At 38.5% G+C, this 288,358-nt stretch overlaps 3 protein-coding genes across 6 annotated transcripts; all 3 read left to right on the forward strand.

The window, feature by feature from the left end:
* Window positions 1-40,825: 40,825 nt before the first annotated feature.
* On the forward strand, window positions 40,826-118,663 carry DMXL1 (Dmx like 1). Of its 3 annotated transcripts, XM_064736749.1 has the most exons (46): window positions 40,826-40,964; window positions 50,392-50,517; window positions 54,611-54,688; window positions 56,761-56,839; window positions 57,327-57,459; window positions 59,714-59,780; window positions 62,303-62,478; window positions 64,304-64,493; window positions 65,993-66,161; window positions 70,082-70,294; window positions 70,987-71,240; window positions 71,331-72,015; window positions 72,532-72,653; window positions 73,185-73,274; window positions 73,580-73,682; window positions 75,450-75,566; window positions 76,796-77,020; window positions 77,655-79,340; window positions 79,877-79,987; window positions 81,355-81,524; window positions 82,700-82,797; window positions 83,475-83,640; window positions 84,420-84,672; window positions 86,233-87,323; window positions 87,592-87,783; window positions 89,010-89,086; window positions 89,273-89,400; window positions 90,854-91,102; window positions 91,479-91,592; window positions 97,302-97,465; window positions 98,433-98,572; window positions 98,909-98,994; window positions 100,843-101,044; window positions 102,280-102,397; window positions 103,661-103,723; window positions 105,528-105,614; window positions 106,237-106,358; window positions 106,475-106,616; window positions 110,430-110,480; window positions 110,752-110,812; window positions 111,300-111,427; window positions 111,597-111,689; window positions 112,135-112,226; window positions 113,153-113,205; window positions 114,342-114,559; window positions 114,976-118,663. In XM_064736749.1, exons 1-46 carry the CDS (start codon window positions 40,878-40,880, stop codon window positions 115,198-115,200), a joined length of 9,294 nt encoding a protein of 3,097 aa, XP_064592819.1. In that variant the 5' UTR covers window positions 40,826-40,877; the 3' UTR covers window positions 115,201-118,663. The 3 variants fall into 3 exon arrangements, with proteins under 3 accessions (XP_064592819.1, XP_064592816.1, XP_064592818.1); XM_064736746.1 differs by lacking the exon at window positions 110,430-110,480; XM_064736748.1 differs by lacking the exons at window positions 91,479-91,592; window positions 110,430-110,480.
* Window positions 118,664-120,259: 1,596 nt separating this feature from the next.
* TNFAIP8 (TNF alpha induced protein 8) lies at window positions 120,260-177,295 on the forward strand. 2 transcript variants are annotated; one of them, XM_064735684.1, is made up of 2 exons: window positions 120,260-120,352; window positions 175,405-177,295. In XM_064735684.1, coding segments are annotated over exons 1-2 (567 nt in total). In that variant the 5' UTR covers window positions 120,260-120,351; the 3' UTR covers window positions 175,971-177,295. The 2 variants fall into 2 exon arrangements, with proteins under 2 accessions (XP_064591754.1, XP_064591753.1); XM_064735683.1 differs by lacking the exon at window positions 120,260-120,352 and adding an exon at window positions 157,288-157,430.
* An 11,879-nt stretch (window positions 177,296-189,174) lies between these two features.
* Window positions 189,175-252,061, forward strand: HSD17B4 (hydroxysteroid 17-beta dehydrogenase 4). The gene is made up of 24 exons (XM_064735328.1): window positions 189,175-189,304; window positions 192,156-192,209; window positions 196,300-196,407; window positions 196,931-196,990; window positions 198,089-198,110; window positions 198,207-198,253; window positions 199,003-199,087; window positions 201,852-202,039; window positions 204,413-204,504; window positions 205,097-205,121; window positions 206,783-206,911; window positions 212,544-212,650; window positions 213,334-213,567; window positions 213,991-214,042; window positions 215,378-215,449; window positions 216,927-217,030; window positions 219,676-219,741; window positions 229,832-229,901; window positions 233,930-234,036; window positions 234,347-234,433; window positions 236,771-236,860; window positions 239,392-239,530; window positions 249,574-249,701; window positions 251,649-252,061. Exons 1-24 carry the CDS (start codon window positions 189,244-189,246, stop codon window positions 251,736-251,738), a joined length of 2,217 nt encoding a protein of 738 aa, XP_064591398.1. The 5' UTR covers window positions 189,175-189,243; the 3' UTR covers window positions 251,739-252,061.
* The last annotated feature ends 36,297 nt before the right edge of the window (window positions 252,062-288,358 follow it).

Consider the following 288,358-nt stretch of genomic DNA (forward strand, 5'->3'; position numbering starts at 1 on the left):
GAGAATAAAAGGAAAGTCTCACCTCTGGGCACTGGACAGGATTCAATGTCAGTTTCTCCCTCTGGCATTGGACCAGATACCACACCTCTCTCACCCCCTAACTCAGGACAGGATTCAACCACATCACGAGTTAATTCACCTGAATATACCATTACAAAAGGACCGAAAGATTTAAAGTTGACTCTAAAAAGGAAGAGCCAAAAAGACTGATGAACAGAAAAGACTTTGGTATCAGAACCATACCGTATCTTAAAGTGTTATAAGACAGTTCTGTGTTTAAAAGAGGTTTGTAAAAAGGTTAAAGACTGTTAAGTAATTCTGGTTAAGTTCTCCCAACTTAGTACTAAAGACTCCAGGTTAGTCTTCTACAGAGTGCTCCCCTAGGAAAAACTAAATTAGGAAAGGCAGACCAAGAGAGGTTTAACCAGAGAAGTAGGTAGAAGGGACTCTAAAGAGCTTGAAGGCTTTTTCTTAGTAAAAGTCCCCAAGAGGCAAGGCCGGGTGGGCAGGCTGTGCAAGATGACCCAAACCAGACTCTTGGGAAGGGCAGTAATGATGGCTCTGATTGCTGGTGGTGCTCAGGGGAGCCCAGCTGAGCCGTGCAGTGAGTGCTACCAACCCCTATATGAGGAAGAAGAAATTCCTTGTCAAGAGTCCACATCAATTTTAACCCTAATTGTGTTAACCTCTCCCAATTGGTCCTTTGTCAAGAAGATGACAAAATGTATTGGATAGCCTGGAATACCACCACTCTTAGAGAGCAACTCCTGGGACAGTGCCTTGTAGGAGAAGCCTGGTTGTGCTTTGAACATGATGCTACTGAAGCAATCCTGGTGGATCTGGTCAGAGAAAGAGATAGTAAAAGCAATAAGAGAACAGGACCAGTTAGAGATAACCCAAGGTAAGAGTCTATTCATGGATTCAGTGGAAAAAATCAGCCACAAATTGAATCTAACTAATTGTTGGGTTTGTGGAAGTACCAAATGACCGAAATTTAGCCATGGGAAGGGATTAGTTTAAGGGTGCTAGAAATCTTAAACTGGACATAGAATAACCCAGAATTTAGTGTCACAGAGGTGAAGGGAAAAGAACAACAAGATCTGAAAGCAAGAATAATAAGAGAAAAAGCTATCTTAAGGGAAGGGGTACTGTACGCCAGTAAGAAGAATGGTTTGCAAAAGGTATTTAGCAGTAAAAAACTCTGCTACCTAGTGGATCCCAGGAGATCCAAATAAATTTTGGTCTGTTGAGAACAAAGAAGGGAACAAGTGCATCCACCATGAAGCACATGAACATTATGAGTGTGCTAAAAAAGGGATAAATCCCTTTTGGGGAATGAAAGAAATTTCTAAATATTGGGAATGTCCAACAGAAACTAAGAACACATTTTGGGAGGCCCCTAAACACCTGTTTTGGATTTGTGGTACTACAACATACACTAAATTGCCAGGAGACTGGTCTGGCAGTTGCACCATTAGAATGATAAAATCAGCTTTCTTTTTATTACTCAAAGAATCTGGATGAAGTTTAGGAGTTCCTACATACGATGATTTAAGAAATACCAAATGGAGGAGGCAAAGTGCAATATAAATTGGAAGAATCCAAAGTTTTAAGAGCCAGGTTCGGATCCCAAGAAAAATTATCAAGACTTACGGCCCAGCCACTTGGGCTCAAGATGAGTCCTGGGGTTATCAGACCCCGATATCCATGTTAAACAGAATCATCAGGCTTCAGGTAGTACTAGAGATGAAGAGTGCAATCATTAGAAACATCTCAAAATAAGAAAACTAGCATGTGTAAGTAACCAAGAACAGACTCCTGCACTTGATTCCAGTTGGTGGGATAACCTATGGACTTTCAAAATAGATTGGTGGAAAAAAGTAGCTTTCCTCACCATGTTTATACTTGCTGTCTTGCTCGTTTTACCATGCTTTTTTTCCTGCTTAATTAAAATGGTAACATCTGCCATGCAGACCAATCTAGAGACCTCTAGAAAATTAGCCTGAAGAAACCAAAAAAAGTAATAAAGTTAAGTAACCATGATTACCAGAGTGCTCAAGAAATTTATAATCAATACAAAAAAATTAAAGAAGTTCTATGCTCATGAGTCAGAAACTGCAAGTTGACGTGAGCTTAAGTTTAAGCCCGATCAAAGAAAAAGAGGGGCACTGTTATGAGGAGAAAAGTTGCCCATTTTTTTTAAAGGTTGCAGAGTTCACAGGTTGAGCCAGTTGCTGCCAGGGTGGAGTTCTAACTGTTTGTTGTGGTAATCATCTGTTGTTAATAGTTTTTTGTTAACTACCTGTTGTTGATGGTTGGGAATTCCCTTTTTTGTTGAGTGGCACCCTGTTGCTTCCCGGAGGATGGCACCGGATGCTGAAGAGGAGGGGACATCGGAGTTGGCACGCAAATGACATCGGGGCTGGCATGCAAATGAAGAAGCCCCACACCAAACCTAGCAAAAACCCTTAAAAACAATAAGCCAACATGGAACTGAGGGGTCGAAGTGATGTCTAGATGTGAGGAACAGAGTCCAGGGTCCGCTAAGACCCTTTTCACCCCTCACCCTAAGCTAAAGATGTTGGCTGGAAAGAGGACCTCAAATGTCAAACCAAAAAACTGGGAATCTCCTGGTGCTCTCGTGAGGATGGAAGCCCCAGCTCTGCCGGCAGACCAGTGGACAAAGCTGCCCATCTTCCTCCTCCTCCTCCATGCCATTTGTGGGAGCAGTGGTGGTGCGAGCATGACCTGTCAGTTCTTCCCACCCAAGCTGATTTTTAGTAAAGGCATTAAAAAGGAGAAAGATCTCCTGCCCTATTTATTTCAACAGGTATGCTTCTAGAAACAGCACAGACAAGTACTAGGCTGACAGATCCAGGAGTCTGAACTGGGATTATTTATTCCAAGCAAAAAGCATTAGATTTTTCGATGAAAAACATTTCAGCAGAGCTTGTGAAACAAAAGTACAATTCTGTTAACCCTATAAAAGTGCCAAGTGAAAACTGAATCCAGTGTTCAAAACACAATTTGGCTTTTAAAAAATGAGAAAGGGACACACATTGCACAGGATAAGTGTGAATGGGAGATCAGGGGGTGGAATGACATACAGTCATTAAAAGGGAGAGAGAAGACTCCAACAATTATCACAGCTGAAAGGGAAAAGAAACAAACAAAAAATTTCATCAATGAAAGAAATCAGAAAAAAATCAAGTGGAAGAAGTCAGATGACCCTGATAAATCATTCTCAGATTACTTAGAAGAAAAAATAAATTCTAAGAAATTCTAGGCATACTGTTTCAACAAAGGAAGAAGGTTTGAGTGATGCACCTGAAATGACAGGAAAGGTTTTTTAAAAACAAAACTCAAACTGAGGGAAAATGTAAAAAAAGAAAGAAAGAAAAAACAGACAACAGGTAACTGAAAAGAATCTGACAGAATTAAGACCAATCAATCACAGGATGCTCAGACAAGCTCTATAGCACATTACATAATAAATAAAACACTCAGGGATATGTCAGGGCTGCCTCTCCTCAAAAGAGATAGCGCTGCAGCTGAAATTTACATATGCCAATATCAGATGTAAACCCCAGATATCACATTAAAAATCACTCAATTTGCTGCACTTAAACCAACTCTTATTTGGGTATATGGATAACAGTCTTCAGCTACGTTTGTAACCCCCAAAGAATGGAAAGTAAAATTCATCCTTTTATAGATTTTTGGTTTGTGCTAGGTTTACAAAAATCAAAAGCAAATCATGAAAAATAACCATTAGTATTTTTTAGCATTCCTTACAATTAAACAGGGAAGGCTTGCTCAATGTTGAAGCATTTTTGACCTCTTTTACAATGCACTGCCAACCCCAAGGAAAAGGTGTGCTTGGTGTAATTACAGAGTAGAAGCCAATCAAACACACTACATTTTTTTAACTAACAAAAGATGCAGTTCTTGTCTTCAGGTGTGCTCCTATTAACCAATAGCTATCCATGGACCATATGTGGCCAGCCTGATATATCCTCTTTCTTTTTTTAATACCAACAGATCAAAAAAGTATGCTAACCAAGTCAGCTGAGGCACAAAACCTGCACCCTAAAAAGGTCACTACTCATCAATCTGATCACAATATAGTATGAAATTAATAAATGCCTTTGAAGTTCAGTACAGCAGAAATAAGTAACAGTGAAGTCACAAAATCTTTAGTTCACCAACAACTCTGGCACCACTCAATATTGGTAATACACACCAAAGAAACATCAGCATGAAAAACTGCTGCATATACAGTAAGTGCTAAACACAGAAGAAAAAAAAAAAGAAAAAAACTCAGTGTTTAGCTTGATATTTATAATGCTAGCCAAGAGAAGATACAGAATTTAGTGACCAATAATATAATCATTTAAAGCAACATCACATCAGAAGCATGTTAAGATTATAAAAGGCACTGAACTTCCAATCTAACGCTTGATAATTTTTCCACTTTAACTATTCTTCTTGAAATGTGGTATAGATTACATATATGGTAGTTAATAAATTTCAAACAAGTTACATCTTAATTTGTAGTTGGTAAATTCCACATCTTTTTTACTACCAAGTACGCAAGTTCAAGACCCCCTCTTAACATTCCTCAAATCTCCTTGAGCATCTTCTATTGAAAATAAATAAAAACTTAACAGACATTTGTGTCCATCAAGCAAAAAGGGTAATTCTTGAATGGAAGAAACTTCCAGGTTGTATACTTTTGCTATTCATGCCCCCAGTCCTATTCAAATTCCTTAGCCTCTTCAGAAGAGCTGACATATTACAGCATAAATATCTCTGCTTCTCCAGTGGCAAGAAAAGCAACATAACCACTTAATGCTGAAATAAATTTTCAGTTTGTAAAGTAACTTTCTGCTGTTGCAAAAATAGGCACTTACTGATAAAATAATCTGCAATCTGCTGTAAAACCATTCAGAAATTATCTTCTCTTAATGTCTTCAAGCATAAAACTCAAAACAATAATTTGTTCTGTGGTCTTGTGGCTGGACTCTCTGCTGGCAAGTGAAGTACTACCAACTCCAAGACTGGGGGCAAGAGGCCACCAGCACCTTCTTGCTTAAGAACTTAGCTCACTTTCTAGCTTTCTAAGTGCAGTGCTCCTGATCTCTCAATGCAAACACATGCTCCCCCAAGAAACGTGTGTTTCTTGGCTGGCTAAGAAAACATAAATCAAGTAACAAAAAATACAATCATGGCAACAGAGTCCTTCTTGCTATTCACTTTGTCTACAGGGCTGACAAACACCTGGAGAAGGGTCAGACACCTGACTGGCACCCAGGTCTCTCTTACCTTCTCAGCTGCCTAGATACCTACACTTAGGGAAACAAAATACATCTGCACATCTACCCTGACTAATTCCCTATTTATATAAAACTCACTGAATGCTGGGAATAAACACCTACAATACATTCATAGTAAGGAGATAAGAAATCTTTGATAAATACTTCTAGCTATTTTTGAAAGAAATACTACCTATAGGTGAAAAGGCCTCCAAATATGTTGATCAGGCAGTCGCTGCTGGAAGGTTTCGACAATAAGCCTCATTCCATTATTAATGCCCCCAATTTGAGTGTGCGGGGACGCGACGTTTGTGCAGCAACAACACCACTCCCACCCAGACTCTGACACTTACACGCACACATCAGCGTAAGCGCCATCGCCTCTTCATCACTCGCGAGAGTAGAGCGCAATCGCGACCCACCTGACCACTTCGCGAGAGCAACAAGATCATAGGGCTCGTTACACAAGTAATAACCTCGACGCCACACGCACATCACTCTTTGCAGACATCTCAGCGTAGCCGCCGACACATCAATGCGATCAGCTGCAACGCCAATCACAGTCTCTCTCTGCGATACTCCCCTCTTTCTATCGAGTGCACAACATTGGACCACCACCTCACAGAACAATTTACTTCCACACCTCTCTCCTACTCTCAGGTACCACTAACCTTACCCCGACTATTCACGACATCCCCAAATTTTGGGACCCCACACGATTTGGGGACCCCCATGAATTTTTGGGACCCCCCTCATTTTTGGACCCACCCCTCAACCCCAAACATCACTTCAACCCCCCCCCCCCCCCCCCCACCGACACCCAGCAAAACCCGAGGTACATATCTCCCCCCCGCCGGCATTCACTTCCTCACCTACCCACAACCTCAACCCATAGCGCGCGCGTCTCACCCCCCCCGCCGGTCCGCGCGCCCGCTGCGACATTGGATTCTGAAAAGGCCACTGAACCACCTCCACACCTGTCGCCACGGGCGCAAGCCGCGTATCCATGGCCAGAGCTCCACCACTCCACATCCAACTCCCTCCTCTCTCTCTTCTCTCACCGCAAATCTCCCCTCACACGACTCACGAGGTAGAGGATGGCGCATACTCACATTAACACCGGGGCCCCATTCGCGCAGGTGCACGTGTGACTTAATATAGAAGAATATATGTTCCTCTCCCCTGCCTCCCGTGTTCATCGCCCCTGCGATTTAGAGTGTGGCCCAGACATAGGGATACACCATACACGCTCACCTCGCCACAACACTTACGTGGAAACCCCTCCCGGACAGGTCTGCGGAGACACCCGCCACCTATCAGTAACACTTTGAGCCAGTCTTCCCGCCCCGGCACTTATCTGCCGAGAGAGGACCCGCGGCCGCTCTCGGACGCCGCTAAGAATTCATCCTTCGCATTTATCCCCCCGACACACACTGAGTTCGATGATACGGAGGAAATGAGTGGTGAGCTATGGAGCCATCCTGTCTTGAGACTAGCACGATGACGAGGTATCTCTGGTGGGGGGGGGTATTATTCACGGCCGCCAGGACATGTGAGCAGCTCTCACTCGACGACATAGTATAGCTAACTCCAGGGAGAGGGTATAGGATGGGGGGGAGCCGGCAACTAATCCTCAAGAGACTTAGGTAATATCAATAAAGTTGGACCCACAACAAATAGAGAGAGTAACACTGATAGTAGAGACGACCAGCCACAACAACATTGTGTGATATTGCGTATGGACCTGTCTCAATGAGTGTCACCTATTGGGATAGTGAGAGATAGACGGGGGTCTCCTACACTACTCTGACGCTGTGATCATAGTGAGGACTAGTGTAAGACTAACAAACTGGAGATCTCAATTGATCGTGCGGATCATGATCTCTGAGACTGAGACGTGTTGGTTCTAATGACCGCGGAGGCGACATTGAGTGTGGTCTGACATCATGGGATCCATTATTAGTAGACGAGTTCAGGAGATAAGTTGTGAACGCACTTTTAAATGATCAGGAAACGACAAGGTCACTAAGGCATGCAGTGTAGCAGCGTACACGAGGAAATGGAATCACACAAGGGAACATTGATTTACGTACACAGAACGATGTTTGGTGCAGTGGTTAAGCAAGAAGACTACTCATATTGCAGAGAAGTGATGATTGGACAGATATTCATGAGTACTGCAGGGCAGAGGAAGGAGAAACAATATATTTAAACAGGATGGTGTAACAAGAGCACACATTCAAGTATGGATGTTCTCAGTAGCGAGGAGAAGAGAGAATCTACATCACAGTGAGACTTAATGAAGATAAGGACACACAACAGGGAGTGACAGTCATTGGGGGCACACTAGAAATAGAGGGGGGAACACATCTGGGGAGAAGCGCACACATAGTAAAAATACATACTAGAACAGACACTTGCACACATAGAGAGCAACAGAACTATATTGGTTCTCAAGAAGGATGAATGGCGAGAGCAGGCGAACTACAACTTACAAGATGAGGACACAACAACATATACAACAACAACTGTACACAGTGTTTGTGCGTATCTATGACAGGGAAGTGAACACACTTTAATCTCTATAAGAAGTTGGGAGTGCGGTGATCAGGACAACAAATAACTACCAGTGTGCTGGGGATGGTGGGATCACAGAGATACGGATTGTGTCTCTGAGTGTCACACAGAAGTGTTGGGTAATCGCTTAGACACGGTGACAAATATAGTAATTAAAATTTTATATAAATTAAAAGGGAGAGAGGAGCGGTGCACAATATCTGTGAGAACGGATTGTAAGGACAGACTAGAGAGCACTCTATAGATAAGCACACACACTACACACACAATCTAAAGGTGTAAAAGATAAGCATTTTAACTCGTCACCACACAAATTAGTGATATACAGGACAGGAAACACGGGAAGATCAAATAATAACAAGAACTCAGGAAAGTTGTGTGACGGGTCTTGAAGGTGTGACTATGAGACTGTAGCGGAGAAGTGGTTTGTATAAACGCGACAAGGATCACACTATACGAAGTAACAAAAAGAAAGAGTAAGATACACCACTATACAATAAGTAGGGTTGATATTTATTGGGGAGGCACATGTCGGATCCACGAGAGACATGGTGGCGCTCTTAATTAGAATGAATACTGGAAGACATACACATGCTCTTTTTCACACGTCAGACGGAGAATCTTGGGTGATGCAACGACACAGTAACAGGCACACATTGATAGATTTGTGGTTACAGAATTCAAAAGAGCTGGGACGTGTTGATCATCAGGTAAGGGATCTTACATATAGGTACTTAGAGCACTAAGGACAGATGGTTTTTGAAGATGTTTTAGGGGAGTTTATTGTTTTTTATTTTTTTTTTGTGGTTATGTTGATTGGGGTGAGTTTTTTGAAATGGTGGGGTGATATTGAAAGTCAGATCTTTAACATCGACGCGCTCTCCTTATTGGCAGATGAAGAATAAGGGGGAACAATAAATGTATCTGGTCCTACGAGGCACAGCTCAGACACGCACATAGGATTAGAGCACACACCAATCTAGAACGATGATATGGTGCAGATATCTCAACCACGACAGCGGCGGTTAGATACTATGAGATTATAGAAGTTATTAGTGTTTACTGTAAGGGTCTTTAATACACTGAATCCTCTCGTTACTAATACAGGTGTCTTGACACCCAACTATAACATGTAGTGGAGAACTTGAGTAAATCAGGGCGGAGAAGACGATGGCTAGGGGGAGACAGGTGGGTGACAATGGAGTTGTGCGATACAGTGAGGGTCTACAGAACAGTAAGTAGCGGGCACAACATCCATACTAATGATCCGACTTAGGGGGAGCAAGTTATAATGCACACAATCTCTACACACGGCACACTCTTAACAACATAGAGCAACTACATCAGAAAAGATATCTTGACACACGCTGTATTTGTGAAGAGAATCAACAACAAAGCGCTTGATGAATGGAGAGTAGATATAACGAATTCTTATTACTGCGAGGAGTGTGTTATTGAAACTACGGTTGAAAGATAACAATTATCTTATCTATAGTATAGGTGGTGAGAAGACACAAAGAGAAGTTGTGAGTTCTCTGAGGAGACACATAATACAGTCGCGGACAATCTGAGATTCACATTGTGATGGGATGGGTCTACACTTGGACTGGTGTGGGAGTTATGAAGGTTGCGCGACTAAAGGGTCACTGTTGGATGTTCCCAGTTTACTTAGGGAAAGAGCATGACATATGTATTTGACATGAAAGATGATAGAGGCAACACATGAAATGAGAAACAAAAAGGAGTATTATTAGACCTTCTAATAACGATTGACATGCCTGGTCACGCGAGGTAGGAATCAATGGGTTATGAGTAAGACAACATTTAAAATTCATTATCATAATCTATTTCTATCAGACCTAGTTAAAGGAACACACACATTCACAGCATTACACACATCATATTAAATATTTTGATCTAAATACGCGCGATTTAGTGTGAACACACATCTGGCGAAAGACGGATCAGAGTGGTAACAATGCATATACACAGAGAGGTCTCATAGCACACTCTTATACGCAGGTACATTAACTAGGAGGTATCAGAATAGATTTTGGGGACTGATAACTATCACGAGACTTCATATAATACTAACAGAAACTACTAGGCTAACACTCACATAACATTTGATGGTGTGTGGTGGATGGTGGCATGGGTGGTGGAGAAGTACACGATGTCTTACAACATATGAAGACAGAAGAGAGGATCTAGACAGAGACACAATGGGGTGGGGAGTTCACTTAGCGTGACACAACACGCGCTCTTTTGTATTGGATGGGGGGAAGAGGGATTTGCGACTGAGCCACTAAAATGCGGTATACTACATTATGATTTAGACGGGAGACAATCACCATTTAGTGAAAAACCACGACGAGATATAGTGTACACACGTGTACAGATCATGACAGGGGTTAACTTTATACACACACACACACACACACACACACACACAGAATCAAACACTAACAATTGTCTATAACACACAAGATGTTTCAGATACAATCAGAACAACTATGAATACTCACTCCTACTTATGACACGCGCATTAAGATGTCAATATCTTTTAGGGGGATACAGGACGACTACAGCACACAGTACTTTGTATTGAGAACTTGAGAACTTGTCAAGAACACACGATGGGACACATACACGCGTGGATATAACGTGCATACAATTATAGGGATGAACATAGATCAAGATGGGTGAACTGCATGAGAACGAAAGGAAGTGATAGTACTACGTGGGGTGTAGAGCATCTCACAGAAGATTTTATAGAAGAAGAGTCTCTCTATATATGGAAGATATCCGGGAGGTGGATAGAGGGAAAATGTGGTGAGGGACAAAAATTATGGTTGAAGAAGTGTTATAAGTGATATTTCTAAATTAATGTTGCTAGTGAGGGGAGGTGTATAGACACTGAATTCAGCGACAAGTTTGTGATGGATATATGTAGAGCTCTGCTGTAGGGTCACAGAGATACGGAGGATACTTAGTTGTAGATAGGGGGCTAGTAATATCTCGCGTAGTAGGTGGCACAATGTGGCAAGACACAGGTCATAGTTATAGCATTGTATGTCTCTTTGGATTGAGTTCAGAGTGTCTTGAGGTAAGAAGGGTGGTGAGAGTGTGTATGTGCATAGATCAGAATGATAAGGTTTGAGACGCCTTGGAATGCTAGATGTCACACACAGATCACACAATATCTAACACAAGTTGGGATACAGTGATTGATGGGTCTAAGGTGATGAGTAATCTAGTGTTTAGTTATGGAGAATCACAGTACTGATACTCGGATTGATATCTTCTATAGATTAGTTGCAGAACCAATATATGTACACAAGACAGAAACATGAAAGATATGAAAGAGACAATAAGGTCAGCACATAAGTCATAGAGATGTAAGGAAGGCAGTATTGTAGACAGCTAGGACAGATGTATGAGAAACAGCATGACACGTATGGAATGAGAAGGGGTGTTGAGGGACTAGGGGTTTAGAATGGGCGTGTAATTTAGAGGAAGTGGGGGGGGGATGGAAGGGGGGAATTTAGAGTGGTGGGGGGGGGAATAAAGGGAAGGGGGTTTTAAATAATCAAGGAATGTAAAAGTTGGAGGACTGGAGATTAGTGGGGTGAGGGATGTGGTATATGAGTATCTACAAAGTATGGGATAAAATTGTGGGGGAAGACAGACTCCTTAAGATACAGAGATGGAAGGGATGTTAGTATCAGAGCTACTCTTGATGTCTGTGTATAGGTAGGGGGTATTGCGGGTTGTAATGTAGATACTAAGGTAGGACTAAAGGACACATGAACAGTTGTGGTGATGATAGCACATAAAAGAATATTGGTACTAGCAATCAGAGTGGCTCTATAGGGATATATGTGGGGGGTGGTGGGAACAACAGAGGATTAGACAGAAGATACTACTGTGAGTATTTGATTTGTGGAGTTACTGTGAGGGAATAATTTATCGGTTTTGTGATCGACAACAAAACCGAGAGTATGTACAGTGGGGAGGAGTATTAGATGTATTTGATGTATGAGGGAGGTGTGTCAGTGGCAATACAACAGAGATCACGTCTATATCTTTGTGTCTACCGGGTTTATAACCGAAAATTAGTAAAGAGGACATCTGGGAGGGCTGAGCTCAGAACTCTAACAAGACTTAGTAGATCAGAGCGGAATATCTTCTATGGTGGGTGAAGTTGGATCATAGGGCGCGACAGACACAGGACAATGGACGGCTGTAGAGGGTAGTACTTACTCTGATGCGAGTGGATGGGGGGGTACGAGGATACAAGAAGTGAGTGTGGACAACATTGAGGAGCACATTGCGTAAGTGGTCGGGATAATAGATGACGGGTGTGTATGATACGGACATAGATACAGAACTAATACATGAGGCTAAGATTAGAGATACATGAATGACTGTAGAGATGCATAGTGAATGGTCAGACTGTTGCGTGGTGTCACATCACATGAAGTAGAGGATGCTAAAAGACATTATGGTAACAGGACAGCATGTGGTGAGAGTGGTAGGACATAGAGGCACGCGGGAGAAGTGAAGTGGTAGGAAAAGTGATTGTATGTAGACAGAGTGTATATGGACAGACAACACATAAGCGGACATGTATGTTGGTGGGGGTGGTGTGACTTGTTAGAGGGTGTACAAGGACAGTGGTTGGCACACTATGGTGGAGACATAGCACAGGGGATAAATAGGAAAAGAAAAAGTCAAGAGACAGAACAATTAGAAGACATACACAAACTTAGACTGAGGGAGATGTCAGCTGACACTGACAATATAGGACTATGTATTATTTTATAGTATGCACGGAAGTGGACTTGATGGTGGGAGGATTGCGAGGCGCAAGTGAGGGGTATACAAAAGTCATCACATGGACAAATGAGGTTCATTAGACGACACAGAGACACAGGACATTGATAAAATGGGTGACAAACAGGGCACAGTGTCTATAGGAGGTCAGAGTGACATCACTGTGGGAATGACACAAGAATTGTGAGAGAGCACACACTCACATCACAATATAGGTGGGACACAAACGAAAACACTTTACATATAACAGCAACATCTTATTAGAGGTTATATATAGAGAGTGCACACATGTTGGAAAGTGAGACGGCACACTACAAACTTTTGATCAATTGAGCACACATTATACATGAGAGACAGACATAGGAGTCTCGTATGGGGATATATCTTGTGGGAAGACGAGAGGTTACGAAGTAGGAATTTAGAATGGTGTGCTGTGGACATAGTATATTAGATGGTGACACATATGATTTACAAGTACACAGCATAAGGAGTCTGTGTTTACGACAATGTGAGACGGAGTTGCATAGAGACAAAGTAGACGAATGTATGCAAATCACAACTGTATGTCATTTTATTGGATTGACACACTAAAGTAGTGCTATAATACAGATTAGAATTGGGTGTGAACACTCTATATCGTGGCACATAGTATGTATGAAAACACATCAAGATATTTTGACATTTGTATATATTCGAGTGAAGATCCATATAGTAGAGTGACACAAAAGTGGAATGGACACATGGAACATAGTCAGCTGTGAGGGGGATTAGTTTGAGGAAACTAGTGACGGGTAGTAGACAGGGGGGCGTAGCACTGTAAGTGATGACAAGACACACCAGTGGTCTGATTGCGAGGTGGTGAGGTTGGGTGTGGAACGTGCTGACGGCGAGATCACAAATCTTAGTGGTCTCTTGTCTAGAGTGGTGGAAAATTGGCTCATCAATGGAGATGACTTGTATCCAGCAGAGGAGAGAGGATGGATGAGAGATGTTGATGAGATAGTGTTCTGGTACACTGACGTAGCGGAATATATGACTTGGAGTACAAGATGGGGACCGTACGGTATTTATCAATTGTGGTGTTTGTGAATAATAGTAGGTCAGAGTGATGGAGGACAAGCATTTGCTCTGACTACATGTGCAGTTGATACATCTGTATGTGGGGGTAATAATCTCTCAGGTGGGATATGGGGGGACAGACCACACTGAGATGGGAATGAGGATGGAGATTAATTCACATGTATGATTGGGGGGCGATAACGCGTGTATAGGGGCAGGTAGAGGTATTGCAGGCTACAACACTGTATAGACTGTATCTCTCTCGAGGACGCAATTTATATAGGGGGGACAACTTTATGATAGAGTAGTCAAGACTGTTGTGACCCAACACGAGTTGGACACGAGACGTCACTTGAGTAGTGAGGAGTGCGATCCTTTTGTGAGAAGGGTGGGGCACTAGGCGACTATAATATTGAGACATACTTTCTGTCAAGATGAGCGCGCTATTGGTGTAACATTAGACAGACACAGGTAGACAAGGTTGTATTAGGTCAGTTTATACATTACACACAGAGGATGGACATGCAGAGAGAGATGGAGTGAAGTCAGTGGGGGTGACACTTGACATCAACGAGAGGTGGGTGCGACACTGGACAGTCATTCTTGAGTATCAGAGGGTGAGTAGGGTTACGATGAATAGTCTTGTTTTTTTGTCATAGGGTTGTACGTGATGGGGGATAGTGAGGGACTGGGTGCGGCCAGCACACTGAAACGGAGCGGGGTGTCGATTGGTGGAACTATGAGGTACACATTAGGAGGGGGTTGACAAGATGCACGCATCTATGGTCTAGTAGGTTCGGTCAGACCATCTGACTAGTCAGATAGTTTTTGACATGAGAGAACAACATGAGGTCGTTTTACGTCTAGACAGATCGTAGACGTGGTCGTTTTGTTTGTAATAGAGGTAAGGTATGGGGGGTGAAGGGGGTTGGATGTAATGTTTGATGACACTGGAACATGGGGAAGAGGCTAGGACAGAGGTGTTCTAGAAGGGGTTTGAGAGGTGAGGATCTCGAGTATGACACATGTAGTCGGTAGAGAGGACATTAGTTAAGTATATGTGTCTGGTGCATGTGAAGTGGTGGGCGTGTATGAGTCTTGGGTACATATCACAACGGATATACATGTGTTCAATTCTCGTACAGAGCGTGATCGATAAAGGGTGGGGTTGGAGAGAGTGTAGAGATGTTCTACTGAAGGTGCAAGGAAAGTCTAGTGAGAAAATGGGTCGATAGAGAGGAACAATTGAGCACTACAAGAACACAACCACAGGGGGGTGTGACATGTGGGACTAGGTGCTTACACATAGGCAGCAAATCTTTATATGGGGGTGATAGGACATGAATATCTAAGGACGGAGGACTCATGTATGATATCGTGAAATGTGACAGAGATATCTCGATCTTTGGAGAGTAATGACATATATGAGACAGTGAAGTATGTCTGCTATAATGAACAGTGATCTAAGGACAATAAGTATGATTATCTATCATTCGTGTATGAGCAGAGATATCACATTGCAGGATACGGACAACAGAAAACCTCTCTAACATAGTGATGTGGGTATTGAGGTGAACATCTCTCGTCACTATCAAGAGCGTGGCAGATATATGGGAGCAGGAGGCTTATATTATAGTGTGAGGCGTGTCCATATATACATAAGTAGTGACACTGACAGCACCAAAGAAAAGAAAGATATACATACAGACACAGTGGAACACAGAGTATAACAGACGGATGTGAGATCATAGGTGTGAAAGCATCATCGATGTAAGAGAGATACAGGAACATATACGAACACCAGACAACAACTATTTTTACTTAACTAGTTAATACATTAGAGGGGATGCCGAGACTGATCATGGACATTACGAGGATGAGAGGATCTTAAGAGTCTGAGTGGAGTGAGATAGACACAACATGATGAGCGGATAGGAATTCTGGAGTAAGAGGTCACACAGGGTGGGGGATCTACTTGAGCGAGAAGAGTTGAATGAGAGGTACGACACACAGAGGCAATGGGAGGGATTCCTCTCTACGATAGATCAATTAGTCTCGATATGATCTAACACGTTGTCTCGAGGATACTGATTAGAGAGCAACATAATGTTAGCTCAGACAAAAGATATACAGTTGGTGAAATAGCAAGTATTGACACAAGATGCACACATGGAGCAGTGTGCATTAAGGTCTATCTAGATGGGCATGTTTGTAGACACACTGATAGAATCATGCGAGTATTATCTGGTTGTAGTGACAGAGGAGACCAGTGTCAAACAGGATAGGAGTCATACATACACTATTTCATGATCTAGCGGCTCTATAGATTACGAGGGACTGTGCGGGTAGAAGAGTAGATAGTACTCAAATTAGATTATGGACTTCTACACATTCATGGCTTATATTGTAGACGGTTGAGTGAGTGTTGTAGAGCAGCGTGAGTGGATAGATCTGAAATAGTTATTGAACAAGACTAGACACACTCTTGCGATGGTGACACAAGGTCTAGTGTGTAGCGCGATTATCTGATATAGCAGTAATGTGGTATCGACCTCTACGCGTGACTCCTGGATACATTTGACCATAGAGTCTTGAATTTAAATGATTTCTAGATATTCTCTCTAGAGAGTAACGTAGAAGTCTAGGAGAGACGAGTATTATAACGAGGAGCTATACACGACAGACAATGGGTGCAGAGACTTAGATTCATTACTGGATATATAGACATGTAGCATGAGGGTGTGGTGGTGCGGTCTCTCTTATTGATCATACTGTAAGTGAGACGATATTCGTGGAAGAGGACAGTAGTGGTGTAGTCATCAAGGTTACAACCGTCTAATTATGAGACACACGCTTTTTTAACTGACAATACGTAGAGAGATATAACACGAGTATATAATTCACTGGGAGGACAATTAGCATACGACTGAGGTGTTATGTTTCTGTAGTGCTACGATAGACATTCAGGGAGATGAAAGCAGGATGGCACTCGGATTGAGGTGACAGAATTCAAACACGCACAGGTTGAGTGAGTTGAGAGTATAATGCATAATCAGGATAGATCACCATCTATTCAAGTTATACTAGGACGACACATGAGAGACATGGGATCAGAGGGGTAGAGGAGGAGAAAACCTTTTACTAGTCACTCTAGTGGGGTTATAATCTAGCACGGTTGATTAGAGGGTAGGACATGACTCTAGTGATAATGGGGCTCAAATTCGTACACACATTTAGCATCTCACGTAGCTATGCTCTAGTCAGAGTTATACTACAGACCTCTTACAACATCTTTGGCAAGAGGTGTGGATTACACATCACTGATCTCCATTGGATCTATATCAACGCATTATGGCATATGGTAGAGGACAAGTGTACTGGGGGAGGTATGAGTACCTAGTAGTAAGGAAGATACTATATATGACATATACATGAATATATATCACGGATACACTGTATACTTTGGTGTGGGACTAGGTGTAGGACAAACATAGTGTGATTGTGGTGGTAAGGGACTCTGAGGGATAGTAACACAACACTGGAGAAATTATTACTATATCGATAAATCTTTGGGGTGGATGTTAGAGGAGTAACGAGAGTGAGATAGCGGGGAACTAGAGTGAGATAGGATATTGTGAGTGGGTTGTAGGACTAGTTCTTGCAAGACTACAGTGACTGATTTAAGGAAGGGAGAGGTTAGTGTGGGTGTTAAGTGGAAGGAGTTATCATATCATAGTGTGCGAATATACACAAGATATGCAATGAAGACAGATATAAACTACAGAGTGTACATTTTTATAAATGTGATATTAGTGCGGTATACAGATAACACATTATTTTGTTACACATAGTAAGAGGTGTGATAGTCTCGGGGAACAGTAGGAGTGGTTGGAAGTACACAGATTAGGGTGAGTGCACGTATTATATTTAGTCTGGGGACAGGTGCTGCATCTAGATGCGGGGATGGATAGTGTGCACATTATAGCTTGAGTTGGATACAGGAGGAGACATAGTTGTGCATGGGGTGTGGAGAGGCGGTGATGTGTGAGTGAGAAGGATGTACAGATGAGAGTGAAGGATGTATGAGACGTATTAGAGAGAATGTCAGTTACTATAGAGTTAGATGACGGAAGTGTTCAGTAGTTGGGGGGATTAGTGATTTGTATAAGGGGACAATAATGGTTATATCTGTGTACACAAGTGAGTACAAGGCTTAGTGTACAACCAGGAATAGTGTTGAGCTCGACAGGGGAGAAGATGATCGTTTTTGATAAGAGACTATCTTTAGTGAGAGGAGATTCTTTGTGTGAGATAGTGGCGATGCAACTAAGAGTGCAGGTGAGACGTGATATGTTATGACTCAGACTATAGGTATCAGTGACACATGACATTTTATCTAGAGTGTAACATTTTTTGAGTCTATTTGTCTATCTAGGTTAGGTATCTTAGATATGGACAGAGTGTCACTTAGGATTTGTTGGTGCATGAGCAGGTCTAACAGTGGTGCGTATTTGATATGGACAACTATGTCTATGATAGGGAATCATACAGGAGGCATAAGAGATCACAACTGTATAGATAATGGTACCGATCTACACGTTTAGACATAGACAGTAGTTAGGATGACAGAATTCAGGTAGCTATATGTGTAGTCATTAGGTGGTGGCGATATAGATCTTTGTGTAGGAACTTTATCATGTGGACAGTGAGAGTGGAGATTTGATGAGCATCTTGGGGAGTTAGGTAGAGTAACAGACAGGAGGGTATTTAAAATTTTATGGGGATTGGTAGGGGTAAGAGGGGGAAGAAGGGGATGATGGGTTATATTGGAAGGAAAAGGAGGGGGAGTTAGATATAGTGACAGAATTCTAATTGTTTTGGGGTTGTAATGAGAGGTGGGGTAAGAGTGTGGAAAATGATAGGGGTAATAGAAAGAGAGATATCTTTTACAGACTTAGCTGGGGAGGATAAGCAGCGAGATCGGATGATTGGTTGAGGAGACGGAGATAATACACTCAGGTCTGGACTAGTTATATAGGAGAGGTGGGTCTTAGTTGGGAAGAGATGGACACACAAGGTTCTTCATAGATGATGGAGATTAGATGGATGTTTGCTGTTATCATGACACTAGACACACGTAGTACATATTTGTTAGGGAGCTGGGTGTCTAGGTAGATATAATTATATGTGGTTCTCAGTCATGGATCTGTAATTGGTAAGGATGTAATGGGACATGAGAAGTGAGGGTTGGAGATCAGCACACTTATCATTTGCTTGGGTTTATCACAGAGCACGGACAACATGCCTATGATATGTAGGGGTATTTGTTATTGTTGTAGGGGTGTGGGGAGGGTTTGGTGTGAGTTAGTGGAGTGGTTTGGGGTTTGTTTGAGTGTTGGGGGGAAGGGGGGGGGGTTGTGTGGGGGAGAAAGGGAGGGGGGGAGGGTGTTAAGGAGAGAAGGAGGAGGGGTTCATGTCCAGCATGAGTTATATTTGATAGACGACGGTGTATGGGAATGGGTGTAGAGTGTTATTAGAGAAGGAGAGACTATATCTGTGAGGAGATGAGAGAGCGATGTAGTACGATGGCATGGCGGCATAATGGTACAAACCGACAAATACAGAGAGTGTAGGGGATACACGGCTGAAATGGTAGGGGAAATGAATGTTAGAGTGGAATTTATATTTAAGAGTAGATATAATTAAAAGAAAAGGAAAGTGGGGATAGATGAAAGAAGGGTAAGAATAAAAAAAAAAGGAAAGATTGAGGGGAAAAATAAATGAGGGATAAATAAGGGGAAGAAATAAGAAGGGAAAATAAAAAAGAAAGATAAAAAATAGAAGGAAGAGAATATAGAATAAGTGTGCATGGACGAGAGCGCGCGAGCGTAGGTGAAAAGAGATAAAAGGAACACGGGGATCCCCGGCGCCCCTGCCCTCACAGCACGGGCACCGGGACCGGGTGAGTCCCCTCCCGCCGGGAACGGGGAACCCAGAATGGGACACGGGGAACCCCGGCCTGGCCCTGCCCTCCCAGCACGGGCACCGGGACCGGGTGAGTCCCCTCCCGCCGGGAACGGGGAACCCAGAGCGGGACACGGGGATCCCCGGCCCGCCCCTGCCCTCACAGCACGGGCACCGGGACCGGGTGAGCCCCGTCCCGTCACGCCCCTCAGCGCACGGTACCGACACCGCCGGGAGGGACCGGCGAACAGCCCAGCAGGGCCGGAGCTGACAGCGCCCCGCTCCGCGTAGGCAGCAGCTCCTGGTGCTACTAGTGACACTCGGGTGGGAGACTGAATTTTTAATACTGTTTTTATTTTTTTTTTTAATCACAGACTTCTGGTTATTACCTAATTATCTGACCACTTAAATTGATATTTTATTCCATATTTTAGTCCAAGTAGGACTTCCCATGCCCTGGATCCCTTATACCCTGTCCTGGCCTCGCACAACTCCAGTGGAGTTTCTGCGGCACAAGACACAGTGTAAGTTATACTGTGGTCATGCTGCAGTTTACATTAGAAATCTTCTGAAATATAGCAGCCAGTAGATTTCCACACAAGAGATCTTCTCCTGAAATTAGCATCTGCAGATGAGTGGGCTGGTTGTATTATTTCCTGTTTTCTGTTCTGTATCCAAAATAAACTGTATTGTGTTTACGTATTTACAATCATCAGACTCATTTGATGTAATTCAGGCCTCCTGCTATTAGATTCATTCATATTGTGCAATATTCATGCACAATATTAACATAGTTTTATTTTTAAGTTGTGTATTTTTGTACAATACTTTTTTATTTGTAGCTCAGATTTGTGGCACTAATTTTCTTGTGTAGCCATTGAAATAAATTTTCCTCACAAGACTGAAAAAAATCAGAGATCATTGATTCTGATGCTGGCTAAATACTTATACACTGTAAATAAAAAAAATTTAAAAAGAACCACCAAAGAAATTTTAAAAACACCAAAGAAACAAACAGAAAGAAAAAAAATCTAGGTAAAAAGGAAAATATCACTATGAAAATTCAAAATTATGAAGTTATCTATTGCTAGTATTATAGCCCACCTGATTTAGGACAGGGAGACTAATGTGGGTGGTGGGGAAGGCTGAAACTTTTGTTAAGCTGAAAGCCTTATCACGAGGTAAATTGTTATAACCTATGAACAGCTTATTCAGGCCAGTTGTTAGAAGGATCACAGTTGTAGTGGACAGGACAAGGAGTATTATTGACAATTTTCCTAGTTCCACCTTACTGAGAAGGGTCCCCGTGCAGGGCTAGCAGCAGCAGCCTGGATATTCCTTCACAGCTTTCCACAAGTCTGCAAAGACTTGAGTTTTTTATCTGCTCTGCTAAGTATAATCAGCCTTAAAAGAAAGTAAACCATTGTAAACTCTTCTGGTCAGACCACACAAAAGAAAATAGATCTCCAGATAGAGATGCCTAAAATAAATGTAACAATAACTTGGTCTGAAGCAATTTTGTTGCCAAGGAAATGGGTGAACGTGGCGGCGAATATCGAGAGGTTCAGGAGCCAGAGGATGCTTTTGTCTGTATGCGTAGATCTGAAGAACAAAGTGAGTCAGTTGAAATGGAAGGAAAATGGAAACATGAGATCAGGTTAGGATAACCTGACCATGACTGATAGCTAGGCTTGAGGACAGAGGGTTCCTGTTAGCAGAACATTGTTGTTCTGGACTATCAACAACAGTAGAAGGGATTAAAAGCCAGATGAACCCGACCAATTTTTTTTTTTTTTTTTAACAAAGCCACAGTTTGCTATATTTGTGTGTTTCAATGCATCTTTTCTCACTAAAGTCCAAACAACTAAAACTTTGACACTAAATACTAATTTTTAAAAATTGGAAGCATTATTTTTTGGCCAAAACATCTTGTTTGAATAAGGAGGGATTTAAGAGGAAAAATGACTGTATATTGAAGTCTAACACAAAAATTAAAATATATTTTATGGCAGATCTTGTAATAATAATCTTTTGCAGGCTAATAGGGTATTATTTTCACACTGTCTTTTTAATGCATTAGTAGCTTGAGTATTCAATGTGCAGACTTAAGTGCAAATTAACTTGTCCACCATCATATTAGAAACCTGAGGAATTTGCAGCATCTTCTTGAACAAATGTTTACAGATTGTAAAATCACAGACCTAAATGATAAGGTGACTGGGAGTTTCTTGCTTGCATTAAATACATTTACTGCACTGTTCCCTTTTTGGGATAACAAATGGTCACATGTTTAGTGACTCACTGTAGTGTGGAAAGTCCATTAAATTTTATGGAAAGTACCATTCTTCTGCATATCCAATCTCTACTGCATCTTTTATAAACCATTTCTCTTTTATTCTAGGATTTAGTATTTATTTTATTTTAGGGTTAGCCTTTACTGAGTAAGAACAAGTTACATTTCCTGCTGCTACAGGTCACCAAAAGTCCCTTCCTCGCCAAGAAGTTCAAATTTAATATACATTTATTTTAAGAGATAGAAAAAGCTATCAGGATTGCAGTCCTCAAAGAAGCATATTCAAAAGGCAGGTGTAGTTTCCAGGGAACTTTAGCCAGTTTAATTCCAAGTCCCATGTTTCTACTGGCTGGTTTGACCCAGAGTTTCAAATACCAGTGTAAGTAATCTGAAATCCTGGTGGATACATCATATTTTTTCTTTTGTTTTCTTTGTAAAAGCTGTATCCTCATACAGAGTGTTCCTTCTTGGCAGCTGACAGCTGTTGAATTCGGGCAGCTGTGGTTCGTGTTTCCTGTCCATCCCCATCCTTGTCCATGCATTCAGGTGATGGATCCAGCGTTCAAGCCTGAGCTGTCTCACTGCACAGCCCCTGGTGTCAGCAAGAGGCGCAGTCTGCACCACTGCAGTGGGAGCTGGGAGCTTGGAAGCCGAGCTGAGCTAAACTGCTGCCTCAGCGCACCACAAATGAGCCTGGAGAACTGGCTGGCACTGGGAAATGTGGGCCAAGGGGAACAAGTTTGAGACGGGTGAACTGGGAGATGTTTGTACCAAGGCTGCCGTGAAGAAGAGAGCTTTTGTTTGTTGTGTGATTCTGCCTCATTGCCTCACAACAGAAGACAGACAAACATCTTGGTGTTTGTACAGCAGAATGGTATCAACAACGCACCTTCCAAGCTGGCAACATGTGCAAACAGAAGCCCATGTGCAATATGGAAGACTGTACTAGATAAGAGGGTTCCAGAGTAATGTTGGTAAATACCACTCGGAGTGGAAATGGAGCTCAGTGCAGGAGAAGTGTGGGGGTGTCTGAACTCAACACCAGAAACTGCTGAGTTTTGAGGAAGAGCTTGCTTTTTGTTTGACCTAAGCATGTACTGACCTGATTTGTCAGCTCACTTGTTTCCCAAGACAGGCCTTTTTGAAGGAAAAAGAATGTTTTCGTGAGACGAGATAGCTGCCCAGAATAATCATCTCCAACTTCCCACCAAGGACTTGGTGACTGTTGCTGGAGGTACTATATTTTTCCACATGCACAGAGATACTGTGAGACTTAAGGGCAAAAATTGCCTGTGCCTGTCTCTGTTCCAGAAGATTCTGTTCTATAACAGATTTGCAACACAATGATGAGAGTAAAGCACCCCATCTTACTTGTTTGCCTGGGCAGCTAAGGATTACATTCCAGGGAACAAAAAATAGAAACTAAAACAAAACAAAGAAACAAACAAAACAGAATATACAACAAAAATGGAAAAAAAAAAAAAAAAAAGAAAGAAACCAAAACAAAAGAAACAAAAAAACAATGACAAAGATTTAACCATCCAGTAGTAAAAAACTGATTACATGGTCAGACCGTGTAACATTTATGTACAGTGCATATTGTTATCTCTGCTTCTTTTAACCTGTGGGCTTCAGACATTACTCATTATGTTTAAAGGCTTTGGATTTGTCTGTCATTTATGATAAGTCACTGCTTTGTAAATACTGACAGCAAGTGACTTGAGAAATGGAGAATTCATTTCAGCTATTTTTGTTGCTACTGGGGGCTTGGAAATGTCCTTTACATAAACTAGAGAAACAGCAACAGCAATAGAAACATCCAGTTTGCTGCTTATTTTTCCTTTGTATTTTTTTTTTCTGTAGACCCAAGAACTAACATTTGTGCAATCATGTCCAAAATGCTTTGCAGCAGTGATTATGCCTTTATTCTGCCTGATGAAAAGCCTTCTGCAGAGCTTGTTCTTTAGCACCTCTCTTCTACATATTTGCCAAAAAAAGAGTACTTTCCATAGCCTCGTTTACTTCCCAGAGACACAGTATTTTGGGGATAATAATGTTTGTCCATTGAAACTTTCCTCACACCTTGCAGATACTCTGTAAGAACATGCAGTTAGGAACTATATTTGTGTGAGGAAATAGCTTAAAATAACATTCCATCCCAGCTGTCTCATGCCATCTCCTGTACATACACTTTTATTTTTGGCGAACTACACAGATGAGTTAAAGTGAAATAATAAGGGCGTGACTTTGCAAGGTAACTACTGCAGTTCAAAACCACTGGTTTACATGTTTTCACATACTGTTAATACCAGGAAGTGTTCTTTCTCGTTCTCCCTTGAGGATAATTGCCAGCCATTTTGAAAAAAATAATAATGAAGACAATGATACTATGAGTAGAACCTTATTTCTTTACTTGGTCTTAAAACAGTGAAACTTTTTAGTGAATCTGCATTGGAAATCGAGTGAAGTTACAAGAAGGTACTTACACAGTAATATTTTTCTTCCACAAATATGGGAAGTACTAGGTAGTACAATTATCAGTAGAGACTGGAGCTTTGCTTTTGAATTCTCACCCAGGTTAGCCTCAGTGTCTTATGTTAGCCTCACTTTGAAGAGAGAAACCCTAAGGAAGCCAAAGGCTGGTCTGCAGCTGTGCACTTCTGCAGTTACCATTCATCACTTGCAAATACATTTTACAGTGTTTACCTCACATAGATATACAAGCAGAGCCCCAAGCCTCTGGCATAGAAACAATTAGGCCAGCAGACATTATTGAAAGGCAGCTTTTGAACATTTCTGTTGCATTTGTTATGATAAAATGTTTCCAATTGGAAGGAAGATGGCCACTTCCAAATGAACTTAATAAAAGCAGTAGAGCTTGTATGGCTGTTTGCAGTCTACCTGTGCTGGGAGCTTCTGCATTCTACATTTGGTGGGCAGGTGCCAATAGCTCTGTAAGTATTTGTTCCTGATCAAGTAGTCACTTTTAGTGGTGGATTAACAATTCCTTCTCCTAATGAGAACTGTAAACAAACACAGACATATTGGATTCTCATGAAACAATGTTGGCTTGTTCCAGCTCAGAAACTGGTGAGTGCTGGCAGGGTAGCAGGTGTTAGACAATGCTGCTGCAGGCTGCCTCCAGCCAATTTCCATCAAGCTCAAATGAGCATGTTGTTCAAGCCTGCAAATGTTAAAAACTGCAGTATATTTCTAAATGCAAAAAATAATTTGAAAGTGCACATAAATTATCAGAGCTGATGAAGGTCATGATCTTTCCCACCTTCTTCCACTCTCCATCTTGCCTAGTGCTAATATGAGTCCCCACAGATGTGCCCATATAACCACCCTGCATGTTTCTTTCTCTATTTCCTCTCAGATAGACCAGCTGGGTTTACCCTATGACCAGGCAGGCATTCATGCTGGCATTAGCATACTGATGGGAAGAATGAGGAAGAGAAAAATGTCCTGCTTTCCATTCTGATTTCTAATGACCATGAAAAAGTGAAAGACCACTAAAAATGTAAATGCTGGGGGGGAAAAGCTGTTTTTCTGGACATGTAGTGCTGCCTGCAGAGGTTGGCCTTGGTCACCAGTTGCTGTCTTGGTGCCGGCCAGCCCTGTGATGAGTACAGTCATGATATACTTGAAGAGCATATGGCAATATATGCAAGTATTGCCAGCTAAAAATAACTCTTCATGGCAGCTTCACTAGTGTTTTTTTTCTGTCACTCTTCCTTTTTTGAGCTGCCACTCTTCCTTTCCTGTTGCTCTGCTGCTACAGTGTTCATCTCATCTGTGCCACGATGTGCTGTGAAACGACCTGCCAGGCTGCTGCTTGGACCTGCTTCCTGCCAGCACAACACTCACAAGGCTTCGCTGATCTGGAAAATCTCTGTGTACTCCATTCTTTGTTTCACTGTTATGGGTAGGTTGCAAAAGATGAGAAGAGATCATAGTCTGGAAAAATACACTGAATTATGGTTTGGTTGTCTAATTCGGTTCATGAGTCTGATTGCTTTTATGCTTGTAAAAGCTAACTGCCTTCTCAGTTCCTTTTGGTTTTGTCTGTTGCAAGTAGATCTCTCAGGTTGCGCAAGAAAGTCACATGGAACTTCATAAAGTTATTCTATGAGGTCACATGTAAGTGTCATCTTTTTGAAACAGCTTAGACTGAACATCTGAGGTAAGTGAAATATATCATGTGACAGATCACTCACATTCATTTGCTTCTTTCACCAAACATTTGTAAGGTGTAAACACATTTTTCAAACACAGTCATTTCATCACTGATTTGAAAGTTTGGTCACTTCTAATGGCTTCACTCCTGACACATAGCTAATAGCAGGTAATTCCAATCACTAAGCCTGTAGTTGTAACCTGTGACTGCAACTCTGATGACTTGGAGCACATTACAGTAAGAGGTTACTGTGACCTTCGTGCTAATTTCAAAATTCTTAACTAAAGTCAGATTCAAAAATCAAAATTATGCACTGTATAGAGACAAGTGCAGTTGGTTGTATAATCTTGGTGTGCTGTGTATGCCATTTTGTAACTGTAAAATGCAGTTGAAAATGCAAAGAGCAGATGTGAAATAAAACAGGTAAACTTCAGTGATGGAGAGTAAAATAGGTAGATGAGAGCTGTCCCTTGAAGTAGTAAAATATTACAGGCAAGGATTAGTATGTCCTCCAAAGCTTTATAGCTTTAGAGATAAACCATAAAGCTTCTGTTTCAAGGACTCCCCAGTGGAAACTCCTGTATGTTGCGTGTCTCTTGGAAGCTGACAAGCATGTCAACAGAGAATTAACTTTTATCAGTTTGTACTGCTGATGTAGATGTGGCTTGTTATAGGGAGAGAAAAGAGTGCAGTTTTCAGAATACTGACAGAAATCTTTGAGTTTTTATTGAAGTCCTCTAGAAATCAATGTTCCAATCAGCTGTACCTTTACAGGGCATTTTGAGATGTCAAAACCAACCCCTTTTTCCACTCAATTTAAAAGCTTTGCATTCAGCAAGTCATTTTGAAGCCATAAGAAAATAATTACCTGAGTGTGAAGTTTCTTGGATTTCTGGTTGGAAAGCTGGTCAAATGCCATAATTAGAGTAATTTTCAGTCTTTCTGCTCCATTGTCAGTAATGGTATGGCCTACCATAGGTGGTCCAAGGAGACAGGGTCCACTTGTCTGGAAACTGTTGCCTGTTCTTTAACTCCCACAGTAAGTGTAGCTGAATTACTTCTGCACTTAATGAACAGTCAAGTAAAAAGCTTTAAAGGTGTATGAAAGAAGTCTAAACTGTACCTGTCTTGCAATGTAACATTCAGTTTCTGCTCTTTTTTTTCTATCAGAAGGGCATATGCAACTAACAGAGATTATTTATTGATGTGAAGAATGCACCTCTGAAAAGCAGAAGTATCTCTCTCTTTGAATCCAAGATGTTTTGGTCATTTGGAAAATATGACACAAAGGGGAAATGTCAGGGCAATTTTACTCATGTCCATGAATTTAGCAATATCATGCCATTTCTTAGGTTGGGCAGTTTCACAGACTGGGTGCATAATATATTCCATAGGATTTGTTTTTTTCTGGTTCTGCGAATACAGTCTTCCAGACAAGACTACAGCAAATACAGTAAAAGCCTCAGGTGACAGCAATAGGACAGGAGATTTGGTTGAATCTTCTTGTGAAGAACAAGAAAGTAACAAAATTATTCCATAAAATGTGAGCATTTCAAGTTTCCTCTCCATACTGTGTAAAAAAATTATTGAAAGATGTGAAAACATACAGTAAGTCAGAAAAGCTGTCTTATTCCAAAGCAGCATTCATGCAGCCCTATTGTCCTGAATTTATAGATCCAACACTAGACTAGTATTAAAGAGTGTATCTGAATATCTGCCATGCTACTCTAGAACTAGGTTGTAGTTAGATACATATCACAGTAAACTGTGAGAGGGACAATTATGCAAACAAAAGTTCATCCTGTGTAGTAAGCAAGACGACAATAGTATATGACATGGAATGAAAGTTTCCTTCATGAGACACATATTTCCAGAAGAAAGAACTTTGAACAAAACTTAGCCTTAGACACCAAAGTATACAGCACAGGAGATAATTTTTGCCTCTGTGCTAGCAGGGGTGCAGTAAGTGGATTGATTCAGGGTGCTTCCTGGTACTGGACAGGACCTTTCTTGGATGCTTCCAACTCGCAGGGCAGATCAGTTCTCTTGCTTTGCATCTAACAGTGTAGATGTCCCAGATCTGGTGCTATTAGGTACTGTTTCTTGTCCCTGGCTTACACTCCATGACATACTGCATCTATCTCAGCCATACTGGTAGTTTATACTTATTCTAATGGCTAAGCCTGAGTTGTTAAATGGATGCACATAAACAACCAGGATAATTTTTAGACAAAATATTAGCAATGGTGCATAATATATTAATATCCCCCTTAGTTACTTCTGCATCTTGGGTTGTGGGACTCTGTTTTTGATTTGGTTCTGATCATTGTGCTTCCTCTGGCATATATTTGCTAACCCTTCATAATGCGAGCAATATCTTTAATGGTATCAGACCTTTAAAGAAGTTAAAATTGAAATTCATGGATTTGTATATCCTACAAAGAAATGTTTTACATAATAGAAAATACTGTCAGGCAAAACCTACTCTCTCTTCCAGTAGCTAGCAAATCAGAGGAAATAAAAATAAACTGCCTTATTAATTTTAGGAATCTTATTATTTTACTGAACGGACTGTTTCCTTCTTAAATACCCTGATTTTAATGCTTTGCCAGAAGCTGATCAAATTATTTTCCTTAGATTGGACTGATATTTTTTTCCCCCAAGAAATTTTACATTCTAACAAAAGTTTTGAACAGTGCTAAATAACTCGAATGTGTAGTTCCATGAGTGGTCTTGCACAGTAAATTGTTGTGGTAGTGTCAATATATTTGTATTACTTCACCATCTGCTTGATACATAATGTAGTAGGCAAGATCAATGCCTAATATAATTATGTCAGTAGAAACCTTGACGTAATGTTGATATTATGTCCCTGCAATGAACTTCCTAGGGCAAGGACATCTATTATCTTTCATCTGCAACTTTAATGTTACTTCAGCCAGTCTACAAAACCCCTCTCACTTTAAAACAAGAAAGAATTTTCCTGAAAGAATGATGGATTGATTTCTTCCTGGCACTGTCCTACTAAGGACAGAGAGCTGTGCAGGGGCTAAATAGCATGATGGGTGGTGCTTACGCACCTAAATAGAGCTGTGCCTATGTGGAAACCAAATGTAGTAGTGATTTTAGTGTAGATGATTTTAGCCATGAGGCTGCATTGGAGGGATGGAGAAGAGAAAAGGAGAGTGTATTATACAGTACTGTAGATGCCAGCCCAGCAAAATCATTAAAAATACCCTAAGGACAAAGGAGAGAGGGAATATGTCACTATTATAAGGTAGTTCATCCTGGACATGTGTTTGAATTTTATAGCATTTTCTGCTAAGACAAGAGCATGGTCAGTCATGGTGTTGGACAGAAACTTCAGGAATAAGCCTATTCTCTGGAGAATCAGAGCCAGCCTTGATATCAGTGGGAGCAGTGAATCCCAAAGTATCTGCTAGCATCATTTTCTTACCAAGACCTGATAGGTCATGGGTTGGACTTGATGATCTCAAAGTTCTTTTCCAACCTGATGATTCTTTGACTTGTGGAATGAAAAGTAATTTAATTTGTGGCGGTTGGACTAGATGATCTCTGAAGGTCCATTACAACCCTAACTTTTCTGTGCCTCTGTGAGTTAGAAGGCTAGAAACTTAAAATGCTGCAAAATTGTGGGGAAAAGCCACAAGGTTTTTAACAAGCTGGATCCAAGGAAAAAGGAGACTCATAGGATCTATCAATTTTCTTGAATATGGTGAACAGTATTTTTAACAAATCAGGATGAGAAGGCAGTAATGATGTATGATCTGAAGCACAGAGGAATTTAAAGTTCCATGTTGCAACACTGCAGCCCACAGACTAAATAAGAACTTCTGTGAGATAATATGAAAAGATGGCCCAATGAACTTTTTACTGAGAACAGTAAAAAAATCAGCATTCACTTCAGTGAAGAGGGGGAAATAGGCTGGAAGGAATTTATCTCATGCAGGTTCAACTAAGGTGACATCCTCATGAAAACAGAAAACAAAATGACAAAAGCAGCAGCATGTGTCTATTCAATGCTAAAAGAAAAGCCACTTAACAGCCAAACAACACAAATACTGCAATTAATATGCAGTTTGGCTGCATCATATTACACAAAGGTGCACATTTCAGAATTTTCTGTAGCTTGAGCCACATCTGACAATGATTTTTCTCTTGTGTATCTGTGTGATCATGTGCAGCAGAGGTCTTTTTTATGGTGCTGCCACCCAAAATTATGAAGCAGAAAAAAAGTAGCAGTGTGGGTCAATTTTGTGTGTCCTTCTCAGTTGCAAAATTATGAAAACAGCCTTTATGTGAAAAAGGTGTGCTGATATGAACAAAGGTGATGATTTCACAGGTTTATCCTCAGATTACCTTGATTTGCACACAGCTTGTTTACTATGGCACAATAGAAAATTTGTTGTGTGATGCATGCCCTGCAAAGTCAGAAAAGTATATGAATGAGCAGTGACATTACTGGGGAAATGTATTTACACAACTTTCAGGTGCTCAGCATGTGCATTGCACTCCTTTATGTAAAGGTAGGGAATTTTTAAAAGGCATCCTTTAATGGAGAACAGCTAATTGTGAAATAATCTGGTGTGTATCAGTCTACAGACCACCAGATTTGTCCTGTGCCCATAGCACATTTGTAAAGAGATTGAAAGAAGCAACAATGGGAGCTGCATGTGAGCCTGAACAGACATGACAGGCAGGTTATGCAGCTGCCTGGTGCTCCAGTTGCACCTATCAAACAACCACGAGAAGGAAGGTTTGAAAAACTTAGATCCTAATAAGGGCACCTGTGAATAAATTTAGCATCCAAAGCATCTTAGGCCAAGGACTCAGGTATTTCACTTGAGAGTGGTAATGAATGACAAGGGACACCCTTCCATCTCTGCTCAGTTAATTTAGTCCTGTCTGCTCTCTCTTGGGAGAGGCTCTTAGGGGGGCTTTGGCCAAATATTTGCAATAAACAGGCAACCAAATAACATCTTCAGAGGGCACTAGTGAGCTTCTCAAAACTGGCAAGTGTCCAGATATATTGAGGGATAAAGTGTTCCACCAATATTTATGTATTTCTGAATCCATCAATGTCACACACCAAATCAGACATAATTTTTCCAATTTACATAAAAGATTATTATGTTTTTACTTTTTGTATATGTAGTATCTATAAAAGGGTTTAAAAAATTTCCAGATCCATCTCCCAATTCTTGTAATCAGTGAATAAAATGCACATTTTGCCAAAATTAGATAACTTGTTTTAGGAAGAATGAAGCGATTTGTAGATATTTTTCTTATTAGGCTTCCCCAAACGTGATAAAACTGACAGATGATAAATATACCTAATGAATTACATTGGACTTTTCATTCTCCTTTCTGTTGTTGGACCAGTATATAAAATTGTGCAGCAAATTTACTATTTTTCCTTCTTTTATGAAATTTTAAATTTCTTCAATTTCAAGTATTTTATTTAGTATAATATTATGGCCTTATAACAATTACCATTTCCCAAATTTAAAATGTTTTTATGGTCCTTGTGAAATATAGCTTCTTAAAAAAGAATGCTGTGATAGCATCGGAGTTGGAGGCCCATAAATTAAATTTCAGAACTAAACCAAGTTTAGAATTAACATGGAAGTCACAGATAATGAAACATGAACAATTAATTCATTGGGGTTTTTTTTCCCAATAAATGCTTATATCCTTTGTTAAAATGTTATTGGGAGTTGTAACGCTTTTGGTTTGAGCCCTGCTTTTCCTTACAGTTTTGTAAGTTATTGAAGATGACAGTTTTAAAATTGCACAAGCAGTACAAAAACCAAGACATAATACTCACTGGTACTTTCCTGAGACCAGTTATTTTTATTTAGATGCACAACAATCATTCAATGGAAAATTACCTTTGTCAAAGTAAATTTTATCTACGGTAAAATCCAAATTGTTGATTTTAACAGTTTTCATATTTTATTTTGTATTTTCTGTTGCTTATTATATAGCACATTAAAATAATTAAATATTGATTTGTCAAGTAGTCACTTGGTGTTAATGCAAAAACTGTAATGCTGCATCTTGGGAAAAAATCCATTTTATATCAGATAGTGTTTCTTAGGTAATATGAAAGCACTGGGAATTCTTAGAATGATGAAAATCTTGTAACCCAAAGGTCCATGTGTTATTGTTTGAATCATCTAGCAATGACATAATTAAACATTCATATCTCTTCATATTTCTAGTAATCATTGCTGATTGCTATGCATGCTGAAAATATGCCAAATAGCATGCATTGGTGGTGATTCATGGTCTCTTTCTCTTACACAAAAAAACACAAAGATGGATGTACACATTTGCACACATAGACTTGCAATGAGGTAAACAGGACTGGTCAATGTTTACATGGACCTCAAGAGCAGGAAACTATTTCCTAGATTTAACTGCCAGTTTTAGGCTTTCAAGTGCTGGTTATTTAGTTATCTGTTTAATTATTTTCCTCTGGAGTACTATATTTAAACACAGGATCTAATTATAGACTATATAGGGTTGCTATAAATTTTATTTTTCCCTCTTACTGGGGCAAGACTGGAGCTTTCTATTTTTATTAGAAAGAAGAGTAAGCTGCAAATGCAAACCAGAATACATACCATGCCTCTATTTTATCATGTGACTGTATTTGCTACCTGTTTTCTTAGTGAAGTCCTCCAGAAAAAATAGAGATAAAATACTTGATACCAAGTACATGCAACAATTCCTTGTAGACAGTAGATTAATTAGAGCACCACTGTTTATTTAGCAGTACTACTGAATCACAGCAGTGTTTGCAATGGAAATTCTGCAGTTAACATACAGAAGACAACACTGGAATTGCAGAAGCTAAATGTATTTCTCTTCTTCCAAAATGTGTTTAAGGACAGTGTCTTTACAACACAACTGACAGTCTACTCCATAAAATTTTTACATGTGAGCTACCTGTATTTACAGAAGAAAGCTTTGCACAGCTGTTTTTCATTTGCCCTATTTTAATACCTGTATGGTTCAAGCAGATTTTGTGGTTTTAGATCACTGCTGAAAACCTGTCAGGACAAACTGCTTATGAATCCATATACCGGTTTCCAGAAGAAAGACTGAAACAGGCCAGTCTGGAGTCTCTATTTACAGAATGATTTATCAAATCAAAGCAGAGGACACCAGCTTCTTGATGGCTGTTGTGGCCTTTCTGTCACATTTTCCTCTTATGTTTAATTCCTTTTCAGATGTATACTTCTGGTACAAGTGGATCTCTTCTGTTCACACATGCAGGGGAAAAAAATCCTACTACTTGTTCCATGGGGTTAGAAAAACACTGTGAAAAAAAATAGCACCTTCCAGGTTTTATATACGTCCTGCCTCACAGTATTTCCCCATTGCTTAGCCAAGTCCTCCAGGGCTATTACAACACAAGTAATAAACAATAATAACCAAGGCATTCTAGTACTTTGGGGTGTTGAGCATCCTTAACTTCCACTAGAAACTTGATGAATGTGACAGGATTAAGGCCTAAAGCTTTAAAAAGCTCCTGGTACCATTCATTTGCTCAGACAGGGATTAAAACAGGCAGGCAGTAGTGAAGTGGTAAATATTGACTCAGCAGTAAATAAAATCAGTCCATTGAGGTGGAGTGTACAATATGTGGTGGAAGAAGAGTCACGGGAAAGCAATATCGCTCTTGGGCAGATTAAACAATGTACACCACAAACCCACACGCAGTTTCAGGAAAGTCACAGTGTTCCTAAAACACAGAGACACTCTACACTCTTAACAATCTTTAAACAAGGAAATTGAGTGTGCTTTTTTTTAATCTGGTAAAAAATTTTTCTCTTCAGTTGCAAAACAGATGAAGTCTGGTACGAACAAACAACCACCACCCTTTAATATGTTTTAAAATGTGCATGTGTAAATTTTATTTCCTGTCCACAACTATGTTAAAAAATCTTATGATTTTTTGTTTATAAAATGGAAGATGTTTCAAGACCATTCTCTCCTATAAAAACACAAACACTCTATTACCCTGTAAATAAAAATAGATGACATACAGGTGCTCAAATGATGAGAAATATAGCAATTTTAATAGATTTTGTCAAGCCTTGTTAGGTGTGTGGTTTGTTCCACTCAAAATCAGTCACTGGAATACCATTTTATACTCCGCATGTAACAGTCAACAGAGAATATACCATCAGGCTGCAAAATTTCATTTGTCTCAGCACCATTGTTAAATTTTATGTTTCTGCAGCATTATGAATATGCTATTTAATGTTGGAAGGAATGTGCATTAACACACAGATGAACACTCTTTCATTTGGTTGCTCTTCCTTTCTCTTCCCTATGTGTAAAGAAGATAATATTAATCTTGTAAATGCAAGTATGCCTGACAGTTCAGAAACCCTGCATTTGTACAAATGAATCTGAACTATGTTAATGAAATGTAGCAATCAGAAAAAGAAACAATTTTTGAGTTGCATACCATGAAAACTGCTGGCAAAGAACAAAATACAGGGCTACCTTACAAAATGGCTGTGAGATAAGGAGGGGTGTATGCATTTGAGAATAAAATTGCTAGTTCCACTGCAACTGGAAAGAACAATGGGCTTTTGTGGTTTTCTTTCCCAATACTTAAATGGCCATCTGCTTAAGTCTGTCTACAGATATAAGGGATATAAGGAAAAACCAGTCTTCTATCAAAAGCTCAATCCTAAGAGATCAAAATTTAGCCATTAACAACCTTAAAGAGGTAACAGGATGAAATAATAGCATAAAATCACTCCCCCCCCCCCCCCCCCCGCCATAGGCTAGCCCTTGAGCATCTCAAGCCATTTCAAAGGCCTAAATATGAATGTCTGTGTGCAATAGATTTGTGGAGGTATGCTGATAGAGAATTTGGAAACATACACATCCAAGCTCTTGATATAAACATGAAAGGAAGAGTAAAGTGATTGCATTATACCTCAGGTAAGTTTCTTAGGGACACATATATAGAGTGTCACCCTTTTAAGTTTGATATGGAAACCATATGCCATCTGAAATACCCCAGAGTGTTCCAAATTTGTAAAATATTCTTTATTGGAATAGACTGGCAGTATGACGTATGTGAATACGGAGTCCACATATTTATTTAAATATAATTTGACATTTCAGAGTAACAAAAAAAAAAAATAGTATTTGTTATTATGCTCAACATGAAAATCACAGTTTATAAAAGAGAAATAGACTTACTGAATAATTCAGAATTTACATAAAAAGAACAAATACTTTCTGGTAGATAATACTGCATAATGACTATTTCAACAGCTGTTCATGTGAGTTTCAAGTAACAGGCTACACATCAGCAGCCTAATCAGAGTTCAATGCCAGCAGGTGAGCTGTCAGCAGAACTTCTCTGAGGCCAGATGGGGCTCTCCGGGTCTGCATAAAGAACTGACCCAACCAGAGCCATCTTTGCATGGGTAGAGAAAGCCAGGCTCAGTCATTTCCAGGATATTGACTACGGCACTGTGGCACAAAAAGTATCCTGTTCATATAAGATGGATGAGGGGTGAAAACTGACTGATGCATCTGGAAATCATCACTATTGAGCATTTGCAGTAGGACAGGACTTGTACATGCCAAACAAGATCACTCTCAAGCATGCACTGTGTGATCCACCAGTGGATATTTTGCACAGCAGCTCCACGCCAGAGCAGCCCTCCTGGCTCTCCCAGCTCTGCTGAGGTGCAGATCTGTATCCTTAGAGCAGCCTGCTGGAAAGTGAGGGCGCACCTGACGGGGCCCCCCACTACTCCCACGCAAGAGATGAAGTCCAGCTTTGCATCCTCAGCTGTCAGGGATCACAGAATATTTTATAAATATATGGGAAAGAGTGGACAGTTAATGTACTATCCAGCAGTCCTTTCATGACTTTCTTCAAAAGTAGCCTTAATCTCAGTTATGTGAAATGAATGTAAAACTCTGTATATGAATTGGAAAATGAATGGAAATTTTAAAAGTCTGTTAATTGTTAACTGCTAATTTGCAAGCCTGAGGGATCTAATAATTGTTGATTTTTACCTTACAATCAACTAGTTACGATACTCTCTGCTGGAACCAAAGAATCACCAAAAGCCAAAAAAAACCTGAATTTAATAAATGAAAACATCTTTACCAATATCTTGTTAAAAAGGATACCAGTCAGTATATATCTCTCTCACCAAGTAAAAGGTCATACCAGATCACTGAAGTGAAAACCAATGTACTGCACTGTACAGGAGATGTGACAGCAACATTAGCTGTTACAAAATGTCTTTCACCAAATGAAAACTGTACCAAGAAAAAAAAGAAAAGAAAACCAAATATCACTCCAACCTTCAGGCTACAAATAATGAAACTTGGGGTACTGAACACATAAATAAAGCCAGCTTTTTTGGAAAGAAAGGTTTCATAAAGTGGTCTTCTGTTCAGAATCTCATTACTAAATGCCAATATGTATGTATTTATGCATTTCACATTTTCCCAAGATTCTATGGTGTGTGTTTTACTGTTTTACACTTTTAGAAGTCACAAAAGCTCAACAGGAGAATCAAGTAGTCCTTCAAGAGATTGCCAGTGTGATCACAAAGGAAGAACACCAGATCTTGAGGAGATCAGCAAGGGCTCTTCAGGCTTAACCTCACTAAGGTCCACCTTTGCCTTGTGTATTCACAACCAAAGAAACCCTGCAGAAATATCAAGGGTAGCAAAGACAAGGTCAAACAGCGTATGAGGTGCACAGCTATTCCTGGCTGCAGTGCATTGGTTTTTTCACATGAAAGGTAAAATATAAATGTAAAATGTGTTACCTCCCTGTAGCTAATTATTAAGAAATACAGGAAGAATATATTTTCTATTACCATAGACAAACTCTAAACATGCTACTTAAAATGCCAGCTTCTTTCAAGCTGCCTGTATATCATTGACATAAGTGACCTCACCACTGTTAATGAGTGACTCATGGATGTTTCTTGTGCAGAAAGAACACAAAGTGTATCATTGTAATTCTGCAAGTGAAATAATTTACATATATATACCAATTTTGTGCTGCATTACACTGAAGAGTATTGTTAATGCGGATTTGATGTGCAGATGTGCAATTTTGAATTTAGAAGAGACTTGTGGGAGTATGATTTAAAATTCTCATTTAGACTTTCCTTGGATACTGTCAGGAAAATATATGCAGGATTTACTAATGAGAAGTTTGTATGCATATACTTGGTATTGCTTTATGGAGCATTTAAGGGCCTCATTGCTACTGAAACAGTCATACTTTTCTCAATAATCAAAAAGCAGTAAATTGTTCACTTCCAAGCACAAATGCTGCAGTTCTGTCAGGTTTTCAGAACAGCCAAAGCCAGTGTATGTTAAAATATTGGGAAATTAGGGTTTTTCCTTTCTGACCTTCCTGATATTCTGATACAGATACCATTTCATACAGCTCCCTTTAAAGAAACAAAGCAAAGGCCTGAGTGAGCATACTCATTAGCAATTGTGAATGACAGGAGTCATCAGCTTGCGAAAAGAATTGCAGTACCTGAAAGACTCAGATAAAGAAGATTCACTGAGGTTAGAGGGGCAAAAATAAAAAGGAGTTTATAACGTTACTTTATAATACTGTAGGTTAACTCAATGCCTGTTCTGGTTTTTTAATTTTTCTGAGAGAAAGGAAAACCAAAGATCTTAAAAGAAGAAAAAGTGTTTATTGAGAAGGTGAGAAAATATGCAAAATGAACAAAAATTATATGAAAAAACTGTTCTGTTTGTTTTCTGAGCTTTTTTTTTTTACCCTTAGAAACTGAGTTTTGAAATTCTGAGCTAAACCAACTTACATGTTTTTGTCAACAAGACAACGTATAACTACACTTTTAATTGTATTGTAATTAATTGTATTAAACCATTTAAAGCTTTTCTTTTTAAATGTCCTACAATGCATTCACTTTGACATTATAATAAAATACACAGTAGATAATTTGTTTGCAGCTAAATTCACAGATGTTGCAAAAGCGAGGAGGGGCATCAATCAACACATGGCTGGTGGCTGTCCTTGCCATTGCCCAGGCTAAGAAGTAGAAGAAGCACAGCAGCAGTGTCAGGGATCAGCAGCAAGCTGAGGCATGAAAGCTCCTGTGTGTTGCTGACACAGCAAATGTGGGAAGGTAGTGGGCCCCATTCCTGTGGGGATGGGAGCCCTGATGTGGATTTATACACCTGACAGGTCGCTACAGAGGCTTCCACTCTATCCATAGCAGAGAGAACACAAGTTAATGTCCTTTCTTCTGTGAAGTAGGGCAAACACTACTAATCTCAGTAGTGACAAAGGTCAAATTCACTTAGAAAGTATTTTCTTAGCATATCAGCATGTCAGGGTGTTGCAGTTATAAATGCCACACTGTGTTGTAGATATAGATTAAAAAGCAGTTATCAACTGCAAAGTAAAACTCTTCCTTTCATCATTTTTGTTGGTGTCCTGAGCTTCCCCTCCTTGATTTCTTCACCCTCCTCAGACAGGGGTCTGGGATTGCTGTCTGCTGTTAGCCTGCTCTTTCTTTTGTTATACTGCAAATCCTATGAGCTTTACACCTATGGATTGAATAAGGCTTGAAGAACCAATATAGACCTGCAGTACCTCTGACCTCTTCTGCCCACATCAGTCTTTGTGGCTGAACTTCCAGCTGGCTGGCTGCAAGCAAAGCAGAGCAGTTCACTGTGTGAGCCCAGAAGTAGCTGGTTGTGCTGAAAATTGCAAATGAGGGTCTCTTTCTGTTTTCAGTGATAATTCACTTTCTTACCTAGAAATCAATGAACAGAATTTTTGTTAGCTTAAAAAAATTCACTGAGGTTGACTTTTGAGATTTTGCAGCAGGAAGGAGAATTAAGATCATTTATCAGTGACCAGCAATTCTTGCAAGAGTAAATAGTAAGATCACTACTCATTGACAGGATACTTTGATAAGCTTTCTGATGCTTTGTCAAACAAAAGTGATTAGGGTTATAGGAGTTTGTAACTTTCTTTGGAGGAACATCTACATACACAAAGTGCCAAACCTGATGATTTTTTTCTCATATCAGAAGACTTTAAAAAGAAATCTTTCTTTAATATGCATGAATGATCATCATCAAATTGTGTTATGGTGGCATGCTTGTCAATCTGCTTTTCAAAGGATGCAAGGCTTATATTTACTAAAATGATGTGTAAGACTTAATGCCTGAAAGTATATGAGATTGACATTGCTTATGCAAAGACTGGAAACTTAGGCATTACCATCTACAGATACACAGTATCACCTTATAAGTATCCTGGGATGTAGTACACAAAGTTATGCCTAACATCTTCAAATTATTTTAATTTTGCATTTTTTATTGGAAGAGCTGCTGGGCAGAAAGAGGAACTAATATTTGATACAGGGATAATGTAAGAATGCAAATTGATGTGGGACCTGTAATTCACAAGAGAAAACACTTGTAATGTTAGCGTTCAAAAACACATAATCACGAGGGATTATACGTGGTGCTTTTTATTAAAGAGCTCTGGAATTACCCAAATCTGATTCTGACCATACATCCAAAATGATCATGTTTTATACTTTATCATTACATAACTTTCATGTTAATTATTAAACTTATATTGTTCTATTGTATACATAAATTTAGCCCCTCTGAATTTCCAACATGCTTTCTCATTATTCTACTTATGGTTATATAATAATTACATTTAATTACTAAACAATCATCACATCTAACAATTACATAATTTATCACACTGCTTATGCAGGTGCAGTTGATCTGGGAAAGCACAAAGCCTAACATTTTAGATTCTACCTTTAACTTTTTCCCGAGTTCCACTATCAGTAATGCTGAAGTTTCCTATGAGAAATTGATGGAAGACTAAAAGCTAGTTACAGTGGAATACTATAAAGAAATACTATAAAGCGTAGCAGAGAGAATGGCCACGCTGTCTCACAACAGGGAGACACCTCAGCTTGCCGTACCTTTGGTGATGCAGAGCTGCTGCAGTGGGGCCTGAGCTCCGCCGCTCTCTGGGGCCCGGCCGGCCCGCCCTCACCCGCCCGGGAGCTGCCGCGCCCATCGCGGCCGGCTCCCGTTTGCCCTCATCTCATCCGGACGGTGAAAAGCCCTGCTGCTTACAGCCACTCTGAGCTCCAAGCAAAAGCGATTTGTTTCCCTAACCTCGGGGACCCAAGGCTCCTGTTACCACGTGCTTCCTCTTGTCATTGCCGGGAGGGCTGCGGCCGAGCCCCTGCCCTTGTTGGAAGGGGCTGGAAGCAGATGCGCTTGGGGTCGGCGCTGCAGGTTTCCCGAGCAGGCGGGAGGCGCAGCGGCTCGGCAGGTTTCGAGTCCGCTCCGTCACCACCGCCTGTCTCCGGCGCAGCGGCAGCGTTTTCCAGCGCTGTTTTGACAGGAAAGTCGGGTTATTTTAACAAGAAAGTCGAGTTACACGCGGGGCGGACGGAACTCTCAGCCCGCCCCAGGGACGGCGCCCCGGCCGAGCATGCGCGGCGCCGCTCCGCCCCCGGGAAGCGCCGCCTCCGCCGCCGCCGGGCGCGGGGGGACAAGCGGCGGTGGCCGAGCGGCCGCGCCCTCCACCATGAACCTGCACCAGGTGCTGACGGGCGCCGTGAATCCCGGGGACAGCTGCTTCTCCGTGGGCAGCCTGCACGACCAGCCCTTCACGGTGAGCGTCCCTCGCCGCGGCGCCTCCGCAGGGCCCGGCGCCGAAAGCGGCTGCGTCAGGCGCGGCGGCCGCGGGCGGCCCCGGGCTCGGGGCTCGCCCCGGTGGCGCCGTCCGGCGGCGGCGGCGCCGCCCGAGGGGCCCGCGGGTCCCGGGCCCGGCGGGGGCGGGGGCGCGCAAAACTTGTGCGGAGCGGCGGCCCCGCTGCCGGCGGCGGCCCCGGGCGGGCGCGGAGCCGGCGGGGCGGCGGGCACATGCCGGCAGCGGCGGTCCGGGGCCGCGGAGATGTGGTGGCGGCGATAAAAGATTACATAAACGGCTGCCGGGACGTGCGGCTCGCTCTGGAAGGGAGTTCAGCGCTGCCTTGCAGTCAGGAAGGTGGCTGAAATCCTCTTCTGCGCATAGCTGAGGAAGACTTGGAATACCCAGCCCTAGTGTTGCTGAGGTTTTCAAAGGCTGTTTGAAGTCCCTGTCTCTTAGAGTGGAGAGAAAGCACTTCAGTAGGTTGCAAAGGCCAAAGTCTTTATTAAAGTGCCTTTTCCTTCCTTTTGCTTTTGTTTTGTAAACACACTTCTGTTGTGTTCTTATTCCCACCCTCCCTCCGCGTAGGGCTGAAGAGGAATGAAATCAGATGCAGCGAAGTTTCTCAGGGCACCGCGCTGGGGTATTTTTAACCTTACCTTTTATGGCTGCCCCCAGCTTCAGCCTGGTGTGCTCTCCAGTTTGATAAGGGAATGATAGGCGGAAATGCAGGAATGAAATCTTGTTGTTTGCCGTCCCGTCTGGTGTACGCAGTTAAATTCGCCCAGCTGCTTGCAGCTCCGCCTGGGGCAGTGGAGCAGAGAGGCGCTTCCCCAGGGTTAGGCTGGCTCTGCCGAGTCTGTCTGCAGCGCTGTCCGGCCGTGCCCTTGCTTCCCATAAATAAGTTCATGTTAGAAGATACCTTAAACCACAGCAGTTGAGACTTCAGGTACCAAATTGTGCCAAACTCTCCAATTTTACGTATTCAGAAATGTCAAAGAGCCACCTGCGGTGGGAAGCCATTTAGTAAGAGACGAGGAGGTCTGCTTTACAGAGGAATGCTGGTAAGCTTTCAAAGTATATTGTCATAAGCTTGCCATTTTGAGGTCATTTTTTTTGAGAGACACAATTTGAGTCATTCATGTCACTAGACTCACTTTCTACCTGTTACAGCCGAACTTATGTAAAGTTTTGGAGGTCTCCAGTGGATAAGAGGAGTAGGAATCTTTTCTTCAGGAGAATGGAATGATTGAGAAGTGTAATTTTTGATATTCATTACTGTGGTCTCTCTTTTGGAGGAGCTGTTTTCATAGAAGTATATTGTAACAATGTTTCCTAGACATAAATGTAATAACAATATTTCCTATAGCTGCATTCGTCTTCCTTTCATTATCCATTTCCCTGAAGGGTTATTAATGGATTTGTTTTCCTCAGATTTAAAACGGCTAACAGATATATCCTTGACTGCTTCAGGGATGTTTTTGTTGTTGTTACTGATTCTGTGCTAATGCTGTGTTAAGTTGACGAGATTGCTCAGAAGGATTAAGAAGTAAAAGGCACTGAAGCTAATTTCTGCGTTTTTGGAAAAGGATGACAGACTCAAGCATTAGAAAATCCAATGAAAAAAAATGCCCCATAGTTTTTTCTTGTCTGAAATGATGATACAAGCATTAATTAGTATAAATACTATTGAATTTTATTTTAGAAATGGAAAAAAAAACCCCAAACATGTAAAACTTCTATGCCTCCAGTTATTGCGGCTGAGAAGATAGGAGTTGATATTTCAAGGTTATGTACTGTGCAGGAGGGACAAGTTCTCCTTGTCCAACAGGAGAACTTGGTCTGTAATTTTTTTTATTTTTTTAGATACAGTATGCTTCAGGATATTTTCTCATAGACAGCACTGAATATTCAAAGTGAAATATTTTAAAATATTACAGTTCTAAGCTAAAAATATCAAGATTCTTCTCTTAAAAGCTGAAAATTTTGAAGCAAAAATTAGTGTAAAACTTTCTGTATCCACTGAATCATACACCTTTTTGAGTATGTGCTGATATCTTTTAAGGAAGTATTTCAGATATCTAATGTGAGGCAGGTTTGTTGTTCTGACTTTTTTTTAGGATGTGAAGGAGCATGAGCTTCCTTGGGGAGAACACTGATAAAGTTTTTAGCCCATCTTTTATTTATGTGTTGGAAAAGGCTCATAAGTATCAAGATACAATAAGAAGCATGCCTATTGTTTCTCTGCTGAGGGCAGGTGATAGTAACGTAAGGACACTTAATCAGTGAGAAGCTGGCCCTCTGCTGTTGGGAGTTACTTGTTTATTCTTTGTGTTCTTCTCCAGATACTGAATTATTTTATTTTCCATGTACTTGTCCACAGTGGAAGACATCCTTTGCTTTCTTTTATTCATGTCAGGTCTGAAATATTTGAGTAAAAGTAAGCTCCTGGAGTTTATCACATGATTCCTCTGAACTAGTTATTACTGAACTTGTATTTAAGTTATTAAATGGGTAACCAGCACTGATACAATGTTTTTGCATATTCAGTTCTGATTCTCTAATTTTTTTTTGTCATTATTATTTCCCCTAACCAAAGTAGCAAAAGGTTTTGGAGGGGGGGAAGTCTCTGTGAGCAGTAGCAACTTTACAAGTGCAAGTCCCAAAACTGATAATGAAAATCACAAAAGAGCAATTGTTCGTAGGGTAAAAATATGTGAAAGAAAGATTAATTACATAGATTATTTCAATGGAACCAAAATATTTCCTTGACAGATTTCATCTGTGTGTGTGATTAAACTAATTCTGGACTTGAGACTTGCTATGTAAAATTGATAGAACTGGGAACTAAATATCTGAAATTAAAAGGCACCGGGAAAATTGGGTGAGGACTGAGGTTACATAGCTTAATCAAGACCACACTGAGTTTTCTAAAGGTACTGGGTTGCAGTAGAAGAAGGTTTCCCATTCTGCAAGGTTTTCTGATAAATTTAGAAAATTAATTTCTATGGCTCAGTGATATTCTTTCTTACCTGTCTAGAAAATACTTAATGTTTACACTAAGAACCCCCTGCATATCTGTAGCCCAGAAAATTTAGATATCATAATAGTCAGTCAAGAAATTACACTGTTTACACCTCATCTGCTTCTTGGTTGGTATTTAGTAAAGGGAAGGGATTTAGTAGGGAACCTTTTTAAGAATGCTTTTTTTTTTTTTTTTTAAATAATATTTGAGTTAAGCTACTCTGGACTTAAGAAATTAATTATGTCCTAACTGAATTAATTAAAAAAAAGATAAAATTTCTTTGCACGTCAATGAAAAGTGCAGTTTCATGATTTGAAGTGCAGTGAAACATGATTCAAAAGGCATGGCCAATGAATTGGATACTTGTATATACTCTAATATGGTTGTAGTATAATAGGTCAAGTACTTCTGATAAATAAAGTTGAATCTTTTTTATGAAACATGATGAAATGGAATTGCTTAAAATTTAATTTAGCATCCTAATAAAAGAATTTAATTAAATGAATGTTTAAGTGGAATACGTAGACTAGTGTAAGTTTTGATCAAAAGTGGGGCTAGAGAGAGGCCATAATAAACTAGAATAAAATAATTCTGCAAGATACCATGTGGCTCTTGGGGAGTCTTTTGATTTTGATCATTCTGTGCATAGGACAAAAAGATAGCAATTACTGCAGTATCATCTGCTTCATAGATTTGTCTTTAGTTTTTATCTTGACTTTTACTGAGTTTTGCATTGTCTTTCTAGTGTATGTTCATCCCATATATGCTTGAATGTGTTTATATATGTATCTTTATAAATACGCATGTGTGCACGCATGGTCTGCTGCATTTAGCCGTGGATAATAGCTGCCCTTCAAGTAAGAGAGGTCGGTGAAATAAAGTTTGTGCAAGTTGTCCAAGATAATGTGTCAGCCCTTAAATAGCTGTAGCAGAAACTATAGCAAAAACTTAGTATGTCAGTACATAGAAGAAATATGTCAGGAAGGTTGATTGTAAGATAAATAAATGTGTGGAAGGTCCTGTGCTGTGTGAGAGGTTGAGGCCCCCCCAGTTGTTGGCTTTCCTTCTGTTGAGAGTAATTTCCCAATAGCAGTCTCAGATTGTGAGTTGTATATGTCAGACTTCCATTTTAGAAAGAAATCAGAATAGTTTGTATAATTGTCTATACTATTTCCTGTGCTTTTAAAGCACTGTTCCAGTCAAAATTTCTGCTATTCTTCTTCAAAGAAATATTAATTTAGAACTGAGAGCCAACATTGGATTAAAAGAATGGGCAGAATTTTTGTGAAAACCCTCTTCTGCAATACAAAATCACATTTATTTTCACAGGTCTAGAACATATTTCACTTCCTAATTTCAGGCTTGTTTGCTGTGTCAGCTGCAAGTGAGATCCATGGTCCTGCAGCTTGAACTAGTTCTATCTTGTTTATTTCTGTAACAGAAGAACAAAGCACTGTTTAATAAACATTCCAAGTATGTGATAATATCACGTTAACTGCTTGTCTTATTGTGCAAAGACAACTTTCTTGTAAATGTTCTAGGGCATTCTTAAGGTGAAAGGCTTTTATGGCCTGCCAACATCAGACATGGAGGCTCTGCTTGCTTCAAAAACTTGTCTTAGGGTTTTAATATTATTATTTTAAAAAATTAATATACATTTAGGAATGCTTTCTCCATTTAACTGTATGACAGCATTTTCTGCCTTGGCCCTCCCTCCCTTCCCCTCCCCTTCCCACAAGGGAATATAGGTAAATGAATATATATATATATGAAAATATCTATGTGTGTGTATATATACATACAATAAATTCTTATACTGGAATCACTTACACTTGCTTAAGAGAAGACTGGAATTACCTTTTTTTTTGGTTACCAATGCTTAAAAAGATGCACTCATATTAGCTCCGGTTAAAATGAAGATGAGTAGCATGTTAACTATCATGGACAAGTCTCACAATAAAAGTTAGATAAAGTGACTGGTAGGCAGAATTCATTCTTGTGGTATCTGAGACCGTCTTACAGTATGGAAAATATTTCTTATTCCCAAGTACAGACTTCTGTTATACTACACTAAAATACCTCTGCTGTGAATAAAAAAAATCTTAAATGTAAAATTAGCCCAGCAGTAAAATTTATGCACTTTGTTTAGAGAAACATCTTGGTAAGGTACTGCTGCTTAGGAACTTCATTTTCAGCTGATGTGAGTGAGTATTGAAGAGGATCTGACATCTCTGCACAGAATCCGTCTAATGGATGAATCGCAGGGGGGACAGCAAAGAACCAAAGGAAGGACACCTTAGGAGGGTGTCCCTAAGGTGCCTGGTCAGTGTGAGGAGTAGTGACAGCAGTAGAAAAGGGAGCTAGTTGCCAGAAACCTTCTTCAGACACTTTTTCCATTGCAATATAGAACTTCTCTACCCTCTGCATCCCTTGCCTTTTGTCTTTGAAACTGTGGTTCTCCTGCAGGCAAACATTAACTAAACATCAAAAATAACCTCCGAGTCATCATCCTTGTGCTTGGCTGTAGTTCTGTTCAGAAACTCTTTGAAAAGGCCTTTTTCTCCCCTTTCTGTCTCTTTGGAACAGATCAGTTCTACAAACTTAGGAGCTAGTCAGTGGTGCTGCAGCTTATTGGCATTAGGAAGCCAGTGTGACCAGGTATGAGCCAATCTGTCTGAACAGACCGATGTCTGAAGTGATTCCTTTTTTTTTCCCCAAATGTCAGTCTTTTCAAGTAGTGTGGAGAAATGCCAGAACTTTTTTTTTTGAAAAACATTTTGTGTTTTCCTTCAGGAAACAACAAGTCTAGGATGCTTTAATACCTCTTTAAGCTACTCTTGTTCTTCATAGCTCTGGGTTAACAGGAGCTAGCCTGGGTTCTGACTTCTGAGCAGCACAATGTTAGAAGGACATAAAGCTGTGAGAGAGCATCCAGAAGGGACAGTGAGGGGTCTGGGAGGAAAGCCGTACCAGCAGTGACAGCCTGGCTAAGAGGAGACTGAGGAGAGACCTCGTGACAAGCTATAGCTTCCTCATGAGGGAAAGTGTACAGGCAGGGCTGATAGCTTCTCTCTGGTGAGCAGTGACAGGACTCTAGGAAATGGTCTGAAGTTGTGTCAGGGCAAATGTAGGCTGGGTATTATCGAAAGGTTGATCTCTCAGAGCGTGGATGGGCACTGGAACAGGCTCCCCAGGGAAGTGGTCGCAGCTCCAGCCTGAGAGAGTTAAGGAAGTGTTTTGGCATTGCACTTGGGCATGTGATTTGATTCTCTTGTAGGGCCAGGAGGTGGATCCTGATGGTCTAGTGGGTCCCTTCCAGCTCAAGATACTCTATAATTGTTTTAAATCTTATTTCCTGATGCATTGATGAATATGCGATTCCTCAAGTCTCCAGTGTATCATGTTTGATAGTTACTTACAGAGTTCTTCCAGTGCAAAATGCCAACTGTGCTGAGGTCTTAAAACTGATGAAGTTATGACCTCATTAAAATAGTTATTTTATGGATTGCATGATTTCTACTAATATATTGCTCATTATGATAGAAGTATGGCATTTTACATGAGGTTTAACAAGGCCAAGTGCAAGGTGCTGCACCTGGGTTGGGACAACCTCTGTTATCACTCCAGGCTGGGAAAGAAGGGACCGAGAGCAGCCCTGTAAGAAGGGCTTGGGGGTGCTGGTGGGTGAGGGCCTGGACATGACCCAGCCATGGGCACTCACAGCCCAGAGAGCCAAACGTGCCCTGGGCTGCAACCAAAGCAGGGTGAGGAGGGGATTCTGCCCCTCTGCTCTGCTCTGACCCCACCTGGAACCCTGCATCCAGCTCTGGGGTGCCCAGCACAGGAAGGGCACAGAGCAAGTCTGAAGGAGGGCCATGAATATAATTAGAAAGATAGATCACGTCTCCATGAGGAAGGGCTGAGAGAAATTCAGTCTGGAAAAGAGGAGTAAGGATTACCTTAGCTTGGCCTTCCTGTTCCTGAAGGGAGCCTACTGAAAGATTGAGAAAAGCTGTTTCAAGAACATGTAGTGACAGGACAATGGGGAGTGGCTTCAGACTGAGAGTAGGTTTAGATTAGATGTTGGAAAGAAATTCTTTACTGTGAGGTTGGTGAGGCACTGGAATAGTTGTCTAGAGAAGGTTCATCCCTGGAAGTGTTCAGTGCTGGGTTGGATGGGGTTCTGAGCAGCCTGGTGTAGTGAAAGATGTTCCTGCCCATTGCAATGGAGTTGGAACCAAATGATCTTTAGGGTCCCTTCCAATCCAAGGCATTCTTTGTGTTCTGTGATTGTGGTGGTGGCGCAAGGTGGTTTCAGGCTTAACTGTGAAGCTAGAAATGGAAAGAACAAGATAGAAGTATAGTAAGCCTTTGAAGTGCTGATGAGGCCTAGGGGAGGGCATATGTACACAGCAGGTGGGCTTCATACAGCCTTTGACATTTCAGTCTTAAAATACATTTATAATAAAGCTGCGTCTGGGTTTCTATGTTATCTTTACATGGGAGCACTTCTTTTAGTTTGTTTTTGTTTTCCTTAAAATTGCCCCTATACAGAACTCTAAATTCTGAGAAATGTATGTATGGTATTTCTAAAGAAGCTTTTTCTAGTGAACTGTGGACTTAACAAGTGAGTCACCAGGTGAGATTATTTTGAACTGAAGAAAAAAACATTCCTTTGTGAACAGGTCTGAAGTTAATGCCATCACAATATCAAAATAATTACTTTAACATTTGAACAAGAATTACTACCCAATCTCCTCTTTTGAATGAGCTTTCACTTAGATTGCTTTGGAACCTGTAGTTCAGTATGCTAATTAGTAATAAATGCTGCTCTTTTGACAAGAGGAATTATACTGCTTGAATGTCTTGAAGCTGAAGGGGGAACTGGACAGGAAGGAGCTCAAAAACCTGCCAGTAATAAGTGTTCATAAATAAGTATATGGTTATATACAGTCTGCAGAATTATAGACAGCATTTTCAATTATAAGGTGGTGCCTGGTGTTCTGCTGGTTGCAATGTGATAAATGAGTATTGGCTGGGAGTGGTGAACACAGTCTTCTGGCTAAGACTCTTCTTTGAAGCATCACTTAATCCTTTGTGGGGAAAATGTCTTTGGACTAAGATCTCAATATTTTTCATTTTATTTATTTATTTTAAGATGTGTGATGGTATGATAGTCTAGGCCAGTCTTGGTAAAAGTACTCTTTCATGTAAAACACTTGAAGACATGATCATTAGATTTCAAATTTATATATATAGCTTTCAGTTATTCTGCTTTTGTTTTAAAGTCCACAGTTTTTATTTAGTATATTGGAAATTAGTAGAGAAGTTGATTGTAAGGCATGATATTTCTGTCAGTGTATGGAAATCTTCCATCTTCAGTTTCTGTGATGCTATTCTACTCTTGAAGCTTTTAGTCAATTAAAATGGTGTATTTTTGATCCGTTTATCAGTCTCTTGCTAACAGAATACTTGTTTTTGCTCTTAATTTTGTTGCTGTCTTTCTGACTAACTTTTTAATGAGTGTGCATTCCTTTTTGTGAGAATTTCATCCTTGAATGCTCCTTTCTTATGCTAATTAAATGATTCTCCTCACTGTTGTTTCCACAAGTTTCTCCGGTGTTTAATCTTTTCCTCTATTTTTATCTGTACTCAATACCTAATAAAACTTCCAAGAAGGTAGGAAGAAATTCTGACTCAAGCATTGCAAGACTCAGTGAACTGTCTCTGTGAATGTGTTAGATATAGCAACATACTCAGTGACAATATAAACTTGAGAGAATAGAATTCATACAAATAACAGGAGACTCAACAAGTCTGAGGGCAGTTTTGCTTCTGTATAACTAAGCTTCATGTTGTTAGTCTTTTGATTTTTGCCTGTACAAAGCCCTTGCTAAATGTTTTAGTAAAATTTTAGCTCCTCAATTCTACTCTCCCTTTTCAGAAATTTGAAAATTAAAAGAAAAACTTCTCAAGTCTGTCTCTCTCCAATCTAAGTATATTACTTTTTTCTAATTTGCAAGAACTATGGTTTTTATGCTTTTACATTTCTTTTAGGTGTTTTTGTATGTTCAAATTTTTTTGGTTTTTTTTTTTTTTTAATCACAAACCTTTTTGCTTGTTATGCAAGTCTTATGATGAACTTGTAAGCATGGAGAAAGAGAAATTTGCTGCTTCTATTGCTTGGTTTTAAATTGCAGACATCTGTTTTTTCTCTGCAAAGACCTCTTCTGACTATGTAGTGTTTTACTTGGATAGTATACATGGACTATAGTGTTTCATATTTCACTAATACGCTGCAAGTAGATAAAACTTTGCATTATTTTGGAGTGTTTTTTTTTTGTTTTCTTTGGGTGTTTTTAATTTTTTTTATCTATACTGTAGGCATATGCATCAGGATGTGATATTGTGGTACTGGGGACTGACTTCGAACGATTACAGATAATCCCTGGAGCAAAACATGGAAACATTCTAGTGGGATGTGTGGACTGTTCAATGCAACAGGGGAAGGTACGTAGAGCAGTGTTTCTAAAAATGTTCCAGCAATGTCATATTAAGCACCTTCTTAGGAATGTGTATACTTGCAAGTGAGGGGAAATATACTACAATGAATAGTAAAATGACTGATTGCTTTCTGTCTTTACTTGTAAGCAGCACAGTAATTATAAATAGTACCACAGATATGATAGATGGTTGTAGAAGATAGGTAGGACTGCACAGGAGGTTCTGTATTCAGGGCAAGAATTTGACTAAGAGATTACTAAGTAGGAAGCAAAAGTAATTTATTCACTATGGCTTTGCACTACTGGGCATGTCATTGACATTCTTTGACATGTTAGTGGCTGGCAGGAGATGAATGCTTCCACAAAAATCACTTTCAGATCATCCAGAAAAATGACATCTGTTTCAAGCAATTCATAAAGCCTCTCTTGGATGGGGTTTGCTTTCTTGAATTCCTAGCTTTTGTTTTTTTTTTGTAGCTAGGTCTGCATCACAGCGTTGCATTTTAGACAACACTGGGTTTTAATTTCTTTTAAGGGAGCTTTTTTTTAATTTTCCTGTCAGAGTGAAAAAGAGATAACCAGGTAACTGCTCACTGGGATGTCACAGTTCTGTATCACTCCGTTGGGATGTCTCAGGGATTAAACTGTCGGCCAGTTTAGTGGGAACTTTGAATAACTATTTGTTCATATAAGAGAGGTTTTCTACCTCTTTTGTTTCTTTAAGCTTGTCCTTGTGAGCCGATAATGTCAGCTTTCTACAAGCCTTATGAGCTGAATCTGAGAGCTTTGGTTATGTTCTGGTGTCCATCTTGAGACAAGACCTCTGATGGAAACCAGTTTTGTTGTGAACACTGCTGATGAAACCCCAGCCACACCCTGTTCCTGCTTTTTAGCATTTGAGTGATAAGCTCTTGCAGTGCTAGTGAAGGAACACAAATGAAAATGAGGAAATGTTTTTCTTTTCTTCTTCATAGCCATAGTCTACCTGAGTCTCTCTGTTGGATGCTGTTAACTAAAGGGGTTTTTTTGAGTTCACTGAGCATTATTTCTCTAAATTTGCAAGGTTATCTGGATTGCATGATACCAATTCTGTATACGTTTAAATGAGAAATTGTCCTTGAATTGTAAATGAGCATGCATGAATGTATCACACTGTAAGGCTTACTAAACTTTAGAGATTTTTCCTTTCTTAAGTAGACCTGTGAGGTCATTGAGAGTCTGCAAGTTGGTATCATATTGCTGTACAATTGTATTGCAATTGGTTTGCTGTAAGGAAGCTGGCTGTATTTCTAAAATGCTGTAGTACTAAGCAGTGGATGGCTAGGAATTTGCTTATTGACCAGACTGATCAATGAATTTTCAGGTCGTTCTTAAAAGGGTAGAATTTCTTCTTAGGCATTCTTCCATCAGTACTGACACACAAATTCCACTTTGGTTTGTCAAAACATACAGTTCCAGTGCTCTCAGTGTGTCTTCATAGGAGAAGTACTCCAGCTCTCTGACCATTTTTGTGTCCCTTCTTTCAACCCAGCATGTCCATTTCTGCCTGATGCTGGGCAGAAACAGGATGTGATACTCCTGTTGATGTCTCACTAGGGTAGGGAAATCATCCCCTTCACCCTACTGGCCACCCTTCTTTTGGAGCAGTCAAGGACCTGGTTGGCTTTCTGGGATACTGCCAGCTCACGTACAGATTTTTTGTCCACCAGTATCCCCAAATCCATGTCCACAGGGTTGCTCTCAGTCTGTCAGTTTCCCTAGTCTGTGCTGATTCTGACTGACCCAGGTGCAGGACCTTGCCCTTGGACTTTTTGAAGTAGGAGTTCACATCCTTGCCCCTTGTCCTGGATTAGGGCAAATTTGTTAAAGAATCTGCAAAGGAGGTCCCCTCCAGAAAGCAAAACCCACACAGCCCCTCCCCCCAACCGGTTCGGGAAAAATTCCTCGGAGAGAGGTGGAAAGAACCTGTTTATTTGACTGGCCCCGCACCCCCCAGCACACAAAATGAACAATACCTGATGACACCGCTCTGAGAAAGATGGCAAAATCAGAAAATCTCTTTCGGGGGGTGGTTGCTCTGTTCTCAGTCCCTCCGGTGCTGGGCCAGCCGCTGCAGCCGAACCTTCGGTGTTCCCGGGTCCCAGTCCGGAGCAGGTTCGAGATGGTCACAGGAACAGGAGAGGAGAAACAGCCCAGGAAGGAATGTGGACTGTTTAGCAAATAAGCAGAGGCAGAAAGCAGAGCAGAAGCAAGAGCAGAAAAAGAGAGCAAGCAAAAGCAGCAAGCAAGCCAGAAGAGAAAAACAGCCCTATGTACCGCTTGTCTCTGTGTCCCTGATAAGGGAAACCCAAACAAAACTTCCACTCTTCAGAGCCGGTCTTAAAGGCACAGAACAGGTGAATGGGGATACACAAGCATCATAACGTCACCCCAGGACACCCCTCTCTTCCTGCCAGGGTCCCTCTGGCTGGCATCCCTTCCCTCCAGCCTGTGGCCTGCTCCACACATCCTGGTGTTGTCAGGGAACTTGCTGAAAGTGCTCTCAATCCCACCACTATTCTTTTTGGTGGAGTGCAGCTCAGTGAAGATGCAGGGTAAGTGACTGTGGAAACTAGTGGAAAGTTTTGGGAGCGGCAGTTGCTCTGGACACTACAAGTTGAGCATTTTGGAATTCTAATATTATCTTTAAAAACCACTGAACAATAAAATAGTTGACATATGGAAAAAATGTCCACATTTGGAGAAAAGGAACAAAGGAAGAAAATCTAATCAATATGAGTTTATATAAATTTTTGCTTTTGGGTATGGAATTCAATTATTAGAGAATGCAACAGTAAGTGAGGTAGTTAAAGAGAATTAGAGAGGGCAGATATTAGTCTGCGAATGCAAAATGCCTGAAGAAACTTCTTCCTTGCAAATGTGACAAAATTATTCTTGGCATTTTTGGGTCAGGCTGATGTTAGTAGGATGGAAATTTATTTAACTATCTGTTCTTCTAATGTAGAGGGTTTCTCTTAAAGCTATGAATCTGTGGATTTTAGGACCTATATGAATCTCTTGAGTTTGTATAGATCTTAGATATGACAGTTCAGTTTGGTTTCCTTTCAAACTTTAGTGGCTGATGCTGGAATCAAAATATTTTTTATAAAGTGAATCTAAATTACTTTATTATTGTTAAAGGAAAACTGTGTATATGTTAAGTCAGAATTTTACAGAAATAGAAGATTATTGCAGTATATCATATCTGTAGATGTTCTCCTTTTAACTACCATCAGTTCAGAATGCAGGATGTCTGTTGTTCATGACTTATGCAGACTCCTTAATTTTTGTAAATCTGTAGTTCAAAGTACTTTTTGCCCATGTTGTCATGTGAGAATTCTCTCAAGCTCTCTGTGTGAGGTCTTTAACATACATTTGCTTGCTTTGGCTCTTCTTAGCAAGTCTTCTAGGCTTGCTTTTATATAGATACCTTGAGATCAAATGCTAGTAATTTTGTATTAGTGCAAGTTTGAGGTGGTTGATGTTCTGTGATGAAAGAAGACTTTCAAACACTGACTTAAAAGTGACCATATTGCAACTTTTCTTGGACTGTTTTACGTTAGCCTTTAGTAGTGGTTTTATTTACAGTTTTCTGCATTGGGTGTTTTCTTGGCATAGTTTGGATCTTTTGAAATAACTTTTTGAAAGGTAGCCTGTTCTAATGCTAGGGAAGTACACAAAAGTGCTCTGATTGAGTACTGGTTCCATGTCTGAGAATTGGAACTCTGCAGATTGTTTTGAGTGTTTACATAGTTTAATATAGTTTAATATGGGGAGAATACTGCTAATAATCTGATTTTAAAAAGTTGTCCAACTATACTCTCAGTAGTTTACTGTGATTAATGAGTAAATGGAGGATTGTATTGTTATTATTGACAACACTAGGTTAGAGATTTTTGGTAAATGTAATTTTCTGTTTTCAAAAGGAAATATGGATGTGAGCTTCAAATTTATCTACAAGCAGGGTTAAAAGTTAAATCAACCATTTGCATCTTGTTTTTATTTGTTCAGCTTGTTTCTTTTATATGTGTTTATTTACATAGAAATGTATATTACTTTAGATTGCAGCTTCTTACGGAAAGGTGATTTGTATCTTTGAGCCATTTAGCATCTTGAAGCAGAACAGCAGTCATCATAATGTAAGTATTTCATCAGTCCTTAATTTATTTGAGCAGTTACAGAGCCTGATAGATTTTACTTTAAAGTAAAGTTTGCTTTAAAGCTGGAGCTTTTTATATGTCTTCTTTTAATGCTAGAATAAAGTTGAGACATAAAGGTGGTCCTTGGGAAGTGAAAAGGGTGAGATAAGGACAGAGGCCTGTAATTTGAAATAGTTTTGAGCAAGATAGGCTTTACTCTAATGCTTCATATTACTTGCTTATGTAACCGTGCAGTTCATAACCAAAATACACCAGAATCCAAAAACACATACACAGCCCCATTCTACCATGAGTGTAGGCATTAAAATAGAAGTTTCTTTTTGAACCAGTCTGTGTAGCCTTTATGTTTTGGTGTGTTTTGCAGTTCTTACTTTATCTTTTGCTTATGAAATTACATGCACTTGGCCAAATTGCAATAGTTTCAGAAATCTGTGGCTTTTTTAGAATTATACTTCAGGGTTAAAATGGTTCAATAAGAAAAGTATTTATTCTTTTGGGGCTTTTGGTGACAGTGGTTTAGTGATTAGCATCGAGAATCTTAATTTCTGAATAATAATATGATTTAGGGCAAATTACTTAACCATGTTTCTTACATGAGGAGGCAAATGGCTATAATTAGAAGCATTAGATTCTAATTGAAGACAGTTTGTTGATATAAGAGCTTTGACAGCAATTGCTCAAGGAGCTTATGTCTCCCTCTTCAGGGGCTTGGTCACCATTTGTATTAACAAATTGTTTATATGACCATCTAGTGGATTCTCCTCTTTATACTAACCAACTCAGTCATAAGATCCTCAATGTACATGTAAACTTGTGGTATATATATTGTGGTATATTATACATTAATTAATGAGCTGGAAATTAACAGCTACATAATAATTTACATCACTGCAAAGCAGTGGAATAAAGTTACTGTAAGATGTGCATTCTCACGCTCCTATGAAAATTTTGGATGTACTTCTCTTGTTTTTGGTCCATCCACCCCATTTTCCAGTCCATCCTGAATGGTTTTCTATACTGGTAAAGAGTACACTTAATTTGGAACTTCAGAGTTGGAGTAGTAACTGTAAGCAGCAGGAGAAGCGCTCACCACCCATGATTTGCTTTCAAATGTTTTTTAGCTGAAGAAATATTCTGTTACTTCATTCTTTCAGTTTACTTTTATACAATGGTTTCCAGCATATTGTTCAACATTTTTGTAGGATTGTCTCTGTCTTCCATTTACTGTAATGTTCAGGGTCTAAAGAACTCCAGAAAATCCAGCTCTACAAATACTCTGTGTAGGTCCTTATCTGCAGCTGCTTTTTACTGTCTTTTGCCAAACTTCTGAAAGACTGAGTTGTCATATTTTAACTTCACATCTATTTCTGTGTGATATTTTTGGGGTGGAGGACGACTACTTTTAAGGATGTCTGGAATTAAAAAAGAAATTGGCTCCTAATATTATTTCCAGAAATGTTTTCTTTTTCTTTTATAAATCAAAGCATCAAACCTTTTTGGTCTATTACAGAAACAGACAAGATAAATATTTTGTAAACTTAATCCTCAACTTGTTCTAGAGAGTGAAGTAGTGATGCAAAAGTGGAAAACACTTGACTGTCCTGTTGTATATTAAAAGAATAAAAAAAAAAAGTGGAGGGGAAATATCACTTGTTACCTTGACCTTTCAGAACTCCTAATTCAACAATGGTACAGATATCAAGCACCAGGTGCCTTTAACTTGTGTAATTCTTGGTATCTTTGTTGCAAAAATAAAATCTTACTTCCTCCTAAAACAATTCTCAAATTCCAGTAATGATTTTATACACTAATTTTTTTCAAGCTAAACTTTTAAAATGAGAAGTTAAAAAACCCATATAAGTATGGCCACATTAGTGAAAAGCTATTTCATTTTAATGTCAGAATGAATAAATTTTTATTAGATAAACAGTAACTTATGTTAAACATCTTCATAAAATCTAGAGAATGCAGTGAAGATGTACTATTTATATTATAAAAAGAGGAGAATGAAGAGTTTTCATGCTTATGTTTGTAAATACTTAAAATTTCAGGTGTTACATTACCAGTGGCAGAAGACTGCTCAAATCTCACTGGAAGCCATAGTACATAATCTAACATGGGATCCCACAGGTATGAACAGATTAAAAGAAACACTGCAACTAATTTTTTTACTTTAAATTTTGTCATTCCTTGTGGACAAGGTAAAGTTGTTTTCCCCTGTCCTAGCATGATAGAGAATACCAAAGTGGAGTGAAATGTACCTTTTGTCACTTATTACGGAGAACTAACATACTAAGTGCATCTGTATGGTCTGACTCGATTATTCTTATCTGAGCCGATCAGAAAATGTGGCTTAAATGGTAAATATTTGTTGAGAAGGACTAATATCTGCAGTAGACCTAGGCATTTCTTTTAGAGAATAACTAAAATTTGATTAATTCATAGTTTGAACTCTAGGTGCTCAAATCTACCAAAAAAAAAATCTAGAAAAGGTATATCTGCCAGTTTCTTTTCTGCAGTTTCAGCTTTGCAGAAATTTTTTTCCTCTCTCTCTCTCTATAAAAGTCTATAGTTTGCTACTTGCTTGTTGTTAGATTTTGATAAATATTTGTTCCAGGTACTCGCCTTCTGACTGGTTCCAATTGTCTTCAACTTTGGTCCAATGTTCCATTGGAGAACCCTGCTGACAATGACAGTACTGAAAGAGCAGGTGTTGGACTTGGAGAGTGGAGATGTATCTGGCAATGCAAGTAAGGAATCCATTTAAAGACAAGTAATTTCCTTTTCTTTACTGATTCATAACTTTGAGATTAAATACTTAGTGTAGTTATGTGAAATGCTATTGCATACTGTTACTTGATAAATATTATTGATGTGAGATAAGTTTTAATCATATTTCCCTTGACTATGTGACATTATTTCCTCTTATGAGATCAGTTGCAGTTGGTTTTGGAGCAATTCTTCAGCTACAAACAAGACTAGTAAAATACTGAGGGTAGGCTAATATTGAAGCTGTCCAATAAGCACTCTTCCTTGTAGCAGGAATAAGGTGAAAGCTGTGTAATTGCTGTCAGGACTGATTAAAAAAAACCTTCCTTCTTTGTTCAGTGTACTCCATTATTGTTTCCTTCTTAAACGTCCCTGATTTTGCACATACTTTTTTTAGATTTATTCTGGGTATTTGGAACAGTCAGGGTTGATACATCCTCTTTCCTCTGTCTCTGAATTCTCCTCTTGTGTTCGTGTTGATACTGATATTTGCATTTGTATATTGTACATTCTGAAGACTTTTAGTTTAGTACTTAAGTTTGTAAGACAATTTAAATCATTCTGCCATAAGTAGACTTTGCTGGTACAGTGGGGTGGGTACATGGTTCATGTGGGAGCAATCTTCCATATGGCCATCTCCTAAAGAAGTTTCCCGAAATAGCAGGCTGAGCAGACCCTGACCACCTGAGGTTACTCTTTGTGAAGCATTTAGAATTCTAGTAGGTAGTTCTATAGGTAGTTTTCTGGACATATCAGAAAAACATCCATTTTATGATCCTTCATTGTTCCTTTTTCTCTTTACTTGAACTTCTATCAGTGAATGTGTTTAAAAACCCAAGATCATCCAAATGACAACTCAAAGACTTTTCTTGGCATGTGATGAACTTTCTAATTACAAGGAGTTGAAGACTTACTCTATTTTTTGAGACATCTTTGGGCGTTCATCTCTCAGCCTAATAAGAGAAGTTAGCCTGTGGGCAGAATGCCATTGAGTATGGCTTTAGGATCTGGGGTTCTGGTAACAGTACTCAAGATCATAGAAAGTGCTTTTCTTCTGTCCCTTCTGTAACAGGTTTTGCATTTCTATCATGTATAAAGACATAAAAAAGTCTTCTCAGCTCTCCACGTTTTCCTCTTTTAAACTCTTTGTTGGAGATGGCTAAGTGTTGCCTTCTTTGAATGAGTAGGTCCTGGAAAGGGTTAACAGAACTTGCTTTTTTTGTATAGTTTTTATGCCTGTATGTCTTCTGGCATTTGTAGTGCAATTAGATTTAGAATAGGTTTTTCTTGTAGAGAAGTCTGCAAGAACGTTATTTTGCCCCTGCAAATATCCTGTTTTAATCCCTGAAGGAAACATTCCCAAATGTTTCCATATTTGCCCCAGAAGGAGAATTTTGCTTAAACCTGGATGGACTTCTTTGATACAGGGCTTTTGTAATTGCCTTGCTCTTGTTACTGCACATAAATACACCCTGCTTTATTGACCTTAATTTAACTTAATCCCCTTGGAAAGTTGGGCCTCAACAACATGTTACATGTTTATTAAATTCTAGATAAAAATGTACACTGTATGTGTGGTGTGCAATTAAATTTTTGTATGCTCTTGTTGCTTTTAATAAGCTTTATTACTTAGTCAGTAACTGAGTGCTTCAAACCCTGTAAAAGAAGCTCATTTATTAGTGCAGCCAATTAAAGTAAAATGCTCCAAAAGTTAAACACATAATTAGGTTTAGAATATTTTGGTGTAGCACCTTATAGCAGTGTGACCATTCATATAAAAGCTACTTTCAGACACTTTTAAACTACATTATTCCTTTTACACTGTTTCGTTTTCTTGAGTTGTAATTCTGGGAAATATGAAAAATGAATCTGTCATTCAGGAGAAGATGGAAGATAATATGGTACAACAGAGACCATTTTGAGATCCTTATAATTGTGTGAAGTGGAAGTAGAGCAGGTTAATCTGTTGGCACCTGCTTTTCTGCTACAATATTTTTGAATATTGGATAGTCAGCTACAAGATTTTGATTTTCTGGATCGCTACAGCCATGTGTTGTACAGGAGTTTACATCTTAGTCTTTTGGACTTTGTTAAAACTTAACTTTCACACAACAGAATACATACTTGTATTTCAGAATTCAAAAAGTTTGTGCATTCAAGGAAAAAAATGTCTAGAATTCGATAAAAGTTGTTAAAGGTTTTTTTTTTTTCCTTTTAATTGTCTTTATTCTATAGAACTGCTTCTCAAGTTTGTTTAATGAAATTCTCGCCAGATGGGGAGTTTTTTGCTACTGCTGGAAAGGTAAGCATTTTTTTCCTTAGAGCTTTGTGCTAATTCAGATGAGCATTAAAGCAAACCAACAAAAACATATTTGAAAAAAAAAGATTACTTAATAAAAAAAATGTTTTTCATAATTTTTTGTAGTCTGTCTATGTGTCTTTACAATTTGGTAAACATGAATTTGGTAGAACGGTGGTTCCAGGCAGGGAGGTCACACACCAAATATTCAGTGCTTACTATTCTAAAATACTCATTTTTAATTTGTACCAAATTATAAGACATAAGAAAAATAAGAGTTTTGAGGAATGTGGGAAATCTGTGGATGAAATCACTGCTAGCTATCCTGCTAATGAGGAAATATAATCAAAATACCAAAAAATATTTTAAAAAATCAAAAATAGCTCTTTCATATGTTTTTGTGTTAACATATCTGTACGCCTTTTTGTGTCTGTAGGAGAGGTTCACATTCCCCTCCATGGATGTATTGGCACATGGTTCATGACAGTGTTTGTGGCCTGTCTCACTAGTTGGTTCTGTGTGCTCAACACTGAGCAGTTTGTCAGCAAAAGCAGAACCCCTTGGCAAAATAAGCAAAAAAATTAAAGCAAATTGTCTGTCTTTTGTTTTCCTGAAACAAGCTAATCTTTTATTTGTACTCCAAAACTCGTTGTTCAGGTTTTGTAGGAGAATAATGTCCTTACAAGTCAAAGCAGAAAAAAAAAAAAAAATCAAGATCACGTAGAGGATCCAATGAACAAATGTGACAAACCCATACAAGAATTTATTTTACTTGTTAAGGAATATGAGTGGGAGAAGTAGTTGTATTCTGCATTGAATTTCTGCTACCTACTGAAGAACCTAAAGGCTGCAGAGTTGCTAGATACAAAACAACATTCTAGTATGTAAAGTTAATATCAGTTGCTGATATTAGTGAAAACCTGGTTTAAGAGTCTCAGAATCCTGAGCAATAGAAACCTGACAGAACTTGTTTCAGGCTGAAGAATAAAAGACAGTTTTGCAATTTGCTTTACTCTGTCTTGGATGCATGAGTGAAAAATTAGTGTGTACACGTAATAAGTGTTTGATTTAGTAATAATGTGGAACTTGGCTGTTTGAGTCATAGTATCCCCTAATACATGCTTAAAAAATGAAGAGTTGATGGTGATTCAGTCTGCAAATAAATCTTGCTTTTGAAAGGTAGTTATGCATATTTCTGTGGTTCAGTTATGTGCATCAGAAACAGATGAGTAATGCACATCTTTATTAGTTGTATGTGGCTTTTTTCCTTTAAAGCTTGCCATTTCAGGTCAGCATGCTTGGTTAGAAGACTAACTTTTCAGACATTTGCTATCTTTAAAGAATAGATAAAGGTGTAACAAATTTGTAAAAATTGCCTAGATTTCCTTTTCTAGGGAAACTATGCTCCAGTTAACAAGCTTTTAACACACAAAGTGAAATACTGACTTTCTTCATGCTAGATTATTATCTGTATAAAAACAAAGCAGTAAATTCTCATGCTCCATTCTTTTTGTGCTTATTTGAATGTTGTATTTCTTGCTATATGTTCTGTGATGCCCTTTACCGTCATAGAAAGGAGAGCCATTCCAGCCACTTTGCAGCTAAATAAAATTCTTTGGGTATATGTTTTATGTAAAAAGTTATTGTCAACGATATATATGTATGTGTATTCCACCTTCTTTTGATGGGTAGGAGTTAATGTTTATTTTACAAGTCAAATGTTAATGGTTTAATGGTTTCTAATGTTATAATTTGATGGAATGGTGGAAAAAGGAATTAATCTGCAAATAGCTTATATAAGGCTATATTATTGCAGAGTTTTTGACTCCAATATTTTATGTCCTGTTATTTTAGTTTATAAATTCCTTCAAAGCGAATTACTGAATAAGTAAGAAAATTAGTAAGTAGGAAAATTAATAACATATTTTTTACCATAAATGCTTAAGTTAGCTACATGCCTGGAGAACTTTAAAGCACACCTTTCTTTCTATGTCTTACTCCTTTACTTAACTTTGTGAGGGACAATGCTGGTCAGCAACACCAACCTATCATCCCCCCTAGTAGGGTCATGTTATGCATACCCAGGTTATTTCAATATTTTAGTGCCATTCACATTTAACAGTTGATCTATGACCTTTTTTCCGGTTTCCAGTTAAATTTATGTAGGGAGTTGGGGTGGTTTTCTGACAAGGTAGAATTAGTTGTATTAACATTTGAATACCATCTCAGGCTAGTGCAAGTTGTGGCTTTGTGATTAAAAATTGGCAGTTAATCAGAAGGACTTATATATGAAATCCAAGTTAGTAATGGCAAGAGTTAAATGGAAGCTCTGCTCCTGTCTTTTCTTTAAGATCACATGTTGAAGTTCCATTTATCGAGATGTTCCTCTCAGATAAGAAAAACATTTTACTTTAAAGAAAAATGAAACCTCAGGAGATGTACTCAAACCATGACAAAGTACTAAAAGTGCATCATATTCTTAAGCAAGGTAATCTTATTTACTGTCCTTTTTTGTCTTCCCACAGGATGACTGTCTTGTGAAAGTATGGTACAATGCAGAGAGCTGGCGGTCGGCCGTATCACCACCTGGTGCCAGTCCAGAAAACCAAGCAAAAGAGCTTGATTTTTCATTTGTTTATTTGGCTCATCCTCGATCAGTAAATGCATTTTCATGGAGAAAGACCAGTAAATTCATGCCACGGTCAGTAGTTCTAATAACTAGTTCATAAATTGCCAAAAAAACCCCCAAACTCTACAGTCTGCCTCTCTCTACAATCAACTGCTACACAATTTATTGGAGATTTTTTCAGGGATGGCTTGGAAGGCAGCTGTGGGGGACAAATTCTCACAGCCTGTTTCTGTGAACAGCAGAGGTTCTCAGGTTATTTTTAATTACAGGTAAAAGTGACAAACATGAAGGCCTTGAGAGCCTTGCACACCAGGGTCCTCAGGCAGCTTTCTCATAACAAGTGGATGTTCTGTCTTTGGCTGTTTTGGGAAAGCAAGAATAATTTTGAGAACCCAAATCATGGTATTGGAAACATAAGGAGGGGTTGGTATGTTATCTCTGACCTATTGTGAGCTCAGATTTTGCAATATGCATGAACTTGATTAACACTGTTATAAAAAGTGCCTGATTGATGAATAAAGTGGAGTCGATGCTGATCAATGCAAGGTGGGTCTTCTCCCTCCAACTTCAATAACAATTATATGTTTTACTTCAGTTATTGAGTGTGCACACCTTTTATACTGTTTTTGCTCTTGAGAGGAAGGCAAGTATCCTCTTACCTGGGAAGGAATTGAAAAGGTAGAAGTCTCAGAGACTGACTTAGGCATTGAACTAAATACAAAATCAGCTCTTGAAAAGTCATGTCTCTTTGCATTTTTTTTTTGATTGCACTAAGTGACCGTTCATGCATTTAATCCTGACTTGTTCTATCCTGATGGAATCAGAGCAAAAGTTCTGTGACTTGAAGTCCTCTTTTACAAACATTCAGATATTTTTGTGTCTTTTTATTTGTTTCTCTGCCTACTACAAAGCTGGATCTCTGTCAGAAATAGTATCTGGAAATTGGATTCAAGTATTCATTTGGAACTGGTGCCTTCAGTTTCAGGGGTTAGGGTTGTGTTAAGATGATTCCAAAATGACCTATGCCTAGTTTTCCACCAGGACTTTAAATCTTAAACTGAAGTAGTGTTAGCAGTTTTGTGGCCTGCAACCATCTTTTTGCCATGTTATTCCAAGTAGGAAACATTTGCATACCTTTGTGTTGAGCAAGTTTATGTTGTTCATTATACCAGTCTTTAAGACTCTTCTTAAATATATACTAACTCTGTGTGTCACTTTTGAAAATCCACCTGCTCTGTGGTTCCTCAGGGAGTTTGCTGCTGGACAGTGTAGTCATAGCTTTAGAGCATCATGTAGAGCTAAATAGTGACCTTATATGACCTGGAAACCTGATGATCTGTGTAGTTTTTTCCACTGTCTGGTTTAGGGTAATGGGATTTTTTGGCTATACATTTAACACAAGTTAGACTTGGAAAAATAGTAACTAAGATTAAAAACTCATAGATTTAAATTGTCGTTTCCCTGGTATTATCTGAGTTTCTGTCTTTTGGATATATATTGTTTTGTAATTGGTAGATAATAGTAAGATCTGGAATTACAATCAGATATCCAGAATATATTATTAGCTTTTTATGTGAATGACTTTAAAGGATAAAAATTTTACATTTTGCTATTCTAGATATGAAGTTTTCTTTAAAGTAAAATCCACAATTTGCTGTTGCTCTATTATGTGATGACGTTTGAGGTGATTTATAGTCAGATGCTTGAACAGAGCGGAAGGCCTTTCCTACATCATTTATTTTCATAACAATGTATTGATGAGTTTTTCTTGTGCCAGTATCTGTAAGTTGGTGCAATTCCAAAGACTGGTAGTGGAAAACTGTTTGGAAATGTTGGTTTATTTTGATGCTGTGTAATAGTTAGCACCTTCTTCACTCCTTAAATTTTCTTTCATTAGTGGTGCTGTCTGCAATGTACTCCTGACTTGCTGTAAGGATAATGTTTGTCGTCTCTGGGCAGAGACTTTGTTACCCAATGACAGTCTGTTGTACGGGGGAGGATACAGCAATTGGAGTGAAGCAGTGAACTTCACAAATAACTTCAAGAGAAATACTTCAAGTAAAGAAAAAGTGCAGAGTGCATTGGAGGTAAGAATTGAAATTGAACAGTGAGAATAAACACATATAAAAAGTTGTGATTTTAGACAAGTTGGTAATTTGTATCTCAAACATGTATCACAAGCTGAAATCTTTTATACTTTTATATCAGAGATATGCATAAAATGTTATAAAAGGGTGAATTTCCTTGAAGTCTTCTTTGGGCAGGCTAAGCTGACAACTCTTTTGCTGAGCTTCTCACATTGAAGACACACTGTTCCAAAGTCACAACTGTCTATTTTTGTCTGGTGACTGAAGAAAGAATGCTTTGCAGTATTTAGTTAAAAGGGCTAGGAGCAGTATGGAGCACACATTATATATAGGTTATGTGAAACCCAGTGGTGATGTTGCCTTAAGTAAGATGTTTGGTAGGGGCTCATTTGTCACTCCAAAGTTATGGGATGGTCTCTCTGACTTCTGCAAGTGGAAAAACAGTAATATGGAGGGAAGAAAAATAGCCTTTCTGCAGTAGTCCTCAGAGCAGACTGCTCATAAGCATTAAGGCAAGTGATTCCTACCAGATAGTGTTTTCTAACCAGTGTGAATAAGGAAGAAAGTGTAGCATTAATGGTCTGCTTCAAAGGTATGTAGCACATATGGGCATTGTGCTTTTATATTAATAGAATGATGTATTTAGCATGCTCGTAGTGCATGCTATATCTGAAAAATAGTGCAGCATACCTGAAAATGGCAGGCTAAAAGGCACAACAGAGAAAAGAAAATAGTCAAAGAGAGGAGGAAAAAGGAAGCTGGAGAAATTTCTGTGTTCGTGTGAAAAATAAGAGGCAACATTAGAAATCAGGTACAGCAATTATGTGATAATTGAGAGAAGACTGTTTGACATGAGCATGCTGTGTAAGGATAGAAAGCACAGCAAGTGAAAAGGAATGCCAAGAGTGTAATACCATCTTTAATACAAGTTGTGTACCTCTGTGTACCTTTGGGTGCTTACATAGGTGTTTACAGCACAAAAGGCTTGAAATGTGTAAGTCAGTCTTAAAAACTAAATATTATCCTTTCCCTTGGAAACAAGTATTTGTATAAAAGAGGAGGATCTTGAAACTTGTGGCCTTTTGTGGGGTGTTGAAGTGCTGATCTAATTAGATCCAAAGTACAGATTCTGTTTTTCATTAAATGAGACTACTCAGTATTGTTGCTTTGCTCAGAATCTTGAATAAGCATGGTGTGTGTTTATGAAACACAAGAGTATTTTCTGTGAAAGTACAAAAACTGTATGAATATTGTCTGCACACTGAAGTATGAAGTAGTTACTACATGAAGGTATTTTATGGGCCTTCATAAATAAATCCAAAGGCACTGGTTTCTCTTTACTGCAGACTCAACACAAGTTTGCAAGAAACTCCACTGATTCTTTAAGTTAGCTTTTAAGCTGAAAAATATCATTCACTAGTGCCTAGAAAACCATTTACAGATTAAGTATGTTTTTTTCTTTTGAAAGGATTTTAAATTATGCTTTATTTTTCATGCAGTTAAACCTGAGGCACTTCCGACGAGGAAGGAGGAGGTCAGGTGCTGTTGTAGCACATACTGGATGTGCTCTGCATCAGCAAGATCCTCATGAAGCTCACAGGAACATTCCTCCTCACGCAAATGCCCTTTGCCACTACCATATTGCTGCCAGTATCAATCCAGCCACAGGTAATAAATGTAATCTTTGCTATGAAGTGAGCTCCAGTTGCTGTTGGGTATGTGTTCTCTCTGGAAACTTAGCAGATCTATTTGTTCAGTATTTAAATGATCATGCAAAATTGCTAGTATGTCGGTTTCATTTTTGCGTGAAAGAACTCTCTACAGTAATGAATAAATTTCCAGTGCAATAATCCTGTCTTTTATGTTGTTCATCTTTTAAGTGAGATTGATAGTGTCTAAAATGGAGAAAGCTAAGTATTTGTAACTTGAGTTAAAATTTACTGTGAATTGTGTATGATACTGGGAACATACTGATAAAATAAAAAATGTGTATGCTTCTTAACTGTTGAAATAACCACGCATTCATGTCCTTCTGTCTCTGAACCAAACAAAACATGCCTTCGCCCTTATATTCCATAAACTTTGATATTGCCTTGCACCGGAACAACATGTTGATAGGGGTTGAGGAAACTCCCCTATAGCTGCTGATACTTCTGTCTTCATTATCTTTGTGTACGCTGTTTGTTATCCCAAGTGACCTTTAGGTGTGACAGGGCCCTGCTCTTCTGGAGATGGCTGAAGATTTCATTTTCATGAAGTGTGTGTCTGTTCATTGAAAAACTGACTAGAGATGCAATATGCAATGACCTTCATGAAGGTTCTGGTGTGGTTTTCTCTGTCTGGACTTAATGAACAAACATACTATGTAATTCTTTTCTTAAACTCTCTTTTAGTTAAACTCTCTTTTATAGTATTGTTTTTCTGTTCCTACTTAACTTGTTTGAAAGTTAAGAGCAAAAGTTAGTTTTCAGCTAAGAGCATTTATGATGTGTTCATGTTTCTAGCTATACAGTCTGGTATGATTGGAAAGAACAAGTGATTTCTATTAACACTGCTTTGCTAAGGAAAGCTCTAAACACTTTTTCCTTGATTATAGTTCAGCATTTTGAGTGGCAGCTCATTGGTTCATATTTTAACAGACAGGACTAGAATCACATCCAGCCTACCAGAAGGAGACTTTTTACAGCTTTGTGCAGTACCATCAATGCTATCATATTTCCATGGGAAAAGTCTCCAGACATTGCTTGTTATTATCCAGTGTCACACAGGAAACTTTCTTGAAAGCTTCTTGGGGATTTGTTTATTTCCTCTTATATTTTTTCCTCTTCAGATTGCTCAGTGAGCTAGCTAATCTTTTCATGTAGGTAGCACATAATCTTTGACCTTTTTTTTACTTGCTTTTAAAGCATTTTTTTTTAATACAGAATAGGTAATGTTATGATTAACCATGGTTAGCCATCAACCAAGCCCCAGGCAGTCGCTTGCTCACTCCCTGCAGGATTGGGGAGACAATCAGAAGAGTAGAAACCTCCTGGACTGAGATAAAACCAAGTTAATAGGTTTTATCTCAACCTTGTTTTCTTAAATAGGGGAAACAAAAGCTGCACACATGACCAAAGAGACAAAGGAATGACTTTGCTGCTTTCTGTGGGCAAGGAGATCTTGAGCCATCTCCAGGAGAGCAGAGCCCTATCAAACCTAACAGTCACTTGGAATAACAAACACCATCCCTTCAAGCTTTCCACCTTCTTCCTTCCTCCTCCCACTTTAAGCACTGACCATGATGTCATGTGGTCTGGAGTGTCCCTTTGATCAGTTTCAGTCACCTATCCTGGCTGAGTGTTCTCCCAGTGTCCGATGCAGCCCCAAGTTCCTTGCCAGTGTGGCAGTACAAAAACCAGAAAAGTCCTTGGTTCTGTGCAAGCCCTGCCCAGCAACAACAAACGCATCTCTGTGTCATCAGCTCTGTGCTCAGCACAAATCCAAAACACCGCCCAGTGTGAGACACCAGGCAACACCAGCACAACTCTGCAAACTTTACCTTTGCTTTTGATAGACTTTGCAGCATAAATATGCCAAGAAACAAACAGAATGACAATAAAAACAATTTTGAAAAAAATTAGAAAAATTACATACTTAAAACTTGTCTTTGACTTTTCTAATCTTGCATTCTTTTTACATTACCTATATCAATTAGTATCTGTTCAAAAATTCTTTTGGATCACTTGTCTTTTAAGTCAGTAGATTGGAGGATAGAAGGTTGTTCTTTATTGTAGAACCTCTGAGGTAACTTTCACATTTTAAATCTTAATTTGAAGAAATAAATGCTCTCCCTCACAGTCAAGTCTTTAAGTACCTCAGTCTAACCACATTCTTTATGTAGACCTTTTTGTTTGCCCTTTTGAAATTAAATTTAGTCCAAAAACCTAATTGTATTTCCTTTAATTTGATTTAAAGCAAATTGGTTTGTGATGTCTTACTTTAAAATTTGCCAATCCTACGGCATTTAAAAATATCTGATAAAAACTAAAGCCAGAACAGCTTTATCTCTCATTCACTTCACATTTTGAAGAATAATGCTTTCATATATACTTATAGCATGTATGCAACAAAAATTCTTGCAATCTACTTTTATAATATAATTTTATTTCTTCTGTTGTCCAGCCTGGGTGGAATTCTGTGAAAGGAATAAGCAGTGGTTGCTAGGACAAACTTGTCTCTAGGCAATTACAGAAAAAGTTACTGAATTCAAAGATTTAGAAGTTTTCTGGGAAGAAATACTGTGATTTATTAAGCAAATAGAAATTCACTAAGAAAAATGTCCAGAGCTGAACATCATTTAGAAGCTGGTAGTTTTAGATGGAAATTGGGAAAAAAGTGATTTATTTAGTGACTTTGATAAATACTAAAAAAGCACACAGATTTATAATTAATCTGAAAAGTAATCCTTCTAGTTCACCTTATTCATGCTCACTGTAGCTTCATCTTTCAAAGGGCATCAATAAAATTTTTTTCCTTCAGATTCTCTTACTTTCCAGATGTATAATGATACTTTTGAGACTGGCATTGGCCTGTGCAGGTAGATAGACTTCTTAAATGACCTGTGCTACTTCTGCCCTGTTCCCCTGCTGTGTCCCCAACCCACAGCAGTACTGCTGGTTGTCGTGGTGCTTCTTTCTTTTATCTTTGTGCTGTCAGTTACAGTTTTCTTTGGCTGGATTGGATGATTAGTAATTCAAATCTATTGCTGATTTTGATAAGAATAACAGATTTTGAGTGAAAAATATTTTGTCTCCCAGGATGTGGAATTTAAGTAATGGTGCATAAATAGGGAGAGAAGAAGAGACTATACATGGAGACTTCTAGGTGGGAATTACATGCAGTTTGAGATTTTAACATGTTGCTGTATCACACATTTGAGGAGATTGCAGTAAATCACCTGTCTGCTCTTTAGCCTTGATTAATTTAGATTATGTTTCTCTGCAGCAGTCTGATCCTTGCTTCTGTCCCACACTTTTTGATTTCTGCTTTATTTTTCACAGCAACATGGGACATCAAATGCCATCACAGCCACATGAATTAACAGAATATATCAGAATCAGAACTCCTGGGGTTTTGTGATGGTGTTCCAGAGGGCATTCATTGTGTGATCTCTGTACTAATTTTTGCTAGTGTAAACCCTATGGTCTTTGGTTACAGTCTGTATCTACTGCAGCATCCTTTGTGAACTGAATATTGGAAAACTATGCTTAAATGATTTGGTTCATACTGAGCTGTAGTAGCAAAAAAAAAAAGTAAATTAAGCTGCATGTGCAGTATTACATCAACATTGCAGGACCCTACTGTTATCCTAATTTAAGCAACATTGCAGGACCCTACTGTTATCCTAATGTAAGCATACTAAAGAACCTCTGTGTGGAACAAGTCTCAAAGCAGATGGTGTTGGTGCAGGGAATGACAAGTTGCAGCACACTTGGATTTATTTTTTTCATTGTGGGATTTCTGCTTGAAAACCATTTCTCTAAAATTATTTTTTGACCTAACTTACTTAGTTCTCAAGAATGTCAATCAATATCTTTTTTTGGTAGATATTCCTCTACTGCCTTCTATCACATCTCTAAGTCTTGGTGAGAATGAAGAAAAAAGTGGACCTTTTATTGTACACTGGCTAAACAACAAAGAACTTCATTTTACCTTATCTATGGAAGTGTTTTTGCAACAACTTAAAAGGAGTTTTGAACATCATTCCCCTGAGACTAATACTGAGGATTCTAATCAAATGGATGGCAGATCAGAAGAAGGTAAAAGTCATGCAGACATATGTCATGTAGAGAAATGGCTTTCAGTTTTTAAAGTAATTTGTAATGTTCCCCCAGGGGGAAGTGAGAGATTGGCAACTTGACATGCAAGGATACAGAGAAATTACAGTGGCATTTCAATGCATTTTCTTCTTTTGCACTGAAAGTATCTGAGTGACTTTAAAAAAAATGCATCTGGAAGTTCTGATTTCTCTTTTTGTAGTTGTTCTAGAAATTTTGAGTTATATATGCTGAAAACTGTGTTATTTAATTAGGCCTGACTGGAGGCCTGTGTATGAAAATGTTACTTCAATATTAAGGAAGCAAGAGCAACTTCAGAATTAACTTTTTTTAAGATATTAATGTACAGCTAATTTAAATAGCTTTGTTCTATAACATAGTGCACTCAATTAATTTAAATATATACATCCTGGAGATTATTATCCTTTGTTCTGTCTATGCATGCAAAAATTTGTATAAAGTAGAGGAAACAAAAAATATTTCAAATTAAGGTGCAGTACAAACTGTTTTGGTTTGTTAGACACTGAGCTCTGTGTTAGAGGATTTATGGTTGTACCTTTTAAATTAGTTCTTATATGGGTAGCTTATAAAAGGCTTGAAATTAGCTCCAATGTCTGCTTGTTATACTTCTGGTTTTGAATATATATATATATTTGTGTGTGTGTGTGTTGTAGAAGCTGATGAAAATTCAGATGAACAGAAAGGAAACCAAGAGAAGAAGGAACTGGGTGATGAGAAAGCTGCTCCATATTCAAGCCTTGCTCCTTTATCCTCTGCTATTTTTGATCATGAAATTGAAGTTCTGCTTTCTGAATGGAGTAAAAATGCTGACATGCTCTTCAGTATACATCCTATGGATGGCTCCCTGCTGGTGTGGCATGTGGACTGGCTGGATGAATACCAACCTGGCATGTTTCGCCAGGTGCAGGTACTTTTTTCCTCCTGAATTTTACATCAGTGTTCAGTGAGAAGTTTGATGAGAACCCTAATACTTAGTCTTTTTTTCTTAAAATTGCAGGTGTCATTTGTCTCAAGAATTCCTGTTGCATTTCCCACAGGTGATGCAAACTCTCTTTGCAGAAGTATAGTGATGTATGCTTGTACCAAAAATGTTGACTTAGCTATTCAACAAGGCAAACAAAAGCCTCCTGGCCTTACACGATCTTCATCTATGCTTATCTCTTCTGGACACAGTAAATCTACCAACAGCTTAAAACTAAGTATCTTCACACCTAATGTTATGATGATTTCCAAACATGCAGATGGGTCACTGAACCAGTGGCTAGTGAGTTTTGCTGAAGAATCTGCTTTTTCAACTGTGCTCAGTATTTCACACAAATCCCGATATTGTGGTCACCGTTTTCATCTTAACGACTTAGCTTGCCACTCAGTGTTACCACTGCTGCTTACAACCTCACATCACAATGCTCTAATTTCACCAGATGTTGAGAAAGCAATACAGACAAATGAGTCTTCTAAGTCTCAGGAGTCACCAGTAAGACCTCAGAGTAGAGGCAATGCAAATGTGACATCCCAGGATCCCAATGCTGTTTACAGTGAACTTATTCTATGGAGAGTAGATCCTGTTGGGCCTTTGTCCTTTTCTGGTGGAGTTTCTGAACTTGCTCGGATCAATTCTCTTCATGTTTCAGCTTTTTCTAATGTTGCATGGCTGCCCACGCTTATACCCAGCTATTGCCTCGGTGAGTTTCATTTTCTGATTTGTGATGTATTCTAGAATAAATTGAATATAATCTAATAATTCACTTGAATAGATAATGCAGGTATACTTGAATGTACTGGAAAAATGTTAAGCATTAACATTTTATTTCACAAATCTCACAAATTTTCAAGCTGCTGATACTTGGAAATTCTTTATTCCTCTGTGAAAGGTTTCTGTGTTCTACTCTTTTATGTATTTGATATTTTAGAAGTTTATGCAGTAAAGTTCTTGGGTTCTAGTGCATACTTCATAGCATGCTGAAGATTTAAATGTGGGAGATTTAGCTCTAGTTTTCAAATGGAATTCTTGTGTTCTTTTCATATACTTTGATTTGGTTGCTAAGCACAGCTTTAAACTTTGTAATCCTTGCTTGTGAATAGAAGAGGATTTCCTTTTATACTGTATAGTTTTTTGTCATGACTTCGAAAATGCCTGTTGTCAAAAAATAAAAAAGGATGATGTTTGAATATTTGAGCACTTTTTTCCTGCTTTTCAGGTGCATACTGTAATTCTCCAAGTGCCTGCTTCGTGGCTAGTGACGGACAGCATTTAAGATTATATCAAGCTGTAATAGATGCTAAGAAACTTTTGTGTGAGCTCTCCAACCCAGAAATTTCTGTAAGTGAAAAGCCATCTCAAGTTTTTGCATGTTATGACTTCATTCAGTTGCACTAGGCTCAGACTTGGTGACTGACTAAACTGGTTGCTGAGGATTTCACAGATTATTTTGCTTGTAAAAACAGATAAGGTAAAGCTTTTTAGCTATACTGTATTTCATTTAATCTCAAATTCTGCATAAGGTTTGATGGGGAAATAACTGTGCAGTACTTACACCACAAGGAATCATAACTGTGTGGGTGCATTGCTATCCTGAGGAAAAGCTGAGACAACAATTCAGCTCTTGGGGAAAGGAAATTAAATTGCTGTATGTGAGGCTTTCCAGATATTCTTGTTGTCTTTCAGCCGTCAAAACCAAATGTGCTCTTCATAAAACAGGGAATGTTACCTCTGTTCTTACTGAATCACAACTAGTGTATATTTTATGCTTTAGTTAGCATTTGCACAGTGATGTTGCACCTATCCAGCAGGTTGTGCCACAGAAATGCATAAAAAGTTAACAAGACCACCCCCCTGATTCTTTTCAAACAGAAATATGTTGGAGAAGTTTTTAACATCATAAGTCAGCAATCTACAGCTCGCCCGGGATGTATCATTGAACTGGATGCCATCACAGAGCTTGTAAGATCTTCTGCTATACTCATCTTGTGTCATAATTAGCTTTTTAAAAGGCATTAATAATAAAAGCAATACCTGTAGCTCTCCGTTAGGTAAATTTGGGGTACTTGGACTATTTTTGACATATTCTTGTACTTGTTTTCAACAGTAGCTGTAAATGGAAAGAATGTGAGTAATGAAAGTGCATTTTCATGAGGAGTCTTCTGTTGATGTGTTTAATTTACCAAGTTAAAAGCTCCTGTGTTAGGGAGGACTATTGAAAAGTATACACCAGGATGTTCACTTCTTGTGTATTTTTACTTCCTTAGCATGGCCGGAAAACACAGTTATTCCATGTTTTTCAAGAAGACTTTATTTTAAATAACCAGGAGAAGGAAATGCCTTCAGAGAAGAACAGGTTATCAGACTCAGGTAAAGAATTTTTTTTTTTTTCATAGAACATGGAAGACAGTGTTTTATTTTTCATTCTAAAGAAGGAAAAACTTGTTTAATGGCTTGGCTTTTATCATTTTAATGTCAAATACCTTAATTTGAAGTCTTCAGAGGAATGTAACTAGTGAAGCTCAAGGGTGTTTCACTTCCTTTGAGTTGTTTGCAACCAGATTTTGGATCAAGTAGTTTAAATCACAACACACCCATAATGTCCTGTGTTAGGCAGTCCCTTAAGGGACATGAAGGGGGCAAGGGTTTTAAATGTGAAGCCTGTGCTTGTAGGGTATGAACACAGACAAAGCTTACTGTATCCTGTCATGGTGGATGCTGTTCTTTTACATCAGCTAAATATTGCTCCTCAGGCCTTGCATGGCACAACAAATGGCAAGCCAAACAATTCCTCCTCACTGCAATACTGTGAATAGTGTGTGGATTTCTAGATCCTTGGACTGCTCTGGAAAAAATGATTGGCTTTCCTTGGTGGAGTGCCTCAGTTATTTGGATATATAGGCATTGCATTGTTCTATCCCAATGAAATAATGTGCGAGGAAAAAGGGGTTGGAGTAAAGTTTGTGATACCAGGTCATCTGCAGTACTAGATGAGAGTCCTGAATGAAAGGAAGCAGAGTGGTGGGAAAGTGTCAAAGGAACCCAGGGAAATACTAAATGAACTGAATATACATAGTGATTATTTGGTTCTGGAACTGGTTGTTTTTAACTGAGGAAGAGTTTTGGGGTAGTGAAGATAATCCCAGCCCTTATTGGAGTTAGAAAAATGCAACTGAGATGTTGAAAATAAGAAACAAAATAGAAAACATAAAAAGTGTTACTCTGCAGCATAATCATATGTTTACATCTTGAGTATGACACACAGAAATAATTTCAGAACAAATTGGGAGTTGCTTGGTCTTAGGCAACTGTATACATCTGTATGTGTTCTGAAAGTTGGTAACAGATTGCTGCATGCCATCCATGTAAGGAATTGGGCTAAATGGACCCTTTGAAAAACTGTTAAAATTAGAACCGTATCATTTGCATGCATTCTAATTTGAAATTATTTTCTAGTGCTTTCATATTTCCTCTTTAATAATGAGGTAGTTGCCTCATATTGTTTTTAAAAAGAACAAATTCATTTACGGTTTTCTATGGTATCATAACCACTGCAATGTTAAAAGCACAGGGCAAATACAGCCTATTCTTGGTAATGTTTTATGTATACACACACCTAGAGGGTCAGAGGAATCATAGAGGAAAAAGACTCCCTAAATTAACTATTCCTTTTTCGTCCTAATGGGTTGACTTTTATATGAAAGAAAGAGAATACCTGGGTGAACTCTCCAGAATTGGGTGCCTGTTGATGGTACAACTCATATCTTCTTTTTGTGTAAAACTATGGTAAGTGAATTCTTAGGAAGAAGCATGATATCTTTCTCTCTTCTAGACTATACTATACTTGATAATACATTCTGGGATTTGACTTTAAACATAGCAAAGTCAGCCAAATGTGTTGTCATCTCTGAAAGAAAACACTGGCAGTTCTTACATGAGTAAGAATCACTACCTGTGATTGTAGTGTTTGTTGGTTGTGGTAAAAAACTGAGAAGGCTAATGTAAGAGTTAGATGCAGTCAGATCATTGCATTTCAGTATTCATGTTAGCTTAATCTGATTATTTGCTAGCCAAGAAAATTTAGTTTTGCTTTCAGGTGAATAACCCCTAAGATCTTCCTGTTCTCAATTTCACCAGGAAACCAGCAGAATGGATTCTCTGAAAAATTCTACTTAATAGTGATAGAATATACACAAACCCGTTCATTACTACATATGTGGCATTTACATTTGAAAGCAATTCCTGTCTCAATAGGTAAGCCCTCTTTCTTGTTGTTTTCTTTTAAAAAAAACACTGTCTAGTGAATATCTGCTGTTCAGTGTAATCTAAAATGTTTCATCTTTTGGAAAAGATTCTGCATTTGATTACAAGATTTTATCACAGCTATTCTTTCTTGATTACCTGCTTTTCTGATTGCTGAAACTGCTCAGTTCAGCCTGAGCCTAGCGTTTGGTATTTTTTGTGCATTCTAAGGACAGACATGGTTAATTGGCTCTAATACAGTCTAACAGTTAAGATGTTTTGCTTTTTGGAAGTTTTAGTTTTCAATTTTTGAGTTTATACATACATTTTAAATGGGATTGTAGTCTGAACATCAGTGATGCCATTACAATTCTAAATAATTTTGACGTTCTGAAATCTGCTGGTCCTCTTTCAAACTACCAAACTATATCTAAAACTCTTAGGTTTTATAGAAAGGTAAGATACACTTTCGTAGTTTTCTGTTAACATTTAAAGATTTTAATAAACATGAATCTTATACCACTTACCAGAGGAATTTGTTGTAATCCATGTTTCTGTCATTTAAACTAAATTAGCATTTCTTACTATTGCTTTCAAATAAGAGAAAAAGTGTTATTGTTATTAATTTATAAATCAGTGAGAATAACAAAGATCTAAATTTTCTGATGTACTTATGTGATGAGAAAATTGCTGAGAAGGCTGTGCAGGAAATCTGTTGGAAATTTTCGTGTTCCATTTCTAGCAATTTTATACTCCAGATCTTGAGTTTTATCAAAAAAAGGAAGCATTCATATCACATTCTCTGAGAGCCTATGTTTTAAGGAATAAAATAAATCTGTTATTGAAACATTTCTCAAAAATAACTTCCATCAGTTTGTAAGCTAAGACATATGAGGACCTTAATTTAATTTTCCCTAGCTGCAGGTATTCTATGCTTACTGAAACCTTATTTTCAATGGATAGCCACATACATATTTTTTTGCAGCTTTTGGTCTTTTTGGTCATGCTTTTATTGTTTTATAATCTCTCAGCAGTTCTAGAATCTCTGACATATTTAATGTGAGATGTCCTAGTGTTTCTCTTTACATCTGAATATGAGAATACATTTAATGAAAATGAATGTAAAATTTTAAGTCAGGTTTTTTCTGTTTCTTCTGGAACTATTAAAGTAAATAAAATAACTTCTTACATTAAAAGAAATCATTGATCTTTTAGAGTTAACAATGCGTACCTTTTTTTAGATGAAAAGATAGGTTCGAATCCATCTGAAGAAACAATACAAACAGAAGAATTGTATTCTTCACCAGATCCAGAGAAGATCCAATCACCTTTCACTCAAAAGTATCGGGCCTGTAGAGCAAACCTTCAGAGTACCAGCTGGCTTACTCTGTCTTCCAAAATGGTGTACAGTCAAGAGTTGAGTATGCCAGAAGGAGTCGAAATAATAAGTGTAAAGCCATCAGCAGGTTTGTCTTTTTATCTTTTATCTTTTTTTTTTAAATTTATCTTTTTTTAAAATACTAAAATAGGGAATCTCTGCCTTTCTGACTTTGGTCTTGAAATAGCAACAAAATAATAGTGAGTTTTGGATTTGTTGTCAGAACCAACATGTGTAGGTGAATCCAAAAGGTTTGCTAAAATGTACTTCCTGTCACTTAATATTTCAGTCCTGCAACTAACATTAAAATAAAGCTGTTACTTAAGAGAATAGTAGAAACACAAATTTTGTTTTGCGGTCATTCATGAAATTTTTTGTAGGATCTATACTTAAATGTTAAGGTTTTCATCAGCAGTCTTTCTAAAATACAGTTTTAGATTTTTCAATGAAGAAATATGTTTTTTGACAGAATATATGTTAGTATTTGTGTTTAAATAATATTATTTGACTCCTCGCTGGGGCACAAAATGCAATCAAAGGGTAAAATGGTTTCATGGTATATTTGACATATTGTCTTTGTGAGGCCCTGTAAATGACCTCTTTGTGAGGAAGCAGTAATACTTTTTTTAATTTGGAGCCCTGAAATAGTGTCTGAATAAAAATGTTGCTAATTTTGCTTTTTAGTATTTCCTCCCGTAAGAGTGTATTTTTTTCCATTTTAGGACATCTCAGTTCTTCTTCCATATATCCTGTTTGTCGTGCACCTTATCTGCTGGCTACTTCCTGCTCTGATGCAAAAGTTCGATTCTGGAGATGCAGGGTTGTCACTGAAGCTTCTTCCATGCCACAATATGGCACAGACAGTGATGTTAAATATGTGTGGGAAGAATGGCCATTATTGATTGAGGAGGGACTTCCTACTAGTAGTGCTATTAATGTTCCAGGAAGGCCAACTGATGTCAGCTGTGCGCACACAAACAGATTAGCAGTGGCATACAAGCAGGCAGCGTCTAGAAACAGCCGTCTTTCTCAAGATTTTGTGATGCACGTTAGTATTTTTGAATGTGAGTCTACAGGGGGTTCTTCTTGGATTTTAGAACAGACGCTTAAATTAGATGAGCTAGGCGCCATGTTGGACTCTGGTGTTAGTGTTGATAGCGATTTAGTGGCAGATGACCAACAAGATACTTCTCTGTCTCATGGTGGAAGTGTTATACCCAACACTAAGCACTTGGTACACTTGGATTGGATGTCTAGGGAAGATGGTTCACATATTCTGACAGTGGGAATTGGATCAAAACTTTATATGTTTGGTCAGGTGTCTGGGAGGAGGCAGGAACAAAATGGTAACGAGATTGCTGCAGTCTCCCACAGTGGCAGTCCTAAGGCTGCGACTCTTTCTGGGTTTATTTTGCTGCGTTGTGTTGACTTGGTTTCATCTGTGGAGGGGTCACCTCCTTTTCCTGTGTCCTTGTCTTGGGTGCGTGATGGCATTCTGGTAGTTGGAATGGATTGTGAAATGCATGTTTATTCCCAGTGGCAATCTCCTTCTAAGCAGGAACTAGTTAGTACAGATTCCTGCAGTGGAAGTATGCCATGCCTAACTAGTTTAATGAAACCAAGCCAGTCAGCTGCCTCAGGTCTGCATCCACCAAAGAGAACTTTGACCAGATCTATGACCAGCCTTGCACAGAAACTTAGTGGGAAAAGGTCTGCCTCTGATCTGTCTATGGAAATGGAAGATTCTGGTCTATTTGAAGCAGCTCATACATTATCTCCAACTTTACCTCAGTACCATCCATATCAACTGTTGGAACTCATGGATCTCGGTAAAGTACGCAGAGCAAAAGCCATTCTATCCCACTTGGTGAAGTGCATTGCTGGAGAAGTTGTTGCTATAAATGAGTCTGAGCCTAACCATGACAGGAGGCTCAGATCTCTGACGATCAGTGCCAGTGGAAGCACTGCAAGAGATCCCAAAATGTTCAGTAAAACAGAGACTACAGACTATATAGAAATAGACTCTGTTCCACCATTGCCTCTGTATGCTCTGCTTGCTGCGGATGATGATTCATCTTATTCCTGTTCAGAGAAGTCCAATAATCAGCATAGTCAAAATAAAAAGGATATGCCCAATGACAGTTATGAAAATCTCTTCCAAAATACTGTTATAAGTACAGATGACCTTGTCACATTTGAGGCAGATGAAGACAGTTCAAAAGTCATTGATCTTTCTCAATACAGCCCAACTTACTTTGGACCAGAACATGCTCAGGTTCTTTCTCGTCACTTGCTTCATTCAAGCCTTCCAGGTCTGACTAGGATGGAGCAAATGTCACTGATGGCCTTGGCAGATACAATTGCTACTACCAGTACTGACATTGGAGAAAGCAGGGACAGAAGTCAGGGTAAGCTGTCTCTTCCAAGTTAAATGTACTACTGTGCTTCATGGCCTTTCCAGGGTTTTTTTTTTTCCTGTTGTGGAATATTTCTGTGGCTTGTAAGATGATGATGCACCTTCATTTCATAGTGTAATTGTTTCAAGACCTATTGCTTGGATAAAAGTAAAATTTTCTTTTGCCACCTGGTAATGCCACTATGAATCTATCAGTCCACATACTATAATTATTTTTAATTCACTTTTGAAGAGACAGGAATGACGAATATTTGTTGTACCGTGTAGAGAAATTGAGGAAGAATTTGATTTTTTTTTAAAATATATAACTTTTTCTGTCTCTTGCATTAAACAGAACAAATAACTTCAGAAGTTTTTATATTTGAAATTTTCTTCTTTCTCTTTTCTTGAAGGGAGGAATTATGGACTAAACTATCATTTACAAATTCAAAGTATTAGTAGTCACAAATTTATATTTCTTCTATTAAGACCTACAATACTTACTTGGATTAATTGCTGTAAAATGGGTGTAAAAATACTTATTTCCAGGTGGAGAAACTCTCGATGAGTGTGGTTTAAAATTTTTATTGGCTGTCCGGCGTCACACCTTCCTAACAACTGCACTTCCTCCTGTGCATCGAGCCCAGCTGCTTCACCAAGGTAACTGATGTCTTTTCTTAGATGAGTTGGGTTTTAGTGATGTAGCTGCCCCTGTGAATGGTGTGCTGTTGATGTGCCTCTGCAGAATCAATAATTTAATTCATTAGGGTTTTTCAAGAAATATTGTCTTATATGAATGAGTGCTAAAGCAGAAAATGTCTTGTTTTGGTTGAGGTAAAGGTCTCAGAACTGATTTTTTTCGAACAAGTTTTTAGTTGGTAGGGGAGAATTTCCCCAAATTAAATACCCCAAATTTTCGAAATGAAATTCTACTACCATGTTGTCCAATAACCTTCTGCAGGAATAATGTAGTAGACAACTGTGCCTATTTATTTTGGTACATATTTGGAAAAAAAAAATTACTACTCAGACTTTAAATATTTCTATATACTTACTGTAATTATACAATCAACTGTTTCATATGGGGAAGGTTTTTTTAGTAAAATTTGACTAGTTCCATCCTGATATTGCAGATGACAACGAGATGGATTTGATAAGTGATAATCAGATGTAAAGGACTGGCTATGGTTATTCCTTTAGCCATCATGACAGTTGTGATAGCATTTTCAGTTGCATGGCTTGTCACCCCTCAGCTGAATCAGAGGCTGGAATTTGCCACAACTGCCAGGGCAGAGTATTGCAGAGTTAACTTTCTGTTGGACTAATTTTAGCTGAGATACTTCTGTTTCTGCTGAGCTCAGAAATGGGTGAGAGTGGGAAGGGCCTCCAGGGCAAATGTGGAAGTGCCTTTCTACAGAAAAGGACCTGGCCCTCACTAGAGTTGCAATTATCCCTAGCCAGCTATGTTGTTGTTTAGCAATTGCTTCCTTCCTCATAAGATTTTTTTATTTCAAGTTTTCTTTTATATCTCTATCACCAAAGGTGGTTTTGCCCTGATTATCTGAAACTTGTGCATTTTCTAATCCAAGTCAAAATAGTGAACCTATCTTTCAAAATTTTGAAAAATGTAATCAGGACACTGCACTTTGTGTCATGGCTAATCTTAGTGCCCCTTACTATCCATATGTTTGAACTTCATAGAGAAGTTCACAAACTTACCTATGTTTGTTATGTTCTTGTATGTTCTTCACAAACTTACGTAAGGAGTTTGCAGATGAAAAATTGTTTCCAGTTGTCTCATTTTTCTGTAATATTTGAAATGCAGTCCTAACAAATACCCTTAAATTTCTGTTGCCTCGCCAGCAGTGCACTTAAAAAATTCAAAACAAGCAGTTTGACCTACTTTTCTTCCCCTGTTCCCATCCCTTTATCTTCAGGTTCTGGATTATTTTATTAATGAATATCTTCTGAATTTTCTTTTTCCTTTTTTTTTTTCTTTTTTTTTTTTTTGGATGTTCATTGTACAGGTTTATCTACGAGCCACTTTGCCTGGGCATTCCATTCCGTAGCAGAGGAGGAGCTCCTGAGTATGCTCCCTGCAGTGCAGAAAGGCGACCCAACCTGGTCTGAGCTCAGAGCTATGGGTGTGGGATGGTGGGTTCGAAACATCCACAGCCTGCGGAGATGCATAGAAAAGGTAAACAGAGCATTCTAAAAAAACCCAACAAAATCTTTCCAAACAGCTGTTCTCCAGTGTTTACCTTCTATTTATGTAGTTTTAAGTTGTTAGATAATGAACTTTTTCTGAGTGTTCCATGCTGTAATTTTTTGTATCTAAGCTGCTCTGTATGAGTATGAACCTCTATATTTAACTAATTTTTTTGGTACTTTAGACTTCAAATTCCATTGTGGAGTACAGTTTTTGCTCTTAGATACTTCATCTTAAAGGTAATAATGTACAGTGCTTATTGTGGATGCTCAAGATACAGATGGAGCATATAGTTTTTTTTTTTATAGCAAAACTTGAGAAGCAAGTCATGGGAAAAGGTTCTTCTTAGAAACCTATCAGATGTGGGTTCAACTTAGATATTATATGTTCATCTGTCTTGCAAATTGATTATTTTACATGATAAAACAAACCTTATATTTTTTTTGTTTTGGCGTGGTGATTTTTTTTGTTCGTTTGAGGGTTTTGTTGAGTTTTTTATATTAAATATTTTAATAATCACAAGTGTGGTAATGAGCCTAATTTCATTATCACTTGCTTTAAGCTCTTGGAAAAGCCAAGTGTGTTGAGCTAGAAAATGACGTGCACAAGATGCTTTGACTACAAAGCACGAAGTGGTAAAATGCATGTCTCTACTTTTACTTTCAAATCTTCAGTAATTAATCATTACTTTATGAAACTGCCTTGCATTAAAAAAAAATCCAGATGTTCTGGGCCCGAGTTCAAGATTATCTTACATGGCACTTGGACTATTCTTGCTGCCACTTACCCTTTTTCCTTTCCACCTTCCAAATGCAATCATTGGTCCCAGCCTGTTTTTCAAGACTCCATCTTGCAACTAGTAAATTAATAATAATAACTTGTAAATTAATTTTGCTGTGATTTAAGAAACTGATTTCGGATATAGGGATTCCCATTTGATCTGCAGAAAAGCTTCTTGAACTGGAAGAGCATGGGCTAAGCGATATCAAACAGGTTGTTGTATCTTCACACGTTCTTACATTGGACTCATAGTGACAGTAGGGATCCTGTATTAAAGAGAACTTCAGAGCACTATGGGGTATGAGATGCCAGAAGCACCAACAATCTCATTTAAGATTAATTTAAATTGTGATTATTTTTTTACTTTTGAACTGTCTTCTCAGGTGGCTAAAGCAGCTTTCCAGAGAAACAATGATCCACTTGATGCTGCCATTTTTTACCTTGCAATGAAGAAGAAGGCTGTTATCTGGGGATTGTACAGGTATTCAAGCTTTTACATGGAATTTCACACTGTCTGTTTTAATTTTTGGGGAAAAAGTTGAATGGGATTGTAATCCAAAGGAAGCACAAATACTATCCTTGAAAGGTGAGGTTGGATTTCTAAACTAGTCATTACATTGAATGAGTAGTTTCTAACCTTCTTATATTTACTGAAAGAGTTTAGTTGTTATTTCTGGAGGTAGGTTCTCCAAGTTTTAGTCTCAAATCTACTGTAATTTCAATTACTGCTTAATTCTGATTTACTTTTGAGGACTAGCAGTGTGGTGTGTAAAATGTCATGTCTATCTTTTACATAAGTGTTGTTAAAAATTTTACCGGCAGATCAGGGGACTGACTTATGTCTTCCTAACTGTAGTTTGATACAGCAATTCAGTGTTGCAAACCTTCTGAAAACTAATTTTCATTGTCACTTAAGAGCTCACCTTAAGACAAGCAGCGATTTTCTGTATCAGGTTATTGAAAATACCATTAGGTTTTGTACTTATTGATGTTTCTGCTATTTTAAAAGTAGCCTTCTCAAATCCCAGTGTGGTGAGGGACTCTGCATTTCCTGATGTGTAGATCTGTGTAAAATTGTACTGACATCTGCAGAAATTAAGAACTGTAGTGTAACTAATAAAGAGTAAAGTGTTTTTATCAATTATGTTTGATATGCAGGTCCCAAAAAGATACTAAAATGACACAGTTTTTTGGAAACAACTTCACTGAGGACAGATGGCGTAAAGCAGCCTTAAAGAATGCATTTTCTTTGCTTGGCAAACAGCGGTTTGAACATTCTGCAGCGTTTTTCTTGCTGGCAGGACACTTAAAAGACGCAGTGGAGGTAATAAAATTTTCAGTGTTTAAGACTGTTACATTGTCCAAAATGTACAAATACTTTGAATGCAGTTATTATTTTGCATTGCTATGACCTCTGAAGCTTCTTATGCTTTCAATTTTTTCTCTTCTTTCCCACCCCAAATAAATGATAAATACAAAACCTTCATCTTTACATTCTGATTCCTTTTTAGCTGTCATATTACTGATACTGAAAAGTGACACGGGTAATTTCTCTGCTCCAATACTAAGGGGACTACCTACAGTTAATCCTTTCAGATTTTCTACCCTATAGGAAGACAAGCATAGTTTTTCATTAGGAAGTTCCACATGTGGTGTTTTGGCAGAGATGAGGATTAGCTCCTAGAATCCCTATACAAAATAACAAGGCAAACACAAATTATTTCCTGGGTCTATTTGAATTGCATAATTGTGAGGAAATTAATCTCTGTGATAATAAAGGATTTGTTCTGTAAAGCTTTGTAGCTAAAACAACCGGAATCCAGAGGTAAGAGGTGGCATGTGCACATTGGTAATGATCTATGGAGCTGGTTGATTTCAAAGATCTGTTGTCATGCCATAGTTAAACTGAAGAAATGCAAATCCAGTCTTGCATGTGATACTTGGCTACACCTGTTCTGCTTTGTTCCTGCTCACTTTTTATGGAGTTGGTAGACCTACTTACTTTAATCTGAGTAAATTTATGTCACTTCCTGCCCTGTAATAATTTTAAACTGAGGAGAAATTACAAAGTTTGATTATTTGAACATATTTATTTTTAATTAGGTCTGCCTTGAAAAACTGCATGACATTCAGTTGGCTCTTGTAATATCAAGGCTTTATGAATCGGAGTTTGAAGTGTCTAGTACTTACAAATCTGTACTACAGAAGAGAGTTTTGGGAAGTGTGTCTACTGGAAAAGAGAGCTCAGGGAACATTCACTGTGACCCTTTCTTGCGAAGCATGGCATACTGGATTTTGGAAGATTATAGCAAGGCTCTTGACACTTTGATTAAACATTCTGTTGAAGATGAAGGAGGTAAGAATATAGATATTTGGCCTCTTGACTTGATTTTAAATATTTGCTCATTTAAGCTACAGTTTCTTGAAGTGTCATCTGAACAAAACCAGGTACCACACAGTTCCTCACCACTTTTAGTAAATACTTGTTGTAGCAATCTATGTGGACTTTAATAGCACACATGGTTACTGTATTATTGTTACCCTGTATCCCATGGATGCATACTTTGTCCTTTAAGCATGTAACTATCAAGATACTGGAATGACCCTGCAGTAATGCAGCTGCTTTTCCAGAAGCAGTCTAAAGATGAAGAGAAAAATTAACTTCTTAAATTAATGTGACTCCATCACAGCCTGAAAGAAATTTTTTTTTAGCCACTTATATAGGAGACTCTGGAAGACATGGTGTTTTGTAGCTTTTAGGCTTTTATAACAGCTGACTACAATAATACAGTTCCAATAGAAAGGTTTTGATACTTGAAATAGTACTAGGAGGCCCATGTGCTGCCTGAAACAGCACATGAGTCTCCTAGAGCATTTAATTTCTATGTTCAATTGCTGGCTTTATAGGCCTTCTAAGAATTAATTGTATTATTTCCTAAAGCTAGTGTTTTCATTGAAGTTAAATGCTTCAAGTCCTAGGTAGTTAGCTGGTTTCAGTCCTGGCTACTGAGAGAAATTGGAAGGGGATAAAAAAAGGCTCAAATATTGGAATTGGATAGCTAATTCATGAAACTGATTTTTCTATCTTGATCTCATCTTTCTGTGTAAAATAATTTTAAAGTGTTGCTAATTCTTCTGTGATCAGTTAATGGCTTGTTTGTGGTGTCTTACCTTATTTTCTTACCTAGAATGTGCATTTTTATGTAGCTCTCTCTGTTAACTGTCACCAGCTGTGCTTCTCGTAGAGGAGGGCATAAGGGTTTATTTCCACTATCCTGAGACCTTTGAAAGCTGTGTGAATCATGCTATGCTGATTGTCATACCTCTTCAGGTTTTTTTTCTTGTGGACATGAAAATGAAATGAATAGATGTTGCACTGCGTGTAATTCATTTATTTGTATGTAATACTGCTACCATCATGTATAAATGTTGTAGGTTTCCTAGTTTTATTGTAAGTTGCATTTCTTTTGAGATGTAGACAAAATAAAAAATACTATTCCAATTTTTTAAAAGCAACCTTAAATAAAAGAAGTAAGATATTGTCTTATTGTCATTTAGACGTGGAACATGGAAACTTCAGAAATGTAAAATTAACAGGACAGTGGCCTTGTTTGACATCAGTAAAACTGGCCTGAATACAAGGAAAAGAAATGATAGCTGTTTTAATTTTAAAAATCATGCCTACTGCCCCACTCTGCTTGTTTTTTTGTAGGTTTGGCAATGTCCTTCCCACTGAGGTATTCAAATGATGAAGGTGGAGGGGAGAGTGCAGTGAAGTGAACAGTAGAATGGATATGTGAAATAGACAATAGAATTGATACTAAGACCTAAAAGCCTTCTGATGAACTTAGGACTTTGCAGATTGATTATTTCATGCAGAGTGGTACGTTATCCTCATGCTGCCATATCTTTTCAGGTGAAGGGGATGGCTCATCGAGTTGCAATCCTGCAGTGTTTAACTTCTATAACTACCTAAGAACACACCCCCTCTTGCTGAGGCGTCATTTTGGCTCTTCTGACACATCTTCCACACACATCTGCCTAACAGTAGAAAATGGATTAGCTGACAAAATCAACCTAGGTGAAAGACGGCTATTTTTCACCACTGCATATGCTCATCTAAAAGCTGGTTGTCCTATGTTGGCCTTAGAAGTGTTATCAAAGATGCCCAAAGTTGTCAAGAGGTCAAAGTTATTCTGTAAATCCCCTAGTTTAGTGGATACTAGTAAAGATTTCTCACCATTATCTCCAGTTAAAGAGTTTGAAACAAAAGATCAAGCTTCCAGTATTGATTGGTCACAGCCAGTATTCAATGGTCTAGGTTCATCTTCAGATTGCTCATCAGGAAAGCATTCAAGTTCTACTTTTTCCTTTGATTGGAGCCAGCCAAGTGCTCTGTTCCAAGATGAACAATTGCAGTTGCAGTCAGACAGTGATGAAAATGAGGAAAGTGAAGATTCTTCCTTGGTAATGAAAGAGCTAAAACCTCTGGAGAAAACTGAAAAACTGCATGAAACAGGTTCTAGCTACACAGAATCTTTTAGTGTAGTTGATGACAAAGATATTCTGAGTCCATCAGAAGATATAATTTCAGCACAGCTGAAGTTTAGGGCGTGCCTGAAAATCCTTACTGTGGAGCTTCGTACGCTATCCACTGGCTATGAAGTCGATGGTGGAAAGTTGCGGTATCAGCTTTACCAGTGGCTTGAGAGAGAAGTGGTAGCTCTTCAGAAGACCTGTGATTATGGTGTTGAAGTAGAAGAGGCACAGTCAGGAGTTAGCGGGATGCCAGAGGAAGCTACATTACATGAAAACACTGAAGACTTAGCTGACCAGGAAAAAACTATGATACAGAAAGAAGACTTTCAGAAACGACGGCAATGGCTTCTGAAGTATCAGTCTCTCCTCAGAATGTTCCTTAGTTACTGTATACTTCATGGCTCACACGGTGGAGGCTTAGCATCTGTCAGAATGGAATTAATTTTGCTCTTGCAGGAATCTCAGCAGGTATGTGGGGGAGCTTAGGTTTTGTTTTCTCTGCTTCAGGTTTGTAGATTTATTTGAAAGTGTTTTGTAATATTTTTGAAATTTTCCTACTGTAGCTTACATGTGTTTTCTAAAAAATCTAAATCTGTTTTTAACAGGATTTTTTATGTACACTGGGGTTTTTTTTGTTGTTGTTTTATTGAATACTTTTCCCTCTTTCAAAAGTTATTATGTTCCCTTAAAGAATATGTACTATTACTTTGTGTATGTGTTTCTTGCTTGTTTTTAGGAGCAGTCAGTACAGATACCTTCCAGCCCTCCACCAGAGCAAAACTCCATACCTCTCCTATTTGCTTGCACAGCTAGTGCCAAAACAGTGGTGGCTAATCCATTGCTACATCTTAGTAATTTAACTCATGATATATTACATGCTATAATAAGCCTTGATTCACCACCTCATCCAGATACTCAGAACAGCAAGGTATGTATTTTTTAATAATTGTGTTTTTGTTATCGTCTGGTTTGCTGAAGTCACAAATTCTTCTTTCAGACAGCATGAGGACTTTGCTCAGTGCTTATTTGTGACAAAGTCAAACCATGAAACATAATCATTTTCTGTAGTACTTATCTTGAGCTTACAGAAATGTCCGGGGATCATCTATCATTGTTGAGGTGTTGAGCATCTGGTTCAACAAGCTGTTGTAGATTGGCCTCTTTCAGAACTGGATATTTGTCCAAGAGGATATTTTAGTGGAAAACATGTTATACTGAACCATCAGCATAATAGTTGTCTTTATGACAGTATGTTCATTACTTCTTTTATGTTAATGGCAGATTCTGCATTTCATTCTTAAACATAAGTAAAATTAAATGTTTAAGTGCAAAAACTGAGTGTCTGCAAACTTCAATAAACCCATACTGTTTTTTGTGAAACAGTATGTGTTTGTATAGTAGTTTTTAAAAATTGTTTCTGTAAGATTTATCCTGTATTTAACCTTTGACTGGAAATAAAACTGAGTCTTTCCTGAAGTTTTGTGTTGTTAGGGCCCACATCATGTCTGCTTTTACTAAGGATTTTTAGAGAACGCTAAAAAGATGTCTTAGTCCTAGTTAACTTTGTTTTAGAGGGAACAAACAAATAAATACAATAAACTGTTTTTGTTTTAATGGAACCTTTTTGATTAGCAGCTTCTCTAGCTTTTTAATGTTAGTGTTTTCTGTGATGCATTAAGAAAAAAGTGTCAGCTGTATTAAAAGTGCTGATCAGTACGTTGCTGAGTAAATTGAGTGTGTGTCCAAGAGCTGCCCTAGAATTGGTCAAAAACTAAGCTGCATTATAGTTTTCATTCTGAAATAAATTCTTTGTATTCTGAGCCAGCAAACTGCTGCTGTTTTAGGGTGCAACTACATGGGACTATTGAATATGGGCTTAATATGCTGCTGTTTAATAATTGAAAACATTTCAGATGGAGCTGATCTGTGATTATGTGTTGCTGGGGTGAGTCAGTTTTCCCCCATCCTTTGCATAAGGTGTGAACTGATTTGTCTGATACAAATTCTGAAACAAAAGGTGGCTTTGTAAGTGCATGAGGACTTAGACATTTTGTGTCCAGTGCTTGTTACACATGTGTATGCAGAGTGAAAGGCTGTGATACTAACCACAGCTCACTTTGGCCGTAATGAGTTCTGTATAACTTTGTCTTTCAGATATATGTAATGCATACCTTAGCAGCGTCGCTCTCTGCTTGCATCTATCAATGTCTCTGTGATGGCCACAGCTACAGGTAAAAAAAAAAATCACTATGAAAAGTGATTTTTAGACAGCTCTCTCATTGCTGTCATGGTAATGGATAGGGCACCAGAAGGCCGTGATCACACTTGCCTACATCTAGAAAGTGTTATCACTTGAATAGTTGTAAACGTAACGTTTAAAAATAAATATTATTTCCCTGTTCTTCTCTGTTTCACAGCTCATTTCAAGCAAATCAGTTCACTGGAACGGTGTACCAGACCGTCCTGTTAACTCAGCGTCATTCTTTAAGAACAGCAAGCTTAGAAGAAGCAGTGACTCCCAACACATCACCTGCTCAGTGGCCAGGTATCTAGACTTGTTTCTTTCCTCTTAAGGAAAGCTGAGTTATCTGGATCCACTGTAAGAGCATGTGGCTATGACTTTCTAGTAGTATTTGTGACAGCTGTGTTGAGTTCTTTGATTAAAATGTTGTGGGTTGTTGGTTTTTTTTTTTCAAAACATCTAAGTTACTACTTCTGATTATTCACTAAGTCAAGTTGATTTATGTTGCTTTCTTTAACTAAGAAAATGTTAGTGCTGGATCTAGTAAAGAGAGAGCAGCTAAACTGGAGGTAGGGTGAAGTCATGTCCTGTGTGTGCTCTCTGTGCGCCACCTGTAGCATTAGTATCCTACTTCTGGAGTCCTAATGACTGGGAAGGCTGTCCTGGTTTGTGCTCCAGCTAAGAATTATTTTACCTTATGGACAACTTCTGAACTACCTTAAAACTATTAAAAATGAGACATTTATAATAAATCATGCTTTTCTGTAGCTGTAAAATTAATGTCAGATTTCAGGTAATACTTAGAGTGTGCTGACATTTATGCTAGTTGAACTATGCTAGGGAGCTACATTTGAGGGAGTGTTATCAATGTTATACATCTAGGTATGGGCTTGAGTTTACAGCACTAACTTTATTGTAAGCATAGCCAGGAAATGTGCTTACTTATTATGAGAATTGTTTCTTAAATCAGAAAATTCCTCTTCAAAAATCTTCATGGATAACCTGAAACAGCCTTTGTATTTGATGCTATGTCATTTTTTCTTTTCTGCCAAACATTGTCACTGAATCTAGAGATTTTATTGAGGAACTAGCTTGTCATCTGTTTTTTTGTGATTTAGTTAATCACAGGATAAATTTCTGATAAGTTGGGCAAGGAATTGTTAGCATTTGCTCTTACGAATCACTTTGAACTTACTTTTTCTATTTTTTAGTGGATTCACATGCTATGTGTGCAAGTTGGAGAGCATGACAAAAAGCAGAATTCTTTGGCCATGACTATGTGCACTTTTACTTGTGTGCACAAAGTGTCACGTTGAAGGCACATCTGAAACTACGCCCTTTTGTGGGAGCATAAAAACATTACAAGAGGTTTAGTATTGGGTGAAAGTACACTTGCCAGACAATGTGTAATGCAGATTGATGCCCGTGATTTTTGATTGGTTTTACCACTGTAAAGTGTGAAGATAGAATTTCGGTTTTCAGGATTATAATGTCATTATAATAATTGAAAAAATGTTATGCATTTCTTTAACCATTAGTCCAAAACAGAAAGCTAAAAAATGAATAAATTGTTAAAAATTAAGAGCTTGCCTCTTTCTCCTGAAGTTTTCAACTTGGGTTTCAATGTGTAGAGCTTGGAATTTTTTTTCACTAAACATTACTAAGTAATGTGGGTTGCCAGACAAAATTATGTCTGGAGTATGTTCACACACACATCTGTGCTTTCTTAAAGATGATGTTTATTTTATATAAACAGGAATGACGACTCTAATACGCCTCTTGAATTCTGCTGGTGAGGAAGCCCAGCCAGGTCTCACAGTTCTACTTTGTGAAATTCTAACTGCAGTCTATCTCAGCCTGTTCATCCATGGCCTTGCAACACATTCTAGCAATGAGTTGTATAGAATTATGGCTCATCCACTTAACAACAAAATGTGGTCTGCTATCTTTGGAGGAGGAGCTCATATGCCCAGCAGAGGACAGCAGCAATTAAAGACAAAAACTGGTCAGTTCTCTTGTTTTATATATATTTGTCTTCTGGAATTTTTAAGAAAATTATGTGACTGCTGAAAGCTTAATTACTCTAAGTAGCTTGTGTTCAATAAGAATTCAGTATGGTTTTTGATTTGCATAGAAAAACAAGGATCTGAAATAATTTGTGTAGATATTGTGTAGACGATAAGAGTGAAGCAGAAGTGAATGCTTCTGAAAAAAGGTTTCCAAGTAGCACAGCTACTCTAGTATGAGGGAGTTAATTTGATCTGAGAGAGTTTCCAATACTATTACAGCCTACTTTGCGTTTATTTTAAAGCTTTCCAGTTCTCTTCTAACTGGAATATATTCCCATTTTACAAATACAGTATGTTTTCTCTCTTTGACAGGTAGGCACTTCCCAATGCCTAGCCCACATCAGGTAGTAGTGTTCTCCATGGAATGCGTGGGGTTTTCCAAATCCCTTGCCTCCTTCAGTACTCATAGTCCTACCAAGCCTTCAGGCAAGATACTAGATTTAGTATTAGGCCTCTACATGCAGTTTGCTATGTGTGGTTTTTGTTTTATTTTTTTTTTGCATATGCAGAAAGACAGAAAAACTTCTGTTTGCAAGCCATGATATCAAAATTTGAAGTAAATTTTTGTAACTAAAGAAGCACATAAATTGGGCCTTTTTAAGAAAAGAAAATTGTCAGCACTGTAGTATTCTTATGGCTCTTCATTTGAAATAAATATTAAATACAAAATTACTTTGACCATGGTTTGAAAAGATCAGAAGTGTTTCATATCTTTTTTGGAGAGCTGCTTGTTTTGCTTTTTGAATATAAGCATTATTGTGCATGTGGATTTCTAAGTGTTCATTCCAGACATTACAAGTGAAAGGCATCTTGTTGATATTCTAAGAACCCTTTAGAAAAGCAAACAATCTTCAAGTTTTAAATTTAGGGAGTGATAAACTATCCTGAGGTCCAGAACAAATTCCTGTAATGCTTTCATTTTTCATATAGTTATGTGCTTTTTGATTTACTTTGACTTCTACAAAACCAACAGCAAAAATGCTACAATTAAGTATGTTTTTAAGAGAAGATTGTGGAACGACAAATTTAATTAAACTGTGATGACTTTCTATATTACATCTAAATATATATGTAGAGAGACAAACTGTAACTTTCTATTTAAAAAAAAATAATTTAATATTTAGATGTATGCTAACATATCAAAATGTCTTACCTTCCAGTTATGGAAAACTGTAAATGTGGTCTGTTTAAATATATTCATCAGACTTCTAGAAAAATGTTTTCAGAGTAGAGATCTTTACTCCAAAGTGAGCTCTTATTCTGATTAGGTTTCTCTGTGGTACTGAGCAAACATTTCTCTCTATCGCTTTAGTAAAGTGAACATGTTTGCTGTCACAGAATTGTCAGAAGTTGCAACTGGCTTTTGTTGGAAATTCTGCTAACTAGGCGTTGGTAACTCTATACTAAACTGTGTTATTACTACTGCTACCACTGGCTTAAAATGCAAAATATTTTTACAAAGAAGTGTGTTCTGAAATGCATACTAAGTATAGTTTATCTGCTGCATGTTTTTTAAGGAGGAATGCTGGCTGCCTGATTGCAGGTTTAATGAAACTGTTGCTGGAAGAATCCAACAGCTCTACCTAAAAATTGAAGGGAAGAAGGAACATTTTTAATACAGATTTTAGGGATCATCACTGAGATAGGGGCCTAGAGCTGTTGTGTGATCTCTGTCTTTGGAGTTACTCAAAAACTTGAACAAACTAGGCCATCAATTATGTCAGCCCTGTTCTGAGCAACGGGTTGGACTAAGTGTCTTTCAACCTATGTAATTCCAGGATTCAGGACTACTTGTTTTTAATGTGTGTTTATGTAAAGCAAATTTGGGGGAAAGGTATTTCTCCAAAGCCCTTTCTTAGTCATATTGAAAATAATTATGAGGGGAGAAAGGGAAAAAATAGACCTCCAGTGAAGCAGAGGGATTAGGATTAAAATCAGCTATATTTTTATGCCTTTACTGTTTCTGACACCCAGAAGCAAATAGAATTGACTGGAATGCTTATTCCAGCCAACTAGCCATATTCTTCTGTAATGTTATTTAGATTTTTTCTATATCTTACCATTTAGTTATGCTTAACTAGACTATTTTCCTTACGATAACTTTTAGATCTTTTTGTGAAATGCTTCCACTCTCAAATGGAGATCGAAAGCTAAAAATTCTGAACACTAATAATTCTAATGCAATAAGACTATGCATGGCCTCTCTTCCTTGCCTTCCCTCCAATCCTTTAGTACATATTTAAACGTGGGTGTTGATCTCCAAGTTGGAAATTTATTTTAGGAGATGTTCATAATTCCAAGTGCAGCACTGGTCGATGAAGTTATGTTATTTCCCTTTCTGCTCTTTGCTTTAGTTGACTTGAGCATGTAGTAGCTTTGAATATAAAATTTCACTTAAGTAAATATGATCTTTCTCTTAGACTCAAATGGTAAAAATAGGAACCAAAAACCAGAATCTGTTAGTCTTATAAATCCCTAACCTCTATTAGGAATTATTTTTTATTGAAAACTTGTTTTAGTGCCTCTGTCACATAACAATCAGATAGAACAAAGCAGTTTGAATGCTTTTCAGACATGCTTCTTGTTTTTGCAGTTGCAGCAAATGATTTTGGCAAACAGAACTAGCACATGGTGTTTTGTTTTCCAACAGGCAGTTGTCATCTGAAAAAGAACCTTGTTGTTGATTATAGTAGATTTTTTCAGAATCACATTTACTATAATTTGCTTGAAATCTACCTAAGCAAACTGTTTTATAATGTAAGTCTATATAGGGATGGTAAGTTCTTTATCATCCAGAAGGTTCTTAAGCAAGAATTTGACCTTTGTTTTAAGTTAGAAATCCATAGTTTCATTTCATATATTCAGTTATTCCATGCTGCAAAAGTAAATGAAGGGAAATTGAAAGCAATCTGCCTTTTAGTTCTTCCTGGGAAGGTGGAAAGTAACAGATCTTTTTGTTATTACTGCATGTCTTAGGACTGGACAGAAATTAGAGGATTTTCCTTGTCTGAAATAGTGCAATATTCTTGGGAAATGGCATAAATTTTACTTTTGCCTTTTAAGTAAAATGGGAGCAAAGATAAATGTTTCAAATAAAAAACAAAACACATGTAAAAAATTTTTAATTAAAAATAAATGAGAAATTTGAAAGTCTGTGTAATGGGTAATTTGAAATCCGAAATGACAGTCAGAACTTTAATGACATTTTTAATGTAGTTGATTCTTTTAGAATATATTAAAAGAAATCTGCTTTAATAGTGTTTGTCAAACTTAGGTGGTTGTTCTTTCATTTACCTCACATACTGAATTTTTCCAATGGCTAGCCTGCAGTATTCTTAGAAATACAAAGAGTGATCCAACAGGAAGGGATAAAGTACTTTTTTAATAAAAAAAGTTAAAACTTAAACTTACCTTTTGAATTCTGCTTAGAAAAACAACCTGCAGGGCTATACTTGCTCGTTTCTGTATCATGCAACACTTGCTCCTTATTTCATGCCTAGTGAATTTCTTTTAATTAGTTGCTAAGATTTAGCTGGAAATTCATAGTAATGCATGTGCATGCTCCTTAACTGATAAGTTTTGAATAATGAGATGAAAATGTCTTGTACTGCAGTTGTGGTTTTGACTTATAGCACAGGTAAGTGGATTTCAAATACTATCCCTAACAGAAAAAAAAAATGGTGCAATATAGAAGTGCAACACGTAGTGTTATGATATTCCTGTTTCAAGATGAAAGATGGGATGTCTTCATCTTTTTTTAGATTCTATATATGAATTCTTTTGTGGCTATTGGGCTTTAATCCCAGCCATTACACCCTGCCTCCAAATGTCCTCCCCCTTCCTCCTCCTTCCCCCACCCTATGTGCTGACCATGATGTCAGGTGCTCTGGAAATCCCTTTGGTCAGTTGGGTCACCTGTCCTGGCTGCGTCTCCTCCCGGCCCCTTGGGCACCCCCAGCTCCCTCGCCAGGGTGGAAGTGCAAAAGCAGGAAAGGCCTTGGCTCTGTGTAAGACCTTCTCAGCAATAACAAAACATCTCTGTGCTATCAACCCTGTGTTCAGCACAAATCCAAAACACAGGCCTGCACCAGCCACTTGTGAAGAAAACTAAATCTGCCCTAGCCTCAGCCAGCCTAGTAGTTCAGCTGCTTGGGGTGATAATGCTTGTCTTCATATGTAGTCAAAAATCTTTCTGAATCCTGCAATAATATGTTTATTCCTGGTCCAGAAATGACCAGAAGTAATGAAAAAATTGTACTGACTAGTGTGAGTGCAGAGAATTTGTCCCTTAGAAGAAAACACATGAAAAGTTGTGAGTATGAAAATCCTGGAAGATTTTTTTTTTTTTAAACCCTTGTATTTAAATCTTAATGGCCCAGAGTTACAATTGTACCATTGGCTTGGTTTGTGTTATGAGCAAGTCTTATATATGGAAAGTGTTTGTGAATTACCACTGTTTTTCTTTTGTTCAGACTGTTAGACCTTATCTTTTCAAGTGACTGGAATACCCATAAGAGTTTTGAAAGACATTGTCTTTCAGGCACCTATCAAGACGCAGAAAGTCTCTTGTGGATAAAACACTAAAAAAATAAGGGTATAGGAAATACTTCATGGTAGTTTACTCCAGGAACAGATAGGTGTGCTGGCTCTCCTTTTGCCATCTCAGCATTATTAATAGGAGAAGGTAGTTTTGGAAGCTTCAGTAGTTGTTAGTTTTGATGTTCATGTGAGTTCATTCTTGCAACTGGTCTGGCCCAACATGTTGGTGCTTGAACTCAGTGATAGAGATATCTGTCCCTCAGGTGAGCTCTTTAAACCTACAGAATTACTTTCTTGGCTCATACTTACTGCTGCTGTTAAGGTAGCCCATACTCCTCTCTGCTTAAGAAAATGGACTCAGCTAAATCAGTGTTCCAGGTTTTGTGGACTCCTAAATGATGTTCAAAAAATCAATTTCCTTTTTATCTTCATATTTAAGCTTTCTTTGTTTTACCTAAGTCTTAAAACCACTCTTAGGTTTCACTGTAGAAACTGATTTCTGCACATGCCATGTATCTATTTGAAAACAGAATAAAAAAATCTTTAAAAAACCCCAACCATACAACAACAGCAACAAAACAAACACAAGCTCCACCTTCTACAATCAAGTAGGAAGTTGATTCAAGTCCATTTACTTGGTTACAAAAGATGGCCAACAAATCTCCAAATGTAATTTCTTTTCTCCCTTGTTGCTTTCTCTTCTGATGTGTTCTGGAGAGTCAGAACACTGACAGTTGGTAACAAGTGGCAGTTGGTATCATTCCTCCGCTACTAATAGAAAGGCTGTATTGGAGTATGATTCCTAACAAGATCCAGAAGTATTGCAGGGTATGAGGGGATACAAATATGTTAAGATATTCCTGAAATCTTGAATGAGGTATTTCCTTCAGTACTGTAATAATCAAGAATGAAAATAAAACTTTTCACACTTCTTAGTTTGAAAGAAGTCAGTGTTGGGGCAAGCGAGGGGACCTCGCTGCTTCTTGGATTGTGGGTGTTACTGCAAATAATTAATCCTTCCCTGTTTAATAAGTTGTATATTAGATTGTGTTAGTTAAAATGTTATCTTTTGTATTTGCTGAAGAAATGTATTGTCAGGGCATGTGGATTTAGCAGAACTGTACTACTTAGAAAAAAATACAGATCTCCACTAGAGGGACACATGGAGTTACAAGTTGGAGCAGGAATGGCAAGCTTATGTATTTGCAGTATATATTCTGAAAAACAAGTCTCCTGGCCTGTCTTAAAAGCTAACATAATCATATTCAGTAGTTCTTATTAAGTAATTTAGTTTTGCAAGATTGTTGGCTTGAGTAATAATATTTGTCACCTTTGTAAGAAGAGATCTTCTCATGCGGTTATGAGTGTATTATTTGCAGGGAGTTTTTACATTCTGGAGTTCTAGTTAGATATTAGTTTTATGTATTTGAGGATTAAAATGCTCTGTGTTTAGTTGTTACATAAATGCTAAGGTGGAATTCTGAAAACTTGTCATGATGGAAATTTTTACTTTTCATTACAAATCTGTTTATTAAAAGCAATAAGGAGGTAGAGCAGAAGGTTTAAAGCAACATACCCTATTTTCTTTTCACATAGATGATGGAGAGAAACAGCAAAAACATTACAGGCTTTCATCAAAAACCTCTGCAAAAGAGAGTTCTCAGTTGCCTGCATTGCCGTTGGTAGACCAGCAATCATCATCTTACAAAGAAAGATTTATCCCTCCTGAGCTTAGCATCTGGGATTATTTCATTGCAAAGGTAATTTTTTGCTGTTTTGACAACTAAGTGCCTTCTATCACTTCTGAATTGGTAGTTTTTCTCCTCTTAGTCATTATTCTAGGTACTGATGTGATAGAATCTGCTTGTTTTTATCGCTCACGTGTAGCTTTTTCTAAAATGGAGCTTATACATATTTTTGAAACAGCTTTCTTGAAAACTCTTGTTATTTAAGGTTTCTTTTTTTCAGATAATGATATGAACAAATAATGTTGATTTTTATAATTACAGTGTAGAAATGTGTAGATAATTACAGGTCAGGTATTTAGGGGAACAAGGAAATGTGAGCAGCATTTATCAGCTCTTTCAGCTGGGTGAAGTGCATGTGCATACTCCCTGGAAATCAAATTATGTTGCCTTGCCAAGTCCATTGTGGCCAATCTTTCTTTCTAGAAAGTTACATACTTCTGTGGAGCTGTACACACATTTCTATATCAAGTGTTATCTACATAAGCAAAGCAAGTGTATTTTAGGCTGGACAAAAAAAGAAAATGCAAATGCTGAATAGCATAGTGAGGCAATGATAATGGGCTGATCATAAATAAGATCAGGGAGAGGAGAGGATTTCTGTGAGCTCTTAAAAGAACTGAAGAGACTACACCCTAGTGGTTTTGGCTTCTCTTTGACAGGCTCGTGTGTGCCACATCTGGTTTGGTATATCTGGCAAGAAAATAAAATAAGACTTCAAAAACAGTTAGCGTTTTCATTTTCAGCATTAGAATTTTTCAGTAATGTCAAAAATAGTTAAGGTGTTAACTTATGTATGTAGTGCTTATGGACCATTATCCTTTTCATGAGGTACAAACTCCAAATGTTACTAAATGGAGTAAGACGATATGTCTGCTTTTTATAAAAAGCTTCCAGCATTGTAACTATTCAATTTTTAAAAGGTAATTTAGAATGAGATGTTGGCTAGAAGATATTTACAGAATTTTTTTGAAATTTTTAGCCATTTCTTCCATCGCAAAGTAGAGTGGAATATGATTCAGAAGAGAGTCAGGAAAGTGATGAAGATGATGAAGACAATGATGGAGATGTGTTTGCATCAAATTCACATAACCAAGAGCATTCTAATTCAAATTCTTACAGGTAAGTAACACTTCAGAATGCAAGATATTTTGCCATGTGTAGGCTTGCATTTCTGCTTTTTTATTTTTGAGATAATATACCATTTACTTGAAATTTTTATGTATTACCCAGTAGTTAACTAACTGTAGTTAATTTCAAATCATTATTTTATTCATTTTATTAGTATGTTGTGTAGTGATTTTTGAATTCAAAGTACCTATAATATTCTAAAGTATGGTTTGTAGTTTTCAGTAGTTTATAATGAAGATTTGAAGGTCTAAATTTAAGACCTAATATTGAATAAGTGAGAAAATCATTTTCCTATTAGTAAATCACTTACTAGTGCTTTCTTGTTAGTTGGTCACTGATGAGATTGGCGATGGTTCAGCTGGTACTTCACAATTTGAAGATTTTCTACCCTTTGGCTGGACATGATCTTTCAGGTAATAAGCGGCAGAGTCTCTCCATACCTAATCAGCACATTAAAATCAGCAATGTGTTTAATAATATGCATATGTGGTAGCTTTTAGTTCAAGAGTTCTTAGTTTTTTAGTGATACAGGAATAAATGTTCTGATAATGTTTATTATACAGCAGGTATATTTATGAAATGACATGGTGGGTGGCTGAGATGAATGGGTGAGAAAGAATGCTCAGGTCTCCCTGTACTTATGTTTTCTTTGCTTTTTAGTCACATAATCATGTTTGCAATATTTATTTCCTGGTACAATATTTATTTCCACTAAATTTTTTTTGTGATTGAAGTAACATCATTCCTACTCCTTGTTTCATAGTCTCATGGAATGGTTTGGTTTTGGAATGGATCTTTAAAAGTCATCTAGGTCCAACCCTGCCCACCACATTGTGGCCAGGGATATCTTTTACTAGATGGTGTTGCTCAAAGCCTCATCTGACATGACTTCCCACATCTGGGGCATTCACAACCTCTCTGGCAACCAGTTCCAGTGTCTCACTGCCCTCATCATAATAATGTCTGTCTTTTATCTGATTGAAGTCTACTTGCTTGGTGTGAAAACATTACTCCTTCTCCTATCACTGCAGGCCCTGGCAAAGAGTCTCTGTGTCTTTCCTGTAAGTCTATTTTAAATACTGAAAGGCTGCTGTATTATGTCCCTGGAGCCTTCTCCAGTCCAGGCTGAAGAACCACAGCACTCTCAGCCTGTCTTCACAGAAGAGGTGTTTCAGCCCACTGTCCTGTTTTTGTTGCCCTTCTTTGGATCCCCTCCACAGGTCCCTGTCGTTCCTGTAGGGGGGTCCCCACTCATGGATATGGTACCCCAGGTAGAGTGTCACAAGAATAAATTAGAGGGGCCAAATTCCCTCCCTCACCCTACTGGCTGCTCTTTTGATGCAGCCCAGTGTGCAGTGGGCTTTTTGGTCTGTGAGCCAAGTCATGCCCAATTTTTCATCCACTGGTATCCCTAAGTCCTGCTCCACAGGGCTGCTCTCAGTGTGTTCATCACTCAGTTTTAGTACTGGTGATTGCCCTGACACTTGTCCTTGCTGAAACTTGTGAGAGTCACACGGGCCCACTTCTCGGGCCTGCCAAGGTCTGTGTGGGTGCTGTCCGTTCCCTGCAGGGACACAGCTGCACGGCTCACCTTGGTGTGAGCTGCCTGCGGGTGTCTCACTACCCTTGCCCGTGGCATTGTCGGAGATGTGGAACAGCACCAGTCTCAACACACATCCCTGAGGCATGACACTTGTTACTGATCTCCATTTGGACTTTGAACCATTGAATGTAACTCTTTGGGGGATGTCATCCAACTGGTTCCTTAGCTGTCAAACAGTCCATCCTTTTTGCTCCAGTGGAGAGGCAAAGATGTGTGGGGCACTGTTAGAGGCTTTGCAGAAGTTAAAAGTAGAGGACATCAGTTGCTCTTTCCTTGCCCTTCAGCACAGTCAGTTCACAATAGAATGCCACTAACAGATTAATTTAGCACAATTTGCCCTTTGTGAAGGTGCGTCCTCTTTCCCTTATCACCTGCCTGTCATCCATATACCTTGGTATCTTCCAGGAGGATCAGTTTCATAATGATCCACTCCATGATATAATCTCTCCAATACTGGAGAAATCTGTTCCTTTTTTTTAGCAATAATGGCGCTAAGCAGTTCATCTTTTTATACTTGCAAATATCTACTTGAGGTTTGAAGAAAGCTTCCTTGTGGAGATATTCGTAATAAGCTTCAGTCTTCACCTGCTGGAATTATCGTTATCAAGGTTATAACGGAAAGGGAAGGGGTTTTATTATTATTTACTTGTCTTTCTAGAGCTTCCGGTTAGCTCCCCGATATGCCATGCAGTTTTGAAAACTTTACAGCGCTGGGAACAAGTTCTTCTCCGACGTCTTGAGCTGTATGGGGGTCCACCTCAGCATTATATTTCAGTTCATGCTTCTGAAGCTGCCCTCGCTGCTGGTCCTGCATTGCTTCGACACAAAAGTTTACTCGAGCCTACAAACACTCCTTTCAGGTGAGTCTAATTTCTGTAAACACTGACTGTAATATCTTTGATATAAATTGAGTATTAGGTTGTTAGTGATAGATTGCGACTTCGGTAATTATGTGAAATGAAGGGTATATGTCAGATTTCATGCGTCTCTGGTCCGAAGCAAGAGCAGGAAAAATGTACCACAGTTTTTAATTTTTTTCAGTTCTTTTACTTATGCTTAACATGGATTCTGAGTTTCTCTGGAAGAAGTATGCTTGACAAAAAATAAAGAATAAGACATTCATCTTGAGAGATAATGGATATGGATTAGTGACAGTGAATTAAATAATTCCCTCACCTTTAGAGGTAATAAAATTACCTCACAGTCTTATCAGTATTGTTACCTAAATTCAGAGAAGAAATACTTACTATTTATAATGTTTGCATATGTATGACTTAACATAATTGCATGTTCAGCCAGAAAGTGTGCTCAGTCTCTCGAAGTGTAATTTTTATATAGATTTCCGCCTTTTAGTGTTACTGACACTTCTGGATTTCAGAATACAGAAAGTCTGGCTTTTTGTTGTAAAATATTTAATCATGGTCACACTTTCAGTAACTCATATTGCTTAAAAGTGATCAGTTTAACATGTATCTGCTGTCTGACATTATTTTTAAATTATGATTTAAAGCAATTCAGAGTTTGATGGATTTTGGCTTGTCATAAGCAGCTATATATAGCAGCTGTATTTGTATTTATAATTCTTGCTTGAGTGTGTCGTTTCTAGGGATAAGCATAAACATTTGAATTTTGATCTGATTCCACAATCCTTCCAGTTTTGTTACTAAAAAATCATGGATGCTTCAGAGAAGTTACACAGCTGATGATGTGTTCCTAGCAGGAAGTGTTAGTCATTCATTGTCCGTGTGAAAGAATCACTCTTTAGGACTTAACAGAAGTGATTCATATTCTAAAGAATGAGCTGGACTAATAAATAATTGGTATGCTGCTCTTATCATTGTGTAATCTCTTAAAGAGATTTTCTCACTTGTCCCAAGATAGAAGGAGAAGATGCTACATACTCTATTTCTTCTTTCTTTTGCACCTCCTCTCAGGAAGAGGGTATTAAAGTGCTTTCAGATTGGTCTTAGTATACTGTCTATAGCTCTCTAGTTTTGCTTCAGCATTTCTTCTGACTGTAGTTTGATTAGAATATAAAATACTGCACTCTTGTATAAGTATGTGCACGGTGCATTTATTCAACTTTGTTCTGTAGATCTAGCAGTCATGTTGCGCTGTCTGTGAAGAGGCTCTGGCAGTACTTGGTCAAACAGGAAGAAGTCCAGGAAACTTTTATAAGAAATATTTTCACCAAGAGGCGATGCCTAAATGAGGTTGGTATGGTATATAAAATTCAGAAAATATTGCAGGTCAATCTGTCAACTTCCGTTTAAGTTACTTGGCTGGCTTGTTTACTTCTGCTGCATGAAGGGTTGATGTACTTGTCAGCGACTCCACATGCAAAAAATACTTGTGCCTTTTTCATAAAATACAAAAATAATCAGACTTTGACTGTAGAATGAAAACTAGCACAATATTGCTACAATCAGTCTCTTCTTTAAGATCAGTATAAAAGCTGCCTCAAAAGAAGGACAAAATGGACCATTTCAAAGATTAAAACCAGTAATCTGATGAGCCAGAGTATCGAAGTTCTAGTTTGTCCCTGCCGTAGTCACCCTGGCTTTTATTCACTGCTTATGATCTACCATGTTATGATTGAATTTTAATAAGAAGAGTGCTCATGCAGCAATTATTATTTCTGTCCCTGATTATTTGTCACAGTGTCTAGTTGGTTTTCTGTTCCAGATGCAATTAAATGTTTTTAATTTTGGTTCTGTAATGAGCTTTTGGATTTTTTTATCTCACTTTCCTTCTTTTTCTTACTGCTGCTCTTAATTTTGAAAGAATTGCTGGTATTACAGAAAAACTGTAGCATAGCAGAAATGGAGGAGAAAGAAGCAGATGTGAACAAATTAAATATGCAAGAGAAAGAATATTTATGACTAGTAAAGCCATGAAAATGGAGAGTTCTGCATGACCTAACCTTTGTCCTGTCACAACTAAAATATTAGCTTGTTTAGGTAATGTTGGCTAATTGTGTTCACTACAGAGTGCCGTTAAAAGGAAAATTTTTCCTCTTTGCCATTAAAAGTGCACCACATCTGACCATATCTTATGTTAACACAGCCATGTTATGCTGTATGGACAGGTATTTTGGAAAATTTTAGACATGTTTTATATGTTTCAAGGTATGCTCACAGCCTTACAGAGCATAATTTGCTATATTTTCTATCTTGCTGCTGATAAAATGTCAGTGTAGACTGCCTATTTTTCAAGAAATTTTGCTTTTGGGATGGACACAGTACTGTTACAGTACAGAGTAGGTAAATCAGTGTATTCTGTACTGAAAACAGAGTTTAGAGTTTGTTAGTTATTCTTACTGTATAAAATATGCACCATGTGTTTGCAGACATGCTGTTGTGTTTCAGTTGTCCTGTGTTTGGGTAAACAACAAGGAACGGGGGATTTCCTTTATACCATGCATGTTAGGTCTTATCTTTATGCTTTGTTTTGTGGTGTTTCTTTCCTTGGTGAAGTCCTTAGAGGAGCACAATGACACCATGAAAAATTCCGTGGTGGAGGACCCCATCATCAATAAGGTACACAGTAATAATCCTCAAATTTATTAGACCTAACATAATTACGATTTTTTTTTTTTTTGTCTAAATGGGGCTGATCTCACTTTAAAAAAAGTCTTTGCTCACATAGCAAACAAACTTAAAAATTCAAGAAATGCAAGGGATTGAGTTAAAACGGTTTCAGAGTTTATCTGAAATTTAATTGTCTTAGCTGCATCAACCGGGTACAAACAATATCTATTATCAACTTCTGTAGATTGGCCAAGTGAAGAGCTGAAGTTGAGATTTTCCCAAGTGACAAAAATTCAGTAGTGGTATGATACACAGGACTTACAGAACCTTTGATCAGTATGAGCTGCACTTTGATCAGATTTTTAGCATGATACAAGTTGGCTACTGAAAGCTTTCATTGAACCTTATTTAAAAGATGGTGACAAATCAACCCATATAACAGTGTTTTAGCAACCATCTTGAAGGATTGGTGTGACATCTTAAAAAGGTAGAATACTATGCCTAGATACTCAAATGAATACCATATTCCTTTCTTTTAGAAAACTAGTGTGAGGACAGAAATGTGAACCCTCTGTGGCTTGGGCTACCTTGTTAATCTTAATTATGTGATAATGTAATATTAGCAAGTCAGTAATTGGAACTGGCTGGAGAAAAAATAATTTTAATTTTGTGCAGGTTTGTTCATCATAAGACACAAATAATGGTTTTGTATCTGTTTGCCACTGCAGTTTTGTCCAGCATTATATACAAAAAATCAACGAAGTATCAATTTTGTTTTGACTTGAAAAAAGATATTCTACTTCTTGGTCTGTAACAGCTGTTTTTTTAGACTTTGTAAAAGATCTTTTTCAGTTCTTTCACAGAAAAATCTTACTGTTTTTAAAGTAAAATATTATTGTTTAAATCTTTTAAAGCACAGAAAATTAAGAATTTGAAGATGAGAGGCTTGAAATAGTTCTGCCTGTTAGTTTGGGGTTTTTTTTAAATTAAATATTATATTTGTAACTCAGTTTGAATTCTTAGGTCACAATTAATTTGGCAGTGTTATTATTCTTACTGTAAAATTACTTTCTAACAGTCTGTGTCTGTAATCTATCAATTTAATTCTTTCAGTGCTGAGTTCTTTAATTTTAAAAAGGACTTGCTACAATGCTGGTAAAGTTTAGAGTTCTGTTGTGTGCTGGCATGTACCTGATTGCATTTTTAAAATACAAAATTATAGACAGTATTCAAATCCAGCATTAGATCGCATGGGAAAAAAAAAAAAGTCATAGCAAAATGTTTATTGTTCTGACATGTACAGGATTCCGGATGTATATAATTGCAATAATTGTGATTAGATGCACTGATGAAGTTCAAATTCATTTTCCGATTCAAGAACTTGCTTGCACCTTCTTTTGAACTATTTCATCAGTTTCAGTGGCAAAAGGTGGTTGCTAAGAGTAATCATAAGCTTAGCAAATTTTTTTGAGAGCAAAACATCAAAATACAAAATTTCAATCAACAGTGTGGTGCATGTAGCCTTGCTAGTTTTCATTACCCCTGAAGAACTTGAAAATGAACACAGTACTGTGGCTTGTGTGACAAATTACATTTTCTCTGTTGCTGTGGTAATCTTAACATGGCAATGGGAAGCTATATTGTTACACAAAACTGGTGTAGTATAATTGTTACAGGCTATATTTGTTGAGTTTTCTTTGAATTAAAATTAGGGGAAAAATTTTCACATGTAATGTTGTGTCTCTGTACTTTCAGTAAGGAGTGGTATTGCACAGAAGTTTGCATTTAAATGTGCCTTGTTTTTTAAATATAGATAGAAACAGATTTGGGATACCCTGGTGGCAAGGCAAGAATAATCCATAAGGAGTCGGACATCATTACTGCTTTTGCAGTCAATAAGGTGAGTATAAAGGAGGTGGAATAACCCAATTGCTGTGTTTTCCACCTGATACACAGGCACACTGTGACTGGGTGAAATAGGCTTTGCCAGCCATCCTGCTGTTTTTAGCCCCTACAACTTTTAGCAGTCCCTTCTCTAAAGCACTTCAAAATTACCTACTACAAATTTTCTTCTGTTGTGCAGTGAATTGATCAAAGGGGGAGGTGGCTTCAATTTTTTTTTTTAGGCTTGTGTGTAGGAGTATTTGTCCTTTTCTGTCAAACAGGAAGTTATATTTTCTCTGTTCTGCCACGTAATGCTTCAAAACTTGAGGAGGGGAGACTGGTTGCAAGCCTTACAGTATAGTTACCTATTGCTTATTGTCTGAAAAAAGCAAGGAGATACTTGAGCTGCCTGAGAGGTACAAGATGCAAATAGTGTGTGATACTATCCCACATGCAAATTTTGAAAGGGAAATGTCAAGTATAAGTGTATGTAGACTTGTAGATGTAAATGTTTGGGGTTTGTAAATTAAGTGTATATTTTTGTGAGCAACAGTGCCATAATCAGAAAAAAATAAGTCCATTTTTGAGGTTTCATCTGTCTTTCTGCATGTGTTTCTTTTTTTTTTTTTTTTTTGCAGGCAAATCGGAACTGCATTGCAATAGCATCAAGTCATGATATTCAAGAATTGGATGTTTCTGCAATTTTAGCTACGCAAATCTACACCTGGGTTGATGATGATATGGAAATAGAAAATAAAGGGTATAGGTTCTTTGTTTTCAGTATCCCACTTGAGTGTGCTTAAATCAGAGTAACAAAACATGGTATTTACTGTTGCTGTTCAGAATCTTAATTTGAAATGTTTTCTTCATCTCTAGGGCCGATGATTTCCTTGTTATACACGCTCGTGATGATCTGGTAAATGTTCAGGGAAGCACTCCTTATACTCACAGTAATCCTGGCACACCTATCAATATGCCTTGGCTTGGTAGTACACAAACTGGCAGGGGTGCATCTGTGGTAAGTCACTTGTCAAAGATTAGCTTTTTGTATTCTATCTACTTCTTTCCTTTTATCTGTTCAGTCTTACTTGTTATATTTTGCAGTAGTATACAAATATAAATATAACTTAAATATATACAACCTTTATATAAGTAAATATAACCTTTCTGTTATAAAACCTTTCTGTCGTAAATCCAGGCAAGCTGGATTTTTTTGGTAACAATTCACTTAATAGGTTAAAATGCTGCACAGAATTTAAGGGACAACTAAACGAGCAAAGCTTTCATACATGCTTTTTTTAAAAGCATCATCTAAAAGCAAAGAATAAGGATTTAGGTAAGAAGTTAGACTATAAATTCTTCTTTAATGACTTGAAGCTGAATGGTCTATTTAAAAAGCATATATTTAGCAGGTTTCAGAACATAAATTCATAAGGATTGGGTAGAAATGTTTCTATGAAATTTTGTGGTGGCTTGTATTTAAAGCATAAACTTCAGCTTCATTCTGAGCTTCAGAAAGAGATCTTGTGTCTGGAATGAAGCTTGGCCCTGAGCAAAGGGCTATTAAGTTAGATTTAATTCAGATCAAATGATAATTATAGCCTGGCCATTGACATTCTTATCTTAGTTCCTGTGGAGCATAGATGGAGATCTGTTGATTAGCTGGCTGAGAGATGCCTATTTGGAGACACCTAAGGGAGCTGAAATGGTCATACAAGACACCAGTATCTCGGTCCTTCTGCACATAGGGTGCAGAAAGTGGAATTTTCCTAACTAACCGAACATGTTAAGTCTTCAGACTTGGCTGTACTTGGTGTCATTTAACAATTAAAAGCAAGTTATAACTGGTGGCAAAATTAAGTAACCATATGTTAATTAATATTGTTGTTGACTTGCAAATAGCTGATGAATAGGAGAAGTAAATAAGGAATAAGCAAAATAAGATTGATAATGTTTTCCACATATAGAAGTGGGTATTGTGCCAGTACCTACACCTCTGCCCTCGCTTTAGGAACTACTGATCCTAGGTGGCAGTGTTGCAGCTCTGCTATTTCAATCGGGTCTCTTGTGCAAGTATTCTTTTAATACCTTTGCCACTTTCTCCTGTCACTCTCATTTTTTAAATGGATATATACATACAGAAGCTTTGTGTTCCTGTATTTCTCAACCTTAATTGTGTAATATATTAATGTAAATGGTATTTACATGGCCTTTTATTTTGCATGCTGTAAAACTTTCTTCCTAAATATATTTGGCTATGCTCGTGTTGAACGCTTTTGCTGTTAAACTTTGGATCTAAATTTTGTCTGGCATATGGTTTGACTGTGGCCAACAACCCACTACAGAATAGAACAGCACCTGCCCAATAGGGAAGGAAGACAGAGGTACCTAATGAAGGACAAAGTAAATGAAGGAAAAAATAGGAACTTCAGGGAGGAAATAGTGATGCTGTGGAAGAACTGGAACCTGGAAGAAAAGCAGCTTCACTAAGACCTTTCTTTTGCTACTGTTTTCTACTTTGTTCCTTCAGATACTGCTGATTCTTGACCTCATTGTTGCTTTTCCATAATGTGCAGCCCATTTAGTAGTTGTAGCCCATTGTTTTGTACAATTACTGGCTGTCCAATCTTATTGTCTTTGCTTCACTTTCATCAGCAAGGGACACTCAGGGAGTTAAAATTTTATTAGCTGTAAAGTTTTTCTGACACTCCTCACTGTTCCCTGTTTACACAGCTCATACAAGGAAGTAAGGAGGGTCAGACACTTCAGCACAGTTTGTTTACACAGGTCTTATAGGAGGTGTTTGTGAGAGAGTACTGAAGGGAATAGTATGTTCCTACAACTCTGAAACTCAGGGAGTGTTACTAACAGCTTGTCATACAATTCAGTGTGACTGACACCAATATTTTACAGTTTAACAATGGGTGAGATGGAGTTTAAGCACATTTTTTTTTTTGAGTCTTAATGTACTCAAGACACAAATCACCCAACTGTCCAGCAAAGCAATCAGTGTTCTAGCCATCAGCTGTTCTGAGGGCAAACTGAGGGCTAGCAGTGTCAAATGTCAGTTACATTACCAGTGGAAGTATTTGCATTTCATAATTGTACTTCTAAATTGGAGAAACTGTACCAAAGAGTTCTGTTAGTGTAGCCCTTCAAAGGCACATTTCTGTAAATTTGCATTTTTCCAAAGCATAATCCAGCAGGGGTTAGGGGATCATGATGCATGCTTGTCTGTTGAATGGAGAAAGATGACTTCCATTAGCTTCTGGGTAAAAGTTAGTTGCTGTAAAACTCAATACAGCCCTTCATTTTAGTGAAGAAATAGAGTGGACATGAATTGTTCTTCCATTCACATTCAGAAGATAAGCTGTGAGTTTAGAGAGCAAAGTATTGCAATTATAAGTGCACATACCACTCTGTAAGTGTTTGAAGAATATTATTCTCTGTTGTCCTGAATTTTGAAATGTATATATAACTTTACCAAACTATTTTGCTTTTTCCTTGATATTTAAAGTACTTAGAGAAAAAGAAAGTGACTTATATATTTCAAGATCATATATTTTATCTTTAGAAAGTGTTTTGGAATGAGCTGAGGGGCACAAGGCTTTCTTTCAACAGTGGTAAAACTTTGAGAATTGAAAGATCTAAATCTGCTTCCAAAATGTAATTAAGAGGATTGTGGTTATTCCACAAATACAAACCCAGCGAAATTATACAAGAAAGTAAATTATTTCCCTTTTGAGTATTTTTCCTCTTTTTGTTTGCAAACTGATAATTTAGAAGCTATTTCTTTTAAACTCTATTGATCATATTTAGATCATATTTAGGATTATAAAGCACATGAAAGTTTATAATTCCTGCCTCCTTCCACTTGACACCCTGTTATAATTGGAGGCCAGGGGAGAACAGCATAATTGAAATTTCTCATCGCTATCTACTGCCCCATGACAAAGCAATGTTAAAGTACTGTGCAAGATTACAGCAGTTTAAAGCCACAGTTGGATTCAAAGATGTTAAATGTCTTTTCCACTGAAAGTGGTTCAGTGCCAGCTTGCTGTTGGTGGGTGGTAAGTGATAAGCTGCTGTGTTGAATATAAGTGCCCTGGCTGCAAAATTTCGTATGTGTTCTCATTTGAAGTTAGCACCTGCCACAAATATCTACTTTGCCCTTCTCAAATGTTGAGGTAAATAATACATGTAAAAGCAAACCAAATCCAACAATTCTCTGAGGGAAGAGGGTCCTCAAAGAAGTCAGATACTTCTGAGAGCTGTTGGGGAGTAAAAGAATGAAAACTTTAACATACATTAATAGAAAGAAAAGAAGGGAAGAGACAACACATGCACAGATGTATTTCCATGATTAAAAATTCTTTACTCTTTTTTTCCCTTTTTGTGTTGAATATATAATTTTAATACCTGGGGGTTAAATGTTATTCTCTAATGTCTCCAGTCCTCTTTGCACATTGAGTTCTTCCTAGTTGGAATTAATAAAATGAGAGAAAACAAAGATCTGAGTGATACGCCTGGCTCAAAGCCAGTTTTGGAATTTAGGAGCAAGCATGCTACTGAAAATTCATTGGATCTGTGTTTGCAAAATTATGAATACATTTGAAGAATTTTTTTAAAATTTATTTACTTATTTTATACCAGTTACATGGTATATTGCTTGTTCTGGATGGTCACAAGTAGCCGCTTTTCAATCAATGGCAATAAGTTAGCTAGACTTGAAAATAGATATATTCCTTCCTATTTTTTACTTCTGTTAAAGTTTGTTTACCTCTTTCTTTACATGCTTCTGCCTTTCTCTTGCTTATCTTACAATATTCAGGAATATTCCAATAAATTTAATGGAATCAGAAAGGAATTGGCAAGAAAAGAGGTAAGACTGCAGTCTAAGGAGTGTTTTTATTTGGATCCATACATTTCTGAAGCAAAAGTTTAAAATTTATCTAGATGTATAAAGCTGCAAAAGTGCTAACATCTACACTAGTCTTGGAAGACACAGACTGCTGAATCTCTAAACCCAGTACTTGTTTTCGTAGGAGTTTTGGTAGGAAACAACTCTCTGCAATCACTAATTATTCTTTAGTTTGATAGCTTTTTGTTCAGTAATACTGTTTAATTCTTTTCTATTTTTTTATGTTGAACAGATGCTCAAGAAAGCTATTAATAATGTCAGAAGAATGGCTTCTCATCCAACACTGCCATATTGTGAGTTCAGGTTCTTATAAAAACCAGAAAGATTATATATTTCTTAGTAATCTGTTTTTTAGTGTGTTGCTATTTTGTACTAGCACAACAGTCTATTATATGTTTTGAAACTTCTTTATAGGCCATACTTACTGAAACTATTTTTCATTTTAAAAACAATATTGGGAGATGTAGAATAGCCTTAAGAAACAGCAAAAAGTACTGTATTTCTCTCTTATTTGTGACTACAATGAAAGATAGTAGCAAAAATGTGTTATTATCTCCAAGTAAATATAAATAGCTTCCTACTTCATGAGCATTTAAATACAAATCATCGTCCAATAATGAGTAATGCGACTTTGAGTTGCAGTGGTACGTCCTGCTCCTACACCAAGACAGACACTATGGCATAATTTTTGCACTAGTTATTTTGAGATAGTGTGAGTTTTCTTGAAATTATAAAAGCTGCAACTCTTGCGAAAGGTCAAGTAAATATTTTCTGTTGCAGACCTGACGGGTGCTCAGGATGGAAGTGTGAGAATGTTTGAATGGGGTCATGCACAGCAGATCACATGTTTTCGATCTGGTGGCAACTCACGGGTAACTCGAATGCGATTCAATTACCAAGGAAATAAGGTAACTGACAAAATGCTTCTGTATGCTTTCTCTTCTCCCCTCCTCCACTATAACTGCAAATTAGCAGAAACATCACATGCTTCTAATTTAAAGTATCTTCTCAAAATTGTGGATATTTTCTCTGCAAAACATACTTATGTATTTACTATTACTGTGTACTTTCTTTCAGTTTGGAATTGTTGATGCTGATGGATATATAAGTTTATATCAGACAAATTGGAAATGTTGTCCACTTACTGGAACTTCACCTAAGCCATATTTGGTAAGCAGAATAATAAATTAGTTTCCATAAAGTTGCATTGTATTCCCTAACTTCTTTCTCCCTTCAGAGTGGCTAGGAGAGGGCAAGCATTGGGATGTTAACTGGTATTAATAAAGATTTAAGTTACGTATTTTATGACGGGTTCTTACACTCTAATTACACTTGTTAAGTGGAGAGTGGAAAATGTAACATGAGGTCTGAAATAACTTTAATGTTAGTTTAGACTTGTCAATAATTGTCACTTGTCAATTAATGGACAGTTACATAGGGCTGCAGAGTATATTTCCATAAAAAACTAAGAGTCTTACAAGGCATATCAGTACCTTTGTATCCTATGTTTTTTAAATTTCTTATGAAACACCTTTTCTTCTTTTTAATATTAATATTGCCTGCTTGAACAAAATAATTCCTTTTTAATTAAAAATTTCTAACTGCAATTTTTCAGACATGGCAGTGTCATAACAAAACAGCCAATGACTTTGTTTTCATCAGTTCATCATCGTTGATAGCTACTGCAGGATTTTCTTCTGACAATAGGTAAGACCTATTGTGATAATTCATAAAAGTGAAGTGATGCCATATTCTCTCTCCTTTCCCCCACTTTGTTTTTTTTTTGTGATTCTTCTTAAGCAGTTTAAGAGTACTTCTGCTTGATTTCTTTCTTGGCCGTAGAGAGAAGCAATGTTTGCAGCTAAATTCATGTGCTTGTTAAGGGAGGTTTCATGGGGAAGCACAAATGTCCTGCTCATGTTCTCTGTGAGGAAGAGAAGTAGAAAGGAGGTCCTGAGCGATTTGGCCGGGAATCCAGTGAGGGGTGTGTGGGAATGGTTTAAAGCTGTTCCAGGGGAGGTCTTGCATGAGACTGGGCATCAAGAAACGTTTTATTGCCAAGAGGTTCAGACATTGGAGCAGGCTTCCTTGAGGTCAGTCCCCAAAGCCTGTCAGAGTTTGAGGCGCTTGGACAGTGCCCTTAACGACATGCTTGAACTTCTGGTCAGCTCTGAAAGTGTCAGGTGGGCAATTGCATGATTCTTCTAGGCCCCTTCCAGCTGAACTATTCTGTTCTATGCACATGAACCTGTCATAAATTATTTTTATAGCTCTAGGGAATTTGCATAGCTCTAGGGAATTTGCATGGCTCTCAATTTCTCATTTGTTTTCATAACTAAGTATTGATCAAAAAATACCAAAACCTGCTAACATTCCTGTGAATTAAGCTACAGAAGACTGTTAACATAAATGGTTTATGGAAATAGCCAGTTGTAGAATAATTGCGTAGAAGGCATGTTCTTGCAGCATATGATAAACTGTGGAAGTAATTTAGGGTCTGCTCAGACATCATCATTGAGAGTCTGCTTTCAGTGCTTTATGCCTGAACAAACCCTTTTACGGTACAGATGACTTTTCAAGAGTCCAAAATACCTCTGAATATTTGTTGCTGAATTATGGGTTTTTTTCTACAGAAATATTTGTCTTTGGGATACTCTGGTTTCTCCTGCAAACAGCTTGGTGCATGGTAAGTAAACTACGACAACCAAACTGTTTAAACACAGTATAAAAAAGTGTATACGTGAGTCTATCTTTGTGGAAGAGTTACTGTGGGAAGTGGCAGTAAAACATCTTTCATTGTTCTGTGTGAGTGCACCAGTGGGAGTATAAACCCAGATTCTTGAGAAATTGCTTGGTGTGCATATGCGTGATTGGTTTCATGGACATGAGCACCTTCCTTTGCATGCCTTCTGTCCTTGTATCACAAGTACAAGCCAGACATTGCTGTTCTTTTTTTAAAAGGCTCTGGGCAGCTTCTGCTCCAGATCAGTTATTCCTCTAAATTGGATTTTGGGGGTGCAAAAAGTATTTAACCTTGTTTCATTAGTTTTATTTAGCCCTGTTTAGTAGTTTATTTATGTAATAATATTGCAAAGTATTATTACTAATACTTTGTTGCAAATAATACAAGAAATACATTTCAGTATCTGAAATACAGAATTGAGATCAGAGAGTTGTGAACTCCTTGTACTTAAAGTATGGTGAATGCCTAAGTGTATCTAAGTGTATGTGAGAGACATGGAATTTCTAAATGTAAATTCATAGGACCTTTGAACTACAAGTACAGCATACCAAGCTGTGTTGTGATAATTGTAATTTTCATTCACTTTCCCCACTCATTTAGGGGAGTAGACATAACCAAATAAATGTAAGAAGCAGCAAATTAGCAGTTAAATGACCAGTGGAAACTTGCAAGATATTTGTGCAAGTAGTTTAGAAACTATATGACTTTAAAAATGGGCATATATGACTTAAAAAACCAAATTATATTGCTTAAAATAACAAATCTGTTACTTTATTAGAATATTATTAAAATAATCTGTTTGTGGTCAAGGATTAATAGTTTTGATTACACAGGGAAATAAAAAAAAATTTGTTTATACAGATTTTAACTGTTTAATTTGAGAGATTTTGAAGGGTTTTTTTTAGCTTCAGAATGTCTGCGGGGAACATGTATATTGGTACTGCTATAAGTGGGCTGGTTGTGGTCAGCTGGATTGCAGCATCAAAGTCACTGTTGCTACTGTCTTGAGCTATTAGGGTTTGATGGAAAATGCAAGTTAGTACAGTGTTTTATTTGAATTACTTTCCTTTGGCTTTCAGCTTTTATCTGTCATGATAGTGGAGCAACTGTGCTAGCATATGCTCCAAAACACCAGCTGTTGATATCTGGAGGCAGAAAAGGCTTTACCTGTGTAATTGATCTTCGCCTAAAGCAGCAGCAACAGTTACTCCAGAGTCATGATTCTCCAGTCAAAGCAATTGCTGTTGATCCTACAGAAGAGTATTTTGTCACAGGATCTGCTGAAGGCAACATAAAGGTATTAATGAGGGAGAGGGAGCAGAGGTGCGGTGTACATTCAGAAAAAATCCTGTGCAAGTGTGGAACAGTCAGATATCATATGTACTACATTTGTTCTTTACTCTGACTTTCACATTTCTGAATTTAATTAGGAAATGTCAGCCTTAACCTCTTCTTAATGCAGTCCTCCTTTTAATTAGTGATAACCTTAGTGTCTCTCTATATTGCTTATTATAGTAAATGAGTACTAGTATTCTATAAATGTGTCATTACAGATTGCTACATATTCTTCTCTTACAGTTAGTGTCAGAAAAGTAAATGCAAAATATTTCTACATTCTAAAATGTAGTGCAATTCCTGCACAATTCACTGTTGACAATTTTAAGATCATGGTGATTTTCCTTATATGAGATTGATGTTTTGATGCTTTTCCAGGTATGGAGTCTGTCTGCATTTAATCTTCTTCACACTTTCATCAATGAGCATGCTCGACAGTCTCTCTTCAGAAACATTGGGACAGGAGTCATGCAAATTGAAACAGGACCAGCAAATCACATATTCTCCTGTGGTGCTGATGGAACAGTAAAGATGAGAATCTTGCCTGATAGATTTAGCCCTTTAAAGGATACGTTAAAAAATGATGTGAAATTTATGATCTAATGTTTTTCTCAGAATAGTGAATAACATTCCCCTTCTGCTGTCTTTGAAAATATTTTTCCTGGAGCTAACCAACAAAGGAGATGCACAATGATAGCTTGTGATATAAAGATGTTTTGGGTTTTTTCCTTTCTCTCCTTCTGCCCCCAACCTCCTATTTATTAATTACGTGGAGCTTTTAGTCCCTGATGCACTAATGCCTTAAAGATTAAAAGGTCCTTCAGATTTTGATCATTGCCTAAAAAGAAAGCTAAATATGACTCCAAATTACATAGTTATAATTTATGAAGATGTTACTGAAGTGGTTTACTCTTTCTTTTGAGATAATTACACTCTCACCTGGAGTGTACCATCTGGGCATGACCTCTGCTTATATTCAACACCTTGCCACCTTGTAAAGCATGTCAGTCCTGATGGAAACCTTAGGTAATGTTTTTTCACTGTGGCAACCATAACTGTCTCTCTTCTCAATTGTTTAGTTAGCCAACAATAAAAATGTATACCTATGTGCAGAAGAGAAACAAAGTTTCCAGGAGGGAATAGTCCTGGTCATGCAGACATTCATATAAGGAGCCACTTTTTCTCTCCATTCCTGAAATCCAGGCTGTTTACCTCTCTAACTTGCCTGATCTCCTTCCTCTCATCTAGAGTATAAGAAACTGAAGGATGTTCTGTAACTTGTCTTCTGTTCTATAGCTTGAATCACTGCCATCAGGGTGGCAGGCTGACCTTTTAAAAATAAATATATTTTTAACCCTGAACACTCCCTTTACAAAAAATAAAATGTAAATATGAATGGATATCTTCCTAGTAAAATAGCCAAGATTATGTGTGAAGCCTTAGACTTGATCAAAAATATACAGGAAGATAGTGCTTTAGGATATGGCACTAGAATTTCTTGAAAGACTATTTATTTAGATATCTGTAGAGGAAATAAAAGAAAAACCCAACCTAATTTATTTTTACATTTTTTTCCAGTAAGACTTTTATTTAGCCCAAAGATAGTCCATTCTTAGCACTTACATTCTTGTTTGTCTGTTTTTCCTTAGTACTTTAAAAAAGGAAAAAGTAGTTCAACAGCAAATTACTTCTACACTGTCAGTCTTTCTTTCTTGATGTTTATGTTTACATCTGGTGTCAGATGAAAGAAAACAAACTGAGAAGGATAGATGTAGAGGGTTTTTTTTGCCAAAATATTAGACTGCATAACTTAAATGTTTGACCAAATTTTTAATGCACAAGGCCTTTACTTTTTTTTTTTTTTTTTAGTCAGCTAAACTGTTTCTGTATGTATTTTGGTTTACTTTTCTTTACTTGAGAGTTTGACAAAGGTTTAATTTGTAAATTAGATGTGAGGCTGGATTACTTGAATGCCAATGGTGTACTTTTTGCTAAAAGATATTTTGTGAAATATAGCACCAAGATATTAACTGTAAAATAAACCTGTCAAATTAGGAACTATGGGGATAAATAAAGCATAGCAGAAATGAAGGGCTTGTATAATGAACTATGTAACATTCTCAGGATGCTTTTATCTTAAGAATATAAAGTTGTTTAAAAAGATTTTGTAAAATGTATTAAGGTCATTTTAAATGTGTGTTTCGCAAGTTGCAGTGCAAACACTATGAAGGTTTTTATGCACATAACCTGAATTTTCAAATTGTGCAATAAAAAGAATGTGAATGTTTTGCCATGAAGAAACATGTGACAGCATTTCAAACTGGTACAGCTGTTCAGTGATTCAGTTGTAATTGTTCTTCCTTAACGCTTAGAGAATGAAATTGAATGTGATTTCAAAGCAGTTTAAGTACAGTGATGGACCAGAAAAGTGACTAAAAGTGACACCACCTTACAAAATAGACTTGCCCAGTGAGTATGAGTTATCTGCTCAGTGGCTGAGTTTCTACTATTCTTCATTCTTGTGGAAGAAGGAAAACAGTGGGATAAACAGCAGCACACTGCTTTAGAATCAGCTGAAACCGTCGTGACTTTGTGGCTGCTTTATATACATGCGTCAGTTTTATACACCCACTGAACTAACGAAGTTACATGTGCAAAAATCATGGCAGTATTATATAATTATGTCCTTGATGTTTTGTCCTTAAATATTTATATCTCATTAGCTTTAATACTTCAAGCTCAAATCTGTTGTACTGGCAATCACAAAAAGCTGTCTTACCATCTGCAAACTGAGCAGATTTTAAATGCAATTTGCCAAGACATACAATGTTGTCATTTTTCTGAGTAAAGCTGCACTTTGAAAAATCCTGGCAAACTTACATGCTTATACCAGAAAAGTACTGACCTTGACCAGGCATTTTCAATAATGTTTATAGTTACCATAAGCTATTCTTGAAACTAAATTATGTAAAATCACAATGTATTTGCCACACCTTTATAATCTTTCCAATAAATCCTGCAGAAACTCAACCTTCTAGAGTTCCATGTTGCTGCTATTTCATTTACAAATCAGTTGTTCAGTTGCATATTGGTCATTGCTATTTAACTATTGTAAGATGAATTATCAGTAGCTTTCTTTTAATGATGGATTAAAATGAGTTAAATTCTGTTGTATATGAAACTTTTAAAGGGACACTCTCAACTTTGAATCTAGTCATTGGAGAACAACTAAACTCGGAACCCTCTGGCTGTTGCCCTTAACTTTCACTGACTTTTGTCCTCCAGCAATTAATTATTTTTCCCTGTTGCTATGCAAGTTACTCAAACTTAAGGGTACTAGTGCCTACAGAGGTCCCAGTGCTTACAGTAGCCATGTGCACAAATTGAACATAAAATTTGCTTTTGCCAGTGCTTAATCAATAATACTTTTTTTGTCCAGACAAATTAATTTAGCTTGTAGTTGATAATGTCCCTTTTAAATGTCATAGATTGGAAGCTGTGACTTGTGTTTGTCTTTGTAGCAGTACATGATGCTGTCAGAGTTTGTCATTCTTGTGTTGCTGATTCCCTTACCTTAGACACACGATCCAAGTTCTTCATGATTACTTCAGCAACTTGTGAAAGTTAGAACTCTGGCCATCTAGGTACTTAAACTGGCTTGCTGTGGGACTTTACACCACCGAATTCTCAGCTGACAGCTGATGTTGCAGGATGTTGATGGAGAAAGGTAGAAGAGATGCAGATTTTGTACCATGCCAGGGTGGTGCAGGGTGAGGTCGTAGATGTTCTCCTGCATTTTAGGAACCTCAGAACCAGTTGCAGGAAATAAACTATGGAGATATCCTACTCTAGGTACCCCCTTCCTATTAAGAGCACCCAATGTTAGATTAGATGCAATAGTTATGAAAAAAGCAACAGTGATTAAGGGGAAATAAGCTTGGAGATTATATATTCTCCAAGGTAATTATTTTCAAATGTTTATTTTTACTAAAAATAGCAAAACCATCGCTAATGGCAGGTTCAGTACACTGATCAAATTACTTTCTATAAAATAAAGAAACTGATTTACCAAGTTTTGTAGTGTTTCTTATTCCTCTCATATCTAGCTCTAAAATATGCATGATTTTTTTTTTTTTTAAATGTCTTATCGTGTCATGCTTTATCTTTCCTTGTTCTGACTTTTTGGTGTTTGGGAGGGGGACGGGTTGCTGGGGGTTTGTTTTTGTGGGTTTTTTTTTTAATATATAAGTAACAGAATTGGGCAAAACAAATTATTGTGCAGTGTAATGAGGCTGATGTAGTAATGGCACTTTCTGTTGTCTGCCACAACTTAATTTTTGAATCCCCTTTTCTGTTTCATTTAAGCTTGAAAACCTGTGTCGGTCTTGGGGAGCTTCATCCACCTCTGTTGTAGTCTCTATCAGAGGTAAAAGTATGAATACACCTGTTATGATCTGATGAGTGAGAGATGCCCAAATTAAGGTGCAAACGAGACAAAATGTCAGTTCAACAATACTGACTTTATTTGTAGCTTTTAGTGTGTAGGAGAAAGAGAAAGAGAATGCCAGTAGAAGACAGTCGCCACTGACAGATCCAGCGGTGTCCTGTTGCTCCGTTTTCATCCTGGGCTTCTCAGTGGCGGGCCGGGGGGACCTAATTCATCCTTCTTTTAGAAAGTTCTGTGCAGGAAGGGGTGCTGGGTACACAAGACAAAACTGACTATGAAGATTTTTCACTATGTGTTTTAGCAAACAAAGGAATCCATGCATATTGGCTGCAAGGTGCATAGTTCTCTAGTCAGTACCAATACACTAACCTTGTATTGGTTAGTGATTCCATTATTTCCTAGTCTAATTAGTTCTTTCTCTGTTTTGAGTCAGTGGATTTCTTGGATCCGAGGGCTATGACCTTGTTGCAGTCTCCCCCACCGGCGTTACCTTTTATCTAATCAAGATGATTGTAGCACGGTTGCTCAATTGGATTTATTGGCATCTTCTTTATCTTGGGAGCTCTGCCTGATCTCCTTGTGGTGCGTGAATCTGGCACTTTTTAGTACTACTACTCAGTGGTACATCCTTCTTTCCCAGCTTTGTTAATCACCCCCTGGCTCATTAAGGAGAATAAGCAGTATTGCCTTTATACAGCCCAGGCTCCTGGTAGCCACAGCGGGAACTCTGGAGGCTCTTGGTGGTTGCAAAGGCCGTCTGTCCTGTAACTTGGGATGCTCCTCTTCGTCGAGAGGTGTGTGAGCTGCTGCTTCCAAAGTCTCTCCCGGGAGATGAACGGACCGGGTTCTGCTAACCTGATCTTGCCCCTGCCAGGCCTCGAATTAGCACCTTCCTGGCACGAATGCCCCTCCTCTCTGGCCGTAATAGTGTTCAAGGCTTCTTCTTTAACTCCTAGGAGCCCCTGCGCGAGTCACAGGACAGTGGGTATGAGCAGAGCATGCGTCTCCTCAGGTTCTCAGACTCAGGCTCTCAGACAGCTGCTGCCAAAGTTTAAACCGCCTCTGCATGCAGCTCGGTGCCTACCGACGACTGCGTGCAGGGTTTGGCGGCTGCCGCCGGTGCGAGGGGCGAGGCGGGGCTCGATGGGCCCCGCCCCGGCCCGGAGCGAGCGCAGGGCAGGGCAGGGCTGGGCTGGCAGCGGCCCCGCCCCGGTCCCGGCGGGAGCCCCGAGCCCTCAGCTCCGAGCCCTGAACCGCCGCCGCGCCCGCTCCGCTCGGCACCGCCGCTGCCGCCGCGCCGCGCACACAGTGAGTGCCGCCCTGCGGGGCCCCGGCCCCTTCTCGGGCCCCTTCCCCATCCCCGGCCCCGTCCCGGTCCCGCCGCGCCAGGCGGCCCCGGCCTCTGCCCTGCGCGCCCTCAGCAGCCGCGGCCGAGAGCGGCGGCGGCCCCGGCGGAGCGCTGGGCTCAGCCCGGGGGTCGAAATGCGGCCCCGGGGTTGGGGCCGGGTCGCTGCCGCCTCCTGCCCCGGCGGGTCCCGGCGCCGCGCTGCGGGTGGGAGCTGCCCGGAACCACGCGGGGAGAGTTTCCTCACCGCCGACGTGCTTGGGTGAAGGCTGCTCTGCTCTGCGATACCGAAACTCTCCGCTCCTCCTAGGCTAGCTTTTCGCTGTTTTCCCAGAAATGTTTCAGCTTTCCCTCGGAGTGAGCGCTGCCCCGCGTCCCCCTGTGCCGGGTCGCGCAGGACTGAGCTGTACTCTTGAGGCAGAGGCAGGCGTGGTGATACAGTGCAGTCTGCACGGTGGTGGTGAAAGAAACTTTTCTGAGACGCGCCAGTTTGGCTTTGAAGTACTACTAGCAAAATTCCTGAAGTTCCGCCTGTAGTTGTATCTTATTTACATACTGCTAATCAAATAAAAGAGATCGCAGTTCAGTGTGCATTTTTCCTTTTTAGAAACCTGAATGGTCAGACCTTCCACACCTCTGTGTGTCTCTAGAGGTACATGTTCGCAGTCTTTCCTGACCTCGGGCAGAGCGAAACACGGTCCAGGTGATGCTTCCCCCTCTCTGCTCGTGTCCTGTTTCAGTCACTCTCCTTTGCCGTACTGCTCGGCGAAACCACTCACGTTATTGCAGCCTGGCCAAAACTTCTCCCAGCTGTCGTTTTCACGCTCACTGCCAGGGTTGACTGCTGCCAACTCTGTTTATCTTTTGTCAGCTCTAAATAGGAAATTTGCTTTGAAAGAACATCGACAATGGAGGCAAAAAAAAAAAAAGTGTGGAGGGGAGGAGTGTTGCGGTGGAAAGAGGTCCGAGCCCTGTATTTGGAAGACAAAACTTTGTGAACTTGGAACATGCTTAGAAGCAGGAACAAGGAACTGAAATGTTCTAGTACGTTTGCATTTAGTACTTGAACTAAAACGTTCTAGTACATTTAGTATCTCTGCTTCACCTGAAAGCAAATTTCACCTGGAACACTATTGAAATAGAAGTTGTGGTGCAGGTCTTTGCAGGAGCACAAAATACCGCAGCTTGCAATGGAAGCTGCTCGCTGTTTGCCCTGACAACAGGAAGCCGCTCATTTCCGTTAAATAGTAACTCGCCTAGTCTGACTAAACCTAGATTTCAGCGTGCTTCATGGCTTAACTTATCTCTTTTGAGTTTTCTTTAAATAGTTGCTGCTAGGTAAAGAATAATACTTGTTGCTTGAAAAAGGTGAGCAGATAATCAAATCTCAACTTTGGTCAGTTTCGTATTTTGGTATAACGAGGCAAGTCATCCAAGTGATGGACAGTAAAATGCCTAATAAGCCTTAAAGCAGATGATGCATCCTTAGAGTTTAATTTTATACAAAACTAACACTGAACTACTGAAATAGCAATTTATGGTATGTAAATGGTGGCTGGTTTGAGATAAGTTATGTCTTAGGATTAATTTTCTTCCAAGTTGCAGATGTTTTTCTTGAGTTTACCTCATAATAGAGGTTTTGGGCTAGAATTCACCTTTGTGTTTTTTGTTAATCCTTGTACATGAATAGTACAAAAATGACAAGGAAAAAAGTCACCAAATGGTATTTGTCATAATCTTACCATTGTATATATCCTTTAAAATTACCTACTTAATCTAAAAGGTTGGCAGTACCTTTCCATAGGTTTTTTTTTGCATTTATTATATTCTAGCAGCTTTTACCATGTTCTAGGTAAATTTGGTTACAGCTTCTACATCCTTAAGATAAATCATGAGGCAAATAGATGGTACTGTACTACTTTTACTTTTGTCTTTATTTTCCCACTGCCTTTGTAGGTAGGTTTCTTGTGATTGTTTTATATTTTCCCTGTATTGGGCTAATAATTTAAACTACTTTCATCTTCTCCCATTGACAAATTTCTTAATTGTCTTTGTCGGATTGTGTGAATCAGATTGAATTGATGAACGAAACAAAATTTTACTGAAAATTAAGTATATAGGAAGAATTTTCCAGCAGGGAAAATATTCTTTGTGCACAATATACCTTGAAAAAGTGTCGAGACAATTTCAGTAATGCGTATCTCAACTTGACAGATTCTAGCACTCTTGTTTTAGTTTGGATTATCAATAGACAAACTGTGGTGCTCCAGGAGCTATGATTTAGTCAAGTCAAAGTAACTTTGGGAGGTTTTTGGTCTGGTCTGGGGGTTTTTTTTGTGTCCGTCCACTCACAGCCATGAGCAGCCATGTTGTCAATTCTGTTTGTGATAAAAATGTTTACAACATTCTTCAACTGTAATGTAGTGCAAATTCTAGGCCTCTTTATTTTATACTGGCTTTGGAATCACTGAAAGTGAGTATGGCTTGAAATTGCATGGGGTTTTTTTCCTCTTATGCCTCTAATGTCATCAGATCATAAGACCCAGAGTAAATGTTATTTGTGTTCAAGTGAAAGTTAAGATGGCATTTTTCAGTTAGGCATGTGAATAAGAGGTTTCACACGGCAGTTTTGCATTCTCTTTCTCAAGCAATGTTTTGCTCAAACCAGAATTTCCTTTTTTAACCTAGAGATTGACCTCAGCCCCACTGAGAAGTGAGCTCTGTGCTCTGAGACTGAGGTGTGTAATTTGCAGAGCAGTGGCAGCACTTGGCTGTTTCCTGGCATCTCTAACAAGTCTCAAGAAGGGGAAGAGTGTGGAATACAGGATTTGTGTTAGAAGCTGTTAATCGTGTGTTTCAGGTGCTCTTGTCTGAGCTGATCGTTGACAATGTCACTTCCAGCCAAAACATTATTTCTTTCTTCATTTCAGTGTGGTGGTTCCTGGAATCTCTGTAGCAAGGCCGGTGTGTGAGATGGTGCGCTAAACAAAATGCATAGCTTTTAAATTACAGGAGTTAAAGCTGCTCCTTAATTTCAACACATTTTTATCTGGAAATACAGATAATGGATAGTAAATGTCTCGGTCCTTGTGCAAACCTTGCAAGGACTTTAGAGGTGTTACATGACTTTTGATGATAATACCCTTAGCTGGCACTGATGAGTTGTATGCTGAGGAGAGTGGGATCAGCAAAACTGGACACATTAAAACCCAGCACTTTCTCCCAGCTTATGGAGTCATGCAGTGAGGAAGGTGGGAGTGCAGTAGTGCTGGCCCATGGAAACCAGGCTGGGTGCAGCCGTGGCTAATGGCAGTGATTTGGATGCACATCTGGCCCTGGGTGATGGTTGTTAAACCATCTGAAGGAGGCGTGTGTGCGTGAGCTGTGGGCTGGGCTCTCTGTGCTTTTCATTGAGCAATTGCTCTGGCCTGGACCTGTGTCTGGAGGCCCCAGTGTGGACTGGTGGAACTTCCGTTTGCCGTAGCAGTTTGATATTTATTACCTGATCAGTTGCAAAAGTCTTATTGTGTGGTGTTCTCAGCTAATGGATTAATTTTTCCTGTAGCACTGGAGCCTTACTGGAACATGTCTGAATAGTGTGCCCATGCTAGGGAGGTCTTGAGAGGAATTCAGGAAATGGCAGAGCAAAGCAAACTGTTCTAAACAGTACTGGCTTCTATAGTTGAAGATTTTACATGCTTGCTTCGTTTATTGTCTTTGGTACTTATAAACTGAATTTCCAGCTGACCAAGTATTTTTACAAGCAATATATTTTTTTCTTGTTTGGTGTTTTGTCTGCAGAAGTTACTGGGGCACAGTTATATTGAGGGTGCACTGTAAATAACTGAAGAAAAACATGTAACTATAGTCCATGTTATTCCTCTACTTGTAAAAGGAAAGACTATATTAAACTTTAGGTAACGAGAAGCAGAAAAACAATCTGCAGGCAGAGGAAGCATATACTTGCATGTCTCATCTGTTAAGGTATTTGTCTCTTGAACTTTGAAGATGGAACACCTCTCTGGTGGTGGAAACAAAATCCATTAGTTACCTGTGACTGATTGTCCTCTCCAGCATGTATATGACACACAGATAATGTTGTAATTTGGTTGTCTTGAAAGCCATTTTAAGTAATAATAAGTGATCCAATGAGAAAAAACACCCAAACATGCCTGTTAGGTAAAAAGTGTTTAGGAAGGGGACAATAATTTTATCCAAATGCATGGTAAATTGAAATTTATCAAAAAAAAAGTTACCACATTTAAATTACTGATTGTGCAATATGGGGTGTGTAACCACTGTGATTCCATGAAGATGAATTTCTCTTTAACTTCTAGCTGAAGTAAGTTGTACTCAACCCAATTCCCATACTCCAGTGCTGCCCACTTCCAATTTGATGCATAGTACTGGGCTATCTAAAGTATGTTGGCATGACTGCAGAATATTATACTTATCTGAAGAACTAACTTTACCTGCAAGTACAGGTGGGTGAAGTTCTGGAAGTTAATTGTACAATTCTGAAAAAAAGGGTATTAAAAATTAGGCTTCAGGTGATGAGGAGCAGTCTCTGTCAGAAGTCTGTTGGATGTATGTGCAAACTAGCACTTCCAGCCTGAATATATTGCTGCTTTCGCTCAGTTTTGAAAAAAATAAAAGCGTGATTTCTTGCTTTTGCCAGTTCTGCAGAAATCTGAGACATAGGTGAGTCATTGCTATCACTGGCATACTGTTGATGGGATGGGGATAAAATAATCTCTACTGGTTTCTTATGGACATGGGCACTGAAAATGTTAAGCTTTATATGGGAAAGTATAAAAGTAAAGGATATGTCTGGGCCCATGAATCTTCTGCTGTGTTCCAATTTTGAAAAGTGATGTTTGCAACAAATCCTTTTTATCCATAAATCGTACACCGTATAGCAGAAAGCTTATCCCCAGCAGCTATAAATAGTGAAATGATCCAAAATATGATTCAGCTTTTTTATTGCCATGTCCGAAGTAAATAACTACCTCTTGACTTGCTGAAAGCATTCCAGTGTGTCGTGGGCTGACCTTGGCTGGCTGCCAGGCACCCGTCAGAGCCGCTCTGTCGCTCACCCTGGTAACTGCAAAAGGGAGAGAAAATAGAACAAAACGTTCAAGGGTTGAGATAAGGAGCAGGAGAGATCATCCACCGAACAGGATCACAGGATAATGAGAAGTGAAGTAAGTGTTACAAACACCTTCCCCCCACCTGTGCCTCCTTCCCAGCTCTCCCTTCTCCCCAGCAGTGCAGGGAGATAGATGGGGGATGGAGTTTTTGGCTGGTTCATTGCGGGTTTCTGCCGCCTTCCTCTGCTGCAGCGTGGGGTCCCTCCCACAGGAGACAGTTCTCCAGGAACTTCACCAGCTTGAGTCCATTCCGCAGGGAGCAGTTCTACATGAAATGCTGCAGTGTGGTCACTCTCCCATGGGGTCAGTCCTGTTCCCCCAAAGGGTCACAGGTCCTACCCAGAAGCCTGTTCCAGCATGGGCTCCTTTCTCCAGTGGTGTGCGGGTCCCTGCCGGGAGCCTGTTCCAGCACAGGCCTCCCATGGGTTCACAGCCTTCTTGCACACACCAGCTCCACTGGGGGTTCTCCACGACCTGCAGGTGGAACTCTGCATCCCTGTTACCTCCACGGCTGCAGGGGAATCTCTGCTCCGGCACCTGCATCATCTCCTGCCCTCCTTCCTCACTGACCTTGGTGCCTGCAGAGATGTTTCTCTCACAAGTTCTCACTCCTCGCTGGGCACATTTTCATCCCCCAGTAACTTTTTTCTCCTTCTAAATATGTTCCCCCCGGGGCGTTGCCATCATTCCTGGCTGGCCCAGCCTTGGCTCCTGGCGCATCCATCCTGGAGCCAGCGGGCCCTGGCTCTGCCAGGCCTGGGGAAGCTGCTGGCAGCTCCTCACAGCAGCCACCCCTGTAGCCCCCAGTACCAAAACCTGGCCCTGCAAAACCAACAAGTTGTGCTATTTTAACAGTTACAAAGGGCATTTTAGTGCTCCTTTGCCTTGGGGAAGAGAGAGGAATTTGCTGCTGTGTTAATTGCTATTAATAAAGCATCACCATTTTATATTAAATGCATTTGAGACCTATCTCTTGTATATCATGGTTAACTAGTATGAAATCAGTAGCAAAACCATACCTCCTATCTTTTGCAAAACATTTGGTAGATGGGGTTTTTTTGAGTGTTTACACACTGTGGTTTCAGAATGTAGAGAAATATTAGTTTGGTGTTAGAAGGTAGCTGTGCCTTTCTGACTCATCTGCTGCAGATGGTTCTTTCTGAGTGGTAAGTATGTGCATGCATAAAACAGATAGATAAGGTAAGCCTGGTTAAATGGCCTGTAATTAAGCCCTGATTATTGAGTTGGTTTGGAGTATTCATAATTAGATATGTGTTTGTTTATGATATCCTTCCACTTCTCAGCAGAAGGTTACTTGTTTTGTATATATGCTTAACCCATTTTCTTTAGTGTATTAAAGTAATTTTCAGTCTCTGTGGAAGAACCTTTGCCCGCCTTCAGCTTATTGCACATCCTTCTTCCTCCATTCAGAACACAAATTCTGCATTTTATCTGGTACACTTCAAATAAATTTTTTACTTTATACTTTATAAGGTGAAACAAAAATGAACAACTGCTTAGCAATTTTTTTTAAATTCTAGCTCATCTTGTTGTTTTATTGTCAGTAACTGTTGATATTAAGATTTTGTTTAATCCTGATATATATAGCACTGTCTTTATGACTAACTGCAGGACTGTTTTATTAAAAAAAAAAAATCTTCTTGTGAGGAAACATTTTTGTTTCCTCACAACCTTTATGTCTTTGATATGGAAAAAACCATTTTGCTGCTGTTGGGCCTGTAGCTTGTAGTGTTTGGGATTCCAGACATAAAATCTGTGTCTCAAGGAGTCTAGAGTTGATTATTTATAGTGTTGCTAGAACTTTCAGCTCTGTTATCTTTTTGGCATGACCGGAATGATTCTGTAGTCAGATAAGTGGGGTTTCGTGGCATGTGAAAATTAGTTATGTTTTTTATGAGATTAAAAAGTAGAAGCATTTTGCAAAAGATTCAGGAAGGAGGACAAGAGGAACAGAGCAAGAGAAACAAATCTGAGCATGTTGTGAGAGCCTTGAAGTTTGTTCGGCTGTCCAAAAGTTTGCAGGTCAAGTTAGAAGAAGATAGTTGATAACTTTTATGTTTATATGTTTTATTATGGCTGGGATATTATAGTGAAACAGGGAATAGGAAAGCTCATCCTAATCCTTAAGGTCCATTGCACCCCTTAACACTCTGTAAATCTATCTTCCGTGATTTCCAGGGGTTTCAGAATAATTGAAACACACTGAGGGGAAGTCTTTCTCTGTTTGACTTCAGTTTTATTTTCTTTGTAGTTAACTGTGTATAAATTACAGGATGCTTTAGCCTCCTCTCTGATGAAATAATGAAACAATACAGATCTGTTACTATAAGCAGTGCTGTAGGAATCTTAACAGTTTTGTGTAGCTGCCAGACCAGTTTTTTTTTTGGTCATGTATTTGACAACATATTGAGGGATGGAATTTCATCTTGTTTGAAGATCTCATTCTAGAAATTGTTTGTGTGATACCCTTGTATTGCCATGCATTTCATATCAAGGTCTTACCTGCTACTTTTCTGAATTCAATTGATTACTTCCAGGCATATTTACTTACTTTGTTCTCCATTAAGTTGTAGTACTTCAGTATATTAGATCACTCTCACGTTAAAGAAAAAGAAATATTCAAATCTTGTTTTATTTTGAGCTTTTGAAAGTTTATTAGAACTTACAGGTAGAGCTGAATGATAGTAGAAATGCGATTAACATCTGAATTGTAGAAAAATCTATGTAATCCCAACAATGAATTTGTGTTGTATTGGTCTGCAAAACACCACACTGGTCAGTGATGCAGAAAGTATGCTGATTGCAACCAAATGCTTTAGTGCAGGTTTGCCAGCAGTATTTGCTGTACAAGTGGTTTTGAGTATGCAGGTGGATGGTTTAAAGTCACTTGAAATGTCAATTTTGTTTTTAATACCAGGCAGATAACTGGGGGAATAGTGAATGGGAAGTCAGTGATAGGTGATAAAATATTTATTCCTGTGAGGTGTTCAAATGTAATCTCAGGTGATTAGAAGTTTATACATTTCTTCTGCTTCAGATCTTACATTGGATAGTATGGAGAGCCTGAATTACTACTGTAAGATCCATCTGCTGAAAGCATGTTCAAGGCAGCCCCAAAAGATGGAAAGCTCAGGACATGATCCTTGCTGTTGACTTCATCCCATGGACACTGCTGTCCATCTCAGCCACGATCCCTAAACATTGGTTGTTTGCCAGTTTTTTAAGATTGGCTTTGTCCAAGTTGTTTATTGTTACCCGTAGTTTTTTAGAAGTTTCTTAGCATTTCAGCATACTCATTTTTCTAATTACTTGATTTAAAATTTAAGGCCTTAAAAAAAAAAACAACCAAAACCACAAAATCCCACCCAAACTGTATTGGTGTAAAGATCCTGCTTTACGTGGAGTACCCAGTTGTACATATCAAGCCAGGTGTTTAATTTCAGTGATCAGAGAAGAAAGTGTATTGAAAAAAAAATTCTGAGTGTTTGGGTCCACCTGATGGAAATTTTCAGCATTTAAGACCTATAAAGCCTCTAAGTGCCTAAACCAGGGCATGTGCTGCTGTTCTGCACACAGGAAGCCGTGTCACAAAACCAACATTGCTTTCTGCTCAAGCAGAAGAATTTATATGCATGTGACTGAGGTTGGGGAAGGAGAGTGTGGGGTTACAGTGGACTTTAAAATTTAGGTTTAAAATTATAGGAAAGCAGACCTCTACTAGTCAGGCTTAAATGCAGCGTGTAGCATTTAATAATCTCTAAGCTTCACAACTGTATGTGAGAAAGGTAGTACAGAATTCCACAGCTAAAAAGGCAGTTGTGATTTATTTCAATTTTTTTTGTCTTAAAACAATGTCGCTTAAAAAGTGAATAGCTACAGCACCAATCTAAAAGTTGGTGTTCTGAGTCTTGATGGCAGTAAAGACATTAATGGAGAAGAGTGTCAACTAAAAGATAGGCAAAGGAATAAATTATTAGCTAGGAGGATTAAATTCAGAAGTTGGATCAAATCAAATATTGGAATAAGGATTAGAAGAACCCTGAGAAGCTTAAATGAATGCCTTGAGATGAAAAACAAAAGACTGAAGAGAAAAAAAAAAGTGTGTTTATAGCTTTATTTTTTCTTAATATGAAAAAGTGAGTAACATCATAATAAAATAAGCTGAATAATAAAACATTTAACAGTGCCAGGCAGAAGAGAGGTCTTTGTCAAAGGCTCTTCATAGAAGAGAAGTAGTTTAGATACCCAGCATGACAGTCTGAAACTATGTGATCATGCAGCTTTTTTTCTGTGCTCAGTCAACTAAGGGCTTGCTCTGTGGCAGTGGTAGAATCAGTGGACTAAAACTTTTCTGGATTTTTTTTTTTTGGAGGGTATGAGCTGAGAGCACCACAGTGAAAACGAAATGCATGGAAGGCTTCCCAACTCTAGAGCACTTTGGGGCATCCTCTTGCCTTGAGAAAAGCTCTCAGACCCACCTGTGCCATTACAGGAAGCTCACAGCTGGGGTGACCTCTGTGCTGCCTGTGGGCATCCTGGCTGGCTGTGGGCACCCTGGCTGTGGGCACCCTGGCTGTGGGCACCCTGGCTGTGGGCACCCTGGCTGTGGGCATCCTGCCTGTGGGCACCCTGGCTGTGGGCACACTGGCTGTGGGCACACTGGCTGTGGGCACACTGCCTGTGGGCATCCTGGCTGTGGGCACACTGGCTGCCTGTGGGCATCCTGGCTGTGGGCACACTGCCTGTGGGCACACTGCCTGTGGGCATCCTGCCGGTGGGCATCCTGCCTGTGGGCATCCTGGCTGTGGGCATCCTGGCTGTGGGCATCCTGGCTGAGGGCACACTGGCTGTGGGCACACTGGCTGTGGGCATCCTGGCTGCTTGTGGGCATCCTGGCTGCTTGTGGGCATCTTGGCTGTGGGCATCCTGGCTGGCTGTGGACATCCTGGCTGTGGGCATCCTGATTGTGGCATCCTGGCTGTGGGCATCCTGACTGTGGGCATCCTGCCGGTGGGCATCCTCGCTGGCTGTGGGCATCCTGGCTGTGGGCATCCTGGCTGGCTGTCACATCCTGGCTGGCTGTGGGCATCCTGCCTCATCTGGGGTGGCATCAGGGAGGCAGGCACATCACACGGGTGCCTTGGGAAGCGTGTCCCCAGAGTGGGGCTGGTTCCCTGCCTGAGAAGCCATCTGCCACCAGCAGTGGTGTGGAGCCCGAGAGGAGCGCTTGTGTCCCCTGTGGTGGGTGGGTAACCAGGCACAGATCTCATGGGACTGTGCTGGCTACAGAGGCAAATAAACAGTTGGTGTCACACTGGCAGTGTGAAGAACTGTCAGCATTGCCCAATTTCTTCTTCTGCTCAGGTGAATTCAACTGAAGTTCCCTCAAGGGCAGCACTACTGGGCCTGACTAATTTGGAGGCAATTTGTTAAGGTGCTTAGCGTTGCTGCAGTGTAACCCTGAAAATAACATGCCTTAAGCTTGTTTATACCTTAAACAAGACCATATTTTAATTATGGTGTTCAGGCTCTTGAGTGAGTGCTGCTTGTGGAAAGCTGTGCATCCTGCTAGTGGAGGCCCTTCAGTAGTCAGAGCTGGGAAATCCTCTGCTCTGGACAGCCCCCATCCCTCTCTCAACCCTCTTTACTGACAGACAGTACTATAGAAACAGTGACTTTCTCCAAAATAAAACACGCAAAAACTGTTACATCCTGCTAGACTTCTCAGTTGAAAAGCACATTGTAACATTCTCTGCTCTATTCTCCATCGGTGGCCTTAGAGCAAGCTGGGGAAGTCTGGAAGCACGCAGCGGAGCACAGCACTTAGGTGTCTGTATCCCAAAGGTTGTGCTCCCGTGTCTGAAAATTTTGGCTGAGTACAGTAAGGTTGAAATGGGAAATAGCTGTCTGCGCAAATGTGCAGCAGTTGTTCTGTAATGCTCAGTGTGTGGCAACTTACAGCAAAACTAACTCCTATTTTGGATCTGAATCTTGAAACTTTCAATGCAGGATTACTTCAATGGAATAAAAGGCAGTCAAGTGCGTCAAAACCATAACATCTTTTTTCCCTTCCCTTTGAGTTATTTCAAGTTGTGTTATTTATGCATAATTTAGTTTTTATCTATAAACAGACATTGACAGAGTAGTTCTGTTACTTAAAATGGGAATCCTGAGGAGATTCACAAGTCCACGTAGTTTAGAAAAAATGTTACAGCAACAATATTTTTACAGTCTAGTCTAACTACTGAGAGAAGGTGAGAAGATAAATTAGTGAAGTTACTGTAACATAAGCTAGTGAAATAAGAAGATGAAATTCAAAAGCTGTGGAAAGACTTCAGTCAATAACTTGCCTGCTCCCTTAGAACTCTCTTCTTTGAGTGCTCTAAAGGAAGTAAAAAGATTAGTTTTACACCCATTCTTCTTGCAGTACCTCTGGCACTATACATGCACGTATGAATGTTTAGTATGACTAGCAAATTTCACCATTCCTCTTTTTATGTGCTCCTTCTCTGCAGAGCTTGTACTTAATTCTTTCCCATGCTCTTCTCCTCCTGAAAACTGCCTGGAGATACTTGAGTAGTGTCAGATAAAGGCAGTCCTAGATGTCCCAGTAAAATATAATCATCACTAAAGGAATGTAGGTTCCTCTTTGAGTACACAAGATCACTTATTGACGGTGGAGGTGTGTAAGTCAATTAGTGCTGGTGACTATAAAGCTGGTTGGATGATCCAGGGTAAATATGCTCCAGATATTGGTGTCTGTTTTGACGCCAAGCTGAAAATAATCTGATGGAGGAAACTTCTCTCTGCGACATTTTAAATTCCTTTTACTTTACATGATTGGAAGAGTTCATATTGTTTTTATTGGGATAAAGCTTCCTTCCAAACAGTCAAAGAGAAGAATGTAATTTCTTTTGTGTTTTGCCATTATTCAGGTGAGGAAATTTCAGTAACTGGTAATATTAGTATTATACAAGATAGTTGTATTACATAACATCACGTTTTTTACAGTTAGGAGGTAATTCATACCAAGGTAAACTTTGTTATGCACAGAAATATTTCTCAGACATCTATTTGTAATGCTTATTTATTGATTTGATTCATTAGGTGCCATGTGCTTTCAAGGTTGTTTTTCTGCCTACGATTCATATCTCTTTTCTTTTTTTTTTTTTTCAGAGTGACAAATCCAGGCAGGTTTCTCTAAATTTCTCTGTAACAGCTGCATGTAGTTACATGTACATCAAGTAAGTGTAGTACATCTGAACAGTGTTCTCTGTATGAATAACATACAGAAACTACTATGATGAAAACTTTTTTGGGCTTGGGACCACAAGCTAAATTTTTTCTCAGAATCTAATTATTCCCTCATTCTTTCAATGTATTACTCTTGGACTGAAGAAGGTAGCTCAAAACATTCAGACCTACATTTTCATTCATAGATCTTTAAATATTTTTTTAAGCAAATGTTACACCTGTATTTACTTGCAAGATGCCTGGTGTAATTTCAGCATGCTGGTATTCTCCTTTTTTCCTTGACTATATGCTCCCATGTTTTCAGAATCATAGAATGGCCTGGGTTAGAAGGGACCTTCAGAGGTAGATCAGGCCTGGCCCTGGCCCCCACAGTCATCAGGGACATGTTTCACTGGGCAGTGTTGCTCAAAGCCCCTCCAGCCTGGCTTTAAACACTTAAAGGAATGAGGCATCCACGACTTCTCTGGGCAGTGTGGGCCTCACCCTCGTGGTAAAATATTTCTTCTCTATGTCTGGTATAAAACTACCCCCTTTCAGCTGAAAACCCCTTGTCTGGTCACTATGGACTCCAGTAAAAAGTCTTTCCTCTTCTTTCTTTTAATCCCGCTTTGAGTGTTGAAAACTCAGAAAAGTTTTCTCCAGAGCCTTTTCTTCTCTGGGAAGAACACCCCACCTCTCATCCTGTCTTCATAGGGGAGGTGCTCCAGTCCTTGGATCATCTTTGTGGCCTCCTCTGGACCTTCTTCAGCAGGTTCACATCCTTCTTATGCGGGGGTCCCCGAGCTGGATGCAGCATTCCAGGTGGGAGTAGAAGGGCAGGGTCAGCTCCCTGGACCTTCTAGCTGCATTGCTTTTGATGCTTTTTGATGCCTTTCAGCAAGGACACACTCCCAGCTTATATCCATTTTCCCCTATTTTTGGTTTAGGTTCTGTTGCATGCACTTGACCATATTTCCTGCTCACAACTCTGTCAATAATGTGTGCGGCTGAACATGACAGATGGGCAATAGCTGGTTCTAGAAAGAAAGAAAGGAAGAAGGGAAGGCCCTGTAATGAAAGTCACAAATTATTTTGCTTTTAGTCTGTATTCTTTTCAGGGATAGTTTGCCTAATTTTATGAAAAACAATGCATGGGCTTAATCCTCTAGGAAAGACTAGTAGGGTGAGAACAGTGGATGTAGCTGTGTATCTGTGCCAGGTGACAGCCTCAGTGGCTTTGACTCCAACCCAGTGCATCCCAGTAAAATGTTTCAAGGAATATTTTATTATATTTGTGAGTTTTCCCTGCTTAGAATGACTTACAACTGAAAGAGTCTGATTTCCAAAAAGAGATGTTCTTAGCTAATGTGACACCGGATAGCGTTTGCATGAAGCTTAATTGATGTAACATTTTCCTATGAAACTTCCAGATGATTCTGGTATCATGAAGATGTTTAGGAATTTCTGGGGAAAAAAATGAAATCTACATCAGATTTCTAGATGATTTACATAGAAATATGTCATCTATAGAGATAATTTTTTAAAAATTGAGTATAGGGTACTGCATCTTTAGGGGAACTGGCCTTTTCTCTGCCTACATTCAGAAAATATATTCTTGGATTGTTTCTGTACTTTTATGAGTATTACTTATTTTGGTGGTTTTTGGGAGTTCTTTTCCCTTAAAATTTCTGTTTATATGTAAAGAAAATGCACCTCTTCTGTGTTTGTTTGTCAGCCCTCCCCTGTTTTGTTTGTCAGCCATGGGAAGCGATCCCTTTCAGCCCTTACATGCTTGCTTGGGTAGCATATGTAGATTGGGAACCTGTTTTTCAGAGGTAAAATTATGGAAATTTGTTGCTCTGCTGACAACTTATTTGTGTAGCTTGGAATGAAATTCTAGCACCATCTCAGAATAGCATTAAAGCACCTCCTTGTGTTAACTACAACATCTAGTACCAGATAGCTGTAAGGAAGTGTGCCTTGTCAATAGCCATATAACAAGGAAATTTTACAGTGTCCTTTGGATAACATCTTTGGTTTTTTTTGGTTTTTTTTTAACATGTTTTTTTGTTTCAAAATAATTGAATTTTGCTAACGTAACTTGCTGGTGAAGATGGTGAGTTACACCACATTCCAGGACGTGCAGCTGTGCTAGCCCACCTGCAAAATAGTGAATGTATTTGTTGTAGAGTCTGTGCAAGGAGACCAGTCCCTCCGTGACTGATGCTTCTTTGCTTGTTGGAGAGCTTGAAGCAAGGAATCTGGAGCTGTTGAGAGACTGCTTCAGATGGTGCATGTTAAAACCAGCAGAAGCCTTTTCAGTCTCAGACTGAAACCAGCTCTCATGCTGCAGTCATCAGCTGCTTTCATTCAGATTCTTCTCTTTATTGTTTTTCAAATAGGTACTTTAGAAAACTCCCTCACTTCTCAAGCTTCTTTCCTGAAAGGAACTAAATATATAATATTTTAAGCCTGTTAAAAAGAGTTTTTAACATGGCAGAAGTTGAGACATGCCTATGGTTTACTCAATGATTCTTTGAGTAGGAAAATAGATTTAAAGAAATTTACCTTAAAAATTATATTCATAATATCACATTAATCAGAATCAAACTCATTATGGACAATTTTCCTGGTTTTGCTGACTGTACAATTTTAGTGTTTCTGGAATTTCACTGCTATTCTCCAATTAATATTGAATGCTATTCACTTTGACTCACAGAAAATCTTTTCTGGTGTTTCATCTCTTGTAACTAGGGACATTCACTACATATTTTTTGCTAATGTCTATGCTGCTAGCGTGAAATCACTTGATGGAATTTTTGCCTTTAATAATTAAGACATCCCCCAATTCTTTTTAATAAGTTAAGGTTTGGAAAAAAGAGCTTTATAGCTTTTGTCCTGGTCCTGTGTGCACTCATACCAATTTCATTAGGCCAAAGGTGGTGGCTGTGCTTTAGGAAGAATAGCTGGAAAAAGCCTGCTTCTGGATCACAGGTGCCCATGTAGCAAGCATTTGCATCTCATGGTGTGGTCAAACTTAATTTTAGCTCTGCACAGGCACTTTCACTCTTTACAGGGGTAACTGGGGAATTTGCTCCAGTGTTGGAGGCTTCCAGTACAGCTTTATTTGTCTTGTGGCTGGCCTGTTCTCACATGTTTTCATATCATCTTGTGAGTTAAAATAATTCTTTCCATGACCTGCTATTCAGAGCCTGGATATTTTCGTAGGCTGAGGTCTTGCCTGATGGGCATGCTGGTTGAAAGAGGAAATATATCAAACTCTTCGGCCTGCTGTGCACTCCCTTCCCTTGACAGCTACATTCCTCCTTTGCCATTCCCCTGGTTTGAATCCTGCTCTCCTGAGCACTGCAGGCAAGTACATGATTTTCTTTGCATACATACATACGCATCTGTCATAAACAACATCTCTAGGTGGAGTCTGCTGGAATCACTGCTCATGGTATTTCTCTTCTGTTCTTGCTAGGGAAAGACAGGTGGACTTCCCTGCCAAGCATTTTCATGCTGCCACAGGCATAGATACACAGTGGCATTAGCTGGTGTGTTGTGGCAGCATTTCTGGTACAGCTTGCAAGAAGCTTGGGCTCATTGATCTTTTAAAACCTGAGTGATTTTAAGGTTCTAAGGATAGGCATCAACAAGCAGGCTCACGTGGCTGCATTACTGGCAGATTCTTATGCACATTGTTAGCAAACATGTGGCAAGACATGCTTTTCTTCATGCTTAGCTGTGACAGCTCCTCAGAGCAGTGTTTGTGACGGGGTAGCAGATGCTTTTGGAGCTCAAGGGCATGTGGGGCTGTAAGGTCCTGTAAGGGAGGACCTGCTGAGGTCCTGGTACACAATTAAGCTGTGAAGTGGTAACTGAAGCAGAAGGAGATGCATTGTGTTTGGTTCCTTCACTTTCTGCACGTGAGAAACTGTACAATTCCTTAGCAAACATTGTCAGGATTCGGCCATTTGAGCTTTCAAGAGCTAGGGTGGAAAATCTCTGGTCACTTGAAGTTATCCTTGTTTCAGGTGAAAGTTAAGCACAGTTCTCAGCACACACTGCTGAGGTAGCTGGTCATTTAGAGTTGGCCTGAGCATGAGGAAAGCCCAGTTTAATAAGATAAATACCCAGAAGGAGAGAAGCTCAGTGATTTTTGTTTGTATTAGACATACAGCGTTTCAAGCACCAGTAGGTGTTGAGGTTGTGGGTATGTGAGCCTCAAAGGAAGCTGTGAGGTGAATATTGTGCTGGAAGCATTTTGGGAGTGGTTTTGGAGTTATCCTCTCCACTGTGGGAATTGTGTGTCTTGCAATGAAGGAGGTGGTTGATGAAATAAATGGGATCAGCCACCAATGCTGATGGGCAAGTCTGATGCAATAACATCCATGCTGGGGGCATTGTCATGGTAACCTGAATTTGGGTCTTGAGATGGTCAAAATGTGTCAGATTGGGTGCAGGGTGGGTAGAGAGAAAAAAATGTGGTGCAGCTAGGAAAAGTGTTTGAGGGCTGGTGATGTCCCCTGATACCAAACGTGTGTAATGCCTGACTGAAGGTAATGGGAAATTGGGCACACAACAGAAGTATTTTTTTAAAAGTGTTTTGTGTAGGTGTTGTTTCAAATGCAGGACCCTCTGTGCAATCAAGCAGCACAGGGTTATGCATGACAAATATACACCAGTGGAAAGGTTGCTGCATTAAAGGGATACACAACTGAAGGAAATACAGTGAGCTAATAACTTTTCAGTCTCAGAGAAGGAAAGAGGTGACCAGAACAATTTTTTTACATATGTGGTCTCTAAATAGTTAAAGGATTATGATGCATGACTTTGGGTACAGGATAAAAAAGCAAGGCACCCTCAAGCCCACACATTTTATGACTTTTGTGAGTTTCTGTAGAAGAGCTGAAGCTGTGCTTTATTGTTTAGCCACATACCAAGTGTCTGTATCATCCTTTGTATGCAGATGAGTGTCTTGTGTGTCTCACTGCTGTTGTCTTATCTTTCTCAGAGCAGTGACAGATTGGTTGATTTGTCATGATTTCTCATGATGTGGTGGCACAGGTCTTTTTCCTTTTGTTTCCAGTGGGTGATGTCCTTTCTGCTGAAGGATTCAAGTCAGTTGGCACTGATTTCACACCCCTTCTGCTGCCAAAAATGTCATCCTGCCCTGTTCGCATGCTTGTATTGTTTCTTTCCTTGTGTCAGCAGAAACCTTCATGTTCATCAGAATGAGGAACTCAATCATGAGATCAGTTAGTCTTTTTTATTTTCCCCCCAGCAGTCTTTTTTTGTGAATTAATTCCTCAATCTGATGTGTTGTGAAGCTGAACAGATGCTTTTGCTACCACAGGGAGCTCTCAGGCTGGGTGAAAGGAAGGGGCACAGTGGGTATAACATGTCTGAGGGTGGGGAATTGTGCGACCACTTCATTTGGAGGCAGTGCTTAAAAGTTTGTGTTTATGGAAGTCTGACTTTGTGCTTAGGTACACTGATCTGCATCCCATTTCACTGAAATCCTGCCCTGATTTGTTTCTTTTTTCCCATGTGTTTTGTCTTTCTCTGTCTCAGCTTCATGGGAGACAGCTCACAAATGCTCACGTTCTTTTGAGCCAAGTTTTATTTTTAAAGTTTTGTTTAGATACATTGGGAGACTCAGACTTACCCAAAATTGTAAAAGAAGGCTTCATTTAGTCTGATATTTCCCCTTCCAGTACTCCATGCTAAAATTTTTCCTTTAGCAACTCTGCTATCCAATGAGGTATTAATAGTCACCTGTTATTCACTATATATATATTTTTTTTTTTAATATGATGTCTGAATTGGAAAAGATAGTAGGTTGTTTTCGTGTCACCTCCTTTTGAGATAGCCATTTCTGAATAATGTTTCCATTTCTTTACCCTCTCTTTAAAAAGCATTCCATTACCTGGAGTGCTGCTGTAAACCAAGAGGCAGTAGTAGTTGGTCAGATCACTTATTCACTTCTCCCATTCCCCTATTGTTTGCTATTTTGAAGTTTTCCTAAATTACAGATGTAAATTATTCAGCCTTAAGTCCATACCATCATCATTATCATCTGCATATGAGAATTTTATGAGAATTTTGTAGTGTGTTTGGATTCTGAGATATTTTTAGGAAGGGTGTTTGATCCTCTCTATGTCAGTTTTTGAAGTATGGGGGTTTTGGGCATTCAATACTTGATAGAGCTTTGTTTCTCAAGCATTAAGCTGTGACAAACCTGAATAAGCTGCCTTTCACGAAGGCTCATGATCCGTAACGCGTGTGCTGGGCCACTGTAGCGTGTGGCATTTATTGTGCCACTTGTCACAGTGAAGGGAGAGATTTACCCTGCAGTGCAGGGGAATCTGACCCAGCAGTGCCTAGGTACAATGGATGTATGGAAAACAAAAGATTCCATTAATCTTACCCATTTATAAATCTGTGTCTGATGATTAATTTTGTTGTTAACTCTCATGAATATGTGTCTCTCAGGGTCAGCAGTGGCAGGCTTGCATTGCAGGATGTAATGAGAAGGGCTGAGGTGGCATCTGCAAGCCACGTGTGTGAGCATTGGCTGTTGTGTATTAGAAAATCCTCTGCTCCATCGACATCTCACCGAGTATGTGTGTAGCTGACATACATGTGCATGTCAGAGTATTTTTGTGTTTCTACTAAAACATACAAAGTTTTAAGCAAACAGCAAACATACAGAATTTTAAAAACTCTTCTTCCTTAGCAGTTGTTTAATTGTTTCTGTATAGCTTTTCAGTACAAGTGGAAAGTCAGTCAGTATATATGAAGGAAGTACTGGGATTGTTCAACATACTTGAAATATTAACTAAGGGAGAAAAGCTGGTAGTGCTAAATCCTGATCTTTTCAAAGTCTCGTTTCAAGTCTCCTTTTCAAAATGCATGAGAAGGCTCAAATTATAGTATTTCTTAAGCTGATTAGACTGAATACTGGTCTTTGCTGTAGTTCTTTGCTTCTCTGAAATCCACAATACAGAAGATGATTTAAAATAGCATTAGTTGTGACAGAGATACTTCAACAAAACAGGACAATGCACGGAAGCCAAGATGCTGTGGTTTTCTTCCCTGTTTCAGTTGTATTTAATTAACTGCTGAACCAGAGTGCTGAAGACATAGATGTATGATTTTACTGTTCAGAATTTTTCCCAACTTCTTCAAGAGATGCTTGAAGAGTAGATTGTTTAGGGATTTATTTTTTCCATTGACATAAATGAACAAAAATAGATATTTTGATTGCCTTGTAAATAAATATAACTTTTTTCTAATTTCGTGTTTACTTGTACAATATAAGCAGATAACTCCTATTTTTATGTCCCTTAACTACTGTAGATTAAAACAAATTATTAAATACTGGTCCGTAAGTATTTCAAATAACTTTTGCCTAGTATTACAATATTTAAGCTGACTAAAATACTCTTTCAGAAGATTACCTTCTTTGGAATTTTCCCTACAAGAGGTGCTGGAGTCACAGCAGCAAGGATAGAGCTGTGCCCTTGAGGATTTCCCCTTCATTTTCTGTACTGTCTCTGAAAGAAGCTAAGCCAGAGTTTAGCAAATGCTGCATCTCTTATTTAATGTTACAACCAGTTGTGTTCATCCGTGTATTCAGGAGATGAAGCAGTGCTGTTGCTTATAGAGACCGTCTTCCTGTCTTTGCCTCCAACTGCATCTCACCACCACATCTTTGGACTCCTTCCAAAAAGGATGTGGTCTTTTTCTCCTCCTGCTCTGCATTTGGACAGAGATTGTACAATTTCCACTTCGTTGCAGCTGTATCATGATGAGCAACGCTTCTCAAGTTTTTGATACAGCGGAGTGTATGATGTCGTCAGCTGACATGGTATCTCATGCCATGTTCTACATGAAACGATGCAGGGCATCAGAAGTCCCTGTCAAAAACTGGGATCTATGTTCTGAGAATTCTAAATTCTTTCTGGATGCTGCGAGGCAAGACAAAATTTTGTAGAGGATTGACCCATCCAGATTTGCATTATGTGGAGGCTGGTCTCCTCAGCACACTGGGGTGGTTAAGGCACAGCATTTCTGTGTACCTCTGCGCAGCAGCTCCATGCAGTGCGGAGGGATGTCGAGCATTTTCCAAAGTGAAAGAACACTGTCATGCTTCAGTGCTGACAGTCAGCAATCATAATGTATCACATAAACAGAACTGTGAGATCTTTATCCTTTGTAGGGAAGTCAATGACTTTTGGGAGGTTGTCTGATAAGATAACTCAGTTTGGTTAAACATCTGGGCTGCTAGTGAGAGACCCAGCACAAAAGTTGAAAAAAACCAGAACTTGTAATAAGTATTCCTAAGCCTTACCTTTCATTTTGACTTTTTTTGGATAAAAAGTAATTGCTTTTCAGTTTCTGAGCCTATGGATTCCCAGCACCACAAGTGGGTGCCTTCCTCCCTTCTCAGTCTGAGGTACGAGTTCCTACTGAGCATTTCTGCCTCATCTTCAGAAATACTCACAAGTCCTGGACGTGCTGGGACAGCTTCCCTTCCCCAGTGCTTCCCCTTGTCAACCAGAGGATTTCAGCCTCGTTAACGTGGGGTTTCTCAGCCCCATGAGATGTGCTTGTCAGTTTTAAGCACAGGGGTAGCCAACGCGTGCTGCCCCATGTCTTCCTGTCAGGCCTCAGTTGAGTTCCTAAGTATTTTCCTCTGTTCGGGGATGGTGTTTCATGGGGCACCTCAGACAGGCATTGATGTCTTTTGCTAAGGAGTCTTTCAAGGCTGCAGCCCTGAGGAACCTGTTTGCTCTGGAGCAGAAGAAGGGTATGAGCATAAATGAGCACTCACCTGAAGGACATGTGAGGGCTGTTTATTGATAACTACAGATAATTCCAGATGCATTCCATGTATTCACTGTCCTCTGTCATTCTGCTTCAAGTGCTGTCAAGTGATTTTGATATTTAGGTTGTAAATGTTGTAAAGAAACCAAGAGCACAGCAACATGATCCAGCTACTTGTGTCCTCCTGGAGGGAGGAGATGTGAGCGCATCTTTCCCTGCCACTCAAAATGTGAGTAGACAGTATCTCTGTCAACCAAGATATTGGTACTGTTACTAGTAACATAAACATTTAGGAATACAGCAGAGTGGCATTTGAAAGCACTTTGTTTTGTGGATGAAGTGTGCATGTCTTAGGACTATTTCTGAACAGCCAACCAGGTAGGCAGTTGTTAAATACTGCTGCCTTATTTAATAGTAAATCAAGGTTTGTGTAGACCAGATTGATAGCACAGACTGGTGATGGGGTGCTGAATATATTCAGGTGTCTGGCCTAAAACTAAATTACTTAATTTTTGTAATGAAACTGGTCCCCAAAAACTTTGTAATCACTAAAACATATATAAATATAGAAATATGTATTTCATTTTAAAAGAATATCAGGGTATCACAAATACAGTTAAACAGGAGCCTTATGGGTACCTTCACAGATGTTAACTGTTAATGGTTTTTGTCACTACCTGGAATTTATCTTTCATAATGTTGCTAACCCTTTTTCTTTTCCTGGAGGTATATCAGACACTTTGATCAACAGCTTCTCTCTGGTTTGGTGCAGAAACAGATATTATTTATTTGTTGGGGTTGGTAGTTCTGCTGAGATGCAAAAGATACAGTTTCATTTGTGTTGTTTAGTCAAAATAACATTTATATCTAGTTTGAGTTTTAGTATAAACCACCTGTGAATAATTACCTGTGGAGCCAATTTTAGAGCAGATATTTGTAGTTACAATGTTTTTACTCTATGGAACCAGTAGTAGGTGAAATGAGAAATCTGTAGCTTTATACATGAGAGTTTTGCCATAAAAAATTTGGGGAGCCTGCTGTTTTGCTCACCAAGGGATTTCAGCTCACAGCCTTGGATCAGATATCAGCGCCCTCACAGTGAGCTGACCATTTTACTGGGTTCACAACCACCAGCAGAAGCTGACATGCATGAATTCCTAGTTCCTGTCTGGAGAGAGAGATGTCCTTCACATGGAAAGGCAGTACCTGGGTCCCCCAAAAGTTCATATCCTGAGCCTCTGAAACAAGACTTTTCTGTGAATGGAGACTGTTAATACATGAATTTGGAGTAAATATAGTCTGTGAGATTTGTTTATTTCTTTATATAATGATGTTAGAAATAGCTTCAAGGTGGTAAATTTTTTTTTGTACTTCAAGTCTTGACCAATGACAAGCATTTCTAACCCTGTTCAGTTTTGATTTCATTTGGAAACCAATTGGTAAGAAGGCATCAGTAGATTTGAGTTGGAGATCAGATAAGATGAGCTTATTATTATCTCTGTGGTCATCAAATATGTTACTTTCTTTCAGATCTTTGCTGCACAAACATGATTAACTGAGTGGTTTCTGGTTGTTGTTGTGCACATTGGCCCTGCAAAGAATTTTACGGCTGCATTTAAGATGAAGAGTTGGCATTCGTGTGCCACACTCTTCAAAGGATAAATGTTCACAGATACCACATTTCAGAGGACCTGGAAGAAACAGCCAGTGCATACCCCGAGTGCTCCATGTGTGCGTGGTCAGTGAGGGCTCTGCACAATCTGTGCTGCCCAGAGCCATACAGGGGCTGCTGACATGTGTTACACCTTGTGACTTTAAAATGCAACATTTCATGATGAGTGTACTCGCCCGCTTCTTCAAAACTAGAGAAATAAAAAAGTGTATCAAGTTCACAAATCTAAGACAAAGAAATGGTGTTTGTCATCAGTCATCACAAAATACCAGTTTTGAGTAGTAATTTTTTTTTAAATGACATTCCTTTTCCGGACTTTTTGTATTTAGACAGATTTCTTTATTTGTCGTAAATACTTGCATATTTTAGTGTAGTAGTTAATTTTTTTCCAGTATTTGCCCATTCATTCACTATTAAATGTTTGTATTTCTCCTATTTCTGATAAATATTGGAATAAATGTCCCACTATGACAGATTGGAATTTTTGTTTCTCATCTTGCAATCATTACGGCCAAAACTGCTCTTGTTGTTATTTGGTCATGCCTTTGATTTTTGCAGTATTCTCACTTCTTGATCCCTGATCCACATTGTTTGATAGACTGATATATTTAACTCTAGATATCCAGGTATCTACATATAGAGTCTGCTGTGTTTAAATTCCAGAGCAATTTTGAAAAGAAATTAGATTATTTGTGCAGTGACTATGGAAGAGCTGTCAAGAATTGGTCACAAGCTTGAAGGTCAGTCTGCATTTACAGTATAAACTGTGGAGTAAAAACCACAGAAGATTGTGAAAGCAAACTCTCAGGAAGTGGGGAAACATGATGGCCGTAGTATTATGTTGCCCAAACATGCTCACTGTTTTCTGTCAGGTAGGTTCCTGCTGGCTTTTTCCTGACGTTAAAAACAAGCTATGTTATGTAGATGTTGAAATTATCTGTTTTGGGAAGGCATTGCATTAGCTTTGGGTCAAATATATTTGTAGCCTGGCCTCATAATGCCACATTTCAGCTCTGCTTTTCTATCAGCTGGACTTGCTACTGTTTTCTACACACAGACAACTGCACTGAGATCAAGTAAGAGTGTTTGGTTATAAAAATCCAGTCTGAATGAAAGTGAACATATGAGCTTTGTGCTAAATAGATGCTATTTTAGTGCTTTCAGTTACTGTGTTCTTTAGTACTGTTCTCTTAGTTTCACAGTTAAGACAAGTATGTCGTGTTTGGTATTTGGTAGTGGAGATTTGCTTTTTCTATTACACTTACAGAGATCAAGAACTTCGTAACTCTACGTTGGTTTAAAATATAGATCAAGATTTTGGGGAAAATCTTACTTGCTTAGATAGCGTTGTTTTGAGTAAAGGGAATGTTTCAAGTGGTGGCAGTCCCTGCTTCATCTTTTTTCATAAGGAATGTAAATGCATTTGCCATACATTTAGAATTAAATGCTCTAAGGCAGCCAGGAAGTAGAAAAGATAGATTTAGTAATTTTTGTTTTCATACCCCTCTAAAAACATGGCAGGTAATTGTCTCTACCCAACACTGATTAAATTAGAGTATCCTAATTTTTCTGATGACATGTCTGTTACTATAAATTAGCTGCATAGGAAAAAATATTGAAGGGAGATGCCCCAGATAACTACTGTTTTACAGAGGACACAGAAACAACAACAATTACCTAATTTTAGGTGTATCATCCCTTTGCCACCATTTGAGTTGTTCTTAATTTTCCAAAGAAAAACATATTTTGGATATCTGAATTCTCACAAAATTAATGAGACTGTCTTGTTTGTGGAGGTAAGACAAAGAATAACTTAATACTTGGGGATGTTTTTCAAACCCACTTGAGGTTGCATAGCCAATCTTTATACATGGCATTCCTGATTTATGATGGGCATTTTAATTCAACACTGTGCCTCCCAATAATCCACCACCTCTGCATTCAAAACAATTCTGCATGTCCCATAAGAGGAAATGCTGGCACTGATTTTGCAGCTGGGAAGTTGAGTTACAGGTAACTCAACACATGGTTACACTATCCCGTTTCTGGAAAGGTGGGATGGGGAAGGGAAAAACAGAGGGCAGAGCAGGTCTGAACTAAGTCATGGTAGGCAGAAGCTCGGAGCAAGGGCTGAGCCTCCTGAGTGGCACAATTGTGTCCATACTTTGAAGTGATACTTCAAATTTTAGTGTGGTTTCAAATTCATGGAGCCAAACTGGTACCACTACGTTGTGTGCTATTTTGCCATGGCACTGTAGCTGTCCTCTAGATGTAATTAAGTTTTTTTTTTCAAACTAATCTGGGTTTGTGAAAAAATGATATGTATTTTGTACTGCTACCTGGTTTTTTGCTGACAGATTTCAGGTTATGTCCACTGCTTCAGAAGCATTTAGTTCTCCAGATTTGCCATACCAGCACGTACAAAACACAATTGCAGCCTTTCTGTGTGTTGCAGTATAAAATGCTATTGCAGGGCTGTATGGGCAGCCTCTTTCTAGACATTCTAGCCAGTGCTTTCCTGCTCTGTTCCCTAGACGAGCAAAATTGATTCAAGAAGCCCTGGGCTTTTTTTAATCAGGGTGCTGTTGCCACCTCGTGGCCTTGGCCAAAGCCACTGGCAAATGCTCCATGACCTGCATGGATCACTGACATGTCCCAGTGAGATGGCTGTGGGATGCACAGCGGGGAGCAGGTGGATCTGTTCTGAGAGACCTGACCTCAGTGCAGTTCTCAGAAGTTTGTTACGTGGGATTTCTGATCCAAGTGCCATCCTTGTGTGCAGAGTCAGTCTTTGTTCTTTCTCTTGTCCCTTTTATTTTCTAGTGTGACAAAGATAGTAGCTATTGTCCATACTCAGTCTCAGATTTTGGAAACACAAAAAGCCCTAAGCTTTTAGGAAGAATTGCAGAAGCACAGCCCTGACAGACCATATGCCTGAACAAGTAAATCATCTTAAGTATGTGCCATAATTCAGCTTTCTGTAAACAAGATATTGAGCAACAAAAGTTAGAAGTCTTGTTCAGATCTTGTTATCCATAATTTTTTTTTGGAAACTGAATACTTGAAATAGTTCCTGAAAGTCTTGCAATAACCCTTTGAAGTGGTATTCAGTTTGGCTGAGCCCCAGAGTGCAGATTCTGTTGTTATTGTTGCTAAGGCAATTCTGAGGGCTGAAGTATGAGTTTCCTGTAAAGTGGATAAAATTGTGGAGAATTTAGACCTATGAAATAAACTCATTTGGAGTCCAGCAAAATTCTGATGTGTTTTGTTGGTTTGGTTTTTTTTAATTGGAACTGAGATCCATCAGTAGAAGTCCAATATTGAATTTTTATTGCAATGTGGAGATGCTAACTAGAGTTTACACATGAAATTTGCATGAACATTGCTCACTAATGTAAACTTGCTTAATAGAAGGAAAAATGAGCAAGGTATGGATTTTCAGTGGTTATAAATAAATTAGAGATCATCCAAGACCTTTTTTTTGAGACAAATACTTAATTTGAGCTGCAGTTAATTATTTTATATTAAAAAATAACAAAAAGGAGAGCTCCTACTTGTGGTTTAAATTCTCCCAGCCAAAAAAAAATTAAAGGTTAGCTATATTTGTCCTGTAAATGGACACCATATGCTTATGCTGGCATGGTAAATGGAGAGGAAGAAGAGGAAGATGGTGCTGCTCTCAGAGACGGACACTGTCACTTGGACCAGTCTGGAGTGCTGTTTTCTCAAGTGTGATTTAGTTATGAAAATGTTACCACAAGCCAGAGGAAGCAAGTGCTGAAAGACTTCCATAAATTATGAGTTCCTGAGTTTCTTTGGGTATTGAAATTCCAGCACTTGTTCAATATAGTCTTAGTTAATATTTTGCAAAAACAAACCCCAAAAAACTCTTGCAAATGTTCCTCGAGATTCTTTCTGGCTTCAGTCTAAGCTTTATGCAAATAATAAACTGATTTAAAGCAAATTTGGAACAAGCAGATATCAATATGGTTATTTGAAGGAATATCATATAATTAGGTACATCTGGCTTGTGAATGTAAACTATAGCTAAACTCAGTCTTACAGAGCAAACTCTGCTTACGTTTAATATCCATTTAAATCTCTCTTTTAATCTCCTAATTGAATTTGTACTAAAAGGAGGTTATTCATATAGGTATTTTTAAAAAGAGTTTTTTAATTTGAAATTTTTTCTAGATAAGATCTCCATTTGATATGCAAGTGGTGTTTTGACTATTTGCATGACTAATGCCTTTGATGTCTTGGAGAAAAAGGGCATAGTTTGATTGTTACGCATTAGCAGAACACTTGGATTGTGTGCTTGGGACTGGAACACAGCCCTCCCCAGCTGAGACAAATGTGTTTTCCCACATGTGCACCACTTTTATATGAACAGAAACTTTCCTTTTTTTAAGATAATTTTCAGTTTCCTGTTCTTTCAACATAAAAAAAGCCATTATTTGCATACGCTTTGGTAGCATGTTTAAATGCACTGTATTTAACACTAGTTCAGGCACCTGGTTTTTGAGCTCTTTTTGAGTTTTGGCTATGTGATACTAGATTTTCTGTTTGTAACTGAAATACTCCTTTCCAATTAAAATCGTTCTAGCATTGTGTTTTGATGCACAGGCATCAGGCAGTACCACTTCTGTCGTGCTGGGAGCAGATCTGGGGCAGCTCATGGCCTGTGGTGGTGCTGTCAGCAGGTTCTGTGCAGCACCCTCACTCCCTCTACTTGTCTGAGGAAACTGTGACGTTATGGTGTGATTTCTGTTTTTAGTGCAGGGATTCTTTCAAATCTGTGTTCTTGGTGCTCTGCCCCTCAGATTTCTTTGGCCTTGCTTTTATTTTTGCAAAGGCTGCAACTACATACAGTAACACAAATATCTCATAAGAATTATATCATTAATTACTGCTGGGAAGCTTATTTTCCTGTGTGACCAAACTACAAAACTAGCTCTGATCTGCTGTACTCTTCACCAGACCAGAGAATTGCATTTTCCTACCTCTGTTCATGCAGGCCACAGTCTCATTTTCTCCAGTGCTGCTCTTTGCTTGGCATAGCACTGTTGGCAGGAGCAATTTGTGTGTAGTCCTGTTACAGGACCTTAAAAAAAGTTCACTTAAAAAAGTGAAAATAGTGAGTGAAATGTTTGCTATTTGAATAAACAGTGCTATAAGCCAGTGACAGTACATGTTGCATCATTTGGTGCAAGGCCCTCAAAAACAGTCTTTTTGACTTCCACCACACCTGTGTGAATTCCCAAACCACCAGAAACTGTCACTGATTGCCTACTTGTGGCAGCAGCTCTCTGACCACAGAGAAAGACACAACTTTCCCAAGCATCTTTCTGGGAAAGGTTGTTAGAAGATCTGCGGAATTAATAAGAAACAATTCTTACCTTAACTTGTTACATCTGGTAATGTGAACATGTAAAATGCATTATAGAAATTATTTTACCAAAGGGTGGTTTCTTGATTAGCCAATGGTGATAGTATTGTAAGTAGAAAACCAATTAAGTCCAGCTGTAGCAAACTAGGATATAAAAAACTAGTAAGTTTCTTAATAAAAGAAATTAATCAACCTTGTATAAATACATAGAATCTATACCAATTATTACCCCAGCTGCGGACCCATTACTGTGACACATCCCCTTTGTGCATAGCTCTGCTGGTTTTCTTCACAGTACCTAGTATGGGGCAGCGTTTTGGATTTCTGCTGGAAACAGCCTCAATATAGGAGCATTTTCCTTACTATTCGCACAGGGCCAAGGCCTCTTCAGCTCCTCACCCCACGCCACCAGCAAGTGCTTTGTGGCTGTGCCAGAAGCTGGCAGGGGACACAGCCAGGACAACTGGCCCAAACTGACCAGAGGGATGGATATTCCAGACCATTTGGTGTTGTGCTCAGCACATAAAGCTGGGGGAAGAGGAAGGAAGAGAGGGATATTCAGAGTGAAAACATTTGCCTTCCCAAGTCACTGTTACCTGTGATGGAGCCCTGCTGTCTTGGAGATGGCTGAACTTCTCCCTGCCCATGGGAAGTGGTGAATTGTTCTGCTTTGCTTGCGTGAGCAGCTTTTGCTTTGCCTGTTAAACTGTCTGTATCCCACCCCATGAGTTTTCTCACTTTTGGCCTTTCAATTCTCCCCCCTGCCCCAAGTAGGAGTGCACAAGTGGCTCTGTGGGGATCAGTTCCCAGTTGGGGCTAAGCCATAACAAGAACAACCAAGCCCTTGAATGTTATTTGGTATGTTTGCTCTTGATAAATTGTTTTGTGCTTTGTTATGCGCTGAAAACTTGTTTTCACTAAATGCTAACTTCTGGATGAGTTAACCACCCTCAGTGCACAATATCTATATGACCACAATAAGACCTCTTATTTTGGCAACATGATATGTACAGACAAGAAATCAGAATTACATCAAAATTCACATCTCAGAAGACATGGTGTTGCTTTGTGTGTGAATTTTCAGACTGATTTTGAAATGAAAAAAGATAGGCCAGTTAAACCCTCTCTGAGCTGAGAGCAGTCTTGTACCCCGGACATCTGCTGTTGTGTAACAAGTAACAAACATTGTGAGGTTGACTAGAATGGATCAGTCTGAGCCATCGTCCCATCAGGCCTGTGCTGAGAGCGTGCTGTGACTGATAATCCAACAATTAATGGGAGATGCAGCTAAAATTTATGAAGAAATCTTCATTTTGAGGCTAAGTGAAGGAGTTTCCTCACCTCTTAACCACATGAGCTTTTGAGTGTATCTTCACAATAACTTAAAAACAACTCTTGTCACTATTTGGAAACTTAAAATATCAGCATGTTTGTGTCAAGGACACCAGTTTGGAAGATGCACACTGCATGCTGTCTTGACAGTTTGCAAGGTGCTTACTATCCCGTTGTCTTCCTGTCAGCTCAGAATATTTATAAATGGGATCATGGGTATTGCAGAGAGGAGACTTCCAAATGTTGTAGCAAAGTTATGTTCAACATAAAGCAGGTTCAACTTTATGGAGTCTTTTGTGCATGTATCCTGCCCTCTCTCCATACATTTTCTGTCAGGGAGAGGACCTGGAGTGAGGACTATCTGTTAGGGAAGTTTAACTGCATCCATACGGACTCCAGGATCTGTCCCCCACATGCTGCTTTTCCTGTCCTTCGCTTGGTAGGCTTGTTGTGCATTCCTTTGTCACCCAACACTGCTGCTTATTTGTCTGGCTCACTGTCAAAAGGAGGTCTTCAGATACACTTTTGCACATCTTACCCTGTGGTGAAGCCGTAGCTTTTGCTCGCTCTGAAGGGCCGCACCACCAGTGTTGTGTGGGATCATTCAGCACCAGATTTGTCATATTTTGCTTTAACCACTTGGAAATGAAGGTATGGACAGACCTCAGTACACCAGTAGCGGGTGGAGAATGGATGTTTTAATGGGAAGGTCTAGAAAAAGGGAAGGAGGGCAGCATGGGGAGGGGAGGAGAATAGCATGAACTGCTGGATGCCAAGCGTGGTGCAAATGCCATTGAGCGATCCCCGAGTAAAATTATCAGGTGACAATGACATGTTTTAATAATTTGTTAACTGATAGTCGTTAACTTTTATAATTTATTAACCACATGGCAGAAGCACAAGCTAGAGTATCATTCATGGGTTTCCCCAACAGGTGGGGGTATTGTATGTGTTTCAGCAAGTGCTGAAACCAGACCATCTGCCTTGGTCGGAAGTCTGCTGGGCAAAGGGGAAGTAACGAGATAAAGGAATAACAAGCAACAAAAATCAGACTAAACCCAGGAGTACACATATTTTTCATATCTGGATTATATCTCAACCTGCTAATTTTTTATTTATTTATCTTAGGAAAATTCAGCCCAGAAAATTCTCTGGGCTGAATTTTCCTAAGATGAAAACTACCTGATAGTTTATGTGCATGCAGAAAAATTAGTTTAAAATTCTGAATCATGTATAACTGAGATGTTAGAGTTGTGCTGTTTCATGGAAACACTGACTATTGCTGAAAACAATATTTTTGACATTATTCATAAGCTAAGCACTGTCTAGGATATCTTGATGTATGTCTTAGTTATGGTAGAAGATAAAACAGTAGTAAAGTCTGGTTACAGCAAATAGACCATTGTACCTCATATTCTTATTTACAGAGCTATATAAACAGTGCTATTAAAATCACACAGCTAATCAAGATATTTTTTTTTTACTCAACTCCAAAATAATTAAGTTGTGTAAGAGTTGGAATTTGGTTTTGCTGTGCTCACACCTTACGGACAGTGCATATTGCACTTTCTTTTGCAATAGTAGAAGTAATACAGCTACAGATGGTGTTGCTTTACCTCTGTGTTAGGAAATAACTTTAACTTCTTGGTTTGCCTGGTTTGCTTGGTCTGCTTGCAACTGTTTAAGTGCATAACTGAAAGCAGAAGAACTTGGATAAAGTGGACATAATACAAATCTTTGTTTCAGCAAGAAAGCTGAAACTTCACTTTTTTTTCCTGTGCCTGTAGCACTCTCTCCACACTCTCTCCCCGCATCCTGCACACGCGATGTCTGCGTGCAGCTTTGTGTGTGGCATCAGCAGAGGGCACAGGCTGCAGGTCAGCTCTGCACCCTTGGGCACCGACAGCTTGGCAGGTGGATTTCTGCATGCCAGGGGAGGAGATGGGCAATGCTGCAAGAGACAGCAGATCCTGCTTTTGTGCTGCAAGATCCCAGTGCTCTGAGAGCTCACCCACCAGTCTGAACTAAGAGAGAAGCGCTAGAAAACAAAAATGTTTCCTGTTTTGTAAATCTGTGCTTCTTGAAACTCTGTGCAATTATGATCTGCCTGCCTGAGGAAAAGGTTGTAGTGGTACTGGAAGGAATGCAGGAAAGGAGCAAAGGAGCAAGTCAAGGGCACGCCTCTGTGCTGTCTTTGCCTGCTTACTCAATCAGTAACCTCTATAAAAAGGTCTTTCAGGGAAAATCTGCAAGTTATTAAGGCATGACTTGCAAAAGTCATAGTCAAGCAGTTGTTATAGTTAATTTCCTAATGATATCTCAGTGTGGCTTCCAGACTTGGATTTAACAATTTTCCTCTTATTTCTATGAGGAAAATACCAACATTAATTGTATGGTTTTTTTCCTGAGGTACTGTGTTAGCATCTGGTTGCCCTTATGAGAGGTCAGCGTGTTTGGAGACTCCATACATGTATGCAGACCAGACCTGATACCCTTTTTTCTGCTTGGAAGGTCTTAGACTTGCATATAGCAATCTTACATCTTGTTCCCTCTCAGAACATTAGTTTGACAAAAAGTCAAAACTCTTCAGAATTAGTGAAATGCATTATAGTGTGGCACATAATTTCCCGTACATTTTTAAAATTGTATACCAAAAAAAAAGTAAAATATGTGTGAGTGTTTCAGGATAGTGTCCAATGTTGTTATCCTGTTTGAAACTTGTGTCATGTATCCATAATCCACACACATTGAAGAGCCTCAGAAGCTGAAAATCTGTTAACCCAAACGTCTAGTGTCAGAAATAGGTACAACAGCTTATTGTGGCTAAAAGGAGAAATGGCAAAAGGTTTCCTTGTATTTTTCCTCCAGGAATTCTGGCCTGCCCTCTGTGACATTATCTGTCAGGAAGTTACTTTTGTTTTCTGTAAGAGAATCTGCCCTACAAAATTTTGTTGTGTCTACTGATTCTGTTTTTAGAGTTTTTGCCATTCTTTGTTTTGTCCCTCCTATTCCATATATCCCATGCAGTGTTTACTTGTACAGCTTTTCCTTTTCCTCACAATTGGGAGTGTGGTGGGAAATCCCAATCTCCTCAGCTGCTATGAGGGTCTGTCATGTGGTTTCAAATAATTCAGTACGTTACAGTCAGTAAAAGAGACATCACTGACTTAGGGAAAGGGACTGATGACTCTCATCTCTGCCAGGGAATTGTAGTTGGGCACAGATCGTACTTTTTTATTGTTTAAAGGTTTGAAATCCACTGAATGTGACATTCTGGAAGAGCAGAAGGTATTCATCATACAGCTTTATTATGGTAACAAAATATGGGGAAGTTTTTTTTTTTTTTTTTAATCACATGAATGTGTGAAGTCTTAAGTGTGACATTACCATGTCCTTCTCTCTAGAACTGTTCTAGGGCTGTACAGGGTTTTTCTTACAGTAGAGGATTTAGTCTTGCTTCCAATGGCAGCTGCCTCCTTTTGAAAGCTTCTTGCTGATACTTTTCTGGTAGTGGTGCTGCTTCCTTTTTTTTAATGAAACAAAATATTATAGTCTTTTTTGACATTTCAGAGTCTTCTTGACAGCAATTTTAGCCCCCCCCTTTTTTTTTTTTTGCTGCTAAGATGCCTATTATTTCTGTTATATTCTTACATAATGCATCATTGTATTTACAGCTTCTGTATCTAATGGACAAATGCTTGTGTAAAGAGAGCTGTCTCAGCATGGATTGTGACACAAAACATAAACAGGGTTTTGAGCTGGAGAGAGGGGATGTGCTGACCATCCCTTCACAATTCCCCATGCACTACTGTAGTAAGCCAGGGCCTGGCTCTAGCCTGCTCTTGCTGTGCTGACCCTTCCTTAGGGTTTAGCAGAAGTCAGGACAATTTACAGATGAGTTAAAAGCCAAGCCAAACCAGAACTAGCTTTTTTTTTTTTTGCTTTTTTTTTTTCTTTTTGTAAAGTAAAACCAAAAGTTTGGGTTTTTTCAGCAGAGAAGGTTGGAAAGGATCATACTCCCCTTGTCTTACCCAGCTTTGAAGCTTTTGGGCCTTTAGCCACTGAAGCATATCAGCCCATTTTTTTTGTGTGTGTTGTACACAGATGATTTCATTTTCTTGTGGGAATTCTGGCCTTCCCTTCATGACAGTGTCTGTCCAAATGTGTGGTGAGTTTTAGGCCTTCACTGTAGGAAGGTACTTTTCTGTAAGAGAATCTGTCCCATGAAATTTAGCTGCACCTATTAATTATGTTTTTGGAATTTTTGTTATTCTTTTTTTTGTCATTCCTATTCCAAATACAGTTTACAATTAAAGAGGGATTTTTTTGGGCTTTCCAGGCTTTTTACTCACTGTGGGATCCAAATCAATCTGGATGCTTTGATAAATGTCACTTCCCTGTAGACGTAGTGTCATCTGTTACCTGGGCTCTAGTATTTTTCACTGACTCTGCTTAATTTTAACCTGCCTCATTCCATTACTTTTGCTGTCTTTCTGAAGACAATAATTAAAGTTGGTTGTGTGCAGACTCTGAAAAAGGTGATAATGTTCTATTATTGTATGCCAATACAAGTTCCTGCTTAACCCCAGAGCAGAAAATTACATACCTGACCAGTCTTTAGCCAGGTTGGAGTCTTTTCACCACTCTTTTCAGTACATGTACTTTTAAGAAGCCTAACAACCAAAATGAAAGAAAAACCAATTTCTCGAGTCTGAATTGAGACCCTGTGTGCAGGAGTATCAGGACTGCGTGAGGAGATGTGATTATGACTTTTTGCATAAGAAATGAAATAAAATCACTGTATTTTTGTTATTTATCCAGTGGGGTATAAAGTTTCTGAGAGATTTGAGAAATCCTGATTTACAAAACTTGCTGACATCTAATCACAGGTCTTATTATCTCTCTGTGTCTGTCTGTCATCTAAAATAACAAAAGGCATCCATCTAATATGTAAATGTGATCATGCAGGGATCTTGATGCTGGCTTATATTCCTGTTTCTCTACAACACTTCCTTTGATTAAAGGACTCCAGGGGCTACTGCAGTTATTCTGGACTCACCTTATGTTTCTTCCTGTTACTTCTCTATTCTGTGTGAAGTTTTTTGATTGGTTTTAATCTCCTAATTACCCTTAACTAGTACTTTAATTTTTTTCCTTTTTGTTTACTTTGAAAATGTGGCTTCTTTAGCTACTCCAGTGATGCAGTTAGGGTAATACTCAATTTCCTTCTCTGTGCTTTCAAGGATGCAGCATTGTACACCACAGGAGTTGATAAGGCCTGCAGAAGACAGCTAGCTTCTTAAGGAATATCTTTAAGGAACTCATGGAGTTATGTGTATTGCAAAGCAAGAAATTGGCAGTCTCACCAAAAGCCTTTAGAAAAAAGGAAATCTGTCTTTCCTAGGTGTGGGTGGAGTACGTGGCAAAGGACAGTCCTTATAATAAAATAACTGAAAGTAGGATAAAACTGCTAACGTTCTGAAGTATTATTTACCCCAGTCCTCAGAGCAGCTTTGCTGTAGGTAAAGAATTCGTGCTGTATCTGGTACTTGCAAGGCCATCCTTCCTACATCTGGTCTTCTCAGCTTTGTGAGCGTTAAAGCCTTAACGAGTACAAGGGAATCTTACAATCTGAACAGTTTATTTATTTTTTTTTTCCTCTGTGCCTCAGTGCAGAGCTGCTAACAGCTTTGGCTCTTTCTGACTTCACTGCGAAATACAAATACACTTACTTCTACTTGACTGCAGTAGGACATTTGCTAACTGTTAATAGCTGTTAATGATGTTACCTCCGGGAGACCCCGAGAGCCCTTCAGGCCCGCAGGTTTCACCCTGTGAGACAGAGAGGTAGGTGGGAATTTGATGGCGTGTTGGAGCTGGCAGGGCCATCAGGCACCTGAGGGACTATTGAAGTTGGAGGGAGACGACCCACCTTGCATTGGTCAGCCATCGACTCCACTTTATTCATCAATCAGGCACCTTTTATAACAGTGTTAATTCACTTCATACATATTGCAAAATCTGAGCTCACAATAGGTCAGAGATAACATACCAACCCCTCCTTATGTTTCCAATACCAAGATTTGGGTTCTCAAAATTATTCTTGCTTTCCCAAAACAGCCAAAGATAGAACATCCACTTGTTATGAGAAAGCTGCCTGAGAACTCTGATGTGCAAGGCTCTCAAGGCCTTCATGCTTGTCACTTTTACTTGTAATTAAAAATAACCTGAGAACCTCTGCTGTTCACAGAAACAGGCTGTGAGAACCTGCTCCTCACAGCTGCCTTCTAGGCCATCCCTGAAAAAATCTCCAACAAGGGACCACATATCTCCTTTTGTCAGAGCAGTCGTGTTTCCAGCGAGGTTTGGTCCTGCTCACTGTGCTAGAAATCCATTAAATGAGTAAGCAGGGATAGATGGTTCCCTAGGACAATGATTTTACTGAAGTCTGTGCTAACTGAGAATAGGCTTCAAAATTATTTCCCCTGATTTTGCACTGAAGGCGTGTGTGACACACTGCAAACTGGGAAGTGGCTGCTGAAGACCCCGATCTCTTTGTAAAACTCTATCCTGTAGTAGTTAAAAACATCAAGTCTTTTCTGGGATGTCTGTGGTGTAGCTGGAGTAGCACAAAGAATCCAGATAGTTTTTCCTAGGATGTAAACTGAATCACTAGTCTCAGGGTAGATCGCACCATGCACGGAGCACGACTGAAGGAAAATTATTTTTGCTCAAACTACCTGGAAGAAGGCTGCTACTTCTCATCTTTAAGCGCCTATTAAGTCATCCTGTATTAGTCAGTGTAATTATGGAGGCTGCAGAAGTAATTCCAGATAGCAAACAGTGTTGAAATGTACAATTTAGCCTTAAAAACAAAACAATTTAAAATAGATTTTCCTGCAAGTTAAGGGAGCCCCAGTGTGATTGTCAGTCACCGCAATCAGACACTGCTGTGCACTCAGGGCTTTTTTGGCCTCTCCTGCTTGCTTTCTCATACCACGTTGGCAAGCTGCAACAAGTGAAAACTCCACCCTTCCTACAGACTGGGGAGAATAAGATTCATAAACGGCAACAGCTGGCGAGTAAAACCGGGGTTTCTCTGAAGGTGCAGTTTTTTCAGACAGTCGCTGTGTGCAGCTGAGAAAGGGGCGGGATCCTTTGCAAGTAGGTTAGTTGTGATTTGCTGAATTCGTAGACTTTTCCCCTCAAAACCCCAGCCCTCTCGCTCTCTCTCTCTCTCTCTTTTTTTTTTTTTTTTTTTTTTTTTCCTCCTTCTGAGAGAGAGAGCGAGAAAGGGAGAGGGAGAGAAGTTGACTTGCGGCTGCCTCTGAGCGCGCACGTCAGCGTCGGCCCGGTCCCCAGAGCCTCGCCCGGCACCATGAGCTCGGAAGCCGATGAGCCCAAGGAAGGTACGGTTCTGAACTATTTGTTTTCCTCATGTATTTATTAGGGGAGGAAATCCACGCGCTGCTTCTCCGAGCATGGAGGAGGAGAGTTTATGCCCTCTTCAGCTTTCGGGTGTTCAAAGGGGAGGGGAAAAGGCCTTCGCAAAAGTGTTGGGAGCCCTGGCAATTTTGCGGGATACGAAGGGACCGAAGTGTTGGTGCCCAGGGGTGTCTGTCTGCCTCGGCAGTGGTAATTTACCCGCACGTGGAGTACAGATAAGTGGAAGAAACAGTGTTTCAAAACACTTGTAGTCAAATGTCGAAAGAGGAAGATTTCTTTAGTTTGGAAGCGCTGTATTTTTCAGCAAAAGAGGAAGTTGCATGGGGAGAAGTGAAAGGTCATTATTTTGGGAATAGGGTTGATGCCACTTACTTCCCTGCAGATGAGTGTTCGTGTGTGTGTGTTAAAACAGAGGAGAGTGCCAAAGCTACAGCGTGCTGCTGCTTCTGCACGGGATCGTGTGGAGGGGCTGGAAGTGCTCCAACAAAAATGCAATTATTCCCTGGTGTTAAACGGGAGGGGCGGTGTGAGAGGGATTCGGACAGTGGGGAGCAAGCGGGGGAGGAGCAGGGCAATTTCCTGAAAGTGCCTATATACAAAAGAGCATTTATATAGATGAGGGAACAGGGCAGTGGTGGGGTTGTATGCTGGATTTCTTAGAATGGAGTTGATGTTTCGTGGTTACACAAAGTCCTTAGGGGGACTCAAACATACAGAGGTCCAGTATGGCTGAGGAAAATAACTTTAAAAGCCCCAACAGAAAAGCAAGCAGTAAGGTGACCTAAGCATTTTGTATTTGGTAAAAACAGAACTTTTCAGAATGTTTCAGATGGTTTTCCCCTCACAGTCTGTCCAACTTCCTTCACTTGAATATAACATTATCAGGGGCATCTCTTTGCTTGCTTAAAAGAGGATTTTGTTGATTTGCAGAAAAGTGTCCTTGCACTGAAACAGAATTAATGCTTATAGTGCTGGTAGAACCTGGTAAGTAAAGGACCCCAATAGCCTCTGTTTTGATATGAATAATCCTTAGATTTTTTTTCTTATCAAATGAACAGCTGAACCAAAAGGCAGCTTGTTTTTTTTTTTTCTTCTTTTTCTTTCCGAGAAGATTCTGTGGGACGGATTTATTGAAAAGCAGAACTGTACAAATTATTTCTCTATAGAAACTTTGAAAAAGACAATATGTGAACATTCTCCCTCAGTTTTACTGCAAGAGAGATCTGCTTGCATGCTATAGCAGGGAAGATCCTCTGGTTTATACAGGAAGGTCCAGACAGTTTTATGAAGCTGGCTATATTTGAAATGTAAATTTTATTGTTTGAAGAAATGTCTTACCTTCTTAGCTGACTCTGATTCTTAAAATCAAATGTGTTTGCCTTTCTGTACATTTCTTCATAAACAATTTGAGGTGCCAGGATTTTCATGCTGAAAAAAGCATTTGAAGCAGGTGTCTGAGAAAGGAAAAAAAAAAAAAGGAGGTAGCTTTTTGATTAGTTATTTTTAACTTGGGGAATATTTGGGTTTTGCTGTTCTTTGTTCCTAATGTGTTAGAATGGAAAATGAAACAGTAACCATTGTGGGAAGATGAGGTACAGATGTCACTGGGAAGGTTTTTCAGTCAGTCTGTAAACATATCCCTGGTAATATATTCACATCTTTAAAAGAACAATTTAGAAAATGCATGAGGAAAGTGTGTATGTGAATAAAAACTGGGATTATTAGGTAAAAATGTAGAATTGCAGCTGTCATACTACTTTGCCTAGTCTGATTGAACATTTATGGAATATTTATAAAATACTGAAAAATGCCGTCAAATACTGTGTACTGGTAGTGACCCAGTGTATGTGGCATAAAATAGTCAGACTCTTTCAACAAGCTCTGTTTCATGAAGAAACTTTGGTTTTTTGCATAAAGAAAATGGATGCTTCACAAGTTCAAACTGAATGTGTCTCAGTCTTTTGACACTGAGGATATATAATTTTTAAGTGGTTTACCAAAGGGGAGGTTGTTGATTTTTGCTTTAGGTGCCAGACTAAATGTCGCTCTTAAGGAGAAATTCTGATTTACCCACAAATTATATGGTCCACCTAGGGAATCAGGAGGTAAGGTTATGGAAGGAGGAGAGGGTACACTTGGACAGGTACAGAACAGGTATTTCACCAGATCCTGTACATTGCAAGGCCAAAACTAGTGATGAAGGGTATAGTGGCTAATCTGCTACAAGCTAAAAAGTGAAAGTAGGAGAAGGCTACATGAGAAATGTTGGTTTAATGAATGTTTGTAAGCATAGGCAGATTTTTTTGTTTGGTTTCATTAAAGCAGAGGTTCTCAAATGGCCAGGAGCTGGTAAGGGGGTCTGTGAGGAGTTCTGAAGTTCAGTTGCCTCTTCCAGGCGTGACTGCCTTGTGTTGGAAGATCAAGCTCAGTGAAGAAGAGAGTTGAGGGCGCAGTAATAACATTGAACATTGTGTATGTTTTGCCAACGACCTGATGCTGAAGTGAGCAATACTTTCAGCTACTTTATACAATGGAATTGCAGTAATTGGAGAACATTGGGATGTCTATAAAAGCAGACTTAGTGCGGATTATTTTTAAAAATCTACATAGCAAGATCCAAGATTGTAGGCTTTACTACTGTAAAAATTAACTATATCCACTGTTGCAATGAAACCCAAAATCAAGGTCAATTTTGAATGGCTAAGTCCTAAAGATTTTCTTTTTGTAATTAATCAAATAAAGGTAGAGCATTTGATCTCAAGTAAAATCAATTTTTTTTTTAACAGGACCAGAGACTAAAAAGACATTGCTAGAAGACAGGCATTGCCCCAGTATATATTACATTAATTGCTGAATATGGGGTATGCAGCAGTGTATATGGACTTTTCAGCTTCTGCCTTTGATGTCTTCATGGTCTGTATTAGAATGGTAACATGAAACAGGTTTTTTTCCTCCTGCCATGCTGCTCAGTAACTTCAGAACAATCTTTGTATTCGTCTGTATCCCACCATGCTGTGGTAAATATGTGCATGTGTCTTTATGGCATCAATCTGTATTGCATTTACAGATTCCAACAACTGTCATGATATAAATAACCCTGTCACATTTTCTTGCTTTCATTGCTTTCACCCCAGATGAAACAAATCTTGTGTTCAAGTCCATAAGAAGACTTACAGCATTTAACTGCATGGCGTAATTTCACTCTGGTGTTGATTGGTGGCATGTCACCTACAATGGAAGGTACCACATGGTTTCAGGCTTTGATTTGACTAAATTCCTTTTTGAGATCTAAAGGAAATGTTATTAGTGCTGTTGTGTTAAAACTATGTATAATGAGTGCACATTTTAAAGTACATGGCAGCGCCAATCAAGATTGTTGTGATGTGAATGCATTTCTTCAATAGAGGGAAACAGTAGTTTATGTAAAGCTCCAGAGAACTTCAGCCTCATGCTACAGGTTTTATGCAGTATATTTAAAAAAAAAACAGAAGTCTGATATCTCAAAGGAAAAGTTAAATAATAACAGATATCAGAGTGAATGCAATCCATAGCCTGTAAAACAAACTCAGACACAACTGAGAGCCTGCATTGCACCTTTTTCATACTTAGTTTTGAATACCACATTTCAGGAGAGAGAGAGATCAGAACATGCCTACAAGTGCTTGGAGATTTTTTTAGACATAATTAGCATTTTTTTTAATCCAAATGAGATTACCAAAGAATGAGCTCACCTGTTTTGTTCCTTTTAGAGCTCAGAACAACACAGGGGTTATAAAATCACAGAGCAGCCACTGTTTCATGAAGTTGGTATTCCCTCCTATAAGTACTGCTGGATTTGCTTTGACATTTTGCAGTCACCTCTCATGTGTGAATGTTTTCCAAGCTAGAATTTTGTTCTAGACGAGAAATCAAGTGCTCTTGTGCTCCTACAGTCCACTTACTCCACCTCCTCCATCAATGGGACTCAGTAACGTACCATTCTCCGTCCCACTAATTCCAAAACTAGAATTTGTTAGAACCTGTTTTTATTTTATGACAATGAATGGGAAATCCAAACTGTAGAAATAGAGTGTGTAATTAGTACTTAACCCCACAGATTTGAATCACCTGCTGCTCTCACCCAAAAGACTAAAAAATGTGTTCTTCCTTTGTTTCACCTGCTCTTTTCTTAGTCTCTCTTGTCAAGATAATAATCTTCATAAAACATTAAGGCCCATGAAACAGGGGCCTTTCGTTGTAATAGTCTGGACAGTTCTGTTCTGAAGCATCATCTGGCTCCAGTGGGTGTGTTAGAGATCTTGATTACTCAATTTGAGAACTTTTTTTTTTATCTCACAGATAACTTTCTTACTGTTGATAAGGAGAATGAAAAGATAGTTGGGTATGCATATCATGTACACAGCTTTGTAAATCATAGCAATGCTTGACAATTTGGCCTTTTGTGCAGTCCCTTCTATAGTTAATTGGAATTACTAATAGGACAGAGTGATAGAAAAAAAGGTATACCCCTAGTACAGGAAAGCAGGAAAAAAAGAAAATAAGCTTGTGAGAGTTTTGAAAGAATTATTACTAAGCAGGTGCTGTAAAACCATATCACATATGCATGAGGAAAGCATTGCCAGAGGTACAAATAGCAGGGAAAAAGGAAAATAAAGAAGCTAAAACCTTAATGAAGAAGAAGCAATTGGAAATTTTGGGGGGGTAAGAGTACAGTTCATAGGCAAGTTGGAACTGGTAGATTTTTTTTTTAGTGTAGTTTGGGCGACAATACTTTTAATGAAGTGAGATGCAGGAAATAAATATCTGTGAGGACAAAAACTGCCAGGGTTTGTAGCACAACTGCTGTAACTTCATTGAGATGTGGGCCCTGGAATCTATCAGTCGGAGCACTGACTTCAGGCTGTTAAGCCATAGGACTCTGTAAGAAGCTCTGCACCTCTCCCCTTCAAAACTGAAAGAATGGTTGTTTTTATTTTCCTGGCCATATTGGGGTCATCTTTGAGATAACCTGTTTGTTAGTGGATCAGATGGCCACTCTGATTGCTTTTCCTACAGGCTCAGAATTTAATTAGTTGAACTGGTGGTGTTTTGTTGTATAACACATTTGGAAGTCCATATGCAGTAGTTGTTTTCTGCAGGACACATTGTACCTCATGTATTTATTAATCTGTGCAGCTGGATCAGATGAGGAAGCTAGCTGGTAATTTGAGCACAGGCCATGGGATAAACATGGGCTGTAGCTGATAGATTACTTCAGAGAATCACTGAAACTTAACAGGTTAATCATTTAGCTGTGATTGTAGGGTTGAATGCTAGATTGCTTTGAGAAAATTCCATTTATATAATTATACTTATGCAATCAAATCCAAAATGAATTGCAAGTTTCACATGCTTAGTTTCAAATAAGATACAGTCCCTTGAGCTATCTGGTTGATAGAGAGAATCATAGATTAAATGAGGCTCTAGGGAATTTCTAGAGGTCAATGGGCGCAACCTTTCACTGAAGGCAGAGCCAGCTTTCAAGTTGGATCCAAATTCAAAGCTAGATGAGGTTGCTCAGGCTTTTTCCAGTTGCATTGATACTGTCTTTGAGAGTGGTGATGCCACCACTTCTCTATCAATCACTTTTCTAGCACCTCAGTGTTTGGTAACACTTGCTCTGTCGTTCCAAATGAGACTTCCCCTTGATGCTGCTTGTGTCTCTTGCCCTCTTCTCTTTTGCTGTGCACCCTCAAAAAGAGCCTGGCTCTGCCTGCTCTGTAACTATTCAGTAAGAAGTTGCACATGTTGGTAAGGAACGCTGCTATTTTGATCAAACCTGGCACTCTCAACACATCTTTGGTATCAGATGCCCCACCTCCCTAACCATGCTGATGACAGCCTGTAGGACCTGCTTCCATTTGCCAGCTCCTGTTTTTGGGGAGATATTGGGGACCCCAATACTGTTCATAGTATTCCACATAAGGGAAGAAAACAGTTTGGTTTCAAGTTCTATGAGTAGAACTTTTTCATCTTCTGAAATTGTTTGTTGTACTGGAGACTTAGTTTCCCAGTCTTCCTTTCACTTATCTGTGGTCATAGCATTTGCTGTATTATGGTACTTAAACCTTTGGGTTGTTTTCTTCGGGGACTTTGCAAACAATGGACTGCCACAAATGAGACAGAGGTTGGAGACCAGGAGCACAAGTCAGAGAATCTCTGCAGAATGAAAAGAAATACCTGGGTAAGGGAAGGGCCTTGCATGTACACTTGGTAAAGCTGTATTCTTTACCATTGCTACTTCCAAGCATAGCATAACAGGCTAAATTATTTGCTTCTAAGAATAATGAGTGTCTTTTTATACATTAGCTAGCAGTAGCTTAAGAAAAAAATGTAACACTAATTGTAATTTGCAGTTTTTATCCAAAAACACCCAACATTTCTTTTATCAGTATTGATTTATGATTTGGTCAAACCTCCCATTAAATATTACAGTTTCAGAAGGGTTCTTAAATGCTGCTTTTTGAGAAGCAAAATGCATCCCCTCTCCACTCAGTCATTAAGTGTCCCTTTAATAATAAGTAAAGAAAATGAAAACTATATTGTAGGTGTTATCTCAGAATTCTGGGCTGTTTTTTTGCTATAATTAGACCACAAAATGTGGTAAAGTAGAGCACTTCAAAAAGAGAAAGTGTTTTAGGCTATTTCGTGAAACAATTTCTGGTTTTCATTTCTTCATACTCAATAGAAGTAGTAAGCTGAAATAGTTTAATCTATTTCGTAATGCTTTAAAGCAAAAATTACCTTTTTCATATTTTAAGATTATTTTTTTCATATTTGCATATTGGTTAGATGCTTCATAAAACCAGTAGTATCCAGCAGTAGTACTGTTACTAGTAGCAATTGCTGTTTATGAATTTGTAAGAAATTTGATCCTTGAACTGGCTGTTCTGCATTAATGAGTAGCACTAATCTGAACAATAGCCTTATACATATTGACATTGAGGTGTTTTTTTTATGGTGGGAAATCTGAAAGTTACAGATGTTCATGTTTTCTTGGTTTGCATAATTATATTTGATGAGTTGCTTGTGTTTTTTAATGATAGATGTACACTTCCTGTTTTGTGGACGTATTTCTGTCATGACTACAGAACAGGATAAACAGTGGGATTAGCTGCATTTTATAAATGCAACTGCCAAAATCTCAGTTGTTTTAACCATATTGATGGCAAGAGCACAAGTCTTAAACCCATTGTCATTTGGAGACAGTCTTTGAGGGAGAAGGAGAGAAACTGAGAAGAAGGAGAGAGGCCTGTTCTTTGAGATATTCATTCTACATTCAAAACTTTGGGATGTTTTCTCACAAATTTTGTTCTTGTCCCTAAGATCCTCTGCCTGAGCTGGGTGTTTGATTCAGTTCCATTGGCTGATTCCCTGTCCCAGTTCTGGTGTGTGGTTTGTTTCTCTTGCTTGGCTGGCAGGCAGTGGGAAGGAGAGAGCTCGCATCTCTGGGTGGCTCACATGTTGGATTCAGTCTCGGGAACTTGGCATTCAAAGTCTTCCCCACAGAACTCTTTCAGCAGAAGCAATATAGAGGACTGGATACACACTGTATAAACTAATTTAATTTTCCCCACCATTTGCAGAATTTGGTATCAGCATTTGTAACTATGCAGATTAGTAGTGAAAGGTCAGATAGTCTATTTTGCATAGCAGTAGGGAAAAACTATATTTCAGTTTGACAGATAATGTACAAATGTCAGAGTGTCTGCAGAGTCCTGTTCCTGCTGGCAGTTTGCAGTAATGAGAATAAATTGCAGTAAAGTGGGAATAAGCACCTAATTTATTTGAGAGCATTTATCCTTGAAAGGTTTGAAACCTGAAATTCCAGGGACATAATTTGAGATGATTTTATGTATCTGTAAAGGCCAGTAATTGCAAGTTGCTCTAAGGCATTGCTAGCTGCCCTGTGATTTTAGTGGATCTCTAAGAATGTGATACCCTCAAGTCCCTATCCCAAAATATTTACATACAGCAATTAATGAAGAACTGACTGAATGCATGCACAGGCAAGCATGCATTTAATTAACTTCAAAGAGGTGTGGAGAAACCTTTGAAAAATGCAGAAACTCTATTGTTTTAAAATCTGAGGCTTTCATGAGGAATGGTTTTGCTTTTTCTATGTCCACTTTGCAAAACTATTCTACAAAGATAATTGTATTTCTAGAAAGATAAAATTTTTGGTTTAATATTAATGGAAGTGAGCAGATGACTCTGGCGAATAGTTCAGTTACTGATTCCAAGGGCTGTTTTTTCCAACTTGTAAATGAGAAAATGAATGGGTGTTTCTGTTAACCTAAAAACACTTGTTTTAAAAGAATTCACTGAGAAAGAGTGATGTAGACTTCTTTAGGAACTTGAAACAATGAATCATAAATTTGAGCATCTGTGAGCAGTAATGGTGGATACTTCAGGAAGGGGTAAGAATAAAGTGTGACTCTGGTGTCTTGTGATGAGATGTCCTCATCAAGCTCACAGCCTTGTCCTCAATGCTGGAAATTAGAGATATAAATTCTGTGATGCAGGACATTGCGTCGTGGATGTATGTTTAAACTCACATTTCTTTGCAACAAGCAGTTGGTATCAAAATCAGTAACTTGCAGTTAAATGTTGATCCCTTTTTTGTCACTTGTTACTTGATGTCATGCAGTTGGGGAGGACATTATGGTGAGGAAAATGGAAAGTATTGACATTTTTATTTCAGTGCAAACATTTGAAATTTAAATTGATGATGTTTCTGTTCACCACTTGAAGGCTTTCCTTCTCCTGGTTCAAATTTGCATTCCCTCCTTCTTACTATGGGTAATAATCTTGGAAAACTGAGGGTGTAACAACCTTTCTTGCTATTGTCTGCCCTTTCATAGCTGATCAGTGTTGTCCATTGCTTAGCTGAAAATACCATTTGATGTCACTGCAAAGTAAAGAAGCTACATTGTCAAATTCTGCAGCAGTCAACAGCTGTTAAAAAACAGTGCAGTCAAGTCTCATGTGCTTTGCCCCAAGAAGAGGATCACAGAGAAGATGCATGTTTAAGAAATCACAGAACAGTTGAGGCTGAACAGGGACCTCTGAAGGCTGTCCAGTTTTCAGTCAGTAAATATACTTGCGACCTTTAAAAACAAATAGGATTATTACTGCTTTGCTAGATAACAGAGTTCTGTATCCAAATAATATTGCTTCCTGAGGTAAAAGAGAATGAGAGGGTCAGACATAATGTTTAACCAAAGATTCAATTTTAAAGAAGAAGATTAAGTTGCTACAATATTGAAGACCTAATTTTTCTCTTATTTTTTATATTCCACTGTTACGTAAGGACATTAATGAAAGCAAAACCAAACTCATAAGATGTGGGGGGAGGTGGACTGGTGTTTTGACAGTCTTAAGGTATGTTTGAGAGTTTTGGTGTTGTTAAGTCAAATATTTTAAAGGTGGGTTTGGGTGGCACTAGTGGGAACAAAGAGGAGACAAAGCAAAGCCTATGGAAGATAAACTGTGTACTTGGGTCTTGCAGAGTCTGTTCTGAGCTGGAGGGAGAAGTGAAGATAAAAGACTCAACCTCTTGTTTCAGGGCTGGATGTTTGGATAAAGGTTGTGATAGTATGGATACAGAGGATACAGGCTGTAGCTACTAAATAATGGGAAAAGAACTTAAAACTTAGGGGTTGGTTTATTTTGCTCCTTGTGGAGTAGGAAAGTAAACATGTTAGCTGTGCAGAGAAAATTACCATTTCAGTCACCAGTTGTAGTCTTCCATAATCATGGAAGCAGCCATGAGTGACTGGTATGGAAGGCAGACAAAGCACATATTCTCTGTACAGCCATGCACTGAATGCCATAAAATGTATCCGTTCTTGTAAAAAAAAAAAAGGTAGTAAAAAATCAAAACCTGAAAGAGAGATGAAGGGTGCCTCTAGTGTATTAGGCCTAAAGAACAGCTGATATCTATTAAGTAAAATTCTTAGATGGGATAATTTTGTGTATTCTTTATAATCTACATTCAGTGTTGATATTGCAAATGAATATACCAACCAGACACCTGAGAACTGAAAGGCCTTGGTGTCACTACTAGATTTTATGCAGCTAGCCTGTAGCTGTGGCAGTCTTCAGTGCCTCAGAGTGCCTCAGAAGTTGGTTTTATATATATAAATATATATATTATTTACTTATATAATATATAAATTATATATATAATACATTATTAATGATATATAATATATATAATTTATACTATATATATTATATATATGTATATTAAAAATAATATACACATATATGCACATACACGCACACACATAAAGTTAATGGTAGCAATCCAGCCTGCTTTAAACATTAAAATGAAAGACAGATACCAAGGGAGTCCCATCCTCTCTAAGAAACAGACAGTGCAGCTGCAGATTGGCAGGGAGAAGAAGAGAAAGCCAGAACTAGAAATACAGGAAAAACATTTTTAACTAGTTTCAAAGACGTTGTAAGATCCCTCACAAACTTCTGTGTCATTTTAACTCTCTGAAGCCTCTGCTTTGACTTTCTTTACATATGATTCAAATACATGCCCTTTGCATTTTGATGGCCAGGTTCTGACATTTGCCTTGTGACTGAGTTCCCTGTCCCTGTCATGCCAGATTGGCATCTCGTTCGGACCTTCCACTTCATTGTATTTTTGCAACATGCCAAATTTCATTTTATCCAATGGATTCCAAGTTCTTCAGGGCTGCTGGTCTCAGAGGTTTTCCTTTTGCATTCAAGCCAGGAACTCGTTTTTTATGTGTATGTAGTTCCTGTGCCCACAGCTAAGTGTTTTGGGGTTCATTTCTTGTGAGAAAACATTTTTTTTCCAGGATGGTAAGAGCAATTAGATACCACTTTTTCAGATTTCAAATTTAGGGTGCCACTTGGCTTAGGGAGCTTGGCACTGTTGCTTTACTGCAGTTTGGTATGTATTTCTAAGGCTAGGCAAAATACAGAGTACCTGCATTGCATTTGATTGATTGGAAGGAATGACCTAATATACACTTTATTTGCTGTGAAAAGGTTTGTCAGCGTTATTATTCACTGTGCACGGACCCTTGGTACATACAGAGGAACCTGATACAGCCCTGAAAGGACCAACAGCTGAAATATACAGGCTGTGTATTTAACAGCACTGCACCAGTTGTTACATTCCAACAAGAATAACAAATGGTGGCAGAGGACTGAAATACCAAATTAAGTTCATAACACTGCTCTGTGTGACTGTCATTTTCTTGGTTTAGTATCCAGTGTATTCTGAAATATTCTGAGAGCAGTCATCTGAAGTAAATCTGATTTTTTTTCCTTCTTTTTAAAGCTAGGCTGTTAATTAAAATACATGCAGAGGTTTTGGGGAAAATGGCTTTTAGGAGGCTTTTTAAATTTTCTAAATCAGCTACAGTATATGTATCATGTGATGCATAGGCTGGCTGTGGGAAGCACAAGCATGTAAAACCAGAATAACTTGTTGGCACTGACTGCTCCCATGGGACTGCAAAACTCTGTAACATTCTTATTGGAAATAGCATAATTCCTTGCTACTCTACTCAGCCTTAACCTTCAGGTACATTTTTTGGCAATTCTTCTCACCTCTTGACCAAAAAAAGTATTTAATTTTCTGAGGTTTTTTTAATGGTTTGGTTTTGTTTTTGCAGCTAGAATGTGTATCATCTTTTGTGGTTCATAATATTTTGGACATTTCAATACACTAATGTTAGAATTAAATAGCAAAATCTAGAAGCATAAAAGAGTTTCACATGCAAACGTATTGGCAATGACTTACAGAGCATTTTACTGGGTGAGAAGAAGCTGTTCTAAATGGTGTTTCCTGGCTTTTCTTTTATTTTTCCCATGTTTCTGCAGATCAGTATATGCACACTTTCAGTTTGAGAATACAGCTCAGACATACTCTGTATTTTCAAAAATGCTTCATTAGTCATATTTTTTTTCTGAAATTGCTTGATTAACTGGTGCTCCAGAGTGACTTGCAGCCTCATAGCTGACTTCCAAATCCAGTAAGACTGCTCATGCAGTATTTGCCATGCATAAATCTTGGCTTCAGATGGGGTGGTTTTCCTTTTGAAGGTTTTCCAGTGTGAATGCTAGAACTAGTTCACATTGCTTGAATAATTAACATTCTCGTTGTATGCTCAGTTGGTAACAATTATGGCAAGACAGAATTTAGTACCATTTACTTTACCTGTTAGGAGAACTGTAGGCAAATGTTACTCATGAAAGAATGCTTTGTATACATTGAAAATTTTAGTTAAAACTGTTTTCTAGTTGGAATTGGAATTCATATATAAATCCCTCTTTTTAAGCACAAGATGCCAAGCAAAATATTTAATCTTCCAATACGTACCTCGTGTACATGAATTAAAAAAGTAGAGGTGCATGTGAAAGAAGCAAGTACTGTACAGGGCCCTTGTTTGAGGGGATTTTTTCATTCCCCCTTCTGCACTTGGCCATTTGCTGTCCGGGTTTTCCTTTTCCACTGCCTGATGGTGCTTGCCCAGCCCGTGTGCCCTGCTGACGTCCCTCTGGCAGGGAACTCTGTGGCTCTCCTGGTCTCTTCCACTCCTGCCCTCAGCCCGCTGTGGAGTTGCACTCCCAGTGTCTGAGGCTGAAGAGTGAAAGCTCTCAGGGTGTTTCTGGCCTTGCATGTCTGGTAGAAATCTCAGTTTTCACCAGCTTCTAAAAAGCCGATAAGGGAACAAATGCTTAGAATGTGGAGACTGGCCAATATGCTGAAGTGGCCATCTGGGAGCTGCTGTAATTTTGGAAGGAATTCCAGAAGAATTTTGGGAAGGATTGTAAGGATTTTAGCATACCTCTCACCCAGGAAACATTGAAGCACTGAGATAAGAATCAAAACACTGACTCTCCTCTTAAAATAGAAAAAAAGAAAACAGCATTAAAAAACCTTTTTGAAACTGTGACTCACTCAAATGGTTATTAAGAAGAAGCTATATATATCGCTTGGCAGCTAGAAAAATCAACTTACCTTGTTCATATCTGAAGATAGTCTCTACCCTACCACTCAAGTTTTTAAATCATATTGTCATGCAATAAGTACATTGTGAAAATTGTTACAGCCCTGGTAACAGGTTTATAACTGTTCTGCCTATTTTGTACCTCAGGATGTGTTTGTTCACTGGTACTTACTCTTGTAGTTTATCACCATCAGAGCTTTATCTTAGTGAAGTCGTGAATTTATCTGTGAATTCAGATATGTATGCTTCTGTATTTATTTATTTTTTTTTATGTTTCTGGCCTGTGTCATTCCTGAAAACAAGGGTAGACCTGTGAAGACCCAGAAAGCAGAAGACAAAAAAAGATAAAAAATTCAGTAATTCTTTCATCCCTTCATATCTAGGCAATCTAATGGTTTTGGAGGTGCATGACTCATGGTCACATACACTCAAGAGAGCATAATACTAATTCCACTTGATTTCAAGTTGCCTCCCTCCAGGGAAATAGTGCTCTTTCACTACAGGAGTCTGACTGAACATGCATGTACGGCATGTGCAGGCTTTTAGCTGTAGTTCTCACACACCGTCTGTAGAGAGGGAAACACACAAATCCACATGGTTCCCGTCAGGAAGTCCATTCCCACATTTCTCAATGCAATGTGATAATCTTTTAAATGCTGCCTGCAGCCCTCAGCCAGTGCTGTCCCTTTCCTCTCAAGTCCATGTTGATGTTTTTGTTCCCAAAAACCCTCATCATTTTTGGGTCTTAACTCGTGCAGCATGTGATGTTCTAGTCTCTAAAATGAGAACTGGGTCTCAAGGAACAGTGTTTTACAGTCGTATTTTCTCTTCTTTTTGGACTGTTCTGTTGACAGAGTGAGTCTCAGAAAGCTCAGCTCTTGACCATGGAATTTATGATGGTTCACTAATTTTTTGGCTGGATGCTTTTTTTTTTCCTGCTCCTTCATAATGAGAAGTTTAAAAATACTCTGTGACTCAAGTATTCATTGTCAATGTACATGAGATTGAATACACTCAGCTGCAAGTGATGTTGAATCTACCTTAGACTGTTGTCTTGTGGAAGAAAAGAAGCTGGGTTTTTCCCAAATACTACCTTTTTTTTTTTTTATTTAAATAAAGTTGAGACATTGAGTATGTGGTAATAGTGTAATAGTCATTTGCCACAGTATGGAGGGAGGTTATGCTAGTTTCCATGTGAGGGAAAAGTCAGCATTGCAGCCTTCTTGTGCTTTTACAGCAGTCTTCTGAGAGTCTATTAACCACAATTTTAAATTTTCACTGAAAGCTTACACTTCCACCACAGTTTAAGGAAAACCTCTGTATGGTAAAATACTTTGGGAAAAACACATCCAGAATAAATATTGGACATTCTACATGTCCAATATTTAGTCATTTTAATACACAAAATCTGTGTTATATACTGTGTTAATACCATGTTAATACCATATACTGTGTGCTTGGCTATGAAAATCAAAAAGTTTTGTAATCACTAAACTCACAGCATTCACAGGAGGCTATCTCCAGCACCTTGTTTCCTCATTTAAATAATAATTTAGGAGATTTTGTGGATGTCTGCATTATTCCCAAGATTGATCCTGTGAATTTCAAAGTAATGGAAGCAGGATTTCCTCTGAGAGCCTTTCCTCTAGGACTACTTTCCTCTTTGGAGGTGTGGCTTTACTGCACATAATCATACTTATTTAAGTAGTTTATGCAGAAAATGACATCCCGTTGATTTCAAAGGGGTATTTTTACATTATAACCTTTTAAAAGGTAAAGTACAAAACTGCAGAGGAAAGAAATTGGAGCTATAAAGAGCAGAGTCATGAGGTAAACCAAACTGTGAGATGCTTAAAATTAGTGGTATTACCTGCAGGTCACCAGAGAAATGACACTATTTCAGTTTAAAGTGCAAGGATGTAACCTGTCAACACAAAAGGTGTGGTCAGATATCCAGACCAGCTACTGTAATCACTTTCAAAAGGTGTCTACACACGACTGTATCCCTGAGGAGTTGTACAAAGGTGCATTTTCAGGTGCTGGTATCTGAAATTGCCGTCAGAAGTTGGAACAGCCCTGTGAGTCGGGCGCCTCTGATACATGATGAGCATCTCCACTTGCAGATACCAGTTTAATGCTTTAAAAACCTCTTTTGGAGGTTTTTAAAGAAAGTCAAGTCACAGGAGCTTTCTTTTCCCTCCCTGTCTGTGACTTGTTCCAGTTGTCAGGAACAGCCCTCAGTGTTGCTCTGCTCGCTCGGCGCTGCAATTTCCTTTCAGCTCTCTCTTGGAGGAAGTGAAACCACTGAGATGTATTTTTGCTTTTTGAGGTGCCAGAGCAAAATGAAGCACTGCAGGCAGGAGAGAAAGGTAGCTGAGAAGAGCTGCCCTTACAGCGAGGAGGAGAACCCCATAATCTCTCTGTGATAGCTTCTGACAATGTTTCAAAGTACATGATAAAGTGTGCGCTGCATTTACCACAATAAATACGCCACAGGCCAGTCTTCACCTTGGGTGTTTTGCTTCTCTTTCTGTTGCCAGCAGTAAAAACTGCACTTACATTAGATGAACAAGTAAGTAATAGCTTTGCTGTTATTTAAGGAAGTATGTGTGTTCATTCTGAAGAAGCTCTACTCTTACTGTTTAAACTGAATTTTATTCAGGCTGTGAAATAAATTTTAAGTCTTTGTCATTGGTGAGGAGGAAAAAAATCTGATTATAACTGCAAAGAGTTAGCGAGTTCCTTTTTTGGATTGGCTGAAATACTGAAGTATGAAATTTACATATTTAGCAATTAAATTGGAACCCGTGTAACAGCACAGGGAAAACGAAACTAATTTCTAGTGTATTTATAGCAAAGTAGATGGAAAGTAAGCCATGCTGAATAGCCCCAAAACTTGGACAGATATTAGAAAAATACCTTAAGAATTTGGTGGCTTTCAGAATGGAGCAGTTCCTGTTTTGGTTAGCAAGGGTAACTACATGTTGTGTTGTACTTTGTAAAATGTAAAATTATGTAACTTTCCGACACTTTCCACTGTGTGGAAGTGTCGGAAAGAAGACATCATAAGCAATAATAATGAGACTTTAATTAATAAAAGTTCTGAAATAACAATTGATATTCCTGTTTTGGAAGAGAAAGAAAGTTTTCATTCATCCGTAGATCTTTGTAAAGCATTGGCTGTTGAGTTCTAGAATTTGACCACCCTTTGGAAAACATGGATTAGTTCCACTTTAATAGTAACTGTTGCAGTTTTAGCTTTAAAAGCACAGAAAGAAAATCAAATGTTTTCAGTTCAAAATGACTGCTCAGCATCTTTAATGTCTTCCTGTATCTTTGTGGTTGAGAAGTGTGTCTGTCTTGTGATCGTGAGTGCTTTGCCCAAGAGAGATAACAAGGGCTTCTTTGGTTTTTGAGTGTCCTCTTGCAGTAAAGATTTTAAAAAATGTACTCAGACTCTTCATACTTCAAAACAAAATACTGATATGCACTAAAAGTTGTAATGAACAAACCTGTTTGAAAGTTTACGGGATGATAAAAAGTGAGCTTGTTATTAAGCTTCTCAAAGATACTCTTGAATTAAAAATACAGATTTGTGTTTCATGTCCTGAAGGACAAGTTTCTTCTATTTGCTGGAACCCCTGAGGCACCCTGTGTCTGAACACACCCAGCTGCCCACATACCAGCAGTTAAGAGGAAACCTTTTCCAAATTCAGGGACTTACTGTCTGACATCTGCCGAGTTGATGTTTTCATTAAAAGAAAAAAAAAAAAAGAAAATATTTCCAGTCCCTGTGTTTGCTAAGCAAACCTTTCATATGTACAGTAAATGTAAACAGATGTAGTCTTCCTTCCCCCTGTCTGAGACTCCAGGAGAGCTGCAGCACAAAGGCAGCCATTTCCCAGACAATTCTACTTGAAAATACCAGCTCACCTGTGTCTTAATGGAGAGAGTGCTGCCCAGGGAGGGTCAAAAAGTTGTTGCTGACAACAGAACAGGTGATAACATTTCACAAGTCAAGTTTCTGAAGCATTGTTTGGGGTCTTCTAGCAAGAACTTTTTTTTCTTTTGAACAAAAGTACAAACCAGTCATTCAGTGTAATCAAACATAGTTTTAGAAGTGGAAATGTGGTCTAGGATCTACTTCATTGGTCACAAAAAGATACATTTAAAAGGTTATGCTCTCAATTGTTATGAAAATCCCTAGAAAGTAAATGTCTTGCTTTTACTGCATAAAATATAGGACATAGAAATGTTAATCTTTACTTGCTTTTCTTGTGAAAACCGGTGTCTTCAGATTCCATCCAGAGAATCTCAGTGTTGTTTGCTGACCCATGGTATTTAGTCTTTCTTTTGTATTTCTGCATGGATATCTATAGATACATATAAAATAGATGTCTTTAAAAAAATTGATGTGTTGTGTCTGCATTCACTGATCATGTAAAACACTAAGCCAGAAAAGGCTTTATAATGGTTGCTTCACTGTATTATTTTCTTTATTTGAGTAGCAGTGGTCACTTGTCATGACATTGAAATAATCCTGGTTTCAGATTTCATTACGAATGTGAAAATCAGATTAGATTTGTGACTCATCTGATCAAACTGGGCAGTTTTAGTGTCTCTATTTGAAATTCCATCACTCCATACATAGAGAGAGCTTCTACACCATTTCTGAGCAACTTCAGTTGGTATTTTCTCAAAAGTAAAACTGTCTGAAAGACTGTGAACCTAGAGAGAAAGAGTTCTAGGGATTTAAATATGGGGTTTTATCTGCAACTATGTTGCATATTTTTGTAGCGCTTAGTAAGACTATTGTGAGTGTATAAATATTCCTCAACTTGCTGTGCAGAGACTGTCTGTTTCAAAGTACTGACTGCACACTTTTTTCTTCTCCTAGTGGCCACAGATGTCTTCAACTCCAAAAGTCTGGCCATTCAGGCCCAGAAGAAGATCCTTGGAAAAATGGTGTCCAAATCAATAGCAACTACTTTGATTGATGATACAAGCAGTGATGTTTTAGATGAGCTTTACAGAGTAACAAAGGAATATACACAAAATAAAAAAGAAGCAGAGAAGATAATCAAAAACCTCATTAAAATAGTCCTCAAATTGGCAATTCTCTACAGGAACAACCAGTTTAATCAAGATGAAATAGCCCTGATGGAGAAATTCAAGAAGAAGGTTCATCAGCTGGCTAAGACCGTGGTCAGTTTCCATCAGGTGGATTATACCTTTGACAGGAACTTTTTGTCCAAACTGTTGAATGAATGTAGAGAGCTGCTCCATGAAATCATTCAGCGTCACCTAACTGCGAAGTCACACGGACGCGTCAACAATGTGTTTGATCACTTCTCTGATTGTGAATTTTTGGCTGCCTTGTACAATCCCTTTGGACCTTATAAAATCCATCTGCAGAAACTTTGTGATGGGGTCAACAAAATGCTAGATGAGGGGAACATATAAGTACTTGTGTTATAGGTGACTGCCTATCAGTTATTTGTAGATGGAACACTGTTGATTTATGAAGGAATAAGGGAGCATGCAAAGAGGTTTTTTTACATTATGACAAATCTTTCCTAAATATCTCTATTAATTGATTTCTTACTTTGCGCTATCTGTTGCTATTCAGAGTCCATCTGGAAGAAAAACTGCACATGACTTTTTTACTGTGCTTTGCCAATGGAAACAGCTTGATAAAGACAATCAAACAGAATGGTTCAAGTAGAGTAAGAGTCTTGCAAGATAGATATACAAACCAAAACAATATGCTGTCAGACAATCCGCATCTTTCATAGATTTACAGAATTAATTCTTAACTATCAGAATCCAGTAATGTTGGTAACAGACTATCATGGTGATGGTACACTCTGTAATTTCTTTCATTTACTTGTAAAATAGACATATTTGATTCAGTTATAGTCTTTTATGCTCTCTGCACAGATAACAGCTTCCTCGTGTTGCCATTATGAAGCACTGAGTTTTAAATAAAATCAGTGATGCTGTCACATAGAGTCTTAACAGCAGGCTTGTGCATCTCCAGCTCAGAGGTGAAAACTTCCTGACTGCCAGGCAGGATCTCCCAAGGAAGAGATCCTTATAGACCTGCACAGGTGCTTGCTTCCTTTGACCACATGGGGATTATTTGAGGAATAAGCTACAGGAAAATAGCCGAACAGGGGAGGAGCATTCCCAAGAAACTGCTTGTGGTACAGAATTTTAACTCTGCCTATAATAAGATAAAACACAGTGACTTCTCTGTGCAATTCCTAAAGATTTTTAGAATTCTGCTAGTAGAATCATAGAATCAATCATTTGGGCTGGAAGGGTCACAATTCTTTTTGAAAAGATGTGAGTCAGTATATCTGATATACTAGTCTGATGTGTATGATGATGTGAATTCACCAGAGTTGATAAATAAATTGCAAGCCAATTTGCTTTGTGTACAATGAAAGTAGAAGCAGAAATTAATGTTATCATTGTGTTATATACTATTTAACTAATGGAAAAATGGAACTTTAAATAATTTTTTTTTCTTCTTTTCTTACTTCTCACCTTTTATCCTTCTATTTCTTCCTCATCTTCTCTCTGCCTTGACATTGGGGATAAAAAATGTGACTTTCTAGACACTGTAATGTACTTAAAAGCATGAAGTTAATACATTTCAAACAGCCAAAGACTTTTTGTTAGGAAGCATATAAAGATTTTGCTGTTTATTTAATTGCCAGTGTTTTTGCTGTTTGCTGTGTCCTTTTGTTTTAATGAGTAAACCAAAGAATATTTGCACTCCAAACTTCTCTTGTCTTTTTTTTTCCCTTATCATATTTTAAATACTAAATTGTGCCAGCAACAAAAGCATTGCAACAATTTCAGCACTACTTGTGATGTTAAGAGAGAAATTTAAGTTTTATTCCTGTTAGGTTGGTCATTAGGCTCTCAATATTCCTGGAAAGCCGCCAGAGAAATGTGTTCAAAATGTGAATGCATTCAATGGAAGCCACTGGTGTTCAGCAGAGAGAGATGATTGATGTACTACTTGTGTGGAAACAGCTGGGAACTGATGAAAGGACACTACTCCGGGATTTGCCAAGAGCTAACTTATTAAGTTGACATCTGAAGGAGTTTCATGTAAGATCTCTTCCCATGCTTTGCCAAAACAGTAAATATGCTGTGTTCTGTCCATCAGAAGTCATGTGGAGGGATGCAACATCACGGAGAAAAATCACACAAATTGTAAAGAGTTTAGTTTCTGGTGTATTTTTTTTATCTTCCTGCCTAGAAATACCAATTCTTCCTCCTGGGGTGAAAATAAAAACGAACTTGACTTCTAGAAATTAAATCAGTTTTATCTGCAAATCCTATTTTTAAATTGTGTCCCGATTCTCCCAAAATAGCCTAATTTATAACAAATGGTAACAGTCACTGAAAGGAGGAGACAGTACCTTGTTTAGAACCAGGTGTATTACATGTGCATGCTGTGTAAAACACAGATTATCTTTGGCCATGAACTAGAATATTTTGATGCTGAAATTTTAATTTTCTCTGGGAAAAAAAACCTGCTTAAATAATCTTTGCACATTGATAATTAACACCTACTTACATGTACATGAGCCACATACATTCTCAGTACCCAGGACCTTCCTACTGAGCTGCACTGTCTGGCCATTTACTTTTTAGAAAAAGTGAAAATTGCCCATGGACATTTGATTATAAGCATGAAAACTTTTCAGCTAAGAGAACATATATTTAGCTCACATTTGAGTTACATTTTTCTGAGATGCTGTGACATTGGTTCTTGTCTGGCATTCATTTTTAATTACAAAAAAGTGAGTTCCATAATGATGAAAGAAATCAATTGTGTTTGGTTTTCAAACACCTACCATGTTCTTCTGACATAGCACTCAAGCACATGTACTTTTGCAGTTAATTTTTTTCCTGCAGCATACATAAATAGTAGCTTTAATTATGAAAACTCAGAAAGAAACTGACAGCATTTTTGCCTTTAGTACACTTGTATGAAGGCATTGACCCTCTAGCAGAAACTTGACATAGTCAAGATTTTAAAAAAGGTTACAGTATCACTGTTTAATTATGAGTAGCATAATCCCATAATTTAGTATTGCAAAATTGATAATGCTGTGTTTTAATAGGGTAATAATTATTCATACATTAAAATCCAGTCACCATTTTACAATGGGCATTTAAATCTCAGTACTTCAGGTGATGTGTATTTTTAATGTCTTTTCAACAGTTAGTTAATATGTAAAGCCTAATGCCATCAAAATACATGTTGAAGTTCTGTAACTTAAAACTAATTTTATAGCTTTTTAGAGGCATTGAAAAAGTGCTAAGTCAGACCTTGGTTACATTGTTACATAGATGTAAACAAACACGATTTCATCTATATAACGAAAACAAAATATAGGGAGGTTATCTGGGCCATTATGTGTGGGCTTTTGGCTTTTGGCCACTTCTTAATTATGTTTGTGTGCACAGACAAAAAGACACAATTGGCTAAATTACAAGCCTTATTCTTGGCCTTGAGTTCTCTTGAGATCTCTTGTATCTCCATTTAGGAGGTACAGCGATCGTAAGGAATCTGGAAGCTTTCAGCAACTGATGTGGAGTGATTTGTGATTTTGTTTTGTTTTTTTTCCCCAAATCATGTCTCCTCTAAAAAAAGATTCAACCCCACCCATAAATTCTTGTAAAACAATAGTGAGGAGATGGCCAATTGCTTTCTCATATCTCTCCCTAGTGAGATTACATTTTCCCGAGAAAACTGGGAACTGATTGTGATGACAGTTAGCTTCAGTAACTTTCCAGCCCCTTCTAGTTGTAATGGCTATAATATGACTATTTAAAGGTAAACTGGAATTCTGCATGTGGCTCTTCAAGGGATCAGAGGGTGCTCATTTTCAGGGGCTAGCAGAGAGGGATCTAGCCCACTTCATTGTAGAGGGGACAGCGTTAAGAGTGGGATGGTACGCTGTACATTGCATGGGCTGGGATGGTCTCTCTGCAATGAGTGTTGGCTGGCTGGAGATCGCCCACTGCAGCTTTCCTTTGCCTGCTGCTGCCATTCTGAGCAGCTGACACTTCAAAGACAAGTCAACTCCTTTCCTACTGTTTTTACCCCAGGATTACATTACATGGTAATCTAAGGAGAAGAGTTGATAGGCTACATTACTTGCTTTACTTAATGAAAAACCACAAATAAACATCACTTTCCTGATTTGTTGGGTTTTTTAATGGTGGGGGGAGGGTTGCATTGGCAATGTAATTAGATCTCTGAAAGAATAATCTACATCTTGATTTAGCTGTTAGTAATGTTTTGGCTATAATCTATACCCTCATCAGTGTGATTTTCAGTACATGTACTTCTAAGCCCTTTTCTTTTCCCCAGAAGTGCTTTTGAACATATTACTTCATATACATGAGATGAAGACTCCTGTTTGCATAACCATTTGCAGAAAAACTTTGTTACAACTGCTTTTAATGGAGATCTGGGCAGGTCAGCCAACATTCATGGTTAAGTGGCAAACATCTGTGCTTTGGATAAAACAACTGTCAAAAGAGATTATAATTGTCCAGGAAAGTTCTGTAATATGCATTTCACATAAATGAAACGTCTTTTGGGAGGGGAAAGTTTCCTATTTGTCTTAAAATCAAATTGCTGTGCAAAGCTGTGACTATTACTCTGAAAGTTTAGACTTGATAATGTAGTTATATCCAATTTGTGAAAAAAAGAGACACCAAAACCCAACAGAACAAGAAAACTTGCATCTGAAAGAAGTTTTGAAATAATTATCCATTTTACTATTTTTATATTTTCAGGCTGAATTTTGCCTACTGCAAAATTGACATATTGCATCTTTGTAATTCATATGTAGTATTAAATATTATAGGTTAACGTGATTTCTTTTTATGTCTATAAAAACAAAGGAATAATATCTCCATACACACTATGTCAAAAAGCTTTCTTTCACAATTACAATAGTGCTCAGTCTGTGTAACAAATCAAATTTTCTTAATGTTTAAACTACAAACTACTGAAGTGACCTCGCTTTTCTTAGTACTCAGTTTTACTATTTAGAGTTCTGTTTTCCGATTTTAATGTTGAGATTTATGGGCAAGACACTCCTGAATCAATATCCACTTTTTCTTGTGAGCTTGGGAAATGCAAGTGCTGATACACATCTTATAACCATCTGTAAATTTCTACTTGCTAGCACAACACCAGTTTCTGGAGAAACATCCCTTACGGCATTTCTTTCTATTAGGGAGCAAATTGAAAAGAGGCGTCTTATAACTTTGGGATGTACCATAATTACACAGTATCAAACAAAGAAGCAGGCTTTAATGATTAAGAATAATGTAATTAAGAAGGTACTTTGCTTGCCCAGCTTTCCCAAGCAATCAAAACTTATTTGCTATTTGTTGTTTTCCCCTGTGGGAAAGTCTTGGTATGGTAGGTGGAAGACAAAGGCAGAGCTTCCTATAGTTACTGTGATTTAGATTTAAATTATTTTTACATGTAAGGCCTTCCACTGTCTACTCTAAAAATCTTAACACTGAAGCTTTTCTGTGGCTTTATGACAAATTAATTCCTATTTCAGTTTGCATTATATATTTGAGTTTAAAATGTGCTTTTGTTGTGCACATAAATATGAGCAGAAGCAAAACAGCAGCTGGCCTTGTGCCTCATATCATGCTTTCTAGATACCTTGGGGTTTTTTCATCAAATGTTTTGGTTTCTTAGTGGATATAATTCTGAAGGTTTTCATCAATTCAGGTCATTCTAAGAGAAAAATTGTTAGCTTTTCACACAGTTGTTCTCCAGTTTCTGCTGGCACCTCACAGCAACCTAATGCTCCTCATTTGCAAGACATTTGTGGGACATTTTGAAGTACATTTTTGCAGAATTCATTTATTGTTGACTTTTCTGTCCAAGCTGCAGCTAATAGTGGATGAAAAATATTATTACATTTAAGTTGTGTAAGGGTTTTCTAATACAGGGAGTACGGTGGCATAGATGAAATAAATCAGCTCAAGTAGGGCCCACATACCACCAACCCTTCTTCTCTAGTGTGGGAATACAAATGCACTAGTTATGCTCCATTATCAAATAGTGTTGGAAAACTACTTGGCTTTCTTGAGCAGGATTTACTATTTTATTTGGGGGATCTATTTCAGTAGCTGGGCTTGGCTAGGGTTCTGAGAAGAAAGTCCCCTGGCTGTTGATAGCCTAGAGTTAATTAAGGGTTTCTGTGACATGAAAGAACAGCCTTCCCCCATTCCAGAATCACTGACTTCACTGACTGGAATGGAGATACTGTGGTTTTTTGCTTTGTTCATTAGAGGGTCGGTTTTATTTTTGTGGAGAGTCACAACTATGTATGGTCTGCTAGGCCTACTAAGAGGTTGCAGAAATAAAAGAGACTGAGGCCAACTGGCTTATTACCCCACGAGGCTTTGAGCCAGAGGGGGAATAAGTGCATGGGTCCAGGGACAAGACATGAGATCAGCTGTTCCTTTCAAGAGAGCTGGTTCTGTATCTCAAGAATCTTGATAATTCAGCAATGGCAAAATTATCTCATCCTTGGAACTAAAGTGAGTCTCTTTGCCCAACCAAAAAGCTGTCTCAGTTACAGGCTGCCTAACTTGATTTCAGTAGTATGGACACTCCCAAAGGTACATTTGCTGTGCCATCATATGAGAAACTATTAGGGAAATGTGGAAAGAAAAGCTCAGCACTTTTCTGGGAGGAAGGGCTGTGATGAGACAAAGATCTCATTAAGTTTGCTTTGCCATCCACACTGTGATAAGGACTGCTGCCTGCTGTAAGCACAGGCATTTGACTTTGTTTAGGTAAGACAATATACTTAATCCTACAGTTCCAGTATCCTATGACACTGTAATCTATGGTTTACCCCAAAACTAGGACTGAGAGGCTCATGCTACAAAATATGGAAACAGGGAATGAGGCCCTTTATAAAATAGTATAAAAAAACCTAGTTTTTGCTATGCTTTGGAGCTGGGAGAACCTTGGGTGGGGTATTTTGACTTCCCACCTCATTTCTGATTAGATGAGCAAGTGCTGAAGAGGAGTACAAGGTGTTTAAGCTGTTAGCTAGTTGACTGTTCTCCGTCTTGTTTCTAGACAAAAGGCTATTCTGTACTTCATGTATTCTTGACTAAAATTTTTCTTTACTTAAGTTGGGGAGGGATTCTTACCATGGAATACTGACTATTTAAACCTGTGGTGTTTTTCTTTCATTTGCATTCTTGGGATGGTTGAGATGGAAGCTGGCAGAGTGGGTATTTCTGAGACACAACTGGAACTCTGCTGGTTATCTAGGGGAAATGAATGTCTGTTGTGCAAAGAGAAAACTTCTGTAAAACTGGAACTAAGAACTGTAAAATGTCCTTGGTGGTAGCTTGACAGGCCATTTTAGAAGGCACAGTTTAAAAGTAACTTACCTTTTGTAAGTTACCTTTTACAACACTTTGTGTTCATTAAAGGAGATGCCTGGATTTATTCTATGAAAAGAACCTCTTGGAATTTTTAGCTAAATCTCAGTATTCTAAATCTCAGTACGGCTGTTAATTCAGGAAGCAAGTGGACCAAATCAGTTTTCTCAAGAAGCATTTCAAGTGTTCCATCTATTCATTAAAGATTCAACTCATCTGCAGAATCTGTTTACTTGTAACTTTATAGTAGTGCAAATATGCACCTGATTTCCACAGAACATGACATATGGTTATTTGCCAGTCTTTCTACTTCTTGTTTTAGTTCTTGTTTTTAGTCCTTGTGGGGTTTTACTGCCTTTTTTTTTTCTTTTTTTTTTTCCCCTTCAAGGGAACCAATTTAATGGATTTTTCATGAAGAATCATTTAGGATGAAATAGTGTGGTTGTGTTATGGGAGTAACACCATAACCTTTTGCTGGCACCTCCCTAACTTATCACCACAGGATGCATTTTCAAAGCTGTAGATGTGCACAAACAACTAGTTTCTGCTTCAAAAGTTTGATCTACTACTGTGTCACTTCATACCTGCTCAGCAGTCCACCGAGCCCTGACTGACCTAGGGCTTCGGTCTCCCTTGAATCCTAAGTCTCTGATGGATTCAAATGGAGAGCTTCCATAGAGCTGTGCTTGTACCCCCTGCTTGAATTTTCCACTTAATTGAGTGGTATGTGCAACAAATGCCAAAATTAATGTTTCTTGCCAAAACAGGGATATAAGACCTCCTGTGATGTGGGCTGTTGACAACAGCTATAAAAATGTTTGCATTTACATTTGCAGTTGGTGCATAAGAATGTGTGCACTGTTTACTACACAGTAGGCTGCTCCTCAACGTCTCATCAGGAAAGCTGCTTTTCAGGTTCTGAAGGTGACAAACAAGGGATTCAATGGCAAAAAATCCCTACTTACTAATTGCTGCAGGCTCACAGAAAAATAAAAGAAGAGAATGGAAGCTAGAATGGAAATAGTATACATACTACTATATGCTGATATGCTGCAGACAAAAGGAATCAATAAATATTACATTGAAACTGTGAAGAATTTCTCAGTTGGGGTTTCTAAGTAGTTTTATCTAAACACTTTTAGTAAGGGAATAATTACTATGGTGCGCTGGGCCATGCAGTTGGTTTCTGTGAGATAAACATGTGACAGGCTCGGGGCCCGAGACCCATCCATGACCTCTCTGCACTGGCAGCCAGAGAATGGCTGCAGAGAGGGGAAATGGGGAGAATGACCTGGCAAGGCGTCTTTGGTCACAGCAAAAAAACCTCTGTTCACAAACCCAGGGACTTTTAGAGCACTAAGGCTATTGGGAGGCACCATCTGTTGGAGGCTGTACTTTTGCAGTATTCAGTGAAAAGCGCTACAGTTTTTAACATGGATTCAGTATCTAGTTCCCACTCATGGCAAGAAATATCTTCCCCTTCAATCATGTTTGTAGAGAAGTCCTTGTTCCCAGTGAATAGGCCTCTGCAAATCTCCACAAGCAAAACCATTTAGCTAGCAAATAAAGAACTTGAAAATGACAATCTAAAAAGATCTTTTAGCAATGTTAAAAAATCCAGAGTAAAAGCAAGTCAGTCAATGTTTTTTTTCCCCCTGTATAAAAGTTTCCAAGGTGCTCACCATCTCCAGCCACAGACAGTAGAAACCATTCCCAATGGGATTACAACTCCCACAGTACCCACAACTGTGGGAACCCCTACTGCAAGCCTGTAGTTTACAAAAGACTTGTAAAAGAAAAAGACCCAAACCAAATTATCTAACCTGTTAGCCAAAAGATGTTAGCACATACACCAAATTTGCCTCAGAGCACAGCACGAAAATTTACTGTTAATGGAAAGAACTCACCTGCTCTAGGCATTGAAGCATAACAGGAAAGAAACATCATCACATTCAGTATTACAAGGTACTGAGTGGGGGTTTTGGCAATTCTTTCCTAGTGAAAAATGTCTGAAATGTCACTGCTCACTAAGAGACAAAATAAAGCAATTTTGGTCCTCCTTTTTGAACTGACTTATTTTGTTAAACCCTGGCTGGCTGTGTTTGGAATGTGGATATCCTGCTATTATTCTCATTCACTATGGCTCAATCACTGAAAACTCACTGTGGCACCTGATCTTGGTTTGTGGCTTGACACCTACTCTGCTCATGTTTCCACCTACCATCACTTCAGTTTGGTAAGCGCAGCAGTCCCATCATACCTTTTTCAGACTGATACAGATATTTTCTGATAGCTGTATGACTTCTGGAACAAAGCTCTTCTGACTGCTAAAGGAACCCATCAAACACCTTTCCATCCAGAATGGTTCCTTGTATTTTGCATCTTTTAAATACCGACAAATTTAACTTTAAAAACATAAAGTACAGAAGTGATGTACTGTCTCTCCAGTGCACTTTATTTTGTGTTCTACAGGAAAAAACACCATTCTGTTGAGGAAACTCTTAATTGTGTCGAAATGTGAGCCCTCCCTTGATTCTAATCCCATTCTAAGCACAAAAATAAGGTAGCTGTAAAAGTTCCTGACTTGTTAACAAGGCCTGTTTATTTGGTATCTAAGCAACAAATTCTGCTGTAGAAGTACCTCAGGGACTGATTTTATTTGGGCCATGCAACCACGAACTTCTAGGCAAATTCAAGAGTAAGTCCCATTCTTGAATAGCCCATCATTATAAAAATACAGGAGATGGAAGACTATGGAATGTGAAAGACTAGAGCTGAAATGGCTTCAAGATAATGAAAGATCTGGTGGTGGACAGTATCAGCACTGAAAATGTACCTGGCTCTCTTAGGCCTTGTTTATAGAAGTGCCCACAGATCTGAGCTGCTCTAGATTAATACAGTTACATAGGGGATTATGCAAATAAAATTGGTACTGAAAGGATGACCACTCAGTCCTTGTGGGTATTTCCAGTCTTTACTAGATGCTGCTCTCACAGCATCCTGGAGACTTCCCTTTCTTTTCCCAGGTGGGAGCCCAATCCCACACTGTAGCAACAATAAACAAAACGTTGAGTGATGAGGTTGAACCAAAGCTCACAGATGTTAAGGGCTCAATCTGTTACTTCCTCAGGAAGGGCAATCGCAATCTGACTCACTTGTCTGCCCTCCTCCCCCCCAGGAAAGAGCCTCCTCCTGCTGCCAAGCACAGCGCAGCCAAACCACAACCAGCGATGTTCTCTCTGCAAAACACACCCAGCTGCACCGGGCCTCTCACTGCTGGGCAATTCGCTCCTCGACCGAGCTGCACTCAAACGACATAGACAAACTTCCGAACTTTATTTAGTTCTAACGGTATTTAGTGCCGTGACCGGAAAAAAAAACACCTCCAGTGCAATGGATTGTTTCTGCGCACAGTCAAGAATTTTTCCCCACACTTAAAGCTTGTGATTGATTGTAGATTATTTATCTGATGCAGTTTCCCTTGGCTGCCTTCAGAAATGGTTTTGTCCCCTGTCGTTTCCAGTAGTTTCCCCGTGGGTGGTACCATGCGTGTGGGCACTTGGGGCCGCCTAACCGTAGCACGGGCTCACTCTAGTGCCCACAGCGTAAGTTGCAGTTGAAGCTTTCAAACCCCTGCAAGCCGAACTGTGTCATAAAATCATAGACCACTAGTCTCTGTTCCTGCTGTTTCTAAAGGAGTGAATGCTGCAGATTATTAGAGGTCAGAAATTATAATTTATTCTATTTTGGAAGTCTCCAAATAGCTGTCACTCAGGAAGCAATCACCTTTCTTTAATGCAGACAGTAAGGCATTTACAGCCAAGAAGATAACCAGGCAGCAAAACCATTTTTTCTTTCTATTTGCTCCAGAAATAATCCAAAGTTTACAAGAAAGGTTAATTATGAATTAGTTTATCTGTGCAGAGGGAATATGTAGATGATTTCCTGAAAAAATAATTCTGTGCATTCCTTACAATCCTCTGTTTCCTGTGCAGGCCCTAGATTTAAGCACTGGCCCTATGAAATGCCAGAATAATTACATTCTGAATAACACTGTCTCATACAACACCTGCAATAATATAAAAACATGGGGTCACTCCCACAGGCTGCAACTCTTCAAGACCTGCTCCAGCATGAGTCCCTCCCACAGCATGCATTCCTTCAGGAACAGGCTGCTCCAGTCCCCCACGGGATCCTAAGTCCTGCCAGCAAACCTGTTCTAGTGTGAACCTCCATGGGGTGTCTTCTCTAAGGGCTCAAGGGAATCCAGAGCTGTCACTCCTTCTTCACGGGCCTGGGTGTCTGCAGGGCTGGTTCTCCCTCAGCTTCTCAACTCTTCCCACAATTGCTGCAAAACGCCTTTTATATTTTCTTAGACACGTTCCCAGCGGCACCACCGGCACCCCTTCTGAGGGTTTGAGCCGTGCCTGATGGTGAGTCCTTTGGATCCAGTGGGAATGCTGTGCTAGGCCTGGGACTGCCTGCAGGCCCCAGGTGCTGCACCCAGCGCTGCCCTCTGCACATGGGCAGCCAAAATCCGTGGGGCAAAGAAAGGGCACTGTATTGCACTTTTACTGCTCAACAGAGTTCCCAGGCCTCTGGGAAAGCAATGTTTCCACTGGGAAATTGCAAATAGAGGGAGAAAAATTGCACAACATGGACAAGATTATTATAAAAGAAGTAATTGTAGATTAGCTTTAAACGGAGGCAGGATGTCTTACACCAGGGTAGCCTCACAATTCAGCAAGGATCTCACAATCTGGTCCAGCAATGGCCTCGCTGGGCACGTAGACAGGACAGGACGGCTCACTCCTTCCCATCCTTCACAGCAGCCAGCCTGGGAAAGCAGGGCCAGGCAGGGCTGATCCTGGGCCCTACTGCCTCCATCCCGAGCCCCTCCTTGCCCTCTGCATCCCTTCCTTACCCTTCTCATCCCTTCCTCTCTCCTTGTCTTCTTCATCTCCTTCCCTCCTCTCCGTTCCCTATCCCTTCCCCACCCATCCCTCCTCTCCCTTTATTCTTCCACATTCCTGCCTTTCGCCTCCCCCAACCCTTCCTCTCCTCTACTTTTCCCTTCCCTCTCCTCCATTCCCCATCCCTTCCTTTTGCACGGAAAATCACACTATGAAAAGCCATTGTCCATAAAGGAGACAGAAGAGACCTGCAACTTTATTCAAATAAAGGGGTAGAGTGCACGGGGGCACACAACCTGCGGGATTTAATGTCTCGAGGCTTTGGAGGGCACAGCCTCCTTTTATCCAAAGTTCAGAAACACAAGTTAGTGCAGGCCCTTGTCTATTTCAGGAGTCAAGCTATCTGGCTTTGCAACAAACCTGCAGCTTGAAGTTAATAGCGACATTAAGACGGATTTCAAAGATATTAACACCCATTCTTCTGTGCATCGACTTGTTTGTAAAGACATTAGCACACATCTTCCCTATCATCTTCTCCTGCCCATCCTCTCCCCATCTCTTCCTCTCTCTCCTTTCCCTCCCTCTCGTCATCCCTTCCCTTCCCTTCCCTTCCCTTCCCTTCCCTTCCCTTCCCTTCCCTTCCCTTCCCTTCCCTTCCCTTCCCTTCCCTTCCCTTCCCTTCCCTTCCCTTCCCTTCCCTTCCCTTCCCTTCCCTTCCCTTCCCTTCCCTTCCCTTCCCTTCCCTTCCCTTCCCTTCCTTCTTCGGCACAGCCCTTCCTCGGCGCTCCTTCCTTCCTTCCTTCCTTCCTTCCTTCCTTCCTTCCTTCCTTCCTTCCTTCCTTCCTTCCTTCCTTCCTTCCTTCCTTCCTTCCTTCCTTCCTTCCTTCCGCCACTTCCTTCCTTCCGCCACTTCCTTCCTTCCTTCCTTCCTTCCTTCCTTCCTTCCTTCCTTCCTTCCTTCCTTCCTTCCTTCCTTCCTTCCTTCCTTCCTTCCTTCCTTCCTTCCTTCCTTCCTTCCTTCCTTCCTTCCTTCCTTCCTAAGCCCTCGTTCCCGCCCCTCCATTCCCCGCCCCTTCCATTCCCCGCCCCTTCCATTCCCCGCCCCTTCCATTCCCCGCCCCTTCCATTCCCCGCCCCTTCCATTCCCCGCCCCTTCCTTTCCCCTTCCCATCGCACACTACAGTTCCCAGCGGGCTGCGGTGCTAGCGCATGCGCGTTGGGGCGCACCTCCCCGCCCCGTGTTGTCCCTCCTGCGGGCGGGCGGGCCGGGGCCGGGCACTGGGGTCGGGGCCGGGGCCGGGGCCGGGCAGTGGAGCCGGGCGGCGGCGAGCGGAGCGGAGCGGAGTGGAGTCATGGCAGCGGCGGGGCTGAGGTTCGACGGGCGGGTGGTGCTGGTGACAGGCGCCGGAGGAGGTGAGCGCCGGCCGGGGTTTCCGCCCCCACTGGAGACGGCAGAACTGCTCGGGGGAAGCCCGGGCGGTGCGGGCTCCGCGGAGCCGCCGCTGCCCTCGGCCCTGACAGGTGTCCCGGGGGCAGCCGGTCCTGCTTCGGGGAAGAAAGCGTGTTGTTTCCGCAGAGGGCAGAAACGGGGCTGTAGGGGGGGGTGCTGGCCGTGCCGTTCCTGGCCGTGCCAAGGCTGTGCAGGGGTCAGGGCCGTGCCTCCTGCTGCCGTCAGAGGCCGGCCCGGCGCTGCCCACGCTGGGAGCCCCTCCGAACATGGGGCTTTTCTGCTCTTTGAACACACGCGGGGAGCAGCGCCGCTGCACCCCTCTCAGCAGTGGATGTCGTCCTCCAAGCGCTGTCCTGCTACCCTAATTCCTTCCCCCTGAGCCTTGGACGTAGCGTCGGAGGCGTGTGAGCCGTGTGGCTTGGCACGGTGGTGCTGCAGCAGCGCTCTCCCTGTGCCGTCAGGGCTGCTGACGGCAGCCGCCCACCCGCTGCTGCCTGCCCGGCCCGCGGCTCCCGGGAGCCGGCCTGGGGCAGCGGGGAGCGGCGCGGAGAGACCGCTGCCAGCAGCGGGGCTGGCCTGCGCTCTTGGTGGTCTGCGGGCTTGAGCCCTTCGGGGAACGTGGAATGCTTGGTTTTGCCAGGAAGTGTTTTTGTATTTGTTGTAATGGCGTGGGGTGGGTTGATTGGTTGGGTTTTTCTGTTATTTGTTTCTTTCCCCTTTGATTTTTTTTTTTTTTTATTCTCTGTGTCCATGCTTTAGCCTTTGCCTACTCTGGTAGTTGAGCAAAAATGCGGGCTGTCAGTGTGGATGAATGACAGGCAAAGTTTGTGTTTGTGATGAGCTCTTTAGGAAACTTGTTTAGCCATACTCTGAAAAGGTTCTGCCCTCCCTCCCCACGGTAGAGTTTTGCTCTCATTTTGTGGTGCCGCACGTTTCCAGCGGAGTCGTTTTGGGGTCCTAGATTAAGTGATGTCTTGTGAAGAAGTAGTTTTGGAAGGCACTGAACAGTCCATGTACATCACCTGAAAGTGACCAACCTGATAATAACTGAGACCACGTTTTTTAATGTTGCTTTTCTGCTTGTACCACATCTATGTTTGTGGCCTTTTCCCTATATAGTAAGCTTCACTGAAGAACAGGTTAAGATCTTGCATAATAGCAAAACAAGGTCACTGTGGCAGTAATAAAGCTTCTAAAAAGTATTGCACTGAGTAAAAGTTTCATGTCAAAAGTGTGTGTACAGTGACCCTTGTACTCATAGGGTTAGACTGAAAATGGTTTGTTAATAGAGAAAATTCCTCTTGTATGTTTTATTTCACAACAGCTTTTCAGTAAGTGTTGATTAAATTTAGGTCAAGATTAAGGGAGGACCTATTATTTACAGATTAGTTCTCATTTTGCTTTTATTTAATTTACATCACTGTAGTTAGATTGCATTACTAATAACGTTGTTTTTCAGCTGGATGTTGGTGAACACATCAGAGCTGGGAGTTTATTTAGACATCTGAATCACTAGTTTGTGTCAAAGTCATACCTGCTTTCACATACGCACATATCTGAAAAGTGTTTCTTTTCACTTTGAGGAGATCCTCTGTGAATTACTGTGTTGGACGTTGTTTAGTCAACCTATCTTGGTTTTTTTTAAGGTTAGTTTTGATTCTCAAACGTTCAATCCTTGCTTAGCAGTTGAGAAGACAAGCTGATATAGCATGGCCTGAGTTTTGTGCACTTCTCAGTTGTGCACTTCTCCGTGGCTTTTCAAAACAAAACAAAAAAAGGTTTTCTTGGACTTGGGTTGTATGAGCAGTTGGGTGTATATGCACCTCACATGTGAAACTCTTGGTTGCAGAAGCCTGAGGGAGTCTTAAGGAAATTTTCAACTTATTGCTGTGAAATTAGTGTACTTAAAAACAGTATATACAATTCTTATTTTTCCCCACCCATTTTTTTTTTTTTTTTGAGAAGTGGATTTGAATGTCCAAGTGAGGTGCAAAGAGATACTGTTTGTATTCTGAGGAACTTTCTTTTGACTGACAATTCTTTGATCATTTCAATCTCCATTTTTTTTAAATGAATAAAAAAAAGGATCAGTGCCATTAAGCCCAACAACTTTTGATTGCTACAGTGGATAGTATATCTGTAAATAATTTATTGCAATGAATGCCAAATACAACAGGAATCTAAGCCAGAGTGAAGGTTCAAGACCCTTGCTTTTGTTTGTAGTGCAGAAATGACAGTCTTCTCTTAGGACAGGCAAACTATGTGTCTGTTTGGTTATCTGAGGTATTAGGCATTCCTTTGTATCCAAATGATTTTGTCAATATATCTTCAGTCACAGTTAAATTTTGTTCAGTTTCTTTTTCAAATTTTAACTTTAACTAGGAAAGTGTCTTATTCACTTAGTGCGTAATTAATTAACTTGAAACATCCCCTCCTTCCTCAGTGTTACCTTAGGACATTAAAGGTTCTTCCTTTCAAGTGTATTTTTCTATCCCAAGCACAAACTCGGCAGCATACAGCTTTCCCAGATGCTTTGGCTGAATCCAGTAACAAAGAGTAAGCGTGGTTTGTTTGGGTTTTTTTTTTCTCTTGACTGGAATTTTTACTTACTGTTTATCTGTTTGTTTACTTTTGTATTTTATTCTTATAAAAGACTTTGAGCTCCTGGGGAAAATAACTTTGAACCTGCAAAGTATTTGTTTTGAATTGGTGCATTTTTCTTTATGCGATTCATTTTTTGTAGCTTTTGTCTGAATTGTGGTTGAGGAAACAAATTAACTCTTGTTTTTAACTTTCTCTTTTTTTTAAAACTAGGTTTGGGCAGAGCATATGCTCTGGCTTTTGCTGAAAGAGGAGCTTCAGTAGTTGGTAAGTTTTATCTTAACTAACTTGATCTAGACTGTAACCTTTGCCTTTTCAGATAGCTTGCATTCGACAGTCCATGCCCTTTTTGACAGTAACCTTTGTTATTTAATGGTTTTCTGTCTTATCTTTTGCTGTTTAATTTTGCCTCTAAGCTTTATTTTCTTATGAAACAAGTTGCCCAAGTTTGTCCAAGAGCTTACCTTTGCTGGAAAGCCAGTTTGAGTTAGATCGTTTCTTAGATTTAACTTCCAGTTATGCATACAACTTTTTACTGCAATCTGTGGCCAGAGAGTGTGTTGTCTTTGGTAAATTGTGCTCACAATCTTCCAATATGACCATTTGAATATGTTGTCTTATAGTACTGTCTCTCAAGAAAGAAGTTACTGAAATGTAGCTCAATAGCATTGTTTCTTTCTGTGGCTCATGGGACAGAAGAGCTGTCCGGTCTCAGTGTCAGTGCCAAGTAGCTGTCTGTAACTTCTGGTGGTTTTGTAGTTCCTTGGTTGAACCTTAGCAGGGCATATTTAGTTGTGAAAAATGCTGTATCACAAGGCAGTCCTGTAGGTTAAGTTGTATTTTGGGTACGCACCAGCAATCAGCATTGCCATTTTTAGATTGGCTCTTAGCAAAAATCTATTCACTGGGAAGGTTGTCAGGCGCTGGAACAGGCCAGAGAGGTGCTTGAATGACCATCCCTGCAAGTATTTAAAAGATGTGTGGATGTGGCACTTAGGGATGTGGTTTACTCCTGGACTTGGCAGTGTTACGTTAATGGTTGGACTTAACCTTGCAGATGTTTCCAGCCTAAAAGGTTCCTGTGATTTTATAATTTTGCTGCCTATGGATGAATTTGTTGATGAGTTCAAGTTTAAATGCTTAGAGATTTATGGACAAGACCTTGCTCGCTGTTTTTGTTTGTAGTTTTCTAATGACAACGCCAATCTCAGTTTACAAAATTTCAAGAAAATTGTTTGATTTTACTTCATTGATTTAAAATGAGTATGTATGTAGACAACTTAAAAAAAATCTAGGTTGTTTTTTCTTATTTTGTTTCTGTTAATTGCCTTCTTTGATACTTGCTGTGTTTACCGCGGATGTGAATAATTCACATCGATTTCTTATTTAGCAAAAATTATGTCACTAAAGCAGTCCAAATATTTTGTATTGACTCTCTGCAGATGGTGGTGGTCTAACTTTCCAGAATGATCTGAAAGAAAATGTACTCTATTGCCTGACCACAGCTAATGCTCCTTTATCTCTTGGCCTTATTGTGTAATAACTAAACAGTAAGTTAAGAATTGACTGTAAGGGCAACTTTTGTTTCCTTTTGGAAACTTCACACTTCAGTTTGTCTTGCAGTATTACTTCTACATGCTTGTATTTGTTTCTCTTGTTCTCTTACAATTCTGACTTCAAAGAGTTGAGAAACTACCTGTATAAATCTTTAGTTTTTTAAAACTCAAGTAGATATGAGACTTATATCTGCCTTGTCTCTTTTAAACAAGTTCCTTTTTATAAATTATGGAAAGGAAGGTATGTTAAGACCAGTGATCAAATACTCTGGAGGAATATTTAGAGGAGTTGGAAGAATAACAGTAGGCCCCGATATGACGCCTTTGTCCAGTCCTGCATCTCTATTGTGTGAGTTGCTGTTGGTGTGGTTAAATTGACAAGAGCAGCCTAGGTGGAAAACTCTCTTGCCATGACCCTGAGGCTGCCTGCTACCACTGTTTTTGGTTATTCTTTATCTCCTTCATGCCTCTCATCAGGAAAAGTTGAAAGTAGGAAGAAGGGTTGATTTGCTTTTGTCTTGCATCCTGTGTCATCTCCAGACCTACCATTTCTTCTGGTCTGTCTGAGGGCTCTTTTGTTGCTGTTTTAGTTTAGAGTCATGCTTTTGAAGCATCTCTCCTGGTATGTATCCTATTTGTATTTTTGTTTGCATAGTGAAATCGTATTGAATTGCATGAGTCCTTTAAAAAACAGACTAGAAGATGCAATCTATCAGCAAACCTACATTGTTCATGTGTGCTTGGTTTGTGACACCAGAATACCACAAGAAATCAGCTGGCTTACTGTTGAAAAAACTTGTACTGTAGATGTCAGGTGCTCTGCACCAACAGTTTCACCCTTCAGATTTGCTTTTGCTACTCTTCTGTGACACGCTTGTAGCCTTAGAGGAGTTCTTCTCCAAGATTCAGACTATAGCTATGCTCTGCCACAACCACTACAGTCTTTGGCTCTTTTCAACTGTGTGATTTCAGCTGAAAATTGCATGATGTAAAGCTTGGGCTTATAGTAATGTTATTTCTCTATTTTGTTGTTAGGGGCTTTTTTTCATTGTTCTATCACAGTCATGGCGTTACTATTTTTAAAACCTATAATAGCTCAACTCTTTCTTGCATACTCCTTTTTGTTTCAACTCCATTAGTGCCTGTGCTCAGCCTAAGGTACTTTACCACCTCTGAAAATTTTACCAAATATTTCATTAGGTTTTTGTCAGCAAATTACTATTGAAGTGTGGGATAAGCATATATAAACTTGTCTGTGGTAGAGTTGTTAGGCTTTAACAGGACTGAATGGTTTGTGTATGTTTACCACTCAAATTGTTCACTCTTCTTTCCCAGGTGTCCCTAATTTGCTTTCCTTTAATACCATGGATGTTGCAGGCTGATCAGTCTGCCTGCGTTGCCTATCCTAACACATCCCTACTCTTAGAAATTTTCCTTAATTCTTTTCACTGGAATTGTGTTTTCTGCATGTTTGGATTGCTAGATATTGATCTGTTAGGTTGGAGATTTTTGTCTCCTTTGTTTTTTGCATCAGTGTTGAGGTACTTGTACTTTCTGCTTAAGGCTGGGCATTTTTTGTGTTTGGTTTGTTTATGCTTGGTTGTTTTTTCTGTTTTTTTTGACATGTCCCTCCTCTTTTGATGCTCGCTTCTTCTGGGCTTTGGCATTTTTATTTACTCACAAATTTTCTGCCGTGTTTCTACATTTCTCTTGAAGTGCTGCACACAAAGCTGAATATAGGATTCCAGATGAGGCTTCTTGATTTGAATAATAGTGATTTTGTGATGTGTTCTGCGAGCCATGTTTCTGTTTACATACAGAGTTAAAAAAAAGGCACAAAATGGATCCATTTCATTTTGTCATGATACAACAGACGTGGCATTGCTGCTTTTCATCTAGACCAGCAAGAACATCCTTCATATTTTGTGGATTTTACTTTGTCTGGCTTCTTGAGGTTCGAAGTTAGAAGGCAGAAAGCTGGAATTCACCATAGCAAAAGACTGTTTAGCAGAATACCATTGTTGCATGTAAATTCAGTCAATTCTGGCTTTTTTACAATTCCATTTTGAACCCATTTAAGCAACTTCCTAAAATTTTTTAAAATTCTTTGTCCAAATACAATGTTTTAGGGGATTTTTTGGTAGTGTTTTTGTTCCCCTGGTAGTTCTGTGAAGCTGTGGGATGTGCAGGAGTGCAGCAGAGTGTGGCAACATGACATTCCAGCTGCCATGAGTGACGTGTGCCCCAGTGTGGGGAGCAGCCTGGACCAGATGTGTGTGTCAGGTGGGCCTCTTACCCCACAGGAGCAGGATCTGAAGCTCCAGAGCTGGCACTTCTCGCTTTGTTCAGACCGCTGGGTCTCTTCCATGATGGTGGTGGCTAGTAACAGTTTAGCAGCTCTATTAACAGGAATAAAGTCTTGCTTACGGTTCATGCAGTAGTTAGAGACTGGAACAAATTGCCTGTGATTGGGGTACAATCTAGATCTTTATCTCTGAACTTCAACACAATTACAGAGGTAGCCTGGGCAGGGCAAGCAAGTGGAATAGATGATGGAGGGGTGGAAAAGGGTTTTCCATGTTATTTAAAGAAAATGGGATAATGTATGTTGCACTGCTTTAAAAAAAAAAATAGTCATATGTTCTACTATTTTTCTCTTGTTATCTGTGGTTCTCAGTAAGATCCCAAATGCAGCAGGCTTTATTAATATTCCTTATAGCCTCCAGTGTGATAATGAGGTAAGGACGGACCATGAAGTCTGAGTGCTAACAACAAAAATTTCATTTCTTTGTCATGCACAGTGAATGATCTTGGAGGTGATTTTAAAGGATATGGCAAAAGCTCCTCAGCTGCTGACAAAGTTGTTGATGAAATCAGAGCAAAAGGAGGAAAAGCAGTACCCAATTATGGTATGTTATTTATCCAGATGAGTGTAATGCTTTATCTATAGGAATAGTGGACATGTTAAATGAAAAGCTGATGCTGCTAGTGAAAGATTACCACCAGCTTACCATTAACATATACATTAAACAGGTGTGATACTATGTGGAGTGGGGAAACAGATGCTAAAAGCAGGTGCATTAATTGCCTCATTCAATTAAGATTTATCTACTATCCCCTTCTCTTTTATCTCAGTTTTTAACATTGAAGTATTAAGTAGCCGTTCTTCCGCAGTCTTCAGATGCTAAATGGGAATGGATAGTTCTTGCTTGCTTTGCTTTGTGTTTTTCTTCCTGTCACAAATGTTGTGCCATTTAGATTTGCTGGGATTTGCTTTACGCCACATGCAGATAATGGCTGGATTTGAATTTAGTTTTCACTGGGGCTGTGTGTAGTTTATTTTTCTTAGATCTGTGGAATTAGTTGTTAATATCCTGGAAGTGCAGAGCATCCAGTTAATTTTAATTGAGAATTTTTACTTTTTTCTTACAGATTCCGTAGAAGATGGTGAAAAGCTGGTGAGGACAGCCCTTGAGGCTTTTGGGAGGATAGGTACAGTTGCTTAATTCATGTAGAAAATTGTGTGCAAGTGTAAAGCCATTATAAGCAGTGCAATTAACAGCCTGTGTATGAAATACATTTTGACCACACTAGTACTTACCAATTCTTGGTGCCTGTAGTCAGTGAAATCTGAATAAGGGGCTTTCAGCTTTTAATCTGAATTATCAACTTTTGTTTGGGGTTTCTTATTTGTTTTGGGTTTTTTGGGTTTTGTTTGTTTGGGTTTTTTTGTTTGTTTGTTTTTTGTGGTTTTAACGGGGATGTAAAGCTTAGTATATGTTTCGTATTTTCCTACACTTCAGAATTTTGTAACTTCAATAATGGTTAACAATTTCTGTCACAAAGCACAAAGTCTATGACTGTCACAAAGCACGAAGTGTTATGACTGACTGCATAGAATTAGCATAAATAATGTTGCTGAAAGCAATATTGCATGTTTTTAAGCTCTTCTGCTTACATAAGGGCAACATGCATTAGCAGAAATTAAAAAAGAAAACCCTAAGGTGTTTTATGTAACTGTTAAAGTTCTCTTTAGCCATGTGATTTCCACTGTTTGAAATCACTTGGTGAGTTTAACTCAGGGTTAAATGGCTTAAAGTACACATAAACAAGGCCAACAGGAACCCAGTTAACTATCTGACAAGAAATTGTTATGATCCTGGTCACTTTATCAGCTTTGAGACTCTGTGGTTCCTCTAGTTATCATTTGGGCTACTGCAACAAAGGTGGTGGCATAAACTGCGTAACTGGGGCATTCTGAAATTCAAAGCAGGCTTCAAAACTGTACAGGATAGCTGCATCCTGCAGATATTGGATTCCTAGACAGCCAGCACTTCACAGCTATGCCTGCCTTTCAGGCTTTATCCCATTGAGGTCCCTGTCGGGTTGAGAGTTGCCTGTCCAGAAGTTTTATGTTATAATATTTGTTCAAGGATAGATTCATTAATCAGGACAAGGAGCTACTGAATATATGTAATGTGATGTATATGTCCAGTGTTCTTGTGTGTGTATATTTGGAAGTGGGAGAAAAATAGAAACAAGCTTGTATTTTATCAGTGCATTGAATTAGTTACCTTTTTTTTATTTCAGATATTGTTATAAACAATGCTGGGTGAGTATACCTGTCCTGTTTGAGTGTGTGCTGTCCTTTTTGTGTAAACAAATGTTGATCTTACATCTGTTTTGTTTTCCTAATGTCGCATTTTAGGATCCTGAGAGACCGTTCCTTTGTTCGGATAAGTGATGAAGATTGGGGTGAGTTGATTTTAAAGCAACTTCCAAATGTTCTTTCTGTGTGAAAGATGACATGTACATCCCTCCCACGGGAACAAGAAAGAAAAGACAGGGAAGGCTTACCTTTTGCCCTGCAAGCTTAGTGGAAAGCTGCTTGTGTTCAGTGTGCAAACCAGGTCTGTGCTGCAACACATGGTAGGTGTATGTAGTTCCAAAGGGTAAGAAGAGCTTTTCTTCCCACTCCAGGTTGCCAAATGCAATAAGAAAAAGAGCCGTGTGAATTACACAGAATAGTTTTTGTGAACACAACATTCCTAGTGCCAGCACTGCGTGGCTGAATATTAAACAGGCTTAAAAGACCCAAAACGAAGCAGAGAGGAAAGGAAACTGATGTGCCAAGGGACAGAAGAAAAAGCAAAACCTTCATTGAGGTCGTAGATGTGAAGGAGACTTTACAAGGATAGTCTGTCTTCTGTGCTTCTGGTCTGAGTCTGAGTGCAGGAATTTTGAATGCTTTTGAATTCTGTAGAGAAGAGGCCCATACAAGAGGTGGTATATGTGGGCAGCCCCTTCATAATCAGTGTATGTTCAGGCAAGTACGGAAAAGTTGTCTGTCAAGACAAACAAAAAACCAAAAAAACAAAGCAAAAAAACCCCAACAAAAAAACAGTGTGAAGGGAGTACATTTTTTGTCATGAAGAAGAAATATGGTGCATTTCAAGCTGGGAGAAAAATCCTGGAGTTACTAAACTGCTGTTAATTTGTTCTAGATATAATTCACAGAATTCATTTGAGGGGATCATTCCTGGTAACCCGAGCTGCATGGAATCATATGAAAAATCAGAAATTTGGCAGGTAAAAATGTGTGTTCTGTATTGCATTTTTCCATAGGGTATAACAGACTGATGCATGCCCAAACAGTGAAGGAGTTTTGCATTCTTTTCTTTCACTTTGTCAGGGTAGAAGCAAAATCAGTGAAAATGTCTGTACAGCTCTGATTCCTCCTTTCCGCTTCCTCAGCCAAATGTTTGAAGGTTTTTCTTCCAATGTATTTAAATGTATTTTTCTGGCTCTCCCAAACAGAAGTTGTAACTATGTAAAAATACCATGTCAATTAATGAGGACTGGTTAGAAATGTTTGTTACTTGTGTGTTACTGCAGTTTGAGGGACTCTTGTTCTGCTCCTTCTTATTCAAATGACTGGTTCATGCAGTTCTGTTTGTAGGCCATGGATTTTTTTTCTTTGGTGTTTAGTTGTCATGAGTTTTCTTTGTTTGTCAGTTTTAACCCTTTGGACAAACGTACTTGTCTTAAAAGTTATGGGAATGTTCTTAGTATGTTTTTGGTATGTATTACTGCTAAGTGAAAAAAAGTGCGGTGAAATCAGAATTTTTTTTCCATTTTTGTGATTTTATCAAAAACTTTATCAAAGCACTGATTATATTAATCTTAACCATACCCACATGTTTAAAACTGTGTGAGCTATTTTCTCATCCTGTGACCTAAATAACATTTATTCACATCCAGGGAAGTGAACTGTGATGATAGTGAAAGTCTTCAGTCTGGGAGCTGAAAATTAAATTATTTTTTCAAAACCAGCTTAATTCTAGAGTTGCATGCAATTAGGATAATGTTTCACTTGTATCCTTTTCTGTATTTGCTCAGATGACAGTGATAGTGAGTGCTTCTGCAGTTTATGGGTAGACACGTGCCATCTGCAAAATGCCTGCTTTGTATAGAGTTTGTAGTTTTTCTTCATCATATTGAACCACTACTTGCAACATTTCACTTAAATTAAAAGCATTAAATTATTGGCAGTGAAGCAGATAAAAAAAGGTAAATGTATGTTGATCCCAGCTATGCTGTGTGTTTAGATTTCAAGTAGATTTCAACAGAATCTGATCAGGCTTTGTGTTGTTTTTGCATGGCCTGGTTTTTGGTAGTGGGGAAATCACACAAGGGGCCTGTGAGAAGCTGCTGGAAGCTTCCACTGTGTCCAGCAGAGCCAATCATTGGTGGCTTTGACAATGGACATGGTGCTGGCCAAGGCTGGGCTAGTTAGAGGTGATGGTAATGTCTCTGTGATAACAGATTGGAGGAGAAAATCAAAACAAAAGGACACACAGTTTTTTCTGCCCAGAGACAAGGAGGAGGTGAGAACATGTGAGGGAAACAACATGGAGACACCAAGATCATTGTAGAAGGAGTGGCAGGAGGTGCCAGAGCTGAGATTCTCTGCAGGCTGTGGTGAGACCACGGTGAAGCAACTGTGCCCCTGCAGCCTCTGGGCATCCATGGGGGATGTAGAGATCCACCCATGGAGGGAGGTGCCCATGCCAGAGCAGGTAGATGCCGGGAGGAGGTTGTGATCCAGCAGGAGACCCAGTGGAGAGAGAGGGCCCTTGTTCCAGGCTGGAGCAGCCTGTCCTTGGAGGACTGCACCCTATGGAAGGAGTGGCCCATGTCTCAGCAGTTTTGGGAGGACTGTCTGCCTGTGGGAGGGACTCATATTTGCAGCAGGTGCAGTATGGCTGCTGCCTGTGAGAAGTGGACCCTCATTGGAGAATCTCATGGAGAACTGTCTCCTGTGGGAGGGACCCCATGGCCTCACTGGGACCCCACAGGCCTCTTCTCCCTGAGCAGTGGAAGAAAATCTTGGTGATAACTGACCAAACCATCATGCCCTGTCTCCCTGTGGTGTTGGTGGGAAGGATGGAGGGAGGGGTTGAGGGAAGAAAAGAGCTTAGCTACTTCTCATTATACTTCTCTGTACCTCTCAGTAATAAAATCACTTTGTACATTTAAGTTGAGCGTCTTTTGCCCTTGGAGTGTTTTCTCCCAGTCCTTTTCTCAACCCATGAACCTGTTGTTAATTTTTTTTCTCTCCTCTGCCCAACTCTGGCAGGGGAGGGGTGAGCAAGGCGCCTTTGTGGTATTTGACTAGTGTCAAACCATAACAGGGTTCCTTTAAAAGTGACGGTGTGCACCCATTTCTATGGAATTGAGATGACCTGCAGCACAGCATTTTCTTGCCACAAACCATCTGTGAAGTGCAGTGGTTTTTAGAGCTCTCATGTGAGCTCTAAGTCACTCCAAAGCAGTAATGGGAACAGCAAAGAGCAAGACTTTCCTTTCCTGTCTTCTTCTGTCATGCATTTAATGCATATTAGAATTCTTTGAATGTGAATTCTGTCAGAACAGATCTTCAGATATTACCAGGTAGTTAATATTAAAGGCAGTGATTTTCAGTCAAGTAATTTTCTTCTGAGCAATGAAATCTCCTATTAGTTGTGAGAATACCACCAGCTGAAATGAAGATAGAAATGAAATTATTTTTCTCTATACAGGACTTAGTGTCACAGAATGTCTTTCCTAGTGTTGCAATATCACTCAGAAAACCTTTGTTAGTTTTCTGCTACTCTGACAATGTGTCAGGATTTGTGAGATGTTTGCTGTCCATCAAACATTAGTTACCTGATTGTTAGCAAAACTAGCAAATAATATTTTCTTATTGGTTTTGTGGAATATGGGGACTATAATGCCAAAGCTGGCAAATGTTGTGTAGAATCAAATAACGTGAAGAAATAATTTAAGTTTTTTTCTTCTCTTCTCCCTTAAGAATAATTATGACATCCTCAGCTGCTGGAATATATGGAAACTTTGGTCAGGCAAACTACAGTGCTGCAAAACTTGGCCTTTTGGGTCTTGCAAACACAATTGCAATTGAAGGGCGGAAATATAACATCCACTGCAACACCATTGCTCCTACTGCTGGATCCAGGCTGACCCAGACTGTCATGCCGCAAGGTGAATAATTTAAGGTCTACATGTACTGGTATTTTTTGAAGTGCAACAAACTCTCTTACCTCTTAGAAAATGCAAGTCCTTCACACTTCATGTATTACCAGTTCATTTTTCCTATCTTTTTGTCTTTGAACTGTCAGCTTATTTGCTTTGTCTGTTGTGAGGAATTCTTACTTTCTACCGCAAGATATGAAGCAAATTTTCTTATTTGCAAAAGCAATTTCATGTAGCAAGGCTCTTTAACTGTAATCTTTTCCAAGATCCTCCTTCACTAGTGGAAAGGCTTGTTTGTTTCATCACATGTGACATCAAGTATGAGCATAAGTTGTCTGCACTTGTTACAATATTGCCTAATTGCAAAATACTGGGTTTGTGTGCAACATGTCATGTGTGCACTTAGTGGTTCCATGATCAGCAGGAGATGATAGTAAACTGAGTTGCTTAATTTTTCTTTGTTGCAGAGCTACTAATCTTTGAAAGTTTGAGCAGGTTTAACATAGTAAGTGTGCATAAGTGTAAGTTTAGGATAAATAGACTGACTAATTACTTTGGCAAATGATCAGAAGAAAGAAAAATAATTTGGGGGGAAAATGTCAGTTAAAAGAAATTACTCTCAGAAAATCTTCTAGAGTCAGCCTATTTCATTTCACTCTTGCCCTTCTTTTCCCTTATGATGAGCAGATTTCAAAGCCAAGGAAATCATCATATTCGTCAGACTGATAGGATATTGGAGAGTAATGTATTTTGTATGTTAGGCACAGATTGAATGCCTGAAGTAGCCTGGTTTAGATCTAAATAATCCAGGTGGTCATGACTCTAGCGGTGTTTTAAGTTGTAAGTTCCAGTGATTTATTGGAATTGTTTATAGAAGATCTAAACACATGAAGCATGCAATGTAAAATGGATTAAAGTAGCTGGCAAGTTCTGAAGATATTTAATCTACATAGGATGATAAAAAATACCTCAGAATTTTCTTTCTTAGTCATTTTAAGAAGAGTGAGATCCTTTGATTTCTCTGTAAGATACTTAGAGCTCTGATGATGCATTTCTTATCTTGTTCACTCAATTCCTGTCCAGTTTTTCAAATACTCCTAAAAGATTTGAATACCACAACTCAAAAACATTTTCAGAGGTCATCAAATTATTCTTGTTATCTTAGTCAGGACTTTCCTATTTATCCTCAGATATCTGCAGACACCTATGCTTTTTCATTGCCATACAATGCTCTACATTGTTATGTATGTACAACTTGACCCACATATTTTTGTTCTTTCTAAGAACTCTTAAATGCAGTTTGCATCTTTTGTGTGGTTGTTTTTGGTTTTTGTTTTTTTTTAACTTTTAGTACCTATTTTTAAATTATTTTAAGAGTAGATTACAAGCATTAATAATAATAATATAGGGGTAGACTTTGAGACTAAATTATATGTGGCATAAAGTAGAATATTTTGGAAAAGACTAATGGGTTTGCTATGCACTTACAACATGCCATAATAAATGGAATTCAACTTTCTTGTACTTTTATGGAACTGCTAAAAATGAACTTCTGTTTACCTTAGTTTTGCTATTAAAGAAGTACTTGAAATGATAGGCTTTCCTAGCTCTTCATCTTGGAAAATCTGTCTATAATTGAAAATGCTTGATGACCTTTAGATGAGGAACAGCTCTATATCTACTGCTGTTGAAAGAATAATATTCTAAAAGCTGAAAAAGGAAATTAAGCAAAGTTAATATTCAGACAGTGGATAGAATATATGATAAGAGCTGCCTGGACAACCACACTGTTCCATGACAATGTCTCAATTTCAGATAGCTTTCTATTGTACTAGGTGTCAATGAAAATTCCAGAATAGGATTGATATGTAAATTTAGCAGGGTGAAAATTCTCTTTATTGTTTAGAAAAACCGTCATTTCCAAATGAGATAATTCTTAAACAATCAGCCGCTGCAATTATTTTCGTAATGTCTTGTCTATATAATTGACTAGCATACTAAAAGGAAAATTGCTCAGGTAAATTTCCATCAGGATTATGTATAGCTGTCTTGTCTTTGTTTCAGGCTGCCATCATGTGGAAATTTAGGAAGGTTGTCTGGCTTTGCAGTCTGCATGTAGCAGTGTTCCCAAGAGTTACACGGGCGTTTGTCTCTATGGCTGAGAAGCCATGTCATGGGCTTAAGCAGCATATATATGTATCTCACTAGATGTTGGTCTTTATTGAATCTTCAAATGTTTTATTTACCTGGTCCTTTCTTTTCATGACAGAGCACTCTGGATAAAATTCTCCTGGTTCTGCTGTTCATAAGAGGGTGTTAGATTAAACTGGTGAAACTGCAGAGTATTTCTATTTCATTATTCCCCTCTCCTATTTGCTCTAGATCTGGTCGATGCTTTCAAACCAGAATATGTTGCTCCTTTAGTAGTTTGGCTTTGCCATGAGAGCTGTGCTGAAAATGGCAGTCTGTTTGAGGTAATTTTTAAATTTTTCCTTTCTTCTCCCTCCTTCCCTGCCTTTGCTCCTTCCCCCAATATCAGTTGTTTTATCTTGTCCAGCCTTACCCTTTTTGCTGAAACTAAATGACCATGTGTGAACTACATACTCAGCATAGACAGAAGAAATATTGATCTAGTTGTGCAGTATTTGACAAGTACTTCAGGCAGTCACAGCTTAGTCAAGTTCTGGTCTGTGCTCAGCATGCTACCAATTTGATTGTTACAATTCTTATAGTACGCTTTTAAGGTTGAAAAGATACCAAAATTCAAAAGGCATTTTTGTTCTGGAAATCATTCTAACATAGAAAGTGGCTTGCAGGAAGGAGTAATTACTTAGTTATGGTATTCATTATAGGTATTGGCATCAAACTGCTAATTTATGTATTGGATGGAAACTGTTTTATGTTGATCACATTCCGGTGCTTAACTAAACTGTTAATTACAGCCAGCAGTAATTCAGAAATTCTTAATATTGAGTTTGTTCTGGAGTATAGTTTTGTTTCCCAGCATTACCACAGCTTTGCTTTGTGACATGTCCTAAGCTGATGATATTTTTTTTTTCTTGGCAGGTGGGAGCTGGGTGGATTGGAAAATGTAAGTACTTTATGTTGGAGGGATTGATCTTGTTTTTGGAATTGACACTGAGACTTTCTTTAGACGTAACCTGTATGCTCAAGACATTGTTTACTCAGGCAAGAAGATGAATAAAAGCCTGGGGTTCTGAGAAAACTGCTTATATTTGGTAAAAGTTAAAACCTTTAACTTCATGTGGGAAAAACTGGTAGCTTAGGTATGTTACCAGTTATAGGTATGTGCATTGTTATGCTTTTGAACTAACAGTAACTGAAATTCTGCCCAAGTAACTTCAATTCTTAGATCCTGGGCATAATTTGAAGTAGAATTTGTGGTGCTAAGTATACATTGCTGCTTTTTCTTGATAACTTTAATTTTTCATTATATAAATATCATATGCTGATAAACAGGCATATTTTTCATTTTTCATTTCTCATTTCATCTTTTCCATTATTTTCCACTATTACTTATGCGTCTAGTAAAATACTAGTGTGTAGGCATGTTAAGGCAATTAGTGTTCTTAAATAATCAGTAGCTATGCTACCCATGTATTTTCCTTAGTGACTCCAGTAACCAACTTAAATACCAATTTCAGGAAAACTTGCAGGACATACTGAGGACTTATGAGGAGAAAAAATATTCAGTGTGTGAGATGCCTTGACTTTTTTCCTAAATCCATTGAACCTGGTACAAGCACTGTTTTAATGAACTGTACAACATTTCAGCCTACATGAGTATCATGAGAGGGTTGGAAGTAGGGCTCTTAATGCAGGAAGTCATTCTGCTTACATTTAGCTTTTTTTCTCCGACTTGATAACAATTTTGTACATTTCTAACTAACTGCAAGTGTTCTGTGTAACTGGAATAGTGTTTCCAAGAGGTGTGGGCAACAGATTAAAAGAAGCAGGTTAGCAGCACAAAACATCTTGCTGCCCTTCACAAGCATTTGGGTTTTAATACAGCTGAAAATCTGCACTTTGATCAAGAGAAAATACCATTTTTCATCATTATAATGACTATTGTTGTAGTTACTGAAATTAAACCATGTTGTTCATGAGGTACCAATATAGCCTTATTCATTGCCTTCTCCTAATTAATGGCAAACCCAACATGAAGTATTAATACATAAGTATTTGAATTGCAGTCCCAGTAATCTAAGTCTGTATCCTTATGGAACTAATTTCACACTGGCCTTACCAGTTTCTCTCAGGTTACAGTATTGAAATACAACTTCAGAGACCATTTAGAGGTGCTGGCTGCTGGTATTAAGGTTCTTTTACAGCTAACAAGTGGTTTTCACTTTTTCCCTGTAGTTTTCTATGCTTCCAGAAGATACCTAAGCAGTAGTAGTTGAAGTCATGTAAGATGAGAAATCCTGTAGATGAATACTAGCTGCAACTTTTCAGTAGACAGAATCTTAAAACTAGTATTTCAGGAGAGTGAAAAGTCTGTTGCAGCTTCAGTGAAACTTAAAACTAGTGCTGTTCCCTTTCTAAATGGTAGTTAAAGCAGTGAGCCCTTTTAGTCCAGCTGGAAGTTACAATGGTGAGTTACATTGGAGTACTTAAAATGTTTCCCTTGTGGTACCATCTTGAAGGTAGTGGCCTAGAGGAAGGTTGTATAAAGAAATGAAAAACTTCTTTGTTTGTTACTGGAACTCTCTGGCTGGTGTTTCCCATTAGTGCGCTGGGAGCGATCCTTGGGTGCCATTGTCAGGGGAAAGAATCAGCCAATGACGCCTGAAGCAGTGAGAGATAAATGGGAGAAGGTGTGTGACTTTGATAATGCCAGCAAACCCAGAACCATCCAAGGTAAGGGAGACTTTAATTTTGGGGCTGTTTAGGCTGGGGAAAAGAATGTTTTTGGGAGATCTTATTGTAGCCTTTCAGTACTTTATGGAGGCCTCTGAGAAATAAGGGAAAGCTGGGACAAATGTATGCCCTATGCCTCAAGGTGTGGTCAGACAGGGCTCTCAACAAATTGATTTACTTGAAGATGTCCCTACTCAGGAGTTGATGGGGACTAGGACTAGCTGACCTCTGAAGATCCCTTCTAATCCAAACTATGCTTTGGCTCTGTATATGTGGATAGCTTGGGTAAGCAAAGCTTAGAAGAGAATGATTTCTTTCAAACATTTGCTGAAACTTCAAAATTTACAGAACTAAGGAATTTTCTTGTAAATGTGCTACATTAATAATGTTCTGTTTCAGTATGGTCAAATCTTTCCATTCTAAAGCAACTGCTATATTGTTACCTATAGCTTTAAGATGTGATTTATCTTAACAGTTTCTACAGAAGTGACATCATTGTCATTGTAAGCATTAGAGTCAGACTGATGACAGTGTTTTATTTTATTGCACCGACATGCAGACAGCATAGTGCAATAGAGAAATTGTGTTTTCTTTTCAGTCCTGGAATCTTGGTTTTAGGTGAACATTTCACTACCAAAAAGCTCTGGTTAAGTTGTGGGATATATCACAGCAAAAAAGTTCTTACTGTGCCTTATGTTCTTGGGTCACATCACCCCCTTGGCTGGTGACTAAAATGATTTTCTCTTTCAGTGCTTTGTATACTTTTCTTGTTCCTTGCCAGCATTTAAGAGTGCAGGGCAGGAGAGGAAAAGGTATCCATATATACAATGTCAGTTGAATTTCAAAGATAACTAAATGCACAGTAGATGTTCAAGCTGTTGGCTCCAAAATCCATTAGGATATTTTGTTAAAAACCTTAAAGATATGTTTTTTAGATGCCTTTACCAGATCCAGCATAGTACACACTTTGTCTTTTCCCTCATGTCTTGGCACACTGGGGAATGCAACCATCCAAGCAGTAGTTCTAGGTCACCTTACTGATCCTTGGCTTACAGGTATCCTGTTTCCAAATGTATGCAAGTTTATACATGTTCTCTGTTCTGCAATGGAATGGTATTTATAACAACATAATTCCAGCTTTATCACTTCTGATCTGTTCTAGGACCTGTCACATGAACTATGTTACTTTTATGGGTTGCTAGCAGAAAAGTGTTGTAGATAGAGATTTCTTTTCAAAGTTGCTTCAGCATTATATATGGTATTTCACATCTGCCAGTTGATGCTATGAGGAGGAAAAACCGAAGAAGATTTGGAATTTCTTCTGACCTTCTTCTGAACATCAAGTAAAAGTGCTTACAATAAAATATGGCAGGTTTCTACAGTCAGGAAATCAAAAATGTTACATTGGCATGGATCTTCCATGCCTTAGCTTCTGTTATGAACTTAATAAAGATATATCTTTTTCCTTGCAGTGCAGTCAAGCCACAGATACTGAATAAAAACTTGTGTATTAATTGTTGTATTGTGTATTTGTGAGAATCAGCATAAGGATTGAGGAAAATTCTTGTTGGCTGAATAGAATTTTTAATTCTATTAGAAGTTTCTGCTGTCAAATTCTTTATTGTCCTCTTTATTGCTTGAAGGCCAAGGAAACTAATTAGAGTACTTGCAGTAAAGATTAAAAAGGTACAATACCTAACATCTGAAGTTAAAACTCTTCCTGCAGATTTCTTTATTTTGAGTAATATGATTTTGTGAAGAGCATTTGTGTACTAAGCATTAGGTGCAATGGGAAAAAGGAAAACCCAGAAAGGAATTAGATAAAGTATTGCTTTTAATGCAGTAGAAAACCCTGTTTGCTACTACATTAAAATCTTTCATTTCAGAAAAATCTGAGATGCTAATCTTATTTCTCGTTTTAGTGATACTGATAAGATAGGCTTGTATTTTGTACATAAAGCAGAAAGACCAGATTAAGTGTGATGCTGAAGCTTCTGAATGCATGGTACAGGGTGCAGTAGGTCACAGTTGCACCATGCACTGCATGTTGGTGCAACTCCCAACTGTTTTCTCCTTGCCTTCATAGTGTATTACTTGCTCTTGTGTCATTGCCCAATTCTTCCTGTTGTGGAAAGGAAATCAGACTATGTTGTGGTAGAGGCAGAGGACAGGCATCGCTGTCTTGCAGGCTGTATACTGTACACAGCATTCTGTAGTATCTCTTGCACAAGTCAGTGTGTTGTTCTGTTATCTAGGGGAGCAGAATATATTGTGTCTATGACATGAGTGAGGCACTCTGTCTCAAGCTTCTCTTTAGTTGAGAAAAATGTGAGCCAGCTAAAGGTCTGTAATTGGCTATTAGAAATTTTTGTGCATTTTTAATTCTCTTAGAAGCTATCTGTTTACAGAAGATAACTCAAGTGTTCTCATTGTTTGACTTCTGGCACATCTTAAAAGCTTATGTCTGACATAGAGCAAATTAATGTACAACACATTGAAGGTGTGTGTGTGTATACGTATGCATACTTTGTGTGAATACGAAGAATTTGTGTAAGAGGAGAAGTGTTCCAGCTTCAGTGTCAGCTTTCCTTATATGTATTTAAAAAAAGGTTTAAACACTTGTGTTTTTTCTGTTGTTGAGGGATATGATTCATATGCAATGTTCCCTTATTGGAAAATCAATACTTTTGGAAAGAGATGCCCTTCGTTGTGACTATTTTCAACCTTTGTTCTCCAGCTTAGTCTTTTCCTTTTTTCTGCTAATGATGTGCTGTACAATAGCAGGCCAATCTGAGGTGATGAACACTTAAGGGCATAGAGTTCACTGTTAGTCCAACAATTTAAAAAATACCCCTATACCAGTAATAAGATAATTGTGTTAATTAAAAGTTTCCTACTGGGTTTGTTTCTGCCAAAATTATACCCTTTGGTATAATTGTGTATTTCTTGGATCTTAAAAAAAAGTTAGAAAGAAAGTTGGGAATTACCATCCTGTGAGCCTCGACTCTGTGCATGGGAAGGTCTTGGAGAACAGGGAGGTGATTTGAGACAGCCAGTACAGATTCACCAAAGATGTGTTCTGTCTGACGAACCCAATGGCCTTCTGTGATGGAGTGACTTCATCAATGAGTAAGGGAAGGCCTGTGAGTATTATCTGTGTGAACTTGTGTAAGGCCTTTGACACAGCCCCCCATAACATTTGTCTGAATTGCTGAGCTAAGGATGTGATGGACAAACTGTTCAAAAGTGGAGGAGGTGTTGGTTGGATGGTCAATGCCTCAATGTCCACATGGTGATCAGTAGTGAATGCTGTCCCTCAGGGGCCTGTGCTGTGAGCAGGACTGTGTAATAGCTTAATGACATAGATAAGGGATGGAGTACAGGCTCTGCAAACTTGCTGAGTGTGCATGGAGCTGAGGAGTGTGGTGACACACCTGAGGGATGTCATCCAAAGGGACCTGGACAAGCTTGAGGAGTGAGGCCATTGGAGCTACATGAGCTTCAACCACGCCAAGTGCAAGATGTTGCACCTAGGCTGGGGCAAGCCCCAGTATCTAAACAGGATGAACACATCAGAAACATCCCTGTGGAGAACTGCTTGGAGATGCTGGTGGATGAGAAGTTGGACAAAAGCTAGCAATGTGCGCCTGCAACCTGAAAAGTCAGTTGTATCCCAGGGTGCATCAAAAGAACCATGTCGAGTAGGTTGTGGGAGTTGATTCTGCGCCCCAGAGGTCTCCTCTCCACTTGAAGTATGACATCCAGCTCTGCAGTCTTCAACACAGGAAAGACTTAGACCAGCTCTGGGGCAAGACTAGAGGAGAGCCACAAAAATTATAAAAATGATGGAACTCCTCTTCTAAAGGGAAAGGCAGAGAGAGTTGGGTTTGCTCAGTCTGGAGAAGAGGAGACTTCAGTGACACCTTTTTGGAGTCTTTCAGTACTTAACTTTTTGGCAGGGCCTGTTGCAATAGGATGAGAGGTAATGGCTTAAAACTAGGGCTTGGTTTAGGTGAGCTATAAGGAAGAAGCTTTTTACAAAGGATAGTTAAACACTGGAATGGGTTTTTCATAGACAGGTAGTAGATGCCCCATCCTGTAAACATTCAAGGTCAGATATGACAGAGCTCTGAGATACCTGGTCGAGTTGAAGAGTGTCTGATCATTGCAGGGGAGTTTGATCCTTAAGGGTCCGCTCCAACCCAGACTGTTCTATGACCCTGTGATCTCCTTAGTGTTCAGCCAGACACTAGCCAGGTCACCAACTTTATAGTCCACTTGCATCATACATTCTGGAAGAAAGACTCCTTGAAGAGGAAATGTAGTATTCTACACCATTATTATTTTACAGGTTACCTTTGTACTATTGATCCTAATTATGCCAGATAATGTTGTCAAAAATGCATGTTGTTAGTCTTCAAGCCTCACCATTAAAAGTCATCTTTATATTCCTGCATGGAAGTAGTGTATGGCCATGCTGAAGTTCAGGAAACATTCAGGTATGCTTGGAGGCCAAACCTGTGTTCTCCTGTGAAGATTTTAAAGCAATGTGAAACCTTCTTCTGTTCATGCAGAAAAAGCAGAAACAGTCTATTACTTCTCCCAATAGCTCTATATTGCTTTTCTTTTATTCACTTAATGAATGAACAAAGGGATAAAAGAAATTACCTTTCAAAAGGTTCTTCCGAATTAGAATTACTGTTTTGCACATTTTCACATTATGTAAGTGTCATATTGAGGAAGCTTGTCTTTGGCAGAAGAGGTGACAACATATACTTGTTTCTTAGATGTTCCTTTTCTTCACAAGATTAAGGCCACAAACAAATGTTACAATGATTCTGGCAGTGAGACTGGTAAGCAAGAGATAGTTTAGGAAAACAGGATTCTGCAAGAGGGCATGCAGTTTACCTTGCAGGTTTTTTAGAGTAGTGCTGTGTGATAGAGCAACATTGACTTAAATCAAGCAGCAGTGCAAGTCAGTATAGGCACAGGGGTTTTGAAGTGGAGAGCAGTGACTCTGTGTTAAGGTAGTTTAAGAAATGATTTTGCATTTCTCTGATTTAAGCACGTTTGTGTTTTTCTGTGTGAGATTCTCATCACCTTTTGTTTGATTCTTTCTGATGTTTAATGTTGATTTTAGCCCTATTAAGCTTCAAGAAACGAGTTGTTCTTGATGGCCTGCCGTGACCATAGTTGAATTCATGCATCATCTCATTAATAATTTCATCATTGCTCAGTGTCAGACTTATTTGCTTTTCTATCTGTCTGATTCAGGAAAGAGAGAGACTAGACCTGTGTCTTGTGTTGCAAATAATTCTCATAAGAAAATCAGTAGAAATTTTCAGATATTTGCTTCTCAGACAGTTGAAACATGCACCAGTCATTATCTTCTCCTTTACACATTGAGATAAGTGTCATGGTTGACTGGTGGGTGCAGAACTGATGGAACCTGTGCAGAAACCACCTTGAGCAGCACATTGCTCAATTTACAGATGTATATTTACTGTGTTTAAAGGTGAACTGGGAAATACCAGGCTATATCTCATTTGCTGATTGATGTGTGTATTTTGTGTCTGTAACTGGAGTGTTTCATGTATGGTTTCTAAAGTGAATTTTCAATTCCTTTCTCTAGAGTCCATAAGTGTATTGAGTGACGCTCTAAGTCAGATAGAATCTCAAGGGAATATTTCTATGAATTCAACAAGCTCTGGATCAGTGGTTTCTTCTTCTGTTGACACAGTAAGTACATCTCTCTACCAGATGCACTCAAAGCTGTGTGAAAACCTTGAGCAGAGAGACCAGCATTGCTGCCCAGCTTGTACTCTGGCTTGCTGTCTGCAAAAAAGAAAGGTGGGGTTTAAAATGTGATGTGAGGAAGCAGAATGAAAACCCTCTCCACACTCCAGTCTTTATTTTTCCTATTGATGATAGGAAAACTTAGGGCTGAATAGACTCGATAATGCAGAATCTAGGTGCTTCTAAGTTCTGTTAAGCATCTCTAACTGGGGTATTATTCAGAAAAGCGAGAGAGCTTGGGTGTTGTTGGGCAGTGTCATTTTGGTCTGGCTCCTTCTCTATAGGTTTTTTCCTCATTTCAGTCTTATTACGGTGTTAATTATTTCAATTGTGGTTTGTTTTTGAAAAAATCTTATGCGTTGCTGAGAGTGCAGTTATATCAAGTTATGCCATTTATTCTTGTGGTAGATTGCTTGAAGCAAGGTATAATGCCTTGCATTTGGGTTGCTTGTATTGCAATGAATACATTAATATTTTGTGATGTATTTATTACTCATACTTTATGTGTACATGTGACTGTAAAGAAGATCCTCAGGCATCAGGCTTGATAGAAAAATTACAGAAAGAATGCAAGTTCAGTATTAACTGGTATTGATTTTTATTTTATGCTGACTTCTTATTTCCAGGCAAGTATTGTTGGCCGCAAATTGGGTACCAACGTGTATAAATACACTCACTTGGAGCCTATTCTGTATGCACTTGGTGTGGGAATGTCAACTAAGGATCCAGACCACCTAAAATTTCTCTTTGAAGGAAGTGAAGAATTCTGCTGTTTACCCAGCTTTGGAGTAATTCCTGCTCAGACGTCGATGTTTGATGCTGTTCCTTCTCTTTCAGGACTAAATATTGATCTTGCCAGGGTATGGAAGAGTAAAGTAGACAATTTTCCTTGTGTGTCATATAACTGAAAGGTGACTTCAGTTAGTATTTCTGTAATATTGTTAAGTTCCTTTTGTTCTAGAAATTAAAAATTCAGTGGTTTGTATTCTTACATCCTAAGAAATTATTCATTTACTTCACTTGTATAATGCATCTTCCTATGATGAGATGTATGATGAATTTGATATTCAATTTTACTTTGTGTTCACTACTCTTTTTTTAAACCATAAAAGCTTAAAACTTTATTTGAAAATGTTTTGGGGATGAAATCATAAAAACAAAAGAGTAAAACTTGTTTTTTTTAAATTTGTTTGCTTTGGACACTTTCTAAAATAGCTATATATTGACTTGGGGGAGAAAGCAATATATTGATTGTAATTACAGCACTGTCTTTCTTTACATAGATGCTGCATGGTGAGCAATATCTGGAGCTTTATAAACCATTACCAACTTCAGGTCAGTCCTTCTGTGTCTTTCACTATGACAACAGTTCCTGTAGCCATATTGTAAATGGAAGTAGGGATGCTTTGTTTCAAACTGTAGCACTGCATATCCTTTTTACTAGGAGTGGGGGAAAAGAGAGGTAACCTGTTGTGTTCTTGAAGGAATTCTGAAACTGTGTTTTTGAGATTAGGTGTTGCTTTTCTACAGTATACTTAGTAAAGTACACATCGTCTTTGATACCATAAGCAAATGCACTACATACCTGTGGATTATTCATCTTATTTGATACTAACTTCTAAAATTTTAAAATATTTCAATAAGGTTGTATCATAAAAATTTTGGGATGTTTGCCTAAGAATTCTTCAGCATTGATTGTGTCTGTGTGCCTGTAAGAGGATAAGATTTAAACTATGGATGTAAAAAAACAAATGGACATCCTAATGAGGAAGCTAATAACAATTACTTTTCTTTCTGTCAAAATTCTCAAGGCATTAGTTACTGCAGTAGCAAATACTTTTCAGAGAGATGGCTGAGTTTTCCCAGATTACAGTATCTGAGAGTTACTTGTTACTTTAATTCAGGATATGCATGTGTCTGGATTTCCTCACTTGTAGTTTATAAAAATTAAATTTTTGAGATTTTAGCAAAAAAAAAAAAAAAAAAAAATTGCAAGCCGCAAGTAAATGGGGGAATTTTTTTGTTGAAACAAAAAATATTTAATACAAAGAAGTCTGATGATTAGTAATGAATTGCCAGGACTTCATAAAGGTTTTTGGTTTTGCACTCTGTAGGCTGATTTATAAACACATGTGTGTCTCTAAATATCCCATGATGACCTCTGTGTCACATTTCAGGGAACCCCTATGCCCAGGCTCCGAGCTGAGCTTCTCTTCTGTAGGACTGTGGATGCTTCAGCCCTCCTGAAATCTGTGGACAGTCCTTAAATGATTGGATCTATCTTTGAAGATAGCAATATGTTTGGGTCTTAGAGTGATGTGTTTAGCTCTGAATACATGAACTACAGCAAAATTCTATTTAAAAAAAACCCCAGAAGTTATAAAAAGACCCCAAGCTAAACAGCACTCAGATCTTCAAACCAAGATTTGAAAAGATTCCCAGACGCTGTTGTTATAGTCAGGACAATTGTAATTAATATGACTTTTACAATGCTTATGATCATGTTGATAATAAGAATTACAGTAACAATAATAATGACAACAACAATAATGATAGTAGTAGGTAAGGAAGTTAGTAACTAAGACCGTTAATAAGGAAGTGTAAAGAGTGATCTGTGGGCTTTGTTCCTGAAGCAAAACCTTACAATGTGTCCATGTTCTATTCTTACAGGAGAATTAAGGTCGGTTGCAACTGTTGCAGATATTCTGGACAAAGGATCTGGAGCAGTCTTGCTAATAGATGGTAAAATGTTTCATGGCTTTTGATGGGGCTGCAGTTACATTTATTAGGCTTCATTTTTAACTAGCTGTACCAATAACTGCCAGTCCTTCCACAAAGAAGACTTTTAGCTTTTTAAATCTCAGTGAGATGTGGCAGTGTAATTGTTCTTGGTCAATTAACCTACTAAATTAGAAACACTTTCTTCCTGTTCAGGTAGAACAATGCACCATGCAAACAGATCAAAGTGTAATTGTTCTTGGGTAGTTAGCATACTGAAATAAGAACACTTTCTTCCTGTGTAGGTAGAATAATGCAGTATGCAAACAGATCAAAGTTTTTAACAAATAATAGTACTTAATCCTGCCTGAAGGTAGCCAGTTTATATCCTGCTACCCACAGGAAGGGGGTGTGTGCCTGCATGTTTACATGTGTTTTGTGGGTGATTTTGCAAAAGTTAATCATTATGTTATGTAGACCCATCTGCAAAGCATCGATCTTTAGGAGCACATCTTGCAGTCCTTTTATGTGTCTGCATTATTTTATTCTAAACAAAACCCATTTGGTTCCTTTTAAATCCAAGTTAGAGGATGAGAATGTCTCCAGAAATTGATAACTTGCCGTTTCCAGAATCTTACTCTCATTAGTTGTGATTATGCCAAGGTCCTTTGGCAAATTAGACAGAAAGAGTAGGTTTACAGACTGTGAATCTCTAAACACTGTTGACCTCTTATTCCTTCGGTGGTCAGATAAAATTGTAAAAGGTTTTTTACTGACTCATAGCTGGGTTTTGTTTTCATACTGGGCTAATATGAAGCCTGTTTATTCCTGCAACATGCAAAAGTTTTTTGTGAGCACAGTCTCTGGTTCTTAAATTTCTTCTAGAACTGGAAATTAACATTATTAACAAAACAGTTCTGTGAATTCCAGTCTGAGGTGTAAGGGAGTCAACTAGCTATGAACCGCAGTAGGAAGGTGAATCTCAGTGTAGTGTAAGAAGTCTAGCTTCTTCAAAAGAAGAAACAGGTGACCTTGAACTCTGGAACTCTTCTCATACAAAGTGCTAGTACCACTTTTTGTATGAGTTCATAATCTATTTAACACATTGGGTATTCTCAGTAGCTTTTAATACATCATATTTTATGGTACAATTCCATATTTAAATAAATTAATACAGTCTGAGATGCTGAGATAAATCTAATTTCAGTTCTGTGTTGTCAAATTTTTTTAGTATTTTGAATGTTGTCACCATTTTGATAGCTCGTTTTTTAATTTTAATGCTTTCAAATAGATAAAGTTAATTTATTTGAAACATATCATTAGTCTTCCCTACTAGGAAAGTGACTTGCAACAGTGCAGTGTGAAAGTGTGACCACTGTCGCTTGTTAGAATTAGCTTTGTCAAGTTTCCATCTGAACTTGTCTCTTGTAACAACACATGCTAGTTGGATGAAAAAGGAGATTGAAGACAATATATAACCTTCCTCTTCTTTGTTTTTCAGTGAATACCTATTCTGGAAAGGATCTCGTGTGTTATAATCAGTTCTCTTTGTTTTTTGTTGGAGCTGGAGGATTTGGTGGAAAACGAATATCAGAAAAGGCTAAGGTAAATCCACACATAACCATATTTAAAAAAAACACTAAAGAGTTCAGTCAGCACTGCAAGAAAAATACTAGCTATATGAACTAGGAAGTGTAAACTAGCATTTAGGCAGTATGGCTGAGCAAACTCAGATGGAATTTAAATACTTCTGTTCACTGCAGAGTCTGAGTGAAAAGGTATTGTTCAGGTCTTGGGAAACCAGTGGTTTTGTTTTGAGAGTTAGGCGCAGGATGAAGAGAGAAAAGTGAGTTGATAAACATTACAGAGACGAAATATTCCTACACTGAAATATTTGAAAGGCTAGCATATCCTAATGGAAAGCAGTATTAGGGTTGAGCTTGCAGTTTCTAGAAAAGATCTCTAGGTGTAGCTCTTTCTAAATCTTTGTGTTGGTATGGGAGAGGTTTGGAAAGCATAAAGAGGAAAAGAGAAGTAGCATTATAGTTTGGAGCTGAACTTTTCTGTTTTCAGAGAGTTAGCAGGTAGCAAACATTGTCACATGAACACAGAGTGTGTATGTCAGAATGCTTGAGGTAGCTATTTGGGTGCCTGACGTTGTCCGCTTCAGTGCTGTGTTTGAGGGCAGTGTCAGCTGTGACTTCATGTTGTTGGGCACTACAGTAATAAACAGTTGAATGAGAAGGTTATGTTAAGCTCATTAATAATATAACATTAATAATGAAATACCTAGGTTTCATGTGTCTGAAATAGTGTAGGTGATGTTCTTTGGGATTTTTGCATGTAAACTTACTTTTTTTTTTACTTTAATCTGTAGCAATTATATTGAAGTTTGGCAGTATATAAACTTTACAAGTTGGGTACTGAAATGCGTGTTGCTTTAAAGAGCCTCTCTGTGGTATAGAAAAATCACAGGAAATTGTTGCAGACAGTGTACTGAAGTCTTTGAAGGAGCCCTTAATTGTTCTACAATCACATTTTATAAGCAGCACATGTAAAAAGCCCTGTGGTTCAAGGCTAACCTATTGTGATGACATCAGTGAGTCCAGTGTAGTGCTTTGTCACTTAGTAAGACATTGCAGTTCAAGCAACTGCAGTTTCTTCACTCTATTTAGTGAAGTGTGAGAATGTTGTATACATTATTTTACATTTTAACATTTGAAGAAGACCGTTTCAGGCAGCTCCTTCCGTGATTAAAAAAATCCCCCAAATGTAGTCTCATTAACACAAAAATACAGCAATTTCAACAGAGGCATCAGCATGCAAGAGTCTAGTTTTCCAATGATGAATTTTCCTGCTTTTTCCTTGCAGACCTTCCCAATTAAAAAGAGTTTCATGCCCCTCTGTGGAAAAAAAAAAATCCCAAGCTGAATAGACATATGTTGTAGTGTGTCTTTTTGTCACTTAACACTTTTATTGTAGTTGAAAATTGTATTGCAAGTCAAGAGGAGCAGATCTCCAAGTTTAGGTCTGTGGTGAGCAATGTGTTGTGAGAGTCATGTATCTCCTCTTGAGTTGAAGGTTTCTTGACCTGTGGGTAGAGGGGTTTTGTTGATTATTCACATGTTGACTGGTTTTAATGACTTGGTAGGTAAAGCAGAGCTTCTTTAAATAAGCTTGAAATAGATTGGCAAGTCATGCTTGTTTTGACAGCATGTTTAGGAAATGTTCTTGTCATCAAGCTGATTGTGTAGGTCCACTGTGATTCTCTGAAGTGACAAGAGGAGTGCTTATCAAATCTTCCACCCAAGATGTGGTCTTGCTCTGTGTTAATAAACAGGGAAGTGCCTTTGCTTTTATTAGACATGAAACTACAAAGCACTTGGTTTCTTTTTATTTGTCTTTCTTTGGGTAAAGACTTTAAAGAAATTAAGATAAGGGAAATTACTACAGGTGAGAATCAATTTGCTTCCTTTCATTTTAGAGCTTATGCTAGTTTCTTTCTGGACTTTTTTGTTTGTTTTGAAAATACAAGGACTAGAGGAGAAAAATTATTTCAGCTAGTTTAATAGCTTGAATTGGTTATGGTGTACTTTATGTTTGTTATGATCTAAGATTTTCTTTGTCAGTATGTTAGTAAGATTTATGTCTTGGAAACTGAGCTATGAAGCTGTAGATGACACAAGGAACAGCTTTTTTTGCAGTAAAGTGGAGCTTAATATGCAGCATGTAATTGCAAAAAAAAGTAAAAGAAAAAGTGTAAAACAAAAAGGCACTGGAAGCTCATAAAGGTGAAAAGTAATGAAAGAGTACACATGTGAGGTAGTAAATTATTTTGTTCTTCATTGTGCCTCTAAAAGTATTATTTTAAAATCTTCATTTTTCTTTATATGTTCCAAAGCATTTTACTATTCTGTGAGACAGGTATTTTTTCTGAGTGGATAATTCTTGCTTGGCTTTTTTTGGATAATTTTGAAGGAATGTTATCAAACACATCAGGTGAATCATGTAACTGTAGGCAGGATCTGATACCTCAGAATCACTATCTCTGTAAGGCTATCCTTGATGAGTGAGGTTTCCTGGACTAAGAATCTTTTTCTATTTGTCTATAAATGTAGAAGGAATAGGAGGAAGCTTACCAATTTGGTAAATATTGTTTCTTTTTATACATAACTGGTATATTCTGGCATTAGGTATGGATAAAAGATTTTTGCTGTGAAATACTAATAATACTATTACTTGTGCTTTAGTTAACAGCAGTTCCACCCCAGAGACCCCCTGATGCTGTAATTTCTGATGTTACAACAGCTGATCAGGTAAAGCTTTGTTTTCTTTTGGTGTGGAAATCTGTTTTGTTTGGAGAAAGGAGTGCTAAATGATGTTAACTGATAGTTTAGGTTTTCTGATATACCTCCTACTTTTCTGATATACCTCCTTTCTGATATACCTCCTACTTGCTTATTTATGTTTATGTGTGTATATATATGTATGTGTAAAGCTAAAATTTCTTCTAGCTTATGTCAATGTACTGTGTAAAACACTCTTTTGTTAAGACTGATGAAATTTTATGATCGTTTATTACAAATTTTGTGTAGAAGGAGGAGATGAACAGGTTTGTACTCTGTTGTACTTTTGAAAAGAAGGCTCAGGCTTCCTGAAATTTACACCACATGGTGCAAGCAAACACATTGTGACCAAAAAAAAAAAAGAGTTGCTTGTGGCTCACAGTTTTGAAAAAGTCAAATTTGTGTAGTAGGAAGAGTCAAGGGAAACCTGAAACACTGACAGACACTGTTCGGATAGGTTTCTGTTTGTCTGCATTCCCACTGGTTCACAGGCACCTGCTTTCCCAAGGCAGAAACTTGTGCAAAGAATTACAACCTCCTCTCAAGGTAAACATGCAGGTGACAAACAACCAAGAAAGGAAAATCTGGAGCTACCAACATTAGGACACAGAGTGCTGTTTCCAAAATCAACTTAGTCATGGCAGGTGGCTTTGGAAGATGGAATTAAAATGTTGAGCATTAGCAGAACTGTGCTAATTGCAATATCTGCTTAGCCTCTCTCTGATTATATATGGAATAATTAAGTCTCATCCAGCTGATTTTTATGCTTGAAGTCCAAGTTAGCCCTCCCCACTTCAACTGGGAAAGAGTGCCAAGATCAGCATTTTTGTTTATGTCACTGAGGTACTGGCTGCATCCTAAAATTCACAGCGTTGGTCTAGGAGGTACAGGTGTCCTGTTCCTCTCAATAGGCTTCATTGAGACTTGGCAAGGTGAGCAAGGAGCAGGGAATGATGAGGGAGTACTTTTCTCCTGGCAGGTGGCTAAATATGGTGGAAGGTGCTTTCTAGCAGCTGACACTTTGTTAGATGAGATACAGCATCCCTAAAGGTTCAGTATTTAGAATTATTTATTTTGAATGTTGGAAAGATTATCTGCTGCATGATTATATTGGAATTGATTTCAGGCTCATCAGTTTTCACATGGTATTTATGATTGCCTTTTTCATATGGTAGTTTTAGTTTCTGAGCCTTAAACCCATATGTCTGGAATTGTTATTGTGCACAAAATACTTGAAGTTCATGAGATAAAAGATAGTAATAAAGCACTATAACACAGAAGTTGGGAAACTTGCTCTTGCAAAATTGATTCTTGGAAATAAAAGAAGTAGCAGGGAGTAGCTACTTCACTTGCTTTTTTTTAAGATCTACTCTGACAGGTGGTAATTCTCTATAAAGAGAATTATTCTCTAGTTAGAAGTTAGAGGAGCCACAGTCAGTGGACTTTGATAATCCCAAGAAGGCTTCTGTACCAAATTATTCAGTAGCATTTATGTTTCAGTGATGATGACAGGATGGGTGTACAGTAGGGGGGAACATGTAGCACTTGGGAACTTTATGTACAGATGCAGACTTTCATGAGAAGGACAGCTTGAGAAAATATTTTACATTTACCAAGATTTTACATTTATGTGTCTGTGGAATGACACATAACTGCCCAAAATCTTCTTTAAAAAATAGAAGCTGGCACACAAACTGCTTGGAAATTTCTGAATGTCCTATAGTTTAAATGAAAAGTGTGTTGGCAGAAATGACTGTTGCCATTCAACTACTGAATTGGTAGAGAGTATAAAACAGACTGGAAGAGTCAGTTTGCAGATGGCATATGATTTAACTTAAACTGTACTTATGTCCAGTGATAGTTGTGACACTCAATTTTTGGGTTACCATAATTACATGGCTAAGCTGGTCTTCATAATTAGCATTTTTTCCCTTTTCATATCATGATTATATAGTTAACCATCTGATAAATAGACTTCCATACATAATTTAGAAACATTTACACACCTGTCTGTTACTAAAGATGACAACTGTGGGTTACCTTGAACGTTTATTCAGTTCTAACTCTACCGTAGTGGGTTTTTTCGAAGAGGAAGAATGTTGCAGACCAGATAAAGCACTGGTTAGTGAGGAGGGCACTGGGAATGGAGGCCTGAATAACTGTTTCTGCCCATTTCTGTGTGTTCAGCAGAAGAGACGGTACAGCTACCTGCAGTTTCTTGACAAGTCTTTGTGCTATGTGACCGTTGGCAGAACAAAGTAATCCTTTTGGTTAGTGGGATCAATGACTAATAGCAAGAGGTATAATATATGTTTATCCCTCTCAGATCTGTACCCATTTCTGAGAAGTTCTTTAAATTCCAGCCAGTGTTTATGAATGAGTTGCAGTACCATGATGTAAGCTGCTTAAAGGTGAAAGTGGCTAAGAAAAATTTATAAGTATCTGATCTTCTAAAAGCCTTTAAAGCTTAAAATTGCATTTTGCTGAAGAAGGACATAAAATATTTCTTCTATTCATGATTTTTTTTGCAAAGAACTAGATGACAATTTTTGCATCTTGCCCTGTAGAGATGTGCATGGGTGGTGGTATTTTTCTAGCTTGTTCTCTCTCTCTAACCTGAATTTGACTTTAATAGACACACTGCCATAAGTCTTTTTAATTAAATAGACCTTCTGACAGAAGATCAGGATGTCTAGAGGGTGTTTGACTGTTAGCCATTAGCAAGAAATGGATCATTCAATTTCAACCCTATAGGGAATATTTAATGTAGTTACAGAGCTTTTGTCCTGACAGTTTTCAAACTGGGTGCTTAAATTAATCAATCAGACTGATTTTGCGGAATAGTTGCTAATGAAATGAAAGCTAACAGGCAGTGAATGACCTGTATCTCTGGAGAATCTTGTCTGCATATAGTTTTCACTCCTTCCTAAATGTGTTGATTTCTTGGGAACTTGTTTTCTGATGACACACAAGGTAAGCTGCAGGGCATATTTAAAGTGGCTAATACCTTAACTAATACAAGTCACTTTTGAGGAAGGAAATGAGTAAGGTGTCTTGAATTTGTTGTGAACTTTACATGATTTGTTTGTTTGCTCATGGAAAAACTCAGTGTTCTGATATTCTACAAGTTTTCTTCAAAAAAACATTTCTCTGTCTTCAAGTATCAGAAATAATATTCAGTTCTCTATCTTCAAGTATCAGAAATAGTATTCAGAAGTAATCCACAGTGTAGTGACAACAAATAAACCGTATAACAGTATTGCACAAGGTGAAATTTTTGACCATGTAATTTCAGTTTTAATGTTCTCTGTTTTCTTTCACCTTTTTCTGAAAGCTTCCTGTTTTGTTTGTGATATACCAAAACTAAAGCTGTAGTTTGTGGAGTTTGCAGGACTTCCAAGGTTTTTTTCATATCAGATCATCTCTAACATTACATCCAATAATTTTACAAAATATTCGCCAATAGAAAAATTCTCTTTGCTTGCAACAGTATCATATATTTCCTAAAGCATTCTCCCTCTCTGAATTCTGACTCTGTGTGCTTGTTGCTTGTATCAGTAGGGAGAAATAGACATGACAAAAAAGTAAAAAGGAACATTTAACAAGTGGTGAAAAACATGGTGTCTCAACCTGTAATGCTTTTGAACCAGCTGTGTATGTGTAACCGTGAACCCTTTAAGAGTCTGCAGTGCAGCATCATGTGAGCTATCACATGTAAATTTCTAGTACAGCTACTTTTCCATGCAGTTTGGAGATCTCAAACACATGGTGCTTCTGCTCTGAGGCTTCCAGGGTCAGGCAGTTTGGCCATTCTTGCTTTCAAGAATTTTTAAACTCTTCTTTAGAGCTGATGAAGCTGAGTCTAATATTGGTTGGTTAAAAGAGCTTATTTATATCCTGTCATTTTTAACGTGCTTTTATTTGGAAAACTATTTTAGTCTTTTAAGTGTTAGAGATATCTAAAAAGATAAAAATTCTAAGTAAAGGTTGTGGGTTTTGTAGTCTTAGTCTGCTTTGTATGCAATGTTTTCAGTGATGCTGGCATGAATGGTGTGTTTGTTTCCCTCTTCATCAGGAACTCCTTCCACATGTGAGGAAAAGGCTGTAGACCTCAACTGAGACAGTGTAGGAAGTCGGTTTTCCTATGTTATTTATTGCAACAAGTTATATTCTGAGGAGTAATGAGAGAAAGATTATCTTATCGTTAGAGACTGGTTGGAACTGCAGTAGTTTGATGATGGATTTTCTGTACTTTGGTCTGTGGGCCGCTGTCACCCAGATATCCCAAAGCACTCAGGCATGGCTACTCCTTAATCAGTGACTGGTAGGAGAGGATTAGACAATAGAATTTGGAAGATGGAATTTGGGAGTAGAACTAGCTGGAGGATGTCTGAGCATCACAGGCTGAAATTGAAATCCACAGAGGCTGTGTTCAGAGCTTGTAAACTGTACATCAAAAATGTGAGATGCTTTGAAAAGCTAGGCCTTTGAATTTTCTATTGTAGAGCTGGAATTTGTTTCTGCTGCTTGACAGTTACGACCTTTTCTCCTTGTAGTTTCTCATCTATGAAGCAAGAATGTTTATAAATGTTTGAGGCATTGTAATTGTACAGGAATGTTTAAAGGAGTGCATACAGCATGAGATGGTGATTTTTCTGGATGTGATACTGTTAGCAGCATAAAAAGGAGACATATAAGAGACATACACTGTATAAGTGAATATGATTGTTTACTCATTCAGAGATTTTGAGAGAGATTTAGTTAATCATACCTAGACTAATCTAAAAAAACTATGTAAAGCCATCTGTTCCAGATATAAATCTAGCATTGATTGACAGGATATGAAGAAATTGCTGGATTTTAGTGCTTTGGGGTTTTTTTCAAACATATAGTTTCTTTTTGTTTTCTCTGAAAAAGGAGAAAATAATTGGCCCCTGTCCTGTTTGAAGTCGTGTTATCAGCATCCTGTGATTAAGACTGCAGGAGTCACCTTCCCTTCCTGAGTCATTCTCAGTCCTGCAGTGCTGCTCGCACCGTAGCTACCTGAGTTTAGTTTTTTTACTGTGTCAAATTTAGTTAAAATTACACTACCTAGTGTATCTGGAAGCAGTTGTGAAGACAATTAAGCAGAAATCTAATTTGTGGTCAGAGAGTGGACTTTACAATAAAAACGGACTAGGAAGAATTTTTGGAATGAAAGAGGAGTGTGGGAAGCATTTAATGAATGCTTAATGAATTATTAAGCTAAAATCTACTGTGAAAGGTTTTCTGCCTGTTGCCAGTAGGTCCATTATTATGAAGCTTTACTTGAAAGGGTGGTAAAACCCTTCCAAGCCTCTGTGTAGTTCAAATATGAATCCTTACCTCTGGAAAGCCATCTTTTATTCTGCAGTCTTCAAATGTGTTTTATTCCTAAGCATATGTAAATATTTGTGTTTTTAGACAATTTAGGGAATGATGAAGGAAGAAAGAGGAAGACCCAACAGATGAATAGCTGGCTCTCAGCCTGGTGTCAGTGGCATAAATTTGGCTTCATTGATCGTGGGTCAGTTTGCACAAGAGCAGGTCTGCTGTCAACAGATAGGGTACACCCCTCTCAAAGGCATAACAGATCTTTGCACATGATTTAGCAGGGCCCATTAAATGAGTTTTAAACTGGATTTGAAGCAGGGAAGGGATAAAACCAAGTTCACTAGAGACAAGCATGAAGGCCACATGACAGTATTTGAGGGAAGATGTCTCAGTGGACATGGAATCCGTGTGTCAGCAGAGACAGAGGAGTTATTCATGTACTAGAAAACATGGAAGCACTTGAGAGCATAGTGTAGGAATTATGTCTTCGTATCCACAAAATGGTGGTGCAATCAGTAGCCCAACTGAAGTGTGTCTACACCAATGCACACAGCATGGGCAACAAACAGGAGCAAATGGAAGCTGTTGTGCAACAGGAAAGGTATGACATAGTTCCCATCAAAACATGGTTGTAGAACAGGTTCTAATTTATACGCTATTCTGTAAAGAGTCTAGTACAGCATTGCTTAAAGGTGTGTAAATTTAAGTGTATTTCAGGCAATAGCACAGAAGAGCCTCCTGAGAGATTTGGTGATTTCTTTTTTTCAATTTATAGCATAAATAATCTGCTTCATGGTAGAGAAAATGATGTTATGCAGGTTCACAAATACGGACAGCCTGACAGAAGAAAATGTACTAAAAAGAAAGGATGATAGAAGCAAAACAAAGGGATGTGAAGTCTATGCTAAGATTTGATAACCTTTCTATCATTTGTTCAGAAGCTTGTGTGCAGAAATGGTACTTATTGTATAGTAAGTGTTTGTAATAGTAATTACTTTGAAAGTTTGTTATTAATGTCAAGTTTTATATAACCCCCAGTCCTTTGTGTTTATTCTTGTTGGAAAGATCAGAATATAATTGTTTAATCATGGCAATTCTGACAAATATTTGGGAGCTTGGATTAGGGTAGAATTTTGTGTATTAAGGTAATAAAAGGTACAAGTCTGGCAGTCAATTTGTTTCGACAAGTTGATATTACTTATCGACTTTGTTTCCTCCCCATGTCTATACATGTCTTAGTAAAGGCTGTGAAAATTTTCAATCCATTTGAAGTTCCCCAAAATGAAGACGTAGTTTTTCTAATTGAGAGGCATTGTTAAGGGAAAGGCTTCTTGCATATTTGTTGTGCTACTGACAAGTGACTAATGTTTTGTGAAGTCTGTGTTGGAATATGTAAGTTGATACTGAATTTGAAAAACATTTGATATGGACAAACAAAAAATGCATGAATAGTGAAGGGTGAGAAAGTTTTATGTACAGTTAATTACTTAAGTACTGTGCTAAATTTGAGTTCTTGAAACATCAACACTGCCATTTTAACTGGAAATTTTCACTGTTCTTAATGTGAATGAGAGCCCTTTGGCACATGCGGATGAGATTGTGGATGTTTTCTTTACAAGATGGCTTGACTGCTCTTTGTCTTAAATAATCTATAAAAGCATACATATATACATGTCCATATCCATACATACAGGTATTCATATATACACACACCTTTACTTTGTAAGGTAAGCTTTTGGGTAGAGGTATTTTTCTGCCCAGTTAGAAAGGAAAATATGTGGATAGTTGGCTTCCTTTTTCATCAGCTTTACCACTGACCTTTATTACAGTCTGCAGGAAGACTTGAAAAATTGGCACTGACAGGCTTGATATCGCCTTTTCTTTTGTGATCTGTCAGAATTCCTAAATTGTTAGGAAATGAGACTTGACTGTTTGTATTATTAACTGGAGAACTATTTAACCATATTATGACTGACTTCAGTCTAATGCTTTACATCAATTGATTCTTGTAATCTTTCAAGGATGCATCTTTGGTTGGTTGCTTGGGTTTTTGTTTTCATTTTTCCCCCTGTCCCCCAGAATGCTGTCACTTATGAAATATCCTTACTGGAGGAATATAGAAACTAGAGCCAACAAGGCATTAAAGCAGTTACGTTTTCATGTTGACTGTAGTTTTTAAAATGAAGATTTACCGAAGATTGTGGTAAATACAATTTGTTGGCAGACCTAATTTGGCTGCACTGAATCTGAAAAAAAAAACTATTGTAACTGTTTTATTGAGTTCTGCCTGTGTTTTTTCCAGCTGTGACCAGTGTCGCTGTTATTATTAAAAATACAAAAAGACAAGTATCATTTGCCAGATTAATGCATCAGAATTTTAGTTAAATACATTGACCCGTTTAATTCTCTGAACTCAGTTGTTTTCTAATTGCTACATTTATTTTGTTAGCAAAGCACAAGTATTTTTTACTACAGTAAATTTGAAAGCCATTTGGTAGAAGTATTGTCGCCCAAGTAGTGCTTATTATTACTCTAAATAAATAGTTAGTTCTCATTACAGTTTTAGTAAGCTGTGTAGCTAGATAGCTGCATAGCTAGATTAGAGATTTGGGCTTAACACAGAAATTTGTCTTTTTTCTTATGATCCACAAATTGAATTTTCCAGTACTGCAACTAAATGTTATTTAGCTAGAATTAAAATTTATTGCAACAGCTCTTTTGTGAAAACAGTCTCCTGACAGCTTTTGTAAAAATTCAAATTAATTGAAGAATGACAGTAAGATCCTAGAATTTTAATTTAACTATGAAGTCCCTCAATTATTTAATAATTTAGTATCTAGCGACATTTTTCTTGAGTAGTAATTTGCTGTTAGATTTCAGACTCTTTTGAAAGAAAACTTTAGTAATGAAGGGAGATAGCCTATTTCATAGAATTCTGTTGAAGAATTCTCTTTAGATTTTCAGATTTAAATTTACTTGTGTGAAAAGAAAGTATGGGTCTGTCTCTCAATAAAGTATCTTTCATAGTGTTATAACTTTTACATATTCAGGAAATTATTTGCCCCCTCTTTAGTCTTTTTCTGGATCCCGAACACAGACCCAGCTGAAGTTCAGTCTTACACTAGTATAAAATTTCCAGTCTTCATTATTTTCCCAAGAAATTATACTATTAATTAGAAGATAATTGAAAAAAAAAAGTTATAATAAATACACATTTTTGGCAAAGATAAAACTACAGTTAGAAATTCCGGTTCCAATGTTGTCTTTTTTTTTCTGAAAGGAAAAGTGTTTCAAAACCAGTAAACAAATATGTGAACAGCCACGGAGAGATATTAGCTTACTGTTTGCCTTTCTAAGGTTTGCATGCTAATGCTATGGTGCAGTTTGTGATTTTCTACTTGCTGTTTTTAGTGTCTGGTTCCACCTCTCACAGAAAGCAGAGACATGGTCTTTACATTCCATCTTAACTCAGGCTCAAAACACTTGCTGTATCAATGAAAATTGCTATGAGAAATAAGAGAGACGTAGAGCTTAGATAGGTTAAAGCTGTAGATAGGTGGAGAAATTACCCAAATATTAACAGATTAAAAAAGAAAACTCATGCATTGTGGTTTAAAACGATACGAGAGTTCAGAACATTTCTAGTTACAGTGTCTGCTTCAGACTTGATAAAAGAATGGTGTTGGGCATATATTGGAAAATTCTTCCTTTTGAGAATCTTTTTTTTTCATCCTTCTCTTTGAGAAATCTGCTGTCTTCTTTCCTCCAAACAGAATTTAGTACAGTTTACCCTCCTTCAAATAAATACATACCATTTTTTATTGTCCTAGTTCAAAATGCTGGGAAATTTTTTTTCCTGACAATTTGTTCTAAAGGCCAGTAATGTGCTTCACTAAAATACAATTAGTTTTCAGTTTAAAAGCTTTTTTTCAATGAAATCTGTGTCCAATTTTTATATGTCATCATAATTAAGCTGCTAAATTCTTGGAATCTTCATTAATTAATGTAATGTACTAGGGAGTACTCCACTGTCATTTAGTCACTGGATTTCACTGTAATCTGTTGACCAGAGAAAAAGGTTTTATTTCAGAAATATGCACGGGTTGGCTTTTGATATCTCTCATAATATGAACTGCTGGTTGCTCTGCATGTACGGCAAATACAAGATTTGATGATAAAGATGCTGAAGCTATACAGGGAGAGAAACCTGAAGTACTGCAGCCATATTCTTCATAGTTTCTCAGAGTTATTCACAGTATATAAAACACACTAAATCTGTGTTTCTCTACTTTTTTAGTAACAAAAGAGAATATTTAACATGAAGCAAAAGTCTTCTAGAAATCTTGGAGTGTTACTTTGGGGTATTGTTTGGTTTTGCTACTGGGGTCAGCTACCCATGAATCTGCTATGAGAGAAGTATATCATAATTTAAAAGGAAAGAAAGGATATTTCTGATCCCCATAAGATGAATCTGTTGTTGGAAAAACATGATAGTGTGTTTGTATGTTATTAAAAAAATTCATATATGTACTTCTGTTTTACAGTGTGAATAAATTTGTCAAAGAAAACAGTAATAATTAGTTTCATTTTACATGCCTTGTTGTGGAGTATATTATATAAGGACAATAGTTTGTGATATGTTTTTTAATCTGTCATGAGTTTCTGGGTGTCTTCTGCTGTTCTTCAGACTCCTTCTCTGTTTCTGCAGGCTGCCTTGTATCGGCTGAGTGGGGATTGGAATCCTTTACATGTGGATCCAAGTTTTGCTGCTCTTGGAGGTGAGCTGATGGGGATACCATTGTGTTAATATTGGGATGAAGGATAATGTAAATGTATTTTTAATCTGTTTTTCATGATGTACATTTTTCACAACCTGGAAAAGTAGTGCTTGTTTTATAACTGTTCCTAGAGTCACCAATTAAATAAGTTCAAAGTTCTACATGACACTTCAGTTTGAAGCATTGCTTCTTGTAGCTAGAAATGGGGAGTGGTGCTTGGATTTTACTTAAAATGGAAACATACTTTCTAATTTATTTTCCTTAAGATCTTGTTTGTTGCCACTGTGCTGTTTTTACAATGTTTGTTTCATAAGCAGAAATAATTGACTATCAAAGTTTCCAAAGGAATCCCATAAATTCTCTTATATATGTTTCTTTCCATTTGAATAATTTGAAGATTATGTGGGTCTCAGTGGAACTTTTTCAGTGTAGCCTTCTCTATCCCAGTAAATCCAGGAGGGCAGGAGAGAGGGAGCTTGTTAGCACTGCTTTCCAATAAGATTGCTTAACTACACCTCTTGCTAGTGCATTAGCTTGTTAATTTACATAATTCTACATACCAAAGCACCAGATCAGAGACTGCATTAACTAATGCTTGAAGAGATGCAATTAATGAAAAGGGATGTTTTTCGTGTAATAAAGTTATTTTTTCAGACATATTTTCAGGCCTTGTAAGTAGTATAGTTTGATTACTGTGGGCAGGCAGCAATTCGATTTACGTAAGAAATTTTCCTGAATATGTGTGGTATCATCATGAACATTACATGAGACGACTAATCTATAATAATGAGTCTGCAGTTTCCCGATGAATTTCTTTTTGATATGCAAGTATCACTGTATGGTGTTCTTATCAAGATAAATAGAGCAGAGCTATGCTTTCTTGTTCAGATCACACATAACATTCGCAAATTATCTTTCATAAATGCATGCTAATTGGTTTGTTAACTCAGTTTTGTATAATTCTATGTAAATTTGTGTTCATAAGTAATGATTGTCAAATACTAGAGTCTAAGAAGAGATTTCCCCGGTTTGTTAAAGCATTCTGTTTGCTTATGATGTTGATTTGTTAATGATGGTGATGGAGTTGAGAAATGCGTGTTTATAATTGAAAACTCAGTGTTTGGAATAATAGTGATGATAATACATTAAATACCTTAAAATAGAAGAGAAGTAAAAATCCTCTGCCTGCTCAAACAAAGAGCACTGGCACATAGAGAAAATGAAATTAATACTGTAGATAAGATATCCTTTTGTCTCAACATAAAACTGCCACACCGGATTTTGGAACTATGAAAGTTCCAAAATACCCTACCTATACTAAATGCAAGTACTGTCAAAGAAGAAATGACTGTAGGGATAGTCCACAAATCTTTTTTCTAGGTGTGCAAATGTTTTTTTTCCTTCACATCTATTCACACACCTTCTTGTCATGTAACAATCTCTCTTTTACTGGTTCTCACCAGTGTGCATGGGAAACAAGCATTCAGCATAATGCATTCAGGTCATTCCTGGATTATTGTTAAGACTTGCTGTGGGTAATATTTCAGAAGACATAAACCACATGAAAACACCTGTTTGTATTCTTGGGCCTTTATTCCTGCATCTTGTGTTTCCAGATACTAGAAAGCAATATTTACTTTCATTTTGTTTCAGTCTAGATACAAAGTAATAGAATTTTGCTCATGGAATTTTTCTTTGAGTATTAGTTTTATAAAGAAAACACCGGGAGAAATAGGATTGGGTATATCTGAGTTCTGAATAGAGTGGGTGGTTTCTGGTTTTTGCATAGTGAATTGAACTGAGTTTTTAAGGAGCTAGATGTCACTATAACATTCTGAATGAGAGGTACTGAAAACTGGGGATGTTACAATAGTGCAGTAATCTGACTGCATGGTAACTTTGTGCTTTCAGAACAGGGTCCATTGTATACAAAATAGAGTGCTATTAAAAGTGTACATACTCGAATATTTTGTGGGAAAGAAATGACAAAATGATCAGGCTAAAATACTTAGAGTGAGAAAACAGACTCATATTCCTTTAAACCTGTCATTCTGACATATCTTCTAATGTAATGTGACAAAATTTCTCTTTCTCACCCATAATTCTGCTAGACTTGTCTTTCCTTTGGTGTCATAATTCCCATCTTTCCCAGCATTGAATCTTCCATGGCTTCAGCTTGCAACTAGTTACCATGCAGGCACTTGCTCATTCCTTATCTCTCCCCTCCCTGTTTTTCCTTTCGCTTCCCTTTCCTCTCCCACCCCCACTCCCGGTGGGGTGGAGAGTAGAGTTGCAGAGAAAAATAGGTAAAACTTGTGGGTTGATATAAGAACACTTTAATAACCGAAGCAAAGTAAAATATTACATTAATAATACTAATGCTGCTGCTACTACTACAAATAATAATGAAAAGAACAGAGAAGAAGTGAAGAGTAAAACAAGAGAAACAAGAGCACAACACATTTGCTTATCATCTGCTGACTGATGCCCAGCCTGTCTCCGAGCCCTGATCAGTAGCTCCTGGCCAGCTTCCCCCAGTTTATATCCTGAGCATGAGGTTCTGCCACCTCTTTGGTGGTGGATCACAGGTCACGGAAGAGTGTTTGGCATATCTTAGACACTATTTAGCAACAGCTGAAACGTCAGTGTATTTTCAGCATTACTGTCACACTAAATTCAGAGCACAGTGCTGTAAAAGCTACTAGGGAAGAAAATTCATTATAGCCCAGCCAAAGCTAGGATGGTGTCCTTGTGGCTTTTTTATTTCTGTCTTGATGGTAGTTTCTTTTTCTTTTTCTTTTTCTTTTTCTTTTTCTTTTTTCCTTTTCCTTTTTCCTTTTTCCTTTTTCCTTTTTCCTTTTCCTTTTTCCTTTTCCTTTTCCTTTTCCTTTTCCTTTTCCTTTTCCTTTTCCTTTTCCTTTTCCTTTTCCTTTTCCTTTTCCTTTTTTTCCTTTTCCTTTTCTTTTCCTTTTCCTTTTCCTTTTCCTTTTCCTTTTCCTTTTCCTTTTCCTTTTCCTTTTCCTTTTCCTTTTCCTTTTCCTTTTCCCTTTTCCTTTTCCCTTTTCCCTTTCCTTTTCCTTTCCTTTTTCCTTCCCTTCCCTTTCCCTCTTCCCTGCTGGCTAGACTTTCTCCTGTCTTCTCTTTTTTTGTTTGTTTTGCTTTGCTTTTGGTTTTTCTTCCAGCTTGAGAGAACATTTTGTGCTGTGTACATGCAATGAGAAGTTATTAAGAGTTCAAGAAAAACAGACTCTGGCAGACAGCAGTAGCTATAAGTTCTGGGCAAGGCAACAAGTTTCAGTGCCAAAGCTGGACAGCTCTGTCTGGATTCCATGGGCTGTTGCAAGTGTGATCAGTTACTGTTTACCTGCCTTGTCAGGTCAGAACAACCTGTTAAAGGAATCAGAATATACAAGCAGCATCTTTATAACTTAGCACAGTTGCATTTTAGCAAATCTGAGGCCAGTTGTCAAAGGTTTATTTTGTCAGATTTTGACAGTAGTGGAAAAAGATGCAACACTAATATAAAGCTTATCCTCTGCCAAGGTTGCGAATAAAGGTAAATTAGTCCTAAAGCCAGCATTGTATTAGAAGACTTTGGCCAACCATGAATAGGAATTCAAAACAGGAAGTATCAAATAATCTTAGTATTGCCACTTGTTAATGATTACAGCACCTCTTACCCTGAATGTACATACTTACATTTAACTGCATGTCTGATGTGCCTGTGCATGCATACTAAAACAGATAATCTCCTTATTTTTCCTTTTGTCACCTCTACAGACAGAGAATAATTCTACTTCTGGGTCTCATAGAGCACATGCAGCTTGTCACCAAGCACTTTTTTTTGTCCAAAAGTAGAGGAAATAATAAACAGTAACAGATACTTTTTTGTTGAGATAAATTAGGTTAAAAAAAAAAGGATTAAGAATACTAATGGAGGAAAATACTATGAATATGGTATAGCAATTCATAGAAGCTGCATTCAAGGTCCTAATGTAAAAAATGCTAAAATGTTACCTCTTTAATAGGATTTAAGAAGCCTATACTTCATGGACTATGCACCTTTGGGTTTGCTGCCAGGAACGTTTTGAAGCAGTTTGCAAATAATGATGTGAAGAGATTCAAGGCAATCAAGGTCTGTGTGTTCATTCTTTGCAGTAAATTTTCTGGATTTTTCTGTTTTAGTGCCAAAAGAAATCTTAAGTGTGGGAGGAGTCTTTCATGATGTGTTAAATTGCCAGAATTGCTTTTACTTACAGCTGCATGCATTTTAATGCCTCTGTCTTCTATGTTTGTTTAAATATATAGGCTTTCTACATTGATAGTTGACTTAATTTTCCTCTTTTTTTCATTTCAGTAGAGCCAATGTGTTTAAGCTTTGCATTTATATATAGCAGACAAATATTTTCACAATCCCTCTTTTTTTTTTCTTTTTTTGCTTTTAGGTTCGCTTTGCGAAGCCAGTCTATCCAGGGGAAACTTTACAAACAGAAATGTGGAAGGAAGGAGATAGAATCCATTTTCAGACCAAGGTCAGAGTAATCTCTTCACTGTGGGCTTCAGAGGAAGATGTGTTCGTTAAAAGAGTGGGGATATGAGGGGAGCAAGAAAGGATGACTCATTAAGCAGCACACCCTTGGCAAAGGGTTTGTAAAGAAATGAAGTAAATATAATGGAAATAGTCTTACTTACTTTAAGGTGTCACCAGGATTCTAATAGAAGTACTGTTGTAATCATAGGACTTAATACCCTCCTGTAAAAGGAGCACTCTTTTCATTGTTTTGTATTTTTTGTGTTTTTCCACTGGGGAGAATAAAAATAATAAAAAAAGCAGTCATCCTCAGGTCATCATAGTGTGTAGTTGTTTTGTGTAGTTACTCATAACTATGTATTCATCTTTTTTTTTTAGCATTTATTTATCTTAATCAGCTCTTAACAGTTTATGCATGTAAGTGTGCTGCAGATTTAGCTTGGATTGGGAACTTAAGCTGCAGCTATACAGAGCGACTCCCTATAAATGGAAATTTCATAGCAGTTGAACATAGTAACTACAATAAAACAGTGTTTACACTTTTTTGAGATCTGGGTTTGCTTTATTCTATATTCTGCTAGTAGTGTTGTCTCCATGTCATAGGGTACTTGGTGGGAACTAAAGGTAAATGAAACTCCAGATAAAGGGCAAAAAGTAAAATTGAATGTCATCACTTATGTAGCATCATATGACATTTTTGCTTTCTTTGCCTCTGATTTGATACTGGTATTTGTCAATATTTGCTTTGGCTTATGCAGTGAGAGTTACATTGCTTTGATGGCCAAAGCTTTGCAGCCTCATCTCCATAAAAATGCAGCCAGCTCTTCCAGCTCTTGATTAATAAGTAGGGCAGCAGGTATAGCTGCAGCTGCAAGGAGCATTGGGCAGGCAAAATCAAACAAGGAGAGTCATCATAGGAACAGAGGAATGCTGTATTCATACAGCTTTCTGGGATGTGCGTCGTGACTGAAGGAGGCAAATTTTATTTGCAGACCTGATGGGTGGTAGCAGCTACAGAATTTCAGGATGGTAACAATGTAGAGATTACTTTGTACAAAATCTCAATTTATAATTACTAGTAGCAAATGAGGTAGTTTGTGCCTCAAGTAAGCTTTGAAAATTACTGTAGCTATACTTAAAAGGTTTGTTCACTCAATCTAGAATTCATATATCTACTTTTGATGGTTTCCATGTGCCATGCTAGTTAATAGAGTTCATAATATGCTTCCAAGCCCTTCCAAATTTGTATGCTGGGTGAGTTGTTCTGTTGTGTTTAAAGGCAAAATTTGTAATTGTGCTTGGTTTAGTAATTGCTAATATGTAGAGTTTTGGTGAATTTTGCTGAGGATTTTTCTTCCACAACTTTGGAGTAACTGATTTTGGATAGAAATTACAAGGTTTAACAGGATTATAGTAAACCATCTTAAACAGTTATGAGGTGGAGTTATGAGGTGTGCAGAATTTTGTTTCTTACTGCGTGTTGTATTTGTATGAACTCTGGTTAAATCAAACTACAGATAGACTTAAAGTTTTGAGAGGATGGTTTGAATCCATTTTCAGCATTGTCTGAAGTGCAGTGGCAACTGGGGACAAGCTGTCAGGCATTATTTGAGTAACAGTTAACGTAGTCCAATAAACTAGGTTGTGGTACTTGATGTTTCTCCAGTTTGGCTATTTGTCATACAGTTTTCTATATGCATTATCAGACTTCTGTTAGCTGCCATAAGTCAGTAGGGTTTGTCAACATCCCTCAAAGAGAAAATACCAAATTGAAACCTTAAAGGTAGCTATTTAAAAAAATTTGAAGTAACTATTTCAAAAAATTAAACTGGGGGAAATTCAGGCATTTTTCATGTTTCTTTTTGTTTGCAATCCTTAAAAAGCTGTTTCTAGTGCAAGTTGAAGTATAAGGCACGTGGAGATAGTGAAATTGTCTAAATGGACTCTTGACAACTGAATGTCTACCTCAAGGAAAAACATTTTAGAGCAATGTCTTTCTAAGAACTATTTATGAAGAAAGATAGACAATAACTTGTAACACTGGAGGTAAATAAGGTTCTTCAACTGTTTTGTGAGCAGAACACCAGCAATATATTTTGGTACAATTTCTCCAGAGGAAAATAATTATTTTGCTTGAAGAGCTGTTTGGAAAACATATTATAACAATTTTCCTCAAGACTACAGCACATTTATGAAGTGTTTTTTTTTCACTCTGTAACTTATATGTTATCTCATTACATGTCTGATTTTAAAATATCAGGAATACTCCTTAGATGCCCTTCTTTTGTGACTTTCTGCAGATAAATCACCTCTTTAATGTATTTTTCCCCCACTACAGGTCAAGGAGACAGGAGAAGTTGCCATTGCAGGGGGCTATGTGGATATAGTACCAGCCTTGGAAAAGCCTTCTGCTCGAGAGCCTCTGAGGGTAGGTGGAAGCAATGGAAGTCTTAACTTGAAGAGAAGCATAGTTGGGCTTTATTTTGATGAAAAACACAGGAGAAATACTTAGGTCCCTTACCAATCTTATTTGCAGTATTCAGAGGAGTTACGAGTTCAGAGATATTAACATGTACGTTGTTTAGGCTACAGATGTTAGTTGATCTGTTTAAGAGGCAAATTTCAGTTGTTTACACTGGATGCTGATGTTTGATGTGCTTGATGCTAATGGATCTCTCAGGATAAACGTTGTGCTGTATTGTTACAAAACAAGGAAGGGCATGTGCCAGTGACTGCCACGTTTTGAGCACTTGCATAGCTCAAAATATAAATTACTTAACATAATTTGGATGTGTAACTGTAGAACAATGTTTTTCATATTATTTTGTAGATGTTGAAGATCAAACTCTGTGTAGGATGTAAAAGTGTGTGACCTTTCTCATTTTTTTCAGAGACACAGGGAGAGGGGCAAGAAGGCATTAGCATGAGTGAAAATGACATAATGTACTCACAGAAAAGAAGTGTCGTCATTGAATCATTTTGAAATAAGACTCTGAGAGCTGTTTGTACATGTGGTTAGGCCTGGCACACAACATGCTCTTTATACTGTGTATACCTAAAAAAAATCCTCAGCATGCATGCATACCTTAAGCCTCTGGTACTGTACTTGCCAGAAAACACAGAATTGTATATGCAATAATGAGGATGACCCTAATGTGGTCTAAAAGTGACTTAAGGCAATGCATATTTGTTGTTTATTATTAAGGCAATGCCTTAGTAAACTGTTATTTTTTCCCCATTGATTCCTGCATGCAAACTATGAAATTTTAATGCTTTGAAGTTTACGAAATGCTGAGATTGTGACATTCATATAAAGCTTTTAATCACAGAATGAGGAATATTGGGTGATACTTGGGCTGCATCCAAAGCAGCATAGCCAGCAGGTCGAGGGATGGGATTCTGCCCCTCTGCTCTGGTGATACCCCACATGGAACACTGAATCCAGCTCTGGGGACCCCAGCACAGGAAGGGCATTGACCAGTTGGAGTGAGTCCAGAGGAAGGACATCAAGAAAATGAGGGGATTTGAGCACCCTTCCCATGAGAAAAGGCTAAGAAAATTTGGTTTGCTCAGCCTGGAAAAGAGAAACCGGCAGAGTGACCTAGTTGTGGCCTTTTATTACCCAAAGGGAGACAAAGAGGAGCTTTTCACAAGAGTGTGTAGTGACAGGATAAGGGGGAATGGATTCAAACTAAAGAGGCTAGGTTTAGATTAGATCTTAAGAAGAAATTCTTTACTGTGAGGTTGGTTAGGCACTGGAACAGGTTTCCTAGAGAAACCAGAAGGCTGTGGCTGCCTCATCCCTGGAAATGTTGAAGGCCAGGCTGGATGGGGCTTGGAGCACCTTGGTCTAGTGAAAAATGTCCCTGCCCCCCAACAGGGGGTTAGAACTAGATTATCGTTAGGATTCATTCCTATTCAGGCCATCCTATGATTCTATGTTTTATCCAGGAACCTGTTTCTTTTTGCTGCTTGTATTTAATCTTCTAAGACATTCTAAATTGTTGAATGAAGTTCAAAGCTTAGAACTTTTTTGAACTGCTCAGATTTTCTTTTTTTAAAAAACTTGGCAGAACGGGTGTTCTTCTTTAAGCTTACTCTGAGAAGTTAGGGTGCTTTGGCAGAAATTTGCTGGCAGGGTCAGACACCCACCAGGGGAAACCAGCCTGACTGTGTGAAGCTTGGCAAATTTAAAGACCATTGGGAGCCCTTTAATATAATGGAAAATGTTAGGTTTAACCAAAGAGGTCACAAAATAGCAGCCTGAGGAGTCTTGTGTTCTGCTCTACAGGTAGGCACAGCAAACAACTAAAGCTCTGAGACTTTCTTTGCTCCAGTTCCAGTTAGACAAAAAATGTCAGTGAAGTAGCTTCCCTAAAGTGAAGCCTTTTATCCAGTAAAAATATTTGTTAAAAGAAACACAGTGAAAGGCTTGCAAAATAATGTGCTTGGAAAAGTTGGAAATGTACATGTAGCTGATCCCACTGTTAAATTTTTTCTGCACCAGAGTTCTGACTGTATTCATAGTGCAGTATGGTTTTAACATTTTTCATGTCAAAGTAAAAACACTGGGGTTTTTTGTTCTGAAAACTAACATAACATTCACTGTAGAAAAAGTGGCAGTGGTTATCATCCAAAGGAAAAAAAGGGCAATTTAGAAGCTCTTAGAGCACTAATTCAAAAACATTGTCTCAAATTGTAATGATAAATGACAAAAACTATAAAAACAAAATTTGAAAAAAATTTAAATGAAAATTTGAAATGAAGCATTTTTTGCTTGAATGTATTCTTTAGTGCTGAGGGTAGCTAGAGGTGATTATTTTGTGGCAGAAAAAATCTCAGTTGGATTTAATAATTCTGATGTAGATAGTTAAAGCTTTGCATGCTGGAAAGTGACATGTTCAGTACCCTTTAACAAGGTTTCAATTTTAAATTCTTCATACTTTCTTTTTTTTAAAGGCTGGAGGGCTGCAGAGTAACCTTGTGTTTGAAGAAATTGGTCGCCGTGTAAAAGAGATGGGAAATGAATTGGTAAAGAAAGTAAATGCCGTATTCCAGTGGGACATCACTAAAGATGGAAAAACAGCAATGCAGTGGAGTAAGTTGTGGTGTTTATGTGATACCCCAATGCATTTTTGTTATGGAGTGGGATTAATTGTAATCATTCCAGTTAACTGATAGCTTGGAACTAAATGTAGCGTAATAGATGAGTATTCAGTGGGACCTACAGGTCTGAATGCATTCTGGGTGCACAAATGACAAGGAGGTCAGATAAACTTTGCAGGTACTACTCTTTCAAGGAACATTCTTCTGTAACTTGCCTATTAAAATGTAGGCATAGGTTACATCATCCTTTAGAACTTCAGTGCATTTCTATTTACACTTTCCAGATTGGATTGCCACTGCACTTAGGAAAGCATGCTAAATTAGCCTAGTAGGAGTGTTACAGTAATTAGTCTGCTGGTGATGTACATGCTAACTGATCTAAAACAAATAAGTAATTATTTCTACTGCATTGTTCTTGTCACTTCAGTGAAAAACGTAGCCCAATTTGTTTCCATTTACACTTTTTTTGCATCAAGGTTTAATGGAGGCTTAATCATGATTTCCCATCATTTAAGCATGGGACTGATTGATGATGAGAAGCTACAGCCTGTAATAGCAGTGGCTCACAGCAGAAGTTTTTCCTGATAAAATGAATAATAGAATTATGTGATCTGATGGGGGAAAGCTACTTCCTCAAAAACCTTTTCTTCTTAAGTTCTCCTTTGTTCTCTTTATAAAGATATGTATATTTGAAAACAACCCTGAATCTTCTTTTATTAATTAGATAGATTTTTTTTATCTTTGGAATTTCTTTTCTGGTTTTTTTTTTTTTGGTTTTTGTTTTTGTTTTGGTTTTTTTTTGTTTTTTTGTTTTTGTTTTTGTTGTTTTGTTGACATGTCTAGTGCTTTATTGGTGGAGTGTAAAGATTTTCCAAAAGGAAAAAGCTTACTGAGGTTGTAACTTCCAGGCCTTTTTGTGGGGAAATGAAAGTCTGGGTCAAGCCTGTTGCTTAGACTTCATTTTGTTTGATCTCAGTGGTTGGATGTAGTCAAAAGAGTTTTGGAGGGGATGCAGGTGAAGGGGCTGCTCTTTGACAGGCTGAGAGGGGAGACTCACAGTAGGTCAGATCAGGTCTGCCATTATCTTCTGTTCTGTACACTGTGACTTGTTTTAAACTATTGTTGAGCAATTTAGAAACCTATCATTTTACTCAATCCTTTCCTAATGTTGACCAGTAGAGATTCTGAGTAGCAAGACTGCTGTTAAGTTTCAGGAAAAATATTATACAGAGATTGATCACGATAGTTGTGTTCTACTTGCCTTGCTTTTTAAGAAGTTTTTGAGGGCTAAAGAGTGATTTCTGTTTGGATAGAAGTTAATAAATACGAATATATGTGTGGGTCTTATGCAAACTGATTGCCTATACATCAAAATGAGACAAGGGAAATACTGAATAATCCAACTCAGACGTTCTGTCTTAAAATTCATTACTGCTCTTAATCATTTCTATTGTCTGCAGTTTTCCATTTTTGCATGAAGTAATTTAAATTACAGACATGGTTAGAACTTTGAGAGAAGGCATATGAAGTTTTACTTGTGTTCTTGCTTACGTTTTTAGGTGATAATTAGAAGTGTATTGGTTAAACTCCTGAATACTTGAAGTGGAAACTTGTATTTGTTGAGAAACACTGTACTCCACATCAGTCCTGTCTATTGTTTCATGTGTCGCTAAATTTGATACAAGTGATGGTCATGTTTATAATGACAACTAGAAAACTTTTTCAGGTTGACTGATCATTTGCATTAACTTTGGAATTGCTTTATTGATCACCTAAGTTCAATATTATGTATGTCCAGAGAATAGAGGGACAAGTCAATGGAGGAGAAATCTGCTGAGGGGTGTTTCAAGATATGAATAAAATTTCTCATGCAGTAAGAAGTTCTGAAACTGCAAATTGCTGAATGCAGAACAAGCACACTGAGATATTTAGGCCTGAGCACTGCCCTTACTTGCCTCATGAGATCACACTTTATTAGAGGGGAAAGAGGTGAATGTTTTGGCTATTGTATTCAGATCAAGAGAGTGCTCCTGCTTCGAATAAATCAATAGTCAGCCTTTTGTCCTCTCCTGCTTCTCCTACTGAAGCAGTAGGAAGAAGGTACTGCTTTCTTCCTGTTCATATGTCTCTAGCTAAAAGGGATAAAATAGACGTAGCTTTTGTTTGTCTTGTTCCCTCTGCTTCTGTTGCAGTGACAATTTTCTGTACTATTATATGCATTTGGAAAAAAACTTAAAGATCCCTGTGGGATTGAGGCTGGAGGAGCTAATCTAATATACTTAAACATTTCCTGTTGCTGACTGCTATTAAGAGCTGCAATGAAACTTTTCCAGAAGTTTGGAAAAGTTACTGTCAAAATTTTTACAGTGTGGTCAGTTCCTTATGAAGTACTGTAGTCTCTGTGGTGTAGTAAATGTGTAAGGCTGAAGGTAAATATCTAGGTGACCCAGCAGGGTGTCTGTAGGAAACGTTTACTTTTCCTTTTGGGAGTATTGGTATGCAAATACTTCCTTTGTGTATCACTTTTTTTGAAAGAGCTTTGTGTCATCCTATTTCTGTATTTGTGTTTTTCTGAATATTTTTGTGTGCCTTTAGATATCAAGTACTTTTTGGATGAAGAAAACAGGAGTTGGTTATTACTAAAAAATAATTAGACTACTACAAATAATCTAAATATTAAAATTGCGTATTGTCAATGTGAAAATAGTTAAGAAAACTCACTAGCAGAATTTTAGGAGTTATGACAACTGTAGTATCAACCTTCACTGTTTTTCCCTACATGGAAAAAGAGCCTACTGTTGTTGATGTCTGTTTAACTCCAATGGCATATTTTTAATGGCAAGCTATATATGTATCTGCATGACTAAATTTTTATTTGGGGAATATTGGAAAACACTTCCCTGCCATTAAAAGGCTTATATCCAAAAAACCATAAAGCAAAAGGCCTTCAGAGGCAAGTACCTGAGTTTTATAAGCAGTTCCCAACTTAATTTTTTTTGCATGTTTGCATATGTTGCATTGTTATTCAGTATTCAGGTTGTCTTTTCTACCAGATGCTGGTATAATTCATTTTCCACGGTAAGTGCAGAAGAAGATGGAAGTTTGTGAGTTTACATTCCAAGGAAGACAGCTTTCTTGAAGTTAGGATATTCTCAATAATCTAAAAGATTTCTGACTTTATGTGATTTTTACAAGATCTCTGTATGGTCATCAGCAAGACTTTTGTAATGCGGATGAGCAATGACAGTCAGTTTGGAATATATAACACAATTCCATTTTCTCACTGGAATGCTTGACTTTGAGTTTTTAATGTAAGGTAAGCTTCTGTACACAATTAGAAATTTTAGTCTTTGTCAAATTGATTTTTTACTTTAAAAACTGATGATGACAGTACAATGTTACCTTTGCTATAGCTTGAGTTTATTTCTGTGTCACTATTTTGACTGGTTTTCAAAGATGATTCAGATTTTAATGTTACTTGACTCAATTAGTAGAATTGCAATTCTTTACTGTACATTTAAATTTGGCCTGGTGGTTATTAGTTGATCTTCTGTGTACAAAAATTTTAAATAATTTTTGTAAATGTTATGCTGCTAGATTAGATAAATTCTGAATTATCATTCTCTCTTTTCTAAGTAAAATTGCCATTTTGGAGGGTCAATCTCACAATGTACATAGCTACAAGAATGCCAAAAGGAAAACATGACATTAAAATCAATTCACAATTTGGTTCACATAGCTAAATATTACATACTATTTCAGTGTATGGTCAAAATTCTTGACAAGTTATCACTGAAACAAGTTGTGTATGAGGAGGAATATTATTTTGGCTGAGTTTTTTGTTTTAAGCTGTAACTTGATGTTAATTAATTAACAATCTATCTTTTTTTAGGCCTCTCTTTGTAAGGTCCTCCTAGGCCTTTACAAACAGTGCTTCTACTTCTGATAGACCTGATAGGCCTCTTTCTCTTATTTAACTGGATATAGTTGTTCTGTCTTGATTTAATTTTTTGTCTTGTCACTTTTACACAGCTTTGTGCTTTTGTGAAGAGTGCAGCAGTTGACAGTGCTGGCAACAGTCTGGGCCCTGCAGCCCGTTGCTCCCTTACTCAATGGTTGTAGCTCCAGCATCTTCTGCTGATGTCCTTCGGCCTCTTCAGATCTGGGAAGGGAGCAGATAAGAGAAGGCAGCTGCCACAGCACGAGTGCTGTGTCCATTTCTGGGCCCTTCAGTCCTGGAAAGACTTTGAGGTGCTGGAGTGTGTTCAGAGAGGGGCAGTGGAGCTGGGAAAGGGTCTGGAGCACAAGCTCTGTGAGGAGCAGCTGAGGGAGCTGGGTCTGTTTATCCTGGAGAAAAGGCAGCTCCGTGGGGACCTTACAACTCTCTACAGCTGCCTGCAAAGAGGTTGTAGCCAAGTGTGGGTCAGTCTTTTTTCCCAGGGACCTCAATCATGGGATGGCGATGTTGGATATCAGGAAGAATTTATTCATGGAAAGAATGGGCTGTCCTGGGAGGTGCTGGGGTCGCTGTCCCTGCGGTGTTCAAGAAATAACTGAGTGTGGCACTCAGTGCCATGGTCTAGTTGTCATGGTATTGATCAGTTAAAACTTGGAGATCTTTTCCAACCTTAATGATTCTCTGATTCTGTGAAATTTGTTCTTGTGTATGCAATCAATCTTTCAAGCTTTAGGGAAACAAAAAGTTTTTTTATTTTACTATATTTACATTTATTTCTAGTGTTCTAACTGCAACTGTGACATTTTGATCTCTACTTTCTGCAGTAAACCAGGATTTTTAGAAGTCAAGTGAAATTTGTGAATTGAATGTGGCTTTTGATGGTACAGAGAGACATCTTTGTGGAGGCACTAGTATTATGACACTAGTCTATTTAACCAGCAGTAGGCCTTTCCTTATCTGCAGTTTCTCTGTGGATGGTGTGAAGCCATGAAGAGGTGTAGAGCAATTGACTGTGCATGCAGGATGTGAGATTTTGAACAGCTCATCTGCTGTGTAAACAATGTTGAACTGTAATGCCTGACAACTGGCCTTAATTAGTGGTATTTCTGTATAAAAACAAGCTGTTCTAGTTCAAGAGGATGCTGAAAATCCTGCTTTTTCCAGTTTTCTTCACTACCTAAAGCATACTTTGCTCTCTCCTGCATTATGTATTACTATACAACAATAGCCTTTTTTTCAGGCATTATAATTTTATTTTATTTTTAGAGTTAAGGTTTCATTTCAACTTTGCTTTCCATAGAGAAAAGCTAATGCTGTTGAGATCTGTTGGCTGATAGTTAATGGCAATCCAGAACAGCAGTTAGAAGAGTTTGCCCATCCGTTGCTTTTCTTCATGTTTCTGAAGTTATTGCTGAAGGCAGGAGATGTTTCTGTTCCTTTCCAGTTCTCAGAAGAATAGAACTTTGTTATGAGAACTGGGCAGAAATTGTTACATGTAGTTGGTTGTGAACAGCTGATAAATTAAAGTGAAATTGCTCAATAATTTATGATGCAATATGACTTCAGGCAATGAAGAATACCTGTTTTTATTTGGTTAGCAGTTGAGTCTTGTATTGCCCTTACTTATCCACTGTAAAGCAGAATAAAACACAAACCAAACTTTAAAAAGTCTGATTGGTAATATTTTTCTTCTAGAAAGGGTGAGGCACTCTTCAAAGTAAAAAAAAAATTTTTTTTTTTTTTTTTTTACTTTACTCCAAATATTAGGTTTTTAGGTTTTTGGCAACCTGCTATAAAATGTCAATATCTACTGTTTTATCTAGTGTTTTGACTCCTATATATGTGAATTTTCTCCTATTTTTATTTTATCTCTGACAACATCATCCTTTTGATGATAATAATTAATAAATTTTAATTAATGTAATAAAACATCTAAGTATCGAAGTAAAAGCAAAAATTTAAAAGAAGACTAGCATTTCATTCACTTGAACTTCTTGATTCTACTTTTCTGCCAGATATGTAATAGAATGTATTCCATAGGATAAACAAGAGGGCGCTCTCTCTGGTCATTGGAAAGCTAGGATTTTTCTGCTCTAATGTTTGGAACCTGTTCTGGAATTCAGCTTCTTTCTTTCATTGCTAGTTTATTTATCCAACGAGCTGGTGCTCTAGTTTAGTCTGAATTGTATTTTCAGCATTCTAGCCTAGGTGTAGGTCAGGAGGGAAGAAAGTGGATTGTGTATATTTCTAATCCTTCTATTTGTTTTTTTGCCCTGCAAAAAAATAGAATGAACAAGTTTTTGTGGTAGCTTTTCATTCTTTATAAAGTGGGGAGTTACTTTCCTTCGCTAAATACTAATATCTGATATATTTTGGATCACTCTTGGTCCACAGTAAAACTTTTTTTTTTTAACTACTTGTATTAGAGAGGTCAACTCATTTATGATGCAGCCTACGAAAAGGGATGGATCAAGTAACAATAATTCTGTTGTTTGTTCTCTGTGTTTTTATAGAAAAGACAGTTTTGTTGTCAGAGTGTTTTGCTTTTGTGGCTGCCTCATTTTTTCTTCCTTATCAAAAATCTTCATGTTATTTAAAAAGAATCTAGAGGAGGTGGAAATAACCTTTTTGACATTTTTGGGAAAAGAATGTACCCCTAGATCAGTCCTTTTCTTTTTTCTTTCTTTTTTTTTTCCCTTGCTTTTTTTTTACTTAGAATTTCTAGTAACTAGTAAGGATTACCTTGAGGTGGGATTCAGGATTTGAGGTGATCAGCTTGAGGTTGGTATCCAGCAAGACTGTGGATCAGACCATCTTGATTGCAATCACTCAGGACATCTGGGAGCCAAGGGGCCAGGATCAAAGCCAGCACAGGTGTAGAAAAGGCAGGTCCTGGCTGACCAATATGGTCTCCTTTTATGACCAGGTGACTCACCTCAGCAAAGCCTTTGGCACTGTGTCCCACAGGATTCTCCTGGGAAAAGTGGCAGTCCACAGTTTGGACAGTCATAATCTTTGCTGGGTAAAAAACTGGCTGCGTGGCTGGGCCTGGGGAGTGGTGGAGCCAGTCGCAAGTGGTGCTCCCCAGGGCTCAGTATTGAGGCCAGTCCTGTCTCATATCTTCAATATCATTGTTGTTGGTCTGGATGAGGGAATTGAATGTCCCCTCAGCCCTTTCACAGGTGACACCAGTTTGGGTGCAAGTGTTGATCTGCTGGAAGGTTGGAAAGCTCTGCAGAGGGACAGGTTGGGCAGGGTCTGGGCAGTGGGCCAAGGACCCACAAGATCAAGTTCCAGGTCCTGCCATTGGGTCACAACAACCCCAGGCTGTGCCACAGGCTGGGCAGAGTGGCTGGAAAGCTGCAAGCTGCCCAGTGGAAAAATATCGGAGGTTTTAGATGACAATTTGCTGAACATGGGCCACTGTATGCACAGGTAGCCATGAGGGCCAGTGGCATCCTGGCCTGTATCAGCAACAGTGTGACCAACAGGAGCAGGCAGTGACTGTCCCCCTGTATGTGGCACTGGTGAGGTCACACCTCAAGTGCTGTGTCCAGTTCTGGGCCCCTCACAAGAAAGACTTTGAGGTGGTGAAGTGAGTCCAGAGAATGGCAATGCAGCTGGGACAGGGTCTGGAGCTCAGCTCCTGTGAGAAGCAGCTGAGGGAGCTGCTGTAGTTCAGCCTGGAGGAAAGGAGGCTCAGGGAGACTCCTGTGCTGCTCTGTACAACTGCCTGGATGGAGGCTCTAGCCAGGTGGGAGTTGGCTTCTTGTGCTGCTTCTGGGACAGGACAACCAGTGACAGGACAAGAAGAAACATCCGCAGACTGCAGCATGGGCAGTTCATGTTAAACATTAGGAGAAATTTCTTCACAGACAGGGTGGAGTCACCATCCCTGGAAGTGTTCATGAAACTGCTGTATGTCTCATTTAGTGCTGGAGTCTAGTTGTTAAGGTAGTGGGTCTTTTCCAACCTTAATCATTCTGTGATTCTGTAAACATGAAAGATTTACCTTGATTATGGGTGCCATGATTATGCAATGTTAAATGTGTGGTTGTGCTTTGAGAACTTAGTGTTAGTTGTAGATATTGACGGTAAATGATGGTCTTGGGATTTCGCTAGGAAATGGAGAAGGAGAACAAGGACTGTAATAATGTTAAGTAATATCTTAATGCACAACAATGTAACGGCTGTTAGTTATGTACCATATTCAAAATAATACTTAAGGGTTGTGAGAACTTTTCTGAGCCATTACACCTATTCAATTGTTTTTGTCATCTAAACCTGACACTGATGAGACTGATGGATCAGTATTTTCAATAAAGTACATCAAAATTTCTTTTCAGCCAGTACTTAGTGAAGAATGAGAAGTTGTGTCTTGGGAGACAGTATGTCAGGCTTCCAGTATCTGGCTCCCTTCTGGAGCAGTGTAGGAATGCTTGGGACAGGAAAAAAAAAAATTATTGCCAGCAGAATGAAATACAAAAAGGGATTCCTAAGGTCCAGAAGTAATTCAAAACAGTTGGCTAGGAACTGTAGGCATCCTAGACACCATGTCTTTGTTTTGTGAATTAATCTGTAGTGCTTGCTGACCTCGCTGTTTGTCTCCAAGGGAACAGTTTGGCTGCACTAGTATGGTGCTTAACATTAGCAGCATTTGGGTAGAGGAGTATTTTAAAAGCACTGGTTAGCTTAGTCTAAAAGCTGGTATCCACTCTCAGACTTTAGTTGGTGTGTTTGGCTTGCATTTCATGATTCAGTAGATTATTTTTTTAATTTTTATTTTCCTAATAATAGTCTGTGCCTGCATAACCTACATGAGCAATGTTAAAGGCTCAGGTATGTTAGATCATATAGTAGCTGGTTTGGGCCACAAGGATGTTGTTACACGGCCCCTACCCACAAACACAAATGTACAGATAGTTTCTGGTGCTCAGTAACCTTTTTAAATTTCTTCTCATATTGCTTGAAGTTAGTGATATGCATTAAATCTGTTCCAGGATATATAATTTACCTTAAAATCAACTGGAAAATAATAATCCAATATGTCACTTCTCACTGAGCAATGCTGTATACTTAAGTCCCCTTCTAGTTCTGTTGTAACTGGATAAATATTGCTTGAAGCAGATTTCAGAAAATGAAAGACTTAAATACGCTAAAGCTACTCCCAGTCTCTATAGTTCCCCTTACCCTGTCAAAAAATTATTTGGAAAAAAGTGGCACATAAGATAGTTTATGCAGAAATAAAGCTCTCTTCTAAGGCAAGGGCCTTAAAATTTGTCCATGAAGAGCAACTAACTGTCATCCATGATTCTGTGATTAGAGGTGCCATGTTATTACAGGAATATCCACATGAATAATGTGTGGGATGGGGGCGTGATGGATCAAGAGGCAAAGGTGTAAAGGAAAGACAGGAATTTGCAAAATCTGAGAATGACTCAGCAGAGCACATCCTGTCAAAATACTCTTCTAAACATGACACAAAACCTGATGGTGTTAGCTTTGTAGTAGATTATTTTGGCAGGTCATTTGGTGTAGGAAAAGAACACTCTGACGCTACAGACACTTGGAGGAATTTTTGTCTTTCCAGGAGAGAAAGACAGATAATTGGCAAGGCTTTAAACACTCCTTGCATGGAGCAGAATAGGCTATATTGTGTTGCCTGGGGGACAGACCAGGGAAAATAGGCAGTGTGTTTGAACACCACTACATTTGCCTTGTCTGACTACAGGATGCTGGTTTTGAACTTTGGGGCTTTATTACTAACTTGAACATTTTTGCAGTAAGTGCACTAATTAATACCTTGTGCATCTTAGGTGTCATTCAAAAATAGATTTACCATCACAGCAAGAATTTTGAAGTCCTTGCTGTAAACACTCTCCCCTTTCAGTGCAGGAATAATTTTTTATTTTCTTTCATTGATGAAGAAGAATTATACCTCATTTATTTTCTGAGTAGCTGATAGCTAATAATTTAGACTGGATGCTTTATAATAATAGGTAAGGAAAGTGCTGTTCTTAAGCCTGAAAGTTTTATCTTTATTTTGAAATTAAACTGTCTTTGCTCTTGCTTCTCAGCAATTGACTTAAAGAATGGCTCTGGAGCAGTGTATCAGGGACCTGCCAGAAATTCTGCTGACACTACCTTCACTCTCTCGGATGAGGATTTCATGGATGTGGTACAACAAAAGGTTAACCCCCAAAAGGTAAAGCCTAGGTGTCACAGACATACTGTCTAGTATGTAGACATATTATTTGCCTGACATCAAGCTGTGGTTCATGACTGTTTGCATTCTGAAATCCTAAACCCTGGGATGTTTTGACAGTGGAGACCAGTGTCAGATAAGGTATAAGCACATCAGTATCTTATACCGAATTAGCCAGAAAGTGTGAGGGGGCATTTATGCTATCTTTATTATCTTAAGACAAAGATAACCACAAAGGGCTAAAGCAGGGCCCTGATAACACCAAGGTTGTGGATTCAATACGTGTACAGGCTGTTCACTTTAGAGTTTGGACTAGATTATCTTTCTGGGTTCCTTCCAACTTAGAACATACTGTGATTCTGTGACATAAATCCTGGCAGTGCAAAGTTAGGAGTTTGTTTACTTCCTGGTACTTCACAGTATACAAGTTTAGGTTTGTCAGTTTAATCATTCAGGCTGTTTTGATTATGTTGCTGGAAGTTGATGTTTGTTGCAGTGGTCTGATTTATTGCTAGTAGTTCAGCACAGAGAAATGTCAAGACAATGCATGCATTTAGATGGTCAAAATTTACCTAAATCAGGATATTTTTCAGGGAAATACAGATTTAAGGAAGGTCTGTAATCTGGGTCTGCCATTTTAGCTTCCTGGAGTAATCAACTCCAAATGACTAATTTTACTAATAAAAATGCCTTGTGTAAAAGGAAATTGAACTGTCACAAATTTAATATGTCAGCTTACAGATTAAAGCTTGAGCAAATGAAAACTTTAATTAAAGCTCATCATGTATCAAACAGTTCCTTTTCTTTGATCTCAAGCAGAAGTTGTTGGAGACTTTGATTGTAAATTGGAGACTAATGATCATGGTGAATATTTTTTATAAGTCTTACATACCACATGAGTAAAATCCTTTGTGACCCTCTGTATACAGCAGCCATAAAGCATAAACAAACAAGATGTTGATGTGTAATCATCAGAATGCTAAAGAACAGTGATTGCAGTTCAGGAACATCATCTATGTTTAGGCATTAATGTTTCCTTTGAGTTTTTGTGAAGTTTTCCATCTAAAGAAGCTCAAAGCATCTATTCAAATTCTTTTCTGCTGCCTCTCTCTATTCTTTATTTGAATGTATTTCAAGCTAATGGAACTATGCAAAAGAACATTTAAGGAACTTTCAAAGGGCTTTCAAACTCCAAAGCCATTGTGAAGCAAAACTAGTTTAAAAAAAATACGAACTAGATTGAAACAGGGTCTTTGAAGTAGGGAGAATAAAAATGTAATATATCAGCATTGAAGTGAAAATACTGATTGATTTATGACTTTGCAAATGCAACTAAATGTTGCTTATTTCCTGTTTGTTGTAATATGCTGTGTGTAAAGCCACTGCATTTCTTTGGCATATGTGTGTAATACCTTGTGCAAGTATATGTTTGTATTTGGTAGGAATTTGAGTGTGTAGCTTACATTTTCATTAGTCTTTAATTTTCATTATATAGCCTTTTCAATCCATTTTTTCATTTCTTATAATGAAATATGGATATTTGTAATGTGAGGGGATGATGCTGGGAGCTTTATTTTTTGTGCCCTGCTGAAGTTTTTCCATCAGATTCTGTGAAGGCATTTTTTCTTACAGTTGGAGAAATGCTCTGTGCTATATGTGGAAAGGGAACAGAGGCCACTGAAGTTGCTTTTTGTTTATTTTATTTAATTTTTTTCTCATGAGTGACAGTGTTGGTCTTGTCTGCACTATAGATAAAAAAATCTGGTTGTGGATGGCATTAGAATTGAACAGGTTTTTTTAATAACTGATAACCAGTTAAGCATTGTGCACTAAAGGCTTTCTCCTGAGTGCTAAACAACCATTCTTTGGCTTCTTATTTTATTCCAGTGACTCTTTGGTTTGTTAGTAAACAGTTGAATACATGTTTTTCCCTTCTGTTTTTTTTAGGCATTCTTTGCTGGTAAACTAAAAGTGAAGGGGAACATCATGCTGAGCCAGAAACTGGAAATGATCCTGAAAGACTATGCCAAACTCTGAACTGCTTGATCATCTACCACGTCAGTGAAGAACTGTAGAAGATTGAAACTCAATTAGTTCAGAACCGATGATTTGCATTTGCAGGCTAGTTAACACCAATGTACTGATTCATTATACTGCTAATACACAAGATTTAATTGCTGTAGACAGAAGTTACAAAATGAAAATAACTGTTATTATTGTCCCTTTTTAGTTTCTCAGCAATGGTAGAGAATCATACTTTTTTGATTGTTCATCTTTACCTAAATGAAATGTATTTAGTTCTTAAAAAGAAGCATATATTTCTATGTTAATTCTGAAGAAAATTAAACCAATAGCCTTCATTAATATCTCCTTTTATGCGTCTGTCGGTCTTCATTCATCTTGCCTTAGATAGACTTAGCTTCTGTGAGTCTATCTGGTTTATTATTTAAACGAATAGTCTTTGTCTCAAGCTCTCATGATGGTATCGAAATAACTGGAAGATGGAAGTAAATTCCATTTACTTACATCATGTCATTATGTGGGGTTTTTTTTCTGCAGAAAAAACTTCTTGGAACTTTGAACTCATATTGATTAGCCATTTTCATATGTTACTCTTGTAAATCATAAAGTGGTTAACATTTAGTGTCTAGAGGAAGCTTTTTCATGTGAGAGGCATTAGCACTGCACCAAAGTCCGTCACTAACGCCAAACTGTTCTTCATGTAAATTCATTCTCTTGAGGGCAGGCATCATGGCAAAAGGGAAAGATGGAAGTGAATTCCTCGTTTTCAACCTATGGCCAGAAATGAGTTAGCATCTCTAGCCATATATATTCCTAAACAATGTATGCTCTTAATCACTGATTGTCACATGAACACCTGAAAATTTGATTTCATCAAAGTGACCAACATTTTGCATGCTCAATTATCTCATTTTTCACCTTCAGATGTGTTCTGTTGTGTTACTTTTTAGAGATGGAAGAATTCAGACCATCTGAGGCTTTTCTTCTTGATTAGAGGATCTTTTACAAGATGAAATTTTTTATTCTTTGGGTTGTTTTTGTTCCAAAACTTCCATTCCCTGACTTTGTGAGCAGACTATAGCCATTAAAGAACCTTGTGGGGCTGCAGATGAGCTTGCCAGTTGGAGAATAAATTGTACATGTTCTAATACTAAGTTATATTCTCAATAAATTTATTTCTTCACAGCTGTGCTATCAGCCATGCTTTGGTTCAGGTGGAGAAACATGAAGTATGTCAACAAGTATCTAATGTAATTCACATCATGAATAGATGGGAAACAGAACAAATAAGAAATTTGCCATCTTAAAGAGGCCATCAAGTAGAAATTATCTAAGAAATGTCCTTTTACCACTTACCATTTACTTTTTTCATAGCAGTCGTTTTCATATATAATACAACATAATAATTGCCTGTACTGCCCAGCTTCTGTTTATCAAGCAGGTTTGTGTCAAATAGGTAAAGGGATCTTCTGTTAGTTTCTCTGAAGAAATTGCATGAGAAAGAGAGATAGATTGATTTCAGCTTTGTAATTTTATGCATGAACTTGGTACACCAAAACCCCTGTTTTTTTGCATACATATTTCCTGCCTATAAATCCATATATACTGCCATAAAACTATGTGTATTAAAGAAAAACGAACTGTGAGTGACCAACTGTGAGACTAGGAAAGCAATTACCAATACATCCATATAAGAATATGGTATTTGTTTTAAGTTACATTGTTTTATAATTCTCAGCAGGTGTGGTTGGTTTTTTTCCCCTCAACCTCATACAAAGTCTGAAATCTGAAAGTACTGCTTCACAATGAAGGAACAGAGTGTTAGTAAGCATTTTTTATTTCCTCTATTTAAGTAAGAAGCAAAAATATTCAGATGGGGTAAATTAGTAATACTGAAATTTGTTGCAATTTAACAAGTTGGAGATTACTAAAGAACATAATTTAGTAAAATGTCTTGGTATGTGTTGGTTGAGGATGAAAGATTTATAACTACTCTTGTAATTTCTACCCTGCATAGTTTCAGCTGAACAGAAGATCTTTACTCTGGCTTCAGCTTTCTCCCACACAGTGAACTGGTCATAGATGTTAACCTTGAGTGGAACGGAAAGTCCTGTTCTTCCTTTTGCATACCCAGGCTCCCTGAGCACACCTCTCAGTACTGTGATAGACTTTTTAGGAGTATAACTCAGGTGTTTAATTATTTCATCTGTTTTATGGCCTCAGTAGCTGTTATTGATTATTTTGGCATGTTGATTCTATTTCTAGTCCAATGTATTTAGCCTAAGAATGTTGTAGTTAGGTGATGCTAGTTAGTAACTTGACCTGCTTACTGCTGCAGGTAAGGTCAGTTTGCTGTGTTAAATATGTACATGGTGTGGTTTGGAAGGTTTGGCTTTCATTTTCTTCCTAGTACTTGGAAACATTCTGGTTTTGGTTACTGGCTTTTAGGGGTAGTATTCTCAAGAACAAGTAGCAAACTCAGTATTTTTATGAGAATCCATGGACAGAAATGTTGGCCGTTTTGGAAGGTGGTTGTTTGAGCGTGGATGATTGACAGCTGTTTTCATCTAGAACAGTCTTCCTGATTCAGGGTATTGTGTATTTAAATCTTTAATGTCTCTTTTGTCTGGAATGGTTTTGGAGACCTTTCTTATCATATCCCTGCAAAAATACCTCTGTAGCGCAGGTCCTGAAGGCATGCAACAGTGAAACACCCTTTTCTTTCAGGGTAGCTGCTTCTTTGAATATTCTTTGCCAGCAATGAGTGCCTTGGATTGCAAAGCCACACTTGTTTACCAAGCAGCTCAGATAACTCTTCAGTGAGACTGCAAAATTTAGTAGAAAATAAGGAGGCTTTTGCAAGCATTTTAGCAGTAAGATTCTTAGTAGTGCATATAATCTCTTTAATGTAGAGTAGAAGATTGTCTGTCCTGAATTGCCATATGTGCCTTACAGTGTTTGGATTAATAGTGTGAAAAAGGTGTTGCCTGGACATGAATGTAAAGTCTGGACTTCAATTTCATGATGCTGACATAAGAATTCAGTTGCTCATCTTTCTGGAATAAGTGAGTAACTGCTACACATGGCATAGTATCATTTTATTTCTCTTTTCTCTTCTCCTTACACTCATTACAGTCTTCCTGCTGGCTTGCAATCCTCCAAAAAGTAAATTGTGATTCCACTGACATGTGTCCTCTTCAGTCATTTATGGTTTTTCTAATTAAAGGAGGGGAGCAGTAATAACGGATGGGGAAAGTTTATGCTTTCTAGTCAGTGGAATTGTTCTTAATTAGTTTGCTTCAAAGGAGTTCAATACACCTTCCAGCTACCATCAATAATTACAGTTAACAGCTCTTTAAAAGTTGACAAGTGTGTTCATATTCAGAGAATATTAAAATGATAAAAGTGGGGAGGAGCAGAGGCGTGAGAGAGCGGTATACTTGAGCAACTGCAGGCAGAGGAACTTGGATGTTGTCTCCTCTAAGACTTATTCCCACCCCCCATTAGAGGAGTTCACTCCTAATAGTTATTTGTATTCATTGGGTAGCATTCCCTGTAGACGGTCCTTTATCAGTCAGGAGTTACTTTGTTAAATTAAAAAGCTTTATGAAACTGGAGGATTCAGTGATACAATAAATAAAATATTCTAAGGCGGATAAATGGGCATTTTAAAATAGTTTAGCAGAGTAGCATTCAGAAGGTGATGACTTCGTTTTCACATAGCACAGCCTCCTAGCATGGAGAAAGATCTTTCTTAAGCCAGGAGAAAAGGAAATATTAATATCTCCACATTCCTGCTATGGATTTTTTAATTCTACTTCAGTTGGTGCAGATATCTTCCTACTTGCATGAGAATGAGTTCTCCACAATTCATCTGCAGTAAGAAATTTTGTCCTTCAGGCTGTTCGCTGTTTTTTCAGCAGACTGACCTAGAAAGCACCAGACAGCAGCAGGTATGAAGTCGATTAGGAAGAATAAAGTAGGCTATGAATGTGGTTTCTTTTATATGACTTCCATATTACCCTCATGATACAATTCAAATGCTTCATCTGCCTAAAATCAGTTCACTAAACTGGCATGACAGGACCTTAGATGAGTGGGCAGGCTGAGCTCTGAGAGGTGTATCTGTTGTGTCTCTCAGTAAATACTATCAAAGTTCCCATTGTCTGCTGTCTAAAATCACTATTGAAAGGTCACTGTGTCTCAAAGATAGCATCAAGCAAGGTATAATAATATGCGAAATTGTCTGAATTATATGGTGTAATGGTGTGTGCATCTTTCTAAGAGCCATTTTAGAATACTAATTTCCTTATATTTCCCTATGCTACATTTGCCCTGATGATGTCAAGTGCCTTTTTTCCTCTGGAATCAAAAGTCACATAAGCTGAAAGAACAGTTGAGAATACCCACATTTGAATAAATATATAATTTAGGTTAAGATTAAATGTTTCTGAATTTCGAATTATAGAAGCATATAATCACATACTGTCATAAAATAGTTTTTAAAAAATATCAGCAAGTTGGTGTACAGAATTTGTAATTTCTTTTTAACCAGTTCTTCCTCTTTTCCCTTTTCCTGCCTGAGCTCTTCTTGCATTTTGCCAGTTGTCTTGTGAAGGCATGTCAGAAGTATGAACATAGGCTAATGTGGCACTCAGTAGTTCATGAAGATTTGGATTTGGAATGGGAAAGAAAGCCCCATTGTGGTAACCTAGATTTCATCTATATCTCACTCAATGTCGTGACAAGTGAAGCAGCCATAAAAGTCTTACAGTTACGATTCCAGTACTACTGTGAACTAAGAAAAAAAAGGGAGTAAGTAGACGTAAGTTTGTTTTCCTATCTCAGTTTTCGTTTCTAACTGCAGCCCACACAAAAAGGAGTATGTTACTGTAAATGCTAAATAAAAAATTGTAGTGAATTGTTGAAGTTTCTTTACATTCTCTAACCAGATAGTTTTGTGTTCCTTCACATTTACAAAGAAAAACAAAGGAACCATGCTTATCTCACACTAGAGTCGAAGAGTCTACAGTCTGGTTAGTGTTTCCAAAATTATTAGGACAGCAAGTACACATAGAAAATAGAAATTGAGTTGCTGTCTCTTTCAATCAATGTGCCTAGGTTAGATTTCAAAGCAGTACACAAGTATTTTTCCTCTTACATTGCACTTTGTGTGCTGTTCTGCACTCGTAGTGTCTCCATTGAGATGAAGACCATGAGGCTTGTGGGGCTGCCTGACCTTTCTGTTCCCAGCTCCTCAGCCTCTGCCTCTCTTCTGCCCCAGCTGGTCTGTGCTCTGCACAGTTCAGCCTTCTGCTGCGAGAATCTCAGCCTGATTTTCATGAACAATGGGAAATGCAGTGGATATCTGCTGTAACCTTATCTGAGCTCATAATAGCTCTGGTGCTGAGAGCCTTGTAATCCTGTTAGGAAATGATGATAAAAGGTAGCAGAGTTTCTGACTGAATGTAATAATACATGTGGGGTTTTTAGGTGTTTCTTTTTTCATGAAGACAAAATGAGTCCACCTGAGGACTGTATCAGGAAAAATACAACTTCCCTAGCTCAAAATATACTTTAAATGAATTTCTGATTATTTTTTCAGTCTGTTTTTACATGTGTGACCAAGGACAACAAGCAAAACTGTAAATGTAGAAAAGGAGGAAAAACTACTTGTCATGACCACTTGTCATTTTTCTTTTTCTGAATTAAAAAGGAAGGCTTTAAAATGTGGAGAAATGTTCCCTGTGTGGTCTGTGATGCACAACACTGATTCAGATGGCTTAAGTGAATGCCCAGAAATCATCTATCTCTGAGGCTGCCAATGGTGAACACGGGCTAAGGTCCAGTTTCACTTTACAGAATTCTTTTGATAACTGATCTTATTCATATCTGGAGGAAAATAAAACATTTGTGGTCATTCAAAGTTAGTGTGAGATTTTGGGGCTTTTTTCTCTGTTTTCAAAAAAGATATATGTATCTGCATGCCTTTTGCAACTTCGAGTGTGTTGATTAATTCCAGGCCACTTAATGATCCTGCAATTTCAGTAGTTTTCATTATCAGAATCTGAGGCCAGTGTTGTTTATTATCAAAATACCTTATTTTGTAAGGAGATAGCAATTTACAGTCAGAATGACATGCTTTTATTTAATTTTCCAGTATTCCAAAAAGAGCTGCTGAAACCACTCATCAGAGGACAAGCGCTCAGTTAATCAAATCCCCGCTTGATGGTGTGAGATCATGTGAGGGCCTCTTGCTATTTCCTAGCAGGACTATGATTAGTGAAGGAATTTTCGTTTATTTATGGCAGTTTCTGTAAGTGTAGTAGTCAGTCTTACTAAGATAGACTGAGAGTCTGCAGCACACAGGGAATCTTTCTAGTGAAGGTCTAGGAGACCAAAGGAAATTATTTTTCACAGTGGTTTAGACACCAGAGGCTGTAATGTATCTTCATAGCTCTTCATGTAACAGTTCTGCTGTAACAGCTTTGGACTCACATGATTGTAATGCAATTAATGTGTGTTTCAGCTCTAAGCTCCAATAGTAAATGTATTGCTACACCCAGTTAGACAGTAATTTTTCTTAAGTGCCTTCTCAGAATTTCATAAGTCTGTCAGAAGCTTTCATGGTTTCTGAGATTTTGTAGCTAGTATAAAAATTGCATAGAACATTGGTTTTGAGGGCTGATAAAATGCTATTTTAAGTAGATGAAAATGGAGACATTTAACCCATACCAAGCTAACAGTACTCCCACAGAGTTTGCTCTTTCCCCCTCAGAAGAGACCAAAAATGAAAGCCACAGTGGGGTCCTGGGTTTAGAAACACTTCTAGGTGGTAGGTGCAAAGCCTGCTTTACATACGAATTTAGCCATCGTGAAGAGTTTGTCTCTAAACATCTTTTCTATGCTCTCCTAGAGGTTTAACATGTCTGTTTTATGGAGCACTCTGTCACTCTGTTGCTAAGTGATTGACAGAGGGAACCAAAAGGCATACTACATTATGTTATTTTCACTTATTTTTAAGTAATTCCTGAAAGAACCAGTCTGCACTTTGATGGTGTAGTCACTGATGTGATTGACTTAGAGTTGTTGTATGAAGGGCATCTAAAAGTAGACAACAAAATATTTTAAGTTCCATGAATTTGCACAGGGCTGATAATGGACTGAAGAAAATTCTATCTTCAAACCACTTGTAGGATTCCTGGCCCCTTGGTTCTGTTACCAGAGAAGACCTTGGGCAGACAGTACTTCTCACATTTTCTTCTAATACTTCTTTCTTGCAGTTTTAGCATTTAAGTGCGTTTTAAGGGTTATTTTGGAGCAAGGCAAATGTTGTGTAAAGTAACTGAAGTCAACATGGCACTACAAACCACTTTCAGAATTATCAGTTCTAAACTTCTCAGGTGACAGTTGCAGAAGCAATTATCATTTAGTGAAATTCAGCTGTTAAAAAATGGGCCTGGATGTTGTTAGTAATTAGTAAACTCAGTGCTGTATATAAGGCTTAGTTGCTCATCAAAAACTCTGTATTATCACTCTTTAACTCCAAGCAGCAATGCACCTTTAAACACTCTACTTTTATGCCTTTTTTGGTGGTTATGAAGGAATATGCAAATGTATACTGTTTGAAATTCTGATTTGATTAACAGGCAATGCTATTGTAGATTGGAATTAATTAATGCATTAATTTTGTGTGTACCCTGCATGTACACACAAAGGTACTGCAATTCCTTCTTTCATGCTTGGAGTAGTATTAAAATATGTATATATATAAAGTGTCCTGATAATCTCAGATGGCAGTCTTGAGGCTGCCTGTTAAAACCCATTCTGATTCATCTGTTTGGCAATCTGGGAGCTCGTCTGGGCATTCAAGCCATGGGGAGGGAGCTGGAGAGAAGGAGAGTAGGCAAATGAAGCCAAGGTTTTAGTTATTTCAGGCACCGATCTATTGTCTGCATGAAATCAAGTATCTCTATGTGCTCCTCACAGGTTCATGAGGTATGGAAAGCATGAAGTACATTGCTTAAACTTTTGAGGTCCATGTGGTAAAATCCACCATAAATGTAGACACAGGTCTCTCATCTGAACACACATTTCAGTGCTGCCTTCTGTGTAACTGCTTCTTAACAATTAAATGATGATGGAAAATGTATTTCTTGTCCAGAAATGGTGTTTGTGTCTTGTGCAATTGGAATATCAGTATTGCTTTCATGGTATTCTTTATGGCTAAAAGATGAAATAATGTTCTGATACAAACACAGTGACAGGCACAATGCTACCAGTTGTTACCCACCAAAAACCTGTGAGGGCAATGTTCTGTTATCCAAAAACGTGTGAAAAGCCAGAAAACCTTGTCTAATTAGTGCAGCAAGTAGTTAAGCACAATAGGACTGGCCGGCAGAATAAATCATTAATATAGATGGAGTGTTTTAGCAATATTATTTAGCTGCTGGGATAATTGAAGTTTTAAAGGGTCATCAAATCTTGTGTTTCTCTGTGTACTCTATTATAAGCATAATTGCTTTCATTGATTGCTAGTACTGTTACAAAGTAAGAGTGGAGGGATGCTAATCAATCATTCCACAGAACCAGAAGAACAGGCTCTGATAAGAAGATCCTTGGAAATTTTTGTTTAATTAAAAATCCAGCCAGACAGAAAGAACTGATGACCACTGCTATAGAATGCTGTTTACAGATTTGTAGGTGAACATTAACTCCATTCTGACTGTTCAGTCAGGTAGAAAGGTTTCTTTGGGGGGCTCAAACTTTAATGCTCTCCTCCAGTACATCTCTCTGTGATAATGCTAAATTTACTTTTCATTCATACACAGCGAGATAAAAGTTTAGGACTAAAAAGATGCAGGTGTATACCTCCTAACTTGAAGTAATTACAGTATTATTCTAGGTTGAAGCTACAACTGGTTAAAACTGTTATTTTTTATCCTTAATTTTCTGATTATCTGGTTTCCAGAGATCTTTAAAAAAGGCATTATGTCTAGGGGCTTTTTTTAAATTAGAGCTTTTTAAAAAGCTCTTCCATGGAGATTCAGTTGTTGATATGGTACCAGTACTTTCCTTGGGCAGTGCTTGCCCAGTATTTATCTTCCTGCTGGTGTTGTTGACATAGTGTTCATTTTCTCAACTTTTAAACTCATCAGAGTAAGGATTGGTACGTGGAATCTACCTGACTTGCTCATGCCATATGACAGATGAATAGTGCATGTTCTTAAACTAAATTTCTGAAGTTCTGCTCTACTGTGCAAAGAACTAGGAGTTTGTTTTATCTTTCAATTTCCCATTTCCTCAGGAGAGCCATGGTCTAATGATGCTGAGACTAGAAGTGTGTAAGAATTCCAGTCTTTTTAAAACTAAAGGTATATAATAAGTTCTATGAAACTGGGTCTGGAACATCTGAAAGTATCAGGAATGCATGGACTGGAGTTTCTTTCTAATAATGCAAAAATAGGCTTTAGATCCAATGCTGTATTTTTTCATTTATTACTATGATGTTCTTTGTTGCATTAGTAATAATCTCTTGAATATTTAAAATATTTTCCCAATGTGCTGACAGTGCCCTGCAAAAACATCTCTTTAAAGTGATGCATAGATATCTGTCACAGAAGAACTAATTTAAAAAAGAACCTTCAGCAGCAGAAGGAGTGAAATCCAAGGGAAAGTTTATGAATCATTAATAACAAGAATGCATTAAATCTCCTGCAAGAGGTAGAATGAAAATTCCCCTGTTAGATATAAATGTAGTGTTTATTTAGCAAAGATAATACCTACATTGTTGGAAAGATTGATTTGTTAACAATTCACGAGTAATTTCAATGATAGATTGACATGAAAGAATCTACATGTATTAGTCAGGAGGACTATTTTGTCTTGGTGCTGAAGTGCTGCAAGATTTCTTTCTGATGCATATATAATTCTTGGATTCTCTGGTATCACAGATGCCATGTGTGGGTGGTAATAACAATTTTGGTGGTTTCTCACCAAAGAAGCTACTAATTACTATTTTCTTCAATTTTTCACTTGTTAAAATGGCTCTCTGAGATGTGCACTTTGTGAAAATTTTCTGGCCTTTTAGGAAGTTCTTCTCTGTATCAGCAGGAAATACAACCTGTGTCACTCTTCAGTGAACTTCATAGAACAGTAGCAGTGCACTAAGACCATATGCATTCCCAAGAAGCTAATAAAACTCAGATAATCTGATCAAACTGGAGCTGGTACATGTTGGAATCATGTCACTAGTCCAGATTGTCCCATCTCCGTTCGTAGTTGTACGTAGTTGCCAGTACCAAGTAAGTTCCTCGTTAAGCGTAGCTTTAACAGTACATTGCTGAGTTTAGAAAAATTTCCTATTGGCTCTAGTTGAAATTTCAGTAGCCACAACTTACATGCTTTGTGATCAGAGGGAAGATTTTCACAGATAAAATGTCTTTCACAAAGCCCATGGCATTTCTGACTTGTGTTCTTAAACATGTGGTTTCTTCTGTTTAAGATTCAGCGCATGTATGAGGGAAATCTGCTGATAACCAGTCTCTGATTTTATTGCACTAAACTGACCACAGTAAAAGCTGCAATAGGGAATGAGTAATCTTGCTCTGAAAACAAACAAACATGTAACCTTACACTTTTTCAAATACCCTTTGTTAATAGCAGCAATCCTTTCTGCTGCAAAATTTTGAATGTCTTACTAAGCCCCCTGCTGTATCAAATACCACAGTGTCTAGATCTCCACAAGGGACTGGGTTATGCCCCTTTTATTCCAAGGGTTAACATTGCAAATCATGTGGTCTGGGGCTTCATCTGTCCCAAGGAAGCTATCCCAGTAAGTTCTGAAGGTGTTTTGCCAACATTTAACTCTGCCCCCTTGTAATGATCATTTTTCTGGTAACAGGGAAAAATTATGCACTTTTTTGTCCTCTTGAGATGTCTGCAGAGTAAAATCCAGGTTGGTGATTCTCAGACTTCTGAAGTTGAAAATAATTTTTTGAATAATTGCTTTTCTCATTGATATATTTTTATAGAAGACTTCTCTCATCTTGATAAAAGTCAGAGATTAAGAAATACACTGAAAACTTTGAAGTCATTGAAAGTATGTTGTTTCCAGAGAGCCATATTGACACAATATTTTGCTTTAAGAAGGGATAGAAAAATCAAAAATTGGATTAAATTATGAAACCCTAAGAGCAAACTAGAAGAAAGAGGATATAACAATGTGAGCTGTTGTGAGATGGTGTTAGTTGCTAGGTGCAGCCACATCACATTGGTGTTATCTGCACACTGCTATTCTTCTAACATGAAAATTGTTAATATTCCTTGGCTCCAGTAAAATCAATTTAATTGACTTATGTGTTGAGCAAATGGAAACCATCAAGTTGACACTGTTATGTGTCTTTATGGTAGCAATATTTGTGCTATTATCATCCTCTGTTTTGCTATACTCACATTTCCTAAAGGCACTACTGTTCTTGTTGCTGACCATATCAGAGGATAAAGAAACAGTTTTATGTGCCATAACTTTGATTCAAAGAGCATTACTTTTATGTTAACTGTTAAATTACTTGGATCATCATTGCTTGAAAGAAAAGGTGCTTATCTGAAGGAGTAAGGAGCCGTGAAATTTATATGCTCTCTTACAGTGCCGTTCTCCTTCATATTTGAAATAGTTCCATTAGGGAATTGTGTTTTTCATCTGAAGCATTATTCAGCCTGAACACTGGCTGGTCAGGATGAACATTTCTGTACTGGACATGGTCAGATTTGTTCTGCTGTGTGTCACAGGCTGGGTGGTGTGATTAAATTATACCTGTCAGAGCTCTTAGCTGCAGAGGGAAAATCTTCTGCTTTTGGTTTTGGAGAATGTAAATAATTCACTGCTGTGAAAATCCAAGCAGCTATGAGAAGCCCTTGAAGTTTTTAGATGACAGGCATATTTTTATTGCAGTATTATGCATGCTTTTCTACTCTGTCATTTCAAACATTTTGTATAATAGATTTTCAATGTTCAATTCAGGATTTCTAACAAATCTTAGGCCATATAAAATAATGATATTTATTAATTAATCCTTTTCAAATACAGTGAGGTGTTTCCAATGTCTCTGCATTCATTTGGTGAAAAATCTGGAAACCATTAGAAATGTTTTTTAACATATTGATCTGGATTATGAATCAATTTTTAGTGACTCTTTTTTAGCATTTATTAATCCTTTTGTATTTTTTTATAAGAAAAAAAACATAGACTAATTTACTTTGAAGAACACTTCTCAGATCATCAAGTCCATCTGCACACCTAACACTGCACCACTAAAACATGCCTCTAAGTGACACACCAACACAAATTTTAAATGCCTCCAGGGATGAGGACTCAGCCACCTCCCTGGGCAGTTTGTTCCAGAGCTGGACAACCATTTTGATGAAGAAATTTTCCATCCGGCCTAAACCTCCCTTAGTGCAACTTGAGGCCATTTCTTCTTGTATTGTCTGTCACAGACATCTTTTGTGGAAAATCCTTTCTTAAGGATTTTTCCCCTTTCTGAGAAGCCGTGGCCTCAGCAAAAAATGTAAACAATGGTTATCTGCTGCTGTGGAATGCAACAGGTGGATCCGTGATTGGTCTCCTGTGGATGTTTGGATTTACTGACCACTCACAGCAGAGCTGTTCTTGCTTTCTGCCTGGACACAGAACTTTGTTATTAATTCCTTTTCTATTCTTAGCTTAGCAAGTTTCTGAGAACTTTTCTCTCTATTCCTATTAGCATAGTAATAATGTAATATATATAATAAAATAATAAATTAAGCCTTCTGAACATGAAGTCAGCATTCTCGTCTATCTCTTCACTCCTGCAACCCTTGCAAGCCCTGTAACAATTGTCACTTTCTGCCTGGGAGAAGAACCTGATCCCTCCCCGCCTCATTATAACCTCCCTTGAGATATTTGTATAGAGAGTGTGGAGTGGTTTGTGCTCCAGACCCTTCCCCAGCTCCGTTGCCCTTCTCTGGACAGGTGCTCCATCACCTCGATGTTTTCCTTGTTGTGAGGCACCTGAGACTCAGCACAGGGCTCAGGGTGTGACCTCTCCAGTGCCAAGGGCAGGAGGATGGTCACTGCCATGGCCCTGCTTGTACTGTTGTACAAACTGGGATGCCATTGGCCTTCCTGACCGCCTGTGCACATGCTAGCTGACATCCTGGTGACTGTCAACTAAAACTCTCAGATCCTTTTCCACTGGGCAGTTTTCCAGCCACTCTTGCTCCAGCCTGTAGCCCCGAATGAGGTTGTCAAGTCCCAGGGTGGAATTCTGCATTTCATCTTGGGTTCAATCTCATCCAGCTGCCTTCAGCTGATCAATCCAGCCTACCCAGATCCTTTTGCATGGCTTTACTGCCTTCCAGCAGATCAACTAGTTATCATCTGTGACCTTGTTGAGGGTGCACTCAATCTACCTGTCCAGGTCATCCATAAAGATCATTAAAGAGACCTGGTCCCAACACCGAGCCCTGGGGAGCACCATGGGTGGCCATCTGCCACACTGGATGTAGTTCCATTTACCACTACCCTCTGGGCCTGACCATCCAGTTTTCAACCCAGCAAAGCATACACCTGTCCACACCAAGGGAGGCCAGTTTCTCATGGAGAATGGAATGATGTAAAACTCTTTACTAGGTCTAGGTATGCACATCCATCACCTTTCCCTCACCTACTAAGTGCAGAGCCTTGCCATAAAAAGAGATCAGATTGGTCAATTTGCTAGAGAGGGGGAAACTGTGAAACTGAGGTTTGAGAATTTGTAGAAAATATCTATGACATTTTAATTCTATTTGATACTCGGAGGAAACCTTAGTAAAAATAGTGTTAGCTGTGCCAGGCTTCCTTATATCCCTTAATATCTTTCATTCAGAGCAGCCTTTTCTTCTGCATTTCCATTTTTAGCTGCTAGGCATGTGGGAAGACCATATTTCCGCTTTAGCTTTGCAGGCTCTCCTGCAGCCTCAGGGCTGCTCGGCAGAGGGATGTCCAGGGACTTGAGAGCGGTGTGGGAGCTGCTGGGAGCAGAGCTCAGAGAGGGCCGTGCAGCCTGTGCTGACCCCTCTAGTGCTGCTGGCTCCTGCGGCAGCTCAGGCAAAGTTGTCCTGGTGTGTTTTTGGCAGTCTGTGATCACTACACTGGCTTTGATGAAGGCTCACTCTGAAGACTGGAGAAAAAGAGATTTACATGCATTAGCTGAGTGGTTCGGGTCTGCTCTCCTGCTTGACTGCAGTGAAAAGTGCAGTTTAATCCATTCAGCTGTAATGCTTGTGAATCTGAGATACTAGCCATGTGTCTGTGAACTAGCACAAGGCTTTCACCTGAACACTGGGCTAGGCTTGCTGCTTGGAGGACAGAGCAGTGAACAAGGCAACTGGCAGTTCATGTTTTGTTAAGAGGTCTGAAAATGGGAAAAATTGATTGGTTTTCATTATGCTTTTTGTGTTATTTGTCATAACATGCTAATTATTCAAGTTTGCTCTTAATGGTTTCCTTGATATTAGCCATTAAGGAGGAAGCCTTTGGTAGGATCATTCAATTGTGGAAAATTCCCTAGCTTCCTTCTGCTGACCTGATGAATGTAAAGGTCTCTTTTGGTCTCTGATCCTTGAACAATGAAGAGGGAATTATTGCTTCTTTGGGAGCAGCAGGTGTGAAACATTCCAGCAACACTGCTCCTGAAGTAATTTGTATAAACCTTGGACAATGTCTAGAGTGGTTAACAATGACTCTGGGAGCTGGTATAATTATCAAAACATTTGAGCTAAACCAAACAGATGTAATGACTAGATCAGCACTGGTCATGTTGTGAACATTGCTGTTTGAATATTGCTCAGGTTAATGCAGATTGGTGACAAAAATGTTGGCAATTTGTTTTCTCTAAATTAAAGATAGCACAGTGAGTTCAAAGTAATTCTAGGTCAGAGTGGCTTAATAATAATTTGAATGTACTAATATTGGGTTTTTTTTGTAAACCTGGACAACATCTTTTGATTTAGAATTAATTAGAAATATTTCATGCAGCACTAGCAACAGTACTATACAGCATATTTTTCAGGTTTTAATTGATATGAACTATTGGCACTACTGTACTTTCTCAGGTAGCCAGAGAGCAAATAGACAGTCCAAGCAGCCTCTAAATTTACGATCAGACTCCTGCCCTAAGGATAAACACTGCTCAAAACCACTGGCCCCTTCCATGCCAGAGAGGCAGAGCAGGGTGCTGGTGGCTGTGGTTGGTGACACACGTGCTCTCCTCAGGACTGCCAGCTCCTCTCTGCTTGCTTTTCCTGCGTCTCTTCGCTTCCCATCTCTGTGTGATCCCACCTGGCTGCTTTTGATTTACTCCAGCTACACCTTGTGATTAAATACGAGGTGTGCTTACAGCATTTGCTCTTTTCCATGTGGATCCTACTTTGATCTCAGGCTTGTGATGCAGAGACACCTGAACTTCCATGGTTGCAGCAGCATCTCTGCATAGCTGGGGACTGTGTGATCGTGTGAAACCCAATGTAACCAAAAAGAGTGATATAATGGCATTCCGTGTTTCATGTTGGAATTTTTGATATGGTCATTGCTTTCTCTTTCTGTCCTTAAAACTGGTTCTATCAAAAAATGGCTCTTTTTTGTTTATTTGAGAGCAGGAGGTGTGGATACCTGAGGAGATAGACCTTTGCTCTTGAAGTTAAATTAACATAAAAATTATTTAGAATAACTCATGGAATTTCAAGTCTTGTGAATTAGCTGCATTTATTTAGTAGTCCTGTGCAATAATTTATGAAAATTAAATATAAATTAAATTAAATATAACATGTAGCAGTTATGTCAGTGGTTTATGTAGAACAATGTGAACAATTTCTGAGAAAAGAAGAGAGAAGAGTTAAGTCATTTATCCCTTTTATTTACCTGACTTAAAATTAAATGAATGTATTGAGAGATTGTAATTTGACATTTATCTCTGTCATGCCTACCACAATGAGGTCATGCTTTTTAACAGTGTAAGTTTCAAACAGCAGTTAAACACAGGCTCTTGACTATAAAGGGCCTGTAAAAGCATGTAGGTTGGCATTTTGCTGCTCTGTCCATCAGAAATATTTAAGAATTACCTCCACTGTGGTAATTGTTTATAAAGCAGAAGAACATGCTAAGCAGTTGAAGGTTGCAGAACACTTGAAAATGGAATTTGGAGTGATATAAACTAGTACTTAGATGTTGCTAGATAATGGGAATGGTTCAACAACTTAAATGCTTGGGGGAAAAAAAGAGCTTTAAATTTCTTAAAAATCCTTTTAATTTCTTAAGAATTTGCTTTTATAATGGGATAGGTGGTTTTTAAAGTTGTAGTTTTCTCTGTACTTTTTAAATGAGTAGCACTCCAGGAGTCAAAGATTTGCAGATGATGTGATAGATGATGCCTCGTGTCAGGAATCATGTCATTCCACCCTGAATGGACAGTTTTTTAATGAAAAGCTTAGCAAAGTGATTATATATCAAACAATATTTGCAGCAGGTGCATAAATCATAAAATACTGCTTTGATGTGAAAATGGTATTGGTAGGTTACTTTAATTATCAATGCATTGCCTGAAGGCCAATAGCAATGAGCACTTTTGGAGGAAGGTATTTTTTCATGTCAGCATTGTTTATTTTAACCACTTTATTACTATTCTTCATATATTCTGCTTTTCTCTCTTGCCTGAACCAGTTTTCCCCCCATTTTCTCTTATTTGCTCCAGTCTTGACAGGGCTCTGATGTTCTATGAATGCATTTTTTGAAATGTTAGAAGTTTATTTTTTCTAAACTGATCTCCAGTTCTGAGGGAATTAGCACTAATAACACATACCTAAGTGGTACACTCTTGAGGTCCATAATCATATTTCAGATTTTTTTCCTTCTCCTGCAAGAAGTCTCCACAAATATTTTGTTAAGTGTGCTTAAGAAAGATGAGGACACAGAATAATTGCTGAACTTTCAATGAAAATATTCTGTTTTCACTAGTATACCTCCGTCAGCAAAAAGTAGCAGAATGGAAAGCTTGCTTTCAATATAGGTCCAGCTGCAGACTTGTATACTCTTTTCAAGGTTAACTTTGGGTTAACATTGCAGAAGTGTAAGGATGGCCATATTATGCTGTTTCAGGGTTTTTTTTCCTCCCCTTATGTTTTAGTTATTTCTGAGAGATTACATAAAAGGAGGTTTCTCTTATCTACAGTAAAATGTAAATGTAATCAATTCTGATTGAACAGCCTTTTAAGTTGACTTTCCTCTGAATCCTGTAAGTCCAGTTCTCACAGCATAATGCTATTCTCCCTGCTGAACTGAAAAATATGCTGGCCTGTTACTGTGAATATTATTTCTTTTGGAGAGAAGAGAGTAGTGAAAGAGCACAGATCATCTAGTCTTAAACCTTCTTGCAGAAGCAAGAGCTAAGTCCCTCTGGATTTCTTTTGGTGCTAGTGTAGGAAGCAGACTGCTAAGCTGAGACACAGTCATTTAGAATGTGATTCACAGGCAAAGAGAGATTCAGCAGCTCTAGGAGGTGGAAGGGCAAACTTCTTGGGGGACACAGAGTAGTTCGAATGGGGCATGCAGCACAGGCAGTGCAAGGACACTGGTACAAAAAGCAGTAGATGGGTCTCTGTTCTTTGGGTCATTTTCCACCATCCTGAGGAAGCCACTTTGTTTCTTAAAGGCAAAGAAAATTATTATTTTGATGAGTGAGATGGGATGCTAGAGACTGCTTGATGCTCTAGATGGCCTCAGAGAATCACTGACAGGTCACAACCACCCCATGATGAAGGTTAAGTGGCTGTGTGTGTACCCCTGTGTCCAGGTGTGCACATCTGGATCTCATCTGAGTTATACTGTCCTCCAGTATGCACACTGTGTGTTCTATTACACAAATAAATAATTCTGTCACCTTGAAAAAGTGGTGAGCTTGTTTCCTCTCCTTAATTATCTCTGCATGCGGAAAGTACAAAGCCAGAACACCCCAATTCCATAATTTTTTACAGCTTCTCAACATGTCTGAGTTACTAGTCACTGTTTTATCTCCCTTGCAGGTCAGTATACTGTATTCTGAACTTTCAGACTCACAGGCCTGTAATGTTTCTGTCCCTAACAGCAGCATGATTATTCTTATCCCATTTAGGTGAAACTGTGTTTACTTGGATACAAGCCAGGTGAGCTAATTGTCACCAGCTATCTCTGCAGTGCTGCCTGGAAGAAACTGAATTCTTCTGGCTTCCTTGGCTGTGGACAGCAAGGGTAGTCAGAGGTCCTCAGGAACATTTGACATCCCTAATCCCTTAATTAATGATTTATTCTCCTCCTTATTCCATACTCGTTATTTTTCCTAGGCACTATTGTTTTGGTTTATGATTAATGTGAAGGCTGTAGTTTAGCTGAAAACAATTGTGAGAGAGGAAAGCATGACTTCAAAAACTGCTTGTGTTGCCAAGTGCAGTATTTAATTTGGCTTTGCTTCCTTACTAATTATCTCTTCAATGAGGGTTCTCAGAAATTTTTGTCATGTTTCATTATTCCTTATTATCATAGTTTACAGCCTGAAGTAGGTGACAGGATGCTTGCCTTCTCTTTAGTAAATTTCATCTTTTTAAAAGGTGTTAAATTTGATTTTTAAAAAATCAGTGTGTTCTGACTTGAAGCTGTAGTTATAACTGGTAATTTGGTAAAAACTATTAAGCTACCTAGCTGTTTACATGAAAAGTGTCTGTCTTCTGGTTAAAGGTGAACCAAATAATTTTAAACAGTACTTTAAACACTATACATGTTTGAGAAAGCAGAACTGAATAATCTTGTTTGTATCTATCCTCTCCCTCCTCTGCAATCTTTGGAAATCTGCATTAGGACAACATTTTTTGTCTTCAGAAGACAGGATATAATACTAACAAAAAAAGAATGGCAATAGGAGCTACTCACTTCCTGGAATGCTCTCTGTTCCATAAATGTCTGACTTTCCAGACGTCTGGCAGAGCAGCCTGTGATGTCTTCCAGGTCAGTTAGTAGCAATCTCAATTGTCACTGCAAACTCATCCAGCCTTTCAGACCCAAAATTGTTCTTCTTTAACCTGGTATCATGCAAGAGATCTTGTTGTGATGCAGAGAGGTAAATCCACTCACACCATTTAGTTCTCTACTTGAAAATACTAGCATATTTGTTTTTCTCACATTCCAAAGGGCAACACAGACCTATGTCTAATGTTGCACTCAACATCTGTTTCGAATATTTTTGGAGAGAGTTTTCTTTTTTTTTTTATGGTAGCTTGTAATGATTAGCATCTCATGCATGGCTGCTTTTATGCCAGTAAACTGAAGGATGATATGCCTATATAAGACTGTGTCAGCTGCTGCTAAAAGCTGCATCTTGGGGTGCAGTGAGGTGTTCTTCCAAAGCTGGTGTCTGACCTTGATCTGTTGTCGCAGCTGAAGTGTTTAATCTCCCTGAGCCTCATGACCCCTCAGTCAAGCAGCCTTAGGCAATGTTGTGTAGGGCTTAAAAAATTTTCTGTAATCCTCAAAATTTACTTTTTTCCCCTCCTTTCATTTAAAACAGTATTGATCAATGGCATTTATTTAAAAATAGACTTCTCTAGATTCCTGAAAATATGCTGTAATCATTCCCATTTCTAGTGCATTTAATAGTCACATGGGTCAGTAACAATAATACCTTTCTTGATGTGGCCATTTTTGCATTATAACCATCTCTGAAGCCTCTCAGCAGTGAAAAGATATTTTTCATACTGCTCTGGATCCCATTTGTATTGAAAGTAGAGGATAATACTTCTAGCAGAGACTCCAAATGTTTCATGGAAGTGATAGGAAGTGTCTTCTTTTTAAGGTGAAGAAACTGAACGAAAGAAGTCCAGCATGGAGACTGACCACAGGACAGAAGTCTTGACATACCTATGTCACTTCCAGCCATTACTTCTAATGTCTTTTTTAGGGACCACCACGGGAAGAAACATCTGTCCTGACTTTTCCTTTTTGCAATTTCGATGCACCCTTTAATTTCCCTACAACTGGAGAGTTTTTCAGTATTCCTCTGTAAGGAGACAATGATTTTGCTTGTATTTGTTTGGTTAAATTTCTTTGCTAGGTAGTTTGAACTCATAGCAGCTGCTTGTGTTTTCTGAAATTAGAACTGAGTATTTTTGACAGTTTTTCTTTCAACAGTCATGCAATTCCAACAATGTTGCTTTGGTCAGTAAAACCTCCAAATGATTCTTTAAAATAAGAAACATTTTTATCAGTGAAACATTTTAGTATTTTAATTTGAAAGTTTTTGTTTTGAAATTACTTTGAAAAGTTGTAGTATACTCAGCTTATTTCATGTATCAAAAGAGAATTTTCAGTATAAAAAGTTCATTTGTTTCAAATGTCTTGCTACCACAAGATGCCTCTGTCTTTGTACTCCCTATAAATGATCATGCTTTGCTGTTAAGTCACCCCTGAAAGAAGAAATCCAGTGGAACTTAAAAAATATTGTAAACTAGAAACAATCTTCAAGTTTTAATTTTCTCTTGATCAGTTCTGAACTGTAAATTAGCAGGAGGTTTATGTATTCAGAGTGTTACTGCCTGAAATTCTTATATAACTCTCTGGGAACATTAAATGTAATTTCTCCTTAGATTTAGAAGTTTGTAAATTAGTTTTATTTTCGTCTGCACTTTTACAATCGATATTTCTAGGTCAAGACTGCAATGACAGTCTTTTGTTTGAATAATCTGAAATAAAGTAGTTAGAATAAGTAAACAGGAAGCAAGATTGAAGACATTAGAATCAAGGGAGTGTTTAAAAAATAGAAAAACCCAATGGAGAAAAAAGTAAAAAACTGAGAAAAAAGTGAAAAACTGGTGAATTGCATGATCAAGCTCTGAGGAGTAGTTTGTAGAAAAATTATGATTGCTGTAGTTATTTCATAACATGAAATCTATCCCCCTCCAATAACAAAGTCTAGAAATTCATGGACACAGAATACATCTGTTTTCTATTTTCTCTTCCCTATCAAACCTGTTTTTTCATGGCATGCTGGTTCTCTGTCAGCTGTGACTGTAATTAACACTCACTGTGGGACTGTGCTTGGAGAAATATAACTGGGAGAAAGGAGGTTGTTTGGGAATTCCCATTGTCCACACTTAGGGAAGCCAGCTTTGCATCCCTGCCTGTTTCCCACTGATGATTATTCTGGTCCTGGACATTACAGATTTATAATTTAAAGACTTTAGTCTCATGTGGCTTCATTTTACAATACCGCGTAACCATTTCTGGAGTTTAAGAGATCTTTGTATTGAAAACTCTTTTTAAATAGATTGAAAATATTTCCTAAGCTACATGAAATAGCTCTACAGCTACTGAAGAAAAATACAGCTGTGTCTGACTATTCTTTTTTGAATGCCAATGCTGTTGGGAAAAAAAATCTGACCTTTCTACTGCCTGCCTCTGTCAGGAGAGCTGTCCAAAGCCACATGAAGGAAAAGTGTCTTCCAGCTTTACCTCCGGCTTCATTCCAAGTCTTAGATGTCATAGCCAAGTACCAGGGTGAGAAATGCTACTCAACATCTGCCCTTTACCCTGCTGTGCAAAATGGGAAAGATGCAGCTCTGCACTTAAATGCTACAACAATTAGGTTTCCTTTGCATAATGCGTGAGGCCTGAAATATGTTAAGGGTGTTCAAAAGTTCTCAGAATATGGCTTTTCCTCTCTATGCTAATCAGGCATTCAGAAAAAAGCCAACTCCTCAGAATTTGAGACTCGCTACTGTTTAAAACCTCAGCAAATAACACAGTATGTGTATACTTTAAATGTCAGTGATATCTTTTCTCAGCAGATCGGGTTTTTGCAGGAGAGACTGAAGAATATCAATCAGCTGTAACCCAGTGGCCTGTAACTCATTGGGCTTAATAGCAGATGTGTGTACAGCTTTAAATCAGTGGCAGAGACGACTGCTTTGGGAAAAAACACCTTGAACCATGCAAAGTATTTTAAGCATATAGGGCTTCCTGTTGCTTTGCCTTTTTTAATTTGACTTCATTGACTTGTAAATGAAACTTGGTCTCTTTCCAGATATTTTTGTGGGGCTGTTTATTGGTTCTTTGGGGGGCATTAAAAATTTACTGCAATCACTTTCTTGTAAAGGATTGAAGTTTTCACCTTTTGTTCCCCTTCTCTATCTGAAATCTGTACCACAGTCTGGTTTACCTTTAAAAGCAGTATCCTTGACCAACCTGAGCAGCCTTTTATGCGTTGATTCTCTGTCTCATCTTGTAGGTAGTTCTTCTGAATATTATCACTCATTTAAATATCTTCATCAAAGATGAATTATTAGTTTTAGTGGCATTATAATTATCACTCCCAGATGATATCCCCCTCAGCTAACAAGTCAGTAAAAAAATCTGTTTAAGCTGTGCTGCCCATGAAAATATTGTCTTCTAAAGCCCTTGCAGAGCTTTGACAATCATCCTTCCAAGAAAATGCAAGGGTCTAGGAGATGGTTTAAATTGAGCAGAAAAGTTCTGACCTACAGCTGCTTTTATTTTTTTTTTTCTGTCAGGTTTCTCTTTTTAGCTCCTGAGATCAAGCAGAGTCTGATTTATTTTTTATGCTATCTTTCGTTATGGGAGAGTTGTTGTACGTTAGGTTTTTACTTAGCTGCTTGAACAACACCAGATTCTTGTAACAGTTTTCTTGCACTCCCAACTTATGATGTGAATTTAAATGCATTTAGAAGCTTATAAAGGAACTATTATTCTGTCAAGCTTTCTTTAAGAATCAATGAAGATATTTGCTGGGCAGAGAAGACTCGTTCATACTTGGGCAGAACCTAAAGATGCATATGGTTAAATTGCCATTCTTTTCATAAGAGCTCCATGTGTTTTATTTGCTTCAGTGTTTGGCCAATTTGCTGGTGCCAGATTCTGTTCAGGCAGAGCAGCAGCAGGAGGTGCCAAGCAGCAGCTTTGCAGCCTCAGGAGTTTTGGTCATCCCTGCTCCTTCTCAGAGCAGCCTGAAACTGGAACATTTTCCCCTCATTTCAAGGTCTTTGCTCATTGCATATTGCTGGTCCAGACACTCCCACCTTCACGTGCTTAGTCTAACTGCTCTTCTTTTCAGGGGGCAATAACCACAGAAGGGGAGAAAAAAAGAAAGGAAAAGAAAACAAGTGCAATATTCTACACTGAAATTTTAATAAACCTCTCTCTAGAGACAAATTCTTTGGAGTCTTTTATGCTTTAAAATGAGAAAGAACAGTAAACAAAATGGAGCACATTTAGGATATGAAAGTCTGTGTTTTTGTCTGTAAGAAAACTAAACTGGAAGATGTATTTTGTCAAACCTGCATGTAACATCCTTGAGGAAAGGTTATATGAAAATGTCTTGAAATAAAGAGCTGTTTTCTTAGCACATTATTCTACTTTCTGAGAGATCCTAAATGTTAGCATATTGAAAACTCAAAGCTACCTACACTGACACATGGTTAATTTTGTAAATCTACAGCCTCTAAGACCTTGGAAAATGTGATTATCCAGTCTGAACACTAGTAGACTAAAGTGATTTTGTGAACTTGAATTCAGTTTTTTTTAGGAGAAAAGACCTTATGTCAAATGGCTGGTCAAGGAAATTCTGTTATGACCTATAATACAGTTTTGTACTGACTTCAAACAGCTTCAGCTTCCATCCACTTGATGATGTTATGTTTACGTTACTGATGATATGTGGAGTTTTTTAAAGTTTTGTTAGGTACTTACAATGTTTTACCCTTCTGCTTGAGAAATAAAGGAGACTGAAATTCTGCAGTTTCTCATGAAGCATGCCTTACAAATTTATTATTTTTGGTGGAATTTAAAATTTTTCTTTGATTTACCAACTTTCATCTTCATCTTAAAGTATTGATACCAGCTTGAAATGTAGTTATAGAGTGCTTATGGGTGGGTGATTAAGTCCTCAGAATTTCTCTGATTATGCAATCAGGTAGAGGACCTACACTCTTGAACCTCTTGACCTGGGAGCTCATATTCAGCTTTTTACTAGCTGTGATTCTTATGTCCTGTTTGGATTTGCAACTGCCCAGCATGATTTCCCATTTTGTAAATATTTACTTCACTTTCATATTGCTCTAGTTTGGGTTAACACAAAATACAGACTGTAGCTGTGCTCTCTGTGGCAGCAGAAAAACAATCTCTGATTTCATGCAATCCAAGGTGAGGCATTCCTACAGGATGTTTTTTTTTCTGAGAGATAAAAAAGAGCTGCAATTCTTTTTTTTAAATCTATTTAATTTCTGTTATTGTGTTTTGAAGACTTCTAGTTTATAATTTTGATTTTTTTGGTGGTCTTATGTCAAGTGTTTTATAAAGGTCTGACTAACAGTGCGTTGAATACTTTGTGGTAGGTTGACCTTTCTGGCTGCCGATTCCCGCCAAGCCATTTTGCCGCTACCCCCTCATCAAGAGCAAAGGGCAGAAAAATGTGACAAAAAGCTCATGGGCTGAGATAGGAGTAGGGAGGAGGGACACCGAGATCATTAGGGGGACGGAGCACCACTCTTATGAGGAAAGGCTGAGAGAGTGTTTTTTAATTCAGTGAGGAAAAGAGAAAGCTTCAGAGTGACCCAGTAGCGGTGTTTTAGCCCCTGAAAGGAGCCTACAAGACAGCAGCTATTTACATGGACATGTAGTGGCAGCATGAGGGGGAATGGATTCAAACTAAAAGGGAGCACACTTAGATTGGTTCTTGGCAAGAAATTATTGACTCTGAGGTTGGTGAGAAACTGTGACAGGTTTCCCAGAGAAGTTGTGTCTGCCCGATCCTCGGAAGTGTTGAAGGCCAGGCCGGATGGGCCCTGAGGTATCCGGCCTGTTGACAGATATTCCTGGGGGCTGGAGCTAGATAATCCTTGGGGCCTCTTTCAAACCAGCCCATTCTATGATTATATGAATTGTATGTGTGTTATTACAAGGTGAGATGTGTTTGTATTTGGAGAGAATTGGTTTAAAACAATCCTGTGTCAGATTACAGATTTTCTTTTTTTCCTCCTGATTAAATAATACCTAGGTTAGTGAATCTGCTGCTTTGACATTTCTCAGCTCCTTAGAGTACAGTGTGTTCTCCGACTTGTAGGACTACAGCTGTATGTGGAACATTTGAGTCCCTACAATGAGAAACAAAGAAAGACAATGTCATATTTTCTAAGTTTTTCCCTCTCTCTCTTTGCTTCAGAGTTACTTGGCAGCTGATGTTTCTTAAGCCATTTTACTGTTGTTTATGCATTTTCAGTCACAGATGCTTTGAATTATCACTCTATCATTTTTACAGCCTTTCATTTTCCATGCTATTTTGTCTGAGTCCTGTGAAGGATGCTCAAACCACTACGATCAATTTGTATCAAGGGCATAGAGCAGTAGTATTACAATAGGGCAAGCCATTAATGGGATACTATTTGCATTTGTTTAAAAGAACAACTGTTCCTCTTAGCTCCCTCTTAGCAGTATATTGTGAATTCCTTTGATCATTTCCTGATTTCATTCTTGAATCCATTTCCATTTCCTAAATATGGCTTTTACTATCAGCCCATTTTCCTGCCATGTTTCTTTCAAGAAATATTTACTGTACAAATCAAAGTAGAATCTCATCTTTAGAGGTTGTGTTGTTCTCTCACCTTAGCTGGAACTTGTTTCTGGTAAACTTTAACTATTGCTTGATGTTTATTGTAAGATGTTTGTTATATGATAACATGGGAAAACATTAGAAATATGTTTTCTATACAAAGTAGTAATAAAACCTACATACAATTCCAATAAATGTTTGTGGTTTTCTTCTTACTGGGGCTCCAACTTTGGCCTAGAAACAGCTGTAAATTAGAAAAGTAACAACATTGACTTATATTCTTGTAGAAGTGTTCTGAGTTTAGTTTAATAACACAAGCAGTTCCTGCCACTAATTTAGTTTGGGTTTGGCTGTATTACAGCTTGCCATAGTGCGCAAAACTTTGTCACCACGTTTTGGTGTGAGGGAGACACAGGCTGCTATTCCATGTTTATTCATGCCATGTCTGAGCATTAGTAGATCACCTGATTCCACTATTAGGATTCTATCAGCCAAAAGCCCATGCCAGTGTTCCTGTAAGTTATGCAAAAATGCAAGTAACACCACGATGCTTGTGGGAGAACAGGCAACATGTGCTGGAAGAAAGCACTTGTCAAGCAATCGTTTTGTCAAAAAATCTTTCAAGATGTTCTGAACAAGTTTGGATAAACTGAGATCATGCTGATTTAGTTCTTAATTTGGGCTGCTTAGGTCAGTGTCTTATTTTTTTTTGTGCAATAGCAGCCTTGTTAAAACATGTGAACATGACTGCAAGGGATCAGCTGCTTTTAATCTTAGACATGGTCATAGCTTGCAGAAAATCAAGCTGACATTTCAATGACTATTTTTTCCATATAGCGAAGAACTATTGGCTTAGGCCTCTTTGGGCTTTTTAACAAGACTACCCAGCAGGTTTTATTAAAGAGGAAATACTGACCAGGAGGAGGCTATTTGTATCACATCACTGTCATTTTCTGCAAAAGTATTTGCTGTTTTGTGGGAGAAAGATGGTTGGAAATCAGCAGCAGGGTGTAGGAGTTCCTAGTGAGGGAAAGATGCAGGCAAAAGGGAGAAAAAAGTAAAGGAGTAATTTTGGGGCTTAGTGGAGTGATGACTGCATGTTGAAAAGACAGGCTAACAAAAAAACCCCAAACTGTGTTGAGAAGTTGGAGGGGATTTGAGCAAGGAGTCTGGCAGGAGAGACTGGAAATAGACCACGAAGACCATGTGCCACAGGGTAAACTGGCTGCAGTTTATGGAGTTCAGACCAAGCCATGCAGCTGTTAATGTCCAAGCTCTTTTCCCTGTAAGAAATGCTGGGCTCAGAAAGTCACAGTAAGGAAGGAGCCAGTACACAAAAATCTCTTCTGTCGAGGAGTAAGATCTATTGGATTTTGCGGGAGTGAAAAAATGGAGATCAAGTAGATGAATGCCTTTGCTTACTTGGCAGTAATTCTTTGTGTCATGACAGAATGCACTCCACAGAAATTTTGGAAATCTCTAGTCACAAAATGCAATCCATTGATGTAATATTTTGTATTGCATCATGTCTATCTAAGGAAAACCCAACTTAAATATTGAATCACTGTAAACAGTTGAAAATTTGCAATGTACCTTTTTAGGAATTTGACATACAATTTTACAAATGGTATGTCCAATTCCTAAAAGATTCTGTATCAGAGTTATGGAGTTGTTACCTGTGATATCCAAAATGGATTTTTTTCCTTTTTTACTTTGGGTTTCATTGCACTCTTTTCTATAATGGGGTAATTTCATACTTTGGATTTGTGAAAATGTGAATCTCACACCCTGTTATTTCTGGTTTGTTAGTTCTGGAAATCTCTTGCAGACTGGAGCTTTGGTCTCTGAAGAGATAGTCCTTTCTGCACTGGCACTTTATTCTTTATTCTTCACACCATTACTTCTGGTTTACGGACAGCAGAGAGTTAGGAGAGTGCTTGTCAGATGATGTTTTCTGTGACTTGACCTTCACTTTGTTCCAGAGAGGGTCATAAAGGTGATGAGGAGAGAAAACTTAAAAATCTGATTGCACACATAGCAGAGAAGATGTGATTCAAATACTTTGGCTAAGAGGAATTGGTGATGTTCTCAGGTTTTAAAAGAAATCCCACTCATTTGAAAAAGAATAAATCTAGTCGAGAGCATCTAAACAAGTAGGAATCAAACATAAGAAAGCAGTTAATTAATAGTTCAGTTCTTCTCATGTCTCAAGTCAGCCAATATTCAGCACCAGAGCCCTTTTCTGGCTTTCCTCAGTTACTGCATCTGTCTATGCTGACATGTCCTGTGCCTTATTCTTTTATTTTCTCATGTAGTTTCTCTACACACGCACAAATGTGAAAACTGAAACAAGTTAGTCCTCCTATTTTGGCATAGAACATCAGCCCATATAATTAAAATTCCTGAAGAACTTCCAGTATGACTTTTGGTTTGTTTGATGGTTTTAATTTTTTGAGCCTCTCTAGTCAAAAAACATTTCACTGTTTCCTTGGGCTTGAGATGAATGGTGATTTGGTCAACCAGTTTCAGTCTGGTTTCTCTCAAGCCATAATTACATTACTATTTTCTCTGCATTATAAAACTGAAGATTGAGAATTGAACTGTCAGTGATGGTTACACAGGTATTGAGGAAAGAAATAAACAAGGAACTGTATGTGCAAGGGTTTTAAAAATGGAGAAGGAATTTGTAGGTAAAAGCACCTCTCTATTCCTTTAGGCTTTCCTGAGCCTCAGAGCAATAAATCAAAGAGGAAAAGTTATTTTGTTTAGCTGAAAAACTATAAAAACTTAGCTAATAATCCAGGAGTAAAATTTGATGGGGAAGAAGTTATACTCTGAATAACTAAGAATGAAATTTAAACTACAGAAAGAAGTTTAGCTCTTAGATGAGCTCAACTGTCATGTTCCTAGTAAAAATTTTCTGTTAAACTTCACGTGTGCACCTAAATTTTCAAGTGGTACATGATGGTTCTGCACAACTCACATTCTAATTATGCTGTATAATTCTCTTACATATAATGTAGTAGGATTTATATCTCTTAAATCAGGTTACCTAATGACACCCAGTATTTTATGTATTTACTGAACAATCAAACAGCAATCATAACAGTGTCTGCAGGAAATAATTTGTGCTTCCCCCTGGAGGAATTAATGTAAAGCGTCTTGCTTCTCTGTTCCTTTCCCCCGATAGAAGCTTATCTTAGTAATTAATTGTGTGCTGAAAATAATTCTGAAAAAAGCTGGCTAACTGCAGGTTACTTTGCACTGCCCTTGGATAATGCACCAATTCTGCGCTGCTGTGCTTATGCAGGATTAACAGAGGCAGTTCAGTAACCACAACACTTTATCCTTATTAGTGCAAAAATACCACTGGGGTACCCTTACCAACACTAATTCTGTGACTTTTAAAGCCCAGGGGGCATGGCATGAAGAATATAGTGTCTTGCAGGGCTGTCATAGTTTGTTGAAAACCTTGAAAGCAGTGTGAAATTTCATAATTTTTTCTGTTATCAACATTTATTCTTTTACTCTAATGAGGATTCTGTTAAGACAGCCACTTTATTGTCCTTTAAAACCGTAATGAAATTATTAAAAAAAAAATCTAAAATGTCAGCCTGACTTTAATTTTCTTTATTGTCCAAGAACTTAAATTAGTCAACATAATGTGCTGCTTTAATCTGTTGCCCCCTTCTATTTTATATTTTCTTCAATGCTCATTATTGACAGCAACAAAAGAAATTAAAAACTGTTATTAATATTTTTTCTTATTATTTTCTAATATTTTTTCTTATGTTTCTTAGTAATGGAAATTCTAATTTTATGATGCAAACTACAGCTTTTCTGGTATATGCACAAAATTTGTGAAATAGCCCTCAACATTCAAGAGCTTATATTTAAAAATGAAATTGTGAAGGCAGGATGGTTAGTGGAGGAATCACTTCTGCTCTTACATAGTTGTCACCATTAATGAGTGGATGGGCTCGAGAAGAAGGCTCGAAGTCCCTTCTAGCCTGCAGTGTCGTGCTGGAATGGGAGGCTGGCTGAGAGTTTCTGGAGCCAGGAGCGGATTCATTCTCTCACACAGCGCTCTGAGGCCGTGGGACTGCGCCCTGGAGAAAGGCTCAGCTTGTGAACACCATGAGGAAGAGGGCTGAGAGCTGTTTCCTGGGAATAGCAGACTGAACGGTGGGGAAAGCTCTAACTACAAGAAGAAAAGACTGTTAAAGATTATGAAGATTGATAAAGAGACCGATGAAAAGCATGGAAGTGGAGAGGGGCTGGTGCAGCTGGCAGGCTGCCATTGCCTGCCTTTCTGCCTGCAGCCTCCTGAGCACTTGGGACAGGTAATAATCTTGTGTCAGCCCTAATCTGCAGAGCATGTAAAAGTCTGTCAGAATCTGGGTGAGGTGGAAGGTTCTGCTGGAGTGTGCTTGTGGCACTGCCCGGGGACTCCTCAATAAATGCAGGAGACTCACGGAACAGTTGTGCAGGGGTCTGGGCAGAAAATACCGAGCACTTTATTGATTCAGATGTTTTGCTGTGCTCAGGACCCGTTCTAGCTGTCACTGCATGGCCACATCCTGCTGTGCCATGGAGCTCTCTCAGGTTTCAGCCTCATTGGCCTCTGTCATGCGGCTTGCTGCTCTTGCTGCTTAGAATTCAAGCTCTGTAAATTGCTTTTTAAATTGTAAAATTTATTGTAAATAAACTCTCTCACAGGACTCTTCCAGGCTGCTTATTATTTACACGTCTGCCACAGTTAGGCTGTGGGGTTTCTATGATAGGTAAGTGTTTTGACCTCTTTTTTTCTGGTAACCCCAAATGGCTGAACTGTTTCTGATCATGAGGACCGGGAAAAGCACTGCTTGTTACCTTACACCAAATAAGAAATTCATGGTGTCTTTTCTGGAAATGCTACATCATCTCCAGGCTTTGCACTGGGAACCTGAACTCTGTCAGTGTGGCTTTGTCAGGTATCTGACAATTGCTGTAACTGTAAAAATCTGTCCGGATTTGTCTTTTTAAGTGCCACAAGTGGGAATTTCTAACAGAGAGAATTGACAATGACTGTGTTCACAGAAGGTTTTTCCTAGTTCTGAGTATTTTCCAGAAATTTAGTTTACTTTTATCAGTGACTGCATATGACTAGGATGATTTTCTTTGGAATGATACTTTGGAGTGAAGAGAGGTTGGCAATTTAACCATGACCCCTTTCCTGCTGTATAGAGTGGTATTATGTTCAGCATCCAGGGTCAAGGAGAGCAAAGGAAAGGGAATAAAATTTAGGAAAAGAATTAGAGAGGAATTTAGGGCAAAAGAATTTAGTGAGATGTCAGCTGGCGGGGAGGGAGGAAAACTCTTGTTCTAAGTTACGGGATACTTAGGGTAATTGGAAAGAAAACTGAGCTGGGTATGTTTGGGAAGAATGCCCTCAACTTTTGATGGGAAAAGAGGCTCGGATTGTTTTTCTGAATTCTGGGTTTTCAAATGAAGGGAAATCTAGCCCTTGTAAACTGCATCTCACCAGCAATGCAGAGTTATCCTGGGAGCAGTATGGTGAAACAGAGGATTAGAAACAGAGGATTAGGATTAGATAGATGCCTGTGGTCACTGTGTTTATGAAGGGGTCTGAGGCACACACCACTTGGACTTGCCTGCTGGAAGCTGAGGCTGGTAAATCACCAAGTAGGCAGGACTCAGCAAGACACTAAAATATGTTTGATGCTACAACTAGCTCTGTTTCAAGTTAGCTGATATGGACTGTCCTGAGCAGTGCTGTGTTGCATGGTCATGTATGTTTTGTTATACTCATGTCCAGTAGGCCTTTTTAAAAAAGTGCTCCACGTCTTTATTAACATGAAGCTTCACTGGAGTGCTCTCCTGAGTATGATTAACTCCTTGGCTTTGGGAGGGACACAATGTCCTACACAAGTAAGATCAAATTTCTCTCTTGTAGCAGGTTTCTTTCACAGGAAAAGGGTCTGAGATGAGTTCTACCTATATTGATGCACATCTAAAGGTCTGTGGGTTTGCTTAATAGATCTGCAGGTGGATATCAGATCCATTGATTTATCTGTGATTTACCTCCAAAATCCGTGACTCAAGCATTCTGATATTTAGAACCTTTTTTTTCTAATCTTAGCAATCTGAATACAGGATTTGCTCCTCCTGAGTTTGGTAGTGAATTTATTACCATAAGCAAACCAAGGAGACTGATTTCAGCTATGCATTGACAAATACTACACTGCTTATGTCACTTGATTGACTTTTGTCTTTAACTTGTGAAAGATATTTGCTCTGTTTGAAGCCTTGATTTTGAAAGAGAATCACATTATGATAGATTCCATGACCTTTCCATGACATTAGGATAGATTCCCTGTATTTTTGTATATTGGCATGTAAACCTTTTGAAATAAAAAACAGGAAGAACAAAATAACTTTGGAGTTATTTTTGCATGCTGATATTTGAAATTATTTACTTCAAATTATGGTTTTGCATAACAAGGAGTTTATGTTTGGGTCTTTTATTATTTTTTCTTAATTTTTAAAAAACATATTTATCAGCATTTTAAGCCTTTTAGTTGTTTGTTTTTTTTTTTTCCCTTGACACATAAAGAATATTTTGCTTCATGGGACGAGTCTGTAAACTTACGGGATAAGAAAACTCTTCCCTGATAGAAAATTTATCACTTAACAGTTGAAACAGGGGAAATTAAAAAGCCAGTTACAATTGTTTTTCAGCAGATAGGACGGCTGGAGGAGAAGCAAGAAGTATGCAGGGTTTACTCTGGGTAGACAGGCAAAGCTGGCACCCAGCACTGACTGAGAGGACATTCTGGACTCCTTTTTAGGAAGACATACAGGAGCTAGGTATCTGCAGCTACTTCATTACCATATATTGCCCTTCAGTCATTTGAAGGACTCAGCCATAGCTGGCTGCGTGTGCATATGTTGTCTAAGGGCCAAGTTTAAGGAGAGAAAAAAGCTCTGAAAATTCTGATGTTAAAAGAGATAGGAACAGAGAAAGCATTTGAAGTGGAGGACTTTGCTGACCTAAACATGGCTCTGCACAAGGCATTCTATGTGTGCCTTTTGAGGAAATTACTTGGCCCCAGGGAAGACGAAACCTTTTACCAAAATGAGGTTTTAAACCTGTGAAGGAATTTGTCAAAGCCAGCCTATCAATGCCGTAGTATTCTAGTCCTAATCTCTGCTCTTGAAGGGGTGCAGAAAACAGTAGACTTAGGCTCCCTGGTCACTGTCATGTCTTTCAATGAAAATTTTAGTGATGGTTTAAAAGGCTCTAGCTCATTTGCATTACAAAAAGCCTTGTAATCTTATTATGCTGATAGATACAGCTACTTGTGCTTAAAAGATATAATTAAGCAATTATATTATGTCAGAATTTCCTAGACTGAAAAACCAATGTGCTGCACCATGCTAGCTCATATTTTTGATGCACTGAAGACCCTAGTCCAGTTAACGAGACACTTGCTAGTAAAAACCTTTTATTTAATGCATATGAATTTAAAAACAAACCCAGAAAAAAAAAAATTAACATCCATGCACCGACATTTAATTCAGTTCATGTCAACTCAGCTAAGAATGGATTTGTATGAATTTGAGGAATTAATATCTGTAGCCTGTTACTCGGATATGAAATAATTAATCATTTTGTGAGCAAAGATCAAATATACAACCATCATGCAATTAAAAGGTTAGTTATTATGGCAAAGGTACTTACTGTGCTATACGATCTATATGTAATTGGATTTTTCTCTACTACTCCTAAGATGAGGATGTGATATATGTACTCTGGGATGTGGCCTAGAATTTCTCACCTGTGATTATACTGCATTTCTCCATTGAAATTGGTTTTGTTTTTTTTTTTTTTTTTTCTGGCAGAGAATGACTGGATTCAAGAAGGCAGCTTGAGTACCAACATTCTGGGCAGCTCAGATCATCTTGATCATGTCTGAGAACATCAATAAATCTTCACCCTCTCCTATACAGCCTGAGGTAATAATTGGCAGCTCATTACCTTTTCTTCATATCAAGAGCAGAGTGAAATTTACCTTATGTACTGTATGAAAAGGATGGGTGGATGGCTTTTTCTGGAGATCTTCTTGTGTCCTTGGACAAAAGTTTAGTGTGCCCTCTTTTTTGCAAATTTTCCCTTGTAGCCGTTAAAAAAAGAATCTGCTTTCCAAAGGGAAGCTTTTACTTGAGATTTGGCTGTTTTGAGTTATAAAAGCCAGTGAAATATGAGATATATAAGGAAAGTGGACACTCACAATTGGAACACAGTATGTAAACCAGTCTAAACAATCTGTTAATCATATATAATATTTTTAAACTAAAATTTCTAACAATTGTCCATTGCCTTTCTTATGACATTATTGTTTCTTGCCCTGTGAAATTGCTTCCATATCCTCCACAATAGTTTTTATGTTACACTGTCAAAGAATAATAAAGCCTGTAGCAGGCAATTTCATAAACACTTAGGTTTCAGGAAGATGAAGGTATGTCTAGCTACTTTCTTTCATTATGGGTCATTCTCAGCAACACTGAATATAAAAATTTAAACAAATACTTTTGTATATAATAAGATTAAAAAACCATACCAAAACTAATCTGTAAAAACAGTTTATTGCATGCCACTAGTATGATATTAAGAGTATCTAAGTGTTTAGTAATAGAAATAAAAGATGTTACTGAATCATAATAGTTAAATCTGGAACTTTTGATGCATCTTGCTCTAAATGAGAGATTTGGGAAAAGAGGCATAGTTTGAAAGAAATATAGTCTCAAAAAGTTTATGATGTCTAAAAAATGAATGATGCATATCCTTTGAATTTCTTAGGCAGAAATTATCTTTTTATAGGGTGATGATTTTTGGCTCTTCTTTAACCAGGCTGAGAATATCACAGACTTCAGCATGGGTGCACCCAAGAAGGACAGGAGAAACTTGATTAAACAAAATATCCATCAGATCAGTCCTGATGGAAAACATGAGGAGTTAGTTTTTCAATGAAGTGTTGTGTCAGGGAAGGCTTAATTTGGATATTAGAACAAGGCTGTTCAGCCAGGGGGTGTTTGGGCACTGGCACAGAGCTCGAGGGGCAGTGGGACAGTGCTTTCAGGCACATGGGGCTGTGCCGGGCCAGAACAGGGACCCAACCATCCCTGTGGGTCCTTTCCAAGCCAGGTTATTCTGTGATGATTCTGGGAAAACTGATCTTTTCCCTTAGCAGGGAAAGCAAAGAGGGTGGGAACAGAATTTAAAAAATGCTGGTGATATTGCTAGATGTAAACGAAAATTGTATTGTATTCCCAGTTGCAGTTACTGGGAAGCAAAGCATTTCACTTTCATTTATGGCATTTCAACAAGTCAAGTGTATGTAAATCTCTGTGTGATTGCTTTTAGTATAATGGACTTTGTTTTCTTCCTTAGGACATGAAATTATCAAGCGATCCTGCCTTTTTGCTTAATACTGATTTGAATATGTGGACCATTGGACCATTTCCCCATGTGCTTAACATGCTCTTAAAATTTACTGAAAAAACAAACTTGTTTACTTTTTCATTTATCACTTCATGCTATCACTTTCCTCATTCTAATAATAGATTATATTTTGAAAACATTTTATGTGGAAATAGGCAATTGAAACAGAAACAGTTCTTTCACTCTAATTTTTCTTTATATATGTAGAGATATTAGAAGTTTCTACTATGAGCAATAAGCACATTTACTGAGGAAATCCTCCTCACTATAACTGTGATAAAAAAATGATGTACAGTGAGCAAGAGAGAAAATCCTGGCTGAGATCAGTGTCTCCAAGCCATATGGCAGGCTCTGGTCCCAATCCCTCGTGGATGCCCTCTTTGACTTTGCTGGGGCTGCAGGGTGATGCAGCCCACACTCTCTGCAGGTCATTCATTAGCTTAGCTTCGTGCCCTCAAAGTATCAGCCCCATCAGCCTTCATTTCCACTCTTGCTTTTGCATAAGAGGGATGAACTGCATAATTTTGTTGCTGTCCTGAAGGCAGCCTACATTAGCTTGCAGCTTGTGTACTGTTAATGTTCTGAAGTAAATAAATTCTACACTGTTTTGTGGTTTGATAACACAAGGATGATTAAATTGAGAGAGAATTCACAGCTGAATTGTGTGAGTTAGTCAGTACTGAACAATAAATCTCCTTACAGCATGTTTTTCCTCTTCTTTCCCTTTTCTTTCAGTAGAAATTTAATTTGAAAACAGACAATTTGTTTTTTGCAAATTAAATACTGAGGAGTTAATAATTTTCTAAGTAATTTTCCTTTTGTGCACCCTTGCCTGACAATTCTGTAAGAGGCAGTTTCTTTTTTATTATTCCTAAAGAACAAATAAGCCCAGAGAAAAACAAACAAACCCATTTTGTCCAGGTTAGAGGTATAAATCTAGGTTAACTTCTCATTGTAGCTCATTATTTTTATGTTAGCATACGTCTCTTCACTTCTCTCTTTCTCCTGACTTCAGAGAAATCCATGTCAAGCTTTGATATCTTTCCTCTTTCTGTAATTTTGAGATGGTTCAGGCTAAGCTGAGAACATATTGCTATTGATGGGGCAGGCAGGCATTAGACATTTACCTCTGACACCTTTCCTTAATTTCAAACAGCCTTTGGAAAAGCTTCCCTGATTAGCTGCCACTCTGAGAAACACACTTAAATCTCTTCATCAGCCTGAAGATTACTCCTCGGTAACCTTTGCTTGTCTTTAGGGTTTTGTCTGCTGGGACTTGTTTAAAGCACTCACGTGCGCTTCCTCCACTTTCCCCTGCCAGGCAGTTTCAGCAGCTCTCCCCTGTGTAGACTTGACTGCAGCTCGACACATCTTTGTTGCTGTTAAAGTAGGAAATTGCTTTATCCTGGAAAACACTCAGGCACACTTTTGCCAGCACAGGATCAAAGTGGAAGGATGCTGTCACCTGA

Source organism: Zonotrichia leucophrys, chromosome Z (assembly GCF_028769735.1).
Source record: "Zonotrichia leucophrys gambelii isolate GWCS_2022_RI chromosome Z, RI_Zleu_2.0, whole genome shotgun sequence".
In the NCBI taxonomy this organism is placed as follows: Eukaryota; Metazoa; Chordata; class Aves; order Passeriformes; family Passerellidae; genus Zonotrichia; species Zonotrichia leucophrys.

Bases quoted from the DNA above. Each gene is read 5' to 3' on its own strand.
- DMXL1 (XM_064736749.1), top strand. From the start codon at position 40,878: ATGAACCTGCACCAGGTGCTGACGGGCGCCGTGAATCCCGGGGACAGC. The intron at 111,428-111,596 runs GTAACTGACAAA...ACTTTCTTTCAG, and splicing joins TCAATTACCAAGGAAATAAG to TTTGGAATTGTTGATGCTGA. The intron at 113,206-114,341 runs GTAAGTAAACTA...TTTGGCTTTCAG, and splicing joins TGCAAACAGCTTGGTGCATG to CTTTTATCTGTCATGATAGT.
- HSD17B4 (XM_064735328.1), top strand. From the start codon at position 189,244: ATGGCAGCGGCGGGGCTGAGGTTCGACGGGCGGGTGGTGCTGGTGACA. The intron at 192,210-196,299 runs GTAAGTTTTATC...TGTCATGCACAG, and splicing joins AAGAGGAGCTTCAGTAGTTG to TGAATGATCTTGGAGGTGAT. The intron at 249,702-251,648 runs GTAAAGCCTAGG...TGTTTTTTTTAG, and splicing joins AAAAGGTTAACCCCCAAAAG to GCATTCTTTGCTGGTAAACT.
- TNFAIP8 (XM_064735683.1), top strand. From the start codon at position 157,400: ATGAGCTCGGAAGCCGATGAGCCCAAGGAAG. The intron at 157,431-175,404 runs GTACGGTTCTGA...TTCTTCTCCTAG, and splicing joins AGCCGATGAGCCCAAGGAAG to TGGCCACAGATGTCTTCAAC.